The following is a 288,358-nucleotide window of genomic DNA, read 5'->3' on the forward strand; positions in this document are numbered from 1 at the left end:
TCATGTCCCTCTTTGCTACTGCAGTTGAACAGGCCAAATGACATGCTATGACACATGAGGGAATGTGTCAGCCAATAAACAATGGTGACACACTCCTGAATGTGGCACAACATGAAATGTACCCTCATAGTAAATGGTTTATTCCACACACAGGTTGTCATGCACATATATGTGAGGGAATACAGACATCATTCCATCAACACAGGTAGACGATAAATTAAACAGCAGCTTACAAATGTTTTGCTAATGAGATGGGACACATGTTGACATGTAGGCACAAGGAATGTTGGCAACAGTGATGGCACATAAATCATGTCAATGGACATTCCCCAATTACCAAGGAAAAGTATTGATCTATAGCTGCTCCCAAAGTATAATATAGGCTCTGTCACATGTATGGTGTCCCTCTTCACATTACAGACTGCAATGAGGCACCAGTACCCATCATACGCTGAAGCCAACAAGCCTCTCAGTGGCAGATGCCAATATACTCATTTGTCCAGACACATGGCTAGAGACAGTGATATATCACTTACTTACCTTTGGCCTGTGACATTGAAGAGTGTTGTTCTGTTGCACAGAATACACACACATCACAACAAAAAGTACTTGACTGATCACTGTACACAGCGATGTGTAATCCCTGGGGAGCAAGTGGGTTAGTGGAATGTACACAGTTGTGTCATAGGTCTCTGAGGCCAATAGGCAAGGCACATCAGTATACAACACAATATATGTCTACACAAACAATCACTCATCTACTGTGTCACACATGGCTCATCCCTAACTGTCAGGGGGAGCTGTCAGGACCTAATGCATTCACTTGGCAATATGACAGGCAGGAATATGCCCTCTACTCACCCCTTTGTGGCTATTGTGCTGTCCTCAAATGCCCATCAAGCTCTGGGTAGGCCACCAGCAGAATGTGAACCATTAGGGGTGTCATGGTCCGATGGGCACCCAACCCACATTGGCAGGACGTCCACAGCTAGACCTCAGCAATTTTCCTAGCCCAGTGTATCAAATCTTCCCACATTTTTCTTCAGTGGGTGCTCTATTGGCTGTGGACCTAAAGGGTCCGCACCTTTCAGGCGATGACGCTTCAAAGGGCCTTCTTTTGATGGGTGTTGACGAGCATGGATTCAAAAGACAAATCAAGAGATTATAATCACAAAGTTCATCACAAATTGGTGACCACATATATGTCAGCAACATCAAGCTAGGACTTTTCTATTTGTCAATACTCCCCAAGTGTGACACACACAAGCCAATACGTTTGTTGGACATGATTACAGACATATATATTTCAATATGCAGACTAACCCATTATCCTGCTCATGGCCTGCAATGACTAAGCAAGCTTACTGACATCAGGTATCTCATGCTCTAGCAACCTGTACTGTGATGTGAGCCACAATGAAACACTACACACACGTGGCTTCTGAAGGGTAAACTACTTAGGCATGAATGGACCAACACGTTCACATTCTGTGAACATGTGGACTAATTTCAGGGGTTGCTGTTATGCACTATGTTCCTGAACCTCAAAGCACTCCTTTGGACATCCTACAGAGATGGCATCTAGCAGAAAAAAACATGCATTATACAGTTTCTGCTATGTGACCACGCTACTGAGTCACATGTCATGGACTCCCAGTAATCAACACACTGCCTGCACTGTGGGACTGTCAGCCATTCCATAAGCCTGTACTAGCAAATATGACCTGTGGGTGGTAAGGTGACAACAGAGCTGTGTGAGTAATGGACCTGTTTTGAGTGTAAACAAACATTGACAATGATGTAAGTGTGCATATGGACAAGATTAATGATTTACCTCTACACCCATTACTAGTCTAGACAAAGGAATGAGCCATCCAGGGCATGTATTGACACCAGAGTATCATATTGATCACATGTCCGGATCTGCTGATGTACAGGGATTTGGCACAGTGCCACAGTTGCATAGACACAGTGACTCTCCCAAAGCCTAGACTAGGTCCTATACTGGGAGATACATGTGACAGATTCTGGTCTCTGCAGGCTGATCTGACAGAACCTACATACCACCCCATTCCCATTGCTTCCATGTATGATAGTGCATCATGTAGCCAACAGCAATCTGGCATGTGGTGTGTGTGGCATCCTGAAGGGCACAGTGACTCATGATATGCCTCCCCCACAACAGTTTAGCCAGGGTCAGATGTGGCTTGAAAGATCTGTGGCACTATACACATTGCTCACATGACTCTCAACTTACTCATACAACATTCATCCACAGCTCATACTGTCATGCACATACATGTTGTCTGAAATTTACAACAATCTTGATGAAAGAGATGTCAATGGATGGCTGTAATGTCCCCTTGCCTAGTAATGTGCATCCAACACAAGGAGGAGGACTCAGGACCCCAAAAAACCTAACACAACATAATGTGACTGAACTTAACATTTGGCACTGCCCACCAATACCTGCCCATTGTCTGCCCCATTGATGCGACACAGACTGCAGGAACAGGCACATGAGTAGTCAAACTGGCACACACAGGCGCATTCTACCCAATGAGGAGGGAAAGGATGGAGAAGTACAGAGAAAAATGTGCGCTTGAGGAACTGACTTGCTCCTCTGGCGAGCAATAGAACTGATCATAAAGGGGTAGGACCTCAGTAACTAGGCTATCCAGCTCCTCTGGAGGGAAGGCAGGGGTTCTATCACCTGCTGGACGTGGTATGATTGCTCCCAGGGGTGGCACACAGCAGCTCAGGTCATGGAGGGCTTGTTGGCAGCAGTATCAGGAGTCAAGTGAGTTAATCACATCCTCCATATGCACGGTTTTCACTGATGACAGACACAGCCATTGGCCCGTGACTGCCACTGCCAATAATGTTAGCCTAAGGCTGTGTCAGATTCAGTTGCAACTGCCTACCGCCATGATGTCTTCTGCCAGTAGTCGCGGGTGGTTCCTAATGTCCAGTGGAGTAGGTCAAGCAGCCACCATTTAGTGAACTGAGATGCTGTATTGAGCTATATGAATTGCGTCACACCTGTGTAAATGGATTCACAAACATGTTTATCCTGTCTTATCATGTAGGGCCTACTACTCAAACACCATTGTAATATGTTGCAGGGCACATATGGCTATGAACAGTGGGGCACAGTCTACTACTGCGAAGGTCATTTTGGTGGTAGTAGTATCCAGTCACATTTCAAGGGGCAATGGTGTTGCACATCTTTGAGCTTGCCCCTTATAAATATTGTGACCACATATGTAGAAAACCATGATGGCCACATATGACCCTTGTGTTCTTTGCCGCTGTGATGTGTACTGGTTGTCATGCATATCCATTCAGAAATGCCACATTATATCATTGACATGCATCTTGCATGTTGCTGTGGACACAATGACAAATGTTAGAAATCATGTCTTGTCATACATAGGTACGTAGGAAAAGGGAGAATGTGAGAACCTCCTGTCTACAGTTCACTGCCAGACCTTCAGACAATAGAAGAATAGCACATCATCCTACTGTACCATCTAAATAGGCAAATTATAGTGGACTTATCCTGCCTGTTAGAGCCAGATCTGATGCCAGCTATTAGTTATCCAACCAGTATACAACCCATTGTACAAGGCATATCAGTATTGCACTTCCTGGTCACAGGGTCCTCCCAACATGCAGTGGCCCTAGCTGCTGGTTTTCCCAAGATATGTTCACTCTGGTGTTGAAGGATGTCCTCTCAGCAATGTTGAAACACTTGGATAGCTATATCCAGTTTCCCTGACGTGAGGATTTAGCCCATGTGAAGGCTAACGTTTATGGTTTTGCACGTGTCCCTAATGTGGCCGGGCCATTGATGGCACACATGATGGCTTGGTCCCACTGCAGGCCAATGAACAAGTATACAGCAAAAGAAAGGACTTTCATTCCATCAATGAGCAACTCGTCTTTTTGGCAGATCCCTATATTTCACAGGTCTCTGACTGTTATCTGTGTTCAGTCCATGATTCCTTCATAATGTAGAACAGCACCATACCTCAGCTGATGTCACAGCTGTACCCAGAGAGGGCCTGGCTGGTTGGTAAGTAACACCTATCCTGTTTCTGTGTGCAATGTCTGTTTCTACAAACATGTAGTGGGTGACTCATTGTTGCACATATGCCCCATTCCTTAACAGGAGATTCCACCTATCCAAGTCATCCTTGGTTGTTGATGCAAATAAATAATCCAACTACGCCAGGGGAAGTCTGCTTCAATGAGACCCATGGAAGAACAAGGCAGTTAGTGGAGCAAGCTTTAGGTCTCATGAAGGTCAAATTTAGGTGTCTGTACCAGAATAATAGAGCCCTCCTCTACTCACCCAGAAGAATGTGTCATATCAATGTGGCATGCTGCATGTTCCAAAACATTGCCCAACGTAGGAATATCCCATACATTCCAGATGAGGGATAGCCTGCAGTGCCACCGGGTGAGCCACATGCGAAGTGAGGATGATGGTGGTGAAGAGAAAGAAGCAGACAAGCGGGAAGATCTTATCAACAGCTACTTTTCATGAGTGTAAATATGTCATGTGATGTAATGACTGCGAGTGTACAATGAACTGCTGTTTGTGAGAATGCGTCAGTTGAGCATTTTAGCAACAACTAGGGAGCTGACACTTCGCAATATACAAACAAAGGCTTCTTGATGTGTTACCTTTTGACATATCCCATCATAATGATGTTGCTATGTTTGTGTCAGTTTCATTGCAATATGATTACATTTTCGGATGCTTGCTATTTGATTTGTGTAACAGGTATGTTTACAAGCCTATACTCCTTGTTTTGTCTTTGTACAGGTACCATCACCATGAAATCCTCATGTAGACATTTCAGAGTTGTGACAATGGAAGGTATCTGGTGCTGTTCTGACATACAAAGTGGAAATTTAATTGTTCCAGGTAATGTAGGTCACAGTTTTGGGGTGTATGAGACCTGTGCCAAGCCAACTTGCACAGTGTTTGGGCGGAAGGTCTGAAGTGCAGGTTGGACTTGCTTAGTGTGCTGTGTTGGGCCAATTGCATTATGTATGTCATCATGTGGGCTTGAAATATGTTGTTGTTGATTGCTAATAAGTCATTCACCCTTCACATTGACTAAACACTCTTCATGTATAACCAGTATGTAGCTGTTGATGTGTTTCAACATTGTAGGCCACAGTGCCTGTGCCACAATACTGACATGTTTAGGTCATACCATCAGAAGAATGGTCATTAGATTGTGAGTAGCCTGTGATCAGGGGCTGTTGTACTGCCATCTGTCTGTAACTTGGATTATGTGATGTGGGATTACTTTGGTGTGGTATGTGATAAGGCTCAAGCTGGTGACATAAACCACTTTAATGTTTAACAAAGCAATGTCTGACAAATCCCTCCTTTCCGTGGTCTGGGGGGCTGCACTCTAGAATATGTACTTTGGCTCAGTATGAGTCACACAATCTTTGGTCACAAAGGTCCAGACACATAGACAGTCTATGTGCTGTACACTTGAATAAAATAATTGGTGTGATCAGACACTTGAATGCATGTGTTTGTGTGTAATGGTTGTAATCCTGAGCAGTACACTGTGTACCTGTAACATATCCCTCCTTGCACAAGTAAGTTATATCTTCTTCATATGGTTCACATGGTCTTAAATCTCTGCATAGCAAAATGTTGAAATTAAGCAAGCAGGCAATGAGTTTGTGATGGGTGAATTTATTACAGTGCTGATGGAGTAAATACAATTTGACAGAAAAGAAGAAAAATAATGAAGTGAAGATGTCAGTCATGATGAATGAAATCATTGGAGTAGATGCCACACCATTGGGAGTCCGAAGACCAGAGTATTCTTCCCATTGGAACTGGTGGGAAGTTCACGATCAGTCCACAGAGTAAATGTGTGTCACACAAAGGAGTTCCTTTAGGAAGAGGTCACTTGCTGGCAGTGGTGGTTGTCTTGCCCTCCGCACCTCCTGGATTCTTCGCCAGACATCCCTGCTTGCGTGGTGGGGGATCTGCTGCTACAGAGATAGAGGTGTCTGGGGATTGTTCCTCTGGCAGGGTCTCCCTTCCAGTCACTTGTACCAATAAAAAAGGGCCTAGTGTTGATGCGCCAAAGGAACGGGGTAGAGTAGTTTTATAGACCCCAGTTCAGGGTGGTGCTAATGTCACTCATCACCCCTGGTAGGGAGGCCATGTTGATATTGTGAGCCTCCCACTGTTCACAGATATCTCTATGGATGTCCCTCTGCAGCTGCTTGATTTCCCAGAGTTTGGTCAGGACCTGGCCCATCACACCTTGGGACTCCTGATAGACCCCCAGGACATGGCTGATGGTGCCCTGGCCAGGAGCAGCCCCAGTGGCCTCAACCTGTTGGTTCACAGCACTCCTCCCCCACACCATACCCCCAGTCATGTGCCCTTGCTGCAGGGTGCCCCTGTCACTGGTTCCTGGATCATTATTATAGGAAGCGTTGCCCTGCAACTCAGGATCCAGGACTAGAAGTCATGAGATGGTAGACACTGTGCTTGCAACATAGGTTGAGGGGCGAATGGCTGCCTGTGATGTAGAGGCAACTGGACTGGGAGGTATTGATGTGGTCACAGTGAAACCCACTGTTGGTGTCTAACCAGGTTGCCCAGATGGGCCAGAGTGTCTTATTCACTGAGGGGGCAATAGTGTCAGTCTCTTCTGTAGCCTCTGTGTGCCCAGTGACAGCTCAACTTGTTAATGTGAAAGATACAATATTACTGGTTGTATTATGACATCTACCTCCAAAAATGTAATGTAACATAAAGCATAGACCTTATACATAGTTATTTTGCAGTTAATCTTGTTGTGGCAAGTAGCTATGTTGTTGGTTGTATTGACCTGACATTTGTGAAGCATGCCATCTGAGTCAAGCAACTGCTAGGATGTGCAGATCATTAGACCTTGGGGGGATGGGCTAAGAATGCCACCTGGCCACTAGTGCAGGCAAAATAATATCTAGGCAAGATATGAATTTGGACACTTTAAGGTTTAGTTGATTGTAATTTTGTCAGACCCAGGAGTTTGTTGTATATGTGACTGGAGTTATCATGTGATCAAGATGGAGCAAGGTGGCCAACACATTTCTGAGTTGAGCATGATCTGTAGCTTGGTCCCTCCCATGCGCGTAAACTTCAATAGAGAGTCAGCAGGCAAGGGTATTTGGAGCAGTGACCGCTGTTCTGGTGTTTGGAGTTACTGAAGCAGTGACTCCTGGGAGTTGCAGTACTGTCACTCTCAATACTACACACACTTGGCAAATGTTATCCTCCCAGGTGAGTAGACATCAATTGAAAGTTCATAAATAGATGAATTTCAGAAAGTGAACATTGTTTTTGTGGTTTGAGTTAGAGGCACACAGACTATTGGAGGTAGCATTCTGGTCACTCCCTCTGCTTCCTACCACCATACATATATTATCCTATTAGAAGAATGAACTTCATTTGAGAGTTAAGACACAGGGGTTTTTGGGCATGAGAACACTGCACTTGTGTTTGGCGTTAGAGAGAATGAGCCACCTGGCCTTAGCAGTCATGCCACTCCCTCAACTCCATATACTTGATAAATGTCACCCCCACAGGTGAGGACACTTCATTTGTGAGTTTCTAAAGAAGGGTATTTGGAGAACCTAACACTGGACTGCTATTTTGAGTCAGTGAAGCAGAGCTTCCTTGCTTTAGCAGTCATGTCAGTCCCTCTGCTACACACACTATACAAATATCCTCCCAGGTGAGTACACTTCAATAGAGGGCTAAGGCACAGGGGTCTTTGGAGACCAAAACATTGTGCTGGTGTTTGGAGTTACAGAAACATGGCATCCTGGGAGTTGCAGTCAGATCACTCTCACTACTCCCCACTAGTTGACAAATGGTACCCCCCCAGGTGAGTAAAAAATCATTTGGAATTGAGTTGACATACAGGTATCTTTGGGGAAGAGAACACTGTGCTGGTGTTTAGAGGTAGTGAACCAGTGCCTCCTGACCTTAGAAGTCATGTAACTCCCTGTATTACAAACACTATACAAATATGATCTTTCCAGGTGAGTACAATTCAATTGAGAGTAAAGACACAGGGGTGTTTGGAGAAGAGACTACTGTGCTGGTGTTTAGATTTACAGAAACAGGGCTTCCTGGGAGTTGCAAACAGGTCACTCTCACTACTCTCCAATATTTGACACATTATCCCCCAGGTGAATGAAATTCATTTGGGATTGAGTTGCCAAAGAGGGGTCTTTGAAGAAGAGAACACTTTGTTAGTGTTTGGAGTCCCAGAAACACGGCCACCTGGCCTTAGCGGTTGTGTCAGTCCCGGTACTACACACTATATAAATGTTATCCCCCAGGTGAGTACATTTCATGTGCGAGTTACCAAACAGGAGTCATTGGAGAAGAGGACCCTGGGCTGGTGATTGGAGTGACAGTAAGAGAGCCTCCTATACATTGCAATCATGTAACTCCCTGTAACACATGCACTAGATGAATGGTACCCTCCCAGGTGAGTACACTTCAATTGAGAGTTCTGACACAGGGGTCCTTGGACAAGAGTTCACTGGCCTGGTATTTGAGGTTGCTGAAACAGGGCCTACTGGGAGTTGCAATCAGGTCACTCTCTCTGGTACACACACTTGACCGATGCTCTTCCACAGGTGAGTACACTTCAATTGAGAGTTCACTAACAGATGTATTGTGGCATGTGACCATTGTTCTAATGTTTATAGTTACATAACTAATGCCTGCTAGGAGTTGTAGTCATGTCAGTCCCTGTACTACACACACTATACAAATGTCATCTCCCCCACTGAGAACACTTCAAATGTGAGTTGCCAAATAGAGGTGTTTGGACTGGTGAACACTGAGCTGGGGAGTGGAGTGACAGTAAAAGCGGCAAATAGTCAGTTGTGGGCATGCATGACATAACATTTTGGTATCATTTTTAAAGTTGTGACTTACTAGACTCCACCCCCACAGGTATTCCTGTTAAGCTCTCAGGATACAGGATGGCCAAGAACGTCTCCTACCAGGGAAAGAGATATAATGGGGCACTGGGAGGGCCACCACCCGTCTTCTTGGCATGTAGCTGGTGCCTGGAGACCAGGGAACACATCTTGTCCCTGAGGTCATTCCACCTCTTCCTAATGTCTTCCCTTGTGTTCAGGGTGGTGCCTACAGCATTGACTTTGCCAATAATCCTGTTGCACATTTTCATTTTCCAAATGAGAGAAGTATGCTGGACTTGTCCTCCAAACAATTGTGACTCTGCTCTTAAGATTTCATCCGCTATGACTCTTAGCTCATCTTCACAAATAGGGTAATTCTTTAAACGTGCCATGGGGGGGGGATCAGTGACAGTTACTTACTTAACAGGGGAAGTGTAAAAGGGTGTGTTTGGAAAAACAATGTGTGCAGGTCTAGAGCTCGCCCCCCACGTCTGCAGCACCACCCAGCTGTCTAGTGCCCCTGACCCCCGCCCACGCTGCTGCTAGCGTGTTCGAGGCCCTCCTCCACCCGCAGGCATCCTCCTGCGCCTCATCCCTGGTGTCTAGTGGGCTCTGTTTAAGCTTCACTTGACCCGTGTGCTGCTTTTCGCCGTCCTGTAAGTGTTTTTCCTATTTTTCAGCGCCTTGCCTCCTTGCGCTTCTGCCCCCGTTGTGCCCCTTCTGATTACTGTACCCCGATTGTAATTTGTGCCATAATTGTATTTTGTGACTGTTTTTGAACTTTTCCTTACTGTTTGTGCCTTGCTTTTTCCCTGTTTTTTTCGCCCCTTGGGCGCTCCCCCTTGCCGATCTACCCTTGCCGCTGCCTCCCTGAGGCCCCACCCCCCTCGCGCCCCCATTCGCCGATCCCTCCCGCCTCCCAGCTGCACCTCCCTCCCTTCCCCACTCCCCCTCCCCCTCCCTTCTTAATGGCTGGCGCTGCGCGTCCGCGCCGCTGGCGCGCCAGAGGCAAGCCTGTCTGCGCCCATCCGCGCCTGGACCGCGCCCAGCGCCACCCCCCCCTGGTCCTCAGCCCCCGCATCCCCAGCTTTCGCTACTCGGCCAGCGAACTCCTCGCCCTCAACCCTGGCCCCTCCACAGCCTGCTTCCAGGCCACCCCGAAGCACACCAAAGGACCCTTCTCCTGCCGCACCTGCAAGTTCACCTGCAACAGAACAACGAAGCCTACAATAACCAACACCAACCACCTGCACTGCATCCTCCTCAACACACGCTCCGCACAAAAGCACACCATCCAGCTCTGGGACCTGCTCGACACCACCGCCCCAGACGTAGCCTTCCTAACCGAAACCTGATGGAACGACTCCTCGGACCCAGACATCGCCATCGCCATCCCTGACGGTTACAAGATCACCAGAAGAGACCGCACCAACGGAATCGGTGGAGGGATAGCCATCGCCCACAAATCCACCCTCAAGATCCACACCCACATGGACGACACCCTCAAGACAGCCGAACACCTCCACTTCCAGATCCACACAGACCCCAACACTACCCTCAGAGGAACCCTCATATACCGACTTCCAGGACCAAGACCCCCCTTCAGTGACACCATCTCCGACCTCGCAAGCACCCACGCCCTCGCCTCTACGGACTACATCCTCCTGGGAGACCTCAACTTCCACCTGGAGAACAACAACGACGCCAACACCGCATCTCTGACCACCAACCTCTCCAACCTCGGACTCAGACAACTGGTCAACACACCCACCCACATCGCTGGTCACACCCTTGACCCACTCTTCACTGCAAGCAACCACATCTCATTCAGCCACACCTCCGAACTCCACTGGACCGACCACCACTGCGTCCATTTCACTTTCAAGAAAAACACCGAACACCACCGCACCCCACTACCGTCTCACTGCCGCTGGAGAAAAGTCACCGAAGACCAACTAACCAGCACCCTAGCCAAAAACCCACCGTCCGACCCCACCGACCCAGAATCCGCCGCCATCAACCTCCAACAGTGGATCCTCAACTGCGCCAACATCCTAGCACCACTCAAGAGACCCACCGTCAACCAAGAAAAGAAAAAAGCAGCCTGGTTCACAGACGAACTGATCACCTCCAAACGCAACTGCCAGAAACTCAAGAAAAAATGGATCCTCGAGCACACACCCGACCGCCTAGCAACCCACAAGGAAGCCAACCGCAAACACCACCAACTTATCCGACTCGCCAAACGCTCCCACTTCACAGAACGCCTAAACAACAATGCACACGACAGCAAGGAACTCTTCTGCATCATGAAGGAGCTCTCCAACCCCAACGTCAACGACGTCCCACCATCCCAGAAACTATGCGACTCTCTCTCCACCTTTTTCTACCAAAAAATTGCCGCCATCCACGACAGCTTCAACACCACACCTCCGCCAGACCCCACCCCCAACAACCCCTCCCACGCTGACCGCCTCACCACCTGGACCCACATAGACGACGCCGAAACCCTAAAGACCATGAAATCCATCCACTCAGGATCTCCCTCTGACCCCTGCCCACATCACGTCTTCAACAAAGCCAACGCCACCATCGCCCCCCAACTCCGCAAGATCATCAACCTTTCCTTCAACACCGCAACCTTCCCGGACAGCTGGAAGCACGCCGACATCCAACCCCTCCTCAAGAAACCCAAGGCTGACCTTAACGACCTCAAAAACTTCCGACCGATCTCCCTCCTCCCCTTCCCAGCGAAGGTCATCGAGAAGATCGTCAACGCACAGCTCTCCCACTACCTCGAAGACAACTCCATCCTAGACCCCTCCCAATCCGGATTCAGACACAACCACAGCACCGAGACTGCACTCCTCGCTGCCACAGATGACATCAGACAACAAATGGACAACGGCGAAACCTCAGCCCTGATCCTCCTAGACCTATCCGCCGCCTTCAATACGGTCTGCCACCGCACCTTACTAACCCGACTCCACGAAGCCGGAATTCAAGACAATGCCCTCCACTGGATCTCCTCTTTTCTCTCCAGTAGAACCCAGAGAGTCCGACTCTCACCCTTCGGCTCCGAAGCCACCAACCTCATCTGCGGCGTCCCCCAAGGCTCCTCGCTCAGCCCGACGCTGTTCAACGTCTACATGGCACCGCTCACACAACTGGCCCATCAGCACAACCTCAGCATCCTCTCCTACGCCGACGACACCCAGCTCGTCCTCTCCCTCACTAAAGATCCACACACCGCCAAAGCCAACCTACACGAGGGACTGAAATCCATCGCCGAATGGATGAGAAACAGCCGCCTGAAATTAAACTCCGACAAGACAGAAGTCCTCATCCTCGGTCGTTCCCCCTCGGACTGGGACGACTCCTGGTGGCCCACCGCACTGGGCCCCCCACCCACTCCAGCCCACCACGCATGCAACCTCGGCTTCATCCTCGACTCCGCTCTCACCATGTCCAAACAGGTCAATGCAGTCTCCTCCTCCTGTTTCAACACCCTCCGCATGCTCTGCAGAATCTTCAAGTGGATCCCTACGGAAACCAGAAAGACGGTGACCCAAGCCCTCGTCAGTAGCTGACTTGACTACGGCAACGCACTCTACACAGGCATCCCAACAAAAGACATCCAACGCATCCAGAACGCATCTGCCTGCTTGATCCTCGACATACCCCGCCGATGCCACATCTCTCACCACCTGAAGGACCTCCACTGGCTCCCCGTGGACAAGAGGATCACCTTCAAACTTCTCACCCACGCGCACAAAGCACTACACGACGCCGGACCCGCCTACCTGAACATCAGACTCAACTTCTACGTCCCCTCCCGCCAACTCCGCTCTGCCAACCTTTCCCTCGCCATCGTCCCCCGAATCCAGCGCAAGACCTCCGGCGGCAGATCCTTCTCTTACCACGCCGCCAAGACCTGGAACTCACTCCCGACCTCCCTTCGCCAGACCCAGGATCTCCTCACCTTCAGGACACTCCTCAAGACATGGCTCTTCGACCGATAGCAGCTACCCCCCCCCCAGCTCCTTGAAACCCTAACGGGTACATAGCGCGCTTTATAAATTTCTTGATTGATTGATTGATTGCAGGGTGTACAATGGGACGGTGAAGAAAAGGGGTGCTTAATCTGTGTATGCAACAAAATAAGGTGTTGTGGTGTCAGTGTATAGCTTTGTAATTGTGAAGGATTGTCGTCTGTGAAACGGTGTGTTTTATAGTGTCCTTTCCAGGTGTGTTCTGTGTGGCAATGTATGCCAGCTGTGTTGCTTTCAAATTAATTGAATCTGCAGTTGTGTAATACTTTGCTGACTACAGACCACTGTGGTTTGGACCACCATCGGCTGATCGCCGTGGGGGTCCACCATGGCGACTGTGTGTTTTAATACCGTCAGTGGTTGGTCATTGTGGAGTTGGCACTGGGGGTCAGACCGCCTATTTCCAGGCCTCCTTGCTGCTGCCGGTCTACCTTTTTTGGTTGGCAGTTGGTGGTTCTACTTGTACAACTCATAATAAGGCCATCTGAAAGACCACCAGCATGGCGGTCATTTAAGGACTGTCAACATGGGAACTAGTTCTGGCTGATATTTTAATTGCACCAGAGAAATGAGAATTATTTCAGTAATTTTGCTGTAGTCTTGTGATGTGAAATTACCAACAATTATGTGAGTGTGCCTGCTGTTTGTATTCTTGTGCAATTTGCTCTATTTTCATCCAGGTTGCACTTTGAGCTAAGACAAAAGTGCCAACTGCAAGGTTACACTCCTTGGGTAATTCTGTGCAATATCTCATAATTTTGCTGCAATTGTGCATAATTATGTTACAGCAAATTTCACAAGTTATAGCCACAAATAACTGAAATAACACAGATATCACATCCACCATATTATAAATGCTGTATGCTATAATGCACTTACAATACGCCAAACTCTTATTAAGTTCCTTAGTCTGAAGGTAGGAGTCTTGACTGGGGAAAGGTATAAAAAGCATCCAGCTGTCAAGGAGTTCGCCGGGCACCAAACAGGAATTTTCCTGCTCACAGCGTTTCTCTCCAAAACAAAGGCTTCAGCAGGGACTTCAGCCAATGGGTATCCATCTTTGAGTGGACTACAATGAATACAGCATTGCACCATGAAAGGATTTCAAGCTCCAAAAAGAAGACTAAATCCAAAATGCCCCACTGCGTTTAGTCAACCTCCACTCCATAGTGGCCTGCCTGAAATTACGATTAGGTCTCGGTCAGCGTTCATGTTTCCTGGCACTTTTTGTCTTTAACATTGAAAAAGTCATATCTTCTCCTTTTGGATTTTTAGCAATTTAGTTTCATTTTACCTTTTATATTTTCCTGGAGTTTTAAAAATTAGTTGTAGGATTTTTATTGTATTCATTTTGACTTTTTGATTTTTTGATACTGCTAAATACTCAACACATTGTCCTTTAGTTATCCTATCTTTTCTTTTCCATGGCTACCAAGGCTTGAATCCAAATTTATTTTATTGAACCTGTGAGTTGGAACTGTCAAGAGTTTGGAGTTATTACCTGTGAAGGCACACATCCTCCCTAACTAATAACATATTTTCATATAGCCAGGTGTTCAACTGACTTTGACTAAGAGTCAAAGGTTTAATATGTGACTTATGAATCAGTAAACATTTACTGGATTGTGAAGGTTTCAAATGAAATAAGGCTGCAAGGCATATGAAACAAGTAATGTGTGACTGAGACTTAGCAGTGGAAAATTTGATGTGATGCCTCTTCTTCCTCTCTCCAATCTATCACAGTGGAGATGCCTATAGTCAGGTGGAATTCGAATAAGCAGAGGAATGAACATCTTATGTTTAACTGTAAACTGAGGTCTTTATTAAGAGTTAGCCAGATTAGCAGTGAGGATACGGAGGTGATGGGAAAGTTCTGTCCAGAATTGGCCACTATGGGGCATATTTATACTCTGTTTGCGTTGAATTTGTAAAAAAATGTTTACACAAATTCAGTGCAAACTAAACTCCATATTTATATTTTGACACCAGCGTCAAAATACTGGGGTTAACGTCATTGTTTGGATGCGTAAAACTTCCTTGCATCAATAAGATGTAAGGTAGGCGTTTCTGTCCAAAAAAATGACTCAAAGCCCCTTGCACCTTAGTTATCCTCCCCTGTAAAAATGGTACACAGAGGAAGGTGGACATAAATAATAGCACTAGGCCTTGTTAGTGCCATTATTTAACGCCTGGATCAGAGCAGGCGTTAGGGGACCTGTGGACCCATTTCCATGGTCAAACACCATGGAAAGAGCCCACAGTTGCCCACACCAAGCCCCAAGAACACTCCCACCCACACCAGAGATACACCAGAGGATGGAGGGACCCCATCCCAGGTAAGTAGTATAAGTAGAGGTAAGTATTTAAAAAAAAATGTTTTAGTGCCATTAGGGGCCGTGAAATGGGTCCCTCTACATGGCACTGGTTGCAATGGCCATGCCCAGCGGTCCCTTGTCCCCTGTGCTGGCGATTGGGGTGGTGGGCATGACTTCTGTTTTGTTTAGAAGAGGGGAGTCATGTGAAATGGATGGTTTTGCGTTAGGAAATAACGCTAGTCTGGGTAACTGCATTTTTTTGCCTCTAACAAGCCTAGCGTAATTTTTTGAGGCAAAACCCCCTTCCCCCGTACCGCCACCCCCACCTGGCCATGTAATTTTTCCAGATGTTAGCCCACCCCTTGCGGTGGCTTGCAGGATTCCATAAATTTGGTGCCCAGCTGTGCTCAGGAATGACAAAACCCGGCACTATACTTTTTGACGCAAAACTGCGTTTGCACAATTTTGCATCAAAAAGTATAAATATGGGCCTATGTGTTTTAGTTCTGGTAAAAGGAGCTATTCATTTGGATCTGGAACTCTCAGAAAAAAAATCATATGATTTCACAGGTAGTGAGGTCTATGCCACAGATATTTGGCCTGAACAGGTGATATCAGGAATGATTTACATTCAGGGTGTTGGATGACATGTGGGGAAGGGGTCTTGTGTGAGGAAATGCTGTGGTACTGGGGGGGGCAGATAAGGGCAGAGCCACACATGTGCCTGAAGCCCATGCCCTTCATCCCTTCAGGTATTTTCCTCTTTCTATGTGTGCTGCATTCTGCAGCACACATAGAAAGAGGAAAAAACAAGGAGAAATAAATATATTTCTTCTCGTTATGACTCACCTGAGAAGGTGTAGCATTTGGACACATTCCCAGGTCTTCTATTTTTGTAAATCTGGGAATGCATTAATATCCATTGATGCTGCATGGAAACACCCTCTCAGCACCCATGGAATGCGTCCCAGGGGCAGAGAAATGCAACACAGAGAATTGTGCTGTGCTGCTATACTCAAGATTCATGAAACCACTCAGGCCACGCAAGATAGCCTTGTGTGGCTTCATAAATTGCACTTTTGAGACACATTGTGCATGCACCACATTGTGTGGAGCAATAGTGACACAACTGGGCTCATAAATATGGCCATTAGGGTTAAAAAGTACATTGTGCAAAAAGTTAGTAAGTGTAGGTCACCATAATTGATGTAAAGAGTCTTGTCAAAGTCTATTTGTCATAATGTTAAATACCTAGATCAAATTAGTAACTTCAAAATTATCTACTACTTAGAACCCCAAAATTTATAAACCATTTTCTCACAAAAGGACCTCCCTGATATGCCAGGTGCATATGGCAGGATAAGTGTTAGGAGCAAGCATCATCCTGCAGCAATAGGCAGCAAATGTTACTTATCTGTTAGCCATTCCCATTAGCGACATATGCATTGCTAAATGCTCAGTAAAGAGAATAACAATAAGTACTTTTGATACTGGTACTGGTCCCTCGTGAATGTGTCAGATTGTTCCTTATTGAAATGCAAGGAGTTCGGTGGGCCCACCTGCTGAGTTCCATATCTCTGAGAATGAGTGAGGTAGGGCGAATTATGTTATCTGAGCAAAACGTAGTAGTCCTACCATTGGAGGTAGCATAACTATGCATCTTGGCTTGGTATTTAGGTTTGATGTTGATTTCTGAATGGTGTTTGAGTTTGGAGGTCATCTTTTAATAGTGTCAAGTTCTGGTGACCATATCGGAGTATTAAAATAGTGCTTATATCTAATGGTCATCTTGAAATGATATTTCAATAAAGGGGGATTGAAAAACTATGGCCCACATTATGAACACAGCGGTCGAAACCGCTGTGTTCATGCTGGCAGTCAAACTACTGACTGCCAGCTTCCGCGGATCCCAGCCGTATAAAGAACATTCCGGAGGGCCGGAAGACGGAAACATTGTTTCCGCCTGCAGGCCCACAGGAATGGCTGGCCTGTACATTGATGACGGCTCCACATGGAGCTGCCGCCAATGCCTCTGTGCGGCAGGTGCAGCTGCACCCGTCATGCAGTTCCCTGCCTGAAAATCGGGCAGTGACCTGCGCGAAGGGGCACTGCACAGGGTCCCCTGCACTGCCCATGCCAAGTGCATGGGCAGTGCAGAGGCCCCCAGAGGTGTCTCGGTGCACCCCTTCCACCAGCCTTTCCCTGGCGGGGAAACTAGCCAGGGAAAGGCTGGAGGCTTAGGGATCATTATCTGAGGGGCAACACCGCTGCCCTGTCGGATAATGATTCCGATTGCCGCCAGGCTGCCTGACGGAGGCAGCCAGGCGTTGAGTGAGGGCCACCTATGGCGGCCCTCATAGGGTTCATTATGTGCTGGTGTGGCCCATCATGCCGGCTGGCAGGTTTTCCTGCCACCGGTGGCATGGCGGGCCACACCGCCATGATTATAATGACCACCTACATGTTGCTTGCATTGTGCCTACTGTAAACCTGGACCCATACGAGTAACGATGAGCAAATCTGCAATCAATATCCTCTTTCTCCACACCCTTTTGAATTAATTCCCATTAGACACTAAGGGGCTCATTCTGAGTTTGGCTGGCGGCGGTTGCCGCCAGCCAAACGGGAACCGCCACTTGCCCACTCCGCGGTCAAAAGACCGCGGAGGCCATTCTGGCTTTCCTGCTGGGTCGGCGGGCGCCCGCCAAAGGAGCGCCCGCCGGCCCAGCGGCAAAGCCCCTGCAACATTGAAGCCGGCTCCAAATGGAGCCGTCGGTGTTGCAGGGGTGCGACGGGTGCAGTTGCACCCGTCGCGATTTTCACTGTCTGCAATGCAGACAGTGAAAATCTCTCTGGGGCCCTGTTAGGGGGCCCCTGCACTGCCCATGCCAGTGGCATGGGCAGTGCAGGGGCCCCCAGGGGCCCCACGACACCCGTTCCCGCCATCCTGTTCCTGGCGGTAAAAACCGCCAGGAACAGGATGGCGGGAAGGGGTTCGGAATCTCCATGGCGGCGCTGCTTGCAGCGCCGCCATGGAGGTTCTGCCCAAGCAGGGGAAATCCGGCGGGAAACCGCCGGATTCCCTTTTCTGACCGCGGCTTTAACGCCGCGGTCAGAATGGGCAATGAATCCCTGCCAGCCTGTTGGTGGTGCTTCCGTTGCCCCCGGCCCTGGCGGTCTTGTACCGCCAGGGTCGGAATGAGGCCCTAAATATTTCTTGGCAAAGTAAACAGTCTGGAATCATGAATCTTTCTTTACCTATGTCTAAACAATTAGATGGCCTTTTATAATCATTCCCAATAGCTTTCTCTAATAATATAATCAATTGACATTGACAGTGCTCCAAAATCTATTTTCATATATTTGTTTTCATCAATATTTCTGTAGGAAATTGCCACATTTAACAAGATGACCCCAAGATGTTTGCAGTATCTGCTTTGCTGGCTTTAGAACTCTATTCATTGTAACAGTGATAACCAGTAGTAAGTTGTCAATGCTCCTCACTTGAACATGGTTGAATTGGTGTATTCCCTATTGGCACATTCATTAGCTATACGTCCCTATTATAAGGAATAGAAACTGCACAAAGAGCCTGGAGGTTAAAAAATGCCACTTATGGACTACAGCACATTTTGTGCTATCTACTACGTTGGGAGGGTAAACATGACTTCAGACCTACCCTGTGTAATCTGACTCCTGCATTGTGAAAGCCAGCAATACGAGCTGACACAATAGCCTTTTTTGACAAGAGAAAACCTTCCTTTTAAATAATTATAAGTCACCCCATGTAGGTCTTGCAGCCCACATAGGAGGAAGAGGGTGCTTGATGGTATTTAAAATTAGGATATGTAAAAATCTATAAAGTTGCCATACCCTTACAGTGAGTGGCACCCAAAAGATATATTCATGGTAAGAAGTCTCTGGCTGATGCATGGACAATAAAAGGAAGCAGGGTGAAATATTAATTCTGCTATCTCTGGCTCAGGATTGGAAATAGATAGAAATATGATTAAACCTCTTTTTAATATTTTTTAAAAGCCCAACTTAATGGTGACACCATATTTTTCAGAAATATTACAAAAACAGCTTTTAGAAAGTTACTTTTTCTATTGTAGTCTATTCTAGACAGCTCTCCAGAAGTAGCCCAGTGGGTGATTAGCACTAAGGTATGAAAACTGCTCCCACAGCCAAGATAATAACTTGGGTGTGGGGAGGTATTTTCTTCTCCCCAGCAGGAAGACTAGTTGGGTTGGACAAAGGAACTTATGAATTTCAAATGAGCCTTCGTTGTTATAAGCTATTCTTAGTTCATTCCTGGAAAGGACCCAGCTTTTGTCTTACCCAGTCAAGCAGGCATCAAACACAGTGTCAGAACAGCTGATGTGTTTTGAAGTGACTACAGAGGAGGGGACTGCTCATTACCCAGGCCAGACCTCTGGGTTGGCATGTAGGCTCTGCCAAAGAGATCTTCATCTTGGATTTAGAAGTAAGTGGCACTGTGTTTTTTTGCAATAGCTCCAATAAGAACAGCCATAAATGTGGGTGGGGTAACTGCTGGAGTCAACCCCACCCAGATGATAGTGCCAGGCATAAATGTTTTACCCCCTGGCAGCCTCTTCTGAACACTTTCTGGACCAGTGGAGGAATGTAAGAAGACTGGACCTGCTATCTGTGACCTGCTCACTCTTGTGTCTGAGACAAAAAAGTAGGCTTTAAGGGTTAATTGGTGTCCTCCTTTGTGGCTGCAGGGCAACACAAAGCTGCAAGAGGACTTCTCCTGAGGTTACCAGCTGAGTGGTACCAACTGGACATGATTTAGTTCCTGCTGGTGACTTTTGCTGGTCCCCAGCACACAGACATGTAACCATCACAGGTATCACTGTCACCTCACACTTTGAGAAATGTCCATCTTTAATTATCATAGCTCAAGACTGTCAAAACTATCTTGACTACTTATGTCAAAACAATGTCCTCATCACATAATTATATTGTAAATTATTAGGGTTTTAACATGCTCAACCTCCGTCATGTAATTTTCTTCAATGAAGGCCCTGTTTTCCCAGTCCCTCGAAAGCCACCAACTCCATTGGGGATGTACTCACTGTGCAACCATGTGGCCTGGTACAAGAAAATGGGTCATTAGTTTGGTTTGCACAAGTAATGGGTCCACATTTGTCTTCCACTGGGAATCAAACACTCCATTGTAGTGCTTGACTCTCACTGGGTTGTGAAGCAGAGCAGTCCAAGGCATGATCATTTTTTAAATGAAAAAGTACATTTATTACACACACACTGCTCAATACTATGCAGCAATTTACAGATACATATAAGTGGATGGGAATGCCTCCTGGTGATATTGTGTAATCACTCTTGACCCTTCCAAAAGGAAGGTCTAGTTCAACAACCACATGCCAAAACCTTTATTTGTATTGAAAACATCATAATGGAACATCAATTTGAAGTCAACCACTTAACCATGACAATAAATATACCTACTTTGAATCTGAATGATTGTCAGTGCCATTACTTTATTAAAACACTTACAAGAGAAAGGGTCTCAGCGTGTCAGGGTGATTGGTGAACTCAACCTAACTTTTAGTATGAATGACACAATTCAAATATAACCTTTCACTCCTAGAGGGTGCTTACAGCAGACATTGTTAATAACATTCACCATTAAGTACTGCACCTTAAACACGGTCCCTAAACATTCATAATAACAACAACATGCAATTACCAATCAACATCCCTAGAGGGTGTCCGTAGACATAAACCACTGCAGACCACAAAGACTGCATCCCTGAGGGGTTATCTTTTTAGTGTCCCCACAACCTAGTGTGGGGACTCTAGGAATCCTTTTAGGAGGAAAGGCTGCATCCTCCTGATTTTGACGGTGGTGACCATGTCATCCTGGGGACAGCACAAAAGGAGGAATAGGCAAAAATGGGTTGTAAATCCATTTGACCACCAGGGCATTATGGGGTGCTACTCATGCTTGGACTTGCGTATTAGAGAAGCGACTCTCCCACTGCACCGGGGAGAGCCGATACATAGTTTTTCTACATGCCTTCTGGTTTGATCTGCAGCCTTGCCCTGCAGTCTCTGCTTCCTAAGGGTGCCCAGTCCCACCCAGGCACCCTGCATGCATCCTTTGTTGGAGAGCAGCTCGGGGAGCTCACCCCTGGCTGCTGCAGGATCTCTGTTTGGCTAGCACTGTCTTGAGCAGGAGCCAGCAGTGACATTCTGGTCTGCCCGCTCCTGCGGGCAGATGCTTAGATGCTGGCTGGCCTTCCCACTCTTCCCCAAACCTGAGTGTAGGGAGCGGGGAAGTCTGGTTTTTCAGAGGAATGTGGCAGCATTCCACCTCTCAGTGATGGCATCGGGGCGCAGGAATGGGATCCTGAGCCATCTCTCCAGCTTTGCTCCCACAGTAATGGAACTTCTCTGGGCTCAAGGATGGAGTCCGGGGTCTCCTTCATGGTATTGCAAAGGTGCAAAGGCGCTACCTCGCTCACCTCTTCCTCATGTTGCACAGGAATGGGGTCATGGGCCCCTGCCTCATATCACAGGGGTGGGACGCACCCCCCGGATTCTTCCTCCTCACGGGGAAGGCTTGACAATTCTTTCCCACATTTTTCCTTCTCTGGATGCAGCCTCCTGGCCCTAGTCCCCTGCAGGGGTGAGTTGCAAAATGGCGACAGAGCCGCAAGTGCTTCGTCACTGGTGCCGGAAAAGGTCAAGGGATACCATACTTTTAAACAGCCATAACTTGGGCCCCATTGGGCTGATTTATATGATCTTGGACTCAGTTTGCTCCAGGTGGCAAGCCCTATCAAACTGGAGCACTTTTTCCAGGCCTCCTAGCCTCAAAGATGACAAGGCAGAGGGCTGGTTTGACTGGCTCCCTGCTTCAGCCTTTCACTTTCTTATCTCTCTGGGCTTTGCTTCCTTTTTGCACAGAAGCCCGGTCTTCCACCCAACTGGCCCTCAGGAGGTGTAAGGGGACAAGCTTTCCTTGTCCTGAGGAGTGCCCCATCGTTCCTGGGGTCAATCAGAATTAGGGTTGTATGTCAGAACCACGCATTCCATTGCAACTCACGTCATTACGATGAGTGAGTTACAACGAGAAGGCCATTACTACGCATATCCCTCATTACACATGGCTTTACAACAAATTATGTTGAAAAAGCATGTGTTTTAACCCCTTCGCTGCCAGACCTGGCAGGCCTTTTCTGGCTATTTGTGGCAGTTTGCACTTAGGCCCTCATAACTTTTTGTCTTCATAAGCTAACCATGCCAACTCTGCGTCATTTTTTTCCAACATCCTAGGGATTCTAGAGGTCCAGAGTTTGTGGGGTCCCCTGGAGGACAGCAAGAAATTAGCCAAAATCTAGGCAACATTTATATTTTTTAAAACATTGGAAAAAGGGACTGCATAAGAAAGCTTGTGCTTTTTTCCCCTGAAAATGGCATCAATAAAGGGTTTGCAGTGCTAAAATCACCATATTCCCAGGATTCAAGAACAGGCACACTTGAATCAGAAAACCACATTTTTCAACACAATGTTGGCATTTTACTGGAACATACCCCATTTTTACTATTTTTTGTGCTTTTAGCCTACTTCCAGTTAGTGACAGAAATGGGTGTGAAATGGATCACCAACAACTAAACATTTCTGAAAAGTAGACAAAATTATGAATTCAGCAAGGGGTCATTTGTGTAGATCCTACAAGGCTTTCCTATAGAAAATGACAGCTGCAATAAAAAAATATTGAAATTGAGGTGAAATAAACAGCCATTTCTCTCCACGTTTTACTCTGTAACTTTTTCCTGTGATGTCAGATGTTCAAAAGCACTATACTGTTACATCTGCTGGACTCTTCTAGTTGTGGGCATATATAGAGCTTATAGGTTCATCAAGATCATAGGTACCCAGAGCCAATAAAGTAGCTGCACTGTACAATGGATTTTCATTGCATACCAGGTATACAGCAATTCATTTGGTGAAATATAAAGAGTGAAAAATAGGTATCAAGGAAACATTTGTATTTTCAAAATGGGCACAAGATAAGGTGTTGAGAAGCACTAGTTATTTGCACATCTCTGAATTTCGAGGACCCCATACTAGCATATGATTTGCAGGGCATTTCTCAAATAGTGGTCTTTTTTACACACTGTCTTATATTTGGAAGGAAAAAATGTAGAGAAAAACAAAGGGCAATAACACTTGTTCTTTTATTCTGTATTCCCCCAAGTCTCCCGATAAAAATGGTACCTCACTTGCATGGGTAGACCTAATGCCCGTGACAGGAAACACAACATGGACACATCGCATTTTTACATTGAAATCTGATGTGTTTTTTGGAAGGGGCCTCGCTGTGGATTTTGGTCTGTAGCTCAGCTGGCACCTAGGGAAACCCACCAAACCTATACATTTTTGAAGACTACACACCTAGGAGAATTTAGAATGGAGGGACCTGTTACCCAGAAACCTTTGTAAACTTAAAAATTTGGCAAAAAAACTATTATTCCTCACATTTCAGTGACAGAACGTTCTGGAATCTGAGAGGAGCCACACATTTCCTTCCACACAGCATTTCCCCAAGTCTCCCAATACAAATAGTGCCTCACTTGTGTGGGTAGGCCTACTGCCTGCGACAGGAAATGCCCCAAAACACAACATGAACACATCACATTTTCCCAAAGAAAACTGACCTGTTTTTTGCAAAGTGCCTAGCTGTGGATTTTGGCCTCTAGCTCATCCAGCACCTATTAACACCTAGCAAACCTGGACATTTCTGAAAACTAGACACCTAGGGGAACCCAGGATGGGGTGACTTGTGGTGCTCTCCCCAGGTTCTGTTACTCAGAATCCTCAGCAAACCTCATAATCTTGCTAAAAAAAACACTTTTTCCTCACATTTTGGTGCTGCAATCTGAGGAGAGCCTCAAACTTCCATTTACCCAGCGTTCCCCCAGGTCTCTCGATAAAAATGGTACTTCACTTGTGTGGGTAGGCCTAGAGCCTGTGACAGAAAATGCCCCAAAACACTATGTGGACACATCAAAATGATCAAATACAAAACTACCTGTTTTTGCGGTGGCACCTGAATTGTTGGTCCTGGGCTCAGCAGCCATCTAGGGGAAGCCTACCAAACCCAGACATTTCTGAAACCTAGACACCAGAGGGAGTCCAGGGAGGTGTGACTTGGGTATATTTCCCAGTGTTTCCAACCCAGAATCTTCAGCAAACCTCAAATTTAGCTGAAAAAATCACATTTTTCCCACATTTCTGTGTGGGATCAGCGTACCAGCACAAATGTCCTACCATTCAACATTTCCCTCAATCTACCTGTAAAAATAATACCTTACTTGTGTAGGTGGGCCAAGTGCCTGTGTCAGGCAAGAGCCAAAAACATGTTGAAAATGAGGGGGAATCAATGCGGGTCCAAAAAGGCAGTTTGAAAAAAGAACATTTAGGCCCTCATTCCAACCCTGGCGGTCATAGACCGCCAGGGTGGAGGGACACGGAAGCACCGCCAACAGGCTGGCGGTGCTTCCAGGGCCATTCTGACCTCGCCGGTAAAGCCGCGGTCAGAAAAGGGGATCCGGCGGTTTTCCGCCGGATTTCCCCTGGCCCGGAGAATCCTCCATGGCGGCGCTGCTTGCAGCGCCGCCATGGGGATTCCGACCCCCTTCCCGCCAGCCTGTTTCTGGCGGTTTACACCGCCCGAAACAGGATGGCGGGAACGGGTGTCGTGGGGCCCCCTAACAGGGCCCCATAATGATTTTCACTGTTTGCTTTGCAGACAGTGAAAATCGCAACGGGTGCAACTGCACCCGTCGCACCCCTGCAACTCCGCCGGCTCCATTCGGAGCCGGCTTCATTGTTGCAGGGTCTTTCCCGCTGGGCCGGCGGGCGCCCTTTTGGCGGTCGCCCGCCGGCCCAGCGGGAAAGTCGAAATGACCCCGCGGTCTTTTGACCGCGGATCGGTTTTTGGACGGGGTTACTTTGGCGGGCGGCGGATGAATGACCCCCTTAGTCTGACAAGTGGGGTATAATTTTTATCGGTATAGATGCCACAATGCTGGGTGGTAGGACTTTTGTGAATTCCTGCAGATTCCGGAAGGTTCCATTACAAAAATGTTGGAAAAATGTGTGATTTCAAGCAAAGTTGGAGGTTTGCAGGGCATTATGGGTAAGAAAATGGTGCGAGGTGCATGTGAAGCACATTACCCTGGACTCACCCAGATGTTTAGTTTTCAGATGTGTCTAGATCTCATAGATTTTTCTACATGGCAGCGTCCCAAAGTCTAAGAAGTGCAGCCCTCACCATTCCAAGTGGAACGATTTTGAGCGTTAGACGAGTTCTCATGGCCCAAATGCAAAACCAGAACCCAAAATAATCAAATGTCCTCTTGCTTGCTGTCGGATAAGATGTTTTAGTGTTTTTAGTTTTAGTTTTAGTTATCTGAAAGACTGTTATCCTTTTCAGTTGGGTTGGGGGCATAACCATGCCCATACTGGTCGGTAGCCACCACCCCACTATTTTTATTATATTGTTTGGCATCTAGTAGGCTTTCTGCCCTGCTGGGGAGTGGATCGGGGGTAATTGTCCCATCTGCCCACCAGTGGGCAGAACAACTTTGTCCCCATTTATTTGGGGTGGGGGTATGACCATACCCCCACCCTCTATTTTTGAAAAACAAATCTTCCCTGGTCTCTGGTGGGCTTTCTGCCCCCCTTGGGGGCATATGGGCCTTACAAAAATAGCCGATCTGACCCCAAGGTAGGCAGAAATGGCCAACAGTAATGTGCCGCCATGGGGAGCGACCCTTGCCCAAGGGGAGACCCCCAAACAAAACACACACACCCCATTCCGTGGTGCCTAAGAGTTTTTTGCCCCTTTAGGGGGGCAGAAATGGCCTAAAATAAATTTGCCCCCCAGGGGAGCGACCCTTGCCTAAGGGGTCGCTCCCCACCTGTAAAAAATTTAAAACATAAAACTCCCTAGTGTCTAGTGGTTTCTGCCCTTCCTGGGAGCAGACCGGCCTAATAAATGGCCTAAAATAAATGTGCCCCTCAGGGGCGTGTGCCTTGCCTAAGGGGATGCTCCCCTTGCATGAAATAGGCATAAAACAAATCCCAGGTGTCTAGTGGTTTCTGCCCCCGGGGTAGAATGTCCTAAGAAAAATAGGCCGATTTGCCCCTAAGGTGGGTAGAAATGGCCTAAAATAAAATTGTCCCCCAGGGTAGCACCCCTTGCCTAAAGGGTCGGTCCGCATCTGTAAAAAACAAAAAAACAAACAAAAAAAAAAAAGCCCTGGTGCCTAGTGATTTCTGCCTTTCCTTTCCTTTTATGTCTCTGCCCGCCCCTACATCCCAGTCGGAAGAGAAATGCAAAGCATTTCTCTTCCAATCGTGCTGGAAGCTGAGCATCCAGCGCAATGGGCGGTGACGTCTGATGAGGTCAGTGCCCAATTGTGGGCTGATGTCATCAGACCTCACTGGGGCGTGGGGGTGGGGTGCGGGGTTGGAAGGGGAAGCAGTTCCCTTTCCTCCCTTGATGGGGGGTGTGAGCCGGGTGCAGGACGAGCTGGTCTCATCCTCGGCACATGGCAGTCATGGCCGAGGACGAGACCAGCTCACCCCAGGCACCCGAGGTGTTAAAGGCATATGTGTGGTAAAGGTACTAGCGCAACTCCCTCCCCAATCATTCTAAAAAATGCTCCTCCCTCACCCTGAACCCTAAATATGTCCAACTGTATCCCCAGCGCTGAGCCCTAAAATCATTTTCCCATTCTATTCCTGGAAACCAAACCCCCTGCCCTAAAACATAACCCCAACCCAGGCCCCTCCCTAAAACAGTACCTCCCCAACCTCAAGCCCAACCCCCCCACCCTAAGCCCATAAACCGTCTTTCCCACCCTAAATCCTAACCCTCTCCCCCTCCCTAAAACAGTAGGCCCAATACCCCCTCCAAGCTTGAAAACCACCCTGCCCTAAACCCTAACCCCCACCCAGCCCCCTGCCCCTCCCTAAACAGTACCCCCATCCCAAGCCCAATCCCCCTACCCTAAAACCAAAAAACATCTTATCTGTCCTAAATCCTAGCCCCTCAACCCCTCCCTAAAACAGTACCCCTCCAGGTCCAATACCCCCAGCCTGAAAATCACCCCTGCCCTAAAACCTAACAGACCTAATCCCCCGCCCTAATCCAGAAAACCAACACCCCACTCTAAACCTAATCCCCTATCCCCCACTGTGGGAAAACAGGGCTGATTGCAGAGGCCCCCTAACTTTTTGCCCCCATTTTCCACTTTTTGTTGGTGTTTTCCTGACTCTGATGGTGCCCTGGGTACTGCTAACCAGTCCCAGGGCCTGTGCTCTGTGTCAAATGGATATGCAAATTAGGCTAATTATAATTGGCTAAGTTAACCTACCTATAAGTCCCTAGTATATGGTAGGGGATGTAGGTTTAGGGACCACAGCATAGGTGGTGCACCCATAGGTGCACTGCTGAGGTGCCTAGTGTCATTTTAAAGGCAGGCCTGCCTTGCTGGCTGTTTTTAAATTAAAGTTATATGCAAATTCGACTTTGGAATTAAAAGTAGTTCCAAAGTCTTAAACTACCTTATTTTTACATATAAGTCACCCCTAAGGTGTGCCCTATGTGCCCCTGGGGCTGGGTGCCATGTAACTATAAGCAGGGACCTTATAAAAATATTTTTATATACCTGGTGAGGTAAAAACAGCCAAATTTGTTTTTCCCTCATTGTAGTAAATGGCCTTCATAGGCTAAAATGGGGAGACTTTATTTTAATTTTTAAAGTCTCCTTAAATGATGCATACCAAGAGTTTGGTATCAAATTAATTGTTGTATTAAATCCCACAACTTCCAGTTGTGGGATTTAATATAACTTGTTCAGGTAAAGAGTTTTAAACTTTACCTAAAAAGTTGCCAATTTCAGCCCTGCATTGTTTTTGCTGCTGTGCTCTGATTGGCCAGCCTTTAGCAGCTTGGCCAAGCCTCCTTGATGAGATGTGAATTGGCCTGGCTTCACACAAAGGGATGTGCCTGGTCTTCAAAGGCAGAGAAGGACATTTGGAGCAACCAGCAACACCCCCACATCCTGCAACCCCAGACAACTACGTGCCCCCGTGATTAGATTAGGAGTGGGCAGGAGAGGGGTGTGTTTATAATTTTTACCCACACCAGTGAGTGGGCTCAGCCAGATGTAACCTCCAAAAATCAGATTCAGCCATGATGGATTTTTAGAGAATATTGCCTCCTGGGATTGATTTTTGCCACACTTCCCAGGAAGTGGTCATCACAGGGGCAAGGACCCTGCACCTGATTTGAGAACCAGGACCCTCCCTGCTTTTCACTCAGGAGCAAGGGTAAAACTGGCAGACCTGCACCCACACCTCAGTTCCCTACCCCATCCAACAAGGAAGAACAACAGAAGAAGAAGGACTGCCCTGCTGGACCCCTGGCCTGCACCTGGAACCTGCACTCAGAAGGACTGCACCAGCTGCACACTTGGGCTTCACCACAAGAAGGACTTTGCCTGGCTTCAACTGGTTCAAGGAGGGACTCCCTGTTTGCTACAGGTGAAAAATTGCTATCCAGAGTCCCCTGCACCAACTCCTGAAGAAAGCGACCAGCTGACCACTGTCCAGTGGCCAAAAAGGAGTTTGTGCCAGGTGCGTTGTGGGAGTTGTAGTCCCCACCCCCCAAGGACCATCTCAGAACTTCTGGACCCTTAGGGTGAGCTGTGGACCTCAAAAGAACCTTAAAAGGACATCTGGGAGAAGCCCCTGAAGTTTGGAGAAGTTTGGACAACTTTTGAAAAAAAGCTCCATAGAGGGACCGACCCGCCGCGGCATATCTAGCCGGCTTGCCTCAACCGCGACCCGGCCTGATTTGCTGGTTTGTCCCGGTAAAGAAAATCTCAGAAAAAGAGACTAAGGGCCAGATGTAGGAAACTCCCAAATTGCGACTTGCAATTTGCGAGTCCCTGCGACTCGCAAATTGCAAGTCGCAATTTGGGATGCAGAAAGGTGTCTCAGACACCTTCTGCGAGTCGCTATGGGATCGCAAAGACCCACCTCATTAATATTAATGAGGTGGGTCGCAATTTGCGACCCCATAGCGACTCAGGGCACTCACGGGGATGGAGGCCTGCTGGGAACAGCAGACCTCCATGTCCGTGACTGCTTTTAAATAAAGCAGTTTTTTTTTTCAAAGTGCAACCCGTTTTCCTTAAAGGAAAACGAGCTGCACTTTGAAAAATAAACCAAAACCTTTTGTTTCTGTATTTTTCAGGGCAGGTAGTGGTCCATTGAAAAATTATTATTAGGTCCAGTCACAAAGGGGGTGGTAACTGCGAGTCCATTTGCAAATGGAATTGCATACCACTGCAACTCGCAAATAGGAAGGGAACACCCCTTCCTATTTGCGACTCGGAAATGCATTTTGGGAGTTGGTTCCGACTCGCAAAATGCATTTCTACATACCAGATGGGGTTTAGCGACTCGCAAACCGCGTTTTCCGCCGTTTGCGAGTCTCTAAACCTTGCCTACATCTGGCCCTTAGTTCGAAGGTAAAATGTTGACCAGGACCTCCCAGCTAGCGTATCCGAGGAGGGCTCCATGGACGTCGCATCAAGATCCAGGTTTACCCCGTTCGAAGGATTTTCACCTCGAAAAAACGACTATGTCCGAAGGTAAAAATCTCCACCGAGGATTCCAGCATCGCGCATCCAGAGAAGGGCTCCAGGAGGTCGGATTGGACTGGCAGGTTCGTCCCACTGAAGAAAATCTTCTAAAAAAAGACTAAGTGTGAAGGTAAACTTTTAACCAAGGCCTCCCGCGGCCTGTAGCCGAGCAGGGCTCCATCGCGGTCGGCCTTAAACTTTGACTTTGCCCCGGTCGAGGTGCAACCAGATGACCTGATTGGCGCTTTTTGTTTCTAGGTGCTAAAAAAATAATAATTCTTTAAAAATTAATATCTCCGGTTCCCCTTATCTGATTTTATTCGTTTTTGTGTCATTTTAAAGATAAAAATATAGGCGGTCATTCTGACCGCGGCGGGCGGCGGTCGCCGCCCGCCATGCGGTTACCGCCGAATGACCGCCCCGCGATCAAAAGACCGCGGCGGCCATTCAAACTTTCCCGCTGGGCCGGCGGGCGACCGCCAAAAGGCCGCCCGCCAGCCCAGCGGGAAAGCCCCTGCAACGAGGAAGCCAGCTCCGAATGGAGCCGGCGGAGTTGCAGGGGTGCGACGGGTGCAGTGGCACCCGTCGCGATTTTCACTGTCTGCAAAGCAGACAGTGAAAATCTGTATGGGGCCCTGTGAGGGGGCCCCTGCACTGCCCATGCCAGTGGCATGGGCAGTGCAGGGGCCCCCAGAGGCCCCACGACACCCGTTCCCGCCATCCTGGTTCTGGCGGTGAAAACCGCCAGAAACAGGCTGGCGGGAAGGGGGTCGGAATCCCCATGGCGGCGAGGGCCAGCGGAAAACCGGCGGGAAACCGCCAGTTCCCCTTTTCTGACCGCGGCTTTACCGCCGCGGTCAGAATAGCCCAGGAAGCACCGCCAGCCTGTTGGCGATGCTTCCGTGGTCCCCGGACCCCGGCGGTCATGGACTGCCAGGGTCGGAATGACCCCCATAGTCTATTTTTATAAATTGGTTTTGGATTTTTAAACTGTTTCCTGTGTTTTATTTAATTACTGTTTTGTGATATTTGAATGCTTTACACTCTGTCTCCTAAGTTAAGCCTTGACGCTCGTTGCCAAGCTACCAAGGGTTGAGCTGGGTTTAATTTACTGAGACCTAACTGGACCTTAGTGGAGGTTAGTGGCCTATTGCTAAGTGTAGGTACCTACCTGCCCTTACCAATTACCCATTTTCCAACACCCACCCCCTCCCTAAAACAGTCCCCTCACCCCTAAACTCAACACCCCTCTGCACTTAACCTGAAAACCACCGCCACACTAAAAAATAACTCCCCAACTCCACTTCCTCCTTAAAAAAGTACCCCCCAGTCCTCATACCCTTCAAGCCCAAAAACCACCCCACCATAAAACCTAACCCACACCCACCGCCCCTTCCCTAAAACAGTCCCCAAGCCCAATCCCCCTTCTGCACTTACCCTGAAAACGGCCCCACCCTAAATCAGAACCCCCTCCTGAAAACAGTATCCCCACCCCCAGACCCAATACTCCTTACCTTACTCCTAACGCTCGTCGCAGCTCGTTGTGAGGAAATTGAATGATCTTTCTATTTCCTGGAATGACGCCAATAGCCTTCATCATCATTACAACACATAGCTCTTACCATGCATACCATTACAATCATTGTAATGATATACATAGTAAAGGCTAGTCATGGAAACAGCAGCATAGTAATGTCTGTTTCCCAAGAATCAGAGTCCTGGGACAAGAGGGCAATCAGGAGGTTGGCCCTTACAACTGTCCATGGCAGCAGCCTCCAATTCCAATGTTCTGCAGAAAAGCACAACCAAGAGAGACCTCTCTCTACTGTGCAGGACCTTTTAAGTTTGGGCAGGAGTGTCTAGCAGGGCCACGCCTCTGGCCTATCCTGATGTGCCACATTGTCTCCCCCATCCCAACCTCCTTACACAGTCACCGGGCATAGTTAAAAATGGCATTCCCCAGGAGTAATTTGCCACATGTGCTCTGTGGGTCTCAGCTCCACCCCTTGATGAAATCACTGCCAGGGCCTTCTTCAGCAAATCTTCAAAGGAGCCCTCCTCCTGGCTTGGCTCCAGAGGTCTGGATTTCCTCCTTTGTTGAGTGGTCTGGGGCAGGCCCAATTCCTGGCACTAGATAACAGCTGGCTGAATGATGCAGAGCAATTCACCCACTCCCTTTCCCCTTTGGGGCTGCCTTAAGCACTGTTCATTACACCCTTTAATGGGAGAAGCCTTTGTTCTGGCAGCTGGAGAGAAAAGTAATTAACGCAGTCCAACAGGGTCACAAAAGGCCTAAGCTCTGATCCTGAGCTGAGTGAAAGAAATATGACATTCCTAGATGACCCATAAGATGTACAGATATGTTTTTGGACTTTAAAGAATTGTTCTTTTCACAGAGGTTGCAGTGTACATTGGTGCGACTTTAGAGTCCACAGACCAAGGGAAACCGGTGTGGCACCCTAAGGCAATCTTTCCCGTAGGAGTATGATGTAGTGTCACTAGAGTCAAGACAGTAAAGCACACTGAACGTCCCTACATGTGTGCACCTGCATTATAAGACCTATCCCAGGTCACTGCCCAACTCTGCATAATCCCTTCTGCACCAGGCTACCTGTTCACAGTTCCTTGGCTGTGCACAACAGGAGTCTCCAATGTGCAATCCTCACCCATATGCACATGAGTGTGTGCACATGTTAATGTGTAATCAGCCAAGTGCCTCTTACCATTGCTGCAGCGCAGTGGCCTTATCTTTACACTGGCAGAATCACATACAGTCCACTTTACCATGAGTTTACTGTGGGTGCATTACAGGTTATGAGGCTCCCCCATAGTAAAAGGACAAAACACAGGTGATCAAAAAGCAAAAAAACTGGGCAGTAAGATGGTCAGAACCACCTTCTCACATCCGGTCTCAGACTCCGAATATATGAATGAATCTGAAGTCTGCAGCATTGGTACTTACTAATAGTTTACACACTGCCAACTCTGGTGATTTTATACAAAATTAATGTCCCCATTTTCAACAAGTCTCGCCAACATGTGTATCAGGTTATGCTTATACATTTGAAGCCTATGCTTTTAGTGCACTACATACATCTTTACTTTTTGCTACTTGAATGGTAACTATACATACATGTTTCCTGTCACACACTCAATGCAGCCCTGTTGCCTTTGCAGCTACTCATTCGATGATATTTCCTTCGAAGCCTTAAAGTAAATCACACATCTCACACGAGTTGTTACTGGAGCTGTAAGAAAATCACATACAATTGAAGGCAGGCAGGTTTGAGATTTGAGCCTGTTTTGCTTGTAAATACTACTGGAGTACCCGTGTGGTTATATTTACTGAATAACACATTACTTACCCTTTCGAAGCTGCCATTCCACATTGTTACCCTGTTTCTGCCACTCCCTGTTACCACTCTCACATTTGCTCCAGAGATGTAGTTCTTTCAAAGCAGGGTACTTCACATTTGAGGCAGAAAACTCTGCATAAAAGAGGTAGGATAGTGTAGGCAGATATCCCCATTCTCATACCTTAATAACTTCCAGGTGGGAGTATGTGAAGTAGTACTACAGATGCAAAAATGCTGTAGTGAAAAGACCTACATATGTTTCCAATAAAACAAAATATTGTGTTGAAGATGCTTCTTTCAATTAACAGATTATTTTCCTCGCTAATTTAAGTTCTTGACATTTTCTAAATATTTAATGGAATACAATGGACACTTGAGGCCAGTCTGATTTTGATAAGTGCACGCAGTGCCATGCCATGGAACAGGAGATCAATATAATGAGTATGTGAAGTATTTTCAGATTACTATATATTGTAGAAATATAACACTGATGTTCCGTTTCTCAACCCTTGCCCATCACTCATCCAGTACATTCGGCTGATTCTAACTGCTCGCCAGTAATTTCGGGCCCAAAAGATATATGAGCTTGTAAATATTTAAAATCGAATTTAAAACAGCGACAAGGATGAATGTGATGGAAATGTAATACTGCTATGAGCTATATTTTCTACAGAAACCCCCATACCCTTGATACAGTATTGTTTTCTTTGCAGTATTGGAAAGGGAGAGGAGCCAAATATGAAGGTATATAGTATTCAATCAAATACATATATAAGGGCCTATGTGAAAACGTGCAGCTTCAATCATAAATACATCCTAAGTTTTTATACAAGTCACTTACTTGGAATAGACTTTGAAGAGATATCCTATTTTACAAGTTTCCAACATGAACTATAACTTTCACAGTGCAGTCATTTTTATGAACAACTCAATTGGGGGCCATTATTGGAAATCAGGGAGGAATCTATTATTGGCATATAGAAATATAGTGCCAGGCCATAAACATTTTTGACTTGCACTATTACATGTGCTTGGTATTTACGGCAGTGTTTGGTGCAAACACCTATTCATACCACATTATAAAACCTAATTTCTGCAAATAGTAACACGTGTTAAGAATGCTTGTGCATTTTAGTTGTGTTTAATTTTGTTGTCCTGATAATATGATTTTTGCTTATTTATTCTATATTTTTGTGCTACATCGGTACATCGTGATGTTGTGTTTTATTGTGGATGATTTATTATTTTCTGCTTTGGCTGATTCATTATGCTCTTTTATATTACAAGAGTGGTGATGTGTTGTTTCATTGTTATGTTATTGTGTTATATTCTGTTACCTATATTAAAGATGTGAAAAATGCAGATGCATTTCTAGCCCAAAACAGCACATCTCTTTAAAGTTCCAAAGACACACAATCATTTACCATGGTTTAAGCTTTCCTGGTTCCTCGTCTACTAAAGACATCAGTCAGTCCAATACTGTGGATGAGATCCATCTTACATCAACCTCCAGTTCTTTGTTTATGTGGTACAGCACAAAGAAACAGTGGGCCCAATGTACAACCATTTTATTTAGCGAGTCCCTAATTGTGATTTATTGCGAATCGCAATAAGAGACCCGCAAAATGAAATGTACAAAAGTGCCTGAGACACACTTAGCGATTCCCAATGGGGTCGCAAATGACCTACCTCATTAATATTCATAAGGTAGGTTGCAATTGCGACCCCATTGGGAATGGCTACACTCACAGGGATGGTGGCCTGCTGGGGACAGCATACCACCATCTCTGTAACTGCTTTTTAAATAAAGCAGTGTTTTTCTTTAAATGCAGCCCGTTTTCCTTTAAAGGAAAATGGGATGCATTTCAAAAAGAAAAATTAAAAGTTTTATTTTTATTTTTTCAGGGTAGGCAGTGGTCTGTGGGACAACTGGTTGCACTGAAAAAATACTTTAGCTTCCATTCACAAAGGGGAAGGGATGCCATGGGGACCCGTTCCCATTTGCGAATGGTTTAACACCAATTTGTAATTGGTGTTAACTGCGATTGTATGGCAACCGCATTCACTGTCACAAAACAATCATACATAGCATTCAGATTCGGTATTAGGAAGGGACGACCTGAACAAGCCCCTTCCTATTACTAAATTGCAAAACCCAAATTGTGATTTAGTAACAAATGACTGATTTGCAATTTGGGCTTTGTATATCCAAAAAAAGCATTTTTCTAGGTGCAAACGGGCTGATTCTGAAAATCGGCCCGCTTGCGACTAGAAAAATGCTTTGTACATGTGGTCCAGTGTTACAATGTTTGTAACCTGGCCCTCACCACACATTTCCCAGCTCTGTATTTTCATTCACACTACTGCTACCCGTTTATGTTTCAATCTTTGTTTCTGTGACTTTAAATTTCAGTTCTCATTAGTCCATTGATTTGTGGATTTCTGATTGTTGTTGTTAATTTATGTCACAGAAAAGCATCAATTTTCGGTGGGTTATTTCCAGTTGCAGATTTATGCCTGTCAGGACTCTTTTGGTCTGTCATTGTGTATTTGTATATCACTAAGGGCCAGATGTATGACCGTTAAAAGGCCATGTACCATTGCTATTTGTGAGTTGGTGACTTGTTACTGACTTTCAAAATAGGGATTGCGAGCTGCTGTTAGCAAGGGACATGACAAGGGTGTCCCTTCCTAATAGTGAGTCGCAGGCTTATGTAAGAATGTTTTACCACCGGGAATGCGGTTGCAAAATATTTTCAATTACCACCAACTTCAAGCTGGTGGTAACCCATTCGCGAAAGTGATTGGGTCCCCAAGGGACCCCTTCCACTTTGCGAATGGGCGGGCCACTGCCATCAGTTTTCTTGTTGTAATACATTGCATTTTCCTTTAAAGAAAACGGGCTGCAATACAAAAAAGTCTGCTTTATTTGAAAGCAATCACAGACATGGTGGTCTGCTGCCTCCAACAGGCCACTATCCCTGTGATTATGGCCATACCTGTTGTAAAATGGCACTCTCTGAAAGGTCACCCCAAACTTTTTGCCTTCCTCCTTCTCTTTTTCTGATCTCATTTTTGCCGGCTTTAGGACTCTGGAAAATGTACCACTGCTTACGAGTGCAAAAGTGCATGTGTGTGCTCTCTCCTTAAAACATGGTAACATTGGCTCATACCAAATTGAAATATTTAATTTACTTGTAAGTCTCTAGTAAAGTTCACTACATGTGCCCAGGGCCTGTAAATTAAATGCTACTAGTGGGCCTGCACCACTAATTGTGTCACCCACATAGGTAGCCCCTTAACCATGTCTCAGGCTTGCCATTGTAAGACCTGTGTGCACAGTTTCACAGCCACCTCTTGGATTTACAACTTCATGCCAAGCCTTAAACTCTCCTTTTTCTAGATATAAGTAATCACTAAGGTAGGCCCTTGGTAACCCACAGGGTGCTATGTGAGTAAAAGGCAGGAAATGTACTAATGTGTTTTACATGTCCTGGTAGTGAAAAACTCACAAATTATTTTTCCACTACTGTGAGGCCTGCTCCTCTCATAGATTATCATAAGAACTGCCCTCGTATACTTTTAAGTGGTAGATTCTGATCTGGAAGGAGTAGCCATGTCAGGTTTAGTATGCCCAGAATGGTATTAGAAAATCTCACTTACTGGTGAAGTTGGATTTAATCTTACTATTTCAGAACTGCCACTTCTAGAAAGTGGGCATGTCTTTGCATTTACTGTCATCTGTGCCTTATAGCCTTATAGCCTGTCTCCAAACCATGTCTGTTCTGTGCTGAATGACAACTCACCTTGTGCATTCCACCCAGACTGCCATAAACACAGGCCACTCGGTCACATTTGCATTCATCTGCATACTGAATGAGTCTTCCTGGGTAGGAAAGGTGGAAGTGCTCTCTTTTACATTTCAGAGGCCAGTAGCCTGCCCTCACCCAAAGGACTGATAACCCCCCACAGAGATCCTGGCAGACAGGACTCGGCTGAATGGGGAATTTCAAAAACATTCTTTGAAGCTTCCCCTACTTCAAAGGCATTTTAGGTATATAAACGGGATCTCTGACCCCACTAAATCAGACACTTCTGGATCTATACCTGAAGTCTGCCAGAGGAACTGACTGGCTGTCCAAAGGACTCATCTGGACTACTTTGCCGAGAAGGAATTCTGCCCTGCTTGTTGCCCTGCTGCCTGCTGGCCTCTGACTTTGCCTTCCCCAAAAGTGCTCTCCAAGGGCTTGGATTGAGCTTGCCTCCTGGTCTGAAATCTCATAGCCAGCAAAAACGTTTGCTACTAGCTTCTAGCTAGTTCAGCGACTTTAGCAATGCCAGTACTAACTTCAGCGACTCTTGCACCGACGCCGCTGCCCGATGCCTCACCGTTGCCTGCTCTGGCACCGTGGCCCTTTCTGCACGCAACTACCAAACAGACGCCTCACCTCCCCAGACGCCGTAAGGGACTGACACCACACCAGTGACACCTCACCTCCACAACAAATTATTTGTTTCTTCACTTTTAAAGGTACTGTGCCTAGGGGTCCGTGCGAATCTGTGACCGGCACTGGGGCGTCGGACTATTGGTAATGACTCCGTAAATGATGCCGTGGTAGTCCCAGTTGGAGCTATTATGTTTCCAAGTGCTTTAGTAGATTTACGTTCTTCAAATAAATATTATATATTTTCTAATCCTGTGTGCTGTATTGTTATGATGTTTTCACTCTGTTATTGTATGAGTTATTGCACAATTACTTTACATATTGCCTGCTAAGTTAAGCCTGACTGCTCAGTGCCAAGCTCCAGAGGGTGGGCACAGGACAATTTGGATTGTGTTGTGACTTGCCGTGACTAGGATTGTGGTCCCTACTTGGACAAGGGTGTTTACCTCTGCCAATTAGAGACCCAATTTTTAACATTGATGGTCAGTGGTGAGGATAGGACTTGTGTCTGTGCAGTGCCATACAATACCTACCTGTACACTACCCACCCACAGTCAAAGGTTGATTTGATTTGTTTTCTTTTTCTGCTATTTTCCCTGCTTTGCATCTTTTAAATCCTACACATCATATGTCTGGCTGGGTCCACAGGTGGAGCTCGGGAGTTTGGCCTGGATAAACTAGAGGAGTACACAGTTACCCAGCTGAAGGGCTTTTGCAAGGGGAAAGAGGTACCTACCCGTGAGGCCTTCAAGAAGGATGAGTACCAAAAGGCACTGAGGGCCTGGGCAGAATCCCACTCCCAAGAGCATGATGAGTTGCGGGAGCAAGAGAATGACTCTTCCGAGGTGTGGCCAAGCAGTGGGGGAAGACACCCTTCTGGATTTGTCCCCCCTGGGTGACCAGGGAGCAGTTTCTCAAGTCACAGCCTGACCACAGAGAAAAGGAGAGAGGAGAGAGAATTCAGGCTGCAGTTGGCAAAATTAAAAATGGAGGTAGAGGAGGGAAAGGCTGAGAGAGCCCTGGCAGAAAATAAATTACCTCTGGCTCATGAGCTGAGTCAAAAAGAGCTGGACCTCAAAGCTAGCCAGTCTGAATCCAGTAGTATTAGTGGCAGCATACAAGCAGGACCTGCTGGGGACAAGAACATTTTTATACATGTGAGAAAAGGTGTCGTTTTCGACATGGTTAGCCCCCACATTTTTTCTGTTATGTGATGTAGCCCAGAAGATGTTAGTGCTCAGGGCCCCTGCTAACCAGCAGGTTTCCTGGGCCAGATCTCTTTCCATAAACTGTTGTGATGCATTGGGACAACTGGAGACACCTTTAGCTTTCCCCACAAATCCCTAGTAAATGGCACATAGCTACCCAGGAGAGGAGGGGCTAAGGGCATGTACCTGAGGGCAGCAGCACTGATTGTGCCACCCTTTAGGGCCATGCATTCAGATGCACCCATCACTGCCATTATAGGCTGAGTGTCCTGATGCCAACCTAAAATTACAAACTAGACATGGCACACTGCCTATGTGTCCTGTCCACTACCCACTGCATGCATTATAGATAAGTCACCCGTTTGCCAGGACTTCCAGCCCTAAGGGAGGGTGCAGTATACTGTATGAAAGGGCATGAGCAAAATTCCCCCAATGTGTCCTTGCCAAACTTAGGGCATAGTGATTGAACAGAGCAACCATTTTAAATGCATGTGCTGCACACTGGTTTCACAGCTACATAATGGCCACTCTGAACCCTGGGTTGTTTGGTATCAAACAACTCAGAATTATAAATCCAAACTGCTACCAGTATTGGATTTATGACAAAATGTTCCCAGGGGTCACTTTAGAGGTGCTTGCTGCCTTTGAAACCTGATGTCCGGCCCTGCTGATAGCAGCGGATGGCCGCCCCCATTGCAAACCCCCACTTTTGGCTGGAACAACAGTGGGAATTCAAACAAAGAGTAGGAAGAGTGGCCCCATCTGGCATGCACCACCCCTAAGGAGGTGGTAGCGAGGGGGACCTTCCAGTTCATTTTCTTCCATCTTGAATGGAAGGAAAATAGCCAATCAGGTGTAGGGAAGTGACCCCTGCCCACTGGAAGGGGTCACTTAATGAGTGTAGCCAGCCTAAGGTAGGTGATCCATTGTTCACTACTAGGTTCCCCCTAAAATGCCCACTAAATACAATATTTAGTGGGTATCCCCAGACCAGGAAATCAGCACCAAGAAAATCTGAAGCATGAGAACTGTGGATCTGCTGTGCCAAACCCTGTCTGCTGCATCCAGGACCCGACAATCGCTGCTGAGGAGCAGCTGGAAAACTGGACAACTCTACAAAAACCCTAGAGGACCTCCAGGCTTTGCAAATTGCTAGAGAACTTCCTCCAGAGTGGAGGTACTACTCTAAAACGACAAGAAACCAACCAGCCAGTGAGGGTCACTTTACTGACCAGCCACTAACTCTAAAACCAGATGCTACAACTGGACCAAGCTGTACCCCAACAACTGTAAGGACAAACCCGGCCAGTGTGCCAAGTTTGGTGGCACTGCAACCCCTAGCATCCAAACAGTGCCAGAACCCAGGTTATTGGTCAGCCCACAATGATACCAGGAATGACAGCCTGCCTGGGGCTTAAGAAAAGGACCAGGAGGATCCCCAGGATTCACCTTTAAACTTACCTCTGCAGTGATTTTCCAAGTGGTCCCTCTCAGGGGCCCTGCACCAACTATAGAGACTTTCTCCCACTGCTTCTGCTGCTCCTGCCAGCACCAAGAGCCACCTGAACTTCTCCAGCTGGCACAGTGTGCCCGTCGATGACCTCGACCAACCTACAAAAGAGGAAATTGGTAAATCTACAGTGTGATTTTATATATATTTCTAAATGTTATCAATAATTGATTCCTATGCTGCGTAATTATGCACAGAAAGGCTATTTTTACTAACCCCTTGGGCACCAAGGACGTAATGGTTACGTCTGTGGCTGCGGCGTGGAGGCGCCACGGACGTAACCATTACATCCTAGCACTGGCCCTGGGGGAAGCGCTGGAGCTCCTCCCAAGGGCCACGCCCCCACCCCTCCACATGGCAGGGCTGGAAGGGGAATCACTTCCCCTTCCACGCCCGATGCCCCCAGTGACGTCTGATGACATCAGCACGCGATCGTGTGCTGACCTCATCAGAGGTTACCTCCCATCACGCTGGAAGCATGCTTCCACGGCGATGCGGAAGAGAAATGCTCAGCATTTTTCTTATGCTCAGGAGGAGGGGGCAGGTACAGGCATGAAAGGACAGGAAAGGCCTTTCCTTTCCTTTCATGTCTCTGTAAGTATTTCTGCTGCCCGATCGCAATGCAATCGGGCAGCAGAAATGTCCACTAGACACCAGGGAATTATTTTTTTGATACTTACTCATAAGGGGAGCGGCCCCTTGGGCAAGGGCCGCTCCCCAATGGTGCAAAATATTTGTAGGCCTTTTTTGCCCCCTTGGGGACAGATCGGCATAATATAATTAGGCTGATCTCCCCCGGTGGGGCAGGAACCCCTATACACCAGGGATATATATTTTTGTGGTTTACTTTATGTTTTTATGTATGGGGAGCAACCCCTTAGGCAAGGGTCGGGTCCCTGGGGTGGAAATTGTATTTAGGCCATTTCTGATTCCCTTGGGGGCAGATAGGCCAATTTTTAGTAGGCCTATCTGCCCCAAGGGAGGTAGAAACCACTAGGCACCGGAGATTTTTTTTGGCACCAATTTCAACCAAAGGGAGCGACCCCTTAGGCAAAGGTCGCTCCCTTGGGGAATTTATTTTAGGCCATTTCTGCTCCCTGTTGGGGCAGATCAGCCTATTTCTATTAGGCCAATCTGCCCCCGGGGGGCAGAAACCACTTAGGCACCATGGATTGATGTGTGTGTATATGTGTGTTTTGTTTTGGGGGCACCCCCTTGGGCAAGGGTCACTACCCATGTGGGCACATTACTGTTGGGCATATCTGCCCCCCTTGAGAACAAATTGGCCTATTTTTGGAATATGAATTGAAATATAAATGGAAAATTGAATTGAAAATGCACAGGTTTGGTAGTTTTCCCTAGGTACCGGCTGAGCTAAAGGCTAAATTCCACAGCTATGCACTTTGCAAAAAACAGGTCTGTTTTCTTTGGTTAAATGTGATGTGTCCATGTTGTGTTTTGGGGCATTTCCTGTCACGGGCGCTAGGCCTACCCACACAAGTGGGGTACCATTTTTATCGGGAGACTTTGGGGAACGCTGGGTTGGAAGGACATTTGTTGCTCATCTCAGATTCCAGAACTTTCTGTCTCCAAAATGTGAGGAAAAAGATAATTTTTTTTTAGCCCAATTTTGAGGTTTGCAAACAATTATGGGTAACAGAACCTGGTGAGATCCCCACAAGTCACCCCATCTTGGATTCCTCTAGGTGTCTAGTTTAAAAAAATGTACAGGTTCAGTAGGTTTCCCGAGGTGCCGGATGAGCTAGAGGCCAAAATCTACAGCTAGGCACTTTGCAAAAAACACGTCAGATTTCAATGTAAAAATGTGATGTGTCCATGTTGCGTTTCCTATCACGAGCATTAGGCCTACCCACGCAAGTGAGGTATCATTTTTATCCGGACACTTGGAGGAACACAGCATATATAAAAACAAATGGTATTGCCCCTTGTCTTTCTGTACATTTTCTCCTTCCAAATATAGGACAGTGTGTAAAAAAGATGTCTTTTTGAGAAATGCCCTGTAATTCACATGTTAGTATGGGAACCCCGGATTTTAAAGATGTGCAAATAACCACTGCTTCTCAACATCTTTTCTTATGCCCATTTTGGAAATACAAAGGTTTCCTTGATACCTATTTTTCACTCTTTTTATTTCAGCAAATGAATTGCTGTGTACCCGGTATAGAATGAAAACCCATTGCAAGGTGAAGCTCATTTATTGGCTCTAGGTACCTAGGGTTCTTGATGAACCTACAAGCCATGTATATCCCTGCAACCAGAAGAGTCCATCAGAGGTAACGGTATAAAACTTTTAAAAATCTGACATCCCAGGAAATCGTTACAGAGTAAAACGTGAAGGAAAATTGCTGTTTTTTTTACCTCAATTTCAATATTTTTCTATTTCAGCTGTTATTTTCTGTAGGGAACCCTTGTAGGGTGTACACAAATGACCCCTTGGTGAATTCATAAGTTTGTTTACTTTTCATAAATGTTTAGCTTTCTGGGATCCAGCATTGGTTTCACACCCATTTCTGTCACTAAGTGGAAGGAGGCTGAAAGCACAAAAAATTGTAAAAATAGGGTATGTCCCAGTAAAATGCCAAAATTGTGATGAAAAATTGGGTTTTCTGATTCAAGTGTGCCTGAAAGCTGTGAAGATGGTGATTTTAGCACCATAAACCCTTTGCTAATGCCATTTTCAGGGAAAAAAAACACAAGAATTCTTCTGCAGCCCTTTTTCCCCCTTTTTTGAAAAAAACTAAATGTTTGCTGTATTTTGGCTAATTTCTTGGTCTCCTTCAAGGGAAATCCACAAAGTCTGGGTACCTCGAGAATCCCTAGGATGTTGGAATAAAAGGACGCAAATTTGGCGTGGGTAGCTTATGTGGACCAAAAGTAATGAAGGCCTAAGCATGAACTGCACCAAGCAGCCAACAAAAAGGCTTGGCACCTGAGGGGGAAAAGGCCTGGCAGCGAACGGGTTAAAATTCAAAAATTAATATCTCAAAAAGTACTTAACCAATTTTGATTATCTCGGTCTTAAAACTACATACAAATCTGACATATTTTGATAAATTGGTCCTGAGTTATTCCCTTGCGTATCTGAGTTGCAAGATTGATGCCTGGGTACAACAAATGCTTTGCACTTCTCCAAGATTGGCCTAACTGCTCGACCAAGCTACCTTCAAAATTAGAACATGAGGTGATCTATTTTTTCTCCCCGTAAACCAACCTGTGGTGGGAGGTGACAGTGACAAGTAGTTTTCTGCTTATGAAGTTGCACTGAGAGCACATGGGGTTCCTGAAGAGCACTGGGAGTGGGTCTGTGGAAACACATGCCTACTCTTGGGAGGAACACTCTTCTGACATTAGAGGTTGGGGACCAGAACAGGTACACTCCCATGAAAACCATTTTGATTGCCAAATTTTTGGACTGACCCCTGAGAAGTATGACCAAAGATTCGGGGACAGTAACAAGGTCACCAACCAATCCTGGGTAGATTTCATTGATTACTCCAAGGACGCACTGATTAGCTGTGTATACGGCACCAAAGTCTGTGATTATGTAAGGTTGTACAATTTAATCACGAGAGAGCCTCTGCTAGGTATCTGTTTTACAGAGTTGCTCCAGGACCTAGTTGACAGTAAGCTGACTGATCCCAGGAAGCTTGATGAGGAGGCGGACCTCTGGGCTAGCACCAGAGTGTCCAAGAAGGTTCCTGGGAGTGACCACAAGAAGGGTGGTTCAGGTTCCCCCCAGCGGAGTAAGGGGGGGGTTAAAGATGACCTAGACAAGTACCAGTATAAGGAGGAAGAAAAGGGTTCCCATTCCCCATCTGAGAAACAGGGTGGTGGTTCTGGTGGGCGGTGGCCCAGGACAACCCCATTTCTAACCCCAATGCGTTGAGTGCTCCAAGCTAGGACACAAGCAGGGGGACTCTTTCTGTCCATAGATACCACCCACTGGTGGGACATCTACAGGGGTGACGAATGTGGCCTTAGGGGAAAATAGTCCCCAGGGGCAGGTTATAGACCATACCATAGTCTCCCTCAGTTGGGAGATAGACTCAGAGGGTGAGCTGGTGATCTCTGAGGGTGGGAGTCATCACTTCCACCAGGTGGGAGTGAATGCGGTCCAAGTCACTGCTCTGATGGACACTGAGGCTAGTCATACCATAATGGGGGAGAGACTAGTTTCCCAAGAGCAATAAACCGACCAGGTATGTAGGGTGACTCCAGCTCATGGGGAGAATTCTTTTTGTCCTATGGCCCTGGGTCCCTGGAGTGGGGTGGGGAGATGAATCTGATGAGGGTCATAGCTAGTCCTGAGATGCCCATAGATTGCATTCTAGGGAATGAGTTACCCCTGGAGACAGGAGAACTAAGAGGGGTGGCCCCTAAGGGCACCTTGACAGTTCAGTTGTCTGGAAGTACCACTCCCCAGAGGAAGGTAGGGAGGCCAGATGTAGGGGCAAGGTGAGGAATGACTCATCCCTGTCTCCTGTAATGCCTCAGGGTACAGACCCTGGGTTGATTGGCCAGTGTCAGGATACCACCCCTGATCTGGTGAAGGGTAGAGTGGAGAAAGGGTATAAATCACCTGGGGCTACTGCCACGTACTCTGAGACGCCTCAGAGGTCAGAGAAACCTCAAGAGCCCATAGGGAACTCCCTGCCAGCCTCAAGGCGGGAGGATACACTTACCCAGAGGCCCCACTGGGGCCTGGCTCTTGACATTGACAACTGCCTTTGTTGGCTGCTGTCCTTGTGGACAGTGTTTTCCCTGAGTTGGAGGTAGAAGTCAGACCCAATGAGTAGCAGGGCCACTTCACTTTGTTGGCCATGGTGGTACTGTTAGCCTACTGGGATGCATCTGTGAGCAAATTAAGGTTAGATGCTTCACAGATGGGGTCCACAGTTGATGGTCAGTTCAGTGGCCCCAGAGAGTACAGAGAGAGGGACCCAACTGAGTGAAGTAGGATTTAATATTACTATTTTAGAAATGCCACTTTTAGAAAGTGAGCGTTTCTCTCCATTTACTGCTATCTGTGCCTTACAGCCTGTCTCTAATCCACATTTAGTCTATGCTAGTTGACAGCTCCCATGGTGCATTCCATCCAAATAGCCATAAACAATGGACACTCGGTCACATCTGCATTCATCTGAATATTTAATGGGTCTCCCTGGGTAGGAAGGGTGGAGGGGCTCTCTCTTACACTTCAGAGGCCAGTGACATGCCCTCACCTGATAATCCCCCACAGGGATCTTGGCAGACGGGACAGGGCTGAAAGGGGAATTTCAAAACCACTGTTTGAAGCTTCCCCTACTTTAAAGGCCTTTTGGGTACATAAACTGGGTCTCTGACCCCACCAAATCAGACACTTCTAGATCTACACCTGAAGTCTGTCAGAGGAACTACATGGCTAGCCAAAGGACTCATCTGGACTGCTTTGCTGAGAAGGACTGCCACCCTGATTGTTGCCCTGCTGCCTGTTGGCCTCTGACTTTGCTAGAAGGACTCTGCCTTCCCCAGAAGTGCTCTCCAAGGGCTTGGATTGAGTTTGCCTCCTGTTCTGAAGTCTCAGCCCAACAATAAATACTTCACCTACTAGCTTCAAGCTAGTCCACCAACTTTAGCGACACCAGTACAGACTTCAGTGACTCCAGCAACAACGCCTCTGCCTAACGCCACACCGTTACCTGCTCAATGGTCCTCACTGCATGTAATGACCACGGCCTGCAATGCAAGTCTGACGTTGTGATGACACTGCTGACATCCTGCAGTGTGATCACGACACTGTGAAGTTAACACATCACGTCTTTGGCGACTGGATCCTTTGACCCCACTGGGTCACAAGTAACTAACACCTCGCCACCGAGGCCGCAGCAGCTTCCCCTCCAACCGGAAGGGACTGACACCTCTCCTTCCCTGCCTCGCAGTACGGAACTGATGCCTCACCTCCCCGGATACCATAAGGGACTGACGCCCCACTAGCTTCAGTGACACCTCATCTCCACGACTCCATGCAACATCTTTGTTGCTTCATTTTCAAAGGTAGTGTGCATGAGGGGTCCGTGCGACCCCGTGACCAGCGCCTTTGTCGTCGTACTATTGGGAACAACTCCGTCAATGATGGTGCTATAGCAGTAGTGGAGGCTATTGTGTTTCTAAGCACTTTAGTGGTATTTAGGGGCATATTTATACTCTGTTTGCGCCAGATTTGCATCGTTTTTTTTTACGCAAATCCGACGCAAAACTAACTCCATAATTATACTTTGGCGTTAGACCTGTCTAGCGCCAAAGATCTTGGAGTTTGCGTCATTTTTTAGCATGGACACCTTCCTTGCGTTAATGATATGCAAGGTAGGCGTTCCCGTCTAAAAAATGACTCAGAGGCATGTGCGCCGTATTTGCACTCCCGGGCAAAAATTACGCCCGGGAGTGGGCGGGTCAAAAAAAATTATGTCCATCCAGCCGCTTTAGGGTCATTTTTTAATGCCTGGTCAGGGCAGGCGTTAAGGGACCTGTGGGCTCGGAAGGAGCCCAGAGGTGCCCTCCCATGCCCCCAGGGACACCCCCTGTCACCCTTGCCCACCCCAGGAGGACGCTCAAGGATGGAGGGACCCATCCCAGGGAACTTAAGGTAAGTTCAGGTAAGTATTATTTTTTTTTTTTTTGGGTGGCATAGGGGGGCCTGATTTGTGCCCCCCTACATGCCACTATGCCCAATGACCATACCCAGGGGACATAAGTCCCCTGGGCATGGCCATTGGGCAAGGGGGCATGACTCCTGTCTTTGCTAAGACAGGAGTCATTTCAATGGGGGTTGGGAGTAAAATAAAATGGCACTAATCGGGTTGAGGTGAAAATTTTGCCTCAGCCTGACTTGCCCCATTTTTTGGCGCACAAGCTCCATTTTCCCATACACCGGCGCTGCCTGGTGTAAGTCATTTTTTTTTACGCACACCAGGCAGCTCCACCTGCTAACGTCATTCCATAAATAAGGCGCCCGCATGGCGCTTTAGAATGGCGTTAGCCGGCGTTACATTTTTTGACGCACAACTGCGTTGGTGCAGTTGTGCGCCAAAAAGTATAAATACGGCCCTTAATCTTTAAAAATATATAGCTTTGCTTGTGTACATTGGATTTTCATCATTTTGACCTTATTTTATTCAGATAAATATGACCTATTTTTCTAATCCTGTGTGGTGTATGTTTGTGATGTTTTCACTGTGTTTTCCCTGTGTTTCTGTATGAGTTATTGCACAAATACTTTATACATTGCATTTTATGTTAAGCCAGACTGCTCAGTGCCAAACCACCAGAGAGTGAGCACAGACTAATTTGGATTGTGTTGTGACTTGCCCTAACTAGGATTGTGGTCCCTACTTGGACAAGGGTGTTTACCAATTTCTAACAATTCCCAACTGGGTCTCAAATTGCAACTTGCTTCATGAATATTAAAGAGATAGGTCTCTTGCGATCCATTTAGGACTCACAATCAGTGTCAAACACGCTGCACTACATCCCAGTTTGCAATTTCCTAATAGCAAATTGCAAATATTTACTATTAGGGAATCGCAAACCACTTTTTACGTACATCTGTCCCTAAGTGATGTAACCTGCCACCCTACTCCCCTTTAAGTTAAATGCACTTAAGTTCTACACATATACACCATTTTTGCTCACAAAGGTTCACCTTAAATGAAAAAATACATCTGAAATGATTCTCCTGTAGTGGTGTTCAGTTTCTGTCATGGAATTTTCTACACACTGTTGAAAATAATTCTAATTCTTCATACAGTTTTGCCTGTTGAAAACCATGTAATGTAATGTTGAAACTATAAAGACTTGGTTGAAGCAGTTGCATGAAAAAAAGGGTCCTTACTCCAAAGTGCATTTGTAAAGCCAATATTTATTATCATTTGTGACAAAATTAGGGTCTTATTTTGACACTTACATCTGATTTGCGAAATCCAAAAGGGACAGCTCTGCCACCCTGGAGGACCATCCAGCTGTAATCTGCCTTCTTCCACACTAACAATACCATTTTCCTTAATTTCTTTACCAACTGTCTGAAATGATAGGAGCCATTACAGTGAAAATAAAATAAAGGTGGTCCAATATCATGTTATTTAGGTCAACTGTACAAACAAACACACATTCACACATTTATTACTAAAGTGCAATGACCAAATCTGAGTTTATTACCACAGTACTGCAAAACAGACATGAGAAAAACAATTTTTACTTCCTATCAGATTGCGTGTAACAGTTATTTTACACAGAGAAACAATTCTCTTAATGTTCACAGGTGCTTTTCAACGTGATTTTACTATACTGAACAAATGTAACCTCTTTCATCCTTGTTTTTTGGTAAATATATTTTGTTAAAACAAGTAGACATGAAAATTATTGTTGGATAAACCATATATGCAGAGTATAATAGGCTATTTATTTTCAATTTTGAGGAAGGTGAGGGGCATCATGACTCACTCAAAGCCTAACCTCTTTTGAGTTATGGCATCTTCCCAGACTGCAGTTACATGAGGAAACTTGTAGGAGTTATCATAATGTATGAGGAGTACTTGAGTAATTCAAGATGGTGACAGAACCCAGTGCAATAATGCAGCATGGAGCATTATAATTATTTACTGAGGCTTCACATAAAGCTAGGAGTTTAGATCAATACATAATACATTCCAATGTTGTTCTAAATTTAACAATACAATAAGATAAACTGGAAAAGGTCTTGAGGCATAAGCCACAAAAAGGGGAAAAGCTACATTTCTCTAGTGCTGTGTTCATGCAGGGCTGATGCAAGTGCTGGGAAGTTTGATGATTTTCACCATTCCATCTAATGAAAACACTGATGAAGGATGTTAGAGACATGGGATGAAAACTGTGTACCTGTTCAAAAAAGAATGGTCCAATACCTCTAAAATACATACGGATGGAGAAAGAGAATTTTCTGAAAGGGTATTGATGGATTGGTTAATGAATGACACTATTATGAACAACAAGTACTGCTTGAGAATTTTTAAACATCAATAAATAAGACACAGGAGAAACTTGAAGAGGAGATAAATAGTTTACAAAATAAAACAAAGCAAATGTTTGATGGAAACTGAAGTCTATGATTCTGGCAGGATCATAACACGTGTGATGAAATATGATGTTATAAAAAACAGGAAAAACACAGAAGAAAAATCAACTGATGCAAGAACAGATTCTACCAGATGAAGTGTCTGATACTTTTTAAAAAAGTGATGTAGCTGAAGGGAGCAAAACTGACACAACAAAGTGAAACCAGCAAAGTTCCACATATTGAGGCATTGCTGCATGAAACAAAAATCAAGTAGTGGCCTCCAAAACATAATAGAAATATATGTAGCGGAAGCACAGAACATGAGTCTTCAAAAAGAAAGTAAGATCAGGACAAGGACTTAGTTGAAGCGGAGTAAAACCATCAAAAACTCAACCAGAGCTGATTTAGATGACACAAACAGTTGTCTCTGGTAGACAAGTCAATGATTTAGAAGTTGAACTGCTAGGAATAGGATTTTTATTTTGTTCCTCAATGAATTCGGACTATATTCATGCCCACAATAATTGAATAAATCTCTGGCTTAAAGTAATACTGATCAAGCTACATAAATAGATGGGGGAAAAGATTTGAAATGCAGGAGCCAGTTCACACAATCAGATTGTGGAGATACTATACAATCTGATTCCAGGGTTGAATACTGGTGCCTCAATGGATATAGGATTTCCATGCATAAAAGCATTACAAGTGACCCAAGACCAAACTGTACTTACATCGCCATACTCCCATACAATGCAATAGGCACTTTCCAAAATATGGTGGAGGACTGCCAGAAACTGAGATGGGGAATACAATATAGGTGGTAGAGAAAACCTTACCCGGTGTCAATGGAATGCATAAAAATCTTTGAGAGAAGACAATAATTTAGTCATAAAACCCTCAGACTATAGAGGGAATTAATGTAAAGCCTCTCAGGTTGAAAATGGTTTACCATTGCCTTTAGACAGCAGGAGGGCCTGCCAGTGGTAATTGTGGTCCCTTATAGTGGCCATGATTCTGACACTTTAGAGCTCTTAAGCATATAGGTGGTCATGATGACCCCGGCGGTTGGCGTTATTATCGAGGAAAGTACTGCCAACAGGCTGGCGGTACTTTTCTCCATATTATGACATTGACGGTTTGGCTAAATCCAAACCCCCAATGTACCTCACTGACAGCCACGGCAGTAACGACCGCCGGGCTGGAGACTTCACTCTCCAGCCCAGCAGCTGTCACTTGCCATGGTTTTTGTGGCACTTCCCTGTCACTGATAGGGGTCTTTCCCGCTCCTCCCCCTCCCCAGGATTCCCCCGCGCCCCTTCCTCTCCAGACCCCCCTTCGTACATGCCCCTCCCTTCACACACACACACATACACACACCCATTCCAACATTTATCCACGCATACATACATCCATTCACACACATATCCTCACACACATACATACACGCAGACATGCATTCACACAACTCAATATACATGCACTCACACATCCATACATGCACACACACAACATGAAACACACACCCACATACACACATGCACAGACATACACACACACACCCACACACACACACACAACACCCCCTTCCCCTGTCGGAGCACCCAACTTACCTGCAGTCAGGGGGTCCTCCGGCAGGAGACGGTATGGGACGCTGCTGCCAGCAGCAGTGTCCACCAGCAGAACACAGCTAGCTGTATTATTCTCATAATACGGCCGATGACGGTCTACTGGGGTGGTGCTGCTACTGGAAGCAGTGCCACCTTACCACCATCTGCCGACATGGTCACAGCCAGATATCCGCCATCCTTCTGGCAGAAATCTGGCTGTGGTCATAGTCCGGCAGATGGCTGGTAGCAGCGGCAACAGTCTGTGGCGGTAGGTGGTATTTACCGCCAAGATCCTAATGAGGACAGTAGTGCCTCCCAGAAGAAGCACCAAGGGAGAAGGCAGTGAAGAACACAACTAGTACCACTGGACAGAAGAAGACTGGATTTCAGGAGTACGCAGGAGTGAGGAAAAACACCAGAAGGAGAGAAGTAGTATTGTGATGCAATAAGGAAAAGGAATCTCACCTCTTTCATACACTTAAAACAAAGAATTACCTCACCAATTGGTGATGCCATAATAGTTTGTGAAATCCTATAGAAAAACAATAGAGAGGTAGTCGACATGGTCCTGGCTTCTCCAAATCCCAGTAAACCTCCCAAGAGGATTCTAGAAAGTTCAGAGAGAAAGGAGGAGATGCCAATGCTATCCCCAGTCGGGCCCCAAGGAGAAGACCTCAAGCTACTACACCAGTGGGCTGGCCACCTAAAAGTAAGGCCATTGGGATGGCTGGCTGCTGTGCTGCACATCCCACTTCCCCAAGTGAGATGCAGAAGAAGCTGACAGGTGGTGCATGGCCTGCATTGTGGCCCTTGGTTCAAAAATGTATGGCCAGATGTATAATGTCACTCGTAACAAACACTGGCTGTAATTTGTGTCAATACAAAACTGACATATGTACTCATAGATTGGTTCACAATCTTTCCAAATTATATTGAGTTTCAATTCGACCTATGTAATTAATCTTCACTAGGTAGATCTAAATATCAAATTGGCTTCCCTTCACAAATCAATTTTAAGAGTCAGTAAAACATTGTTGATTCCTAATGGGTTTGATTTATGGCAAGAAAAGGTTTATGGTTGCAAGAGTGTTTACAAATGTAAAATAACAATTTGTATACCTGTTCCATCAGCATCATGCTGACATAGCTTTATGAGTAAACAATGAATGGACAGCTAGTAGATGGAAAATGCTCCTAGTAGATTAACAAACAGGAACATTCAAATATTTTTAAACCATACTGGGATCTCTAATTTTTTAAGATAGGAGATTTATTGAAATAGAAGAAAACTTATTTCTAAAAAGTAAACATCCAAACCACTGAGCATTGTATTTGCTACCAAAGATACATAAAAGTATAAAAAACACACACAAGAAGACCAATCGTTTCCCCAAATGATAATCATTCGTAGAACAGATCATGCTATTGTAAATATTTCCTGCGTTTGATTGGGTCAATCATATTGTCTTGCATAACAGGTCGTATTGATTATATTCTTGAAGCTTGAGGATGTTAAGCGAGAAAGACGTTTTCATGCTAATTACTTTGAAAGTCACTGCACTCTGTACCTGCATGAATCCTATAGATGTTATAGTGCCATTAAGGTAATTTGTCTGGCCGTGACCAATATTCTCTTATCTACACACAGAGATGTTAGCCCATTTTATGGAGATCTGTTTTAATAACAATATTTTTAGACATGAAGATTTATGTCAAGCTATCCCAAGGGCAAGGAGGCCTAGTAGCATAACAGTGATGAAAACATGGCACATGTGATTGCCTGGCTGCAATTTAGCAACACATGCTTAATATATGGAATTGACCTAATTCTTTATCTGTTAAATAAGTGGATTGCTTGAACCATAATGATTTCAATATGCATTTTTTAAATACACTGAGTAACACAACGATAGAATATTTAGGCATAAGGATCACTAAGTGAAAGTAAGTTACTCACAACTCAATTGCAAACAAATGGCAGGCAATGGTATACTTCAGGCATCTGGCAGCCTCCCCAACAAGCTCAATTGGAGCATCCCTTGCAAGGAGCTCCTAAGAGCAAAACAAGACTAAAACAGTGAGAAAAGCTGTGAGATGGAGAAGGAGGTAATTGTGTCTAGATTCCGTAAACAAGAGTCCCAAAAATGATTTCTTAAGAAATCTGTAGTTAGAATTAGGCAGCAGTCAAGGCATGATAGTATGGTTATAAAGGGAATAATGATCAACATGAAAACAATAAAAACAGATCTGACCATAGATAGCAAAGACTTGAATGAGATCATGGGTCTGCTTTTATACATCGGGGCACACAAAAGAAAGATAATGCGATTATACGGTTAATGTTTATTAAACAGTGTCTTATGCCTAGAATTACAAAAAAAGAGAAGTTTATTTGAGGATAAAGTGGTTAGAAGCCAATTTCTACGAACTATAAATCGGGATGAACAAACGATTAAGGCCCATATTTATGTAAGCTTAGCGTCACCTTAGCGCCATTTATTGGGGTGCTAAAGCTGCACTAACTTTACTCTCTATTTATAAATTGATGCTAGACTCGTCTAGCGTCAAAATATTGCAGTTAGAGTCATTTTTAGGATGCGCGAACACACCTTGCGTCAATGAGATGCATGATAGGCGTTCCTGCCCTAAAAATAACGCTAGCCCCCCCAGCGCTTTATTTAACTCCCTGCGCAGAAACGACATGCAGGAGGCGTGCCTTAATAATGGCGCTAAGCACCATTATTTAATGCCTGGTCAGACCAGGCATTAAAGTGCAGGTAGGCCCATTTCCATATGGAAACCCCATGGAATGATCACAAAGATGCCCACCTCAAGCTCCAGCAACACTACCACCCACACCACAGAGACACTACAAGAGGAGGGAGCCCATCCCTGGTAGTGTTAGTGTATATGTGTGGTGTGTCATTGGGGGCCCCTTACATGGGGCACTGTGCCTGGCACTGGGTATGTAGGGCTTGCCCATGAGACACTGGTCCCCTGTGGTGGGCATTGGGGTAGTGGTAATGGCTCCTGTCTATACCTAAATAGGAGTCATTTTTTGGCTGCTTGTGCGTCAAAAAATGACGCTAGGCTCATTAGTGCCAGAAATTGTGCAGCTAAACACTCTAACATAATTTCTGATCCACTAGCGCCATTTCCCCTAACCCCTTTCCCCACCGGCTAACGTCTTAATGACACATGGATGACTTTAAGGAATTACATTAGCCAGCATTAAAAAAAAGATGCACAACTGCGTTTGCGCAGTTGTGCGCCATTTTTCTTAAATATGGGCCTAAGAGTTTCAATGAATGCAATATGTGCAAGGCTTGTAATTGTAAATGAAAAAGAAAATAAAGTAGCAATTTTTTTTTATGAAGCTCAATTTATGCTGCGCATGATCTTGTTTGCGTCAAAACAAAAATAGGTGGACCATACCATCCATCCTGTGAAAAAGAAAAGTGTGCACTTGGGCACCCCGAGCAAACAGATGTAATGTAAAGATAAATATTGTATGGTAACAACACATGGTGTGAACACACCATTAAAAAAGTCAGATTCTGGGATATTTTGGCACAGACAGTGTGATGAGAGTTCCACAGGGACCTGAATTACAGGCAGAGCAGAAGTCTCATGATGTTGTTGAATTAAAAAGAATCTTGTGGTGAAAGTCAAGTCTATTTAAGGGTGTTTCTGTAAAGGTTGTAATGGCTGTATGACATTACAACACATGCCTTTACTGCACATGCCTTTTCAACGCAGTCTTTACTGCACATGCCTTTACCACACAGATGCCTTTACCATACATGCTTTTACCACATATGGTAAGTATATTTAAGGTGAGTAAAAACACATATAGATATACAGGTTGAGACTGATTTGCAAGTGGCTGGGTCTAAACGGAGGTAGCATGGTGTGCAAAATAACGATGGATTGGAATGTGGCCTGAGTAATTACAAGTAGGTGAGACTAATTCAAGCATTCAATCCATTACTTTTTCGTATACTTCCATATGTATCATTGACCATGGTATAACTTTTTTACATTCACAGTTGAGTATGTTTTAATATTAATTAGCAATCAATCAATCAATAATAACTTTATTTTGGCTAAGCCATAAAAGTATCCTGTAACACATACCATAATCATACAATAAACAATTGAAGGATAAAACAAGAAGTGCCACATAATACATTAAAAGCCCTACAAATTCCTTCATAATAAGTTATTAAAAACACACAATTATAAAAACGATACAAGACAGACAACACGTTTTAGAACCCTGTAAACCATTGCATCTTGGTTCCACTCAATAGTCTACTTCAGCCAAGAGTAATTTTAATTTAAAATAAATTGTTAAAACACACAGTTATACCAGTTCTCTAGTTCTTATAGCCCAAGCAGTTTGTAAGTACCTTGCTACTGCAAAAACTACCTTGTCACTTGTATCACTTGCCGGAATGCGTAAGGATGTATTTCATTTCCTTATCCCCATTGATCTGCATAAAGGAATAATCCACTTCTTCCTAGATGTCAAATATCTGGGACAAAAGAACATAAAGTGAACAAGTGACTCTGGTTGCTCGTGACAAAAATGGCAAAAACTCAGATTGTGATCCTCCTTGCTCCACCTCACAGTGAATGTCTTGAGTGGTAAAATCCCTAACCTAAATTTGATAAAAAGGGTTTTAGTGTGTGTGTGTGTGTGTGGGGGGGTTATATTATCCATATAGGCCTCAAACCTAGGACTACATTTATGATCTAAAAACTGTAATGTCCTGTTGCCTTGTGTTTTTTTGGACCAAATTTGCACTAAAATAGTCTCCCAGTAGCACTTCCTAAAACATGCTTTTGCTTCCTTGGTCAAAGTACAAGGATCTCTCCATAAAACCTCAATTTTGAGGAATTTACTCATGTCTCTAATATATTTAAACCAAGGAATTTTTAATACATCACCATCCATTAGAAGCTCAGCTGTTGCTGTTTCGTAGGTGGACAGGTGTTCGGAAGTCCAAAGGCGGACCCAGTACATAAGAGGTCTTAGGGCAATTTCATTGTGGATCTCGTTTAAAGCTAAGTCAAATTTAATGGGTATAAGAGGGGTACTCATCGGCAGCCGCAAGAAGTTACGAATAAAGCGGTTTTCTATCATTGTCAGACTTCTGGAATTACAATACCCCCACAGCTCAGCACCATAAGTTGAAGCAGCCACTACTGCTGCTTTATATACTGTAATAGCAGGTGAAATTTCCCCTTCCGAGATGTTGGCAATTTTCCTCCTTATTGCTACTGACCTCTGCCAAAGGACAGACAAACTCTTCCCGATCTGCACCGACCGCTGTTGGTCGTCTGCTAGTCTGATCCCCAGATAGTCAAACTGACTAACTCTCGCTACCAGTTGTCCTGCTGTAGACATTTTCCCCCTAAATGACTTATGCGGATTGCAGGCCATAAACTTTGTCTTTGTTGGATTTATTTCAAGGCCCCTCATGGTACAAAAATTAGAAAAGCATCAATTTCATTTTGTAGTGGTTTATCCCCAGCCTCTACCTGCCTCCTTACTACCTGGAAATATGGTCTTAACCGATTGACCAAGATACTATGCAAATTAATCAGGTCAACAGGTACAGAATCAATGTACTTCAAGGAGAGAAGCGCCAATATAACTGCTTTATAGATTGATATCTGGAAGTTTACATCTTCTTTCACCAATTCCCATCTAACATTTTTATAATAGTTTGTCACGGTTAAGGCATTACCCTTCACCCACTTAGTCAATGTGTTACAATTAAATGTGAAGGTTGAAAAGGATATACAAAGAGCTTGATGGTCACTATCATCTCGTGGAAGAACAACCATGTCAATAAGAGAATTCCAAAGTGTATCGTCTACTAGGACATAGTCTAGGCGTCTAGAATATAGATCTTTTCTGTATGTAGGCATCACCGGGGTATCTGACTTCGTGTTCCAATTTACTATTTGTAGCCCCTTTACTTTTATCAAATCCTCTAATGAATCTAATGCTGTCCCTATTTTCTTTGTTACAACCTGAACTGGCCCTGATCTATCCCATAGATCTACAAACTGTATTCATTTTTGCTGGGAGTCAGCCTTACAGCTCAGTTGCATATTATGGTCTCCTGCAATGATGAAGCCCTGCCCCCCTGGTAATTGGTTCAAAAGATCTGCAAGTAAGTTTAGCAGAGCAATCTGGGTCCTTTGTAGGCCAGGTCTGATGTATATATTTACAATTACTATACGAACAGGCCCTCTTAGGTTGCTAAATTCGACCTCCACAGCTAGTATATCCCTGGTGGGAGTAAACAGCTCCTTTGCCTTTGGAAACAGATCGTGCTTTAGCCAAGTTATCAAACCCCCAGGTGCCCTACCAGATGGCAATGGGAGCGCAACCTTCTGGAAGGTCCAATAACCTGCTCTATAGGTCACAGAAGGGGCCCATGTCTCCTGCAATGAGATATTATGATGTTGATCTATAAAACTGCACCACTCTGGGTTGGTTGTTTTTGGTAACACGCCTGCCACATTCCAAGATAAAAATGTAATTAGTGGATCATTTCCGTCCCCGATATTTTGCAGCCTCTCTTTAATCTTACTTGAAGAGGGTGTAGCTCCACAATCCCTCCCTGCTACTTGAGCATTGCAATATATTCCTGCCTCTACTCCCACGATACCCAATGACAGGTTGCTTAAGGTACAAGGGTCGATAGCCTTTTTACTGAGTATGTCATCTCTCCCTACTTCCACTGCGAGGGCTTTGCGTCAATCAACAATTAAAATTGGGCTGCTCCTACAACCCCCTCTCAGAATATATATACTGGGAAGCATTTGATTGTTAAAGCTCCCTCTAAAAAGCAAATTAGCCGTTGATTGGGGGATCGTTTGGGTAAGAGTCACTTGGGATGAAGTACCAGGTCTCGATCTTTGATCAAGTGCTAGAAGACCCTTTCCTAAGCTCTGGCTGTTCAATTTCAGCCCTATATGGCCTGTTTCTAAGCTATTGCTTGAATATCTCTGGACAGTTACTATATCATCCCTTATGACAGACCTACATTTCTTTACACCCCTTATCCAGTGGATTACTTTGTTTTAAAGTGAATCCCCTTGTTCCTTTCATCCAGGATTTAACTTAGGAATGTTCATCATATATACGTCATATTGGCTATGCTTAGTCTGGCTTGATAAAATACTTTGTGGGGGGTCTTTGTTACTGTTAACTAAAGGCTTACTCCTGCACATCTCGTGGTTTGCCCCTCTTATCAGATTAGTGTCACATTTATTTAAATCAACCACTTCAGGGGATAAACATTCTTCCCTTTGGCAGTCTTGAGTTACCAATCCAGCCATCTTTCCCCTCTGTGTTCCAGCCATAAACATTTCAGTTTGTTGAATTTGCATGGGTAGAGAGTTAAACTCAGGTTTAAAAGAGGATTTCCTTATGTCCCCGAATACGGCAGTTATGCCGTCCAACTTCTCGCATATCATGTGACTAAAGGATGTAAAATACTCTCTTAGGCTAAACATTTCAACTCTTATTTGTACTAACTGTGCCTCAACAGGGAGTTCTCCCTCCATTGTCAAAACGTATTAATGGCTCCTCAACTTTCCTTGATACATTTCTCTCTATACTAGAGGTAGCCAGGGAGACAAGAGGTAAAAGAACGATTAGAACAGTTAATAATGGGAGATACTCAACCCTGCTGGTTTAAGACGCTCAGTTTTGGGCTCTCTATTAAATTGGCCGAGGTTTCTAATATAGTAAGCTCTAAATGAGACCCTCTTGGTAGCACTGGTAACAGCTCGCTGTTTACAGGGGAAAAAAAGGTTTTTATGACTTTAGTTGAGACATTGGTCCCTATATTGGAAGACTCGGAAGGTTTAGTAGCTAACAAGCTCTCTACTTCCTCTATTAGGTCATAGATTTGAGTCAGTGTACAGTTTTCAGCGGCATGTCGAGGTATTTTCTTCGCTCCTCCCCGCCCAATAGAATTACCGCTGGCTTTCCTTTTCCCCATCCTGAACAAGTTAATAAAATTCCTCAAAATTATGGATAGCACGAGGAGAAAGCCAAGGGGGTACGATGACAGGTTTATGACGGCTAGGACCCACCTCCAGCAGCCTCAGACAGGATCCGATGCTTCCTGTGTAGCAGGAGCGCAAAGTCAGATTTATAGGGGCTTAGCCCTCCCAACAACACAGACAAAATCCGTCACTTGTAGCGTGAGCACAATGTCAAGTTTATGGGGGTTTAGTCCCACCCCCACCAACAGCAGACAGAATCCTACTATCCTACTCTTAGTTTGTTTTGCATGCAAACAGCAGTGGGAATAAAAGCATCTTTTCCAAATTACAAAATTAAAGAAAAATACCTCCTGGCAACCACACGCTTATACTTACCAGGATCAAGTGTGTGATGAAGATGTCGGGGGGCCCTGCCCTGCCTCTTCCTGGCGATGAAGGGCGAAGGACGGGCCCGCCCTTGGCCCGGGCTTTGCCCGGGTGCCGCCCACGCGTGTCCCGCGAGAGTTAAAATTTAAAGGGGCCTCCTTGGCCTGCCCCTCCTCCTGCTGGATGCTGCCAAAACGCACTGCCCGCAAAGCGGGAGCCGGAAAGCTCAAATTTAAAGGGGCCTCCTTGACCTGCCCCTCCTCCTGCTGGATGCTGCCAAAATGCGCTACCCGCAAAGCGGGAGTGCAAGAGTTCAAATTTAAAGGGGCCTCCTTGGCCTGCCCCTCCTCCTGCTGGATGCTGCCAGAACGTGCTACCTGCGGGCGGGAGCGTGAGGGTTCAAATTTAAAGGGGCCTCCTTGTCCTGCCCCTCCTCCGGCTGGATGCTGCCAAAATGCACTACCTCATTATCTATGTATAAGTATGTTTCACTTCTATGGCGCAGTAATGGTGATTTGAATGAGGATTTATTTTCTACATTGCTTGGTAATGAGGACATAAGGCAAAAACATGTTGATGAGATAAGCAATTTTTGGAAATAAAATAAGGGCTCCTGCAGGGGATGGTGGCAGGGCCCCACCTTTGTACAAGTGCTGCTGTCAAACACCACATGGAACCAATCAAACTATAAATAGCTGAAGGCTGTTGGCACCCATCTCACTTTGGATTCTCCCTTTCACTTTTTTTTTTTTTTTTTCCAGGTACCACAATACTTTTGATGTACCCAGGTCGCAAGTTTCCACCCATGTTACCTTGGTGCCATGCAAAATCTCCAGTACCTTGGGATGGATGCTTAGGATATAGATATCAAGAGAATACTGAAATACTTCATGGGAGTGCTGTGGTGAGATGCATGGTGAACATCACCCAAAAGTTCAATTATTTTATATACTGGGGTGTCCTACTAGGTTTCATATAAAAGTTTCTTGGGGATCTAGGAGCACCTACCCTGGCTTTTTTGAAAAACATTTTCGGACACAGGGACTCAGTACCCAATTTTTGTAATGGCTGCTGTATCCTTTTCTTGTGCAGTTGTGTCTTGCTAATCAGATTATGAGATGTTACAGTGCTGCCCCAGGTTCTGTGGCACCACGTTGGCTAATGGGACAAAAAGCTCTGTCAGGGAATGGGATTCAAGAGTTTTGGGAATTTGTGGTACAGCAGGAGTCCAGTAGGACCCCTGTGGTAAATAAGGGTCCAGATATTCTTTCCACAAGATTAAGCAGGCCATTCATTAAAGCAAACATTTAATGAATAGTCCTCAAATGAGACAATAAACATTATAATCTCAGACCACTTTAAGAAACAATTAAAATAAACTGTTCTGCATCACACTTCATTTTCCCACTTTGAGCATTGTAAAACCTACTCCAAATCCTTACCAAGGGTATCAAAATCAAAAAGTAAATCCTGTAATATAAAAAATACATTAAGGAACATAACATGTAAGAAATTGGGGTACTAGCTGATAGGGGAAGCACCTACCTCAAGTAATAATCACAATCCTTTTCAGAGTTAACATCAGAAGTCACTATATCAACCTGAGCTCAACCTCCTGCATGGCACAGTGCAGATAGGTTTAACTTAAAATAGTTGAATAAATATATTTTAAAAGAAGCAGAGGTCCTACAAACCACAGCCTTCTCTTAAAAAATAAAAATGAAAACGTTTCATTTGTTACCTTTAAATGCAGTCTTTTTTTCTTCAAGGCAAATGGGCTTCATATAATAAAATAGTGCCTTATTTAAAATCAATCATAGACAAGGTCACCATTCTGTATGTTTTGTACCTTTAGGGTTTTCTTTTGCCCTTCAGGCTCCTTTCTGAAGCAGGGGCGTTGGTGGAGTTGCACACTGCAGATACCATAAATAATTATTCTTTTTATTGTGGTTAACAGGGTACTTATAGGGGTTGGTGTGTTGTCTTTGAGCCTGCTGCATTTTCTCTGTTCATTTCATAGACATGGTCACCATTCTGTGATGGCAGCAAATCTTTGTGGGTCACAGATAGTGACGTAACTCAGTATTCCTGAGGTAGGTATATTTGTGACTCACTGCAAATTATTAATGGGCCACATATCTCTTTTGCACATTGGTAAAAGTGATTAGCAAACAGCAATACACAAAAACTGCTATTTGGTAATCACTATTACCAATCTTTGTAATCTAGCCCAAAATGACAAAAATCCAATAAGGGGAAATGGGGATATGATTTTTTTAAATGGTAAGTAAGAATATTGCATGGAAGCATAAAGGACCAATGATAGTCAATGGTTGCTGTAGACTGGGATCTATGTGCAATATGACGCTGACCTTGATGGAACACAGGTCGGATACACCAATAATGTCCCTGATGAAAGATTTATCTTCTGACTTGAAGCACAATTTATGTATTGGCAAATGGGTCCTCCTCTACCAGGGAGCTACAGTACTTTATTTGGTTGCCCTGGCAGAGGTACTGAGTGTTTATCAATGTCCATTGAGCCAGATGAAATTGAATGCATTGACAGGAACCACTGTCAAGGCGGTTCCTATCAAGGCATTACAACTTTGTCGTACATCACCGTCAAACACTACGGAGCCACATATCAAACTTTTTTTTATTTTCAAAAACAAAATATGAAAACAGGATTTTGTTTCTGAAAATAAAAAAAGAAAGTTTTTTTCTGGCCCTTACCATCATGGTTTTCCTGGAGGTGATGGGCAGAAAAAAACGCCCTATATGTATGCCCATCTAAATTAGGTGGACAGGCATACAGGTCAACCTCTGATGGCCCTTACTCTGTCAGGCCATCAAAGGGATCTAACCACAGGAGAGTTTTTTCTACTGTGGTTATACCAGAGGGCTCCCAGCTTTTAAATCTGCCTTAAAGGTTGCAACAAAGTACTCTCTCCAGTAGCATATAAATCAGAACCTTGTTCCTTTAAGTCCCAATCCACAACAGGAGTACAATTCTAAAGATCTCAAAGGAGGCACTTAGAGACTCACAGGGTGACAGGCAGAGACCAATAGGAGGGTTCAGCCCTGTCTATTTGCCACTTTGTGGCTGGAAGGTTGCAGCAAGAGGCCTCTTGCAGCTTGTGTCCCTATAGCTTTAATAATAGGCCAGACTTATTACCTTTTGATTCCACGTCTTTGTCTCAGGCACACGGAGAAGAAAATGTCCAATTTTCCAGGCTATTCTCAGATCTTGAGCAGGAGGTTCAGTCCTCTTCTGATCCTCCACATGTCCAGGAGGGTTACTCATTTGGTGACTGGAGATGGCACATCTATGCCTGGCACAAGCTAGTGTGAAGATGTCCTAACCAATGGGGTAATGGTTCTTGGTGTTAACTTTACCCATATTGGGCATCTTCAAGATGGTGAAAGTGCTTGACCACAGTGGCCCTAGGCTCTGAGGGCTGGTAATCACAGTATCCTTCCACACCTAACACCAAAATCCAGTTTGTTTAACTCCCTGTATTCCCAAGAAACTCAGAAACAAACATCGGGAACAAAAGAGTTGAATTTACCAGCAGCCAGACAGTAAATACACAATAATTGTTGTTTAACATCCTGTCTTTACCCTTTGAACTGTCTCCCTCTTGTTATTTAAAACCCCAACAGACGTGTCAAGCAGGACTTAACACACCAGCAAGATTTGACACCAAGGTCAAGAAGAGGTCCACTGTGATTGTAGTCTACCTGGTTGGGGGGACTGGCGAATGGCACTGCCCAAGTGACAGCAAATATTTGCCTGTGTCAAGAAGAGGTCTCTTTGTAATGTGCTCCAAGTGTCATCTGAAATACCCCATCAGAACTATTATGAAGGATGTGACATTCAAGCAGGATTTGACACTTTAATGTCGAAAACGATGCTCAGCTCCAACTCTGCCTTTTCTGTCAGGTTAAGAGTGGTAATCTCTGCTCTTTCAGGTCAGCCTAGTATTTGCTACTGGGCATCATTTCACACCGATTGACATATATTCAGATGGTAATTGCAGGCTGCCAGCAATGGGAGAACAAATGCAAATGGGCATCCAGTAGGTTTTAGGCAGTGAAAAGGTAACATTTTAGAAATACCTCTTACAAAATATGTATTAAAAATGCAACTTTAGCACTGAAATGCATTTTAAGAACTATTAAACACAGTTGTTTGAATCCAATTCCTGAAATACAGCATTCGTTTTTTATATTACATCCCAGAGTTTTTCTGTGGATCAGCGAGCCTTGCTACAGAGATAATAGTTTATTTGGTGTTTTCATTGAAATGGCATGTACAACATCAAACTTTTAAATCCCATGGATAATTCATGCATATTTAAAAGGAAAGTTTAGACTTTCCTAAAGGGTTTATTATTACAGGGTGAAATAGCAGTTTATACCTGTACAGTTAGACTACAGAAGGTAAGCATGCAATTGTGTTTCACTGTAGTGGATGGCACAATGGATACTGCAGTCCACTTCTAAAATTGAACTCACAGGCCTGCATACACTTTGTACCACATACTAGAGACTTATACGTAAGCTTTATATGTAATTTAAAATATGACAATTAGGAGTATCCCAAATCTGTGTTGATATGAGAAGCACAAGCACTTTGGCCCTCATTATGAGTTTGGTGGGCAGCAGTGGCCACCCGCCAAACTCATACCGCCACATGACCGCCAGTGCAGCCAGAACACTGCTGGCTCTATTACAAGTTCACCGCAGGGGGCACAAGGAAAGTGGCACTGCACTGGGTGCAATGCTACTTTCCTTAAATCAGGCCATTAGTGTCCTGAAAGCATCTCACATAGACCCAATATGGTTCCTTGTGTAGTCACATTTCCCTGTGGGGTGAGATGTCCAGCCGATTAAGTTAAGTGAGTGGTCTTGGTGTAGGAAAATCAGCGTCAGATCTCTGTGGTGGGGAACAACTGACTAGATATTTTGCCTTAGTTGCTGCTGTTGGTGTCATGTGTTGCAAATAGTTCTTGCACATTTAGTACACACAAATATTTTACTTATGACTACCCCGTTTTTTTACCTTTACTGTGGATGAGTCTCACTCACAGTAATATCATTGTAATTAGACTGAGTGTATTAATCACTAGTGTCCACTTTTTAGGATTAGGCTGCTGCAGTGCAACTAGGTAAGAGGTGTTGGGCAGGGTACATGTGCACAGGTGTGTGTGAATGGCACGTGTGATTCTATTGTTGTATGCATTCTGGTAATTATACACATGTAGCCTGACACAGAAGGGACTCTGCAATGACTAATGCTGACCTGGGATTGGCCTTATAATATTAGTAAGCATTCATAGATAGGTAGGGAGGGTTTACTGGAAAATCTGTAGTGCTTTTAGTGCATGATTCATATATCTTAAATCTACCTTCAAGTGAAGTTCTATGCCACCTAGGCCTACCTAATCCAACAAGGAGTCAAACTGGGTTTGAAACACCAAATAATTTACAATGGCAACTAATGCTCCTAAACCCCACTCTCAATGTCCATACCTAGAGTCCAAATACTGGCACAGACACTAGCATCCGATACTGGTGCAATCATTAGTGCATCATCTGCCAAAGAACCCCACTCTGTCAACAACTGACAGGTATCCAGAATAACTCAACAATAATTTTCATTCAATAAACCAGGTCGTTCAGAAGAAGCCCCAGTATATTATGTGGTTACCTGACTATGGCCCTCATTATGACATTGGCGGTAAATCCAGCTTACTACCATGCTGACGGCTGCCAACAGACTGCTGCGATGGCAGATATCTTTTCACCATATTATGACACACACACACCAATCTGACAGAATACAGCTATATACACAAATCTGCCAGACCAAAGGTCAGTGATAAAGTGGCGGTCCCAAAACCCATACCGTTACACCAACAAAACAACGTCTATAACATTATGACCCACAAATCACCACAGCGGACATTCACTGGTGGTAAACCATTGGTGGTACATACCACTGTGCTCAGAATGGACACCCACATTCAAAAACAACACCACATTGGCCAATACCAAAAACACACCTGACCCATACACCCATCACACCCACACCACTATAAAACACCCACCCACATTACCCACAACCCCTTATGAACACCAATTGCCACAAGGAGATTGAGAAGAAGAGCATAGACACAACTAGACACACACACCACTTACACCCATGTACCCCTCACACACTCCACATCACACACCCCAACACACCTCACCAACACACATCACACAACACCCATGGCACCACAAAGGCACCTCCATTTCACTAAGGAGGAGTTAAGGGTCATGGTGGAGGAAATTGTCATGGTAGAGCCGCAGCCCTTTGGAGCAGAGGTACAGCAAATATCCATAGCAAGGAAGATGGAGCTATGGTGGAGAATCATGGACGGGGTGATGACCGTGGGACAGCACCCAGGAACAAGAGATGAATCAGGAAGAGGTGGAACAACCTATGGGGGAAGGTACGTTCCATAGCAGCAAGGCACCAGCTCGCCATACAGAGAACTGGCGGTGGATCTCCCCCTCGTCTCCCACAGCTCACAGCATGGGAGGAGCAAGTCTTGGCAATGCTGCACCATGGGGGAACCGGACATTGGTAAGCCAACATTTGCTACTCATCACCCCCATACCTGCATGCTGTCTCACACCCACACCCTCACTCCCATCACTCCACTCCAACCCACAAACTGTACCTACACATCTCACTAACCCGAATGCCAAGCCATGCATGCCATACCAATGCATGGACACCCCTCCCAGCCCTGCATGGACACCCATCACTAAAGCATGCACAGCATAGGGAAACTAACATACCCACAATACATCACCATGCACATGCAAAAGCTGGCAGGGCAACACCAACAATAGAGGGGAAGCCAGGGATGTACAATATGTCACACATGAAGCATAATACATCACTTACACCCCCACAGGTACCCCAGCCAATGTCAAAGGAGAGGAGGTGCCACAACTATCCAGTCCCCCAACAGAAGAGGCCCCCGGTGATGACAGTAACTCTGGACTTCAGGATCTGGAAGACCTACCTGGCCCATCGGGGACAACTGGACAGCCGGTCACCAAAGCACAATCAAAGACCACCACAGAGCCTCTCCATCAGTAAACAACACCACAGCACCCACCCAGCGTATCCAAACCTCTATCCCCAGGATACGTCAATCAGCAGTGTTCCCACCTGTATAGGGACCCCAGGCCACACCTCGACCCAAGACAATCAGGGTCCTGGGGTCAATGGCAGTGGGCACAGCATTCAGGGGACAGGGGCACAGGCCAAAAGGGACACTGGGAGGATTGCTGTGTGCCGGGGGAGGAAAGGACCAAGGAACCAACTCTCCAGGAGGCACTCTCCGAGATCCTGGGAGCCTACCAACATTCCCCGGACATGATGGGCCAGATCCTTGGCAACGTGCAGGAGAACAGGCGGCTGCAGGAAGGACAGTATCAGGGGATCAGTGAGGACTTGCAGGCCATTAACAACACCCTGATCTCCATAGTAGGGGTTCTGGTAGACATGGCCAACATCATGAGGGAGGTAGTCTCACACCAGCGGACCCCTGCAAATAGCCAGTCAACTGAACAGCCCTCTACTTCAGCTGACACTAGTGGGCAGGAGGCCCCGCCACATGATCCACAAGCCACCAGCATCCCTTCCCCTGCAGAAGGTGAACCACCCCGCAAACATTCCCTGCGACCCAGACAGAAGTCAGAGACACTTGCCAAAACCACCACCAGGAAATTAGACTCTCCTGATTGTCCCCCTTGTGTCCCATTCAGTCACCTTGTCCACCTTGAACTGCTATTGCTCCCTTTCCTATGTACCCTTGGACACTGAACCCGTGCTACAAACAGACTGGAACAATACCCTGGACTTTCCTCCATCATCACCCCATTCCATTCTCCTCAATTTCTTAGCACTAAAATAAACACCCTTGGCCAAAACTCGACTAGTAGTATTTAATGTATTGTAAATTTGTATTGATGGAAACAGCTACATCCATTGCAAATGAACTGTACATTGTGAGAGCATAGAAATAATAACCTGTAGCTGGCTGTAATGATCCCATCATTGTTGTCATATCTCCAACATCTGTAAAATGGTAATCCATAGGTGACAGTAAGTAGAGGTGAAAAGTGGGTAATGCCATCATGCCACAGCCACACAGAATACAATAGTCATTGAAATGTGAAGTAGCACTGTCTCACCTGTGTGTCATTGGAAGTACTGATGGATAACTGATGTTCTGTGTCCACATCCTCGTCCTCTGCCCCCTCATCCTCACTGACCTCAGAGTCCACTGCTGCCACAAGGGCATCTCCAGTCTCCTCCTCCTGCAGAAAAGTTACATGTCGTCTGAGGGCCAGGTTGTGCAACATGCAACATGCCACTACTATCTGGCAGACCTGCTCTGGTGAGTAGCACAGGGATCCTCCTGTCAGATGAAGGCACCTGAACCTGGCCTTCAGGAGGCCGAAGGTGCTCTCAATGATCTTTCGGGTTCGCTCTTGTCCTGGCATTCTTCACAGGGGTCAGCAGCCACGATAGGTTTGGGTAGCCAGAGTCACCTGCAGGTATTGATGGACAACATTTAGCCACACACTATCCTATGAGGTTAACATCAGAGGCATACACTAGCAAACAAAGGTTGGGGACCAAGGCTCTCATATAATCCACACCCTGTGCTTCTGCAGTTGGCCCATCACATTTGGGATGCTGCTATTCCTCAGGAGAAAGGCATCATGCACTGACCCAGGATATTTAGCATTACCGTGGGAGATGTACTGGTCCGCCAGGCACACCATCTGCACATTAATGGAGTGGAATCTTTTATGATTCATGTACACCAGTTCATTCTGGCGGGGGGGATAAATGCAATATGTGTCCCGTAAATCGCCCCAATAATATTGGGGATGTCTCCCATTGCATAGAATCCGGCCTTCACAGTGGCCAGATCTCCCACCCTGGGGATAGCTATGTAGCTGAACATGTGTTTTATCAAGGCAGACAACACTCTTGCCAGCACGATTAAGAACACTGGCTGTGACATTCCTGCTGCCAAGCTTACTGTCACTTGAAAAGAACCAGTTACCAGGAAATGGAAAACTGATAACACTTGCACCAGTGCAGCGATCCCAGTCGATGACGGATAGATGAGATCAGCTCTGGCTCCAACTGGGCACACAGCTCTATGATTGTGGCCCTGTTCAGGTTAAAGGTGAGTATAATGTGCCTGTCCTCCATTGTAGCTAAGTTCACCAGGGGTCTGTACACGGGGGTATGTCTCCATCTCCTGTTTATCCACAGCGGTAGGTATTTAAGGGACCCAAGAGTGAGTAGGTAGTCACAAGTTGAACAACTAAAGCACAACAGCAGTACATATCATGCAATTATGTATTGGGACAGTGTAAATTTCTAAGTATGTGTCTATTTATCCTGTGACTCAGCAATTATCGATAGGCCTGTTCACCCTCCCTTGAAATGGCGACCGCTTTTCCTGTTTGGAGGGACAGGTTGAAGTGAGGTAATTCCTCCAACATTGGGTGTGGAAGTAGTAGGCGGTCGTGAACCACAGTGCAATTTCTCATTGGATTATATTGGGCACTATGGAGTACAGAGGCCAATGGGGATGCACGTTGACGGTGTATACCGCCATGGACGTGACTGCCATTTTCTGAATCATTCCTCACTTGTTTCCTGACCTTCTCCAGGAGGAGACCTATACTGCATGTGCTGCTGTGACCTGTGTCTGGAACCTACCATGGCCCGTGTGACCAGGGAAAGGGCCCCAGCATTCACTTCGGAGGAGGTCTCGAGACTGGTGGATGGGGTCCTACCTCAGTACAGACTGCTGTATGGGCCTTCAAACCAATAGGTGAGTACACTGTGGGCATGATGCATGTGGCATGGATGCATGCATATGTGTGTGAAGGCATTGTGTAAGGGGGGATTATCTGTGGGTGGTGTACATGTTCTGCTCTGGGCAATGTGTGTCCCAATGGTGATAGAAAAGGGTATGGTTGGCCATGTGTGTGACAGCCTGCACTGTTAGTTTCATGGTGTTCTCCTGTCTTTATTGCCTCTGCAGGTCAGCGCCTATCAAAAGAAGGGAATATGGCGTGCCATCGCCAAGGAGGTGCGGACCCTTGGGGTCTATGGCAGGCGGAGCCCCCACGGTCGGAAACGGTGGGAGGACCTGAGATGCTGGGCAGGGAAGACTGCAGAGGCCCAGCTGGGGATTGCCTCCTAAAGAGGAAGGGGAGTCCATCGGACCCTGATCCTCCTGATGGCCCTCATACTGGCAGTGGCGTTCCCTGAGCTGGATGGGCGCTTGAGGGAATCACAGCAGGCACAAGGGGGTGAGTACAGTGGGTATCATTACATATTTTGGTTGGAAAGGGTGGTACCCGGGTGATGGTTGTGTGTTAATGGGTGCCCCTAAGGCCAAGCCAGACATTGCAGTGTTGTTCCTCCCTTTCAGGCAGGGCATCGTGGGTCCCAGGTGTGCTGCAGTGGGCAGTGTGTGCTCCTCATCATGCCTTGGTGACAAGCCATATCACTGGTAGTGCAATGCATATTGCTTTGGTCTGTTCCCTGTGTGTGAGGGTGCTGTGTATGCCAATGGTGGTGATGGTGCAGCAATTGACCCAGTGTTTCCTTTTTCTCTCTCCGCCCTTTTTTTGTTCTGTCATCCTGTCCATGTCCTGTCCCTGTGTGCATAAGCATCATCTGGCGGAGGCAGAGGAGCACCGGTGATAGAGGGAGCTGCATCCCACATGACCCTGGAGGCAGAATCCACTGACGCCGAGGGAACCAGTGGGACCGAGGGCGAGGCGAGCACCACAGCGGAGACAGGAGGAGATTATACTGACTCAGATACCTCCTCCAATGGGAGCTACCTGGTGGTGGCGGACACCTCTGTGACCACTCCAGCTGCTGGGACAGCCACCACCCCCTTACCAGCATCGCCCTCCGAGTAGCCCCTCACAGAGTTGCCCGCTGACCTAGGAGGGTGGGCATCTATTTCGCACCAGGCAAATCAGGCCCTGCCCCAGTGAACCCTGCTGCCCTGAGTGAGGAGGCTATTGACCTCCTGAGATCCATCTCTGTAGGGCAGTCAACCATTGTGAATGCCATCCAGGGGCTGGCATCCCAGATGCAACAATGCAATGCATTCCTGGAGGGCATTCACAGTAGATTGGTGGCCCAAAAGAGATAGATTCAGGCTCTGGCCTCCTCTATGATGGCAGCCATTGTCCCTGTTTCTACCATCCCCCCTCCAACTACCACTTCCCAGTCCATCCCCTCGACCCCAACCCATCCGAAGCACACATACAGAAGGGCATTCAGACAAGGCAACACACAGGAGTGGCACAGGCAAACACAAGTATCACACTTCATCCCACAGGCACTCACACAAACATAATTTAGTTTCAGACACGACAACACCCACTGCCTCCACTGCCTCCCCCTCCTCTTCCAACTCCCTCACAGTCGCATCCACACTCACACCTGCATGCATTACATCTACATCCACTATCAGCATCACCACACCAAGCAGAACACACACCTTACTAGCAGACACCTCCACAACAACCATGCAGGCGTCCCCTGTGTCCTCTCCCAACGTGTCGCCCCCCCCTCCTAAGGGACATAAAGGCAAGCATTCACAAACACAACAGCTACCCATATCACCAGCAGACATACACCTCCAACAACCACTCCCTCATCCTCCACTCCCATTACTTCTCAAACCTCTTACCGCCCCACCATCCCTAAAAGGATTTTCCTTTCCCAATTTGACCTACAGCTCCACCACGTCCTGCACATATGGGCAGGGTACCAATGACACAGCCTAGCACCTCAGCCAAACAGTCCATGAGTACAGTGGTAGCACCACCTACTCATGGTGGTAAGGATACCAAACCTCCATCACAGAAGGGGAAGGAGCCGGCACCACCAGAGAAGAAGGATTAGGGGCTTACACCACCAGGGAAGAGTGTGAAGTGTCCTGTGCCACCAGGGAAGAGTGTGAAGAGTCTTACACCACCAGGGAAGAGTGTGAAGGGGCCTGCACCACCTGTGAAGAATAGGAAGGGGCCTATATGGACAGGAGGAGACGAGGCACTCTACACCAGTGGAAGCTGTCAGGCTAACACCGCCACCACCACCAGCTGTGGAAGTGTAGCCATCAGTGAGTGCTGGGGATGCACAGGAGGCTCCTCCAACCACCACCGCAGTACAGCCATCGGACAGTGAAGGGGCTGGCCAAGAGACCCTTACAACCACTTTCACAATGCAGCCATCAGACAGTGCAGAGGCTGCCCAGGAGGCTCCTCCAACCACTACCACAGTGCATCCATCGGATAGTGCAGGGGCTGCCCAGGAGGCTGCTCTAACCACCACCACAGTGTAGCCATCATTGCTAGCAGACGCCATGTAGGCCACACTCCAGGGGCTGCTGTGAGGGCTGCCCCCTGCAGAACCATTGGGGGAGTCACCCACTTCAGAGACTGGGGTCTTGCACTCTGCAGGGCAAAGCAATGGGCATGTTGCCCCCTCCAGAACCAGTGGGCAAGTCACCCACTTCAGAGACTGTGGGCCTTGCACTCCCCAGGACAAAGCAATGGGCATGGAGCCCCATCCAGAACCAGTGGGCAAGTCACCCACTTCAGAGACTGTGGCCTTGCACTCCCCAGGGCAAAGCAATGGGCATGTTGCCCCATCCAGAACCAGTGGGCAAGTCACCCACTTCAGAGACTGTGGCCTTGCACTCCCCAGGACAAAGCAATGGGCATGGATCCCCATCCAGAACCAGTGGGGAAGTTTCTGTATTCAGCTGAGGTGCCCCCATCCCCCTGAGGTGCCTTCCCACTTGCAAAATGATGTCCCTGCAGTGTTCTCGCCGGATGTGTCAGGATACAGGTTGGGCCTTGGACTGTGCCCTGTGACCTTCTGTGCCCACATGACCTTGGACTGGGCATTGACCCTTTATGGACATTTGGATATATTTGGTTCATGTGGTGGTTTTGCTATGCTAATACATTGTCGGTACTCCAGCATTGTGGTCTGTGTTTTATTATGCTGTTTGTCGTGTGCCATTGTTTTTTGTGTGCAGCTGGTTGTGTGTATGGTGTGTGTGTCAGGTGTGTGTCCTGAGTGTGTGTGTCACTTTCGTTTTTCTCCAATCCTCCATTGTGTGCTAAGCGGCTGTAATCTCCGTCACCGTTTTTGTTGGCGTTGGTGTTCTAGGTGGAGCATGACGTAGAAGATCATCAGGAAAACATGCAGTTCGGGTTCTGTGGCGGCGTGGTTCTTGCCTTTGTCTCCAATGGTGAGTCCTTTCACTTCTGAGCTCTGTTTCCGTCAGGCTATTGTTGTGGTACCGCCTCAGAAAAGGTGGCGGAATTGTGTGTCTTAAGATGGTGGGTGGTACTTTGTCTCCCGCCTGGCTGTTGCTGGCTGCCCCTGTGGTGAGTGTTGTTTCTGCCGTGGCGGTTGGTGTGGTACTTTGGCTGTCTATGGGAGTTATCACTGCCATTGTCATAATTTGTCTGTACTGACTGTCAGCCTGTTGGTGGTATTACTGCCACTTTACCACTCACCGCCAGGGTCATAATGAGGGCCTACATGTTTTAATTAGGGGCAAAATGCATTGGCTGTTAATGAAACTATTTGTTGGATTGTGATACCTTGGAATTCTAAGAATTTCTGCACAATAAGAAGAATAAAATATTTGTTCAAATTTGAATTATATCTCAACTTGATACTTTGGGGCCAATTATGAAAAAGTTACGCAGTGCAGCTTAGCAATTCACCTTGCTGTGCTACACTGTGTGACTAGGAAATGGCAAGAATGTGCCATATTTAAGGCAATACCGTACATTCCTGCATTTTCTTCTGTGCTGGCCCTCTTTTGGGCACCTAGCACTAAGACAGGTACCCTTGCACCATTGTGCAAGGTTACTGATGTTGCATGTAGGATTTTTTGTGCACAAAAACAATCCTGAGAGACATATTCCTCTATCTATGTGTGATGCAGATTTGTGGTCCATCAAGCGGGGTCTACAAAAAAGAAGGGGTCCCAAAGCACAATTTCTCCATGCAATTGTTGTAAGGAATTTTGGAACTTGCTACAGCTATAATGGCTGAACAGAATACATCAATTTGGCAGGAAGCTAGCTCTTGGTTCTGAAAGCTTGCTTTTTGAGATTTGGTGTACATCTGTTCAGTAGTTTTGGAGGAGTTAAGGTTAAAATATATTTGTATATGTAGACCTAGTCCCTTGTCCTGAAAATGTTTTAAAAAAAGAACATATTGGGTCAGGGTACGAATAACCTGCCTCCTAGGAGTTGTGGTGGGGACGAGAGAGACCCTACTGGGGCCATAAGAAAAAAAAACAATACTGCACTTCTATGGTTCTCCCTATGGATTCTGGTAAAAAAAAAAAGACAAAATGGTGTCCGCTTTAGTTTTTTTCACTTAATGACCTCAGGGTGGAGCAGGTCCTGGGGTGAAACCATATACTTTTTTAAAAAAATAAAGGGGACAGGTCTGCATGACACCCCCAGCCTCTTTAGGCTCTGGGGATCACATACCCCAGGGTCTGATACTTTACAGTGTCCCTGAAAGCCTACCCCCAGGACACTGTGGTTCCTTGCCCAGGAGATTGTGGAGATACTCTTCTTACACTCTCCCAGACAGAGAAGAGAACTTTGCACCCACATGGAGAGAGCTGTAAAAAAATGTTGCTTCTGCCCGGGCAGGAGCAAAGCAAAGGTGCCAGTACCCACCAGCACCCAGTATGGTGCTACCTTGTGGACCTGCAGCGATTGTGTGAGTCTTTGGCCACCCCCATAACCCCAACATTGTCAGCATTATAACCACCCCAGGTAGGTACCGAGGTACCTACCTACATTAAAAATATGCCTGGCTCCTGCCAAGAGCAATAGCAGGGGTCGCAGGTGTCCTGGGGGTCGCCAACAGCCCCCAACCTAAACGAGCTTGTGGGTGCCTCAGGTAGGCACCAGGGCACTCACTAAACATAACTCATTGACCCACTCCCTTGACAATGGTGGCTGGAGCCAGCTGTGGTTGTGAGGCTGTAATATACTTAAAAGAGGTGTTTTAATATAAGGTGAAAAATGACACTAGCCGGGAAGGGGAACAGGTGGATTAGCGTCAAAGGATTACGCTAGTATGGGCAGAGGCATAAACAATGCCTCTAACTAGACTAGCGTCATTTTCTGACGTTATAACCCCATGGACATGACTCCTGTCTTAGTAATATGGGAGTCATGCCCACCACCCCAATGGCCATTGGGCACAGAACCATGTAGGGGTGCCCAAGTTAGGCTCCCTATATTCTCACCTCTTCTTACCTCTACTTACCTGGGATGTGGGCCCCACCACCCTTAGGTGTCTTCCTGGTGTGGGTGGGGGTGTCCTTGGGGCACCAGTGGGCTCTTTCCATGGTCTCTGACTATGGAAATAGGCTCACCTAACGCTTGCCCATACCCAGGCATTAAATAATGGCGCTAACATTATTTAAGGCCTCCATCCACCATGAATGATTTTAGCACGGGGATAAATATGCAGGGCCATACCGTCGGTTTCTGCATGGAATGCCTACCTTGCATCTCATTGACGCGGGGTAGGTTTCCACATCCAGAAAATGACGTTAACTCAATAACTTTGGCGCTAGACGTAGTAGCGTAAAAGAACAAATGACGTTAATTCAGTGCAAACCAAGTATAAATATTCCCCTTTGTATTTGTCCATCTACATAACCTCTGATAAATCAGAAACCCCTTAGGCTACAAGGGAGTATTTATTGATCTTGATCAAAACATATCAATGCCATTCAACCCAAAAACACAAGACTGTGTGGTGCCATAGGTAAGTGCACATTGCCAGCTACATCGGAATTAGATAAAAGGAGGGGTAAATTTATTTTAAACATTGGGGAAATGGTACACCTAAAAAGCGGCAGTTTTTAGAAAGGTTCAAAAGAAAAATAGCCAATTAAAAAGAATGCAATAATCTTTCACTTTAGGTGTTCAACATTTGAACTCTTTGTAGTTGAAGAGATACATTTCTATTGCAGCAACTAACTCAATTATTCTAACTTCAGAGTGAGAATCTAAAACATTCTCCACTGTAAAATATGTGTCTCTTTACTGAGATAGCTCAAAATATGCCTATGGCATTAGATTCTAAAATACTAGTCAGGGTAGTACCATCAGTGAGTGTAAACCTAAAGCTATGTTGTGTACAGAATGGGATGGAAGTTGTTGGGGAGAGAAAGAAAAGTGTTTTAAGCATCAGAGCATAATCTACTCACAAGATTTATTTTTAGACAAATTGAAAATAAATAATATATTGCCAGTTATAAAGAATGAAATCCTCTCTCACTATATATGTTGCACATTTTAATTCTTTTTAATTGATTAGACACATGACCATTGAGGCATCATTCATTTTAAGTGAAATGAAACACATTAGGGGAATTAAAAAGAATACAATCATCTTTCACAATATATGTTTAATATTTGATCTCTTTGTAAGTGACCAGACACATTATAGGCCAAAAGGAACTCTTTATTGTGCTTGAACCAAACATATTTAAACTATTCAACCAAACATTACAACTCCACGAAATGCCATAGATTAGAATACACGAACAGCTGCATCACTAATAAAATTACAGTTTAGGATGGAAGGAGAGCTAGAGGGAAAAAAATTTTTTAAGCCTTGGGGCAAGATATTCCGAAAAGAGGTATTTTTGACAAAGGAAAAGTTTGTCAATTAAAAAGAATGAAATCACCTTTCATGTATAGGTTGCTCATCTGAACAATATGCAATTGACTAATCACACAACCATTGAGAAATGAAAACTCACATCCTTAATCTTTAGAGTGAGAGTGTAAGACATTAACTATTAGATAAAACTTACTATTTACTGTACTGCATCAAAAGATAGTTATGAGATGCAACCTAAACATACTAGTCAATTCTTGCACCATAGGTCAGCATTAATAGAGAGCTCTTGCACTTCTGCCTGAGTCCAGCCCTATGTAAGAACCCAAGGCTATCCCAGGTGGGCAGGATGCAGGTTCCTGTAGAGCTGAAAGGTTTGTGAGAGTGCCCACCGGCCATTGAACTCTCAATCAAAAATTACATTCAGACAACCATCCTGCTGATGTTGTTCCTTATGGTAATTTTCCTCTGTCTGGAGATCTCTCTCAGGAGACACCTTCACCACCTCGAAACTTTCAATCCTTTCTCTCTCCAAGAAAGCCCTGAGAGGCTTTCGAAGGACTAATGCTTTATTCAATTAAAGATGGCCCTCATGGTACTGAAGTCTTCCTCTTTCCCAATCCAGTATGGACGCAGGTATTTCCTGTTCTCTTAGCCTATAAAACACCTGTTGTCTTGTTCTGCAGCATCTGACTGAATTACTTTTTTCTAGCACTCCTTATTAAAAGTTCTTTCCTGGGGTTTTGTCAGTTCTGTTCCTCTATTCCTTCCTTCTGGGTTATCCTGCTTCTCCAGTCCTTTCCCGGTTCCTGCTTTGAATTCTCCTGGAAGGATCTCTTCTCCATTGGTAACTTCTGTATTGATTTCTGGTCAACTTTGGCCAGTTTTCAAGACCTTCCTTCTGGGTCCTTTCTAAGGTTTCTTACCTCCTTTCAGGGTCTTTCCTGGGAGGCACCTTCTAAGAGTTTTGGCAGTCTTTGGCAGACTAAGATTTTGAAACCTGATATACTGGACCAAGCCACAGCCAAAGACTCTGCAACAGGTGTCAGCTTCATGACAAAAGCTACATCATTTATAGAAGGTGTTGGAAGGTGGAGGTGAGTGAAAGATTTTTTGTTTTTTTTACTTTGGGGGCATGATATATTTAAAAGCGATATTTATAGATAAATAGAAACGAAAAACATTTTTCACATTTAAAAAGATTGAAATCATTTACTGTATAAGTTGCTCAAATATTCTGTACTTGACTATATACATGGGAAATCAAACCATTAACCTTCAAAGTGAAAGTCTCACATCTCAGGCATTAGGCCACCAGTGACTCCTTATTCTGCTGGATCAAAACATGGCATATGACTTGAAATACAAAGGAATGTGGTAGCATAGGTGAGGTAGATTGAAAGCTGCATTATTTACAGAATGGGATAGGAAGAGGGGTAGAGAGAAAGAGATAGTTTAAGCTTTAGGGCATGATATACTTTAAAAAAGTATTTTTAGACAAAGTGAAAAGAAAAAGTTTTTGGCCATTAGAAAGAGTAAAACCATCTTTTACTGCATAAGTTGTTCATTTTAATGATTTCTAATTGACCAGTCACAACATAAATGAAAAACAGGGACTTAAATTTTATCATTTTTGAGTGAGGGCCTAAGACATTAACCATTAGTCCACAAGTGAATCTTTACAGAGTTGAATAAATATATAATTGTGATACTCAACACAAAATACAAGTCAATGTGATGCCAAACGTGAGTGCAGATTTACTGCTAGATTATACACACACTAGAATGTAAAGAGGGGAGAGAGAAATACTTTTTTTAAGCTTTGATCGTATAATACATAAAAATAAGTAGTTTTTAAACAAATTGGAAAGCAAAAAATGGCATTTAAGAAAAATAAAAATCATCTTTCATTACATATGTCGAACATCTGAACTCTTTGTAGCTAACTACAGAAATAGGGCCTGATTACAACCTTGGCAGATGGGATACTCAGTCACAAATGTGACGTATATCCCGTCCATGGAATTATAAGTTTTATTCTATACTATGGAATTTGTAACATGGCGGATGGGATATCCGCCTTGTATGTGATGGAAAATCTCATCCACCAAGATCGTAATCAGGCCCATAGTTATTGAAAAACTGGGATACAAACCCTTATTTTCTGGAGGGACAGTCTAAGAATTTGGGCCTTTTTTTAGATCTTGGCGGAGTTAATCCAGCTGTTGCTTTTCTGTCAGATAATCTGTCCCCTGACTAGGCTGTCTGTCCACTTTATTTAGATGCTGGTGGGCCCTTAGATGAAAATCCTTTGGCGACCTGCTGTCACCTCCAGAATTTTAAACCTGTATCGACGGTGCCATAGGCAAAAGCGGCTGTCAGCAGGGCCACAACCAGTTTTTCTGCCAGGCCAATCACGGTGTGCCTTCATGATGACCTAACTGTGGGGTGAGACGTCCACCCCTAAGTTGGTGAATTGGAAGGGATATTAGCTCAACATTTACCTTTTCCTCTTTTCCCACTTCCCTTTCCGACATGAACCTTATTTCTCCAAGTCCTTCCTTTACTGCTGCTATTTGAGCATGACGCAAATCTTCCCCATCGGCACTAGAATTGCAGGTAATTTTTTTTTACCTGTCACCATCTGAATTGTCTGCTTACATTAGCTCTGTGCTTGTACATTTTTAAGTTAAACTTACATGCAATAGTATTACAATGTGTAACGCTTAAGAAATTTTAAGAAACACACCTGCATATTTTAGTTACATTCATAAATTTGGTGCAAGCTGCCTTCATGCTAATGGACACCTACACAAAAAGTCACATTAATCCCAAATGTCAAAATGGGTCCACATGTGTGTGTTTAATCATTTTTCCTATAACATCAAATTAGATACATATGTATTACACCTTTTTAACAACATAGATTTAATAAAATGTAGAAATTGCACTAGACAAGGCAAAATGTTTATTCACAAGATATGTGAAATCAATGTTACTTTTAAAATTAAAACATCTTTTATATGTATTAATGTTACATTTCCACTTGTTTAGTGCATTTTCTATGTATCATTATATTATAATGGACTCCATGTGTGAAGCATATGCGTTCATTTTTATCACTGATAAAAATGATACAACTGCATTAAGATGCAAAAACATTTAAAATGTTCAATTTAGTTGTAAGTCTCCGTTATCATGATGAATGCTTGCACCAACATTACCATGCACATAACAAATGTGTATCACTAATGTATGCATTGTACAAATATATCATTAAAAAATATAATTGTGCTATCATAAATTAAAGTAATTTCATGTATCACACATTTTCATAATTAATATTGTTGATAATTAATGACTTTTAAAGATTAAATAATGTCAGGACATAGTTGATCTAATTACATTTTAATGAACTTCAATGTTTTTCATGTGTAATACATATGTGTTCATTTTTAACACTGATCATTTTACAATAAACACAACTGCATTAACATGTAATAACACTTAAAAATGTTTCATTTTGGTGTAAGTGTCCATTATCATCATGAATGCTTCCACCAAAATTATCATGTACATAACATATGTTTACCACTAATGTGTTAAAAAGATGTGTTTACTGCCATAAATTAATGGAATTTCGTGTATCACACATTTTCAGAATTAACATTGTTAACAATGAATGACCTTTAAAGAAATAGTAATGCAAAGACAAACTTTGTGAAAATAAATAATTTTATTCAGAAATGAGATACGTCTCTCAGATCTTTATTATAAATGAAACAATAATTGAAAACAAACGTGATGCACAGTATCAACTTGTGGGTTTTTGGCCCAGATCCTGCCCCCTAAAAACTCTGTCAAGGGGTAACCTCCTCAGAAAGGGGCACCTAGTAGGCACAGAGCAGGCCCCTCAAGGATCCTTTTAGGGAGAGGTGGTTTTGCGTTTCACAGGGATCAGGGACAGGTAAGATGTCAACCCTGGTGGAGAAGTATGGATAGAAGGGGTGGGAGCCAGCTGGATGGAAGCAAGCTGCCTCAAATTAAACACAGACAAGACAGAGATCCTCATCTTCGGAGCAAAGCCCTCAGCATGGAACGACTCCTGGTGGCCCACGTCCCTAGGATCCGCACCACCTCCCACCACCCACACACGTAACCTGGGATTCATCTTGGATTCCACACTCAGCATGACTCAGCAGGTCAATGCCATCTCCTCTTCTTGCTACAACACCCTCCGCATGCTCCCAAAATCTTCAAGTGGATTCCCGTCGAAACCAGGAAAACTGTCACCCACGCCCTGGTCAGCAGCCGACTGGACTATGGAAACGCCCTATATGCAGGAACAACAACCAAACTCCAAACAAAGCTGTAGAGAATCCAGAACGCATCCGCCCAACTCATTCTGGACGTCCCACGCCGCTACCACATCACCTCCCACCTCAGAGACTTGCACTGGCTACTAATACCAAAGAGGATCACCTTCAAACTCCTCATCCTCGCACACAAGGCCCTCCACAATACAGGCCCAGCCTACCTCAACAAAAGACTCACCTTCCACACCCCCACCCGCAACCTTCGCTCCGACAGCCTCGCCCTCGCCTCCATTCCCGGCATCTACTGAACCACCGCCGGAGGAAGGTCCTTCTCCCATCTGGCCGCCAAGACCTGGAAATCTTATGATTGGGAGAGGCTTGAGTTTTGGAGGTAGAGAGAGCTGGCGTGGGTGATATGTGTGTCTGTCTGTTTTGCAGGGGCATGTGGGTCTAGAGTATGTGGCGTATGTTTGGGTGTATGTTTCTTAGAAGGTGTTTGGTGCTCAGGTGAGTGTGTGCATTTGGGTTTGTTTGCGTTGTGTGTACTTTTGTGTCAGTGTGTTTGTTTGGATGAGTATGCTGTTGATGTGTTTGGTGCGACTGTGGTGGGTGTGTCTGTATGTTTTGAAGCTTCATGAGTTTCTGTTATCTGCTTGGATGTGTGTGGTTAAGCAGGTGTTTAAGTGAGTGGATGTGTTTGGGTTTGATGGGTGTTGTTTTGCATGTAGGTATGCGTTTGTGTGAGTGTGTTTGAATGAGTGTGCTGTTGAAGTGGATGTTGTGGTTTTGGTACTTTTGGGCATGGTGTGGGTTGTGGGTGTGTTGTTCTTTTGTGGTGATTTTGCTTGTGCTGGTGGTTGTGGTGGAAGTGGTGGTGCTTGTGTCTGTAATGGTTGGTGTTGTGGTTCTAGGTATAGTGTTGGTCAGGTGGGTGTGGTGTTGGTTCTGGTGTTTGTGGGTGTGGTTTTGGGTGTGGTAGTTGTGAGAATGGTGTGTAGGTGTGCTGTTGTGTCTGTGGGAGTGGGCACCTGTAAAGATGTGAGTGTGCTTGGGATAGGGGTATAAGTCAGGAATTAGTATGAGGAAGGGACCAGAGTTGGGACATAAGTTGGGCTAGTTGGGGAACTGTGGTCAGGTCAGAGGCTATTTTCACGGGCGATATCAACATCAGCCCTGGATGTAGAAATTTACTCTGCCAGTGGTTGCGGAAAGCGGGCACTCCGTGCTACATGAAGTACAGCGGTTTTCCCAAATTCCACTCTCCTATGCGGAATGGAGTTAGTTCACGCTCGCTAGTTTGGGTTTTGGTGCTCTCTCGCTAGTGCGACTATTCTCCTGGGTGTTTTCTTGGGTTGCTTCTAGCCTTGCCAGCAGCCAAAACAGGATGCTTGTGTAGATTTCTACTCCAGAGCCACTAAATCTAGTCAAAAATAATTTGTTTGACTAGATGTTCTTCTGCAATGGACCCTTCAATTTGTTTTTAAGATTGAGAAGCCTTTTTTCCCCAAACAGGAAGGAAGTGAGTCAGAGACTCCAGCTTCCTGTTCCTGTCCAACAGGCTCCTCCTAGTGTTTTGTCCATCCCCAAGTCACTTTTCACTTGGATTTCGAGGTGGGAGGATCATTCTCTTTGTCTCCTGGATATACTTTTGGATTTAAAGACTTTGGGGGTCATTATGACCCTGGCAGAAGGCGGAGAAGCGGCGGTAAGACCGCCAACAGGCTGGCGGTCTTTTTTTTTGTATTATGACCATGGCGGTTAACGCCATGGTCATCCGCTGGTTCTCCATTCCGCCCGCCAGGGCGGAGGCGACCGCCGGGCTGGAGACCAGGGTCTCCAGCCCGGCGGCTGTCACTATACCGCTGGCGGTATTTTGACCTGGCCTACCGCCGTGGATTTCCTGCAGTTGGAACCCCCATGAAATCCATGGCGGTAAGCTCTATCAGTGCCAGGGGTGTTTATTCAAAAATGTATAGTGGTGGTTGGTGGCCTGGAATTTTAGTACGGGCCTAGTTATTATTTTTTGCATTTTATTGATGTTTCACCTTTTGTGATGGAAAATTGTTGCACAGCTCAGTATCTTTTCTACGTTTCCATTTGCAATATTATTTTAGCGTGTGTCCCAGATTTTCAAAGGGCCATTAAGCTAGTCATCCTTGGCCAGAACTAGTAGTCATCAGTGCATAAAATAAATATTTCAGTGGTATATGTTTTTAAAACTTCATTCAGGGCAAGGATGGCATTGTATTCATTTAAATTTAAAATGTTGGCTATTGTTTGTGTTTCATTTTTTGCAAAACGTTTATATACATTGTGGGGTAATAATATTTGAAGGCACAGGAGGATGTAGTTTGACCATTTTGTCCATACAGCCAGTGTCCTTTGCCATAGGCTTGCATGTGTTCTTTGTTTGCCATTGCTCCTTGACCCTTGGTGTTGTTTGACCATGTGGCTGGCAGCCATTTTGTGCATGCAGCCAGTGTCCCTTTGCCAAAGGCTTGAATGTGTTATTTGTTTGCCATACCTCCTTGCTCCTTGTTTTTGTTTGACCATGTGGCTGGCTGGCAGCCAGTTTGTCCATGCAGCCTGAGTCCCATACCATAACCTTGCATATGTCCTTCGTTCCCCATGCTACCTCCTTGCTCCTTGTTGTTGTTTGACCATGTGGCTGGCTGGCAGCCATTTTGTCCATCCAACCAATGTCCTTTACCAATGCTTGCATGTGTTCTTTGTTTGCCATGACTCCTTGCTGCTTGTTGCTGTTTTACCATGTGACTGGCAGCAGTTTTGTGCATGCAACCAGTGTCACTTTGCATAGGCTTGCATGTGTTCTCTCGTTGCCATGTCTCCTTGCTCCTTGTTGTTTGACCATGTGGCTGGCTGGCAGCCATTTTGTCCATCCAGCCAGTTTCCTTTGCCTAGGCTTTCATCTCTTCTTTCTTTTCCATTCCTCCTTGCTCCTTGTTGTTGTTGTTTAACCATGTGGCTGAGAGCCATTTTGTGTATGCAGCCAGTGTCCCTTTGCCATAGGCTTTCATTTGGTCTTTGTTTGTCATAACTCCTTGCTCCTTGTTGTTGTTGTTTGAACATGTGGCTGTCTGGCAGCCATTTTGCCATGCAGCCTGTGTCCCTTGCCATAGGCTTGCACATGTTCTTTGTTCTCCATGCTTGCTCCTTGTTGTTGTTGTTTGACCATGTGGCTTGCTGACAGCCATTTTGTCCATCCTGCCAGTGTCCTTTGCCATAGGCTTACATGTGTTCTTTGTTTGCCATGCGTCCTTGCTCCTTGTTGTTGTTTGACCATGTGGCTGAAAGTCATTTTGTGCATACAGCCAGTGTCCCTTTGCCATAGGCTTGCATGTGTTCTTTGTTTCTCATGCCTCCTTGTTCCTTGTTGTTTAACCATGTGGCTGGCCAGCTGCTATTTTGTCCATGCAACAAGTGTCCATTGCCATAGGCTTGCAAATTTTCATTTGCTCTCCATGCTTCCTCCTTGCTCCTTGTTGTTGTTGTTTGACTATGTGGCTGGCTGGGAGCCTTTTTGTGCATATACTGTGCAGCCAGAGTGTCTTTGAGTTGACATAGGCTGGCATACAAACATTGTTAGTTGTTGATCATTTGTTTTTGAAGTTTATATTTTTATTTTATTTCTAATTGATTTTTTACATTTTTATTTTCAAATGTTATTTAATTGTTATGCCATTTTTATTTATTTTTTAATTCACTTTTTTATTTAATGTTTATATTTTAATTGTATTTTTACTTTTTTACTTTAAATTTTTAATATCTGTTTTATTTCAATTGTTATATTTAATGTTTTTTTCATCTTACTTTTTTATTTTCATATTTTAACTTTTTATTTTTAATTTTTATTAATATTTAATTCTGCATTTTGTTTTGATCTATTCCCTTCTTACATCCACCCACCTAAGCATATCCCCTGGGCCACCTTGCCACCATAGGTTATTTTATTTAAAAGATTTTTCCATTTACCCATGCACCTCTCTCTGACTATCCCAGGTGTCTCCTAAAACAGGTGTAAATAAAGCAAAGAACTGGATCTGCCTGTTTTACTGTCTGATTTGAAATGCCATTTTTTATGATGTGGTGGTGTGGTTTGCCTTTACAGTACATACAAGGTATATTACATAAGTAATCAACCGCACTAAGATTGCATTTCTCTGTTCTATTTTCAACCTATTGCAACAATGGCATGCAACATTTCATTAACTACATGTTTTCTTGTTTAGTTGTTTTTAGGTTTACAAGAGATGAGATACCACATCACCCACAGTACTGCTAAAGAGAAGGCCCTGCAGTTACTTCAGACCACAGGCACCAAACTCTTTTGCTTGTGCATCTTAGTGCCACTGCCAATTAGAGCAAGTTAATATGGCCCCAAAGAAAGTTGCTCCCAAGAAAGTGGCCAGTGAGAAGAAGCAACGTTCGACCAGTGGCGTGTCAACCGCAACCTTTTTTGTGAGACGTGTGACTGCTTTCACTCCAGCCTCCGGGGAGGAAAGTGGGAGCACTGCTACATCAACAACAGCCCCACCCCAACCCAATCTCAAGATGATGTCTGTTAGTGAGGCAGCTACTGCAAACATTGGTGCCAAGGTCCCTGCAGCATCTGCCAAGATGGGGAAGGGCAAGAAAACCCAAGACAAGGCACTTCAGGCCTTGGAGAATCCAGGTGAGGGACTGGTGCCCACCATCAGTTCTGACAGCCCATCAACCTGTACTGAGGGAAGCACCGCCGCAGACACCGCCACCTGCACCGCCATCTGCCCCGCCACCTGGACTGCCCCACTGCACCGCCACCTGCACCGCCGCTGCCACAACAACTGTCAGCAGCATCATCCCCAGTGGGCAGCCATCTGAGGCTGAAGGAGATGGCCTGGTGTCTCCCTCCACTACTACCACCACCTGTACCACGGCCAGCACTGGCAGCATCTCCTCCGCAGACACCACCGCAAGCACCGCCACCTGCATCGCCATCTGCACCGCCACATGCCCAGCTGGTGCCACTACATCTGTCATCAGCAGCATCCCCAGTGGGCAGCCGTTCGGGAATGCAGGAGGTGGCCTGGACCCTCGACCCACCACTTTAAGCACCAGCACCAGCACTACCAGCAGTTTGCAGCCTAACTCCCCGCAGGATGGAGTGTGGCTGTGCCTCCATAGAGTATCATGCAACCTGTTCCCTGCACATCTCGTGCCTCAGACACCCAGGTGAGGGAATGGGAACTGCCACACACCAGGTGCAGCATCACTGGGCACAAGGCCCCCTCCAGAACCAGTGGAGATATGCATCCACTATCACTTTCCTTGGCAGGATGAAGCAGACTGGGCACAAGGTCCCCTCCAGAATTATGGAACTATGCATCCACTATCACTTTCCTTGGCAGGATGAAGCAGACTGGGCACAAGACCCCCTCCAGAACCAGTAGAGATATGCATCCACTATCACTTTCCTTGGCAGGATGAAGCACACTGGGCACTAAGCCCCCTCCAGAACCAGTGGAACATCTCACCCACTTGAGAGACTATGGCTTTGCATTCCCCAGGACCAAGCAGTGGCCAGAGCATCCACTTGAGAGGCTTGCGAGACTGTGGCTTTGCAAATCCCATGACCAAGCAGTGGGCAGACCACCCACTTGAGAGACTTAAGAGACTGTGGCTTTGCACTCCCCAGGAGCAAGCTGTGGGCATGTTGCCCCCTCCAGGAGCAGTGGCGTAGTACCATCTTTAAGCTGAGGTGCCACCCCTCCCCTTCCCCCTGAGGTGCCTGTGTGTTTTCAACCTGATGCCCCTGCAGTCTTCTCTCCGTTTTGAGGCAGGAGTCAAGTGTTGGCTTCGCCCCTGGTTTTTTTGCCCCCTGGCCCATGGACATTTGCAAAGGACAGTGTACGGCCTTCTGTACATATTGTAAATATTTGTATATACTGTTGTTTACAATCATTAACTTTATCTGCATATTTCTTAATATCACTATTTGCACTCAATTCCTTTTGTCCTTACATTCTTTCAGGGGGTTACGGGTTGTAAATGTAATGTTGATGCATGTTTTTGTGTATGGTATTGTGGGTGAGGGTGGGGGTGGGGGTGTTGCGTGTTGCGTGTATGTGTCACTCTCTTTTTCCTCCCCCCCTCTCCTGTGTGCTAGGTGTAGTACTCACTGTGGTCATCGCCACCACCTTCTTTGATATTCCTGGTGTATTAGCAGATACACCAGCATTGGCAGGACCTGTATTTCGGGCTCAATGGCATCCTAGTTCTTCGTTGAGTGTCAAAAGGTGAGGGGTTTCCCTTCTGCGTACTGTTTCTGCCATGCTTTTGATGGCGTTGGTACCACCCCGGAAAACCTGGCGGATAGGTGGTTTGTGATAGGGTGGGCGGTACATTGTCTTCCGCCTGTCTGTTAGCGGTTACCGCTGCGGTGTTTGTTGCAACTGCCGTGGCGGTCGGAGTGTTAAAGTGGATGTCTGTGCTGGCGGTTTCCGCCGTGGTCGTGATCCCATTTTTTTTTACCACCGGCCTGTTGGCAGTATTACTGCCGCTTTATCACCGACTGCCAGGGTTGTAATGAGGGCCATAATTTGTACAGCTATTAGGCATGCTCTTAATAAAGCTTCCTTTCCCCTTACTTGCCAAAGTTTAGTTCCCATGCACTGTTTAAGTCAATCGACTTAAGCCAATATTCATAGCCTTCTATAGCTAACCAGGAAACAAAGGATTGTAACAGAACGTATATCCATAATTTTCTTTTGATTGATAAACATCTTCACTTTCAAATACATTAAAATACTCTACTTCAGATAACATAGAATCAACTGTTTTTACATCCCAATTATCGGAAAAAACTCCAGGTTTTATCACATAATTCATTGACAGTTTAAATACATATGGAAGTTGAATAACCTCCTTTAGGCCTCATATAACAAAAGATACTTTATTCCAAACAATCCCATCAGGAATTGGTTTATCTGAAATGTTCAGTAGGAACAAATCACAACGGGCCTTATGTGAGGAAAAATGTGGTTTTAGGACCTCATCCACCAGTCAACGTCAGAGCATTCAGAAAGGTGATGACCATTTATTAATAGGAAAAAGACAATGACAAATCCAATCCATAGAAGAAAGGCAAGTACAGTTAATAAGAGCCACAGATAGTTCCATGGATGAATGAAATAGCTACTCTTCTGCCAATTTATCAGCTTACATGCTCTTTACAGTTTTGTTGCATAAGAGGCAGATGAGTCGGCAAAAGAGTCATTGACGTCGGCAAAATATCCAGAAGCAGTTTGTGAAGAAACTGGAGCTGTGTGTGGAAGAGGAGAGCTCCCAGAAGTCTTCCTTGGTGGTTCATAATAAACAATTCCATCCATTTGGGTTGAATTTAAGAACAATTGTTCATTGTTGTGGACGTTTCTTGTTGGAGAAGAAGCTAGTGGTACTGTTGAAATATCATCTTCTACCCTCCTCAAGCTCAGGGAAGTGCCAGCGCTGCTGCTCAAAACTTGTAAAGGAATGTACTGGTCTGTAGTGAGAGGGAGTCAGGGATTACCCAGGAGTCCTCTAGCTCTGCAGTGTAGGATCGGCCATATGGTGTAGCTTGAAATTGTCGATGGAGCCAAAGCGGTTTTCTTTAGATCCAGGCAGCAGTGGTAGAAAACAGTTCTGGTACCCTCTATTCCCTGGACTAGAACCTCTGCACAATAAGGACCAAACTCCTTTTTCACAGCAATCTTTTCACATACTAGATCCTCAACATTTGTAATCCAGCTGGTAGGTGTTATTAGTGCATCCCTTATTCCCCATGAGGCAGCGCTGGCACATGCATTGTCATCACTGAACTGTTGTAAGTCTTGCAAGACAGTGATGTGTTCATTTATGTCAAAAGGTGTATCTGCCACCTCTGTGCCAGAACCATCAAGACCTGGAACATTAATTTGTGTTCTGAACAGGCATTCAATGGGATATTCCCTCCCAGGGATCTTCTGAACAGATTATTAAGTGATCTCTGGACTCCATACAGCTGCAACCTGTGCCTCTCACTGTCAAGGATTGCTTTAAATCTTGGTTTCTTTGCTCCTCACCTCAACACTATTTCTCTTGGCATGATACAGAGACGGTTAGTACAGTTGGACCCCTAACAAAGCCATAGTGTCCCTGAATGCCCTTGAGGCAAAAGCAGGGCCCTGGTCCGAGTGGAAAGCCGTAACTGTATATGTGCCAATGAATACTTGCAAATCTTTAATAACAGTTCAAGAGTCAGCTGAGCGTTGTGGCTATACCCATAGAAATCTAAAGCATGGGCCAACTAAGATGTATTTGTATGCACCATCAGGTGTCAAGAGACCACCATAGTCCAGAAACACACATTGTAGAGGTTTGTTGGAAATTAGGAGGGGTGTCTGAGGTGGGCTTTTGATGGTGGACTTTTCATTTGCTGACAGATATCTCAGCAAATGTCATACTGGTTAGTCTGTTTGTATAGACCTGGCCACCATAACATGCTTGCAATAGTGTAATAGTAGCCTCCACACCAGCATGGGCAGAAGCAACTCCCTCATATGCTGCTTTGATCAACTCAGGTCTTTGGTCTTGGTTGGGATCACCCAATCACCCACCTCTGGTATTGTTACTAGGGTAGTATTTAGGCTATTTTTGCGGTAGGAATATTTAGTAGGATATGCCTTTGGCATAGGCTTGCTTTCAGCCAAAGCTTTCACAGAAGCCAATGTTTCATCATCCAACCTTGTCCGTGAACAAGTTATTGCACCAACAGAAGCCGTAGCTACTGCTGATTTGGCCACTTCATCAGCCAAAGTATTGCCTGTAATGTGCATTCTAACATATTGATGTCCTTGTGTATGAACTACATGGACATTGGGTAGTGTTTCTTTCTCATCCACTACTTTCCTCCACAATATCTTGTGATGAATGTTGTTGCCTTTGGAATCTCTGAACCCGTTCTGTTGCCAGTAATGCAAGTATTCATCAAATGACTTGAAACAGTAGTAGGAAACACAGACAATTAATGTTAATTGTCCTGGATCTGTGTGTTCCAGTGCCATCAACAGAGCTTTGAGCTCTGCTAATTGTGCAGTGCAGTCCACTGAGGTCTACGTGTATGTTGAGGATGGAATTCACCATCTTTCATGTAGCCACTCACAACCACACAGTGGGTGGAGTACTGATGCTTAGTACCTATTGTTGGTTGGGCTGAACCATCAGTGTAAATTATTGTATGATATTGTTCAATAGGCAAGATATTGGCTGGAACTGGGTATTCTAGTTTAAATTGGAGACATTTTTGAGTTTGTAATTTAGGGTCAAAAACATAATCAACATTGTGGCTGTCAGAGATGTAGCCATTGAATTCAATGTAGATGTAGTGCTTTAGCATTATGAACACTAGCTTTTGTGACAGCCTCGAGGACTGGGACCGGAGATACAACAATAATGTGTTTACCCTAGGCCAGAGGTCTCTTTTTTATGATAACCATCTGAACAGCAGTCAGAATTTTTTCTGTGGGAGCAAAGCATTGTTCATCTGTGGTATACAGGTGTGATTTGTATGCTAAAGGGACTGTATCACTCTCATTGAACGTTCCATGGGTGAAACCAATGGCACCAGCGATTATTCTGATGACCAAATGTGTTTTTTGTCCCTTGTGTGTAAGTGTTTTGTTGCAAGCATGTTTTGTTGTAATGCTTCAAGAACTCATATGTGTTCAACTGTCCAATATTTACTTGAAAAGTCTGGAAGTATTAAGTCATACAATGGTTTAATACATTGTGCATAATCTGAAATGTAAGTTCTGCCAAATTTTAAAAAGCCTAACAATGACTGGAGCTTTTTGATTGTGTTTGGTGGTTGCTATTGTGCGCACTTTTCTAGAAAGTGGGGAACTAGGTTCTTGATTTTGTCTGATAATTCACATCCCAAAAATAGGACACTAAGGAAGTCTATTTTTTTTAAATTAAATCTTTAGCCTAATTTGGCACATCCAACAATAATGCAGCTCACACATCTTATATGTTAAACGAGATCATCATCCACAAGATAGATATCATCGAGGTAGGAGAATGCCTCAGGGTCAATGTTGTGTAAAATTGATGTAACCTGAGCTGAAAACAATCCTTGACTGTTTTTATACCACTGCGGCAGTCTGCAAATTTTTTTTGAGAACCTAAAGAGCTAAAACTTCAAATACCTACTTTCAGGTGCTATATTTTGGTGGAAAATATCCAGGGTCGTTTTGTATTTTTTGTGCACTATATTGTTAATAAGTGCTGTACTGTCTGTGCTTTGAATGACAAATGTGAGTGTATGACTATTTAAATGTCTGTAATCTAAGACTATTCTATATGAATAGTTCGCTTTAGCTACAGGGAAGAAAGGTTGTTCATTGGTGAGACACAGGGTTCAGTTATATCCTGGTACTCTAACTGCATGAGGATTTCCCTCATGGGGACTTTAGCTTCATGTTTGATTGGATCTTGGGGTTGTGGTTGGGACCTAATTGGTATTATATGGTAGGGATAATCTTCATCCAAATCTACACAGTTGCAATACAGTGTGGGGGCCTGTGCCAACACCCAATTAAAAGCGTATGCCTCCCCAAGCTTTAATGGAACTAGTGGTGAGTAGGATGGTTCAATTAAGGGAGATTATGGACAAATTCAGGTGGTCAATCTTTTTCAGTCTAGAAAATACCATAAATGGTAGTTACACGAGCCCCAAAGATAGCATCAATTGTGCACTCAATGTAAATAATTATATTTCCGGTTTATAAACCCTGTTGGGTGTGGAGACGCATATGTCTGCAGTCTCAACTTATAAAAAGTTGTTAGTTGGTTTCACCTCCAGATGCTCTTAAAGATTCCGGTGAACTATTGTGTCCTGTGCCATGCTGTCTAGCAGGGCTAGTGCCCACCTCCCATTCTTCATTAAAGCTCCCGTTCTGAGTGACATTTTGCACAGAAATCACTGCCACCTTCTTCTTTTTTAATTGATGTTTTTGTTGGGAAAGTTTCTCTTCTGTCTTAACAGAAACTTCTGATGAGTGTTGTGACTCGTTTCTTGGTTTAACATACTGAGTTTGCTTCTCTGACCGTCCACCTCTCTCACAGCATTTCTCCAGTTAGACCTGAAAGGAGCAAGATTAGTGTGTATTGGTATATTGATATCTATCAGGAGTTTTTATATTATCTCTGTTTCTAAGATTATAGCCGTTTTGAGGGGTCTCCAAACGTGGAGATTCTCCCCTTTCTTTTTTAGGAGTCTGTTTTTGCTTATCCAAGGGTTTTCATGTACCCTCAGGTGCTTGCTTGGTAGAATCCTTATTGGATTTACCCTGTAACTGTGGTTTGCTAGGCCTAGCGACCAGACTATCCCGCCAAATACTAGAGTAGGTCTCGGCGATAATCTTTGGGAGCCCACATTCTTGATCCTGTACAGGAACATCCCAGAGCCACATGCGCACTGCTAGTGCTACTGCTTCCCCTTTAAGATTACTTAAAATGATTGAAGGCACAGTGGCAAAATTGCCCATTAATTGCATCCCAAATCCAGGGCTGGGGCAGCCCTGCATTAATAGTGAATTTGTTTTGACACTTCTGGAAGATTGTCAAGTGTTGGTGTACTATGTGTGGTAGTAAAGAGCTTGGCAAATATCGTTCCCCCTAGTGTTGCAGTAATCTACTGCAGGAACCGTCCCAAATAGCAAACACATAGTGAGAATTCTATGTTTATCTTGAGGTCCCGTATGGGGAAATACTGCCTCCAGTACATTTATTTTTTGATCTAACCAAAATTGAGTTTCTTCCTGTTTAGCGGTACTTTACCCATAATTGAATGTACAGTTGAAGGGTTAATGCCTGATGTGACTACATAGGGTTGCACAGGAGCAGCGTGTACTGGGTTAGTATTTAATGTTTGCATTGCAAACTATACTAAGAGTCTATATATTGCTGTAAGCTTAATGTATAGGCAGCGAACATCAGCTACCGCCAAGATGCCTACATCACGATGTGGTGTGCATGTGCCCAATAAGGCCCAATAGGACCATCATTACTCAGAGGACTTAACCTAATATGAAGTATTGTGTGGAGTAGGGAGTCATCAAGCCAGTTATGGTGGTCTTGAAAGGATAGGGGTATGTCTGAATATGTGTATGCTCTGTATTGTGCAGGTATGTTAGCGGGTGCATAATGATGAAATGTATTAGTGTTTCCATCGACTGCTGGAAAGTTGACCCAACAATAAAAGGTTTTTGTTCTATAGGTTGGATGAGTCTCAACTACAAAGGTAACAGGACCCCGTGGGCTGTAAGGCCATTAGCTAACAAAAGAGCAGTAAGGGGAGGTTGCATGTTTACTGAAATTACCACCCGTTGCATGTTTGCCATGTTAAATGTGCATGTTCAGCGATAAGGACACCATACGGGTATCAATCGTTTTAAGGTTCAAGTTTAAACAACTTACAGCATTGAATAGGTGCTACCTATCTAGCTGAGAAGGACATCCTCAATACCAAGGACATCTCCACATATAGGGGGTCATTCCGACCCTGGCGGTTGACTATCGCCAGGGCCGGGGACCGCGGATGCACCACCAACAGGCCGGCGGTGCATCCATGGGCATTCTGACCGCGGCGGTACAGCCGCGGTCAGAAACGGGAAACCGGCGGTTTCCCGCCGGTTTCCCGCTGCCCTAGGGAATCCTCCATGGCGGCGCTGCAGGCAGCGCCGCCATGGGGATTCCGACCCCCTTATCGCCAGCCTGGTTCTGGTGGTTTTGACCGCCAGAACCTGGCTGGCGGTAACGGGTGTCGTGGGGCCCCACCAAGATTTTCAGTGTCTGCCAAGCAGACACTGAAAATCACGACGGGTGCAACTGCACCCGTCGCACCCCTTCCCCTCCGCCGGCTCCATTCGGTGCCGGCATCCTCATGGAAGGGGGTTTCCCGCTGGGCTGGCGGGCGGCCTTCTGGCGGTCGCCCGCCAGCCCAGCGGGAAACTCAGAATTACCAGGGCGGTCTTTTGACCGCGCAGCGGTATTCTGACGGCGGTACTTCGGCAGGCGGCCTCCGCCGCCCGCCAAAGTCAGAATGACCCCCATAGTATTAAGGTGCCTTTAGAACATAGTGAGACAGAAATACTCAGGAAGATCCAAAAATCAGTGCTTGATCAAACGTTGGTGGGGCCATATCGCGTTGGCCCTCATTGTATCATGGTGTGGGACTTGAGTCGCACCAACAAATCTGGACATACACAAAAAGTTAGCAATGCTGTACCTCTCTGGATGAGGCACAACATCTGGTAGGCGATGACGTGAGTCACACCAGACAATTCCAGACACACACAAAATGGTATTAATGCCATTCCTCCCTGGAATGAGGTACAACATCTGGTGCACAATGGCTTGAGTCACACAAGACAATTCCAGACATGAATAAAAAGTTACCAGAGCCATACCTCCCTGGAATGAGGAACAATGCCTGTTGAGTGATGACTTCAGATGCACCAGACAAATCTGATCACACACAGAAAGTTACTAAATAGGGACTTCCCTGGAATGAGGCACAATGTCTTGTGCACAATGAATTGAGTGGCACCAGACAATTCCAAACATGCACAAAAAGTAACCAGTGCTGTACCTCCCTGGAATGACGTACAACATCTGGTGTGCAATGACTTGAGTGGCCCCAGACAAATCTGGATACGCACAAAAAGTTGTTGACTGCTGCCAACATACCGCGACCACGACGGTATACCGCTACTCATATTATGACACACACATAGCAATCCGTCACTATATAGCCACACACACAAGTCTGCAAACCTAAAGGTCAGTGATAAACTGGCGGTACCAAAACCCACACCGTTAAGCCAACAGAACTACGCCCACAGCACTATGACCCACGAATCACCACGGCGGACATTCAACCGCGGTAAACCATTGGTGGTACATACCGCCACGCTCAAAATACACACACACACATAAAAAAACAACACCACATTGGACAATTCAAACTACACACACCTGACACACATACACACACCACATCCACACACCCACACCAATATAAAACATATACACACACTACCCACAACTCCCTGACAACAGAGAGAGATACACCAAGAGCACCCACAGAACCAGAGCCACAGAACACCATCACCCATACACTATCCACGCACCTCAAAGGACACACCCCAACACATCACCCCACACACCCTCAAACACACCATACACACTACACCCATGGCACCACAAAGACACCCCAGGATCTCAGAGGAGGAGCTAAGAGTCATGGTGGAAGAAATCATCCGGGCAGAGCCACAGCTATTTGGATCACAGGTGCAGCAGACATCCATCGCTAGGAAGAAGGAGCTACGGCAGAGAATCGTGGACAGGGTCAATGCCGTGGGACAGCACCCCAGAACAAGGGATGACATCAGGAAGTGGTGGAACGACCTATGGGGGAAGGTGTGTTCCGTGGTAGCTAGACACCAGATAGCAGTACAGAGGACTGGCAGTAGACACCCACCTCCTCCCCCACAACTAACAACATAGGAGAAAGCAAGTCTTGGCAATACTGCACCCTGAGGGCCTAGCAGAAGCAGCAGGAGGACTGGACTCTGGTAAGTCAAATCTCTATTACTATCACCCCCCCTACCTGCATGCCATCACAAACCCCCACCCGTAACCCTCACCCCTTCACCTCACCACCTCGCATACACCCCACCATCACACCCCACCCCACCCATCCCAACACCAAGCCCTGCATGAACCACCAATGCATGGACATCACTCACGGCCCTGCATGGACACTCATCACTAAAGCATGCACATTAGAGAGAATCACCTATGCCACAAAATAACTATTCACACAAGGCAAAGCTGCCAGGGCAATCACAACCATAAAGGGCAACACACCCATGCACAACATGTCACACGCAGAAACAATAACACTGCATATACATCCCCACAGGTCCCACACCCAACGTCACTGGGAGAGGATGTGCCAGAAACGACCAGTCCCCCCACAGATGAGGCCCACAGCAATGACAGCAGCTCTGCACGCCTGGATCAGGATGACCAACCTGGCCCATCAGGGACCTCCGGACAGTCGGTCAACCAGGCACAGTCCCATACCACCACAGAGCCTCCCCACTCAGGAAACACCACCACAGCACCCACCCAGCGAGCCCATACCTCTGTCCCCAGGACACGTCAATCAGCAGTGTGTCCACCACTACAGGGACCCCAGGACACCCCACAAACACGGGATGATCAGGGACCTGGGGTCAGTGGCGGTGGGCACATGGTTCAGGGGACAGAGGCACAGGATAACAGGGAAGTGGGAGGACTGCTGTGCGATAGGGGGAGGACAGGCCCAGGGAACCAACACTCCACGAGGCACTCACCAACATCCTGGTAGCATACACCCATTTCCCAGGAGACGATGGGCCAGATACTGGAAAAGTTGCAGGAGACCCAGCGGCTGCAGGAGGGACAGTACCTGAGGATCAGGAAGGACCTGAGGGACATCCCCACCACCCTGGTCACCATTGCAGGGGTGCCGGCAGACATGGCCAACACCATGAGGGGGGCAGTGGTACACCAACAGGCCCCTGACACTAGCCACACCAATGAACAGCCCTCCACCTCCACTGATGCTAGTGGACAGGAGGCCCCGCCACAGGAACAACAAGCCACCAGCATCCCACCCCTGCAGAAGGAGAACCTCCACGCAAACGTCCCCGCGATCCAGGCAAAAGCCAGAGACTATTGCCAAGGCCCCCGTCAGGAAATAAGACTCTACTGATTGTCACCCTAGTGTCCCACTCTGTCACCCAGTCCACCTTGAACTGCCATTGCTCCACTTCCTATGCCCCCTTGGACAATGCACCTATGATACAAATAGACTGGAACTCTATCCTGGACTCTCTTCCTCCACCCCCCCAATGTATACCAATACCCCATCCACTTATTAGCACATGAATAAACATCCTCGTAAAAAATACAAGTATTGAGTCTGTCAAGTGATTGAACCATGTATTTGTTTCACAATCTGTAGACATTGCAATTCAACTGTACTGTCATGTATACTTAGGTATGACCTGTAGTTTGCTGCAGTCAATACACCAGGAGCCAGAGTGGGGCACAGATATCTGTGAATAGACATGTCAAAGGGTACAGTAAGTGGCCATAGTAGTGGGAACATCAGCCTGCCAGTGAAAACGTACAACACAAAACTGCAATGGTAGGTGAAGTTACAGTGACTTACCTGTGTGTCACTGGAAGTACTGTTGAATGATTGCTGTTCTGTTGTCATCATCCTCTGCCTCATCTTCGTCACTGTCCAAAGGCTTCACTGCCGCCACACGTCCATCTCCAGCCTCATCCTCCTGCAGAAAAGGCACCTGGCATCCCAAGGTAAGGTTATTCAACATACAGCATGCCACAATGATCTGGCACACCTTCTTCAGTGAGTAGCACAGGGAGCCACCTGTTAGATGGAGGCAACAAAACCTGGCTTCAGGAGGCCAAAGGCTCGCTCTATAATTCTTCTTGTTCGTCCATGTGCCTCATTGTGATGTTCCTCTGCCCTTGTCCTGGCATTCCTCCCTGGGGTCAGTTGCCATGAGAGGTTGGGGATACCAGAGCACCTGCAAACACCAAGGGATACCTGTTAGCCAGACACTAACCCTTAGGGCCAACCCCACACCCATATACCAACATCCACTGGGTGGGGACCATGGGCTCACCTATTAGCCACACCCGGTGTCTCTGGAGTTGAGCCATCACATATGGAATGCTGCTATTCCTCAGGATAAAGGCATCTTGCACAGACCCAGGATACTTTGCATTGAAGTAGGAGATGTACTGGTCCACCAGGCACACTATCTGCACATTCATAGAGTGAAAGCTCTTTCAATTTCTGAAAACGGTTCATTTCTCCTAGGGGGACAAGGGCAATATGTGTACCATCTATTGCCCCAATTATGTTGGGGATATGTCCCATTGCATGAAAATCAGCTTTCACTGTGGTCAAATCCTCCACCTGGGTGAAAATGATGTAGCTGTGCATGTGTTTCATCAGGGCAGACAACACTCTGGTCAGCACGTTTAAGAACATTGGCTGTGACATTCCTGCTGCCAAGCCCACTGTCACTTGGAATGAGCCAGTTGCCAAGAAATGGAGCAAAGATAGGACTTGCACAAGAGGGGGGATCCCAGTGGGTTGACGGATTGCTGAGATTAGCTCTGGCTCCAATTGGGCACACAGCTCTTGGATTGTGGCCCTATCAAGTCTGTAGGTGAGGATAATGTGTCTGTCCTCCATTGTTGCCAAGTCCACCAGGGGCCTGTACATTGGGGAATCCCTCCATTGCCTATTAATCCACAGCGGTTGTAATATAGGGGGCAAAATGATGAGCATCTGGTCAGTTCTTAACATTTCCTCAATGTACAATGAATTGCATGTTGTTACATAAACAGTATGTTGATCTTTAGCCCCAAAATGTGCCTATGTGTGCTGTGACGCAGTTAAGTGCTGTGGCCTACCCCCCCTGAAATGGCGGCCGCCTGTCCTGTGTGGATGGACAGGTGGAAATGAGGTAATGCCGCTGACGTTGTGCGCCGTTGCAGGAGGCGGTCGAGTACCTCTGTGCAACTCCTCATTGGTTGTTATTAGGCCCTGTGGGTTACAGTAGCCAATGGTGATGTACGCAGGCAACGAAGGTACGCACCACTGTGGACGTCACCGCCATTTTCTATCTGTTCACTCACTTGTTACCTGACCTTCGACAGGAGAGGACCTACATTGCAAGTGCTGCTTTCACCTGTGTCTGAAACCGACCACGGCTCATGTCACTGGGGAAAGGGCCCCTGCCTTCACTACTGAGGAGTTGGAGAGACTAGTGGATGGGGTCCTACCCCAGTACCGATTGCTGCATGGGCCTCCAGACCAACAGGTGAGTACACTGTGAGCACGATGCATGGGGCATGAATGCATGGAGTGCTGTATGTGAGGGCCTCGTCTAAGGGGAAGTGGTTGAGGGGTCCTTGGAAGTGTACTGCATGTATGGTGGGCAATGTCTGTGCGTAAGGGGATGGGAAGGCTATGGTGGGCTATGAGTGTAACAGGCCGGACGGGATGACTGATACCTTTTTCTATGTTTATTTCTCTGCAGGTCAATGCCCATCAGAAAAGGGATATATGGGGTGCCATTGTCAAGGACGTGCAGACTCTGGGAGTCTACGGCAGACGGAGCACCCACTGTTGCAAACAGTGGGAGGAACTGAGACGCTGGACAAGGAAGACACCGGAGGCCCACAAAGTCTTGCAATGTTTAACTCAAAAAACCTGATCTTGGTACTTGTGGCCCTTAGTCACACATTTCAGGTGTAATGACAACACCTGTGCCCATGCATTCTGTCAATGATGATCAGGTAAGACACTGTCAGCATACCACATTTCACTGTATCAGGACAGCAAAGTGACCAATCCATATATAGCGCTACATTGTCATCATTACACACACATGATCCCTGCCATTATGTTGGCAGCGGGGCATACATGGCTTAGGGGACACTGATAATGGGGTATTTGTTACCTACATACAAGTGTGCCACATCTGTTATGGATCACTGAATGCATGATAATTGCTGACTGAAAATTGAGCCACTTGTCCATCGTGCAGTAACTCAGTGTCCCTTGATTCACAAGCCACAATACCTGAGTCACTTGTATTGAAGTGCACCAGGGAAGTGCCATTGAAATTGTCACCCAAATACAAATCATAAGATGGAGTACCATCTAAAAAGGATTAGCCACAAATGTCTGTTTTCTGGTTTGGCACCACATGATTGTTAGGCCCAGTGCATGTGTGCAGATGTGTGTCTATCACTCACTGGAGTGTCAGTGTCAATGTGAGTTTGCAGTGGTATGTCTGTTGGAGTGTCTATATGCAAGATCACCAGATCACTCATATAAAATGTTACACACTGTGATATGTTGTCCACACGTTTGTACAGTGATCTGACAGTGAGCATATATTTCCTTTCCATGTCTTACATGTGGACCTGCCCCCTATACCATCGGAGAAGTGGCCCGATTTCAGGACCCAGACGTATCCAGTAAGTGTGATAATGTTTGTCCTGTGTAGTGATTGTAGCTGTTGTGTGAGTGACTCTTGTGTATTGCACTCATTGCAAGATAAGATGAGCTGGCACGTGATCTGATATATTACTTGACTGAATGTTGACGTAGTGTTCCATGCAAGGGTTAGACATTTAGAGGCAGAGAGTCATATCTAGTGAGTCTTGTGCTGCGCAATAGGCAACAGCATGTGAACAAGTTGATTAGTAGCCACATGTAGGGCCACATGTGACTTGTAAGTCCTCCAGTGTCAGAATATTATCACTAAGTCATACCCTAATTCTCACAAGACAGTGATACATCAGTTTTCCGCACAAAATTGCACATCCCTGTATTGCAATGTACATGTAGGACTGTATGGGTAACTGTCTCCCAGCGTCTAGCTCCATAAGTTGTACTCCATTTACATGACACTTTTGTGGTATGTAATAGGTGTGCATGCAGGTCAAGACCAGACGTGTGCTGTCATCAATGTGGGTATTTTGGGAACTTTGTTGGCAGATCAGGTGTTGATGGTTGCCCACAACTGGACACATGAATGTAGATTTGAATGACCAATGGATACCTCATTCTTAAGTGGCAGCTCTCCTCACATGTATTCCACTCACTAAATCCATGTACAAGTGGACATGGCTTTGTGGTTGTCCTCAACAGTTGAAATGATGTATTGCATGCCCATCCCACCTGAGACGCAGGGGTAGGAGAAAATTATATATGTAGGTAGATGTGATGTTGAAAAAGCTTGACACAATACAGAGGGATGTAGACAAAACAACCCGGAGGCTCAAGGCTATAAAAAAAGACACTGAGGAGTGCAAACCTGTAAACTCTTGCCTCACCTTACCCCTAATTCAGTCCCCTCCCTCCTCATTCCTTCATTCTGTTTTGTAGTGGGTTTAGAGGGGTTAGTGATAGTTAGAGAAGGGTAGTAGTTTAGATAGGATAAGTAGGTTGGGTGGTTTCTTATTATTAAATGTTGGTTTGTGGATGGGTGGATGGGTGATGGTTAATGTTGGGGCTTTTGTGTATTTAGGAAAAAAAAATATATATATATATATATTTTTTTTTTTAATGGAAATATATATATATTTGTTTAGTATTAGTTAGAATCTGTTTAGGTTAGTATATGTTGTACTACATGTGTCTGGTCATATAAGAGGGGTGGGGGGCAAATGTTTAGAGTGTGTTGTTAATTGTGGTAAGTAAGCTTAGCATAGGGTAGTTAGGGCCAGTTGTTTGTAATGTATAGTTAGGGTAGATTAGGTTAGTATAGGTGTGTTACATAGTTTTAAATTCTGTTTCGTACATAGTTATTAAAGATTTAGGTACTCCCTTACTGCATGTGTCATATGCTTGGGGCTAAGGATCCTTGCATGAATGTACAGTGCCAATTGTCTGTTGGCCTGTGTATTCCGCACGGCATCCACATCCCTCTCTTGACATGTCAATTCCCAATTCCAACTGAGCTGTCACATTGGCAGCTACAACAAATCTAAATCTCAATGCATCTGTCATCCATTGCACCCACCGCTCAACGTGATTATGGTTTCCATGTATTGGACAGGTAGGTGTGCTTTTTTAAGCTGTAATAGTTTAGATCCTGTGTCGTGATGTTGGGCACTGTGGGACATCTGCCTGCAGCCTGAAGTTCATCTCAACACTGCTAAACTGAGCAGTGCCAATTTCAGATGAGGTCAAGTATACAAGTTTCACGCCAAGGTGTTTTACTTGTACTCCCAGCTGACATTATTGGCCAAACACTCTTATGCAGACATTCCTGCTGTATGTTGTGGGTGAAGCATGTATGTTTTAAAGCAAATGTCACATACACAATGACTTGCTTGTAGGGAATGTGGCCAGCATTGACTTTCATCTTGTAGATACCTTGGCACTGAATTATACTATTTTTGCACTGCATTTGCCTAATTTTTTGACGCAAAAGCAGTGCAAACTTACAAAATACAATTATATTTTGTACGTTTGCGCTGCTTTTGCTTAAAAAATGATGCAAATTCAGAGCAGAAAAAGTATAAATCTGGGCCCTTTTGCGTAGATATCTGCCCACATTATTTCTGCACTCTGGTATTGACACTCTGTGACCATAGACATGTTCCATGCATCACAAATCTCCAACAATGTAGATGTGTCACATTATACAGAGGCAAAGTGGGTGTGTAGGTGCTGTTTATTTTAAAGTGCCGTAGTGCAATATTTACAAAGTCCAGGTCTGTGACCCCACTAGTGTAAAGCATTCTATTGTGACGCAACACAAGTGCAAGGTTGAGGGACATGTCATTTGACATGCTGAGATGTAGTGTAGTTCAGTGCAGAGGAACATGAATTGCCAATTGAGTAGAGAGAGACAATTGCAGTCCATAGTGGAAAGGTTAACAGTGTGTCAGTGAAGAGTGCATGTCACCAACTGTAGCAACGCTGGCATGTTGTTAAGCACAGGACAAAGGGAAATCAGTGCCCATGTGGCATGGGCTGCTGCTAACTACGAACTCCTACGGGTGAAGATGATCTGTTCCACATCGTCATCCTCTGATGTGTGTGTCGTCTCCTCTGCCATTGATGGTGGTGGTGGTGGGTTTGAGGGGGCAACACACACTTCAGTGGTTGGAGAAGTGGACACCAAATTCCAGGCAGCTGCCATCTGTGGAAGTACATATGGCATCACTGCAGCAAGAAGGACCTGCTGATTATTGAGTATGACAGCCATGTCTGCCCTGAGAGAGGCCAGTTCCCAGTGCATGGAGTCCAGCTTGTTGTCATGTATGCAGCTGCAAGATTGTGAGGGCAAGTGTTGTGGCAACTCCCTCACAGCAGTAGGGATTGTGTGCCTTGTATGTCTGTTGTTTGTTCTGTGGACGTCATCATGCACACGTGCATCCCCTCAAGGCTGGCTGCCATAGTTTGCATCCCCACCCGCACCTCCTTGGCCAGCTCCCGCTTTACTTCCACTACTGTCCTCTCAAAGGTGGTCCCTATGTCATTAGAGTCCTTAGCTCTGTTTGAGCTGGCAGGTCGTACTATTAGGGTGGTGGTGGGTCCTCTGGGATGGCTGCTACATGTATGCTCCTCCTTGCGAGTGGGGGTGGTGTCTGGAGGGTTCCCAGGACATCTTGGAGCGTTTTCTGGCTCATGGTTGTCAGCTGCTCATCCAGGTCATCAGGGTAGTCCAGGACAGACAGATCCACAGGAGAGTCATGGTCCCCTGCAATGATATATTGTACAATTAGTGTGTCTGTGTTGTGCCAGTTGTAATGTGACATCACAGGCTTCCTATTGGTGGTACATTGTTATCTTGGTTCCCATGCATTGTTCCTGTCATTAATGTTTGCAGTCTCTCAGCCCTATGCCCCACCTGCATGTCACATGTAGTGTGGGCTGTTTGGGCAATTGGCTCCATCACATCTTCTAGGTGTGGGTTCTGTCCAAATTGTGGCTTGCCACCTTCTTGTCCTCATCAACCCTCCCTCTGCTTCCATTAGCATGGTAAGGCCCTGCAATGATTGTTGGTGTGCTGCTGCCACAGCACCAAACATGAAAATATGGCCCTGTCCCAGTCATTTTCCACATACACCTATGCAGTGCTGAGACCTAGCACCATACCATGGCATTTCCACTAAACAATACAGTTGTTACCATTGGTAGTTTCTCATGTTGATGTTTGCATATCTGTGCTACATTGGATTGCACTGATGGGCCTGGCAGAGTTCCATTTCCTCTTGTGACTGTGCAGGTGTGTTTGCCTTCCTACACACATATGTCATTTCCCTCAATGCAGTTGTCTTAGCAATATGACACATGAGATGTTGCATGGTGGCATTGCAGATATTTGTGACGCAGGCACAGGGGTAAACCCAGGAATGGGCAGCAAGGGTATGAGATCACTGCTGTGTACATCTCTATGTATGTGACAGTGCCTGATGGTTATTGAGTCTATGAACATGAACAGTTGACAGGAGTTGCACTTGGATAGGGATTGATGGGGATTGATCATGTAGTCATACTGAACCCTCATTTTGAGTGTGTTTGTGCCATGGGCACCTAACTGCCATTTCCTAATTGACCAGCACACACAGCACAGGTAGTAGTGGCAACTGTTGTCAATGGTAAATGCCGCTCAACTCAATGGCCTGAGACTGGGCGTGGTTCTCTAGTTTACATTCTAACAATACTAGCGGTCCTGTGACACCAGACCAGTTTTATGTTCTACCCTACCCTCCTGGTCTGCTTCAGCATTTCCTGCAGCCTTGGCATGGCGGTGTACCCCCACGCAACTTACCCTGCATATGTGTTGTTTCCTGGTAGTCTGCTCTGTCCTGTCCTGCAATGCCAGTGGCGATTTCCTCCGGGATGACGGCTGCAACCATCTCCTCCATCTCATCCAATTCCTCTTCCGGTGCTGGACTCCCACCTCCGGTCTGCAGTGCCACCTTCCTGTTCCTTGCCATTTTTTCTTTTGTCCTGCGCTTGCAGTCATGCCAGTGTTTCTTGCACTCAGTGACAGTTCTCCTGACCTCTGCCAAACTGTTAATCTTTTCCACAATCTGTTGCCAAATTGCCTCTCTCCTTCCAATTGGCAATTTAGAGGTGATGAAGAGTTGATGCTGGTGCTCCGTCACCTCTCTCACCAGAATTCCATGCTCCTCTGTGCTGAAGCAACACTTCCTCTTCTTCTTGCCTCTCCCCTGGGTCCTGTCTGTGTCCTCCTGGCTTGTTGCTGGTTGGCTGGGGTCTCCCTGGGCTCTCTCCTGACTTCTGGGACACATTTTGGTGCTCCATAGCACTGTTTGCTCCATTTGTGTTGCTTTTTGAAGCTATTGCGTGAAAAAATGTCACATATCTGTTTTGCAACATTTTTCCATGTCACAAACCGGATTAGACTAATGTTTCCTGTGTTAACGCCATTTTGCCTTATGAGAAGGCACAATGGTTAGCCTCAGGAAAAATGAATCTGACCTATTCGTAGCACCACCCAGCGTCAATGTATAAATTTGACACACGGTTGACGCTAAGAAATGACGCTAGCCAGTGCTAAAAAAAATTATGCAAAACTGCGTTAGCGCAATTTTGCATCAAAAAGTGTAAATCTGGACCTTAGTTCCAATCCCACATCGTTGCTACCAGCTGACATCCAGCACACCCTGTAGGCACTTAAGTGGGCACAACTCTCCATACGATACAGGTAGAAGGTGTAGATTCCTCGTGGGAGGTCTTTGATGTCAATAAGACCTCCACCAAAGAACAAGGGGCAAGCCAACATCCCTAGGAGAGCACACTTCAGAATGCCACACAGTACCAACCGGTATGTCCAGGGCAGCCATGATGCAGAAAGTGAGCAGGGTCCCTTTCTAGGGCAGTATTTACTCCTTGTGCACAACAGATTCTTCTGGCGCTGTGCACCACTGTCCTGCAAGTGTATCTCTACTTTGCTTTAGTGGCGCACCAGTAGTTATACTGCAGTGTGCCTTTGAAGTTGTGGGACGTTAAAAGGGTTTCCCTTCGAACCACAGATGTCTCCCCTCAATTTCAGTCCTGTCTGCCATGGGGCTGTGGAATGCAAATCTTAATCTTTAGTGGGACCATGATCTGGCTCCAAGAGGCCAAATATCAGAACCTCTCACTCCAATCTCACTCTCACTCCAATCTATCCAGCCAGGTCTACAAATGGCAGAGGTCTTTGTTTCAGTTTTATAACTGTTGCTGGGGAATGCACAGATGTGCTCCTCCATTTCCCAGTGTGGACTCGAGTTGAATTAAAAGGCACACAAAGCATTTTAGGGTAGAGACATATCCACTTTCTAGAAGTGGCATTTTTCCATGATTGATGATAAAAATCACATTTACCATATGAAGGGGTTTGTCAGGACAAATCCAATGATAGTAAACAACATGAGGCTGCTTTGCTGCAATCCACTTTTGCAGCTAGGAGTAATTATAACACTTCTGCCATGTTAACCTATGGGCAGAGCAGCTCTCCTATGCAGTGGAAACACCGATTGGTATTCTTCAATCTCTGGGAACATGTGCCCTTGGGCACATACAAGTCTACATTGGCAGCATGGACACATGTTTAAAAGCACTAAAGGTGCAAGTGCACACACAGGCCTGCTAAGGCAGGTGAGTTACATGTTTAAAGCACCATATGTGCTAGTGCACACACCTTAGGCCAGCTATGACAGGCTGGATATAAATTTAAGACTCCCTAAGTGCTAGTGCACACACACAGGTCTGCTGCGACAGGCTGGATACAGATTTAAAGCACCATATGTGCTAGTGCATACACCCAGCTCTTTATGACACGCTGGATTCAAATTCTAACATTTTATAGCATCTTATTGAAAAATATCAAAATATATTGATGATAGTAATGAGAGGGTTTTTGTATCAAATGTGCATGGAAAATATCTAGTGCTACCGTGAAAAGCAGGGCACTGTAGTATGATGGACAAAAGTATTTCATGGAGGGCCATAAGATGGCTACGGGTCTGAGATGTGTTTATTGGTAACTGCTATTAAACAGAGTGTCTCTGGCATGGATAGAACTGTCTAAAAAATGAAAAAGATGTGATTAATGTCTATCAGTTGGTCTCTACCTGCAGCCAATGGATTTCTTCATTTAATCCTTCCAAATGGGTTTTGAGGTGACACACCCATCTCTGCTCTTTAGTAGGCAGTAGGTTTTGGGTTGCCATGTGTTGGGAAGAGTTCTCTATTTGCACTAAGATGAACCATAGCATAACATTTTCACTATTATTACTTTCTAAGTAATATGCTGTAATTCGAGCAGTATTGAAAAGCCACATACTAATGCTGAGATGTTCATAGATCCGGATGCAGATTTTCCTAGATGGTATTTCTATGTTTCAGAGGTCACATGGGCAAATGATCATATATATGACATTCTCGTATTTCAATTAGCATATTTCCTAATCACTCATAGTTTATTTGTGCCCAAATCATTCGTATTCGTACTGAGGTGTAGGGGCAAACACTTTTCCTGCTACAAGGGTAGTTACTTGTTACTGGTGAAAGACCCCAAAGAGTAGAGTTCACAGAAGGTGGGGTTGTTTGGTGTCTAGGGGCTTGCATGCATTATTATGTGCTTTATCAACGTGCCCAAATGACAGCATTGGTTATTCAGCTTTTCCTTGCTTGACCTTTTTGAGTAGTGCAGTCTCTTAGTTTTTGGGTCAGATCTGTGCCTTGTTAATCAAATGTTTGCCTTCTTGAACAATTACACCATATACCCACAAACTGCCTATAAGGCAGGTTTTCATTCAAAGCTTGAGTGTAGTGGCTTATGATGGATCTATGTCACTCGACCGCCATTCATGGTGTAGATATTGAGGTCAAGGAATAACAAATCAGTTTGACTGAAAGTGTGCCTGGATTTAGGGAAATGATCCTTTTCATTGCGCAATTTAGTGAAATCTAAGGCTTGGTGTGTACTGCCTGTCAATATAATGAATACGTCATATATATGGCAATGCCATACTCTCATTCATAACTGCCTTAAAAGGGATGTCTTTGTAAGTAGAATTCTCTCCAGACCAGTATATATATACACAGGCAGCACATGATGTGAAAGTATTCTCAAGTGTGTCATCAAATGACTTTTTTTCAGTCTTAGGCAATCTTGAAAGTACATGCAAACGTGTTAAAAAGCAGAAAATGTCAAAAACACAACAAATTAAAAAAGATACTCATCGCCCAACGGGGGGAAAGTTCACTAGTCATCAGTCAACAATGGTTAGTGTTGTTATATTTAAAAGTAAAAGACAATTCAGACAAAACTGCAAAGTTGTCTATTGACAAATATAGATTTTGAGCAAAAGTTCAAGAGCTACAAAATATTCTAATTACAGCATCAAGTTCATAGCTCAAGATTACAGATTATTTAGACCAATTACATTGATTGCATAGATGTGAACAGATATAAACTGTCAAAAAACTTTTTAAATTGCACACCTGCCTCATGAATAAACCATATGACTCAAGTGACCAGTGCAAAAACACAGAAAGCATAATAATGTAAACATATATCCTAAGGGAGGCTCATTTTCATTTACAAATTTGCCCAGATAATGTGCCTCACAGCTCTAAAGTGGTTAGTGCAATATTGTCAACATACGTACAAAAGGAAATTGATTTTCATTAGCACACGTCCAGTTTGTCACAGAATTATAAAGTGACCAGCATGACAGGGCTGTAAAACTCAATATAATTTAAAATGAGGCTAAAATTCTAATTTAGTCGCCAAACGTTGTGTACAATTAACAAGCCATAGTAAAATAACTTCTGGTGGTCAGCCCCTGCTCAGGCAATACATGGGATGAATACAAAAGGGCCATCTTTTCCTCAGTCATACAATGAGCCAGATATAACAGCCCATGCCCACTTAAGGATAAGTGATAGTGTAAATACAGTTGGTTTGGATATAACTGACTTTAGCAGCATAATACCATTTTATGCTGGCTTACACCGCAGAGTGACAGAGTGGAAGAATCCATCTTGAGCTCAGGATTTTATAGTTATGGGAAAAAGAATAGAAAATGAGCCTCAATTTCCAAGATGTCACAGGAAAGTAGACATTCTCCAAGCATTTTGCGTGTTTTTCCCATCGAGCTGTAAAGGCCCTTGATGGCAGCATTCCTACTCAGATAAACAGATATTTTGACTCTGGAGGGGTAATTCTATCAAGGAAAGATTCAAAGTGGGAGCTACATTTATGACTTAGAAAAGTATCAGTCAAGCTATCAGATTTTGCCTCAAGCTATACCTTCTGGATATCATAGTCCCAATATATTCCCTTAATCCAATTCACTGAATTATTCCCGTTTGAGAGGGTCTTCCCACACTTCCTCTATCTTTAATTGGATATATTCTGCTTCCACGGTGCTTAATCAAAGGGTGATATAGTGTTTATCTAGAATAATTAGCTAATTCACTGCATATTTATATGGGGTCATCTCAGGTGTTATCCACATTCTGACCCAGTAGAGCAAGATTTTAAGGCACGTTATGTGGTCAATCATTTTTAGATTCAGGGCCCACCTAAGATGTATAAGGGGTGTTCTAATTGGAACATTCAGGAGAGACCCTACAAATTTGTTTTCCAAAGTGTTCAATTGTGTAGTGTCCCCGCAACCCTATGTATCTGTCTCATACAATGCTCCCTTAAACGCCACAGCTCTGCATACCTTAACCCCTTCCCCGCCACGGACGTAATGGTTACGTCCATGGCAGCGCCCGTGTGGCGCCATGGACGTAACCATTACGGCCTGAATGCTTCCCTCGGGAGAAGCGCTAGCGCTCCTCCCGAGGGCCGCCCCCCACCCCCCTAGGTCAGGGCTGACCGGGGAATCCCTTCCCCTTCAACCCCCGACCCCCCCCCCCCACCCCCTGTGACGTCAGCGCGCGAGCGCGCGCTAACAATCACACAACCTCCCCCATCGCGCTGGAAGCAGAGCTTCCAGCGCGATCGAAAGAGAAATGCTCAGCATTTCTCTTTCGATCACGTGGGGGAGGCCCGGAGGGGCTTAAAAGGGAAGGAAATGTATTTCCTTCCCTTTGAAGTCTCTCCGAGGGTTTCAAAAGCCGGATTGCTTGCAATCCGGCTTTTGAAACCCCACTAGACACCAGGGATTTTTTTTTTTTTAGATGAAATTGACAGAAGGGAGCGACCCCTTGGGCAAGGGTCGCTCCCAGGGGGTCATTTTTTTTTAAGGCCTTTTCTGCCCCCCCTGGGGGCAGATCGGCCTAATAATAGGCCGATCTGCCCCCAGGGGGGGCAGAAACCTCTAGACACCAGGGATACTTGTTTTTTTTTTTTTTTTTGATTTGTTTTCTTTTGTGTTTTAGGTGTGGGATGCGACCCCTTAGGCAAGGGTCGCTCCCATAGGGGGGAAATTATATTTAGGCCATTTCTGCCCCCTTTGGGGGCAGATTGGCTTATTTTTATGAGGCCAATCTGCCCCCAAGGGGGGCAGAAACCACTAGACACCAGGGAGTTTTTTTTGTTTGTTTGTTTTTCACGTAAGGGGAGCGACCCCTTAGGCAAGGGTCGTTCCCATGGGGGGCAAATTTATTTTAGACCATTTCTGCCCCCCATGGGGGCAGATCAGCCTATTTTTATTAGGCCGATCTGCCCCCACGGGGGGCAGAAACCACTAGGCACCAGGGATTTTTGAGGGGGGCAAATTTATTTTAGGCCATTTCTGCCCCCCCTGGGGGCAGATCGGCCTATTGGTATTAGGCCGATCTGCCCACAGGGGGGGCAGAAACCTCTAGGCGCCTGGGCAAATAGTTTTTTTGTGTTTTTTTTGTTGTTTGTTTGTTTTTTTAGAGATGGGGAGCGACGCATTAGGCAAGGGTCGCTCCCCTGGGGGGCAAATTGTATTTAGACCATTTCTACCCCCTTTGGGGGCAGATTGGCCGATTGTAGGTCAATCTGCCCCCAATGGGGGCAGAAACCACTAGGCACCAGGGATCTTTTTTTTGCGCCGTCACGCAAGGGGAGCGACCTTGCAGGCAAGGGTCGCTCCCCGGGGGGGTGAGGGGGCAAATTTATTTTAGGCCATTTCTGCCCCCCTGGGGGCAGATCGGCCTATTGGTATTAGGCCGATCTGCCCCCGGGGGGGGCAGAAACCTTTAGGCGCCAGGGCAAATTTTTTTTTGTGTGGGTTTTGTTTTTGTTTGTTTGTTTTTTTAGAGATGGGGAGCGACGCATTAGGCAAGGGTCGCTCCCCTGGGGGGCAAATTGTATTTAGACCATTTCTGCCCCCCTTGGAGGCAGATTGGCCGATTGTAGGTCAATCTGCCCCCAAGGGGGGCAGAAACCACTAGGCACCAGGGATCTTTTTTTTGCGCCGTCACGCAAGGGGAGCGACCTTGCAGGCAAGGGTCGCTCCCCGGGGGGGTTGGGGGGGCAAATTTATTTTAGGCCATTTCTGCCCCCCCTGGGGGCAGATCGGCCTATTGGTATTAGGCCGATTTGCCCCCGGGGGGGGCAGAAACCTCTAGGCGCCAGGGCAAATTGTTTTTTTTGTGGTTTTTGTTTGTTTGTTTGTTTGTTTTTGTAGAGATTGGGAGCGACCCATTAGGCAAGGGTCGCTCCCCTGGGGGGCAAATTGTATTTAGACCATTTCTGCCCCCCTTGGGGGCAGATTGGCCGATTGTAGGTCAATCTGCCCCCAAGGGGGGCAGAAACCACTAGGCACCGGGGATTTTTTTTTTGGCACCAATGTCACGCAAGGGGGGGCGACCCCATAGGCAAGGGTCGCTCCCGGGGGGGCAGGGGGGTTGGGGGGTGGGGGACAAATTTATTTTAGGCCATTTCTGCCCCCCCTGGGCCCGGCTGAGCTAGAGGCCAAAATCCACAGGTAGGCCCTGTTTTCTATGAAAAAATGTGATGTGTCCACGTTGTGTTTTGGGCCATTTCCTGTCGCGGGCGCTAGGCCTACCCACACAAGTGAGGTATCATTTTTATCGGGAGACTTGGGGGAACGCTGGGTGGAAGGAAATTTGTGGCTCCTCTTAGATTCCAGAACTTTCTGTCACCGAAATGTGAGGAACATGTGTTTTATTAGCCAAATTTTGAGGTTTGCAAATCATTCTGGGTAACAGAACCTGGTCCGAGCCCCGCAAGTCACCCCTCCTTGGATTCCCCTAGGTCTCTAGTTTTCAGAAATGCACAGGTTTGGTAGGTTTCCCTAGGTGCCGGCTGAGCTAGAGGCCAAAATCTACAGGTAGGCACTTCGCAAAAAACACCTCTGTTTTTTTCCAAAATTTAGGATGTGTCCACGTTGCGCTTTGGGGTGTTTCCTGTAGCCGGCGCTAGGCCTACCCACGCAAGTGAGGTATCATTTTATCGGGAGACTTGGGGGAACGCTGGGTGGAAGGAAATTTGTAGCTCCTCTCAGATTCCAGAACTTTCTGCCACAGAAATGTGAGGAACATGTGTTTTTTTAGCCAAATTTTGAGGTTTGCAAAGGATTCTGGGTAACAGAACCTGGTCCGAGCCCCGCAAGTCACCCCTCCTTGGATTCCCCTAGGTCTCTAGTTTTCAGAAATGCACAGGTTTGGTAGGTTTCCCTAGGTGCCGGCTGAGCTAGAGGCCAAAATCTACAGGTAGGCACTTCGCAAAAAACACCTCTGTTTTTTTCCAAAATTTAGGATGTGTCCACGTTGCGCTTTGGGGTGTTTCCTGTCGCCGGCGCTAGGCCTACCCACGCAAGTGAGGTATCATTTTTATCTGGAGACTTGGGGGAACGCTGGGTGGAAGGAAATTTGTAGCTCCTCTCAGATTCCAGAACTTTCTGCCACAGAAATGTGAGGAACATGTGTTTTTTTAGCCAAATTTTGAGGTTTGCAAAGGATTCTGGGTAACAGAACCTGGTCCGAGCACCGCAAGTCACCCCTCCTTGGATTCCCCTAGGTCTCTAGTTTTCAGAAATGCACAGGTTTGGTAGGTTTCCCTAGGTGCCGGCTGAGCTAGAGGCCAAAATCTACAGGTAGGCACTTCGCAAAAAACACCTCTGTTTTTTTCCAAAATTTAGGATGTGTCCACGTTGCGCTTTGGGGTGTTTCCTGTCGCCGGCGCTAGGCCTACCCACGCAAGTGAGGTATCATTTTTATCGGGAGACTTGGGGGAACGCTGGGTGGAAGGAAATTTGTAGCTCCTCTCAGATTCCAGAACTTTCTGCCACAGAAATGTGAGGAACATGTGTTTTTTTTAGCCAAATTTTGAGGTTTGCAAAGGATTCTGGGTAACAGAACCTGGTCCGAGCCCCGCAAGTCACCCCTCCTTGGATTCCCCTAGGTCTCTAGTTTTCAGAAATGCACAGGTTTGGTAGGTTTCCCTAGGTGCCGGCTGAGCTAGAGGCCAAAATCTACAGGTAGGCACTTCGCAAAAAACACCTCTGTTGTCTTCCAAAAATTTGGATGTGTCCACGTTGCGCTTTGGGGCGTTTCCTGTCGCGGGCGCTAGGCCTACCCACACAAGTGAGGTATCATTTTTATCGGGAGACTTGGGGGAACATAGATTAGCAAAACAAGTGTTATTGCCCATTGTCTTTCTCTACATTTTTTCCTTCCAAATATAGGAGAGTGTGTAAAAAAGACATCTATTTGAGAAAAGCCCTGTAGTTCACATGCTAGTATGGTCACCCCGGAATTCAGAGATGTGCAAATAACCACTGCTCCTCAACACCTTATCTTGTGCCCTTTTTGGAAATACAAAGGTTTTCTTGATAGCAATTTTTAACTCTTTATATTTCAGCAAATGAATGCCTGTATACCCGTTATAGAATGAAAACGCACGTCAGGGTGCAGCTCATTTATTGGCTCTGGGTTCCTCGGGTTCTTGATGAACCTACAAGCCCTATATATCCCCGCAACCAGAGGAGTCCAGCAGACGTAACGGTATATTGCTTTCGATAATCTGACATTGCAGGGAAAAGTTACAGAGTAAAACGTAGAGAAACATTTATGTTTTTTTCACCTAAATTTCAATATTTTTCTTTTTCAGTTGTTATTTTCTGTAGGAAACCCTTGTAGGATCTACACAAATGACCCCTTGCTTAATTCAGAATTTTGTCTAGGTTTCAGAAATGTTTAGGTTTCTGGGATCCAGCATTGGTTTCATGCCCATTTCTGTCACTGACTGGAAGGAGGCTGAAAGCACAAAAAATTGCAAAAATGGGGTATGTCCCAGAAAAATGCCAAAATTGTGTTGAAAAATTGGGTTTTCTGATTCAAGTCTGCCTGTTCCTGAAAGCTGGGAAGCTGCTGAGTTTAGCACCGCAAACCCTTTGTTGATGCCATTTTCAGGGGAAAAACCACAAGCCTTCTTCTGCAGCCACTTTTTCCAATTTTTTTGAAAAAAACAAAATTTTCCCTCTATTTTGGCCAATTTCTTGGCCTCTTTCAGGGGAACCCACAAAGTCTGGGTACCTCCAGAATCCCTAGGATGTTGGAAAAAAAGGACGCAAATTTGGCTTGGTTAGCTTATGTGGACAAAAAGTTATGCGGGCCTAAGCGCGAACTGCCCCAAATAGGCAAAAAAAGGCCTGGCACAGGAGGGGGAAAAGGCCTGGCAGCGAAGTGGTTAATAGCTGGTGAGACAGCTTTAGTAGTTTTTACCTCTAATTTTCTAACAGTGGCTGTCGAACTATATAGAAAAGATTTACTTTTGGACAATTGGAGGTCCCAGTAAAGCGTGTTAATAAATAAATTGAAGACAGTATTGAAACAAGAGACCGGGCTATCCGACTTAAACTGAAGTGGACTGTTTTCTAAATGGATGTACAATGTGCAAGAGCAAATTTGCGACACTCACAGTGAAAAAACAATGGCTGATGTGGGCTGAGCCGTTGTCCCATACTGTAGGCTGCAGCCAGCAGAAACAAAATCTGAACACTTGATCAGATCATTGTTTGAAGAGCGCTGATTGAAAGCTCTTCTGTGTATATATAATACATACATGTTTTATTTTATATTTTAATTAATTGAAAAACACGAGGCTGGCGACAAATCTGTCTCTAGGACAGACCTAAAAATGAAGGCAGATGACATATTGCTTAATTATGTGGGAAATGTGTGTACTGTGCAGGCGCCATTATTTTGTTGTGTTCCACAAAAATGAATGCAAATAAATAAGCAACGTCAATGATGGAAACACTTAGCTTTTGTAATTTAGCTGACAGGTTTTGAGAATTACATTTTGAGTCAACTACTGATAGGTTTGATATCTTCCTTGCAGCTTTGTAGGTGATGTATTGCTGCTCTAATGGAAGAGCATTTATCATTAGACAATAACAAATGTAGGATTCCGAGCTTGTCATCTATTCTGTGATGACAAATAGTCTAAAGTGTAGCATGGGTAATGGCATTTTATAACGATCTGTCTGCAACCGACTTTACTGTAGTGGGGGCTATTTTTCTTCAAATCTCACAATACCCATTAAATATAGATTACAAAAATCTTTAACGTGTTCTAGCGTCCCTGTAAGAGTTTCACAATATCTGTTGGCAACAAACCTGCAGTCCCTTCCAAATCGGACGCCGTTAGTCTTGTCAAAATTGAATTTTTTCATTCGGCAGAAGATTGCTGTTCACAAGTGTATAACAAAATCATACGACAATACATTTCTGGATAAAAAAAGTAGTAATAACCTTATTATTTCAAAAAGTCTCCCGAAACAATTTGTCTTGAGAAGATTTTCTTGTCAAATAAATCATCGCTCTTATTGTAATGCAGTATACTTTTTATGAGGGAACCAGTGCTTAGATTTTGAAAATGTCTCCTCAACTAAACCTTCGGATAGCTCTTTCACCTAAACACATTTCCTTTCTCAATAACTACACATCGCTGCATGAATTGTATTCCCTTAAGAAGATATATCTCTGCATGTATTCTCCTCTTACGTCTATAGTGTACCGACTAGACCGGCTTATAAACTGGTCAGGCCTGGGGTGTATGTGCAAAAATGGAGAATGTCATATTACTTGCTAATATATCACATAGTTTTACTTAAAGGGGCCATCTAGTGTACAGGAAAAAACAGTTCTCTTTATCCACACCTGCACTGCTAGTAATCAACAATGGAGTGTCAAGAATGTTGCTTTGTTGTGAGTTTGTGACCTGGGATTTTGCGATCTATTGTGACCCCATACTCCGGATGGCCCATTTAATAAAGTTAACGTATTCAATGGATTTATGGACCTGGGATACATCATCAGTTGGAAGACTGACCTACATATCACCTAAAAAGTTTTTATTTAACTAGTATTGCATGAAAAAAATATTGTGGTGACGATTATGTTAGAGGTGCCTACTACACTGCAGGAGATCGATCTCTTTGCCCCCTTACCCAGGTTTTGCTCATGTCATCTGCTATTTTGCTTCACCTCTACGTGCACGAGACACGATGAAAATGTCTTCAGTTATCCGTGATCAGTTTAAAATAATCAAAAACTATTTTGAGTTCAAAGTTAGCAGGTCTGTCATCTTGGTAAATAGAATTGCAAGTGGGCTTAAGTGAGGTAGAAGCTTTCCCCCAGCACCTACATTTAAACCAGGTACATTACTTGATATTATGTAATTCCATCACATTGCATAAACAAGTTTTTACAAGAACATTTAGAAGGTTGTACAGAACATGAGTGGCTGCTCTTTTTAATAAAAGGAGCTGATAGTCAACTCAAAAAGAATTTATAGTAGAATTTTTACCAGAGAAAATAGAGTGGGTATTTGTTTTTAGCATTTGTCTTTACTGTTCTATTGAGAGTGAGGCTGTTGTACATAAGTGTAATTTTCCTTATTCTGTCGTTCCTGTACCCGTGTGCTTGTCAACTATTTTGTGAAACTAGTGTATGCCTTATAGGCAGCAATGTTCTCTTTAATCTTCATGCCTTCTGCCTTGCCAAGCCATATGGTCACCCACCATTTCTTTTTTTTACATTTTTGGCTTCCATTTTGCAAACCAAAACAGCAACAGTTTCACCATTGTATGGGTCATACCTGCATTATTTAATAGCGATGCATCATTACTTCCCCCTTGAAAAACTCAAGCTAGCTGAACCCATGTATTTTCTTCACATTCTGTGATAAAAAGACTAGATGCCGGCTGGGATGCACAAAACTCAAAACACCCAGCATTCCCACACTACTCCTGATAAAAATATTACTCCGAGGGAAAAGAGTGGCTGCTGGGACCAATATGGGAGGAGGGCCTGGCCTGAAGCCTAGGTGGGCCACATCAATTCTTCTTTCTTTGACCTTGTGTCCACTTTTATGGCTGAACACTGTCTTCAACATGGGTAAAAGTGCATCAGAGGGTTAGGCGCACGGCCTGATCATAGTCAAGGCCTTTGAACCCTCCCATAGTGTGTACAACATTGAGACAATTGGTTTCATTCTCCCTGCAGACAGTCAAAGGCCGTCCACGGGGATGTTAGAGGCCCATAAAAAATAGATTGAGGGACTGGCCAGAGGTCACATTCTTCATCCCACTCTCTGATGGGCACAGCCAATGGTCTGTGAGACTCTGCAATCTAACCATCCAATGTGCATTCAAAAGATTTACATAGTGCAGATTAGCTGTTGGCGAAGGTCTGAGAACAGCTTCTGCATACCCCATCCTTTATATGGTTAGGATGCAGGGGCATACCATAAACACATGATATGCTGAGAACACCTGCTTCATATGTCTACAAGCCATGTCCATTAATGGTTTAGATGTTTGCAAAGGTTTTCTATGGAGCCTGCAGTCACTCACTTGTCACAGCCAAAATATGTGCACAGTAAGGACTGGAGTTTAACTTAGGTTGTGGTGCAAAAACACTTCCACGATGGACATGATTAAAAAAACACCGAAATTCATAAAGAAAAATAAAGGTTAATGTGAGGTTATAGTTAGGTTTTTTCATAACACCATATTGTTTGGTTAAAAAGCCTCTGAGAGTCACAGGAAACCACAGGTAAAGTGCAGTTACTGTTACAAAACAAAACATAAAACAATGAAATTCACTAACCATAACTTGCACCCATGTCATGCACTACTTATCACCGCACATATTACATCACTTATGACATGCTGAATGACATCCACCAGTGATGGCAGTATAGTGACTTAGAGTCCCATAGGAAGGCTAATTGTGTTGTAGAGTGGAGTGGTGTAGAATGGTGCAGAGTGGTGTAGGGTAATGTGGCATACAGCAGGGTGGAATGGAGTAGGGTGGTGTGGAATAGAGTGGTGTGAGCTAGAGTGCAGTGGCATACAGTAGAGTGGCAAAGAGTGGTGTGGAGTGGCATACATTGGAGTGGCATAGAATATGGTAAAGTGCAGTTGTGTGAAGTGAGTTAGAATGGAGTGGAGTGGAGAGGCGTGGAGCAAAGTTGTGTTGTGTGCTTTAGAGTAGAGTGGCATAGAGTGGGGTGGTATAGAGTACTGTAGAGTGGCATTATGTGGAGTGGAATGAAGCAGTGTAGAGTGACAGAGTAGAGTGATGTTGAGTAGTGTAGCATAGAGTGGATTAGAGTGACATAGGGTGGAGTGGCTTAGAGTGGGATACATTGGCGTAGAGTAGAGTAGAATGAAGTATATTTGCTTAGAGTGTAATGGAGTGACGTAGAATGGAGTGGTGTAAAGTGCATAGGAGTAGAGTAGCATAAAGTGGGGTGGGGCTGTGGTGGAGTAGAGTGGCGTGGAATAGTGTGGCATGAAATAGAGTGAAATGGCATTGACCTGCTTAGAGTAGATTGCAGTAGAATGGCTTGGAGTGGCCTGGAGTGGAGTGTCATAGAGAGACATGGAGTGGCATAGAGTGCAGTTTCATAGAGTAGCACGATGTAGAGTACAGTGACTTAGAGTAGTGTGGCATAGAGTATCATTGTGTGGAGTGGAGTTGTCAAATTTGAGGGGCGTAGAGTAGAGTGACATTGAGTGGCATGGAGTGGAGTGGAGTGGTGTGGAGTAAAGAGGCATAGAGTGGAGTGATGTAGAGTGATGTGGAGTTTAGTGGAGTGCTGTACAGTGGAATAGCATAGAGTGGAGCTAAGCAATTGAAACCCTTCCCTTTTTATCAAAGTAATTGAAAGTTTTGCGGATTCACAGCATAAACAATTGATCTCTGAAAATGTACTTTTTGATGACCTGCTATATGATTTTAAATCTGCTTGTGTCACTAGCTTAGTTAACATCGTACAGTCTGGACAATGATAACTCATATTTTCTCATTCATTTGGATTTATCATGGACAATCTAATCTGTTTTAATGAAACAATGACAAAACAAAAAAGACAAAATATGATGGTTCTAAACTGGTTTGGCTACAATTTGAAGTACTGCTCAAAACTGATAGAAATAGAAAACACTGTGTCCAAGTCTTCTGCTCTCTAACAATGGATTTATCATGTTTCAACTCTTGGTTCCACTTATTTCAATCATTATATTGAACATTTAGGCTTTCAATTCAGTGAATCAATATTTCTTCTCATATGTGTGCTGATGACATTTAGCTCTGCATCATAACATTTTTGGACAGTATGTCTCATTCTCCTTAGAGTCTTGTCAGAAATTAATAAAGTCTCACCATTATCTCACACTAAAGCAATTTAGAAAATGTTTTGCAGTTAATTTTCTCACTGCGGAGCTCCAAATTAGGGCGTTTCTGGCTTAACTTGCTGACCATTCTTCAGTGCAAGCCACCCATTACTGAGTCTATTATTATTAAGTTCATTCGGTCTAGAAATCTAATCCATTTAAGATAGTAATAACAATCATACTTGAAAAAAGAATGTGATAAAAACATAGTAACAATATAAAACCAATAGACGTCAAAACATTGTAACAATAAGAACAACAGGACAAAGCATTTCATCATATATATAAATACAATAAAATAAAACATAAATAGATATAATAAAAAAAGGGGACAGAGCTAAAAACTAAAATGTAGAACCTTTTGTCTGGAGGACCAGTGTGCACAACCAGAAGACAAAAAAGACAGAAAATAGTCTAATTGGACTAAAAGGAAACATTATCAGAGTGCCAATCAAAAAAAACAACAGAAAAACTATATGGGAAGGCTATATAAGCTTGTGCAGTCTTGGTAGTCATAAAAAAAGCAACAAATTCGTAATGGAAATTTCCTACTAAAAGCAATACAAAAAGGGTAAAAAGAGAAGATTAAAATCCTTCTAAAGACTAGTATAGAAATGACTCAGGAGCCTTTGGGTGCAATGAACTTGCGACGGATGTACCAGGCCTCCGATAAGTATTTGGTAACTGGAATGGCAACCCTGGGAGAAAAATCATGTGTACAGATTCTAATGGCAGTTACTCTATCCTGAAATGACATGTTTTTACAGAGGGGGATAATCCACCTCTTTCTTGGTGTCTTATACAAAGGGCAGAAGAATAATACATGCTCTGATGTTTCTTTACAATGTTGACAGAAAATACACCTATCATTTGTAGCGATGTTAGAAGGCCAATGGGCCGTGAAACCATTGGTAGGCAATGTACCATATCTTAACTGCAGGTATAGAGTGCGTGCATACGGAGGGATAGGGAGGTTCAGGAAATTCTCAGCCCAGGGTTCATGCTTAATTTGAAGAAAATCCATTGTTAACCTACCCGCCCTCTTTTGGTGCAGGGAATCTTCGTTAACTTTCTCCCAATATCTGCTCGTAACAAATCTCCTAGCCTTATCAGGGATTTGATCCGGGTGGTTCCAATAATGGGAAAGACCCATTTTGTCCCAGGCAATTTTCATCTCTTTCAGCCAAGGGATTCTCTCCAATGCCTTGGGAGCGGCTATCAACTCTCTTATAGCCAGCCTATATGGTTCTAGTTCAGCAGATTTTCATAGACGAATCCAGTAGGTAAGGGGTCTTAAGGCCGCTATGGTTTTAATGCCATTTAAGCCAAGGTCAAGCCTTAAAGGGGTCATTGGAGTGCCCGTACCTAGCCTTGACACCTGCCTGAGGAAAATATTTTCCTTAGTTTGCAGAATGTCCAGGTTTTTATGGGACCCCCAAAGTTCCGCTCCATATAGGGCTGCTGCTCTGATTTGAACATTATAAATCTCCGCAAGAATGTTCAGAGGGGGGCTCGGAGCCTTTCTAGATCTGCGGGCTAAGGCCCCACCTCTTTGGCTTATGATCAGAGCCCCTTTGTCAATTGCTGCCTTCCATTTGCCTGATGTAGATAATCTGAAACCCAAATAATCAAACTCTTCAACTTTCTCCAATGGGGTCGAATTCATCTTAATATTGGTACGTAATCGTTTTTTGGAGGTAGTGAATATCATAAATGTAGTTTTCTTAATGTTTACATCTAAACCATAATCACTACAATAAGCACAGAACTGGTTAATCAGGTGTTGAATTCCCATTGGCGATTTGGATAGTAGGATCGTATCATCTGCATATAGCAGGCAGGGGATTTTTTTCCCACCTAGTTTCGGAGAATCATTTATGCAGTTCTCTAGGTAGTGGATGCAATTATTAATGTAGAGCAGAAAAAGAGTAGGTGCCAAAACACAACCTTGTCTAACTCCTTTTTTGATAGCTATAGGGTCAGTCAGCTCGCCCCCCTGTCCACACCTGATTTGGGCAAAGGTATTTTGGTGCAACTGAGCTATGAGTTTCAGGAGGCCAAATGGCACTCCCATGTTTAATAATGTTGACCACAGCAGATTCCTGGGGATCAGGTCAAATGCGGCTCTTAGGTCTATAAAGACCACGTAAAGGTTACCCCCCCCCAGGTCAACATTCTTCCATTTTATTGACATAAATCTTAGAGCTTGGTCAACTGTGCTCACTGCGGGTCTGAAACCCGCTTGTAAATCAGAAAGGGCTTCAGACTCTATAATCCATTCCTCAAGGTGGGACAGAAGATGTTTCGCATACATTTTTTGGAAGTTATCGATGAGTCAAAGTCTGTAGGTTTATTCTAGACAAAGATTTGAATCTTCATGCACACATCAGCATTTTAGATTAATGTCAAATTACAGCTAAAACTACTTTGAAAAAAGTAACATGATATCTATTAAACTGAAGTTTTCTTTAAAGGCTTAATATGTAGGAATCCTCACTCATTTGCAAACATTTTTTCATTATCGGATGGTAGATACAAAACCATGTCTACATTGTATAAATAGGTTATATAAGGAATAATGTATCTTCATTTGAAAGAGAAAAGCATGTTAGCAATCAAGAAGAAGAAAAATAGAACCTCTAATGAAAATTAAATAGAAAGTTAAAGTAATGTTATAGTTAGGCGACAAGCACAGAAATTCACCTGTTAAGGATAATAGAGCTAAGTATAACTTGTGACCTCCCATGCGCTGCTTATGGCCTCACATATTACATCACTCAAGACATGTTCTATGACATCATTGATGGCATCATTGATGGCATCATCCAATGAGTGTGCTAGTTTGTTTTATAGGACATAATTACCATAGTACTTCTTTATCAATTTTTGTTCAGCTTGCTCAGTTCCATATAAATAACTTCCTGAACTGGAGCGCTTAATTTCCATATACGGTTATTGAAGTCACATGACTGTGTATTTAAAAAGCACTGGCTCACTCACACCTGCTCTTACTTACCTGTGAACAAGGCATGCTGTTGCCGAAACGCGTCAGGATTTTTTGTCTTGCTGCTCAGAAATGCTATTAAATGCTTGGATTTTAACATGGACTGGTGCCTGGGCTTTTCGTTTTTTGGATATATATATATATATATATATATATACATATATATATATATATATATATATATATACATATATATATATATATATATATATATATACATTTTGAATGGACTGGAGTGTATTGAAAGCCTGCTTTAGTTTTGCGTATTCACAACATCACATGATTCTGTTGCAAATTTTTGAAAAAATTGAAAACAAATTGAAATGAAGACAATTAACAAAAATTTGGGGCAATATGGTGGCCCTGAGAAGATCCCTTGTGTTAATTGTGAGTAAGTGATAGCTACATGTAGGCCCGGATGCATAGTTTCATTGTTGGTAAAAAACATCCTGTTGCCTTTGTCTGTGAAATGCACACCATCCTTTCTATAGATGCCATCCATGTGAAAGCACAGGTTGTCGTGGCTGATAAAGCCCATGTTATGGTCTTTGAGGAATGCTTCTTGGCTTTGTCAATCTGCAGACAGAATAGATTTGACTACTTCAATTTCTGTCTTTAGCACATGTTGGAATGCACTAGGACAGTGTGAAGGAAACGTGTCATCAATTGTGCAAAGGTATCCTTCATTATTATTTCCAGTCCTATCCCAGTCAGTGTGCCCAGGTCATTACCACAACAATGCACAATCATGAGGTCAGGGGGTTGGTAATCTCAAATGCTATTACGCAAAGGGAGAAACTTTAACCCTCTCTGGCCAAACCAATTAATGTTCACATTAGCCAAACCCAAGTCACTGTTAATACAACTCTTTCATTCAGCCTCCCAAGCCCAAAACATAGCTGTTTTCCAACAATCAACACTCTAACCATTTTGAAGTGAAGGGGCAGGCACAGAGAATATAAGGCTGGGGTGAATAAGGTACTAGTTAAAATGGAAGGCCGTTAAAATGGAGGTCTGCTCCAAGTTTAAAAACAAAATTGATTGGTTGCTGTGAACCTGCTAGTGAATAAAATTAGGCTGTGACTTGAAAGGATTATTAAGTTGGTCTATGATTGGGTCTGGTAATAATAAAAATAAAAATACTGTCTTGGATATGCTCTCCAATCTGTACAGCAAACCAGACCTGCTGCAACTCATTTTGTAACTAGTATGTGCCTTCTAGAATGTTCTGAGAACTTATGTGCTACTCATTTTGGTGGGTTTCTATGGAGACTGTGCTAAGAGTGAATTGGGGAAGGGTGTAAAAAATAAAGGTGTTTGTACTTATTATTGCTTAGTAAGTGCTTACTTTCCTAGTGAGGGATTGCTAATAAAGTGTACTCTACTCCTACAGTTTAAAAATATCAAGCAACATATGTTTTTGGACACCCATTTTTTCGTGAATTTGCAACGATCATCGCAATTAAGATGCAAATATGGACAAAAAGTCCACTATATTTGGCTCCTTTAAAAAAGTGCATGAAAGGGTTAATACATACTAACCATCCAGAACTGGACATACAAAATGAAAATATGAAAGGTATGTTTTTATTTGCTGACTTCCACTGTATCAGACAGTGCACAGTGGAAAACGTTGCATTCATGGTTCCTTTGCTTGAGAGTGGTGTGCCATTCTTATGCTTAGTTTTTACAATTCCTGAGATGTACTGGGTGGTTTTTAGCTGTGAAAGCGATGTTTTAGTAGCCATTACCATTTCCAAAGTATGCTGGTGCTATCTCATAATCTATAGTGCTTTGTGTTTAAAACAAGAGAGATTTATTTTAGAGATGAATGTTACTAACGCACTTGCAGGCTCATATGCCAAGTAGAACATTCATATTCAGTACTATCAAAGGGAACTGCAGATACACTCATATACCCCTGTATTCCCTAACACAGGCACTAAGATTTTTGTTCAGCCACTTATGTACACATTTACAGAGCCATACATGTACTAAAACTGGTACTTACATACAGGCAGATGTACTGAAATGGCTCTGGGTACTACTAAAGGTGGACACCTACATTCACTGAGATAAATAGGCAAGTGATGACACAATCCTGTCATTTATTTAGATAAATACTGCTTTAATCATGGGTGAGACCTAGTAGTGCAGAGCCTGTGTGTGCTCTCTCACTGCCTAACTAAAGTTGGCCTGTAAAAACCCCTTTCTCAAGTCTCAAACTCACGTTTTTGTACAAATAACTCACCTTTGTAATGTACTGTAGCGATGCCATCAACCATAGGTCATTGTGGTTAAGTGATTTAGAAATATACTTTTCAGTTTTAGAAGCGTACTCATGCACTTGAAGACCCCTAAGCCAAGCACTACAAAGAGCATACCACTCACCAAGGAACTGACATTCATGTTTCCAAAGCATGGATCCTGTGTCTCAACCAGTGACAGAGAGACTTCTACGTTTACTCACATACTCAGAAAGTGCTTATATATGCTGCACTATCAAAGGCAATTGCAGACATACTCACATCTCCAGTATTCCCTAGCACAGGCCCTAAGGTATTTATTCAGCCACTTTTTTTTACAGATTCATAGAATCATAGAGGTACTAAAACTAGCGCTCACATAGTGGCAGATGCACTGAAACATGTTATGGCACTACTATGGGTAGACAACTATATTCACTGTTATAAATTGGCCAATACTGTCACAATCCGGTCATGTATTCAGATGACTACAACTTTAGTCATGGGTGAGACATAGTAGTACAGAGCCTGTGTGTGCTCAGTCACTGCCCAACTAAAGTTAGCCTTAATACCTGTTTGTCAAGCCTCAAACTCATATTTTGTTACAAATAACTCACTTCTGTGATATGCTGTAGGTATGTTATCAAGTATGGTGCATTGTTGTTGAGTGATTAAGAAATGTTCTTTCCAGTTTTAGAAACCAGTTCATACAGTTACATACCCCCAAAGCCAAGCACTACATAGAGTATACCACTCGTCAAAGAACTGACATTCATGTTTCCAAAGTGTGATCCTGTATCTTCGCTAGTAACAGAGTGACACAGAGACTTTTACATTCACTGATATACTCACAAAATACTTATATATGCAGCAATAATAAAGGCATTTCAAGATACCCTCACATATCCCTGTATTACCTATCACAGGCACTACGTTATTTATTCAGCCACTTATGTATACATTTTGAGAGTCATAGAGGTACTAAAACAGGAATTCACATACCAGCAGATGAACTGAAACATATTATGGCACTACTTCAGGTGGACACCTACATTCACAGAGATATATTGGCAAGTACTGACACAATCTTGACATGTATTCAGAGAAATACTGCTTTAGTTATGAGCGAGGCCTAGTAGTGCAGTGCTTGTGAATATTTTGTCCATGCCTAACTAAACTTAGCCTGTAAAACTCTTTAGTCAAGTCTCAAATTCACATTTTAGTACAAATAACTCCCCTCTGTGATATGTTGTAGGAATGCCATGAAGCACGTTGCATTGTGCTTAAGAAACTTTTTTTCAGTTTTAGAAACGTAGCCATGTATTTGCACACCCTTAAGGCAAGTACTACATAGAGTATACTACTCACCAAGGAGCTGACATTCATGTTTCCAGAGCATGGATCCTACATTTCTGCTAGTGACAGAGCAACAGAAAGACTTGTACGTTCACTCACATACTCAAAAAGTACTTACATACACAGCTCTATCAAAAGAAATGGCAGACACACTGACATATCCCTGCATATCCGTAACACAGGCCTTAAGGTGTTTGTTTAGCCACTTGCAGGCACATTTACAGAGACATAGAGGTAATAAAATAGACACTCACATATCAGCAGATGTACTGAAACATGCTACAGATGGACACCTACATTCACTATGATACATAGGCAAGTACTGACAGAACCTGATCATTTATACACACAAATACTGCTTTAACCATGTGTGAGGCAAACTACTGGAGAGCCTGTGTGTGCTCTGTCACTGCCTATCTCAAGTTGGCCTCTGAAACTACGGTGTCAAGATAAAAATACATTAATATAAACTTCATAATTAATAGAACAATTGTATCAATATTATATTAACACAACTGTTTACATTGGCACTTATGTGATTAAAATGTTCAATATGAAAGTATAAAATGTAAACAAAAATGGACTGTTTTTGTTTGCTTTCAGATATTAATTTATTTGTAACTTTGCAAACTTACAATGCTTTTAAAAAGTCAGAGAAGAAAGAGACAGAGACAGCAATACTATTTTCTCACAACTGAGAAACAAAAGTGGTCAAATGGAGAAACAACAGGCAAGGAGGAAAGAACTGCTGGTAAAAGAACTAAGTCATTTCTTAAAATAGTGTGTGGTCAACTTGAAAGATGGAAAATTAAGTACATGAGAAGCAAAGTTTGTTATCAACTAAGAAAGGAGTAAAATTACATGATAAGAAAAGTAAAAAATCCTACAAAGAAGCACAGGCTTTAACTAGAAGGCAGCACCATTTCAAAGAAATTAGAGTTAGAATGTTTCGTAGCAGAGTAATTCAGAATCTAATCAGACATATCAATGTAGGAGGCTGGTTCTCTATATAGCATTCGAAACAGACATGCACTGTGCAGAGAGTCTAAGCAACCACTCATTGGTACCCAGAGGTAAAGATCAGACTACCTAATGCTGTTTTCGTGGTAGTGTGGGTGAGCAGTTAGGCTTATCTTCGAGATGTGCGTGGCATTTGTTGTACTCACAGTAACAATAAATGTGGACACACTCAACAGAATAACTCAAGACCAATTTACAAAAATACTTCAGATTTTTACAAATGTTTTAAGACCAAGACCATCAAGATTGGGTAAGTACTTTTTAAATTATGATTTTTTTAAATTTAGCAAAAATATACTTTTTGGGCGTAATTACGCCCCATAGGAATCAAAGGGAGAACATTTAAAAATGCACATAAAATCATGTAAGGCTCTCACAAGTCTCACCTTCTATATTTTTTTAGGTTGATGTTATTAAAATGTTCTGTGGGCCAGCTGGAGAAGTTCAGGCGGTTCCCGGTTGAAGCGGGAGCAGCGGCTGACAGTCATGGAACTGATGCAGAACTGAGAAGAGGACCACTTGGAAACATAATGCACAGGTGGACTTAAAGGTAAGTCTGGTTGGTGCCCTTGGAGTACAGAGGTTGCAAGGGTTAGAGGCACCTAGAGCACAGCTGGTTTTCCAATGCAGTGTCCAGGGAGGCCAGGTGCAATATAGTCAAGTCGGCCAAGGGTCGTGCGTCAAGGAGTCCTTGGAGCCAGGTGCAGGTCACTTTGAGAGTGGATTGCAGGTAAGCAGGGCCACTTTGGGGGTTGGATCTTGGGTGTCCTGAAGTCTCTCAACTGGTGTTTTCTTCTGGTCCTCAAAGAGTCTGGAATGGACTTTTGTACTGGGTGTCCAAGGTTGGGTGTCCAGTACCTTGCGCTATAACATGTCTCAGCCACAGGAGTTTACAGGGCCCCCAAAATGGTTTGTCCTCAAGGTCCATCGTATGGAATTTGGTCAGGCTGCTTTGTCCAGGTCATTGGTCCGCTGCCAGTCAGTGAATAAGGCTTCACAGTTTTTATTGCCTGCAGGGCTGCAGGGTGAAGGGAGTGATGCCTTCACTCAGAAGGAGGTTCTTGGTGATTTTCAGAAGTCTGGAGATTCTCTGGGGTTTCTTAGAGTCTGTCCATTGCCCAGTCGACCCCTCAGCAGTGTTTGTCAATTCCTAGGTGCAGCAGGCAGGGTTTGGCACCTTTCTCTTCTTGCAGCTGGACTTCTGTTCTCAAGTCTTGGGTCTTCGTTAGTCGCTGGTCTTCTTGTGTCCATTAAATCTGATTTGTAGGTCTAGGGATGTCCACTAAATACTGCACTTAGTGGGCGTTCAGGGGAGTACCTGGTAGAGGCCAAAGGGCCACTTACCTTAAGGTGGTTACACCAACTATGTGACCACTTCCTGTGGGAAAGGGGTCACATCCCTAACCCTGACTTGCTGTTTCCTGCCATCCAAGATGTAGGAAAATGACATGGAGTGGTCACCTCGCCTGCCTCAACTGCTGGGGTTGGTGCAGGCTAAGTGGGGGCCACTCCTCCTGCCAGTTTTCCCAATCAAAGTGGGGCAAAAACCATTAGGCAGCCACCTGCTTCTTGCAGCAGAGTCAGAGGTCAGATTTCAAAGGCGATAAAGCCTTTGAATCTGACTGCTAAGTCAAGGTACCTGTCGGGGGGAGGAGCTTGAACACCTCCATTCAGGAAAGGCTGATCTGCCTCCTGAGAGCAGGTGCCCTCAACCTCAGGAGTCCAGGCTGGAAAAAAACAGTCAGCAGCCATGCCAGGGTTGATAGGTTTTGTAGGGGCACCTCTAGGATGCCCTCTGAGTACATGGTATATTAAATCCTACACTGGCATCGGTATGGGCTTATTATTACGAGTTGTTTGATACCAAACAACCCAGTATGCAGAAAGACCATCATGTAGCTGGAGGACTCATAATGACAAGAGTCCAGCCCTTGCATTTGCTATCGCTTCCCTGTATACTTACTATGTTGTAAGGTTTTAACACAGTAGGGGCATATTTCCTCATGCAAACATATACCCTCATCATGCATAATAGTATATCCTACCTTAGGGCTGTAAGTCCTATCAGAACGGTAACTTACCTATAGTGCATGCAGTGTTAGTGGACAGGGTACTCTTGGTGAGTGCCATGTTGAGTTTGCAACTTTTAAACACACCTTGGAATGTGCTTGCAATGGTGTGGGGTTTCTCAGGGTAGCACAATTTGTGTTGCAGCTCTGGGGGGATCTTAGGGACTTACAAGGGTGGCTGAAGTGCCAATACATAGTATTTTGGGGAAAGAAATCTGGCCCTGGCAATCTGTATAGCAGGGGCCCAGGGCAGTTTGAAACCACATAATTGTCCAGGCAAAATTGGGGTCTAACATGTCAAAAAGGCCCTTTTTACACTAAAGAAGTATAAAAGAAGGAGGGAAACTGTTGCACAAAAGCAACATGTTCAGGATGTGGTTAATAAGACCTTTAGTCTGAAAAGGAAGCTGTTTATCCCAATTCTAAACAGAATAAAAACACTAAATAAAAAAGTTGAGTATGAGAAGAAAAAGTCAAAAGAAAAGATTGGTCAATAGAACTAACTTCTTCAAAGTTTGAAGTGGTAAATGGAGACATACTTCTAGTTTTGAACCTTTCTATAATGAAGAGAGCTACTTACACAAGAACACATTGGTACATGCGGTTCATGATTCTGGATGATGTTATGAGGTAAAAGATGGTTCTCCTGTTGAAAAAGAGGTAGTGGTACCTAGAAATGAAGAGGACACCGTAGCTGAATAGACAGGCCCCTGTATATAAGTGGAGCTGTGCCAGTATTTTTAGTGTTCAACAGCATTCAACTGACATTCTGACAAATTACCTATGTACCATTCCAGGCAAAAGTCTTAAACAGAAATGTTTTATTTTGTTAGGATTAGATCCATACAAAGTAAGGAAATATACAAACCTACAGTGACACTCACCAGCATGTTGAAAAAAGAAAGTGTACCAAAGCACCATTCATCATTTTAGAACTATAGCAGTACACCACTGTCAATTATGAACTGTAGTTAGGAGGCTTTACCATGTGAAGACTCCTGCACTATGTTTAGTACAAATGAATACAGTTCTTTTGCATGGTACAGTGGGAGAGGTAAAAAAGGTTTGTGATGATGGACAGTTTTATTTTTTGCTCCTGAAGAGGAGTGCAGGGAAAGGGAAGACTTGATACCTGCAGGTATAGCTTAACAAGAAACAGGTATTACTGTTGATTAGTTTCATAAAGCTATTGGAAAGTTTAAAACAGTCTGTTCATAGAAACTGGACTGTGCTTCTATATGTTGTCAACACACTCACTACAAAAGTCAAACTTGTTTTGCTATTATGTCTTCAAAAACTGAAAAAGAGAATTGAGATAACTGGCAATAATTTGAAGCTTCTTTGTTTATAGAAGAACGCTTTGATTGTTTCACACGTCAACCTATATGTAACTATTGTTATAATAAATTAGACAAGAATAAAATGCCAGCTAGAGCAGTGTATAACAAGTTAGAACTGGTTTCAATTCCACAGGAGCTTCAGGATTTGAATGTCTATGAGTCTATACTTAAACAATGTGTGCATCCAGTACAAGCTATAGTCCATATGTAGCCAAAGATAGGAAATGTACCTCCAACTGAGATCCAGAAAGATCTTAAAGGTAGAGTTGTGTAATTGCCATTAGATTACAAGCAGAATATTGAAACTGTAGGGGTGCAGAATGATTTGGAAGAAGGACTTGTAATTCTAGGTAATGGTCTACCAATAAAGAGTAAAAAGATATGGTGAAAGTTAGTAGATGTTAGTAAAGTAAAGAAGGCAACATTACATCTTGCACAAAATCATATTTACTATAAAAATGTAGATGATCCTCAAGATATTACACATATAGAGGATGCCACAGTTTCATCAAGAGGTCAAATTGAACATATAGATCGAACCAGATTAGAAGAAATTTAGGAGCACCACAGTATTCATCCTCTACATTGCAAAGAGAGTAATGAAGATGCAAATGATCTTTTTTAGATGAAAAAAACAAAAGGTGTTCCCTTAAGTGTGTGGGAGAAAACCTTTGGAGCTCGCTGTTTTTCACAACTGTTTCCTACTGGAGCAGGTGGTAGATATGAGGAAAGGCCAATACAAATACCAGCAGCAGACTACAGATGAAACAGACTTTACTCAGGGGACCTGGGATTTTATAAAAGTATTCCCTACGTATTTCTTCTGCTATTTGTAAGTGACTTGTCTGGCTTATTTTATGCAGTTAATCACAATCTGAAAACATGGGTGAATATGCAGAATCTGTCAGTGAGGGAGTTGGTAGAAAAAGTTCATGAAAAAGGTTAAAATCTGGGATGCAATGTAATTAATGTGATGGCATGTCAATGTGATACCATTAATTATTAGTATAATTGTCATGGTGAGATGAAATGCATGTTGAGAAACCTAGGAACACCTACCTGGTTTCTGACACTCAGTTGTTAGTAATATACATGGGACCACCTCCTTGATTTCTTATGAGAAGCAAATTGTAATTTCTAATATAAAAGACATCAATCTAAAGACACTTGGAGAACTCTGCTCGTTGGACCCAGCAAATATTTGCAGATATTTTAACTATAGGTTTTAATCTATGATGGCTTTCATTTTTGACAAAACTAATCCTCCTCTTGGTGAAGTGACAGATTTCTTTTGGCGCAAAGAGTACCAAGCTAGAGGCGCTATACATATTCACATGCTGTTTTGGGTAAATGGTACCCCTAAGTTTAGAGCAGGCACTGATGAGTCTGTTTTGTCTTTCATAAAACAGTATGTAACATGTCATCCCCCAAAAAAACTACAGATAAAGGGTTGAGTTCTATGATTTAAAAATCACAGGTGTGGAAAATACTGTCATTGAAAATATAGATCAAAAGGAAAATTTTGCACAAGCTGTTGTTTTGGATTCCCACGACCTGTCATCTCAGAGAGAAGAATGAACTGCTTTTGTTAGCGGTGACAGACACCCTAACACAGAAATCACCAAAAAATACTTACAATCTAAAAAGAACAGAAGCTTTGAAATATATAAATGACCACAATCCTGTTATTCTGAAGATGTGGAATGCAGATATGGATGTACAATTTGTAGCAGATGATGTTGCTCAGTACCAGGCAATAGCTATAAATGAGAGGAGTTTGCAATGCAACAGCCAAGAGAGAAAACTGTGGATTTCTACAAGTTAGTGGAACAGCTGAACAATGAACAAACACAAATTTATAATGAAGTTGAAGGTAAAATGGAGCATGGATTTCTCAACCAGAAGAAACTATGTGAATGTACTCCTTATAAACTAATATTATTACAGATAAGTGAACAAGCTGGCACTGGGAAAAGCTTCCTTTTTCAAGGTCTCACCCGTTATCTATAGAAGACTACAGATTTGAACTTGTCGTGTAATCACAGCATCAATGGGATTTGTTGTACATAATATTAAAGGAATTACTGTTCACCAGCTACCAATGCTACCTGTTGATCATGACAATTAACTAGAATATCACAATTTATCTGTTGACACTTGCCATGAAGTGTCAAGAGTATTGGAAACAATGAAGCTACTGATCATTGATGAAGTGAGCATGGTTTCAAACATAATGATTGCCTTCATATCCCTAAGGATTCAGCAGATTTTAAGAACTACCTGTGATGTACACTTTGGAGGAAAGGATTTAATTTTCTTTGGTGACCTACTCCAACTTACTCCTGTAAAAGGACAACCTGTTTTCAAAACACTTTTGCATGAATAAACAAAAGATTCCCTGGGAAGGATTGGCAAAGTAAACATTTGGTTAAACTTTGAATATAAGGAATCAGTGAAGAACATGTGCCAAGTATTTGATGTGGAATGCAGAGATATACTAAAAGACATTAGAGTGGGAGTCCTGACGAAACAGGGGTAACGCAATTTGGAAACCTGCCTTATCAAGAGTCTACTCCCATCTAAAATTACAGCACCAGAAGTAATGTTCATTTTTAATAAAGAAGAGAGATCCATAGTTTGTTTTATGCCAGCACTTCAAGAGTGCTACAACTTTAATAAAATATTATGACAATTGGAGAAAGAAGATATTTTGATAAGCTGAAGTGTGAGCAAAATTGGATTCTTTGGAGAAATCAGTATCCAAGACAGCAGGATTAGAAAAGCATTTAGGTATCTGCAAAAATTGTCAAGTTGTTTTGCAACATAAGTTAAATGTTGAAGAAGGTTCAGTAAATGGTGCTATGCATAAAGTTATTAATTTAATTCATCTTCCAAATAGAGATGAAGTAGAAAATGTGGCAGTACAAGTTGATCAGATAGATGATGTAAGGAAGCATGGGCGATGTATTGCACAGTTTTTGCTTGTGAAAGACATATATCCAAAGACAACATTTTTCTCTCACTTTAGCATATGCTGTAACCATCCATAAGTCAGAAGGTTTAAGTGTAGATGCAGCTTTGATTAATATTGGAAGGTCTGTAGTCAAAGAAGGAATGTCATAAATAGCATTTTCATGACTTAGAACATTATCAGGTTTACATTTGATTGACTTTGATGAGAACAAAGTTAGTGCTGATGTAAGCTGCATAAGAGAGTAGTCGGCTAAGAAGTCTATACACTCCTCATTAAGGCCAGTACCCTGTTTATGAGAAACAAATACTCTAAGCAAAGCAGAAGATTACAAAACAGTCTACAGACCCTCAAGAAAAAAAGGAGAAAAGGGCGACACAGACAGTGCTAAGAAGAAACAACTAGAAAAAGAAGGTGAAATTGTGTGTTACCAGTTGGAAAACAGTTTAGGAATCAACTACTTTGCAAACTGTCGCATTTACCACATGCGGTAAACCAAATTGAACAAAGATCAAATAGGAGGATGTCTTCTGCACAATGTTTAATAAGTGACAGAACTGTAATTGATTCTGCTTCAGGCATCTAACACCTTTTAAATACATGTACAGGATCAATGACGTTTTCTCTCAACACTCAGCAAGACACACAAGAATTTATTATATCATCCTTGGAGTCTTACAAGAAGAAGTTAATATTGATGATCTATTTGGACTCGTTTACAAATGGAACCATGACTGTGGAGACCTTTGTTTCACATTTAGCACTTAAAATCAATTCTGAACAATTTCTGTACTTAACATTGCCAGATTGTAAAACTGTGGCTTTTGACAAATTGTACAGAAATGGTAACATAATATGACCTGCCCAAACTGCAGATCTGAACTTATCTCTACTTTATTTCTGCAAAGAACAGGAAAATACCTTACAGTAATGCTATAAAGATGTAGACCAAATGGTTCTAATATGGAAAGTCAAATTACAGACTTCAAAGCTGGGCAAATTCATTTTAAAGAAGAACGTTTACTACTTTGGCTGTCATCTTTCATGAAGGAGTTAATACAACCTCTGGACACTATACTGTATATTTAAAAGGTGAACCTGGATAGACAGAATGCAATAACAGCAACCTGAAATACATACCTTAACCTTCCCTTCAAACCACCAAACTTCTAAGGAAAAGGTATGATTAAATAAGTGACGTACAGTGTTTCTTCTACATGGTTTATGTGTTTTTCGACAATATTCTGCCTATTAAGGGTAACATCTTTAAAAAAGATGCTCAAATGTCAAGAGTCCTTGTAATGTTCCATGAAGGAGTTAATATATCAAATGCATACAACACTCTCTAGTTAAAGTCTGAAACTGAAGAACATACTCCAATGTCGGCCCAAAGTTGAAAGAATAAAATTCCTTCAAAACGAAAAAAGGCCCCATTTGTTTCTCCAACCAAACTTTTATATCCACATAGAGGAAACACATTTCTGTGTGGAATTTTGTATAAATAGATTATCAGCACACTTTAGACATCATTTGACCTACCACGGATAATGTTTTTCAGAATGATCTTTATTTCTGATATTGTACCAGATACAATTAGTCAAGAAAAATGTTATAATATGCGTGTTTACATTGCTATAGTGACTATGGAGAAAGACACTGATTAATTGTAGTTAGTGCAACGCATAGTATAGTTAATTTGTAGTGATCTACTGTGCAGCTTTGTTTTTTTGTGTGTTTTTACAATCCAATAATTGTTTTCCCCACTGTTTGAAGATGGTGCTTTCTACAGACCATTATTTATGGATGAAGATGTCTAAAAGGTGAGAACAGTAAACAGAAAGGCAAAATGATATTTTTACTACTTTATAATACAGTCTTACAATATACGCAATGACTACTGCTATATTTGTGTTACTATGAAGATTAAATACTACCATATATTTATCTTTTTTTCCAATAGCAGCTGCAGTTGAACAATGTTAGGTATCTCAAAAGAGTTTTTGAAGCACAGACCTATTTCTCAGAGATACAATGAAGACTGTTTTTAAACATAAACATTCTCTTGCCATATCTTTTAACTAGATTCTTTAATTACTTATTTCCTACTCAATTTAAAACAGCCAATTTTCGGTAGTCACACTTCACCTTATCAATCATTCAAATACAAGCTCTCACACAACCATTAATTCACCTAGACAACCACTCACACAACCGTTCACTCTCCGATACAGCCACTCACTCAACCCAATATCCACTCAGTCAGACACTACCTCAGAGATTGAGCCACTCATGCACCCTCTCACATACTCATACAAGCACTAACACTGTCACTCACTCACTCACACAGGCATTTACAAACCCACTCGCTCAGTAAACCAATTAATCACAATACCACTAACTCACCTATTAAGCTACTCACACTAGCGAGCACCCACTCATAGAGACAGAAAGATACACACTCACTCTCTTATAGAATCACTCACATAACTATTTCTTCACCAATACAGATACTTACAGATCCATTCAATCATCTACATGCAGTCATGCACTCAGTTACTCACTTATACATGCACTCATGTACTCACTCCTTATCCAAAGAACCACTCATGCACTCACTCACTTGTCCATACATGCACTCATATACTCAATCAATCACCCATACCCCACTCTTGCACTCACTCACTCAGCCATACAAATACTAATGTGCTCAGTCAATCACCCATATACCACTCATACACTCACTCACTCCCCCATAAATGCATTTATGCACTCACTCAATTACCCATATATTAATTCATCCACTCAATCAACCATATACCACACATACACTCACTCAATCACCCATATGTGCACTCATACACTCAATAGTTGATATACTACTCATGCACTCACTCATTCATTCACACATGCACTCATGCACTCACACACTTATATATGCACTCATGCCGTCACACTATTACCCATACACCACTCATGCACTCACTCACTTACCCATACAGGCACTTATACACTCAGTCAATCACCTATACACCACACATGCCCTCAGTCATTCACCAATACATGCACTCATGCACTCACTCACTTACTCATATATACACTCATGCACTCAGTCAATCACCTACACAGCACTCTTGCACTCACTCACCCATACATGCACTCATCACTCAATCACCCATACACAACTCATGCAATCAATCACCCATTCACCACTGATGCCCTAACTCACTCACCCATTCACTACTCATGCACTCAATCACCCATGCAGCACTCACACAATCAGTCACTCACTGTACTGTTTATGCACTCACTCACTCATACACCACTCATACATTCATTCACTAATTTCTAGAACACTCATACATACATTTACTCACCCATACTTCTCTCACATACTCACTCTCTTAAACATGCACACACTCATGCGCTCAATCACCCATACAAAACTCATGTACTCATTCAGTCACTCATACACCATTCACACACTCACTTACTCACCTGTACACTACTCATGCACTCAATCATCCATATACCACTCACACACTGACTCACCCATAGACGAGTCACCCACTCAAACACCTAAACACCACTCCTACACTCACTCATACACCCATACATGCACTGATGTACTCACTCAATCACCCATACACCACTCATAAACACATACAAACATGTATGTAGTCACTCAAACTGTAAGTGCTCTAGGCTCCTGCTAAACAGTTTCCCTCGGGCATATCTCTTTCCCCAAAATTGTACAGTTATTGACACTTCAGCCACCCTTTTAGACCCCTAGTAAATGGTACCCCTAGTACCTAGGGTATGGGTCTGGAAAGGCCGCTCCAATGCAGCAGCACCAACTGTTCCAATCTAAGCGGCCCCACACCAGTCTCAAGCAAACTGCCATTGCAAGTTGCATGACAAGGTGTCTACTAAATTACAAACACAACATGCCACTCACCCTGGGTGCCATGTCCACTAGCACTGCATGCAATATAGATAAGTCACCCCTCTAACAAGCCTTACAGACCTAAGGCAGGGTGAATTATAATGCATGTGAGGGCACATGTGCATGAGCAAATATGCCCCTACTGTGTCTTTGCTAATTCTTAGACATGGTAAGCGTACAAGGAAGCCATAGTAAATGCATGTGCTGAACACTCGTCACTGCAAGTTCCCCAGTTACTTGATGGCCTCTCTGACCCCTGGGTTGTTTGGTATCAAACAACTCAGAATAATACATTCACACTGATGCCAGTGTGGGATTTATTGTAAAATATACCCAGAGGGCACTTCAGAGTACAGTTTTGGGGAAAGAGGTCTGGCCCTGAGAACCTGTTTAGCAGGGGCCCAGGACACTTACAGTTTGAAAACACATCATTTTCCAGGCAAAGAGTAGGGGGCTACCATGTCAAAAGAGGCCCTTCTCACAATGACACAAGAAGACCAGGACAAAGAAGACCCAAGGCACAAGAACTGAAACCCTGCTGCACAAGAAACAGGCATCAAACCCTGCCTGCTGCTCCAAGGGTTCGACAATCATTGCTGTGGTGTTGCCTGGAAACCTGAAGGACTCTACAAAACCCAAGAGCACCCCCAACCTTCTAAAAATTGCTAAGAAACTCCCTCAGAGTGAAGGTATCACTCTCCTGCATCCTGCAGGCAACAAACCTGTGAAGTCTGGTTTACCTACCTGCTATTGACAACAACTCCAGAACAGTAGCCCAGCCCAAAACAACGCACAACAACTCCAGAGGACACCACCTGCCTGCATCCCAAGTTTTATGGTACTAAGACCTTCCAGACTGTGGCTTACCAGTATCTGGGGTACTTAACCCGCAACAGTGGACACCCAGAAGCAGAGTCAATTACAGACTCCTGCAACCCATCCTGAACCTAAAACCTTCCCCTACCCCTGCCCCTAAAATATAAATTCAGCTGAATCTCCCACCCATCCTAAGCCTTAAATCTACCCCAACCCCTAAAAGCTACTCCCAAACCCTGCCGTAGCCCCACTTACCTCGCCACTTTCTCTCCTGATCCTTCTTCTTCTCTCTGCCCTTTCACACCACTAGAACGCTCTCTGCCTTAACAACAGATATGCGTGTTTTAGGCACATGCGTGGTTAAGGCAGAGAACAAGGCAGTCATGGTTAAGGCGAGTGCTGTTCCGCTTGCGTTGTAAACATCTGTATGGCTTAATCTGCATTCTTAACGATGTTTCTCACCACTCATACATTCACTCACCTGTGCACCACTAATGCCCTCAATCATCCATACACCACACATGGAACCAATCACTCACCAATAGATGCACTCATGCACTCAGTGAATCACCCATACAGCAGTCATGCACTCACTCACCTATATATATGCACTTAATCAATCACCCATAAAGCATTCATGCACTCACCCATACATGGACTCATTCACTCAATCACCCACTCATGCATTCATCAATGCACTCATTCAATCACCCATACAGCACTCATTCACTTACTCACCTGCCCATACATGCACTCATGTACTCACTCATTCACCCAAATATATACACCAACCACTCTTTTTATCTTTTTTTCAGCTGAAAAGAACCATTTTTTTCTAAAACTATTTTTTTTTTTACATTTTCAAAAATGTTATTTTTTTTTTGTATTTATAATAAAAATGGCAACAAGGAGAAAAAAAACTGCAGCCGGATACGTAAAAGGAGGTGAGACAATTTGGATAAATGAAAATAAATTAACATTTGTGTTGGCTTGCAGCGTCAATAATGGCTTCAAACAATTGTTAGCCTGCTGTAAGGGAGGTATTGCAGTCCAGGCAGTTTGTGCCAACACACCTCAACTGAGGGGCTAATTGGAGACAACACTTCTGTACTTCACTTGGGAATTTCTCTCCTGGGGCAGATGCTCTAGCTGAAGAAGTTGAGGGTCCGTCTCTACCCCCCTTGTCCTCCTCAAGCTGTTTCTATGGTACGTTTTCAAATGGTTCAAAATTGAAGAGGTACCACAAGAGTATTTTTTTTTTTGCCACCATTTGAAAGGGTCTGCTGGCATAAGCTGCATTTAACCAGTCTTGCAACTGTTTTTGATTCACCGGGGTGAATAGAGAAGATTTTTTTGTGCAGGCTCAGCATCAGCTCCCTTTGCTTCACCCACCTCATGCTCCTGGTGGTCAGAGTGAGCTTCAGTCTCCTCCTGTATATATATATATTTTTTTTTTGTCCAGTAGAAGGCGTCTGCCGAAATGCGTAGACATTCTTTGCAGGAGATTATGTTTCAACTAATACAATAAAGCGCATGATATTTACTCTCGAACATTGATTCTTTTTTGTCCTCACGAGTCGGTGAAGGAATTGGTGCACCCGTTTGGTGGGTATCGTCCTACCAGTTGTGGATTATATATATATATATATATATATATATATATATATATATATATATATATCTTCATGCCAACTTGACACTTCTGTCAACGACGCAGCACTCACAGGATTTTGCAATTCTTCATTTAATGAATAATGTGATACCAAACAAACAAACACCAACGCGTTTTGACCTTCACGGTCTTGATCATGGTAATTACTCCATTAAGTGCCCTATTTATACTATTCATCTCACCATGCCTCTATGTGGCATTCTGGGATATGTAGTTTACACAGTAAATATATATTATTTAACCCAAAAAAAACAAATTCAATCATATTCAATCATATGTGAATATCTAAACAATACAACTAAATACACCCCAAACAATTGCCATACTAAAAGAAAATCTAAAAATCAAATGCTAAAATCACGAGAACTCTACTCATTATGCACTATTAATCACAATTTACAATGTCATCTCTCTCTGAATCCAATACTCACAAATATATATACAGTTATATTTTAACATCAATCTCTGGTTCTACATATATGCTTCAGGATTAATTTATATACTTAATTACGGGTTTAGTGCCCCAATTTTTTAACTTGTCATTATCCAATTTTCTACATATAATATTGCTATTTCCTTTTTTACCACATGGTTGATATAACTCAATTTATATTATTCATTCATAATTACAGATGACAGTATAACTCCTCGTCACACTTTATCCCAAACGGAATCTAGTTTTTAATCTGATGATATATCTGGATTCCAAGCTTCTCAGTTTTTGAACTCTATCACCTTCCTGTTTCTTTACTGTGGCAATGCCATAATATTTCATATATAACCAATCTGATTCCATATGGATTTTCAGATGTTTAGTCATAGCATAGGTATTATCATCATTCTGCACCGCTCTGGTGTGTTCCAAAATATGCTTTTTAAGGGGCATATAGGTGGTCATTACAACCCTGGCGGTCGGTGTTAAAGCAGCGGTAAAACCGGCAACAGGCCGGCGGTAAAACAAAATGGAATTACGACCGTGGCGGAAACCGCCAACATAGACAGCCACTTTAACACTGCGACCGCCAAGGCGGTACAAACAAACACCGCATCGGTAACTGCCAACAGACAGGCGGAGGACAATTTACCACCCACAGAATTACAACAGGCCAATCTGCCACCTTTTCCGGGGCGGATTCACCACAAACAAAAACACGGCGGAAACAGGACTTGGAAGGGAAAACGTTCACCTCTACACACCCCACGAGGAACCAGGACGCCATGGATCCGGAACTTCAGATACTCCCAGCCTTTATCTTCCTGCTCCTCTACCAGGAGCACGAATGCCAGCGTCGAAGATCACGGTGAGTACTGCACCTACGACACAGGGGAGGGGGGAGGGAAAAAACAGTGACACACACACACGCAATACGCAACACCCACACCAGCACCCTCACCCACTACAACACACACACAAATACAGCATGATACATTACAGTTACACCCTCCAACCCCACCTGGAAGAATGCAAGGACAAAAGGAAATGAGTTGAATAATTGTAATATATTCAATTACATAAATCAAAAATATTTATATATATATACATTTACACTATAAACAATTATATACACCAAGAACACAAGTCCAAGGGATTCCACCATCATAGTCCGTGGACCACTGGGCCCAAAAGGCATGGGCGAGGCCCACACTCAATACCCGAACAAGACGGAGAGAACACTGCTGGGGCATTAGATAGAAATAAAACAGGCACCTCAGGAGGAAGGGAAGGGGTGGGCACCTCAGCCAGATGAGTGCACAATGCCAGATCCACAAGGGGGCTCCATGCCCACTGTTAAATCCTGAGGAGTGCAAAGCCACAGTCTCTCAAGTCTCTACAGTGGGTGGGTTGCCCACTGTTCAATCCTGGGGAGTGCAAAGCCACACTCTCTCAAGTCTCTACAGTGGGTGGGTTGCCCACTGTTCAATCCTGGGGAGTGCAAAGCCACAGTCTCTCAAGTGGATAACAGTCTCCACTGGTTCTGGAGGGGGCTTGGTGCCCAGAGTGCTTCATCCTGCCAAGGACAGAGGTAGTGGATGTAACTCTCCAATGGTTCTGGAGGGGGCATGGTGCCCAGAGTGCTTCATCCTGCCAGGGACAGAGGTAGTGGATGCCTTTCTCCACTGGTTCTGGAGAGGGCTTGGTGCCCAGAGTGCTTCATCCTGCCAAGGACAGAGGTAGTGGATGCCTTTCTCCACTGGTTCTGAAGGGGGCTTGGTGCCCAGAGTGCTTCATCCTGCCAAGGACAGAGGTAGTGGATGTAACTCTCCACTGGTTCTGGAGGGGGCTTGGTGCCCAGAGTGCTTCATCCTGCCAAGGACAGAGGTTGTGGATGCCTTTCTCCACTGGTTCTGGAGGGGGCTTGGTGCCCAGAGTGCTTCATCCTGCCAAGGACAGAGGTAGTGGATGCCTTTCTCCAATGGTTCTGGAGGGGGCTTGGTGCCCAGAGTGCTTCATTCTGCCAAGGACAGAGGTAGGGGATGTTACTCTCCATTGGTTCTGGAGGGGGCTTGGTGCCCAGAGTGTTTCATCCTACGCATGGCGGCCTCAGTAGCCTTGTAATCATTGGTGCTCACTATCCTGCGGTGGTGCTGGCGGTCTTATCCTGGGCAGCGGTGCTGCTGGTGGCGGTCTTGTCCTGGGCAGCGGGGCTGGTGGAGGTCTTGTCCTGGGCAGCGGGGCTGGTGGCGGTCTTGTCCTGGGCAGCGGTGCTGCTGGTGGCGGTCTTGTCCTTGGCAGTGGTGCTGCTGGCGGCGGGTCCTGGGCAGCGGGGCTGGTGGCGGTCTTGCCCTGGGCAGCGGTGCTGCTGGTGGCGGTCTTGTCCTGGCAGCAGAGCTGCTGGCGGCGGTCTTGGCCTGGGCAGCGGTGGTGCTGGCGGTGGAGTCTTGGGCAGCGCTGGCTGGTGGCGGTCTTGACCACCGTGCTGATCTTTCCAGACTTGCTGGTTTTACTGTGCCCCTTCCCCACCTTGGATGGTGTCGCAGCTGTCTCCACACTCCCAACTGTACCCTTGGGAGCGGCTTTGGTGGCTGATTTCTTTGCCCTCTTCCACCGGGCACTGGCCAACTTTTTATACTTGACAGGTGGTGGACTGTCCGTGCTCTGGCTCCTTGACACTCCAGAATCCGGTAACTACTGGCACCACTGGTCCCGCCGATGTTGTGGCTGAGGTGTTAGGTTGGGACCTGGAGAGTCGGGCCCCAGGAGACTGAAGGGGTGGGAGAGGTGAGAAAAAGAAGTCAAGGTTGTCCAGGAAAAGTTTCTTAGGAACACTGGGACGGGTAGCTGGAAGGGGTTTGGGAGCGGAGGAAGAGGTAGTGGTTGTAGGAGGTGTACGTTTGGTGACTGGGTGAAGGTGTATGGGCTGGAGGATGTTGTGAGGTGGATGGCTGTTGGGTGGGTGTGTGGCTGCGTTTGTGTACCTTGGGAGGTGGCCTCACAGACACACTGGGAGAGGACACAGGGGACGTGTGAATGGTAGTGGGGGTGGTGACTGCATGTGAGCGGGATGTGGTGGTGGGTGTGCTGGTGATGGATGTAGTGGCTGAGGATGTAGTGCATGCAGGTGTGAGTGGAGACGAGACAGAGAGGGAGGAGGGAGACGAGAAGGAGGGGACACAGTGGAGGCAGTAGATGTTGGTGTGTCTGCATGTGTCTGTTGCTTGCGTGTGTGCCTGTAGGATGTGTGGTGCTTATGTTTGCCAGAGCTTCCCTTGTGTGCTGAGGTGTGTGCATGCTGCTCTGATGGTGTGCTTGGGATAGGCTGAGGTACAGTAGTGTGGGTCTGGGTGGAGGAAGTTGGAGGGGGAGGCTAGAGACAGGGATAATGGCTACCATTACTGCTGCTCGAAAAGCCCGGTTTTTAGGAGTCTCTGGAATGCGGAGTAGTCCTGGGTGGTCCTGAGGCTGGTGGGGAGGGAGTTCCAGGTCTTGGCTGCCAGGAAGGAGAAAGACCTCCCACCCGCCGTGGAGCGGCGGATGCGAGGGACGGCAGCGAGTGCGAGGCCAGAGGAACGGAGGAGGCGGGTGGGGACGTAGAAGCTGAGGCGTCGGTTGAGGTATTCCGGTCCCTTGTTTTGGAGGGCTTTGTGTGCGTGGGTGAGAAGTCGAAAGGTGATCCTTTTGCTGACTGGGAGCCAATGCAGGTGTCTCAGGTGTGCGGAGATGTGGCTGTTGCGGGGTACGTCGAGGATGAGGCGGGCCGAGGCGTTTTGAATGCGTTGCAGGCGATTTTGGAGTTTGGCGGTGGTCCCTGCGTAGAGGGTGTTGCCGTAGTCCAGGCGGCTCGTGACGCGGGCGTGGGTCACGGTTTTTCTAGTGTCGGCGGGGATCCAGCGGAAGATCTTGCGGAGCATGCAGAGGGTGAGGAAGCAGGCGGAGGACACGGCGTTGACTTGCTTGGTCATGGTGAGAAGGGGGTCCAAGATGAAGCTGAGGTTGCGGGCGTGGTCTGTGGGGGTCGGTGCGGTGCCGAGGGCCGTGGGCCACCAGGAGTCGTCCCAGGCGGACAGGGTGTTGCCGAGGATGAGGACTTCCGTTTTGTCAGAGTTCAGCTTTAGGCGGCTGAGCCTCATCCAATCTGCGACGTCCTTTATCCCCTCTTGTAGGTTGCTCTTGGCGCTGGCGGGGTCCTTGGTAAGGGAGAGTATAAGTTGGCTGTCGTCGGCGTAGGAGGTGATGATGATGTTGTGCTTGCGTACGATGTTGGCGAGGGGGCTCATGTAGACAAGGAGGAGCCTGACTAGGTGTAGTTGGCACTGTAAACAGGTAGGGTGGGGTGCCACAGGGCCTGCCTCAAGAAGGGTCCTTGCCTACTAAACTCGCCCTGGCCTAGGGGAACCCACAGCCCACCTCCCCCACCCAGACTACTACAATGCGTGCTGAATCAGAAGAATAAGAGGGTACTCACCCCCTAGTGTCTGCTGTGATGCCCTCGAGTGCCCATCCAACTCTGGGTACGACACCGCCAGGATCCTGAACATCAAATGGGGTCATGGTGAGACGGGCACCCCTCCTACGTTCTGAGGCCATCCCCAGCTGGGCCTCCGCTGTCTTCTTGCTCCAGCGGCGAATGTCCTCCCATCTTTTCCGGCAGTGGTTGCTCCGTCTGTGGTAGACCCCCAGAGTCCGGACTTCCTTGGCAGTGGCACGCCAAGGGGCATATTTATACTCCATTTGCGCTGGAATTGCGTCGTTTTTCTTTACGCAATTTCGATGCAAAACTAACTCCATATTTATACTTTGGCGTTAGACGCGTCTAGCGCCAAAGTCCATGGAGTTAGCGTCATTTTTTAGCGTGGACACCTACTTTGCGTTAATTATATGCAAGGTAGGCGTTCCCGTCGAAAAAATCGACTCCGAGGCATGTGCGTCGGATTTATACTCCCGGGCAAGATTCACGCCCGGGAGTGGGCGGGTCCAAAAAAATGACGTAAAGCCGCTTTTGCGCTGTTTTTTAGCGCCTGCAAAAGGCAGGCGTTAAGGGACCTATGGGCTCTGAAGGAGCCCAGAGGTGCCCTCCCATGCCCCCAGGGACACCCCCTGTCACCCTTGCCCACCCCAGGAGGACACCCAAGGCTGGAGGGACCCATCCCAGGGACATTAAGGTAAGTTCAGGTAGGAATATATATATTTTTTTTTTGGTGGCATAGGGGTGCCTGATTTGTGCCCCCCTACATGCCACTATGCCCAATGACCATGCCCAGGGGACAGAAGTCCCCTGGGCATGGCCATTGGGCAAGGGGGCATGACTCTTGTCTTTGCTAAGACAGGAGTCATTTCTATGGGGGTTGGGAGTGAAAAAAAAAATGCGCAAATCGGGTTGAGGCGAAAAAATTGCCTCAACCTGACTTGCCCCATTTCTTGACGCCCAAGCCCCATATCCCCCTACGCCGGCGCTGCCTGGTGTACGTCGTTTTTTTTAACGCACACCAGACGGCGCCGGCGGCTAACGCCGGCTAACGTCATTCAATAAATACGGCGCCCGCATGGTGCTTCAGAATGGCGTTAGCCGGCGCTCATTTTTTTGACGCAAAACTGCGTTAGCGCAGTTTTGCGTCAAAAAGTATAAATATGGGCCCAAATGTTCTTCTTCTGGTGGGCGCTGATCTACAGGAATTGTACAGGGGAAAAAGAGAAGTAATTACCATCTGCACAGTCACAGTCATTGGCCCTCATCCCTACCCTTGCCATGACGCACATGCACTCACCGTCGTTTCATGCACGCCTCATTCTCACCCCCCCTATCTTTCATCCACCCCACTCCACACAGGCACTGCCCATACAGCATGCTCACAGTGTACTTACCTTTTTGTCTGGAGGACCGCAGAGTAGCGTGTACTGGGGGAGGACCCCATCCACGAGTTTCTCCAACTCCTCCGTGGTGAAGGCAGGGGCCCTTTCCCCAGACACACGAGCCATTGTCTCTTCCAGACTGAGGTCACAGCAGCACTTGCAGTGTAGGTCCTTTCCTGACGAAGATCAGGTATCAAGTGATTGAACAGACAGAAAATGGCAGTCACGTCCGCGGCGGTGCGTACCGTCACCACCGGCGTACATCGTCATTGACTCCTGGGACCCATAGGGTCCAATGTTAACCAATGCAGGATTGCGCTGTGGTCTTCGACCTCCTACCGCAACGGTGTACAACGTCAGAGCAGTTACCTCATATCCCCCGTCCCACTTTACAGGTCAGGCAGCCGCCATTTCATGGGCCCACATGGCATTATTTTGGACTGCGTCATACATATCTAGGCCTTGCCTAAACACTCATACAGACAAATTTTGATTTGCTAATATTTTCAATGTAAGCTGTGTTTACATACCTCAGAGTTGGTTCACTCTCTGCTCGCTGTTTTCCTCCATAGGCACCGTCCGCTGGGGCATGTGAGGAGATGGCAGCATCCTCCGGTGTACAGACCACTGGTGGACCTGTCAACAATGGAGGAGTGACATGTGATCATCACCTACAGGCTTGATCATGCCACAATCCAGGAACTGTGTGCCCAGTTGGAGCCAGACCTGATGTCAGCTATCTGCCATCCCACAGGAATCCCCCCTCAAGCGCAGGTGCTGTCAGTACTCCATTTCCTAGCAAGTGGGTCTTTTCAAACAACAGTGGCCATAGCATCAGGGATGTCCCAGCCTATGTTTTCCAACGTGTTGTCCAGAGTGTTGTCTGCCCTGCTGAAACACATGCAGAGCTACATCGTTCTCCCTCAGGTGGAGGATTTGCCTATAGCGAAAGGTGATTTCTATGCCCTGGGACATATCCCCAACATAATAGGTGCCATTGATGGGACACATGTGGCCTTGGTACCCCCACGCAGGAGTGAACAGGTGTACAGAAACCGGAAGAGTTACCATTCAATGAATGTGCAGATGGTGTGTTTGGCAGACCAGTACGTCTCCCATGTTAATGCAAAATTCCTTGACATCCTGCGGAGTAGCAGCATCGCTTATGTGATGGGTCAACTCCAGAGGCACCGGGTGTGGCTATTAGGTGAGGACATGGACCCAATCCAGTGGGAATAGTTGTCTGGGTCTGTGGATGTCCCTATGAGTTAGTGTGTGTCTAACAGTTGTCCCTCGCCATTTACAGGTGACTCTGGTTACCCCAACCTGTCATGGCTACTGACCCCAGTGAGGAATCCCAGGACAAGGGCAGAGGAATGCTACAATGAGGCACACTGGCGAACTACGGCGATTATAGAGCGGACCTTCGGCCTCCTGAAGGCCAGGTTCTGGTGCCTCCATATGACAGGTGGTTCCCTATTCTACTCACCAAAGAAGGTATGCCAGATCATCGTGGCCTGCTGTATGCTTCACAACTTGGCTTTGTGATGACAGGTGCCTTTTCTGCAGGAGGATGGTACAGATGGAGGTCTTCTGGCAGCTGTGGACCCTGTGGACAGGAGAAGAAGAGGACATCGACAACAGGAACACAGTGATCCTGCAATACTTCCAGTGAGACACAGGTAAGAAGACAACACTGCCTGCTACATCTGATTTTAATCTGCTACCTCTGTACTGTCTGTCATTTTCACCCAGTGTGTGGTCACTGAGTTGTCACTTTCCCTTACGATTTCACAGATGTGGGTCCCACCATGTGACATCTGCTTTGTTTCCTCCTGGACTAGAGCTGGGTGACATAGGTATGTTGACATTACATTTGAAAGAGCATTTTGCCACTGTAATTGCTAACACACTATTTCAAAGTCACAGACAGACTCCTGCTTGTTTTGTGCTTTAAGGGTGTTTATTTAGGTGCTTAATATTGGAGGGGGTTGTAAAATGGTGAGGGGTGATGGTGGAGGAATGTCCATGGCAGAGACCAGTCTATTAGTCTCTCAGGTGCATTGTCCAAAGGGGCATAGGAAGTGCAGCTAGGGCAGTTTAAGGATGGACAAGGTGACAAGGTAGGAAAAAAGGATGACAATCAGGGTGGTCTCATTTCTTGGAGGGGGTTTTGGCATTGTCTCTGTCTTTATCCTGGATCTCAGGGACCGTTTGCGGGGTGGTTCTCCTTCTGCAGGGGGTTGGGTGCTGGTGTGGTGGTCCTGTGGCAGTGCCTCCTGTCCACTAGCGCCAGGGGAGGTGGAGGGCAGTACATCGTTCAGGCTAGTGTCAGGGGCCCCTTGTTGTGCCACAGTGTCCCTCCTGGTGTTCACGAGTTCCTTCAGCACCCCTACAATGGTGCCCAGGGTGGAATTGATGGATTTGAGTTCCTCCCTGAACCCCAAATACTGTTCCTCCTGCAGCCGCTGGGTCTCCTGAAACTTGGCCAGTACCGTTGCCATCGTCTCCTGGGAATGGTGGTAGGCTCCCATAATATTGGAGAGGGCCTCGTGGATAGTGGATTCCCTGAGCCTGTCCTCCCCTGTCGCACAGCAGCCCTCCTAGTTCCCCTGTGTTCCTGGGCCTCTGTCCCCTGAACCGTGTGCCCACTGCCCCCAGGTCCCTGTTGTTGTTGGGGTGGTGGGTTAGCCTGGGTTCCCTGTAGTGGTGGACACACTGCTGCTTGATGTGTCCTGGGGACAGCGGTATGGGCCCGCTGAGTGGGTGCTGTGCTGGTGTTTCCAGGGGGGGAGGCTCTGTAGTGGCTTGTGCCACTGTGAGGGGAACCGATTGTCCCAAGGTCCCAGATGGGCCGGGCTGGTCATCTAGATCTAGTTGGACAGAGCTGCTGTCATCACTGTGGGCCTATTCTGTGGGTGGAGTGGATATATCTGGACCCTCCTGTCCGGTGACGTTGGGTAGGGGTCCTGTAGGGGTGTAAAAGCATGATTATTGCATCTGTGTGTTCCATGGTGTGCAATGGGTGGGTGACCGTGTACCCCAGTGCTTGCATTCCTGTGTAGGATCTTGTGTGATGATGGGTTAGGGGGGTGTATGGGTATGTATAGTGGCCATGCTTTGGTGATGGGTGTCCATGCTTTGGTGTTGCATGCAGGGCTTGGGTTTGGGATGTGTGGTTTGTGATATTGGGACATGTGTGAGAAGTTGGAGTGATGGGGGTGAGGGCGAGTGTGGGGGTATGTGATGGCATGCAGGTTGGGTGGGGGATGAAGTAGTGAAGATTTGGCTTACCAGAGTCCATTCCTCCAGCTACTCCTGCGAGGCCCTCAGGATGCAGTATAGCCAAGACTTGTTGTTAGTTGTGGCGGAGGAGGTGGGGGTCCGCCGCCAGTCCTCTGAACCGCGATGTGGTGTCTTGAGACCACGGAACGCACCTTCCCCATAGGTCATTCCACCTCTTCCTGATGTCATCCCTAGTTCTTGGGTGCTGTCCCACTGCGTTGACCCTGTCCACGATTCTTCGCCATAGCTCCATCTTCCTAGGTATGGCAGTGTGCTGCACCTGTGATCCGAATAGCTGTGCCTCTACCTGGATGATTTCCTCCACCATGACCCTGAGCTCCTCCTCAGAGAACCTGGGGTGTCTTTGCGGTGCCATGGGGTGGTGTGGGTGATGTGTGGGGTGGTGTGTGTTGTTATGTGTGGGGTGATATTTAGAGGTGTGTTGTGTGAGGTGCATGGATGTTATGTGATTGATGGTGTTGAGTGCCTGTGGATGATAGTTTGTAGATGGTAGTGTCTCTCTCTGGCCTTCAGTCACAATTGTGGTCGAAGGGGTTTGTGGGTGATGTGGGTGTGTGTTTTATATTGTATTGTGTGTGGTAGTGGTGTGTGTATGTGTATCAGGTGTGTGTATTTCCATTTGTCCAATGTGGTAGTGTTTTGTAAATGTGTGTGTATTTTGAGTGCGGCGGTGTGTACCGCCAATGGAATACCGCGGTTGAAAGACCGCCGCGTGGATTCGTGGGTCGTGATAGCGTGGGCATATTCCTGTTGGCGTGACGGTGGAGGTTTTGTTCTCGCCAGTTTATCACTGACCTTTGGTGTGGCGGACTTGTGTGGGTGTCTAGATTTTGGCGTATTCCGGGCTTTGGGTCATAATGACCGTGGCGGAATTCTGGCGGTGTTGGCATTCTTCTGCACGGCGGTAAGCAGCTTTTACCGCCAATGTTGTAATGACCCCCATAGTACTGCCAACACATCTCAGACCACACCGGCACTCTATGACATACACCACAAAAGTTGTTTCACATGTAATTCTGTCTCTGATCAAAATCTCCTTCCCCTGAAAATCCATTATTACCCTTTTTGTTGCAACCAGTTCTACATGCTTTACACTTATTGCAACAAAAAAAGCCCTTATTTCCATCTGATAGCCAGTTGGGGATCTTCAAAGTCTCAAAGTGACTTTTCACTAACGTGTCTTTCAGTGATGGTGCTTTTCTATATGTAACAGAAGGGCGAGTGCCCACTCTCAATCCAATATCACTGTCTTTTTGAATCAGATGCCAATATCTATTTAATATATTTAATATCTGCTGGTTCTCCTTACTGTAATCCAAGATAAATCTTATCTCATCATTTTCCATCATCACCCGCCCTGACACTTTTTTGTTCTTAGCCAATACCTGTGCTTGTGTTTTGCCCTTGCTTTTGTCTCACCTTGTTTTATTACCTGCAGTTTATAGCCTCTATTTAAAAATCTCTGTTTGGTTTCCCCAAATTTTTCATTCATGTCTTGTTCATTTGAACAGTTTCTTTTGATAGTGATAAACTCGCCATGTGGAATGCTATTGATTATATATACATTAAACCTAGTGGCAGACGCACCCGGTAGTTATAGTTAGGGCCGTGTTTCCATAGAAAAAGCATTTATTGACTTGCCTATTTCTTTGTAACCATTATATGAATCTTCATGACATTTTCCAAAAAAAGGTGTGAGGTGATTCTTGTTGCATATAGGAATTTTGGGGGCGATCTGTCAAGCGGGGGCCGAGAAAAAGGGGGGGGGTAAAATATGTTGTGTTTCCTATGTGTATTCACATAGGATCTTTAGACATGTCTACAGCTTCAACCACTGGCTGGAATGACACCAAATTTGACAAAAAGTTAGCTGTTGATATGCAGATTGTGATGTTGCTTATTCGGTGCAAATAAGTTCAGTATTTTTTAAGACATATAGGTAAATCCAAATTTGTATGTCTCTGGCCAAGGCAAATTTTTGCGAATGCATGTGCAAAAAGAAGCGCTGTGACTGACTGACTGCAACCTAACTAGAAAGTTGCAGCTGTCATTTTATTTCACAGGACATGTTCCCCAGGAGTGAAAATCCTAATTGGAAGTGGCATAAGGGGTCATGGTGAAGGTATCCTGACCCCAGGGGTGTGATATAGGTGTTTTAGGAGCAAATTATGGGTTTAAAACAATTTTGTATCACCATGCATGATATTCATGAAGATTCACAAATTATTCATAAAATATTTGTGAATATGAAAAAATTTGAACAAGAAACCACAGACTCATTCATACCCTAATTCATTCACTCATACATGCACTTAGAGACATATACACCCACTCATACACCTACTCAGACATGCATGCATCCACTGATAGACTCATACACCTTCCTTCAAACACTCGCAGATCCAATGAGAGAGACATGCCCTGTGGCCAATCTGCATTGCGCCTGGCCAAAGGCACTGGGTTGGGTGGTTTTAAGGTCTTGGCTGCAAAGCCTGGCTGTTGCAATGTGTGGTGGGGGTTGCACAGTAATTCAAATTACTTTAAATTAAACAGCACTAGAAATTCACTGAACAAAACAAAGGTTAAAAGGATGTTATGTGAATCTACTTGTACAACACCCTAGAGATTCAGCAGTTATAGTTTGAGTTATTTCAAGTAACTATAACATGCGCCCTAAAGTAACTATCGCTCATGCCTTCGCCATGCACATTTTTCTTATCAATAATTTTAGTGCAAATGTTGCAGTGATAACATCAAAGATGCCATCTCTCATCAATAATATAATAAGTAGAGTAATTAGCTGTGCATGGCAAAGACATAGAAAATATTGCAATTCACCAGCTGTAGGTTACTAATTCTAACTTGCAAACCTGACAAGCAGTTCTTATGACCTCACATTTTGAATCTACATTGACATGTTAAATAACATCATTGATTATATAATCAATGACATCTCAAGTTGCTTAATTTATGACATCACATATGACATAATCCAATGAATATGAAAGTTCTATATACCTTATACACTTTTCATAATGGACATATTCAGCAGGATGCACTTAGACCCAATTTTGAAGTGCTAATAGGCCTAATCATTTGTATCATGCAGGACACAAAGCATAACTGTGAAATCACTAGACGTGGGTGAAATTAAATTACATCGGTATAGTTTGCAGAAGTTATGGAATTGTAAGCTATTCCTATGTCAGAAATGACACCATTGTGTCACTTCACATATTTAGGCACCTTTCTCAATAAAAATGTACCAAAAATTGAGCACTTCACTATTAATATTTACAACAGATGGCGACATTCGCTATGAAAATTTACCAAAAACACATGGTAAAAAACAGAGCATGAGCATCAGTTGTTTATGGTGCTGTTTAAAGTCATCCACATACCAAAGATTGACATGTGAATGCATTTTGTGCTAAATTATAGAGCTAAAATAGTGGATTCACATTTTGTTCAATTGAGCATAATTGTACACACCACTAGAAATTAACCATATTGTGATACGTTTTAGTAATCTTCAGGTGCTTAAGAAGCATAATGACATTAAAATGATCAGCAACTTATCGAACCTTGAATACCTTTCAAAAAGTGTTGGTCTTTTGGCAACTTTCACCACAATGTATCAGAATTGTTTCTAGCACTACACTATATATGTATATTTATATTTATGTATGAACATATATAAAAATATTCATACTGCTCCGTCCGCTGTATGGTGCAGTGCTCCTGATCGCAGTGGAATGTCAGCAATAATGTAGATGGTTTCTCCATGCTACATGCAACAAACTGTTACAAAATAGGTGCTGACATTCCAAGCCTGTCACTTTCTCAAGTTTATTGAGGACTTGCCGCTTAACTCATTTGGTCCCGATACACCGGCCTTGATCACAATGAAGAAACACCAGTTTTTAAGCTTATATATATACCCTTGTGACTTTTAAACAATAATAGACATAGAAGATAAAACTTGGGCTTTTTCATCTCCTTTAGGCTATATACTTACAGCAGGAAAAACACAATTATGGAAAAGAGAAACAATGTTATCTCCGCTTGCAAATTTTGCTGTGATATAATGTGTTAAATCTTACTCATTGTAAATAATCCATCCATCCTGGTCCAATGAATACAGTGTTGTAGAGCCATTTTAGATATGTCTCTGGGCACATTATTGTAGCAACCATGCCTGCTGCTTGGGCTCTTTAGCCGATAAGCATTTAATTCTGCTTCATTTATTATTTTAGAATCAGCAACATTCCTAGTGGTGTTTTATTTTCTTTATCTAGTTGTCCTCTCGGCTAGGACAGCATTACATTTCTTGGCACAACATTCTTTCAAACTGTGCTTTCCTCAAGGCTGCAGCAAGATAGGATTATCGACACAAGGGATACAATGTATCTCTAACATTCACAGAAACACACATATTTGTATGTGGGGACATTTTCTCAGAACACAAGATGTTGTATTAGCCAAATGATCACAACTGCATGCTGTCTGATTTCGTTACAGCTGCTTGCTGAGACTACCGGTTCCCTAGAAGGCCTGGGGAAGGTGTCTCTATAGATACAAAGCATCTTCACCACTGTCATATTCAGGAATGGGGGATGATGTCTTCCCAGGGGGAGTCCTGAAGGGTGGATTAGGGCTTATCCTGCTCTGCTCTAACATAGTTTAAAAAGGAATTGCATATATTTTGCATAGTGATAGTATGGTGGGACTTATCCTGTGTTTCACTTTCCGTGTCACGATTTTGCTTCTAGTATGTTTCATTATTCTAATTATTGCATTTCATACCATTTTATCTAAGACGCGGCTGATTCAATAAATCTTATTGAACCATTTCTGCCTCTGTTTGTATTTGTATTTGAATGTATAAGACTAATATAACTGAGAGAAAAGGATGAGATCTCATCCACCACGATTTCCAGTGAGAAGTAATAATGTCATGCGCCTGGTTGCCACAAATCATCCATTTTCATTTGTAGTTGAGGCTCATCCTGGCTATAGAAAAGAAACATTTTATTCTTGGGTCAACTTTCCAGCAGTCAATGAGAACACTAATACATTTCATCATTACACACCTGCTTATATACTTGCACAACACAGAGCTTATGCATATTTAGAGATACCACTATCTTATCAGGACCATAACTACTGGATTGATGGCGCCCTACCCCACACAATACCAAACATTAGGTTAGGTCCTCTGAGCAATGATGGTCCTACCTGGCTTTTATTGGCAACATATACACCACATCCTGAAACAGCCACCTTGGCAGTAGCTCAGGTTTGCCGCTTGTACGTTTAACTTACAGTGATATATAGGTTGTTAGTACAGTTTGTAATGCAAACATTAAATACTAACCCAGTACAAGCTACCCCAGTGCAACCAGATTCAGTCATACCAGGCATTAATCCTGCGACTGTACATTCAATTATGTGTAAGGTACCCGCCATACGGAAAGACATTCCGTTTCGGTTAGCTCAAAAATAAATGTGCTGAAAGCTATTTTTCCCCATAAGGGACCACAAGATAAACATAGAATTCTCACTATGTGTTTGCCGTTTGGTATGGTTCACACAGTAGATAACTGCAATACTTGGCACATGGTATTTGCCACTCTCTATAGTACCTCACATGGGACACCAACACTGCCAATCTTCCAGAAGTGTTAAAACAAATTCAAGATGAGTACGGGGCTGTCCTGGCCCTGGATTTGGGGATGCAGTTAATGGGCAAGTTGCCACTGTATCTTCAATAATATTAATAAATCTTAAAGGGGAAGCAGTTGCACTAGAAGTGTGCATGCGGCTGTGGGATGTTCCTGTACAGGATCAAGAATGCAAGCTACCAAAGATTATCGCCAAGACCTACTCTAGTATTGGCCGAGACAGTCTGGGAGCCAGACCTATTATACTACAATTACAGGGTAAATCCAATAAGGATTCTACCAAACAAGCACCCAGTGGTTCTAAAAAATGCTGGGATAAAACCAAACACCTTTAGAGGAAAGGGAGAATCTCCACATTCAGAGTCCCATCCAAACCACTATAATCTTAGAAATAAAGATAATATAAAAACCCTGATAGACATCAATATATTGATACACGCCAATCTCTTTCCTTTCAGGACTCACTGGATAAATGCAATGAGAGTGATGGGTGGTCAGAACAGCAAACTGAGTATGTGAATATGAGAAAGAAGTTAAAACGCTTGTCAGAAATTTCTGTTAAGAATGAAGAGAAAAGTCCCCAACAAAAATCTCAACTCAAAAAGAAAACAGTGACAACAATTTCTATATGAAATGGCACTCAGGATGAGAGCTTTACTGAAGAACAGGAAGTGGGCACTGGCCCTGCTAGACAGAGCGGCAGAGGTCACAATAGTTTATTGGAATCTTCAAGAGCATCTGGAGGTGAAAGCAGCTAATGACTTTGTATAAGTCAAGACTGCGGATATGCGCGTCTCAACACCCGACAGGATGTAGATACTAAAAATACAATTAGAAGGAGACATTGAGCACACAATAGATGCTATCTTTTGGGATCACATAATTACCATTTATGATATTTGATTGGCCGAAAACAAATTGGCCCCAGAATTTGCCTGTGATCTCTCCTATGGGAAAAAGGTAGTTGAAACCTCTTTTTCACCCTTTGTTCCAAGAGAGCTCAGGGAGGCTTGCACAATTGATTGGGCATTGGCACAGGCACCTGCATTATATTGCAATCATGTAGGATGAAATAAAGATTCTCCATAACATATAATATCAATTGGATCCCAACCACAACCTCAACCACAATATCCAATAAAGCATGAAGCTAGAGCACCTGTGAGGGAAATCGTCACACAGCTAGAGTACCAGGGTATAATTGAACCCCGTGTCTCACCAATGAACAACCTGTTGTTTCCCATAGCTAAACCTGACTATTCATATACAATAGTCTTAGACTACAGGCATTTAAATAGTCACATATGCACATTTGCCATTCAAGATGCAGACAGCACTAAACTTATTATCAATATAGTTCACAAAACATTTCCAGCATATTGTTTGAAAGTAGGGCTTTAACAAGGTTTAGTGTCTTAGACTCACAGAAAAATTCTTGCTCACTCCCTCAAGGTTATATAAACAGTCTGGGATTATATTCAGCTCGTGTCACTTCAATTTTACATGACATCAACTCTTAGGCATTGTCCTATGTAGAGGACATCTACCTTACAGAAGATGATCTTGTTCAACATGTAAGACAGGTGAATCGCATTGTTGTGGGATTTGCTGAATTAGGCTACAAATTTAATTTCAAGAAAACAGAAATAGCCTTCCTGAGTGTCCTATTTTTGGGATACAAACTATCAGTGCCTTGAGTCCCTATGGGTGAGTAGTTACGCTCTATAAATCCCGATTTGATTTGATTAGATGAAGGCAAGAGCCTTGCATCACATTTATTTGAAAAATGCACACAATTGCAACCACCAAACATCATCAAAAAGCTCCAGTCATTGGTGGGCTTTTTAAACTTTGGCAGAACTTACATTCAGGTTATGCACAACATATTTAACCATTATATGACTTAATACACCCTGGCTTTTCAAGTAAATGTTGGACAGTCAAAAACACAAGCATTCTCAGAGCATTGCAACGAGACATGCTTCCAGCTAAACACTTACACACAAGAGACAACAAAACACATTTAGTCATCAGAGTAATTGCTGGTGCCATTGGTTTCACTTTTGTAATGTTCAACGAGGGTGATACCGTCCTTATTGCATACAAATCACATTGAATTCCACAGCTGTACAACGCTTTGCTTCCACAGTACTCAGATGGCTGTCAATAAAGAAAGCCCTCTGGTCCAGGGGAAACAGACCATTGTCATATCTCCAATCCCAGCCCTCAAAGCTGTCACTAAAACCAGTATTCCCAATGCTAGGGCACTACATCCATATTGGATTCAATTGGCAATGTCTCTAACAGCCACTGATGTTGACTATGGGGATCATTCCAACCCTGGCGGTCAGTGTTAAAGCTGCGGCCAAACCGCAAACAGGCTGGCGGGACAAAAAATGGAATTCCGACCCTGGCGGAAACCGCCAACAGCGACCGCCACAACAACACACCGCCCGCCACGGCGGCACAATCAAACAGCGCGGCGGTCACCGCCAACAGACAGGCGGGAGACAATGTACCGCCCACTCTATCACAACCTACCAATCCGCCACCTTTTCCGGGGCGGTAGCCCCGCCGATAAAAACACGGCGGAAACAGCCATTTCGAAGGGAAAGCGCTCACCTACATACAGCCCACGAGGAATCAGGACAGCATGGAACCCGAACTCCACATACTCCCAGCGATAGTGTTCCTACTCCTCTACCAGGAGCACGAACACCGGCGCAGAAGACAACGGTGAGTACTGCACCTACGACACAGGGGAGGGGAAATTATTACGGGTACACACATACGCGACACACCCACCCTCACCCTCACCCACTACAACACACACATCAATGCATACCAACACATCAGAGTGACACCCCCCAAACCCCCCGGAAGAATGCAAATACAAAAGGAAATGATTCTAAACATTGGAATATATTGTAATACTGCCAAAAAAAAGATATATACACATCAAAAACTCTTATATACATAAATGTACAAGTCTGAGCATAGTAGCAGGCATTGTTCGTGGACCACTGGGCCCAAATCACATGGGCAAAGCCCACACAGGATACCTGACTCCAACGGAGAGAACACTGCAGGGGCATCAGATAGCAAAACTACAGGCACCTCAGGGGGAATGGAAGGGGGGGCACCTCAGCCAGATGAGTGCACGACGCCAGATCCACGAGGGGCCTCCATGCCCACTGTTCAATCCTGGGGAGTGCAAAGCCACAGTCTCACAAGTCCAGACAGTGGGTGGGCTTCCCACTGTTACATCCTGGGGAGTGCAAAGCCACAGTCTCACAAGTCCAGACAGTGGGTGGGCTTCCCACTGTTACATCCTGGGGAGTGCAAAGCCACAGTCTCACAAGTGTATAACAGTCTCCACTGGTTCTGGAGGGGGCCTGGTGCCCAGAGTGCTTCGTGCAGCCCTGTCCGACACAGATGCGGGCCAGCCCCTGGCGCTCATGGGCCAGCAGTACTTGAGATGAAGGGCCCAGTTCAGCGGTTCCTGAGATGAAGGGCCCAGCGCAGCGGTGCTTGAGATGAAGGGCCCAGTTCAGCGGTGCTTGAGATGGCGGTGGCCAGCACAGCATTGCTTGAGATGAAGGGCCCAGTTCAGCGGTGCTTGAGACGAAGGGCCCAGTTCAGCGGTGCTTGAGACGGCGGTGCCCAGCGCAGCGGTGCTTGAGATGAAGGGCCCAGTTCAGCGGTGCTTGAGACGGCGGTGCCCAGCGCAGCGGTGCTTGAGATGAAGGGCCCAGTTCAGCGGTGCTTGAGATGAAGGGCCCAGTTCAGCGGTGCTTGAGACGGCGGTGCCCAGCGCAGCGGTTCTTGAGATGAAGAGCCCAGTTCAGCGGTGCTTGAGACGGCGGTGCCCAGCGCAGCGGTACTTGAGATGAAGGGCCCATTTCAGCAGATCCGGCCATGGCGGGGAGGTCATTTGCCACCTGTCCTGTGGCTGGCGGGGCCCTCCTGGGCTGCAGTGCCGGGCCTGTTGGTTGCATTCTGCCCACCTGGGATGGGGCTGGCGGGGCCCTCCTGGCCAGCTGGGCTGATGACGGTGTTGTCGGGCGTGCTGCCCTTCCCAGCCTTCCCTGATCGCCTGTGGCCCTTCCCCACCTTGGGCGGTGTGCCAGCTGTCTCCACACTTCCTGCCACAGCCATGCTAGGGGTTTTAGTCCCTGGTGTTTTCATCCTCTCGCGCCGGCCACTGCCTATCTTGGGATGTTTCTCCGGGGGTGGGCTGCCCGTGCCTTGGCTTCGTACCGAACTGGATGCCCTGGAGGGTTGGGCACTCCACAGTCCATGGCAGACTGTGATGACAGGGGCCGGTTTTGTTGTGGCTGAGGTGCTGACTGTATTCCTATGACATGGACGGGGTGGGGGACTTGGAGGAAAGAGGTTGAGTTTGGACAGGAAAAGCTTTTTAGGAGCAGTGAAACGGGTAGGTGTAGTGGGTATGGGAGTGGAGGAAGAGGTTGTGGTTGTAGGAGTTTTAAGTCTGGTGTCTTTGGGTGCAGGTGCTTGGGCTGGAGGCTGTCGTGAGGTGGATGGCTGTTGGGTGGGTGGCTGCCTGCGTTTGTGTATCTTGGAAGAGGGGGTCACAGACACACTGGGAGAGGACACAGGGGATGTGTAAATGGTAGTGGGGGTGGTGAGTGCACGTGTGCGGGTGGTGCTGGTGTGTGTGCTGGTGATGAACATAGTGGCTGAAGATGTTGTGCATGCAGGTGTGAGTGGAGACATGACAGGGAGGGAGGAGGGAGACGAGGAGGAGGGGGACACAGTGGAGGCAATGGGTGTTGGTATGTCTGTATGTGGATGTTGCTTGTGTGAATGCCTTTGTGATGTGTGGTGCTTATGTCTGGCTGAGCTTCCCTTGGGTGTTGAGGTGTGAGCAGGCTGGTCTGATGGTGTGCCTGGGATAGGCAGAGGTACAGGTGATAGGGTATGGGTGGAGGAAGTTGGAGGGGGAGGCTAGAGATAGGGACAATGGCTGCCATCAGTGCTGAGGCCAGAGTCTGGAACGATCGCTGAAGGGCAGCCTGACCAGAATGAATGCCCTCCAGGTATGCATTACTCTGGTGCACCTCTCTTTCGACACCCTGGATGGCATTCAAAATGGTAGACTGCCCAACAGTGAGCATCCTCGGGAGGTCAATGATCTCCTCACTGAGGGCAGCAGGGGTGACTGGGACAGGGCCTGAGGTGCCTGGGGCGAAGGAGATGCCCACCTTCCTGGGTGAGTAGGCACGGGGCAAACGCTGAGGGGCTGCTGGGAGGGCGGTGCTGGTGCGGTGGGTGGCAGCTGTACCTGTTGTTGCGGGGGGCAGACATGTTGCCGCCACCACAAGGGAGCTCCCTTCAGAGGACGAGTCGGTGTCACTGATGTCTGCCCGAGTCCCCGCTGTGGAGCTCCCCTCGCCCTCTGTCCCACTGGTGAATTCATAGTCCGTTGCATGGCCCTCCAAGGCCATGTGGGATGCAGCTCCCTCGTGCTCCGATGCCACTGCTCCTCCGCCTGATGATGCTAATGCACACATGAACAAGAAGACAACAAAAAAGGGGGGGGGAGAAAATAAAGACATGTTGAGTGCATGCATTGGCGACACCGTTGGCGGACAGGACAGACACAGAAGCCCCCTGCACTACGCCGCGCACTTTGGGTCGACTACTCAATCCGTGGGACATGGCCTACAAGCCTATGGACGACATCTGCACACATAGATGACACAGGGCCATGAATAGCTGTACTTGGCACCCTACAGAGGTGGGGGGCGGGGCACAGGGCCATGCCTTACGGAGGGGCCTAGCCTACAGAAATCGCCCTGGCCTAGGGATACCCACAGCCCTCCTCCCCCACCCAGACACCTCCACTGCGTGCAAAGTCACCACGATGAGAGTGTACTCACCCCCTTGTGTCTGCTGTGATGTCCCCATGTGCCCATCCAAATTGGGGTAGGCCACCGCCAGGATCTGTGACATCAGGGGGGTCAAAGTCCGACTGGCACCCCTCCCACGTTGGGAGGCCATCCCCAGCTGAGCCTCCGCCGTCTTCCTGCTCCAGCGGCGGATGTCCTCCCATCTCTTCCGGCAGTGGGTGCCCCGTCTGTGGTGGACCCCCAGGGTCCGGACGTCCTTGGCGATGGCACGCCAAATATCGATCTTCTGGAGGGCGCTGACCTATGTGAAATGTACAGGGGGAGAAAAATAGTAATCACCTTCTGCACGCTCAATGTGAGTGGCCCCCCATCCCTACCCTTGCCATGTGGCACATGCTCTCACCGTCGTTTGATGCATGCCTCAATCGCTCCCCTCCCCACCATCTTTCATCCACTCCACTCAACACAGGCATTGCCCACAAAGCATGGTCCCAGTCTACTTACCTGTTGGTCTGGAGGACCGTAGAGTAGCGCATACTGGGGGAGGACCCCATCCACAAGTTTCTCCAATTCCTGAGCAGTGAAGGCAGGGGCCCTTTCCCCAGTCGCATGAGCCATTGTCTCTTCCAGACCGAGGTCACAGCAGCACTTGCAGTGTAGGTCCTCTCCTGTCGAAGATCAGGTATCGAGTGATTAAGCAGATATAAAATGGCGGCCACGCCCGCGGCGGTGCGTACCGCGACCGCCGGCGCACATCGTCATTGGCTCCTGAGTCCCACAGGGTCCAATGTTAACCAATGCTGCTTAGCGCCGTGGTCTTCGACCGCCTACTGCCATGGTATGCCACGCCACCGCAGTTACCTCACATCCCATTGTCGCACTTCACAGGTCAGGCAGCCGCCATTTCAGGGGCCCACATGGCTTACTTTCAACTGCGTCACACATACCTAGGCCTTGCATCAACACTCATACAAACCATTCAATGGATTGAGAATCGTGTTATGTGCAAGCTGTGGTTACGTACCTGTGGGTTGATTGACTCTGTGCTCGCTGTTGTCCTTCATAGGCACCGTCCGCTGGGACATGCAAGGAGATGGCGGAATCTTCCTGTGTACAGACCGCTGGTGGACCTGTCGACAATGGAGGAAAGACATGTCATGCTGACATACAGGCTTGACCGAGCCACTATTCATGAACTGTGTGCCCAGCTGGAGCCAGACCTGATGTCACCAATCCGCCAACCCACAGGGATCCCCCCTCAAGTGCAGGTGCTGTCAGTGCTCCATTTCTTTGCAAGTGGGTCATTTTAAACAACAGTGGCCATATCATCAGGGATGTCCCAGCCTATGTTTTCCAAGGTGTTGTCCAGAGTGTTGTCTGCCCTGCTGAAACACATGCGCAGCTACATCATTTTCCCTGAGGTGGGGGATTTGCCTACAGTGAAGGGTAATTTCTATGCCCTTGGACAGATCCCCAACATCATAGGTGCCATTGATGGGACCCATGTGGCTTTGGTTCCCCCACAGAGGAGTGAACAGGTGTACAGAAACAGGAAGAGTTATCATTCGATGAATGTACAGATCGTGTGTTTGGCAGACCAGTACATCTCCCATGTTAATGCCAAGTTCCCTGGCTCAGTGCATGACGCGTACATCATGCGGAATAGCAGCATCCCTTACGTGATGGGTCAACTCCAGAGGCACCGTGTGTGGCTAATTGGTGAATCTGGTTACCCCAACCTGTCATGGCTACTGACCCCAGTGAGGAATCCCAGGACAAGGGCAGAGGAATGGTACAATGAGGCCCATGGGCGAACTAGGAGGGTGATCGAGCGGACAATCGGCCACCTGAAGGCCAGGTTCTGCTGCCTCCATATGACAGGTGGATCCCTATTCTACTCACCAAAGAAGGTGTGCCAGATCATCGTGGCCTGCAGAATGCTTTACAACCTGGCTTTGCGACGACAGGTGCCTTTTCTGCAGGAGGATGGTCCAGATGGTGGTGTTGTAGCAGCTGTGGAGCCTGTGGAGAGTGAAGACGAGGAAGCCGAAGAAGACGACATAGAAAACAGGAACACAGTAATACAGCAGTATTTTCAATGACACACAGGTAAGAATACACACCGGCATTTTACATATACTTAAACACTACTACCTCTATTGTCTGTCCTTTTCCCCCAGTGTATGGTAACTGAGTTGTGACTTTCCCTTCCGATTTCAGAGATGTGGGCCCCACTGTGTGACATCTGCTTTGTTTCCCCATGGACTACAGCTGTGTGACAGTGGTATGTTGGCATCACAATGTAAATAAGCATTTGGGCACGGTAATGTCTAATACATTTGTACAAAATCACAGCCAGACTCCTGATTGTTTTGTGCAATAACTGTGTTTATTACAGTGCTCTATATTGGTGGGTGGTTGCAAATCGGTGAGGGGTGATGGTGGAGGATTGTCCATGGCAGAGTCCAGAATATTTGTATCACAGTTGCATTTTCCAAATGGACGTGGGAAGTGGTGCAGGGGCAGTTTAAGGATGGACAGGGCGACACTGTGGGACAGTGGGATGACAATCAGGGAGGTATCCTTTCCTGGCGGGGTTCTTGGCATCTTACTCTGTATTCTTTCTGGATCTCAGGGCCCGCTTGCGGGGTGATTCTCCTTCTGCAGGGGGTGGGGTGCTGGTGGCCTGTTGGTCCTGTGGCGGGGCCTCCTGTCCACTAGCACCGGCAGAGGTGGTAGGCAGTTCTTGGTCCATGCTAGTGTCAGGGGCCCTTTGTGGTGCCACAGTGTCCCGCAATGTGGTGACTACCTGATTCAGAGCCCCTACAATGGTGCCCAGGGCGGAACTGATGGTTCGTAGTTCCTCCCTGAACCCCAAATACTGTTCCTCCTGCAGGAGCTGGATCTCCTGAAACCTGGCCAGGACCGTCGCCATCGTCTCCAGGGAATGATGGTAGGCTCCCATGATGGAGGAGAGGGCCTCGTGGAGAGTGGGTTCCCTGGGCCTGTATCCCCCCTGTCGCACAGCAGCCCTCCCAGTTCCCCTGTTTCCCTGGGCCTCTGTCCCCTGGACCGTGTGCCCACTACCACTGCCCCCAGGTCCCTGTTGTTGTTGGGGTGGTGGGTTACCCTGGGTGCCCTGTAGTGGTGGACACACCGCTGATTGACGTGTCCTGGGGACAGAGGGATGGGCCCGCTGGGTGGGTGCTGTGCTGGTGTTCCCAGAGGGGGGAAGGTCTGCTGTGGCCCGAGGCTGTCTGAGGGGAACCGACTGTCCCGAGGTCTCCAATGGGCCGGGCTGGTGATCTAGATCCAGGTCGACAGAGGTGCTGTCATCACTGTGGGCCTCTTCTGGGGGTGGAGAGGACATTTGTGGACCCTCCTGCGCGGTGACGTGGCGTTCGGGTCCTGCAGGGGTATAAATGGATGGTTATTGAATCTGTGTGTGCCATAGCGTGCAATGGGTGGGTGCCCGTGTACCCCGGTGCTGGCATTCCTGTGTGGGGGCTTTTGTGACGGTGGTTTGGGGGGGGATGGGGATGTGCAGTGGGCATGCTTTGGTGATGGGTGTCCATGCTTTGTGGTCGCATGCAGGTCTTGGGGTTGGGATGGGTGGGTTGTGATGGTGAGACATTTACAAGGAGTAAGTGTGATGGGGGTGAGGGTGAGGGTGGGGGTATGAGTTGGCATGCTGGTGGGGTGGGGGGATGAAGTAGTGAAGTTGAGACTTACGAGAGTCCATTACTCCAGATACTCCTGCGAGGCCCTCAGGATGCAGGATCACCAAGACCTGCTCCTCCCATGTTGTAAATTCTGGGGGAGGAGGTGGGGGTCCGCCGCCAGTCTGCTGCACCGCGATTTTGTGCCTGGATACCATTGAACGCACCTTCCCCCGTAGGTCGTTCCACCGCTTCCTGATGTCGTTCCTATTTCTTGGGTGCTGTCCCACAGCGTTGACCCTGTCGACTATTCTGCTCTATAGCTCCATCTTCCTGGCAATGGTGGTGTGCTGCACCTGTGTCCCGAAGAGCTGTGGCTCTACCCATACAATTTCCTCCACCATGACCCTGAGTTCATCCTCAGAAAACCTGGGGTGTCTTTGCGGTGCCATGGGGTGGTGTGGGTGATGTGTGGGGTGGATTGTGTGGTGCTAAGTGTGGTGATGTGTATTGGTGTATTGTGTGAAGTGCGTGGTAATATTGCTGGGTGTATGTAATATGCGCGTCTGGGTGCTCGGTTCTCTATTTCTCTGTGAGTGGTCCCGATTCTCTAGGAGTGGAGGTTTGTGGGTGATGTGGGTGTGTGTTTTATATTTAATTGGGTGTGTGGGAGTGGTGTGTGTATGTGTATCAGGTGTGTGTGTTTCGAATTGTCCAATGTGGCTGTGTTTTGTAAGTGTGCGTGTATTTTGAGCGCGGCGGTGTGTACCGCCAATAGAATACCGCGGTTGAAAGACCGCCGCGTGGATTCGTGTGTCGTGATAGTGTGGGCGTATTTCTGTTGCCGTGACGGTGGAGGTTTGGTCATCGCCAGTTTCTCGCTGGCCTTTGGTGTGGCTGACTTTTGTGGATGTCTGTATTTTGGCGGATTGCCTGTTGTGGGTCAGAATGACCGTGGCGGTTTACCGCGGCCGCGTCGGTATGTTGGCGGTCTTCTGACAGCGGTAAGCGACTTTTACCGCCAGGGTTGGAATGACCCCCTATGTCTTTGAACCAAAATTACAAACTCAAGAATTTCTACAATATGTACTTGAATACCCAGTTCCAGCAAACATATTGGCTATTGAACAATATCAATTATGTACACTGATGACTTAGCCCAACCTGCAGTAGGCACTAAACATCAATATTCCATTGCCTGTGCGGTTGTGAGCAGCTACATGAAGGATAGTGAATTTCATCCATAACACATCCGTAAGACACCTACACGCAGACCTTTGGGGACTGTACTGCACAACTAGCAGAGCTCAAGGCTCTGTTGATGGCACTGGAATACACGGACAGTTAACATTAATTGTCTGTGATACGTATTACTGTGTCCAGTCCTTCAATCAATCAATCAATCTTGAGCTTATAAAGCGCACTACTCAACTATAGGGTCTCAAGGTGCGGAGGGTTTACCTCAAGAATCAGTTGAAGAGTCAAGTCTTGAGGTCCTTCCTGAACTGAGGCAGCAATGGTGACTGTCTGAGGTGCTGTGGCAAGGAGTTTTATCCCTTTTGTTGTCAGGTATGAAAATAATTTCCCACCCGTTGAGGACTTCTTTATGTGGGGTACATTGGCGAGTTACTGTTGGGGCGAACGGAGCAGTCTGGAAGGGGCGTTCCAGTTTCTGCAATTGTTGAGGTAGTTAGGTCTATTTTCCTGGAGGGCTCTGTAGGCATGTATGAGGAGCTTGAAGTTTATCCTGTTCTTGATGATGAGCCAGTGGAGGTTTCTCAGGTGTTCTGTGATGTATTCTTGGTGGGAGATGTGCAGGATGAGTCTTGTGGCAGCGTTCTGGATCTGTTGCAGTTTGTTCAGGTTCTTTTTGGAGGTTCTAGCATAGAGGGCGTTAGTATAGTCGAGTCTGCTTGTGAGAAGGGCGTGTGGCATGGTTTCCTTCATCCAAGTGGCCACAGCTTCCATCCCGCCTCTGAAATTTTTCCTGCTTGTTGATGGATTCTCAATCAGGGAGATGATCAGCTGGGTGTCATCAGAGTAGGAGACAATATTCATCCTGTGGTTCCTGACGATAGTGGTGAGTGGGATTATGTATATGAAGAACAGCATGGAGCTCAACGATGATCCCTGGGGTACCCAACAGCTGATGTTGGTGGGCTCTGTTCAGTGAGCTGGGATAGCGACTTTCTGTGTTCTGTCAGACAGGAAGGAGTGGATCCAGTGAAGTACTTTTCTTCATATACCTGCTGCGTGTAGTCTGGAGCATAATGTACGGTGAGATACTGTATCGAAGCCGGCTGAGAGATCGAGGAGGATGAGGGCTGCTGTCTACCCTTGGTCAAGGAGGGAGCATAAATCATCTGTGGCTGTGAGTAGAGCAGTTTCAGTTCTGTGGTTGGTTCTGAATCCTGATTGGAAGACGTCCAGGATGTTGTTATTCTCTATATGCTAGCGTAGCTGAGAGTTGATTGCTTTCTCAGCAACTTTAGCTAGAAAAGGTAGCACTGAGATGGAGTTTAGTTCGTGAGGTCAGTTGGGTTGGCTGTGGGTTTCTTTAAAAGTGAGCTAATCTCCGTGTGCTTCCAGTCTTCGGGATAGGTTGCTGTTTCAAGGGAGCAGTTGATGGTCTTGCAGAGTACTGGTGTGATCGCAATGCTGGCCTTTTTGAAGACGTAGTGTGGACAGGGGTTGGTCAGGGCTCCTGAGTAGATGCTTCTCATGACCGAGAGGGTGTCATCCATTGTGATGAGGGTCCAGGTGTGCAGGAGTCGAGTGGGTTCAGCTGGTCCTGCCGAGGGTGTATTAGGTTGGTCCAGGACATATTGGGGTCCGAAGTTGTTGTAAATATCCTTGATCTTCCTGTGGAAGAAAGTGGCCAGTCTCTCACAGAGTTCCTGAAATGGAGGGATGCTGGTGGTTTTGTCCTGTGGTTTGGGAAATGTTTTGATGTCTTTCAATGAACACCTGCATTACTGGCACAAGAATTGGTTCAAAGATTCAAAAGGCAATACCATCAAACACAAAATACTGTGGGAGAAAGTAGGGGATCTGACAGAAACGCTACCCAATGACCATGTAGTTCATACATTGGGACATGAACGTGTTGGAATACACATTACTGGCAATACATTGGCAGATGAAGAGGCCAAGTCAGTAGTAGTCATGGCTTCTTTTGCTGCAATAACTTTTTCACAGATGAGATAGTATGATGAAACACTGGCTGCTGTGAAAGCTTCAGCAGAAGGCAAGCCCATGCCAAAGGCATACTCTGCCTAATATTCCTACTGCATATATAGCCTCAATACTGCCCTTGTACCAGGAGTGGGTGAGCCTGTGATCCCCAACAAAGATCAAAGACCTGAGCTGATTAAAGCAGTGCATGAGTGACATGCTGGTGTGGCGGATGTTATGTAACTACTATAAGCACGTTATTCATGATCAGGTATATACAATCCTGACCAAGCAATATGTCCTCTGCTATGACATCTGTCAGCACATAAAAAGGTCCACAGTCAAACGCCCACCTCAGACACTCTTCTCAATTTCCAACAAACCGCTACAATGTGTGTACCTGGACCGTTGTGGTCCCTTGATACCTGATGGTGCATACAAATACATCCTAGTTGTATTTGACTCATGCTCCTGATTTCTATGGGTATGGCCATAACGCTTGGCTGATGCTCCAACTGTTATTAAAGATTTAAAAGTCTTTATCTGTACATATGCAGTTGCAGCTTCCCACTCAGAACAGGGCCCTCCTTTTGTCTCAAGGGCATTCAGGGACACCCTGGCTTTGTTAGAGGTCCAACTGTATTATTCATCGCTGTATCATCCCAAGGGAAACAGTGTTGTGGAGCAAAGAAACCAGGACTGGAAGCAATCCTTAACAGCTAGAGTATTGGGCACGGGTTGTAGTTGGCTTAGTCACCTGTATGGAGTTCAGAGAGCACTTAAATATCTGTCCAGAGGGTCTCTGGAAGGGGGTCCCCCATATGAATGCCTGTTCGGAACACATATGTATCTTTCAGATCTTGTTGGTCCTGGCGTGCAGGCAGCAGATACACTTTTTGACATAAATGAATGTGTCAGGGTCTTGCAGGACTTACAACAGTTCAGAGACAACATCGCATCAGACAGTGCTACCTCCTTGGGAATAAGGGATGCACCAATGACACGTGCCAGCTGGATTCCAAAAGTTGGGGATCTAGTGTGTGAAAAGATTACTGTGACAAACAAGTTTGGTCCCTCTTATCGTGCACCAGTTCCAGTCTTGGGAATTCACGGTACCAGAACTGTAATTCTATCACCGCAGCCTTGTTCTAAAGAAAATCGTTTTGTCTCCATCTACAATGTGAAGCTACAAAATATGGATGATCCTGCACAGGAGATCTAGAGGACTCCTGGGTAGTCCCTGACTCCCTCTCACTACAGACAAGGATGTTCCTCTATAGGTTTTGAGCAGCAACGCTAACTCCTCCCTGAGCTGGAGGAAAGCGGGAAATAATCTTTCATTAGTCTCATTAACAACTTTCGCGAGAAGCAATGTCAACAATACTAAGAGATTTTACTCAAATTCAACTCAAACAGATAGAATAGTCTACTATGAACCACCAAGTGTGACTTCTGTCAGCTCTCCTCTTCCAAACACGGCTCCAGTTTTTGCACAAAATGCTTTTGGATATTTTGCTAACGTCAATGACAACTTTTCTGACTCATCTACCTCTTCTGCAACAAGACTGCCAGGAGCACGTAAGCTGATAAATTGGCTCAAAATTAACTAATTCATTCCTTCATGGCTCCATGGAACTGTCTTTGGCTCTTAATAACTGTACTTGCCTTCCTTGTTTGGATTGGGCTTGTTATTGTCTTTTTTCTATTCATACATGGTCATTGTGTTCCTGAACGCTCTACAGTTGAACTGCTGGATGAGGTCCTAAAACCACATTTTTCCACCCATAAGGTCTGAGAGACTTGTCCCCAGTGAACATTTCAGCTATACCAATTCCTGATGAGATTGTATGGGATAAAGTATCTTTTGATATATATGGTCTGACGGGAGGTTATTCAAATTCCATATGTATTTAAAGTTTCAATAAATTATGTAATAACACCTGGAGTTGTTGCTGATGATTAAGATGTAAAAAGAGTTGGTTCTATGCTATCTGAGTTAGGCTATTTTACTGTGTTTGAAAGTGAAGATGTTTATCAATCGAAAGAAAATTATGGAGATATGTTCTGTTATAAATATTATGGATATCATTACATTAACAGAGCAAGTACCCCAAAGACTGTTTTTAATTACACACAATGGGAACATTGTCCAACTCTGCCAATGGGGAGTTCGCAAGCATACTCTGAAAAGTTTGCATATTTTTCTTGGCACAAAGTTAAAAATGTTGAGTTGTATTATTTTAAATTGCCATTAATAGATATGCAACATATCTTATTAACCTATACAAAATTGATTTATTCTAATTTCTTTATTTCCCTGTTGGGTATAGAAGGCTGTGAATATTGGATGAAGTCGATTGATTTGAAAAATTAATGGGGAACCAAAAATTGGAAAATAAGGGAAAAGGAAGCTTTATTTGGAGCGTGCCTGATACCTGTTCAAATGATACTTTTAAATGAACTGTACAACACACTATTTGTTTAGGCTTGGCAAGAATTAAAGATTTGAACACACCCAGTACACCTGCCCCTGCTAAATTTGAGAAATGGCAAAAATACATTCATGCAACTGAAGATCACCTCGATGGGTGAGTCCAAAATGAAATATTTACTACATCACTTTCAAGTCCTAGTGGGTGGTTATTGTGACAAGTGGACACAAATGGTTGTCATGCGCGTTTTGTAAAATCCACAGGGATTTTTAGAATTAATAGACCAGACCCTCGATACGTTTCATCCGAACATTTGGGTATGGTAACAACATTCAATGTAGGGAAATTATGTCAGCAATGAAACAGTTCCTCACTAGATGCTTTTAAAGAACACCTCAGTCTCCTGTCTAATAACAGAGACTTGCAGGATTTCCTGTTAGGCCCCAGACGACAACGTAAACAATTCTTCTTATATGCAGTTTATAATGAAATGTGGAAACTGTCCAAACAAGAAGCTGTTGCCTGGTTAGGCAAATACATCATGAACATTTACAGAAAGCTTTGTCTTCTCAAACCACATATACACTTTAAACAACATTGTGTCATCTGCATCAGACATTGTACAAAGTGACAAGTCATTTGTACAACATGGACAGAGCCATCTAAGGTCCATTTTGCAGCTGGATTGGACACTACAGACACTGAAATCCGGTTGCATTCCCTAAAAAACATGTCAGTGTGACTGATATATTTTCTACATTGACTTTGATGCAACAGCAACAAATAATGGCTAAGAAGGAAGAGAATGGTGTAATATTACACATTTAATAATTAGAAAAGAGGCCTTTTACTGTGGCTAAAATCCCATCTGCTGCATTGTTAATACACAGTGTTATTAATCATCCTATTTCAACACTGCAATTCACATCCTGTTTGAAACACATTCAGGAAGGCAGATGTGAAAGGCTACGAGATAGTTGCATTCATGAGATTTGGGAGCTTCCCTTCTCACACAAATGTCTCAATGGCATCAAAGAGGTCTTTCTTAGTGGCAGTAAATGTGAGACTTCTGTGAGCCATTCAATGGTTTCTAGGCAGCTGTCCTTGCACGGGATGTGTAATGCTTCGGCAGTGAATTTAGCTTGCTGTTTGAAGGGAGTTCCAGTCCCCTTGATTAGACCTGCATTCCAGGTGCTCTCTAATGGAAGCTATGTGCTTCTCAACAGTGAGAGCTGTTGTGGAATGGTAGCCAGAAATCGATTACATCGTTCCGGTCTCCCAAATAGTCACCTGATGAGGAAATGTTCTATTTCCCCAACACAACAGATGAAAATACCAGATATTTGGCCTCACATTGCTACATCAAATGCGAATTTGGACAAGTTGAGCAGACTAAAGGCTTTATTATTTCAAAAACATGCGGCACTGACATCTGTACGGGAGACCTATGCGTTCCAAATGGCACAGTCATTTGCACAAATACAGTCCTGTTTAAAGACAACCTTTTCGAGACACTTTCGTGAGTTAGTGGGATGAATTTTTAATGTGTCTAGTAGTACTGGGATAGTACATTTCTTTAAGGCTGTTGGTTCTAGCTTCATTAACTCCTTATGCTCTAAATTTAGCTTAACACATTGAGCCATACAACCATTATTTTTGAGTATTTTCAGGGGATTTCCGATTACTTTGCCTGTAGTAGGTGACATCTTCTTTTTGCTGTTTTTTATTCGTAATGGCTGTCCCATCGCAACAAGGAGGAATGAAAGCGCTTCCACAGGTGCAACTGTGTTGTGAACGCATGATGCCGTATTTCAGAGCACCACTCCAGGAAGAATTGGAGTGCAAATGCTCTCTGTCATTCAGAACAGTTTTGGATTGTGTGCAGCTCTTGTTTCGATGCCTCTGGTGCCTTTTTGAATGTGCACTGAAAGTTTGGCTTTCTGCGCGGGGCTGATGCTGATCTGTTGATGTTCCTACTGAGGGCTTATTGCCGGACATGAGCATTGAGGGTGCGTTTGCTATGGAAAGCCGTCTATGAGGTGTCCTTCATGAATCATGCAGCTCCTGACTTCGGGCACAACACGGTATGCTACGACCTCAGCAGGACCTCAGGCTTTGGAACATGAGTGCTCTTTGGTTTTCCTTGAAACAGATTTGGTCAGATTACCACCTGCAGAAGTAGAACATTTCCTTTGCTTCAATTGTCCCAGCCGTAATTGGAGATTTTAAAAATGACATTTACTTTAAAATTTGGTTTCATTGGCGCCACTGCAAAACTTTTGAAGTGATCTTTTCTAACATTTCACATGCTCAAGTGTGTTTTAACTTGTCAGAATTGACGTGTATGTATATATGTTTTAAAGCTTTTCATTTTTAATTTAGGAACTAGACTTCTATACCACTTCTGAACCCACATGGGGAGGGTGTTGTGGAGCCATTTTAGTGATGTCTCTAGGCACGTTATTTTAGCAATGAGGCCTGCTGCTTGTGCCCTTTAGCCTAGTAACATTTTATTCTGCTTCATTTTATTATTTTAGAATCAACCACATTTGATGTGGTGTTTTTTATTTTCTCTATCATTTCTTAGCACAACATTCTGTATTTTCCTCAAGGCTGCAGTGAGATAGTTCACTGCGTCTCTAGCATTCACAGAAACACACATATTTTTATGTGGGGACATTTTAGCAGAAGATCAGTTGTCTTATTATGAAAACACTTCCCTGTCTCATATACATTAGAGGGAAGTTCCAGCCAAATGACCACAAATGCATGCTGTCTGACTTTGTTACAGCTGTTTGCAGAGCCCACTGGTTCCCTGGCCTACATGGGGATGGTGTCTCTATAGATAACAGGTATCTTCACTACTGTCATATTCAGGTGTGGGAGATTATGTCTTCCCCTGGGGCATCCTGAAGTGCGGATTAGGGCTCATAATGCTGTGCTATAACATAGTTTAGGTAAGAATTGCATATATTGTGCATAGTGACATTATGGTGGGACTTTTCCTGTGTTTCACTTTCCTTTTCACCATTTTGCTTCTTGTATGTTTTATCATTCTAATTATTACATTTTTTGCCATTTTGTCTAATACACAGATTTTCAAGTCTTATTGAACCACTTCCTGTCTCTGTCTGCCTTTGCATGTGTGAGACCAATGTAACTAAGTGAAAAGGATGGGATCTCATCCCCCCCAATTTCCCTTAGAAGTGATCATGTCATGCGCCAAGTTGCCACAAATCATCCCTGCTCTTGGGTGGAGATGAGGCGCTGCTAGCTGGCTGGAAAAGGATTAGGCGGACAATTATCACATGGTGTGGGATTAGACTCATTGCCTCACAATGCAGGTAATGATACCACCCAAATCCAGCAGTCTCATTAGCATAATGAGAGCAAACGTGACAAGAGATTGCATTCAACATTTAGCACACTGCCAAAGTAAGGAAAGCATTTAAATGAAAGCAAATCATAAATTTAATTAGCCAATCATGCAATATTACTTTGATAATCACATGCCATGTATCCACAGTACAACATTTATGATGTACATGTTTGTGGGCCTCTTTTAACTCCTTTGTTTTTTTAATTGATCAGGCAGTTTAGCTCTTTATAGGGCAATTTGAGGAGCTTTCAGTTGTATGATGTCATCACTGATGTCATCAGTGATATCATCTGAGATGTCATTTAAAACATCATGAGTGATTTCTCATGTGAGGTCATAATCAGTACACGGAAGTGGTGCACATTATAGTCAACACAGTAAATTTTTTTTTTTTTTTGATTGTTAAACATTCATTTTTGAGTGTTTATCCCTGCTTTTCATCAGTGAACTTCTGGTTTTTTTAAAAGCATATTCAGCTGACTTCCCCTTTGTTCATAGCTATCAGCTGTGTGCAGCAGACAATTGGACATAGTGCTTGGTCTTCGATAATGCCCTGTGCCCAAACCGGTCACCAGTGAATAGCCCCCTGTGTGCAGTAGGAGCTAATCCACAAGACCTATGGCCATGTGAAGTGGGGCAGTTGATGATAGCGTTAAAAAAAATATATATATATTTGTTCCATGGAAGTCACATAGGAGTCCTGCAATATTGAAAATTAAAACTTCTGCTAGGCTTCAGAAGCTTTTTCTCCCTTGGTCATTTTAATATTGTGGGACCAGTACTAGTCTTGTGGTACTGAGAAATCTGATAGGTTGGTCACAGTTCAGAGAATATTGTTGTAGTGGCCATTAAAGATCTAAGAAAATTAGGGGCCTAGCTATACTTTTTTGTGCAAAACGGCACTAATGCAGTTTTGCACTAAAATGTTTATCACCGGCTTGCACCATTCCTGAGCACCAGCCGGGCGCCATATTTATGGAATGGTGCAAGCCGGTACAAAGGGTGGGCTACCATAAAAAAAAATGACATTAGCCGGGTGGGGCTGGTGGTATGGGAGAAGGGGGTTTTGCACCAAAAGATTAAGTTAGGCTGGTTAGAGTAAAAAAAGATGTCTCTAACCAGCCTAGCGTTATTTTTTTGGTGCAAAACCATCCAAACCACTCCATGTCCTTCCTCTACTCCTGTGTTAGAAAACCAGTGTCCCCTGGGCATTGCCATCACACCCTGTGCCATGCAGGGGGCCCCAAGTTGGGCCCCCGATGGCACTTTAATATAAAAAAAAATCATTTCCTATGCTTACCCTACTTATCTGGAATGGGGTCCCCCTTCCTATGGTGTCCCTCTGGTGTGGGTGGGGGTGTTGCTGGGGCTTGAGGAGGGCACCTATGGACCCATTCCATGGTGTTTAACCATGGAAATGGGTCCACAGGTCTCTTAATGACTGGTCTGACCCAGGCATTAAATAATGGTGCAAAGCAAGCTTTGCACCATTATTTAGCCCCTCCTCCCACCCATGTGTCATTTTAGCACGGGGGATAAATATGGGGCTATGGGGTTAGCACCATTTTTTAGATGGGAACGCCTACTTTGCATCTTATTGACACAAGGTAGGTTCATGCATCTGAAGAATGGTGCAAACTCCAATATTTTGCTGTTAGACTGGTCTAACGTCAAAATATAAATATGGAGTTAGTTTTGCGCTGAATTTGCGTGCAAAAAAATGACGCAAATTGGGCACAAATGCTGTATAAATATGCCCCTCAATCTTCATTGGCTGAATTTTTTTTGAAAGAGTAGTATAAGGGGGAAAGGGAGGGAAACTGGTAGGTGGGGGATCATAGAGGCCTCACCAGGGGTCAAAACCTGAAAACAATCTATTCATGCTGAAGATACTGCTGTACTTCGATGATCCAGTTTGGCCCTCATATGAGGTACTGAGGGACTCCAGCGGGTGAGTTGTTGCTCAAGCTTTGCCCTCATATTACTACGGTATCATGCAAGCTTTTCTGGGGGAAGGGTACCATGGGGGTGAAGTTTGAACACTGCTAATGCAAGCATACTGCAATACCCAGAAAAAACAATTAAAAAACAAAAATACATCATGAAATGTGGAGAGGGAGTCCACACCGAATTGAATGTCGAGGCCCTTCAGATAACCCCCTGTTGGGCACAGTCAAAGGCCCCTCCGGGGATGGATTCAGGGCTTAGTCAGAGGCCAGGCCCTGCTTCCAATTCCAATCACCGGCTGTATAATGATAAAATCCATTCTCAGCAGAGGAAGTTGCTAAACATGATAAAAAACAAACATAGGGCCTCATTCTCACCCTGCCGGTAATTACCGCCAGGGCGGAGGTCGGCGGTAGCACCGCCAACAGGCTGGCGGTGCTCCGCCGGGCATTCTGACCGCGGCGGTACAGCCGCAGCCAGAAGCGGAAAGCCGGTGGGCTACCGCCGACTTTCCGCTGCCCGTCTGAATCCTCCATGACGGCGGAGCGCGCTCCGCCGCCATGGGGATTCAGACACCCCCTACCGCCATCCTGTTCATGGCGGCTCTCCCGCCATGAACAGGATGGCGGTAGGGGGTGCTGCGGGGCCCCTGGGGGCCCCTGCCGTGCCCATGCCAATGGCATGGGCACGGCAGGGGCCCCCGTAAGAGGGCCCCAAAAAGTATTTCAGTGTCTGCCCAGCAGACACTGAAATACGCGACGGGTGCAACTGCACCCGTCGCACCTTCCCACTCCGCCGGCTCAATTCTGAGCCGGCATCCTAGTGGGAAGGTTGATTTGCCCTGGGCTGGCGGGCGGCCTTTTGGCGGCCGCCCGCCAGCCCAGGGCAAATGTCAGAATCACCGCCGCGGTCTTTCGACCGCGGTGCGGTGTTCTGACGGCGGTACCTTGGTGGACGCCCTCCGCCGTCCGCCAAGGTCAGAATGACCGCCATAATCTGAAAAAAGAAAGCATAAAGACACTGAAAAAAACAAATGGTTAAACATCATAGTTAGGTGTTGAAATAACACAAAACAAATATTCAAAATCCAGAAAAATCCTCATATCCTCCAATTGCCACACACTTTTTTACTCACCTTACACATGACATCACACTTGACATTTTAAATAACATCATTGATGACATCACTGATAACACCTTAAGTTACATAAATAATGACATCACTGATGATGCCTTCAAGTTATTGTGAAAGCATCTTAAATGATTTGTAAAATTGAAGTAATTCAACACAACTGTGGAAATTTCCTATTTACCTCATTGGGATAAGCCTTTTAATTACTTCACATGAACTGCAATTTTAGGTCAAGAAGATGACAGGAAGGCATTTAACATTGAAAAGACATTGTCTGCCAGCCCCTACACACAACACTACGTAGTTTGTTAAAATACGATAAACACATTCCTAAGATGGGAAAAATGGCATACATTATAGCCATACTTACAATGCTTGTCATAGTTAAAAACCTATGAGATACTGCTACATTCTATCATATTTTCAACAATCTGTAATGCAAAAAAGTTTGTCAGTGATTCTGGGCATTTGTAGAGTGTATGGCTACCCATAAAGCCTTGCAGCCTTTCTACACTTTTGCTCTATACAAAATTTGTTTATAGCACTGTATTGCAACTATTTAAAATGAGTTCTTTCTCATATATTCAATGGTGCATAATCTATTGTCAACAGAGGCTTTGACCTTTCCTACACCTTGTTTGGGACAGGCTTTGGCTTTCAGCCACAACCTACCTTGAAACATACCTCTGCAAGCCACTTCCTGTGCACTCATGGCGTAATACTAGCATTCCAAATTCTAATTTGTTGTATACAGTGTACCATATAGTATTCAACATACATAACACACATGCTTCTAGTACATATGCTATTTCCATACTAGGTACCCACACTTATTCATACAGTAACTCCAAGATGTATGTGACCATGGAGATCTCAAGGATGTCATCAGTGATGCCATCAATGATGTTATTCAAAAAGCCATCAATGATGTTATCAATTATGTCTTTGAATATGTCATGAGTGATTTAATGTGTGAGTAGATAATAAGGGCATACCATGGGTTACATAATATATTTCCCAATACAGTTACATTGATCAATTTTGGCTTCAGTGGGAGTAAACCTGACCTGCCTTCAAGTATTTGTTTGTCATAATGATGTTTCCCATGAAAATTATCAGATGAACCATTGTTTTAATTTACAAGTAATTTTATCAATGCTGACTTATGACAAAGCGGATAGACATTTTGATCAACACTAAATAGAAGGAGAAGTACTGCTACAGTATCCTACCTAGAAGCTTTGGATGTGGGATTGGATTTGCTATAATTAACATTGCTGGGTGCACTAAATACACAATTACAAATTGATTTACCAATTGTCTATTTCTCCTGTTGCCACTTAATCTTTGTCTGGACCCTCAATATGGATCTTCATCTGAGTGTGTCTGTAACAAATTTAGTAAGCTGCAAACAATAATAAATAAAAAAAATTAACTGGCTTAGCGTTTACTTGTACTGGTTCAATCCAATGTCTGTTCCAATAATGTCCCACACATCTGCCTTCACTTTTTCAATCAGTTCTTTGGGTAAATGATTTAATATTAACATTGGGGAAAAATCTACAGTTTCTCTCAAGCCTGGTATGATTCCTACATCTTCCACGTCATTTATTTAAAAAATAACTTTGTCCTGAGTGTAACTGGTGGTGCAATTTAACTTTCATAGTAAATCCCTCCCCAACATGGTAACAAGACTAGAATCACAAACAATAAACTGATGCTTGACTCTGAAAGGTCCTATCCTTACTGGAACCTCTTCTGAAATTGGATTAGTAACCAGCTTATTTGCAACACCTTATACTTGTATTATTTTTGCTGAGAGAGGTATGTCTGCTACCTTCGCTGTTCTTACAGTGGAGAGAGTAGCCCCAGTGTCTACTAAAAACACTATAGAATGGCCATTTACAATTCCATCTAAATATGGTCCACTGTGCCAAAATTCAATGCTTTACTTTTATCAAACATCGGGAATTGTGATATTGATTCAGAACTCTGAATCACATTTTGGCTCATCCTGGGAACTTAGGCTTGATTAAATCAAGCTCCAGTTATAACAGGCTGAATTCCAAGGAGTTGTGGCATGGGTATGATTTGAATATGATTCTGTATAGGAGTTTGCATCTGTCCCAGGAGAACCCTTGGTAATTGAGCCTGATTCATCTCTTGCATTTGATTACCTTGACTCTTATCAGGATTAAATCTGCATTCCCGTTTCCAACCCCCACCTTAGTGCACATGTGACAAGAAGTTATTTTCTTTAATGCTGCGATATCAACATCTGTACTTGAACCAGTGGGAACCCCTCTTCCTCTTCCTGGTAAAGTCAGAATTCCTGTCTGCATCACTCCTCCAATCCACTGAATAATACTGGTGTGTGCATGTTTTCGTACGATTTGCCATCTAACTGCACCCTAAAGCTCCTCTGTAGAGGTACACTCTTTGAAATGCCTGTATCATATTTATTTGCTAATTCACTTAACTGCTAATGTACCATTGCTGCTCACCTGTTAATTTCTTTAAATAAATAGACCAATTATTTTTCTTGATATTGTTCAATGTGTTCAAGATTTAACCACCCTCTTAAGATTTCTTCCAATACTGTTTTCGATTGTGAGACATTGATTAGCCTTTCATTTTTCTGAACCAGTCTCAGCATTAACTACAATAGTGCTAATCCTTGTGTTCCCTACTTCTTCTGTCTTCCCATACTTTTTAAAGACTTCTTGTATCCATTCTGGGACCCATCCTTCCCTCGCCGATTCTTCTGCCTGTATAGATTATGTTGTAAAAACACACCAAGTTCCTCTACCAAAGTTGTAATATTTTGTAGTGGTGTAAATTGTGAATTCTGTGAAGTTGGTACAAACTTGTTCACCGGAGTGTCCCTTGGAGCTTGCTGTGTCTCTACAGCAGGTATAACCTGTGTAGATCCTGTCTGCTGTGTAACTAGTCCTGTAGTCTAAGTAACTGTTATCTGACCACCTGGTACCTCAGCTGGAGGTATTAATTGAGAGGTTCTAATTTGAGCACGAGTAGTAACAAATGCTTGATGTGTCAATAGTTGTGTAACAACAGATAGTGAAGTAACAATTGGACTGTTATCACTTGGGCTGCATTGATTGTCTCATTACAGATGGTATATTTATGGGCATCAGTGTTTGCATCTGACTAGTAAACCTTGAGACTACAGGATCTATGGGTACAGTGGTATTTCTCAAATTTCTTCCAGCATTCTCCACTGAGGATTCAACATAAGGTGGAGGACACATCGATAACATTTCCACCAATATGTCATCCCCTGAATCAGTATCAGTATCTGTCTTTTGTTTTTTCTGTACCTTGGTTTTTCCCTTAAACCTTTTTCTAGGTGGTGTTTCATGATATTTGGTCTTTTCTATTCTTCCTTTATGCATATAGGATATAGGGCCTCATTACAACCGCCGCCCGCCAAAGTTTAACCGCCATACGGCCGCCAATGCGGCCGCAGTCCCGCCTTGCCCATTTTGACATCCCTGCTGGTCTGGCGGGCGAAAACAGAGTTTCTGCCCGCCGGCCTAGCGGGGATGTCGGCCACAACATGGGAGCCGGCTTCTAATGGAGCCGATGGCGTTGCGGCCGTGCGACGGGTGCAGCTGCACCCGTCACGCTTTTTACTGTCTGCTGTGCAGACAGTGAAAAGCAGTGTGGGGCTGTGCCTGGGGGCCCCTGCACTGCCCATGCCAAGTGCCTGTGCATTGCAGGGTCCACCAGTGGTCCCGTGACTCCCCTTCCCGCCAGCCCGGGAAGGGGACTCATAATCCCCTGGGCAGCGCTGCCCTGGTGGATTAAAACCACCAGGATTACCATGGAGGGAAACCGCCGGGATGACCATGGCGGGAAACCGCCGGGATGACCATGGCGGGAAACTGCCAGTCCCAGGAGTGCGACTGCAGCACTTCCGCAGCGTTCGTAATTGGCAAAAGTGTACCGCCAGCCTGTTGTAATGAGGCCCATAGTCTCGTCCCTTCAGCTATGTCCTTCCTCTACACTTGTGCCTTTTGAGCCCAAATCGCATCTGCATAATTCCTTACTGCTCTTTTAGTTCTTCTAATGTAGCTCTAACTTTCATGCTTTAAAGCCATCATCCCCAATTCACATAATGCTTCAAACTGGGTGGGTCTAGCAGGTGGCTTCAAATCACACAGCATGTCCCTCAATTGTCTGCTTATTGCAAAATTATATGTTCCATATCTGTGAAAACTCAAAACACCCTACTTTTCTGTAATTCTATTCCATTTGCAAAGTGATAGACATGTGTGCAATCCTCGCTCCACCATCATATGGTAAGCTGGTGTTCCTTCTGGAGGAGTCTCCTTTCCCTTTCTAACTAGAATCACCATGTCTCTGCTTATCAAACTTCTTATTGCTTTTAAAATCTTTATTATTGTCAAAATTTCCTATAGAGTGATTTACACCACACGTATGATTCATTGTCTCTCTGCAATGTGGGTGTTTGAGTGCTCTTACACCCTATACTGGTATGAGTAATGCTATAAAACAAATGAAATGTATGCAAGAGAGGTGCTATGGAGAGATGAGGTGCACTGTTGAATGGTAGTAGTGATTGAATCAGTGGAGGTCGAGGTCATGCGGGGCAGCAAAAAAGATTGTTGCACTGCCACCATCATCTAAAAAGCCAACCCTGTTCTCTTTACAAATTATGGCCCGGATCTAAGATGGCCTAGTACCTCCATGCACCAGAAAGGTGTAATTTCTTTGATCCTAATGTGGCCCAACGAGGCCAAAGCTGCCACTCTAGATTTACAATGTGGTGCAATGCATGCACTGTGCCACCTTGTAACCCTTTGCTCCACATTATGCCTGTGCCAGGCATAATGTATGCAAGGGGGCATTTCCCCACTAAGGGAGGTGGAAAGAATGGTGCAAAGAAATCTAAAATATATCTTTATGCCAGTTTTTTCCGCATTTTTAGCACCTGCTCAGAGCAGGCATTAAAAGGGGGCACCTTTAATTATATTGGGCCCCTGTGTACTGTTTAGGATTTTGGCGCTAACCCTGAACAGTACATTAAGAGTGCTACACCGCATTTTAAATATGGCACACACATGGTGGCAGTATGGGGGCACTAAAGGGCGCAAGGAAAGTGTTGATGCACTGGGTGCAGTGCCACTTTTCTTAAATCTTCCCCTATGTTTTTAAATACCATTGCTTAAGTATTGCTTCATGAACGCTGAGCATGGATTAAACTCTTTAGCATATTGACACTCTCACTGATACTAGCAGCAACTGCTGATGAAATAAAAATTGATCTGTAAAGCCGTTTATTTTATGGAAGCGGTTTGTCCAACCTAGGTCTTTTTGGCTATGCTATCAATAAAGTATATATGTGCATACTGTTTTAGTGAGTCACTGACAAAACAATATGTGTGAAAAACAATGAATGTCAAGTTAAATTGAAATCCATTTTTACGACCTATAATATATTCAGAAACATCAGAAGCTTCACTATCTATGCCTAGCATATTTGAAAGCCGTTTTAATAACTCAATACTATGCTGTCATAAATTCCTCTGTAAGAATATTAAAGACGATCAGTTGTAGCTTACATTACAGTTCCTGCATTGCTTAGATTGTTCTGTTTTTTTACAAACTAAAAAAAGTACAAATACACATATTTCTTTAAGTTACCAATACTCAAATTTTCATAGCGAAAATATGAGTATATAAAATTCACAATGTTCAAATGCTAAAACTAATTTTAAAAACTTTGCTATGGTTCTATGCCAAAGTATAATTTTATGGTAATACTCCTTAAAATGTATTTTTGTTTAATATTTCTTTTTTAAACTTTTTAATCATATACCTTACCCCAAGAGTCCGCAGAGACATACAATTCGAAAAGAAAAAAAATAGGGTTTTGAAACAACTATGGGGGTCATTTTGACCTCGGCTGTCTTTTTCCAAGACCGCCGAGGGACCGCCGTGCGGAAGACCGCCAGTGGTGGCGGTTTGCCGCTCGGCCTATTATGAACGTTGGCAGCTCTCTGTCCTTTTACGGACGGAGAGCCGCAAACAGCCATACTGGCGGGCGGCGGGGAAGTGGAGGTTGCTCCACTGTCACGCCAACAGAACTCCGCCCCTGCGAATCACGTCCTGTGATTCGGCGTGGCGGTGTTCTGTTGGCGGTGTGGTGTCGGTGGAGCAGCCCCCATGGCTCCCGTCCCCTACCGGAGGATCATCGGACCAGGTAAGTCGATCGTCCGTGAGGGGAGGGGGGGCGGGGTGTTGTGTGCATGCATGGGGGTGTGCGTGTGTGTATGTAGAGGGTGTGTGTGAGTGCGTGTATGCTTGCGGGGTGTTGTGCGTTTGGGAATGAGTGCATGTATGTCTGTAGGTATGTCTGTATGGATGTGTGCGGGTATGTTTGAATGTGGATGTGCGTATCTGACTGTGTGTGTGGATGTTTGCATGTATGTTGGTGTGTTGGCGTGTATGTGTGTTGGTGGTGCCTGCGTGCGTGTCGTGTGTGTATAAGTGATGTTATGTTGGGGGTCGGGGTAGGGAGGGGGGTCCTGCCACCTTTGGGGGGTGGCAGGGGTGGTGGGGAGGGAATGGAAGGGAGTCGGGTGGGGATGGGGGGTGGGGGAGACCCCTATCAGTGCCAGGGAAGGAATTCCCTGGCACTGATAGTGCTTACCGCCATGGATTTCATGGTGGTTTCAAACCGCATGAAATCCATGGCGGTAAGCCGGGTCAAAATACCGCCAGCGGTATAGTGACGGCCGCCGGGCTGGAGACCCTGGTCTCCAGCCCAGCGGTCGTCTCCGCCCTGGCGGGCGGAACGGAGAACTGGCAGATGACCTGTTACCGCCATGGTCATAATACAAAAAAAAAGACCGCCAGCCTGTTGGTGGTCTTACCGCCACTTCTCCGCCTTCCGCCAGGGTCATAATGACCCCATATGTCATTATATCTTTTGAAATAAATCAGCAAGTATCACGTGACCAGAGAAGTGATCACAGAAGGACACTTAGAAGGTGTGGGTCATTTATATGAGATGCTTGCACCACCAGGGCATCACTCTTTTTGACACTCCAGCAGCGCAAGGCTCTCAACATATCTATGAGGACACACAAAGCCATTTTGGACGGCTTTGCATGGCCTATGATATGGAGTAAGACAAAGCAGCACAAGTCTCTGCGCTGCCTTTTCTGCACCAGGGAGACATTCCATGGTCATTGCAGTGGATTTCCGCATGCAACACCAATGGATTTTGATGCTACCCTAAATTTACAAAATCACATAAAGCTGGGGCAGCCTTCCAGAACAGGCGTAATGAGAAGAAATATTTTAACTTCTCGTTTTTTTGTCTTTCTATGTGTGTTGCATTCTGCAGTACACATAGAAAGAGGAAAACACCTTTCTGGATTGTTTTCGCACAGGTAGGTGTCAATTCCTGCACAAAACCAATCCTACATGCAATGTAGGCACCCTTGCACATGGTGCAAGGGTGACTGCATTGGCACTAGGCAGCCAACTTTGCGCCAGTGCAAGAGGAAAGAATGGGAATGCACCATATTACATAAATACAGTGTATTTCTGCCCTTTCACATTCGCGTAGGGCAGTGCAGCAAGAAGACTTGCAGTGTTGCTATATGCCAGCTCACCATAAGCTACAAGTGTGATGGATATCCTGTCTGCCATACTACAAATGTATTATATCCTATGCTACTTGTAATGTGGTGACCAGGATATCCGTCACTGTTGTGACGGAGTATCCCATCTGCCACACCCTAGATCAGGACCTTCCTGTGAGTTGTCTAATGTTAGTCAATGGTGCTCAATGAATATCTTGCGATACGTTTATATAATATGAATTTAAATCAATTTCAGAGGATGGTTTAAAAATCTAGCATGGCTCTGGCCTTTGTGACCAACATCAAACATCTTGCAATCAAAGTATCATAGATTTTGATGGTAAGATAAAGGACATGTGTCCTTGGCGGTAACACAAGGGAGCTTAACTAGCATTCTATAGTGCAGATGGATGCAGTGCAATAGAAAAGTTAGGAGTCTCATGATCAATAGTACAAGCTTTTATAATTTATCACTAGATAGAAAAGGATGGAAGGCAAGTACGAGCTACATTTCTACCATCTCACCTTGAGTTCAAACAAGGTTTGGACATTGGATCTGAAATTTGACAGACACTAAAATGTTAGATTTCTTTCAGGTGGTACCAATAATAAGTACAATAGTTAACCAAGTTTGTGGCAAAACACCAAAACTGATTGCAGAATCAATAGTAAATGGTATAATGTACATCAAAGGTGTGGGATGTATTATTAAAGTTGAGACAGAGGAATATCAGTGCTGCACTCAGATAGGAGTCCTCAGACCCATTGTCATTGCCTCCAAGGAAACAGCTCAGAGGGCTCCAAAACATTGATGGCATGGGGAAGCATCCCATGCAGTGAACATTAGCCACAAACAGCATGACATAAAAAACTAGTATATGTTATTTTGAGTGTGAGGTCACTTTTCTTACTACAAAGAGTGTCATGTGAGTAAATCTAGGGACACAGGTGGGGTTGGGCTAGGGGTGGACTTTAAAACAATAGAAATACAGAGCATGAATGCCACCCCCTTCAGTTTGTAAAATTCCAATTTGATGAAATCCACCAACTTGTCTTTGATCCCTTCGTACCCTGTTAAAGATTTATTAGTGCTAGGGAAACGAGTAAGTTATTTTCAATGGTGGGAAGGAGAGGTGGACACATCCAAGACTGGTGGAAGCGCAAGGAAATGTGTTTGTTCGTGGAAAATATGCATTTGCTCCACAGATTCTCTAATGTGAATATTTACATGCAGGTATTTTTGCATAAGAAAATAGAATTCATAGCATTTTCCCTGCGCATAACTGGAACATGTGGAAGTCACTGTTTTTTTAGATGCAACATGCAAAATTTGTTGAAATTCCAAAAAGTAGGAACTTTTGCTCTAAATCAGTTTATTAAGATATTTCTTTTAAAGTGTACATCTGTCAGAACATTGAAGATGTACATATCTTAAGTTTGTGTGTGAGAGATTTGAGCAGATAGTGCATACCAGGACATACATCAATAAATCAATTTACCCAAAGCAATATTGAAACAATCTTTCAGGGCACTTTCATATGACAAACCTCTGCCTCTTATCAGCCTCAAAGACTGATCATGAGCATATGGCCAAAAATACAACTAAGAAAGATGCACGTTGTTCGCCACATTTGAAGCCTGCTGTAATTCTGAAGGTGCCAACGCTATAAATAATGCACAAGGCACACATTCCTGCGTTCAGTAAAGAGGTGGAATTCATATACAAGATAGGACGCATCTACCACGAGGTCAGGGTATCGTGGCACAAAATCAAGTGAAACATCAGACACTAACTTGGCCAGAAAATAGGTGCTTAAATATAATTTAAAAAAAATATAAGGCCTCATTTACGAGGCCCCAGCGGCACACTTGCCACCAGAGTGTCATCTCTTTTAATGCCCCTGGCGCAGTGTGCCAGCCCAGATTTACAAGACCACACAAAGTCACCTTGCGTGGCTTTTCATGGCCTTGAAATATGGACCCCTTTCACGCAAAACACTGCCTGAAAGGCAGTGGCATACTGAAACTTGAGAGGGGGCCCTGCAAAGTACAGGCAGGGGCTCCTCCCCTACCCACTCAGGAGCTTTCAGGTCAGATGCTGAAGGGGCATCCTGGAACTCAGGGCCCCACCACACTGCATGGGCTACAGGGGCCTTTGTTACGTCAATAGTGAAAGGGGCTTTCCAGTGGTGTTGCTTGGGTTGTTGCAACGCAACACCCATGGAACCCTAACAAATCTGATGCATTTCCAGATTTACAAGTCTGGAAATGCATCAGGTTCCTATGCCACCTCAGGGTTGGCGTAAGAATGACACAAAAGGGAGAATTATTTTTATTTCTCCATTTTTTTCCTCATCATTCTCACAATGTAGGCACCCTTGCACCAAGGTGCAAGGGTGCTTACGCTGGCGCTACGTAGCAATTTGTTCACCAGGGCAGGGGAGAGGACAAAAATGTACCACTTGTTGTAGAGATACAAGACCCAGAGTTTCCTGAATTTTGTTTAGAAAAATGATCACGTCTTTCAATTACCAACAGAAAATCTATACTCAATAGAGCGATATTTAAAAAAAATTATATTTAGACCATAATATTAATGTGAGATCATAGCATTCTCCCAAAATATGGCTAACCACGTAGGGCCAGATTTTAGGAAAGTGGTGCTACAATACATGTAGTGCCACTTTTCTTGTGGCCCATTGCACCCCCCTACCACCACTATGTGTGCGCCATATTTAAAATACTGTGCAGCATGGCACAGGGTGAGGGACAAAAGCGTCAGAATTGATGTACTGTTCAGGATGAGCGCCAACATTTTGGCGCTAACCATGAACACTATATAGGGGGCCATTAAAAACAATGGCATGCCCCTTTTAATGCCTGCTACGAGCATGCATAAAAAGTGCCAACAAAATGACTCTAAAAAATCTCTTAGACTTCATTGTGTCATTGTTTTGGCCCCCCTAATTGGGGAGATGCCCCTTTGCCTACATTATGCATGGCACATGCATAATGTAGTACAAAGGGTTAGAAAGTGCTGCAATGCATGCATTGCACCAATTTATAAATTGGGCGTGGGAAAAGGTCACCTTAGCACCATTTAACATAAAAAAAATGACCGTTAGGCAGCACTAAAGTGGCGCTAGGCCCTCTTAAATCTGGGCGTACTTTTATCATCACATCCCCTAGTTTGTGTCCTAAAATGTACAAATATTTAATGTTGTTTCTGGAGTGCAAACCTAGCACTGCAGAGCTATACATTACACCAAGGTCAGGATTTGGGAGACAGTCTTCGAGGTTGTGTCCATCAAGTGGGGATTGCACAAGGACATTTTACTCTCATTACATTCCACATTGGCATGGTGAGATTAAGGGCCTGAATTAAAGTTCGTCAGAAAGGGTACTCCATCACTACAACAAGGGAGTACCCTCTCTGCCAAACTAAATGTCCGTTCACCCAGTTTACTAATGGGTTGACCTTAAGTATGGCAGAACTATTCCATCTCTGTCACTGACATAATCCTCTGACGGACCTCACTTCATCGAGTCTGGCCATTCGAATGCCTGCCAGATTTAGAGTCACAGTTGAATAGGTAGTTTTCATTCTGTCAAAACTAGGTAATATCTGATCGTAAGGGGCAGTGAAAACTGCAAGATGACCCCAACATTATAGAAGACAACTCCTGTGGTGCAGGGGTCATTATTTTTAGTTTTTTCAAAAACTGAACCAGGCTTTGGGATTTTGGTGATGAAAATGCAAAAACATGTTAAAAGTTTGATAGACATGGCAATTATCCTTCAAACTTTTAATATACTATACTGTGACTGTGGTTCCTGCCAATTTTAAGAGATGTCAGCTGGTCAAGTAAACACCTTTAACATTTGTCAGTGGGTCTAAAGATTTACCTATTGTAACACAACCGGAGAGTTAAGGGAGATAAGAAACATGTATTTGCTGGGAATCAGCCCGTACTGGCTCCCTATTTCTAAAACTAGTCAACACAGAACAGTATGGGGTTTACCAATGATATGGAGCTACAATAATGAGAGATTATCCGTGGGCTCCTGGACCTTGCTGGGTGTAGAAAACAGGCGGTGTGGGTGCTGTGTAGGGTGAGTGAAGGAAGAGGGTATTTCCTTTACGGACTAGGTGGTCTTACACAATATATAGTGTCATGCTTCATCATTTGATCACCTAGCCCCACCCAGGTAGGACAGTGCCACCTGGGCGGACTCAACCTTACCATTAAAAGAACGGGAGGGAGTGCGTAAATATATTTTTATCTGGAGATAATGGGATCCAGCTAAGCTAAGGGAATATAAAAACACCTAGGCAGTTACCCGTGTGTGATCTACACTTTTAATAGTGGTGTCTGCTGGTGTATTTAAAAACAAGGACGGGACACCTCGGTGAGAATGAGGACTTACTTGGTCGCCTATCTAAAAAACGTCCGACATGTCTCTGCCCTCTACTATGAGCCATGGAAGGTCTGGGGCATTCTTCAGGGCCTGGGATCCCTAAACATCATGCAGAGTGCAGATAGATAAATCTCCCCTAATACAGGGGGGGAAGAAGAAGAAATTAGAACAATTGAGAGGGCTATCTGTAGCAAGGAACTACCTCGCGGAGGCCTCAAGGAGTAAAAAACGTAAGTGACGTTAACTCAACAGCACAACACAGCAAAACACACAATAATAAGGGGTGCCACTGCAAGCCAAAGTCATGCAGTACAATCAGTGAAAACAGACACCTACCGATGAACAGATACCTTACCCTTATCTGTAAGGCTACTGGCCTCAGATTCCAGGAGGGGGAGTGTCCTCTTATAGTCACACTCTGGGGAGGCAGGGAAATAGAGACATAGACAGCATGGGGGGTTATTTATCAGAAAATTAAATAAAATCTAATTCTCAGTCCGACAGGGGAACCCCTTAGGCAGAGATTAATGCAGTTCAGAATGCCTGGGGGAAACAAATAGTGCCCTCCTAGCTCAAAGAGTACAGTAGGTGGCGCAATACTGACCCTGTGGGAAGCTAGGGTCTGAGGTTAGTATCTACAGTCAAATACATGAAAGAAATGAACTGCAGGGAGGAGAAATAAACACATCCTAGTTGCAGGAGTGAAGAACAATTGCCAGAAAATGCAAATAAGCAAATAAGCACAACTGCATATATTACTGTTAGCAACACACACACTCTCCCAGTTCCAGTCAACCAAACAGTCTTATCTGTAGCATGGCTGGAGGTCAAATGGAAGTCCACCAGAAAGAATGGCCACAGAGTAAGTGCTCCTGCACTTACTACGTCAAAGCAGGCACTCGCTGTGAGCCTAGACCGACCCCTCGGTGGACCGCTTGAGGTATGTGGTCCAGCACGGGGGTGGCATAAGTAGTGTAGCTGTAATTGAACGCGCCTGTGTGTCCTTTGCCGAACCGGCTGCAGCTGGAATCGGTACACAGGGCGCTGCTGAAGTGACGCGGCTGAGTGTCTCGGACACTGGGAAACTGTGTTCCCAGTGTCCCTGTGGCTGCCGTGAATCATGCGGCGGTGAGCCAGCGCTAGGGAGTCTGGGGAATGTAGTCCCCAGTCTCCGTGAGGCTTGCAGACGCATCGCGTGACGCGGTGCCAAGCCAGCACTGGGGAGGCTGGGGAACGAAATCCTCAGTCTCCAGTGGGCTTACAGACGCAAAAAGCGTTTGAGCCCATAACACTCTCTGGCCCCGATGGAGGGGTGGGGAAGGGGCATGGTGGGGAGTTTAAGGGGGCGGGGGTGGGATGGGGTAAAAGGGCAACCTCTGTTGGTGAGTTACCCAGAGTCACATAGGGCCTGATTACAACTTTGGAGCAGGGTGTTAATCCGTCCCAAATGTGACGGATATCCTGCCCACCATATTACGAGTTCCATAGGATATAATGGACTCGTAATATGGCGGGTAGTATATCCGTCACATTTGGGACGGATTAACACCCTCCTCCAAAGTTGTAATCAGGCCCATAATGTTTTGTCAAGTGCTGAGGCTTGAATTGTAGCCGGGATCCCCTCGTCACAAGCTTGGCACCTGTAGCTTCTAGGCCACATCCCCAGCTTAAGAAAGCATACCTAACTTAAAAGGAGATTCCCTTGCTTCCACCATGAAGCCTCCCCTGACTCACAGCATGGTAAACTGAGAAAGAGAGAAAGCACCACTCAAATAGAGACTCAAAGAGATCAATATTATGTCATCCATAGAGACACAATCTCATTTCGAATACAAGAGCTGAACTCCCCAGTGAAAGCCGCTACTGAATCTATTTGTTAGTGGCCTGTTAGTGGTAGTTATAATATGGTATGTGAACAGACGTCACACTTACATACAAGGTTTGAAATGATTCTGAAATATATAAATGTAGATGGAAAAATATATTTTTAACACCAGCTAAGCCTTGATTACCATTAACCCTGTAGATCATGATGGGGCCAATAGCAGTAGTTACAAGCCTATTGGAATTATCATTTGATTTTTTCACAAGGAGAATTTGACTATGTAAAGGAAAAAAACAAAAGACTCTTGGCCAAATTACGAGTTTGTAGGTCCGAGGAATTCCAAACCTGCAGTGGCGGTCGGACCTCTGCACTGCTGGTGATCTGACTGCCAGATTACAACCCTGGTGGTTGGACCACCAGGGGACTGCCGACCATGGTGGTGCTGAGTTCAAAGCCACCATGCTGATCATGGGTACTGTTTCTATGCCTATGGCATGGGCAGTTCAGGGGCCTCCTGCCAGCACCCTCAGAATGTGCACTGTCTGCAAAGCAGACAGTGTGCATCCCAAGGGTGCTGTTGTGCCATGGCATTGGCCTCCTGAGGCCAATGCGTGTCACTGTTTCCGCTCATCTAACTGGTGGAAACGTGATGATACAATGTTTCGACCGGTCAGCACAGTGGACATTTTTTAATATGACTGGTGGGGAGGAAGCCGGTAGGATGGCAGCCTCCTCCTGATGGCTTTGGCGGTCAGATCATTCCAACCGCCAAAGTCCTAAAGAGGCCCTCTGTATTTCATTGAGGCTTACTCTTCAGCACAGGCATAGAGAAACCAGCCATGGCACATTTCTTTCTGTATTGGGTGTAATGTCCTAGCCTTTGCTGGGCCTCACCATTAGGGATGCACCACATCATGTACCAGCACAGTGTGCCCGAAATGTAATTCAGCACAAGATGAGAAGCGCATATAAGGCAATAATACACCTGCTGAGACACTGCCTGCTGATATCAGCTCCTACACCAAAAACACACCATTTTCATTTCAATTTCACAGCAATCTACCTGGAAGAGGAGAAGTTGCACACGTGTTGATATCAGTTAGCATCACTTATCATGACATTTTGCATTTCATGGGCATTAAGAGCATGCTATTAAGTCATGATTAAAGTGTTCCACATCAGTTTCTTGTATGGTCATTCCAATTTAGATATTTGAGAAAAGCGGCACAATGACACCCGCCTAACTGTCCCAGTTATACACCTTTTCAAAGGACCTCATGCAGTTCTACCTTGAATGTTTATTACTCCCCTTGGGCCTTTGGTACCGATTGGGCACTAGTGGATGCAGGTAGTTGGGCATTGCTTCTGTAATAAGATTCAAGCTGGCTAAGAAGTGTACTATGTGATCACCAGGTGGCATTCCCTCATTTCGTCAAAGAGTTCTCCAACCCCAGCGCCAGCGCCAACGCCGTCACGCCCTCACAGGATTTGTGCGAATCCCTCACCACTTTCTTCCATCGCAAGATCAGCGACCTCCACGACAGCTTCGGACACCAGACCCAACCATACACCACTGAACCCGCTTCCCCGGACATCACCCTCAACAACTGGACCCACATCAACACGGAAGAAACCAAATCCATCATGAACTCTATCCACTCCGGCGCCCCTTCGGACCCCTGCCCGCACTTCATCTTTAACAAAGCCGACGACATCATCGCCCCGCACCTCCAGACCGTCATCAACTCTTCTTTTTCTTCTGCTACCTTCCCCAAGTCAACGCCCTACTAAAGAAACCTACGGCTGACCCAAGCGACCTGAAAAACTTCCGCCCCATCTCTCTTCTACCTTTCCCAGCCAAGGTAATAGAAAAGACCGTCAACAAACAGCTGACCACCTTCCTGGAAGACAACAACCTGCTCGACCCTTCACAAACCGGATTCCGAACCAACCACAGCACGGAAACCGCCCTCATCTCAGTCACAGACGACATCAGAACCCTGATGGACAACGGTGAAACAGTCGCCCTCATTCTCCTCGACCTCTCGGCTGCCTTTGACACCGTCTGTCACCGCACCCTAATCACCCGCCTACGCTCCACCGGGATCCAAGGCCAGGCCCTGGACTGGATCGCCTCCTTCCTCGCTAACCGCTCCCAAAGAGTTTACCTCCCTCCGTTTCGCTCAGAACCCACCAAGATCATCTGCGGCGTACCTCAAGGCTCATCGCTCAGCCCGACACTCTTCAATGTCTACATGAGCCCCCTCGCCGACATCGTACGCAAGCACGACATCATCATCACCTCCTACGCCGACGACACCCAACTTGTACTCTCCCTCACCAAGGACCCCGCCAGCGCCAAGACCAACCTACAAGAGGGTATGAAGGACGTCGCAGATTGGATGAGGCTCAGCCGCCTAAAGCTGAACTCTGAAAAAACGGAAGTCCTCATCCTCGGCAACACCCCGTCCGCCTGGGACGACTCCTGGTGGCCCACGGCCCTCGGCACCGCACCGACCCCCGCAGACCACGCCCGCAACCTTGGCTTCATCTTGGACCCTCTTCTCACCATGACCAAGCAAGTCAACGCCGTGTCCTCCGCCTGCTTCCTCACTCTCCGCATGCTCCGCAAGATCTTCCGCTGGATCCCCGCCGACACCAGAAAAACCGTGACCCACGCCCTTGTCACGAGTCGCCTGGACTACGGCAACACCCTCTACGCCGGGACCACCGCCAAACTCCAAAACCGCCTGCAACGCATCCAAAACGCCTCGGCCCGCCTCATCCTCGACGTACCCCGCAACAGCCACATCTCCGCACACCTGAGACACCTGCATTGGCTCCCAGTCAGCAAAAGGATCACCTTCCGTCTTCTCACCCACGCACACAAAGCCCTCCACAACAAGGGACCGGAATACCTCAACAGACGCCTCAGCTTCTACGTCCCCACCCGCCCCCTCCGCTCCGCTGGCCTCGCACTTGCTGCCGTCCCTCGCACCCGCCGCTCCACGGCGGGTGGGAGTTCTTTCTCCTTCCTGGCGGCCAAGACCTGGAACTCCCTCCCCACCAGCCTCAGGACCACCCAGGACCACTCCGCTTTCCGGAGACTCCTAAAGACTTGGCTGTTCGAGCAGCGATAACCCCCCCTTTCCCCCCTAGCGCCTTGAGACCCGCACGGGTGAGTAGCGCGCTTTATAAATGTTAATGATTTGATTTGATTTGATTTATTTGCATTGGGTTGGAGCAGCAGTCAAATGAGGGAATGCCTTTGCACCTATGCTCTATTACAAACATGAGTGCAATGACAAACAAGCAATTAGAAGGTGTGCTGATTGTGCACCAGGTAGTAGATTGTGCAATTTCAGTGTGCCCCCTAAGAGGGCTCCTTCAGAGGGCAGTTTGGAGTCAAAATGCCCCTCTCAGATATCCCCCACTGAGGAATGCAGATATGGTGATTCTACCGTTAGGGGATCCATGCCACCCCTTCACAATGAGAGTGGGTCAGATTCTAACCAAAGAAAGAGCTGTGGTTTAAAACTATGACACCATTTTTTAATGGTGTGCTGTTTAAGACTTCACCATTGGCCTCGACACAGTGCATTTCTTTCTGTAATCTGACATGCTGTCCTGCTGTATGCTGGGCCATTCACTTAAGAGTGCACTGCAGCAGAAACCAGGAGAGTGGGCTCAATATATTTGAGAAGCACAAACAGAGCGATAGGATTCCTACTTCAGAGACAATGGAAAATGTGCTAACATGTTAAACGTATGTATGTGATCAAACCTGAAACTGAGACACAGAGAGTTCAATATTGGAAAATTCCCCAGTTTCAGGAAAACTGTAGACCTTGACAATTCCTTAACTCATACAGACTTACACCGTGAAACGTTTGGATTAATTTGCCTATGGAGCCAGGAATTGTGGAGAAGGGGAGCAGTTTAAGGTCAGTCAGGCCTAACCATTTCTTTTCTTTCTGAGGTGGAGATTAGCTGAATTTAAAAACAAGATTATTATTCGAGAATGGTTAGATTTTGTAAACAAATTGTTTTGCAGAAAACCTTGGCTTTTATCCCAATTTCATTTAAAGCGTTTTACTGTTACTTCAGCCCTGCTTTACCATCTTCTCATGTAGAGCAAAGGGTGGTATTTCGATGAATCTTAAGGTGGAGTTATTGACTATTGATTCAGGTATTCCTGCTTATCAGGATTTGCTTGTTAATTACAAATTGAGTTATTTTTATTTTTATTTGGTTAACTTTTATAATAATGATTTTTACAAACGTTTTTTCTTCTTTTTTAGGAGTTGTTTTGTTTTACCTTGAGGTTGAAGCCAATTAGGTCAGGCACCACACACCAACCAAAATATTTCTTCTGTGTGATTACAAGGCCAAATTTGGGGACACGCATGAGGAGTTGGGCTTGAGGAGCACTGATAATCAAGACAGCCTCCTTTACAATAGAAGGAGAGTTGTGAGGTATTTTTTAGCTTCAAACGATCTTGTGGATAAGATCATTTTTTTTGGAGCGAAGGACTTACTTTACCAACTTTCGGGGGCTGGGGTGGAAATCCAATATTGATTATATATTTTCCACAAGGAACCTTCTTCAGTGGTTCTCTCAAGGATCTATTATAGAGACTTGATGGGGAGACCACAATGTACTGTCTATACAAGGGCAGTTCCCTGTGTGCAAGGGCAAACCCCCCGCAGTATGCACTGAAATTACCCAACACTTGAGAGATGATCTTATACTGGCTTGGTGTTTGAAGGACCACAAGGTTACGCTTAGTCTCCTTCTTAAAAATAATTTGCCAGCATTAATGGGTTGTCTGGTAGAGGACAGTGGGTATGTTTTATCAGCCTGTTACCAGCATTTAAGTTTATGTGTTAAGAATCATTTGCTGAAACCCATTCAGGCAGCCCATGATTGCCCACATTGGTTTGATGAGCATTGCTCTGCTGCCAATCACTGCCTAAGGAAGGCACTGTCTGTGTAACCTAGAGATATCAGTGAGGCACGGGAAGCTAGGAAGCTCTGTAAATTGAACCTCAAGTGTAGTAAGAACTTTCTGCATAAAAGGGACTGAGACCAGTTAGAATAATAGCAAAGTGTTTTGGGACACTGTCAATAAACTCCATCAGAATGATGCTCAGGCAAATCCACCTTTAGTTTGTAATATCTCAGGCTCAGATTGGGTTAGCCACTTTGCAAATATTCACCATGTAGTGGAGAATAAGACATGCAATTACCTACCCCAGGCCTATATGGAAAACTCTCCCACCTTCAGACTTCCTTATCAGTAGTGGAGCAAGCTATCAGACAGATCTCGGATGTTAAAGCTCCCGGGCTGGATAAGATGCATATGGAACTTTTTAGGTGCATCATCGAACTCTGGGGTCCACTGCTTATAAACTTGATTAATAACTCCTTGTATAGCAGGATTCCAGGTTCTTGGGCACTTTCAATAAGTGTCCCAATTTAAAAATAAAGGAGACCGTGGATCAATCAAATGTTACCAGCCGACCTCTCTTATTGCACCGTAAAGATTATGGGTAGGGTAATCTTTAATCATTTAAGATCAAAGGCTAGCCTCAAGAAAAATGTGTCCCTGTGTTAGTATGATATTTGTCCAGGGCTAGGGACTGTGGAACAGTACCTGAACCTACATTTGATTGTGAACAAGTATCCCATTGCCAGGCACTGCCCTCGTGAATAGGCCTTTAGGGATAGATCAGCTGCTATGGCTGATTTTGTTCGATCTGGGAGTTGACGTTGCCTAGTGAATTTTCTTCATATTTTGCATGAGAATGTAGGGGCTAGGCATGGTATGGCTGAGCGGTGAAACTTCTGATATCTTTTCTTTAGCTAGTGGAGTGCACAGGGGTGTGTTTTGGCACTCTTGATATTCATTATCTATATTAATGAAGTGAGTTCCCATTTGTCTGTAGCTACAAGTGTTGTACCAAAAATTGCAAACTCACTCGTCCTGGCATTACTATATCCTGACAATGCGGTTTTAATGGCAAGGAATCTAAGAGCTTTACACAATTTGGTAGAGTCCTTTGTTACCTTTATTTGTAGTTCAGATTTGTCAACAAATGTTGGGAAATCTCATACAATAGCGTGTGGCCCAGGGAGGAGGGAGATGATATGCATGCTGATCAGTAATCATTCTTTGAGTTGTGTGCAGGACTTTAGCTATCTTGTTTTGATACATTTGATCCAGCAGGGTATTGACAAACCCAGGTAAACTACTCTTGAATAAAACAAGTAAGGTGGTGGGAGCTCTATTCATTCTTTCTTGGAAAGCTGGTAGGGCCTTAATTCCTCCTTTATTAAGATTTATAACCTGCAGTGTGTTCAAACAGCTATGTATGGAGCAGATGTCGGGGGTAACTTAATGCTTCCCTATACAGATCAAAGAAAACTGCATTTGCAGGTGTCTCCTAAACCTCCTGCCTACTAGTTTCCATTTTATATTGCATTCAGATCTAAATTTCTCCTATGTTTTTGACATAATTAAATTGGCTCCGCTCTTGACTTTGGTTTGTATGTGGTCAAATGTTGAGGCAAGTTTTAATTGGAAGGTTATTTTAGACTGTCTAGCTCAGATAGGGGTCTGTCTATCCCCTGACTCAAATACCTTTATAAGCCTTTTATGTATATTGACCTCCCAGAAATGTTCCCTACACTTTTTGCGTTAAGAAAATCTGAAAAAAGGCCGACAGAGTTCCATCTTGAAGACTTCTGTCTCACTCAAAGATTGGAGGGTGTTTTAAGTAAGTGCTCAATTAGGCATTATTTTATGTTTGTAGCTTCGGGGGACATGGCATTTTATTTATCTTTATTTTTGGGGTTCTTACTGTGCGAGAGATTACTTCTTTTTCACTTTAGGGCAGGTACAGTATGGTGACGTCTCTGTTTTTCAGATGGGAAAAGCCATTGAGGGGTCAGTTTAGCTGCCTGTCCATATGGCAGATCATCAGAACAATCTTTGTTGCATTTTATGTTCTTTTGTACATTTCCTAGAACCTTGTTTTTATGTTTTCTTCAAAATATATTTTAAAACCTTTTCAGAAGTGCAAAGATGCCTTAATGTATTTACAGCTATTAGGCAGCCCTGGCATCTGTTATAGTGTTTGCTGCTTTCTTAAAATGCCTGTGAGAAGTAGGAAGTCTATGAATGATTGTCTGGAGGCTATCATGTTATCTCCAGGATTTTCTTATCATTTTGTGGAGGTGTCTTTCCCTTTTGTAAATGCACTTTATTATCAAGGTTTTTACTACAGGGTAATGGGATTTGTCTTACTTAGATGGAATCTAGTATGTTCAAACTATTAGTTTTGAATGTATTCTATTTTTATGTGATGAATCGTATTGTGTTTTTTAAATATTTTTTCTGCAAAATTCCTTTATGTAGTCAACGCAGGACCCTAATATTAACACTTGGGAGTTCAGTCAAAAAATGTGAAGGTATGATCTCACACACCCCCTGTGGGTTTCATGCTTCACCATCTTCCTTACCCGTCACAGCTTTCTGTAGTGGTGAGTCTGGTCACCAATGAGATAGGAAGGAGCCTGTATGTTTGAAGAGTGTAGTGGGATCCACAGATATGCAGAGATTGAAAATCTTAGGAACCTTCACTCAGGTATTATCTTTTGCTTAGTTGTGCAGATAAACAAGATGATTAACAACTCATGCAATGCATAGGAGTCATCGTAACTCCTGCATCCATCTTCTGTCCTGCTAAGTAGGGCAAGGCTTCATCAGCATATATTTTAGAGGATCTCTATACTAAACTAGGGAGAACCTCATGGAGGAGGCATATAAACTGGCAATGTACCCAAACATTCATCAAAGGTTATACCTTAAGGTTCACATATTTTGGTGTTCTATCTCCTCCAAGCAGCAAAATATAACCAGATGAAGTGTTGGCCTACTTAGCAGGAGAAAAGATATTTACCAGTGGGTACATGTCTGCTATATGTGTAAGATGTGTGCTTTATTAATCTAGGGAAAAGAGATCCATGAAGGAAGCAGCAGACCTTGCATGGGGCCACTGGCTGAAACAAGTCAACTGCTGTGCTCAGGAAAAACTAATCTAAAGCTCTTTGCTAGCAAGGTCCTTGTTGAATTTCCAAAGGTAGAAATAAGGGGGATCAGGTGAGACTGTACTATAGCCTATGTTATTCAAGGTAAGTAAAACATTTCTCTGAAAGCATGTCCCTTTTGTCTGTCCCTGATTAGTGCTTGAGGAAGGTTGATGACAGGTAGGTCTAGTGATCCCACCCTTCATTTGTACATGTGTTTTCAATATTCCTGTTTGGAGCCTCTTTACAACCTGCTGTGAGGACTGTGTTTTGCACAAATTCTGTGTACGATGGGCAGCCTGAAAAGGACATTTGATGGTGAACCAAGTAAACAGATTCTGGAGACTTAGACAGAAGATCTACATTCACCGTCTGGAAAATGTGTATAAATGTGGAAACTAAAACACTCCACATTGTTCCAGTCACAAATTCTTCTTGACCAAGGAAGAAAGTGCTACAGAGAGTACCCAGAAAGCTGCTGTGCAACTATGACTGGTTTTTACCTGACAGCCAGTCTCCCAGAGGTGAGGGGACCTCTCCTGAAGTCTGCCCTTGCTGCTGTCAAATCTGAGAGTATGCCTGGAGTGCTTGGAATCCTGGAAAGGGAAGGAATGTGCCTGGCACTGCAGAAGGAGAGACTTTCCAAGAGGAGAATACTAGCATGTTCCTGGCATGCAGAGAAGCTAGAGAAAGATGAATGTTCCAGAGAGTGAAGCCAATTGTGACCATGCCATCAAAGTGTACCCCTGAGTTCTTGGCAATATTCCCGTATGAGCTGGAGTAGGAGACACTCATCAGTTAACTGAGAGCTCTAAAGATTGGTTCTGCCAATGCTGACATTAGAGAGAGTGAGGCCTCCCAAAACGGATGCATTGATCATCTCAGGGGTGGTGTTGTGATTCAACATTAAATGTAACTTAGATTAGGTATTTTTTGCATTCTTATTTAATTGTGCAATATTTATACTTCTGTGTGATTAAAACACTTTCTCAACACAATACATGAGCTTTAGACTGAACATATGTTATTGTACTTGTTGGTTGACCATTGAGTTCTGAACTTTTGTCACTCACACTACTGCCCTCAGAAGCCGTTATCTGTGCTCCCTCACTAATGTGACAGTAAAGTGTGGAAAAGAGTATACTTAACCTAGGTTACAGAGCCATAGCCCGAGAGACCCCAGAATACCAGTAGCAAACAACTGCAAACAGCAAGCTTGGACCTAGTAGTAGCCTGTCTGCTCTGTGGTCTTCAAATGGGGTTTGCCAAAGCTGTTTAAATCTGCTCACAATATGTGATTTTTACTCACTCCGTTTCCTGCAGTCATCTTTCCCCTATAGAGAGCAGGCATTATATTATTTCACACAAAGTGTCATGTCACAAGTGGGTCCTTCCTTTCCTATCGGAAAACCTGCATCATCATTTTCCTGTTGTAGCAGTCAATGCACCTCTGTGATAATGTTATTAAAGCCACTAAGTACTCAAACCAGCCTGTTCCATGCTATCCATGCTCTCCCACTTCAGTACTTCAGTCACACTTCTTGCTAAAGTGGTTGCCTACATCTGGAAAAGGTTCTCTTAAAGTTGCTGTTGTAAGTGTACACTACTGAACCATAAATCCTAAAGGAGAATGGTAGACAGCAAGCTGCACACATGCAACAAGTGGAGAAGGAGTTGCCAGAGCCCCAAAGATGTTGCCACACAGTGCCCAAGGGGTTAGTGTGGTCACAAGGTGCAGCTGATGCAGTTCAATTCACTGTGAGGTCCTGTTATCAGGGTCCTGGAGCCTATTAGTGGATCATAGGACAGCATGTCTTGGTTTCTTTAGAAATGGTACACTCTCCCAGTCATCACTGGATGCCATTCTCACTACTTAGAACCTGCTCTGACCTGGCCCATATGGTGTTATTTTTCAGATAAGGTGACTGTTGATAAGAGTGCTTCTCCAATCTGTTGCAGTTCATCCTTCTTATTGGATCGAGTTTGGGATTTTGCCTTGTTCCTGTAGGTGCATTGGCATAGGTGTCTGGAGCCATTTGTCATGTGTCTCTGAGCGTTTTTATCATTCTGTTCTCCTCTGGGTTCACTGTATGGTGCTTTTAGATGGCTGACCTATCTGGACCTTGTCATCTGGCCTCACTGGTGATCAGTTTCTCAAATGATGGGCGTTGGATGCTGCAGGAATGCTATGTCTTCCCCTCTGTGAGAACAGGGGGAAATTCAAAACGTTGGATTCTTGTTATTTTAAGATATTCATGTTGCAACTTCTGCATGTTTTTTTTTTCAGGGTGATTCTGTTTCTTTTTTAGGTCAAGCATTCGAGACCTCTTGTATATACTCTAGTATATACTGCTATACTTCTTTGTGGGTTATCTGTTTTTTCACTGGTTTGTTTCAGTGTCCTTAAAAAATCCTTGCTTGCTAGTGGTCAATCCTTGCTCTTCGTCCCACCTTTTCCACAGTTGTACACTTCCCTGGAGCATGGCCCTAGTACTTGTACCCTTCCACTTGTGCCTATGTAGCATGTGCTTAGGGATTACTTTTTTCAAAGGCTAAAAGCATTTGACCAGAGTGTTGGATGTTTCAGTGGCTCCAGTCTGTTTCTGCTCTAGTCTATTGCTTATTTTCATCTGCAGTCATGTATGACTTTGTTTATTTCATTCCTTACTCTCCCTCGCGCATTTTCTGTTCTTGCATTACAAATACTTGTTCCTTTTGTCTGTCTCCGTGAGCTCACAGCGGCGATTTGAGCCAGCCGCCTATGTCAACTGTTTTACTTTTTATTCTCAGTTTGTGTGGCAAGAAAACGCTAATAGCTCAAACTCGAGCGAACACGAGACCTAATGCAGTTCAAATGCTTGTTTAACTTTGTGTTTGGGCAGACGGGTTACTCCATCACAAATGTGACTGATATCCCATCCACTGTATTATAATTTCCATAGGATATAATTGAATTGTAATACATCAGATGGGATATCCTTCATGTTTGTGACTGAGTAATCCCATCCGTCAAACTATAAATCAGGCACTAAGTTTCTTTACAGGGACAAAATACTTGAAATTTGTATATTCACCAAGATAGAACTTCATGAAAATTCTTGAAATTTTGCAGGCATGAAACTTTGTTGTTCCATCAATACATTTTATTTCAAACCAGTGTCCCATGGCCAAAGGGTATGTAAAATGTCATGCCTGAACAAGTTCAATAACTTTCATTAAGTTCTAATTAGATAAATATGTGGATTTCTGCATTTTCTCCTCTGATGAGTTTCCCGCCATTATCTTACAAGAGCATTTTGAAATCATAAAAATGTATGCAATTAACATATAGAAATAATGTATAGACCTCAGACAGAAAGACATATTTTAAAAGCAAGTGAGAGCACTAGGCTTTCACAGTTACAGGTATTTAGTTAGAATAGCGGTAGAATCCATTTTATCTTTTGTTTTTAGGCTGACCTACGTCAAGAATGTGAGATGTTAATCTTTCAAGGACACAAATGTATTGGGAAATGTATGACTTAATAGACATCATTAGATTTCGACCTTCCCATAGGCATAGTTTTCACAAAATACAATAATGTACTAACATGTTTAGTTTAGTTTCTGTAGAATGTTTCATGTGAACAATGGTCCATTTAATTTTTAAAATGGTTGGGAACCATATTAGATCATAGTGTAATGCAGAGGCCAAACCATGAACTGTGGGTTGTCTTATAGTAAGTGAATGGTGAGAACACAACTGTGACTAACCAAATGTTGTATATAATGTTTCATTCTAAAGTTAATATGTTCGAGCTCTGTTCTATTGACTACTTAGACAATAGAAGCTTTCCTGTTCCCATGATTACACTGTGTGCTGATGGGATGAGCAGACCGAAGACTAAAACATCCTATTTCAACCGTTGATATGAAAATACTATTTCAACCGTTGATATGAAAATACTATAAGAATGTGTATTCCCAGAGTAGGCACATCTATTCTTAACCAGACTCTTTGCTGTTTCCACAGACTTCTCTTCAGATCCCTTTGAAGACGCCTTTCAGATTCATTCCCAGAGACCCTTTTATTTCCCCTATCTGAATAAAGATTTAAAACTTTTGAGACTTTAATAAAGATTTGATAATCATGCCAAATTTCATTATTGACTCCCAAACACTTGATATTGAAACTGTGTTGAATAAAATGATTTTAATTTGTAGCTCCTGATTAATTCTTACTTACGGCAAAGGTCTGTCAACCTAGGCCCAGTAACAGTGGGCCGTCCCAGGCCAGCCAAACACACAGGCGCACTGAGGTTTCTCCAACCTGGCTGTGTTACACAGCTGGGCTGGAGAAACTGCACAGACCTCAGAGCACTGTCTGAGCGCAGAACAAGCTGCTCAGACCAATCCTGGCACTGCTCTCATGCTGGGTTTTGCATGAGAGCAGCACCAGGATTGCTGAAGAGCCTGTGGGGGTGGCTCAGTGAATACTGGAACACCAGAAGAAGAGCAGAGGAGCTAGACAGCAGGCGGCATTGACGGGAACAGGTACGTTTATTTTTTATTTTTCTTATTACCCCCATTCCTGTCCCTCCTCCGCCCTCCACTCCCCTTGAGATTTGTGGCAGCCACCACTGCATAATAGTAGGTGTTTATCACATGTGGTGAATAATTCACTGCGGGCAATGGTATTTACCATGTGTGGTAAATACCACATCTATTACATAGACAGTACCCCAAAAATGTGCAGAACTTTCTCGGAGCGAATATTATCATTTAAGGCATTGCTAAAAGCTAATGATTATAATTTGTAATGCTATGTCTTTCTCTAATGTAACCTATTATTAATTATACATTCGAATGTTATATTATACAGCTATATACCAAACTAAAAATGATCACCAGCCGGGCACTTATATGTACGTCTGCATTGCTTTAAAAGGACAAAACATTTGCAGTGATATTCTGTTTGCAATTGACAGCATATTAAAATAAGATAAATGAATAAGACATGCGGGCCCAAGTTTACAAATGTTTTGCCCCATGTTTGTGTTACTTATAGTGCAAACCCAGCGCAAAGTGTTATGTTGAGATTTACTGTGCAAATCAGGTGTTGCGTTGGATAGTTTTTAATGTAAAGCAAAGTTAAGCTATGAGCTGCTTTGCGATACTTTTCTTTAAGGGGCGTTCTTGGGTGACTCCTGAGCATTTCCATGCACCCACAAATGTGTTTTGACACAAATTCCTATCTTTAAACATTTGCACACAAGGATTTGCACCAGAATCTCATGCCTTCTCAATGCAAGTGTTTAAAGAAAGTTCTCCTCCTATTTCCTAATTTGTACGCGTGCTGCATTGTACAGTACACATGGTAGAAAGCAGGAAAAGTGTTGTAAGATAGTTTTTGTACTGGAAAGGTATCCTAGCACTCCAAAACTATACCTTGCAGAACGCGCACACCCTTGCACTATGACTCAAGGGTGTGTACATAAGCGCATGGCTGCATAAAGTGCCCCGGCGCCGGGACATAAAAAACAAATGGCGCTAATCTGCTTTCTCCCTTTTACATATCGCAGCAATGCGTTTTGTGAAGTTTTCACACAGTATCCAAAAATTAAGCGTTGAGTATTTATAAACAAGTCGTCTTATTCCTTCATAATATTGTTAAACACACTGCACATCAGTTGCATAATATATTTTTCTCGCTTGTGTGCCTGGGTGAGAAAACTACCTACAGTTTCTGTTCATCATTCCTATATCCTTAATAAATAATGAGGGTGCCGTGGGCTGACAATGACATATTTTGAAAATAGATGTAATGCATTGCCAACAGGAGACCTGTTGGGCATTGATAAATTGCACACTCTAAAAGGGTGGGAATCATGTAAAATATTAACAGTTCAGACAAATGCTTTTAAGACAATGTGTAATTTTGTTCACTGGATCAGTTGGTATCCATCTAAAGATAGTATTTCCTGTTTGAATGTACATGACTAGTTTGCTTAAAAAAAATAAGATTTTGTACTTGAAAAACAGAAATGACATGTTAATTTCATCCTTCCTTGAATAAAGCCTTTTGCAAACCATAATGACGCTGTACCGTCATTTTTCAATGTGACCTATGATCAACTCTCTCTGATGCACGTCGTCTCTGAAAAAAGCTCTGTGGCAGGGATATAAGGGATAAAAGTGAAAGAGAGGTTGCCTTCATCTGACACCTACTGTGGCAAGTAGCTAAACCTGACCCAATAACTATCAAAGTTATAATTGGAGGTGGAGGACATACTTGGATGGCAGGCTACGGAGATGGATCAGGTAATAAAGAAGCCAAAAATTCTGAAGCTTTTGCATTAGCCACATGAAACGAAACCAAATGGAAAGCTTCCAGTCTGGAACACTGGCAATCACAATTGCCTTCTCTCATGATCCCATTATGAACCTTCAGGTCAGAGAGAATGATTGGGTAAACTGATGTAGAAACGAGGGAGAAGAGACCATCCTCATTTTCAGCTAGCTCTAGAATGTCCGCCTCTTCTCTCACGTCCGACAGCCTCAGCTGCACAGTAGTTCTGGGAATATAGGCATACTCTATTGAGTGAGTCCCCCTGCCATTATCCACTCCTCTATGTGGCCAACATTCAGAGTTACAAAACGCTTTTAGGTCTTCAATAGGTGAGAAATTACCAGGAGACACAGTATAAATGAATGCCTACTCTCCCCTTATTGTACGGTAGGGCATCACTGTTATGTTACAGGTAGTACCGATACAACCAGAACTGAGTTTTTCAAAAACCAACATTACAAATCTGATAGTTGGCACTTCTGTAAGACTGGAGAATGGCAGAAATCTTATAATGAACAAGGCCCCATGCAGCAACTGACGTCCCAGAGATGTGACCCTGCAGGGACCACTGGTATCTGTTTTCAGACAAAATGAAGCAAGAGGGCATAACTACTCACAAGATGCTGTTATTCAAAGCCCTACTGAAGCTCATATTAGAATTTAGGTTTTGGGATGATCTGCTCCCATAATCTTTAGAGGGTTGTGTTAAATAGCTAAAAAAACAGTACGCTATTAATCCTGGTTAGGATGCTTGCTCCTCACGCATGGTGCATTCTGAATGTTTTCCTTGTGGTGCGGCTTGCGGAGCACTAGATCTGCGGCAGAGTTCATCTTTCTCCTGATGGCAGTCTCCCTTGTGGGTAGAGCAGTTCACCAAGCCCAGGCTTTGGGATGTCTGAAGAGTGCAGTTTGCAGCATGGTCCTACTATGGTTCCTTCTCTGTGTCTTGGGGCGGAGGTGGTAATCTTGGCACAAGGTATATCTACTAAATCAAGATGGCACCCCAAACATAGTATTTACTACAACTTACCTTATCTCACGGGATAGTTTACTTCCTGTTCCACACATTTTCTTCAGTATTTAATACAGCCTTGGTCGGTGCTGGTTCAGTCACAAACAGTTCTGCTCTGTGTGTACACTCCCAGTTAACTTAATACCCTGTCATTAACTATTGTTTCCCTTGTTCCCTCACTTAGGTATGGACCTGCTTTTCCTCATCCAGAAGAGGTTCCTTTTCCAGGGCAGTTACTGAAATGGGATTAATCTGTGTTGGCAGGGTGGTTTCAGGAATGTATCGTCCTTTCTTCAAGGTCAAGGTCACCTGGATCCAGGCATGACCATTGTGGCCAGCAATTAGTAATCCCAGGTGGAAGCTGAAACGGAGCATCGACTGGCAGGGCAGATGCCTTTTCCATATGGAACTGCAATCATAGCCTTGAAGCATGGTCCTCTGATGAAGAAATGTGTAGCCAAGGCCAGACTAGCTGTACCGGGTATGGGGCACTTCTCCGGGAGGCTGGAAGGGTAGGGGGCCACTTTTGTTACTGAAGGGGTGATTTTGTAGCAGCGCACCAGTTTTCAAAGCACTGTAGAGGTCTTTCTACATCCAACAGTTTTCAGGGAACAATAAAAGTGCCAAGGTTACTCTGGTGATTATTGTGGCTGCTGGAAAGAGATTGGAGTTTTGTCTAGTGGCAGTTTTGACTCATCTAAGGTAGCCCAGAGGGTTCATATGCCTGTTACCAAGAACGAGTACTATGCAGATCACAGAACAGTATTCTATGTGCACTGCTCAGTGGGATACTACTTTTGTCACAGAGATCCTTTTGTTACTGTGCAATTCATAAGTTACCATCATAATGTAGCTAACAGTAAGCTATGAATTGCCATCAACTCGTGCCTCCACCATGCACAGTTTTCTCCTCAATAATTTTACCACAAGCATACATTGATATTATCAATGATGTTATCAAACATGTCATGAGTGTTGTAATGTGTAGAGTATTTAGCAGTGCATGGTGAGGGTGTGATTTACAGTTACCTTAGGACATGAGTTGTAGTTACTTCAGCTAACCATAACTATAACTGCCATATTTCTATAGCTTTGTGCGAGGAAATTCAGAACGTAACTATGACGTCCCTGTAACCTTTGACTTTTTAAGTGAATCTCTATGTTCTTTTTTATTTCTTTTTCCTAAGTATAACGTTCCTGTAACCTTTGGTATTTTTCTGAGAATGTCCACATTTTTTTAAACTTTAAGTACATTTAAATACTTTACATTAATCCAAACATGTCACACATGCAGTGCTGAGGTTGGTCACAGGGCCATGCATAGCCTTGGCCAAACACAGAAAAAAAGGGAGGGAGGGAGTGTATAAATCCCCTAACACCCTTGGCTTGATCCTGGGGTCCTTGTGGGCCCCCACCAGGGCCAAAAAGTATTTTTTTCAAACAACATTTTTGGCAAAATCTGCTGGTTGGTGGATCCATTGATTTTTACCTAAAATGTTAATTAAAAAGTGAAGTCTCCCTCACTTCTCATTAATTTTGTCCCCAGGACCTCACCTGGTCCCAGGGATCACCACCTCCCTGTATCTACATTTAATACATATACAGGGGGGCTGCATGAGCCCCCCAGGTCTTGGTGACCACAACATCCTTGGGGCACCTTACTAATTGTGGGTGGGGGGCCTCATGAACCCCCCCTGGCCCTGGGGCCACCACCTGCGCAAAGCTGCATTTAATATATATATGGGGGGCTGCGCAGACCTCATTTTTTAGGCTTAAAATGAGAGGGGGTGCCAAGTGGTCCCCCCTAAGCTGATATCAGCCCCAGGGAACAGATCCTCTGGTGCCCGGCCATGTCCTCCTGGGCACCTTGGTCCCAACCAGGGTACCAAGTATTCATAGATGGGGACCGTGGGGGAAAGTTTCAAGGTCCCTATGGCCCCAACTAGCTCTCCACCTCCTGCAGGAGCCGTAAATGCTCCTTCACATAGGAAGCTGCTGAAAATGCAGCTTCCTGCATGCAGGAGCAATCTTGTCATCTCTTTCCCTAGGAAAACTCAGCTTCCAGCAAGTGGGAGTAGTTTTGACTCTGCCACTTGCTAGGAGCAGAGTTATGTGTGCTTTTGCTTGTCAGGAGCTGTCATAGCTACTGCCAATCAAAATCAAACAGCTACCTTCGAGGGGTAGGCACCTCGGGATGTAGCAGGAGCCAGCCCAGGTGTGTTGTAAGGGCCATACATGGCTCCAGGATTGGGTCATGTTGCCCACCTTCTTTTTTCTGCATGGGTGAGCCCTGGAGAGGTGGTGGTCCATGTGGACCCTCTCTTTAAATTTGTTGTAGTCCTATGGAGGTGACGGTTTCTGGTGGCCCAGGGGGACAGTGCAGCTCCCCAACAATATATATTATGTAGACCCAGGGAGATGATGGTCCCCGGGGTCCAGTGGTTCCATGCGACCTCTGGGATATTTAAAAATGTAGCCCACGGGAGGAGTTGGCCCCCCTACCAATTATAATTTGTTGCCCCAGTAGGTGGTGATTACCCAGGTTCCTAAAAGTCGTAGGAGGGGTACTTCCATGAGCTTAGAAGGCCCCACTTTTTTTTTACATTCTCAGAAAAATCCATGGGGAGATCTGTTGTTTTTGCAAGAATTAAGACAACTACCTTTTAACCCCAGCAAGGTCATATGGTGACCCAAGGACTAAGGGAAGGACGTTAGGGCACACCTAATATGCCCCCTTTTCCTTTGTTTCTGTCTTTTTTGGGACCCAGTTGAAACCGAGTCCCAAAATGGCTGCCAATACTTCCTTGTTGAAGTGTTGGCAGCTAATCAAGTCTCAGCAGGTAATCTCCAGGTTCTGTGGCTCTAGATATCTATATTTCTTTTCCCTTTAATATCTCTTTAATAACGGATTCACAACAAATACGTAAAAGTGTGATCTGCGGACCAAAAACTGCCTTTCTGCCCAATTTGGTATAATTCCGTCCAGCAGTTCGGTTTGCAGGCATCTAAAGAATCTGTAAGAATTAGCATGGCAAACACACTTTTTTGATCCCCCTCCTTTTTCTCAGCCCCGCTTGATGGATCATCCCAAAACTTCCTTAGCATTACAATTCCCAAATTTACAATTTGTACTGAAAATTTCGTGAAGATCTGTCAAACGGAGCCAAAGATATAGCCAAGTCAAAAAATGCTTTTTGCATGGGTACTAGGTCCTAACTATAACTACCTACTGGAAATATATACGACCTACTGGCGGTTGACAGTACATAGTCATAGTTATGACTGTGTTTCCACAGAAAAAGTGTTTTTAACCTCCCTATATCTTTGCCACCATTTGACGAATATTCACAAACATTTCTAAAAAAAGTGCTCCGGTGATTCTTGTTGCGCACAGAAAGTTTAAGGGTGATCTGTCTAGCAGGGGCAGAGAAAAGGGGGGGAAAAAAACATGTTTTTCCCAAATTAATTCCAATAGAAGCTTTGAGCATGACTACAGCCGGAACCACTAGATCGAATGACACCAAATTTGGCAGAAAGCTAGCTGTCGGTACACAGATTGTGCTTTTGGTTATGTAAATCTTTATGGTAGTTTTTGAGATTTTAAAGGAAATCCAAATTTGTACATCTCTGTCTACAATAAATTTGCAAATAATGACGAGCTCGTGTATGGAAATGTAAAGTTCTGATTGGCTGTCAACACTTCAACCAGGAAGTGCCGGCAGCCATCTTGGGACTTGGCTTCAGCTGAGTCCCAACAAAAAATAGAAAAAATAAGGAAAAGAGACCAAGATACGTACACCCCCACCCCTTAGCTCTGGTGTTGGGGTCCCAAAGGGACCCCGCCAGAGCAAATAGGCACATTTTTTGAAGCATTTTCCCAGTGAAATTATGGTTAATTCATGGGAAAAAATGTAACAAAAACAAACGTGGGCTCCTTTGTGTGTTTTTTTTTAAAGCCCCTGCGTGGACCAGGTCCTAACGGGCATGTAAAAAACATAAGGGGGGAGTGCATGGGGCCCCCTCCTTGGCTTATAGTTGAGACAGTCATTCTTCCTGGGGCTTTAATGAAAAGCCCCGGGGACCACCACCTCCCCAGGCCTCAAATATAATGTATTGCGAGCTCCGTGTGGTCCCGTGCAGCTATGGGGACTGCCACCTTCCCAAGGCTCAAATTTAATGTAATGCAGAGGTGGCATGTGGTCCCCCCCAGTCCTGGCAACCTCCACCTCTCTGAGGCCCTGGCATCCTGCAGGTACAAGGATTGCTGTCACAGAAAGGGAGCTGCTAAATATGTAGCTCCCTCTCTGTAAGCTAAATTGGTTTCTTTGTTTACCTGTCTGCATGTCTACAGGCAGGGAAACAGAGGAAACATCCACACCCAGCAAGTCAGAGCTGTTTGACTACTTGCTGGAAGTAGAGTGTTTGCTCTGACTTGGTGGGAGCTGTCAAAGCTCCTGTCAAGTGAAAGCAAACAGCTATATCATGAGGGTTGGAACCCCAGGACTGGCGGTGCCAGTCGGCTCCCCGCCTCCTGCGGGAGCCAGCATAGCTCCCGCATGCAGGAAGCTGCTGTAAATGCAGCTCCCTGCATCGAAGCAATAGTTTCATCTCTTTCTCTGCCCGCATTTCTACGGGCGGTGAAAGAAATGAAAACTCTGCTTCCAGCCAAATGGAGCATTTTGACAGCTCCTGTTTGCTGGACAAAGAGTGTTTGCTTTTGCTTGGCAGGAGCTGTCGCAAAAGCAAACAACTATCTCCGGTGGGTGGGCACCTCCGAAGATAGCAGGAGCCAGCCCTGGGGCTTATCAGACCCCAGCCCATATATGGCTCCAGGGGGTGGCCATTAAGCTTCCCACATTTATTCTTCACAGGTCAGCCCCTGGGAGGTGGCAGTCACTGGAAGCTCTGCATTGCCCCCTGCATAATTATTTAGTTATAGTCCTGGGCAGGTGGTGGTCCCCCGGGCCTTGGGGTCTGTGCACCCCCAGATAATGTTTAATTTATAGCCCCAGGGAGGTTGTGGTCCCCAGCGCTTAGGGGGCCCAGTCAGCCCCCCTTCATTTAAGCATTAGCACCAGGGAGGTAGTGGTCCCTAGGCTATTATTAAGCCCTTGGATGGGGGTACCAGGCACCCCCATCCTTTTTCCTAAACACACCTGCATGCCTCCGGAACCTGGCACACTCAGGGGCTATAATTATAACAAGCACAGGAGACCACATTTGCTTGTTTGCCCTACCATACTACCTGGGTGTCCCCAGAAATAATGCTAGGCTGTTAGGGTATTCGTACCCTGCCCCATTAATATTTTTATGCTTTTTTTTTTAAACCCGGCTAAAGCCAACTCCCAAAATGGCTACCAATACTTCCTGGTTGAATTGTTGGCAGCCAATCAGATCTCTGCACGAAATCAGGACTATTCATGAATAGATAGATATACAAATTTGAAATTCCTTTAATATCTCAAAAATTACTGAATAGATTTACAGCAAACATCAAATTGCATGATTTCTGGACCAAAAGCTACCTTTCTGCCCAATTTGGTTTAATTCCGTCCAGTGATTCGGGCTGTAGTAGTGTTCGAATTTCCTATCAGAATGAACATGGACACACACTCATTTTGACCCCAGGTTGTCTCAGCCCCTGCTCGACGGATCACCCCAAACCATTCCATGCACAACAAGACCCTACCTAAGGGCACTTTGGCCAATATTTATACTTTTTGACGCACAACTGCGCCAACGCAGTTGTGCGTCAAAAATTTTAACGCCGGCTAACGCCATTCCAAAGCGCCATGCGGGCGGCTTATTAATGGAATGACGTTAGCCGGCGCTGCGGACTGGTGTGCGTTAAAAAAAATGACTCACACCAGGCAGCGCCGGCGTATGGGAAAATGGGGGTTGTGCGTAAAAAAATGGTGCAAGTCAGGTCTGAGGCAAAATTCAGGCCTCAAACCGGATTTGCGCCATTTTTTTTGACGCCCAACCTCCATTGACATGACTCCTGTCTTAGCAAAGACAGGTTTCATGCCCCCTTGCCCAATGGCCATGCCCAGGGGACTTATGTCCCCTGGGCATGGTCATTGGGCATAGTGGCATGTAGGGGGGCCCAAATCAGGCCCCCCTATGCCACAAAAAAAATCGGAAAAAAATACTTACCCGAACTTACCTTTACTTCCCTGGGATGGGTCCCTCCATCCTTGGGTGTCCTCCTGGGGTGGGCAAGGGTGGCAGGGGGTGTCCCTGGGGGCAGGGGAGGGCACCTCTGGGCTCCTTCCGAGCCCACAGGTCTCTTAACACCTGCCCTGACCCAGGCGTTAAAAAATGGCGCACATCAGGCTGTGCGCTGTTTTTTAAGGCCCACCCCTCCTGTGCTTCAAAATGACGCCAGAGTATAAATAAGGGACACAGGCTTTAAAGTTATTTTTTGGAAGGGAACGCCTACCTTGCATATAATTAACGCAAGGCTGGTTCCCCCTTCCAAAAAATGACGCACATGGTGGAATTTTGACACCCGCGAGGTCGGGCGTCAAAGTATAAATATGGGGCAGGGTTTGCGCCGATTGTGCGTCAAACTTTTTGACGCACATTCGGCGCAAACAGAGTATAAATATGCCCCTTTGTTTGGAAAATTTCATGAAGATTCGACAAATGGTGGCAAAAATATAGCCAAGTCAAAAAACTATTTATCGATGGAAAGAATAGTTAGGACCATTTGTTCCATTAATGGAGCGTTTTTTTGTTTTTCCCAAAACGTTGTCACCGCTTGACGAATCTTTACAAAACTTACAGAACTTATACCTTGATTGGTTCAGCTGCTGTGTTGAAGGAATCAGTGTGATACATCAAGCGGGGGCTGAGCAAAAGTGGCGGTCCCAACACATTTTTTCTCAATTTTACCTCAATGGAATTTTTCACAAAACAATGAGCATGGAGTAGGCGGTCCCAAATAATGGCGCTAAGCTTGCTTAGAACCATGATTTAATGCCTGGGTCTGACCAGGCATTAGAGTACCTGTGGACCTATTTCCTTGGCTAAACACCATAGAATGGGCCCTCAGATGCTAACCCCAAGCCCCAGGAACACCCCCACCCACACCAGAGCGACGCCATAGAATGTGGGACCCCACCCTGGGTAAGTATAGGTAAGTATAATTTTTTTCCTGTGCCATTGGGGGCCCCTTACATGTGTTCTCCTACCTGGCACTGGGTATTATGGCTTTACCCAGGAAACACTGGTCCCCTGGGCTGTCCATTGGCGTGTTGGGCATGACTCCTTTACTAGGACAAGAGAGTAGTCATTACTAAGGCCGGAGTCAATTTTGGGTGGTAGTGCTTCAGAAAATGATGCTAGGCTGGTTAGTGGCATATTTATTGCTGCTAACCAGCCTAGCATAATTTCTGACCCACTAATACATTTTCCCCTTTCCCTATTCCCACGGATAGTGTCTTTTCTTTAGACGCTAGCCAGTCCTTTGTGCCACTGTGCGCCATTCCATAAATATGGCACCTCGCTGGCACTATGGAATGGCACAAGGAGGTGCTATGGATTTTGATGCAAAAGTGTGTTAGCACAGTTTTGTGGCAAAATCCATAAATATGGATGTTAGAGTTTATAAACATAGATATCTGGGGAAGCGGATCCTCCATGGATCCAACTGTTCCAGTGCTGATTGGCTACCAATACTTCAACAAAGAAGTGTTGGCAGCCATCTTTGGACTCAGCTTCAACTGAGTCCCACAAAAAAGAAAAAACTAAGAAAAAGGGGCCAGGGCAAAGTCACTCTGACCCCTTAGCTCTGGTGATGGGGTCCCTGAGGGAGCCCCCTACGCTTAAAAAGCATTTTGTTTTTTAATTTTCAGTGGGGATCCATATTTGCACCCAACAAATGGGGCTACTGCGCATGTTTTAGTGAAAACCCGGTGGGCCAGGTAGCAGGTCAGTTTAAATTTTAAATGGGGGGGGCCCTCACAGCCGTGGGGACCATCAAATTGCTTGCTGTTCTTGGTTGACCATGTAGTCGGCAGCCATTTTGTGCAGCTACACTTTTGTTCTGTTTTCAAAGCCATTTTCCAGGGAGATTTATAGGAGGAAGCTATGCCTTTTTGTTTATTTTAAATTTTCCCTTCAGTTTAATAGTATCATGTTTGAGGATAATTCTTACCTATGTATATTATTATTTTGAGCAGTATTTTATGTTATATGCATTTTTTGCATTTTTCACCTGTACCTCCTTGCCTCCCATTGGGTTTCTCATAGTCCCCTAGTACACCAGCAATTCATTTGTGTTTATTTATTATTTTGTTATTTCATATTTTAATTTCTAATTTTTACTTTTTTTCTACATTTTCTTAATGGTTTGATTAGTTTTTAGGTGCACAGCCACACAACAACATTTATTTTTCAAGTATTATTTAATTTTCCCTTGGACCCCCTGTCTACCATAGTAGGAGCACAAGCCAGCATCATTTGTTTTTTTTTAATTTCACCTACGACCCCTTGCCTACCATAGACAAACACCATCCTCCATATTTAAAGGATTATTCAATTTTCACATGCACCTCTCTGAGCACCACCGGTCTCCCTTAGATGCACATAAAGCCAACAGTTACGTTTGTATGTTGCTATCCTGATTGCAAATGACATTTTATGTTATGGTGGTGTGGTTTGACTTTAGGATGGATATACTATTGTTGCTAATTATTTAGGATAATGAGAACTTAAGTAACCAACCACACTAAATTATATTGTCTTTGTCTGTACTAATTCAATCTGCAACAAAAAGCCACATTTCACTAAATGTTTTTCTTATCTGTTTGCTTTTAAGTGCAGAAGAGAAACCACCCACAGTACTGCCAGACATAGGGGGTCATTCTGACCTTGGCGGTCCATGACCGCCATGGCGGAGTGCGGCGGAAGCACCGCCAATAGGCTGGCGGTGCTTCCTGGGCGATTCTGACCACGGCGGTAAAGCCGCGGTTGGAAAAGGGGAGCCAGCGGTTTCCCGCCCGTTTCCCGCTGGACCAGGGAACCCGCCATGGCGGCGCTGCTTGCAGCATCGCCATGGGGATTCCGACCCCCTTCCCGCCAGCCTGTGGATGGTGGGAACGGGTGCCGTGGGGCCCCTGGGGGCCCCTGCACTGCCCATGCCACTGGCATGGGCAGTGCAGGGGCCCCCTAACAGGGCCCCACAGAGATTTTCACTGTCTGCTGTGCAGACAGTGAAAATCGCGACGGGTGCCACTGCACCCGTCGCACCCCTTCAACTCCGCCGGCTCCATTCCGAGCCGGCTTCATTTTATGAAGGGGCTGTCCCGCTGGGCCGGCCAGCGGTCTTCTGGCGGTCGCCCGCCGGCCCAGCGGGAAAGCCGGAATGGCGGCCGCGGTCTTTTGACCGTGGAGCGGTCTTTCGGCGGGAACCGCTTGGCGGGCGGCGACCGCCGCGGTCAGAATGACCGCCATAATGCCTGTACAAAGCGATGTTATGCCTCTAATCTTTTCCACTAGTTCAGCTCAGTGTCACTGCCAAATGATAGCTTCAGGATGGCCCAAAAGAAAGGTGTTCCCCAGAAAATGGTTCAGTGATAAGAAGCAGCTTTCCACTACTCGCCTGCTGACCACAACCTTTTTCGGGAAAGTTGTTTCTGCTACACCAGCCTCCCACATCAACAGCACTTTGCCAACCTAAGCCTAAGACCATGTCTGTCAGTGCAGCAGCCACTGCAATTATGGTGCTGACAAGCAGTGACGTTGAATTGGATTTGTCTCTTTTTCAAAGTAGTACCTGATCATTGCAGGAAGCTGAGCAAAGTGGGAAACAGCTGTAGCCAACAATAGTAGATCTTGCTGAAGTAGGAGCAGAAGAGGAGGTTGAGCTTCTTGATGAGCAATAATCCCCTTTTTTAGAACAATTGGCTTCCAGATATCCAGCAAGGAAAAGGAAGGGTACTCGATCATCTTCTCCAAGCCCCTCTTCTGATTATTTGGACACCATTGGACTCCAGCAGAGTCAGGACATGCCAGGAGAGGCAAGGGGAAAGGAAAGTTCCTGTAAGCCTTAGAATTATTGAATTATTGAAGAGTATGAGAAGGGTGTCAAGCCAGTCATTTTCATGGAAACTGGCCCAGAGGAGACTGACATTACCCCTCCTATTCTACCTGCACTTGTACCACCACTACCACCGCCAGTGCCAGCTCCCATATTTGTAAGGCCCCCACTGAGACCAGCATAAACCCTACCTTAGTAGAAGTACACACTGCAAAGAGGCAATCGGCCAAAAGACCCATCAGCTTCAGTTTGTCTTCAGACATTGGCACTGGCACAATAAAAAAGTTCTTCTCCCCAGTTTGGGACTTTTGTAAGATTAGCAAGCAGGAGGCTAACATTGCAATATGTTCAATTATCCACATAAGTGTTCATTGCTTGGTTCAAACTATGGTGTGAGGTGAAGGTGATAAGGAGGAAGATGGTATAAGAGTCAGATGGTGACACCATAGCTTATAGTGACTGCCCCAAGATGTACATTGAGTCTACTATCTCCTACTTCTCATAAGTCACCTGCGTTAGTAGCACAAGAAAAGAAGAAAATCGAGGCTACTATTATGGGCATGTTTAGGCAGGAGGGGCCCTTTGAAAGCAATCACCCAACAGCATGTTTGTACAATGGGAAGCTGGCTAAAATGTAAGTACAGGACCTTCTCCCTTTTTCTTTTGTAGAAGGAGTAGTATTTTTAGAATTTGTGGTGCCCATCTGCCCAAAATAGAAGGTTCCTAGTCGGACCTATTTTTTCAGAGTTGCTCTTCAAGCACTCCATCATGATGTCCTCAATTGGCTGGACAAGCTTTGCAGCAAAGTGTTGTTCATACTATCCACCTGACAGACATGTGGACCAGTTGTTAAGCAATTCATTACATGTGTATCACTATCGCTGGATCTTTTTTGTGGGAATTAGTTAACAATTATTCACACGTCTCAGTGCAAAAGAAACTTTAAGGGCATTCAGCGGCATGCAAAAGAAGCCACATTCACCATGGAGAAATCCCATACAGCTGCAAACATCTTGGAAGATTTTAGCAGCAAGGTGTTTGAATGGCTGCAATCCAGAAGTCTCAGAATTGGATTTGCTGCCATGAACAAACGAAGTAATATAGTTAACGCCATGGCAGATGATGGTTATTTCAGGATCCTGTGTTTGCGCATTGTACCATCCTGGTAGTGCAGGACTTTCTAAAAAAAAGAAGACATACTCAGCAACATACTGACCATGTACACAATACTCTGCACTCATTTCAGGCATTCTTTTAAAGCCCAGAAGCAGTTGAGGATCATTCAGCATGCTAATAGAGTACTAGTTACACTCCTCAAACAGGAGGTGCTAGCACTTTGGAACTCAACCTCTTACATGATACAACATCTGTTTGAGTAGTACAGATCAAACAATGACTATGTCATTCAATGTGGAGGGGATGCAATTGGGAAAAGCATGACCATGGATGTGGACAAATGGGGCCTAGTCAAATATGCCTGACACAGAAGCTACTTCCGTTTGAGGTTTTCACCCGGTAAATCAGGAAGGTGGACAGTAAAATGGGCTAAGCTACACTGTTTTTGCATCTGCTATAAGACCAATTAAAAAGGTCTTGCAACGTTTTGCAGGTGTGAATGAAAATGCATAAGTGCATGCCCTGGTTGACAGCTTAATTCTTCACTTTTGCTCTTAATACAAGGCTACAAAGAGACATCAAGATGTCCAGAGTGTACATCTACGCCACACTACTTGATACACGGTACAAAAAATACTAGCCGCTTTCATTCCTTTTTCAGAAGTGGATGTTTCACAATACAAGACATGGATTGTTGAGCAAGCCAGAGACCTGAAAGAAGAACAGCTGGAAATTAGAGTCCTACTCCCGGACAGATGTTCTAGAATGCAACCTTCAACTTCCATAGAGGGCACTGCTGTTGTCTCACAGCAGCCAACAAGAATACCAGCAACAACCACAACAACAGGAACAGAAGAATCTCCAACCTCTGCATTGGATTGGATTAGATTAAAGTAGCAGGTCTTAAGTCCAGTGCAGAGGCGAAGGCAAAAGAGTTTGAGAAAGTGGTAGCACCAATGACCATTCCAAGGATTTTCTGTGACTATGTGGATGACCCAAAAGAGGTCAATGTGGATCACAACCCATTGTTGTATTGGTGTGGGAAGATTTGCCAATGGCCAGAGTTCAGTAGGCTGGCAATACAGTATCTGGTTTGTCTGGTAGCCAGTGTTTCCAGTGCAGCTTGTGCAGTTATCACAGTGAAAATGACTAGTCTCTCACCTTAAAACATGGAGAAATTGACCATAATCAAAATTAACCAACACGCCATACCACACAATTATATTATTCATGAAATAGGAGAAGGAGGAGGATGAGGGTGATTGGTCAGACTTAAGTATGTTAGCTGACCAACCTCTGGATGAAACATCTGAGTTTGAGGACAAATTCTACTTCACTGACTGAGTAGGCCATCATAGAACTTTTTTATTATTTACAGTGAAACAGCTTTGCCAAATAAAATAGGACATAGCTAGTGGAGCAATATGTTTGTGTCTGACTTATGCAGCCCACCATTTTTAGGCACATGTATGGCCAGATTAGAGTTAGACCAGTGTGCAGTGACAAAGCCTCCTAATTCACTTCAAGGACATTGAATGCCTGCCTCCCTCCCATGCCTATCCTTCTTTTTTCATTTCTTCATCCCATAGTAGTGCTAACCCAGTAAAGATCATTTGATTTATAAGACTGCCAAATTCCAATGTGTTATTTTCATCAAAGAGGAGATACAATTGTTGCACCAATGAGTGATATATTATTGAGAGATTGTGAGTCGTGATTGATGATTCATGTGGTGGCAGACAGTGAGAGATGGAATTCAACTAATTTATAAACTTGACTTTTGATGATTTGCAATCTTTGGGGCCTGATAGTTTTTCCTGAAGTTGATTGGCCCTTTCACACCTAGAGCGATTTACTGTTAAACCAGCGGCCAAACCGCAAGCAGACTGGCGGATAAAAAAATTGAATTCCGACCCTGGCGGAAACCGCCAACAGAGACCGCCACATTACCACACCGCCCGCCACGGCGGCGCAAACAAACAGCGTGGCGGTCACCGCCAACAGACAGGCGGGAAACAATGTACCGCCCACCCTATCACAACCTACCAATCCGCCACCTTTTCCGGGGCGGTAGCCCCGCCGATAAAAACACGTCGGAAACAGACATTTCGAAGGGAAAACGCTCACCTCCATACAGCCCACGAGGAATAAGGACAGCATGGAACCCGAACTCCACATACTCCCAGCGATTGTGTTCCTACTCCTCTACCAGGAGCACGAACGCCGGCGCAGAAGACAACGGTGAATACTGCACCTACGACACAGGGGAGGGGGGTGGAGAAAATATTACGGGTACACACATACGCGACACACCCACCCTCACCCTCACCAACTACAACACACACATCAATGCGTATCAACACATCAGAGTGACACCCCCCAAGCCCCCAGGAAGAATGCAAACACAAAATGAAATGATTCTAAACATAGGAATATATTGTATTACTAGCTTAAAAATATAATTCTACATCAAAAACTGTTATATACATAAATGTACAAGTCCGAGCATTGTAGCATGTATTGTCTGTGGACCACTGGGCCCAAATCACATGGGCAAAGCCCACACAAGATATCTGACTCCAATGGAGAGAACACTGCAGGGGCATCAGATAGTAAAACTACAGGCACATCAGGGGGAAGGGAAGGGGGGGCACCTCAGCCAGATGAGTCCACGACGCCAGATCCACGAGGGGCCTCCATGGCCACTGTTCAATCCTGGGGAGTGCAAAGCCACAGTCTCTCAAGTCCGGACAGTGGTTGGGTTGCCCACTGTTCAATCCTGGGGAGTGCAAAGCCACAGTCTCTCAAGTCTCTACAGTGGGTGGGTTGCCCACTATTACATCCTGGGGAGTGCAAAGCCACAGTCTCTTAAGTCTCACAAGTGGGTGGGTTTCCCACTGTTACATCCTGGCGAGTGCAAACCCACAGTCTCTCAAGTCTCTACAGTGGGTGGGTTGCCCACTGTTCCATCCTGGGGAGTACAAAGCCACAGTCTCTCAAGTTTCACAAGTGGGTGGGTTGCGCACTGTTCAATCCTGGCGAGTGCAAAGCCACAGTCTCACAAGTGGATAACAGTCTCCACTGGTTCTGGGTGGGGCCTGGTGCCCAGACTGCTTCGTGCAGCCCTGCCCGACTAAGATGCGGGCCAGCCCCTGGCGCTCATGGTTCAGCGGTGCTTGAGATGAAGTGCCCAGTTCAGCGGTGCTTGAGATGAAGTGCCCAGTTCAGCGGTGCTTGAGACGGCAGTGCCCAGTTCAGCGGTGCTTGAGCTTGAGATGAAGGGCCCAGTTCAGCGGTGCTTGAGATGAAGGGCCCAGTTCAGCGGTGCTTGACATGAAGGGCCCAGTTCAGCGGTGCTTGAGATGAAGGGCCCAGTTCAGCAGTGCTTGAGACGGCAGTGCCCAGTTCAGCGGTGCTTGAGACGGCGGTGCCCAGTTCAGCGGTGCTTGAGATGAAGGGCCCAGTTCAGCAGTGCTTGAGACGGCGGTGCCCAGTTCAGCGGTGCTTGAGACGGCGGTGCCCAGTTCAGCGGTGCTTGAGATGAAGGGCCCAGTTCAGCGGTGCTTGAGATGAAGGGCCCAGTTCAGCGGTGCTTGACATGAAGGGCCCAGTTCAGCGGTGCTTGAGACGGCGGTGCCTAGTTCAGCGGTGCTTGAGAAGAAGTGCCCAGTTCAGCGGTGCTTGAGATGAAGGGCCCAATTCAGCGGTGCTTGACATGAAGGGCCCAGTTCAGCGGTGCTTGAGACGGCGGTGCCCAGTTCAGCGGTGCTTGAGAAGAAGTGCCCAGTTCAGCGGTGCTTGAGATGAAGGGCCCAGTTCAGCGGTGCTTGAGATGAAGGGCCCAGTTCAGCGGTGCTTGACATGAAGGGCCCAGTTCAGCGGTGCTTGAGACGGCGGTGCCCAGTTCAGCGGTGCTTGAGACGGCGGTGCCCAGTTCAGCGGTGCTTGAGAAGAAGTGCCCAGTTCAGCGGTGCTTGAGATGAAGGGCCCAGTTCAGCGGTGCTTGAGATGAAGGGCCCAGTTCAGCGGTGCTTGAGACAGCGGTGCCCAGTTCAGTGGTGCTTGAGAAGAAGTGCCCAGTTCAGCGGTGCTTGAGATGAAGAGCCCAGTTCAGCGGTGCTTGACATGAAGGGCCCAGTTCAGCGGTGCTTGAGATGAAGGGCCCAGTTCAGCGGTGCTTGAGACGGCGGTGCCCAGTTCAGGGGTGCTTGAGACGGCGGTGCCCAGTTCAGCGGTGCTTGAGAAGAAGTGCCCAGTTCAGCGGTGCTTGAGATGAAGGGCCCAGTTCAGTGGTGCTTGACATGAAGGGCCCAGTTCAGCGGATCTGGCCATGGCGTTGAGCTCATTTGCCACCTGTCCTGTGGCTGGCGGTGCCTTCCTGCCCATCTGTCCTGTGGCTGGCGGGGCCCGCCTGGGCTGCAGTGCTGGGCATGTTGGTGGCCTCCTGCCCACCTGGGATGGGGCTGGCGGGGCCCTCCTGGCCAGCTGGGCTGATGGCGGTCTTGTCGGATGTGCTGCCCTTCCCAGCCTTCCCTGATCGCATGTGGCCCTTCCCCACCTTGGGCAGCGTGACTGCTGTCTCCACACCTCCTGCCGGAGCCATGGTAGGGGTTTTTGTGCCTGGTGTCTTGACCCTCTCGCGCCGGCCACTGCCTATCTTTGATTGATTCTCCAGGGGTGGGCTGCCCGTGCCTTGGCTCCGTACTGAAATGGCTGCCCTGGAGGGTGGGGGACTCCATAGTCCATGGCAGACTGTCATGACAGGGCCCGGTTTTGTGGTGGCTGAGGTGCTTACTGGAGTCCTATGACATGGACGGGGTGGGAGAGTTGGTGGAAAGAGGTTAAGTTTGGACAGGAAAAGCATTTTAGGAGCAATGGGAGGGGTAGGTGTAGTGGGTATGGGAGTGGAGGAAGAGGATGTGGTTGTAGGAGTTTGAAGTCTGGTGTCTTTGGGTGCAGGTGCTTGGGCTGGAGGCTGTCGTGAGGTGGATGGCTGTTGGGTGGGTGGCTGCCTGCGTTTGTGTATCTTGGAAGAGGGGGTCACAGACACACTGGGAGAGGACACAGGGGACGTGTAAATGGCAGTGGGGGTGGTGACTGCACGTGTGAGGGGGGTGCTGGTGTGTGTGCTGGTGATAGACGTAGTGGCTGAAGATGTAGTGCATGCAGGTGTGAGTGGAGACGTGACAGGGAGGGAGGAGGGAGACGAGGAGGAGGGGGACACAGTGGAGGCAGTGGGTGTTGGTATGTCTGTATGTGGATGTTGCTTGTGTGAATGCCTGTGTGATGTGTGGTGCTTATGTCTGCCTGAGCTTCCCTTTGGTGTTGAGGTGTGTGCAGGCTGGTCTGATGGTGTGTCTGGGATAGGCAGAGGTACAGGTGATAGGGTTTGGGTGGAGGAAGTTGGAGGGGGGAGGCTAGAGACAGGGACAATGGCTGCCATCAGTGCTGAGGCCAGAGCGTTGAACGATCGCTGAAGGGCAGCCTGACCAGAATGAATGCCCTCCAGGTATGCATTACTCTGGTGCACCTCTCTTTCGACACCCTGGATGGCATTCAATATGGTAGACTGCCCAACAGTGAGCGTCCTCAGGAGGTCAATGATCTCCTCACTGAGGGCAGCAGGGGTGACTGGGGCAGGGCTTGAGGTGTCTGGGGCGAAGGAGATGCCCACCTTCCTGGGTGAGCGGGCACGGGGCAAACGCTGAGGGGCTGCTGGGAGGGCGGTGCTGGTGCGCTGGGTGGCGGCTGTACCTGTTGTTGCGGGGGGCACAGATGTTGCCGCCACCACAAGGGAGCTCCCTTCAGAGGACGAGTCCGTGTCACTTATGTCTGCCCGAGTCCCCGCTGTGGAGCTCCCCTCGCCCTCCGTCCCACTGGTGAAATCGGAATCCGTTGCATGGCCCTCCATGGCCATGTGGGATGCAGCTCCCTCGTGCTCCGATGCCACTTCTCCTCCGCCTGATGATGCTAATGCACACATGAACAGAAAAAACACAAAAAAGGGGAGGGGGAGAAAATGAAGACATGTTGAGTGCATGCATTGGCGACACCGTTGGCGGACAGGACAGACACAGAAGCCCCCTGCACTACGCCGCGCACTTGGGGTCCACTACTCAATCCGTGGGACATGGCCTACAAGCCTATGGACGACATCTGCACACATAGATGACACAGGGCCATGAATAGCTGTACTTGGCACCCTACAGAGGTGGGGGGCGGGGGCACAAGGCCATGCCTTACGGAGGGGCCTAGCCTACAGAACTCGTCCTGGCCTAGGGATACACACAGCCCTCCTCCCCCACCCAGACACCTCCACTGCGCGCAAAGTCACCAGAATAAGAGTGTACTCACCCCCTTGTGTCTGCTGTGATGTCCTCACGCGCCCATCCAAATCGGGGTAGGCCACTGCCAGGATCTGGAACATCAGGGGGATCAAAGTCCGACTGGCACCCCTCCCACGTTGAGAGACCATCCCCAGCTGAGCCTCCGCCGTCTTCCTGCTCCAGCGTCGGATGTCCTCCCATCTCTTCCGGCAGTGGGTGCCCGGTCTCTGGTGGACCCCCAGGGTCCGGACGTCCTTGGCGATGGCACGCCAAATATCAATCTTCTGGTGGGCGCTGACCTATGTGAAATGTACAGGGGGAGAAAAAGAGTCATCACATTCTGCACTCTCAATGTGAGTGGCCCCCCATCCCTACCCTTGCCATGTGGCACATGCTCTCATCCGTCGTTTGATGCATGCCTCAATCGCTCCCCTCCCCACCATCTTTCATCCACCCCACTCAACACAGGCATTGGCCACTAAGCATGGCCTCAGTGTACTTACCTGTTGGTCTGGAGGACCGTAGAGTAGCGTATACTGGGGAGGACCCCATCCACGAGTTTCTCCAACTCCTGAGCTGTGAAGGCAGGGGCCCTTTACCCAGTCGCATGAGCCATTGTCTCTTCCAGACCGAGGTCACAGCAGCACTTGCAGTGTAGGTCCTCTCCTGTCGAAGATCAGGTATCGAGTGATTAAGCTGATAGAAAATGACGGTCACGCCGCGGCAGTGCGTACCGCGGTGGTGCGTACCGCGACCGCCGGCGCACATCATCATTGGCTCCTGAGACCCATAGGGTTCAATGTTAACCAATGCTGCTTTGCCCCGCGGTCTTTGACCGCCACGGTGTGCCACGCCAACGCATTTACCTCACATCCCATTGTCTCACTTCACAGGTCAGGCAGCCGCCATTTCAAGGGCCCACATGGCTTACTTTTTACTGCGTCACACATACCTAGGCCTTGCATCGACACTCATACAAGCCATTCAATGCATTGGGAATCATGTTTAGTGCAAGCTGTGGTTACGTACCTGTGGGTTGATTGACTCTGTGCTCGCTGTTGTCCTTCATAGGGACCGTCCGCTGGGACATGCGAGGAGATGGAGGAATCTTCCCGTGTACAGACTGCTGGTAGACCTGTCGACAATGGAGGAAAGACATGTCATACTGACATACAGGCTTGACCGAGCCACTATTCATGAACTGTGTGCCCAGCTGGAGCCAGACCTGATGTCACCAATCCGCCAACCCACAGGGATCCCCCCTCTAGTGCAAGTGCTGTCAGTGCTCAATTTCTTTGCAAGTGGGCCATTTCAAATAACAGTGGCCATATCATCAGGGATGTCCCAGCCTATGTTTTCCAAGGTGTTGTCCAGAGTGTTGTCTGCCCTGCTGAAACAAATGCGGAGCTACATCGTTTTCCCTGAGGTGGGGGATTTGCCTACAGTGAAGGGTGATTTCTATGCCCTTGGACATATCCCCAACATCATAGGTGCCATTGATGGGACCCATGTGGCTTTAGTACCCCGCAGCAGGAGTGAACAAGTGTACAGAAACAGGAAGAGTTATCATTCTATGAATGTACAGATGGTGTGTTTGGCAGACCAGTACATCTCCCATGTTAATGCTAAGTTCCCTGGCTCAGTGCATGACGCGTACATCATGCGGAATAGCAGCATCTCTTACGTGATGGGTCAACTCCAGAGGCAACGTGTGTGGCTAATTGGTGACTCTGGTTACCCCAACCTGTCATGGCTACTGACCCCAGTGAGGAATCCCAGGACAAGGGCAGAGGAACGGTACAATGAGGCCCATGGGTGAACTAGGAGGGTGATCGAGCGGACCTTCGGCCTCCTGAAGGCCAGGTTCAGGTGCCTCCATATGACAGGTGGATCCCTATTCTACTTACCAAAGAAGGTGTGCCAGATCATCGTGGCCTGCTGTATGCTTCACAACCTGGCTTTGCAATGCCAGGTGCCTTTTCTGCAGGAGGATGGTCCAGATGGTCATGTTGTAGCAGCTGTGGAGCCTGTGGAGAGTGAAGACGAGGAAGCCGAAGAGGACGACATAGACAACAGGAACGCAGTAATACAGCAGTATTTTCAATGACACACAGGTAAGATTCCTACCCGGCATATTACATATACTTAACCCCTACTACCTCTCTCCTGTCTGACCTTTTCCACCAGTGTATGGTAACTGAGTTGTGACTTTCCCTTCCAATTTCAGAGATGTGGGCCCCACTGCGTGATATCTGCTTTGTTTCCCCATGGACTACAGCTGTGTGACAATGGTATGTTGGCATCACAATGTAAATATGCATTTTTGGCACAGTAATGTCTAATACATTTGTACAAACTCACAGCCAGACTCCTGATTGTTTTGTGCAATAACTGTGTTTATTTTAGTGCTCTATATTGGTGGGTGATTGCAAATCGGTGAGGGGTGATGGTGGAGGATTGTCCATGGCAGAGTCCAGACTATTAGTATCACAGGTGCATTGTCCAAATGCCTGTGGAAAGTGGAGCATGGGCAGTATAAGGATGGACAGGATGTCAATGTGGGACAGTGGGATGACAATCAGGGAGGTATCCTTTCCTGGCGGGGGTCTTGGCATCTTACCCAGTCTTCTTCCTGGATCTCAGGGCCCGCTTGCGGGGTGGTTCTCCTTCTGCAGGGGGTGGGGTGCTGGTGGCCTGTTGGTCCTGTGGCGGGGCCTCCTGTCCACTAGCGCCGGCAGAGGTGGTAGGCAGTTCTTGGTCCATGCTAGTGTCAGGGGCCCTTTGTGGTGCCACAGTGTTCCGCAATGTGGTGACTACCTGATTCAGAGCCCCTACAATGATGCCCAGTGCGGAACTGATGTTTTGTAGTTCCTCCCTGAAGCCCAAATACTGTTCCTCCTGCAGAAGCTGGATCTCCTGAAACCTGGCCAGGACCGTCGCCATCGTCTCCTGGGAGTGGTGGTAGGCTCCCATGATGGAGGAGAGGGCCTCGTGGAGAGTGGGTTCCCTGGGTCTGTCCCCCCCCTGTCGCACAGCAGCCCTCCCAGTTCCCCTGTTTCCCTGGGCCTCTGTCCCCTGGACCGTGTGCCCACTACCACTGCCCCCAGGTCCCTGTTGTTGTTGGGGTGGTGGGTTAACCTGGGTGCCCTGTAGTGGTGGACACACCGCTGCTTGACGTGTCCTGGGGACAGAGGGATGGGCCCGCTGGGTGGTGCTGTGCTGGTGTTCCCAGAGGGGGGAAGGTCTGCTATGGGCTGTGATTATATGACGGAACACTGAATTAAAAACAACTACTAACCTTAACAACGATGTCGGAACACCGACCTCGTCCTTACTACTAATGATTTTACCACGAATGCCTTAACAACGATATTTAGTTGTAAAGGCATTCCTGGTAAAATCATTAGCAATAGGCACCATACTCCCTACATCCCTCACCCCACCCCCCCAACCCCACCCCAAAACCTAAAACTCGCTGACCCCCCACCCACTCCCCAAAACCAAAAACGCCCCACCCCCAAACCCACCTTAAAACCTAAAACCCCCTGACCACCCTCCCACTCCCCAAAACCAAAAACGCCCCACCCCCCCAACCCCACCCTAAAACCTAAAACCCCCTGACCCCCCACCCACTCCTCAAAACCAAAAACGCCCCGCCCCCCCAACCCCACCCCAAAATCTAAAACCCCCTGACCCCCCACCCACTCCCCAAAACCAAAAACGCACCACCCCCCCAACCCCACCCTAAAACCTAAAACCCCCTGACCCCCCACCCAAAACCAAAAACGCCCCGCCCCCCCAACCCCACCCCAAAACCTAAAACCCCCTGACCCCCCACCCACTCCCCAAAACCAAAAACGCCCCACCCCCCAACCCCACCCCAAAACCTAAAACCCCCTAACCCCCCAATCCCTCCCCAAAACCAAAAATGCCCCACCCCCCCAACCCCACCCCAAAACCTAAAACCCCCTAACCTCCCACCCCCTCCCCAAAACCAAAAACTCCCCACCTCCCCAACCCCACCCCAAAACCTAAAACCCCCTAACCCCCCACCCCTCCCCAAAACCAAAAACGCCCCACCCCCCCAACCCCACCCCAAAACCTAAACCCACCACTTACCTTCGCCAACTCCCTTCTTTGTACCTTAACCACGCATGTTCGTTGTTCAGAACATACATAGTTAAGGCTCAAAAATACGAAGTCGTGGTTAAAAAAAGCGTTGTACGCTTTCGTTATCCACGACTTTCGTAATAAAAAAGTCATAAAAAAGGATGTTTCCCATGGGCTGTGACTGTGTCAGGGGAACCGACTGTCCAGAGGTCCCCGATGGGCCGGGCTGGTCATCTAGATCCAGGTCGACAGAGGTGCTGTCCTCATTGTGGGCCTCTTCTGGGGGTGGAGTGGACATTTGTGGACCCTCCTGCGCGGTGACGTGGCGTTCGGGTCCTGCAGGGGTATAAAAGTATGGTTATTGCATTTGTGTGTGCCATAGCGTGTAATGGGTGGGTGCCTGTGTACCCCAGTGCTGGCATTCCCGTGTGGGGGCTTTTGTGACGGTGGTTTGGGGGGGATGGGTATGTGCAGTGGGCATGCTTTGTTGATGGGTGTCCATGCTTTGTGGTCGCATGCAGGGCTTGGGGTTGGGATGGGTGGGCTGTGATGGGGAGACATTTGCAAGGAGCAGGATGTGATGGGGGTGAGGGTGAGGGTGGGGGTATGAGTTGGCATGCTGGTGGGGTGGGGGGGATGAAGTAGTGAAGATGAGACTTACCAGAGTCCATTCCTCCAGATACTCCTGCGAGGCCCTCAGGATGCAGGATTGCCAAGACCTGCTCCTCCCATGTTGTGAATTCTGGGGGAGGAGGTGGGGGTCCGCCGCCAGTCCGCTGCACCGCGATGTTGTGCCTGGATACCATTGAACGCACCTTCCCCCGTAGGTCGTTCCACCGCTTCCTGATGTCGTCCCTATTTCTTGGGTGCTGTCCCACAGCGTTGACCCTATCGACTATTCTGCTCCATAGCTCCATCTTCCTGGCAATGGTGGTGTGCTGCACCTGTGTCCTGAAGAGCTGTGGCTCTACCCGTACAATTTCCTCCACCATGACCCTGAGTTCATCCTCCGAGAACCTGGGGTGTCTTTGTGGTGCCATGGGGTGGTGTGGGTGATGTGTGGGGTGGATTGTGTGGTGATGTGTATTGGTGTGTTGTGTGAAGTGCGTGGAAATATTGCTGGGTAAAAGTAAAATGCGTGTCTGGGTGCTCAGTTCTCTTTTTCTCAGTGCGTGGTCCCGATTCTGTAGCAGTGGGGGTTTGTGGGTGATGTGGGTGTGTGTTTTATATTGTAATGGGTGTGTGGGAGTGGTGTGTGTATTTGTAATTGTCCAATGTGGCTGTGTTTTGTAAGTGTGTGTGTATTATGAGCGCGCCGGTGTGTACCGCCAATGGTATACCGCGGTTGAAAGACCGCCGCGTAGATTCGTGTGTCGTGATAGTGTGGGCATATTTCTGTTGGCGTGACGGTGTAGGTTTGGTCATCGCCAGTTTCTCGCTGCCCTTTGGTGTTGCGGACTTTTGTGGATGTCTGTATTTTGGCAGTTTGCCTGTTGTGGGTCAGAATGACCGTGGCGGTTTACCGCGGCCGCGGCAGTATGTTGGCGGTCTTCTGACAGCGGTAAGCGTCTTTTACCGCCAAGGTTGGAATGACCACCTTAGTTAACAAACACAAATTTTACATATAATACTCAAACTCTGGTTCTCTACTTGTTCTTCAATAGCAGTGCACTACACATCTATCTCATTCAAGTCGGGATGGAGTTGGACTGATTGTTATTCAAAGTCAGGAGGAGGATGGAAGGGCTCAGGGTGTGACTACCTTAACAGCCAGAAGAAGGAAGGTGCTGAGTCTATCAACTTCAAAAGGAAACCAACATGATGATGTCTCTTGGGCCTACTCAGCTCAGTTGGCTGGGGAGAGGTGCACCGATTTAGGAAATGTTTCTGAGTGTGTGTGCTAGCTCAATTGTAAAACTCTTCTTATGTGGTTGTGGTCAGGTGGGTCTGTTGCTTGTGAGATAGATTTGTGATGCCATATTATCATCATTACATGGTGCACGTACTCGGCTATTTGTTATGATGTCAGTTGTGAGATTGATCAGCCCGGTACATGCAGCTACTTATCTTTGATTGGTTGTAAATTGCTCTCACTTCTCAGTCAATCTATCTGTCATGAGTAATCAAATGAGAGCTTGCAGAAGCCTATGCTCTTGCTCTGCCTCTCAGTCTTGGTAGTTGGTACATGCATCATTAAGCTTACCTTTTGTCCTTCTCCTTGACTGTACAAGAAGGCCTCCATAACACACTCCTGCTTACCGTACTGGACCGGTCGAGCCAACCACACCAGCAGGATATTTCAAGAAGAATGCAGATGTGCCACTGAATTTGTCAATACAGTATCATTTTTCTTTTAAACAATCGTAATTTCACTAATTACAGAGGGAGCCAGCCTGCACAAAATTTGGTCAAGGTTGTATAGCAAACCTTAGCATGGACTTTGACCCCCTCACTGTGCGAGGCGGATCCATTCCCCACACCTTTGTGCATCCGACACCTTATTTGACCTCTCAGTACGCCCATCTCACTGCCACTTAAATGTTCCCTCCTGGTACACCAAATTTGGTAGTGTACTGAACCGCTCTCAAGCCTTTGAGTGACCTCAAACAAATGCCCTTCCTTTGCATTCTCTCATTAACCCTGGTGCTTCTGCCACTGTTCGGTCTCAAGTGGCCAATTTGATGCACATTTTTCAGGTATCCATTAAGGCACCTACCACTCCATACTGTCACTCTCAGCACACCCAGACTGCACTTCTTTTCACTCCTCCATAATGTGCATTTTTCAAACCTAGAGTGAGCTCGAAAACTTATTTATACTGTAGTGGCATAGTACAGTAGCAGAATTTTGCTGTTCCCATAGTACTAGTCAGTCACACACAACCTGGCTCAGGCTAAACGTCTCCCACTCATTCATCACGTCATAGCTAGGTAATCAATCATATAACTGACTGCAAGGAGTAATATTGAGCCAGAGCTACCGCCATGAAACCACTGGTGGAGAGGAGAGTCGTAATCCCAAGGGCAGTGCTGGTTGCAGCGCGCCAGTACCGACAGTCCATCCTGTGGCAGAAAAGTGGCAGTGCTGGCGGACTAACCGCTACACTACTGCCGCAGTTGTAATGTGGCTGTTGGACTGCCACATTAGAAGTGGTCTGACTGCCACAGTGACCGCGGCGGTCTTAAGACTGCCAGGGTCATAATAAGAGCCAAAGTGTGTTAAGAAATTTGAATTACCTAATCAGCCATTAACGAGCAAGGCATATAAGTATATGTATTCTGCACAATTAATACTTGACTATGCAAAATAACAGAGCTATGCTGGTGGATCTTGTTACTCTCCACTCCAACATGTTTTTGGGATAACCCAGCTGTAACATATCATGTGAACTTAATAATTCCAATGGCCCTGCTCTTCTCAAATGTCCTCCGCCATTCTACTACCCTAGGTCCAAACCTGAGTTTTCGGCTTAGGCTGATAGTCTTGCAGATCGGACACGATTGGCGGATAGTGGATATCCCATCTGCTGTATTATAGTAGACAGTGCATAGAAGAATATGATGAACTATAGTTCAGCGATCGGGAGGTTTATTTGCCACAGAGTACTGTATCGAATTCACCAAAATCTAAATCAGGCCCATTGTCCCAATTTATACACCAAGGTCTCCAAAATAGATTGCTCTCAACAAATATCTTCACTTGGCTGTGGGAGAAATTAGTCCACAGGGAGGTAAGTTATAGGGATTGAGCTAGGTAGAGGTTTTGCTATGGAATGTTTTGTTGGGTGTCAATTAATGATCATCATGTACTACGGATTGACAGTTCAAACATGTTTCCTCCCATCTATCAAAGAACCTTAAAGTCACATTGATTGATGGAAGGACAATATTGGAAGATAACCTAACTTGAGCAGAGAAATGTGGCACAGACATCATATGCCAGCTGAGTGGGCACTGGGAAACACAACTTGTCTTCAGTTAGTGGTTTGTGCATAGTACACTTAGGGGGTGATTCTAACCCTGGCGGTCGGTGTTAAAGCGGCGGCCAACCCGCCAACAGGCTGGCGGTCCAAAAAATGGAATTCTGACCCTGGCGGGAACCGCCAACACAGCCCGCCAACTTAACACTCCGACCGCCGCGGCGGTACAGACAAACAGCGCAGCGGTCACCGCCAACAGGCAGGCGGCAGACAATGTACCGCCCACACTATCATAACTCACCAATCCGCCACCTTTTCCGGGGCGGGAGCACCGCCGATAAAAACACGGCGGAAACAGACTACGAACGGGAAAACGCTCACCAAAACACACTCCACGAGTACGGAGGACAGCATGGAACCCGAATTAAACATCCTACCTGCTCTCGTCTACCTTCTCATCTACCACGAGTACGAAGTCCGGCGCAGACGACAACGGTGAGTACTGCACCTACGACACACGGGAGGGGGAGGACAAAAGGTTACGGGCACACACATATGCGACCCCCCCCCCCCAATCATGTACTCACCAATGCAGAGCACCAAGTCACAGTGACACCACCCAAACACCCCTGAAAAATGCTAGGACATAATCATATTTGGAATAAATATTTATGTACCAAAAAGCTCCAGAAAATTAGCGTACAACCATGAAAGATATCCACAACAAAACAAATGACATACACATCAGTGTATAACTGAAGTACCAAGTCCTGCACATCCTACGAATTCAGCATGTCCGTGGGCCAAAGTCTTGAGAAACAAGGGCAAAGCCCACACAGGAGACCTGAGTCCTTTGGAGAGAACACTGCAGGGGCATCAGATGTAAAAACTACAGGCACCTCAGGGGGAAGGGAAGGGGGGGGCACCACAGCCACATGAGTCCACGACGCCAGATCCACGAGGAGCCACCATGCCCACGGGACCATCCTGGGGAGTGCAAAGCCACAGTCTCTCAATGTCTCTACAGTGGGTGGGCTGCCCACTGGACCATCCTGGGGAGTGCAAAGCCACAGTCTCTCAATGTCTCTACAGTGGGTGGGCTGCCCACTGGACCATCCTGGGGAGTGCAAAGCCACAGTCTCTCAATGTCTCTACTGTGGGTGGGCTGCCCACTGGACCATCCTGGGGAGTGCAAAGCCACAGTCTCTCAATGTCTCTACAGTGGGTGGGCTGCCCACTGGGCCATCCTGGGGAGTGCAAAGCCACAGTCTCTCAAGTCTCTGCAGTGGGTGGATTGCCCACTGGACCATCCTGGGGAGTGCAAAGCCACAGTCTCTCAATGTCTCTACAGTGGGTGGGCTGCCCACTGGACCATCCTGGGGAGTGCAAAGCCACAGTCTCTCAATGTCTCTACAGTGGGTGGGCTGCCCACTGGGCCATCCTGGGGAGTGCAAAGCCACAGTCTCTCAAGTCTCTGCAGTGGGTGGATTGCCCACTGGACCATCCTGGGGAGTGCAAAGCCACAGTCTCTCAATGTCTCTACAGTGGGTGGGCTGCCCACTGGACCATCCTGGGGAGTGCAAAGCCACAGTCCATCAGGTGGATGACAGTCTCCACTGGTCAAGGAGGAGGCATGGTGGGCACAGTGAACCATCAACGGTGCTTGAGACGGCGGTGCCCTGTTCAGCGGTGCTTGAGACGGCGGGGCCCAGCGGAGCGGTGCTTGAGACGGCGGGGCCCAGCGGAGCGGTGCTTGAGAGGAAGGGCCCAGCGGAGCGGTGCTTGAAATGAAGGGCCCAGCGGAGCGGTGCGTGAGAGGAAGGGCCCAGCGGAGCGGTGCTTGAAATGAAGGGCCCAGCGGAGCGGTGCTTGAGACGGCGGGGCCCTGTTCAGCGGTGCCTATCTCCACGGCGGGGCCCTGTTCAGCGGTGCTCTTCTGCACCGCGGGCCCTGTTCAGCGGTGCCTATCTCCACGGCGGGGCCCTGTTCAGCGGTGCTCTTCTGCACCGCGGGCCCTGTTCAGCGGTGCCTATCTCCACGGCGGGGCCCTGTTCAGCGGTACTCTTCTGCACCGCGGGCCCTGTTCAGCGGTGCCTATCTCCACGGCGGGGCCCTGTTCAGCGGTACTCTTCTGCACCGCGGGCCCTGTTCAGCGGTGCCTATCTCCACGGCGGGGCCCTGTTCAGCGGTACTCTTCTGCACCGCGGGCCCTGTTCAGCGGTGCCTATCTCCACGGCGGGGCCCTGTTCAGCGGTACTCTTCTGCACCGCGGGCCCTGTTCAGCAGTGCCTATCTCAAAGCGGGGCCCTGTTCAGCGGTACTCTTCTGCACCGCGGGCCCTGTTCAGCGGTGCCTATCTCCACGGCAGGGCCCTGTTCAGCGGTACTCTTCTGCACCGCGGGCCCTGTTCAGCGGTGCTCATCCAGCAGGTCAAGGGAGCTAGACCTGGCCTGGACTCCCTGTTCAGTCGCCCTTGGACCGTGACGTTTCGGGACCCTTCGGGGACGGACTCCTGGCCTCCTTAGTGTCCTCCTTCCCAGCTGGGATGTGGCATGTGGGGTCCACCTTCTCCGCGCTCCTGCTGCCCTTCCGCTCCTTTGATGGGGCTCTCGGGCCCTTGCCTCCCCCAGATGGTGTGGGTGGTGAAGTGGCCGCACATTGCTCCTTGGGGGCAGCCCTGTCGGTCCTCGCACGGCGGTCCTTGGTTTTGCTGGTCCTCTTGCCGGGGGGGGGGCTGGACGTGTCCTTGCTGCTGATCGATGTGTCACTGCTGGCAAAGGGTGGGCTCCAGAACCCAGGCACAACAGTGACACCCGAAGCTGGGCTGGTGGTGGCTGCGGTGCTCTTGGGACTCTTTGAAGATGGATGGGGGAGGTCATCGGGGGGAAAGAGGTTAAGGTTAGCCAGGAAAAGTTTTTTAGGGCCAAGGTAAAGGGTAGGAGAAGTGGAGATGGAAGTGGAGGTAGAGGAGGTGGTTGTAGGAGAGTCAGGTGTGCTGTCATTGGGTGAAGGTGCTGGTGCTGTAGGCTGTCGTGAGGTGGATGGCTGTTGGGTGGGTGGCTGCCTGCGTTTGTGTGTCTTGGAAGAGGGGGTGACAGACACAGTGGGAGAGGACACAGGGGACGTGTACATGGCAGTGGGGGTGGTGACTGCACGAGTGTGGACTGTACTGGAGGGTGAGGTGGTGATGGAAGCACTGGCTGATGTTGGGGTGCATGCAGGTGTGAGTGTAGACGTCACAGGGAGGGAGGAGGGAGACGAGGAGGAGGGGGACACAGGGGTGGCAGTGGCTGTTGGCATGTCTGCATCTGGGTGTTGCTCGGGTGAGTGTTTGCGGGATCTGTGGTGCTTGTGTTTGGATGAGCTGCTCTTGGGTGTTGAGGTGTGTGCAGGCTGGTCTGATGGTGTGGATGGGATAGGCTGAGGAACAGGAGACAGAGACAGGCTGGAGGCAGTCAGAAGAGGGAGGCTGGAAACAGGGACAATGGCTGCCGTCAGTGCTGAGGCCAGAGCAGTGAACGCTCGTTGATGGGCAGCCTGACCCGAATGAATGCCCTCCAGGTACGCATTGCTCTGTTGCACCTCCCTTTGCACACCCTGGATGGCATTCAAAAGGGTCGTCTGCCCAACAATGAGCGTCCTTACCAGGTCAATGAGCTCCGCACTGAGGGCAGCAGGGGCAACAGGGGCAACAGGGGCAGGGGCTGAGGTGCCTGGGGCGAAGGAGACGCGCGCCTTCCTGGGCGAACCGGCATGGAGCGAAGACTGAGGGGCTGCTGGGAGGGCGGGGCTGGTGCGCTGGGTGGCGGCTGTACCTGTAGAGGCGGGGGGCACGGATGTTGCCGCCACCCCTAGGGAGCTCCCATCCGAGGACGTGTCGCTTTCGCTGCTCTCACCAGCGGTCCCCGTCGTGGTGCTCCCCTCGCCCTCCGGATCACTGGTGCCCTCGGTGTCTGTTCCTGGGCCCACCGGGGCCTTGTGTCCTGCAGCTCCCTCGTGCTCCGATGCCATATATCCTCCGCCTGATGATGCTAATGCACACATGCACAAGAAGATGAAGAGAAAGGGTGGGGGGAGAAAAAAGAAGACCAGGTTGAGTGCATGCAATGTCAACACCGTTGGCGGAGAGGACAGACACAGGTGCCTAATGCACTAAGCCGCGCATTCGGGGTACACTACTCAGTACTACTGACTAAGACAACAGGCCAAGAGACGTCAAACGCGCACATGGGAGATGCTGGACCTTCAATGGCTGTACTTGTCACCCTACAGAGGTGGGGGCCGGGGGCACAGGGCCATGCCTAAGGGAGAGGACTACACTACAGAAAGCGCCCTGGCCTAATGTCACTCACAGCCCTCCTCCCCCACCCAGACGCCTCCACTGCGCAGAAAGATAGGAGAATGTGCTGATACTCACCCCCTTGTGTCTGCTGTGATGTCTTAAAGCGCCCATCCAATTCAGGGTAGGCCACCGCCAGGATCTGGGACATCAGGGGGGTCATGGTGCGACTGGCACCCCTCCTAGGTTGGGAGGCCATCCCCAGCAGTGTTTCTGCGGTCTTCCTTGTTCCGCGGCGGATGTCCTCCCACCTCTTGCGGCAGTGGGTGCCCCGTCTGTTGTGGACCCCCAAGGTCCGGACTTCCTTGGCGATGGCACGCCAAATCTCGATCTTCTGATGGGCGCTGACCTATTAGACATGTACAGGGTGGAAAGGAGGAAATCATCAATGGCCTGCATGTTAGATGTAATTGGCCCCCCCCACCCACTTTGCCATATGGCACATGCTCTCATCTGTCGGGCATTGCACTCCTCATTCGCCCCCCACCCCACCAACTTACATCCACCCCAATCCACACAGGCATAGCCCATTCCATTAGCACACGGGGTACTCACTTGTTGGTCTGGAGGACCGTAGAGTAGCGCATACTGGGGGAGGACCCCATCCACGAGCTTGTCCAATTCTTCAGACGTGAAGGCAGGGGCCCTTTCCCCAGTCGCAGCAGCCATTGTATCTTCCAGACCGAGGTCACAGCAGCACTTGCAGTATAGGTCCTCTCCTGTGGATGATCAGGTCTCGAGTGATTAAGCAGATAGAAAATGGCGGTCACGTCCGCGGCGGTGCGTACCGCGGCGGTGCATACCGCGACCGCCGGCGCACTGCGTTATTGGCTCCTGAAACCCATAGGCTTCAATATTAACCAATGCGGCTTTGCGCCGCGGTCTTCGACCGCCTACCGCCACGGTGTGCCCCGCCAGCGCAGTGACCTCACATCCCATTGTCCCACTTCACCGGTCAGGCAGCCGCCATTTCAAGGGCCCACATGGCTTAATTTTGACTGCGACACACAGGCCTAGGCCTTGCATTGCCACACATACACGCCTTTCAACCCATTGCCATTCTTTAACTGTGCAAGCTGTCTGTACGTACCTGTGGTTTGGCTGACTCTGTGCTCCATGTTGTCCTTCCTAGGCACCGTCCGCTGGGACTTGGGATGAGAAGGAGGAATCCTCGCGTGTACCGACCGCTGGTGGACCTGTCGACAATGGAAGAACACCATATAATCCTTCGATACCGACTTGACCGTGCCACTATCCATGAACTATGTGCAAAGCTGGAGCCAGCCCTGATGTCCCCCATTCGCCAACCCACAGGGATTCCCCCTCTGGTGCAGGTTTTGTCAGTCCTCCATTTTTTGGCCAGTGGGTCATTCCAGACCACAGTGGCCATGTCATCTGGAATGTCTCAGCCTATGTTTTCTAAGATTTTGAGCAGAGTGTTGTCTGCCCTGATGAAACTCATGCGGAGCTACATCATTTTCCCCGAGGAGGGTGACTTGCCCACAGTGAAGGGTGATTTCTATGCCCTTGGACATATCCCCAACATCAGTGGTGCCATTGATGGGACCCATGTGGCTTTGGTACCCCCAAAAGACGATGAGCAGGTGTACCGAAACAGAAAGAATTATCATTCGATGAATGTCCAGGTGGTCTGTTTGGCTGACCAGTACATCTCCCATGTAAATGCCAAGTTCCCAGGGTCAGTGCATGACGCGTATGTGATGCGAAATAGCAGCATCCCCTATGTGATGGAGCAGCTACAGAGACAACGTGTGTGGCTAATAGGTGACTCTGGTTACCCCAACCTGCCGTGGCTACTGACCCCAGTAAGGAATCCCCGGACTAGGGCAGAGGAACGCTACAATGAGGCCCATGGGCGTACAAGGAGGGTGATTGAGCGAACCTTTGGCCTCCTGAAGGCCAGGTTTAGGTGCCTGCATATGACTGGTGGATCCCTAATGTACTCACCAAAGAAGGTGTGCCATATCATCGTGGCGTGCTGTATGCTTCACAACCTGGCTTTGCGACGCCAGGTGCCTTTCCTGCAGGAGGATGGTCCAGATGGTGGTGTTGTAGAAGCCGTGGAGCCTGTGGAGAGTGAAGAGGAGGAAGACTCTGAGGACGACACAGACAATAGGGACAGAGTGATACAACAGTATTTCCAGTAACACCCAGGTAAGAATCACCCACGCCATTTCACAATTGCTTCTAGCCTCCTGCATCTATACTTTCTGTAGTTCCCCACAGATGTTTTTTATTAATTTATGCCTTTCCCTTCCCTTCTCAGTGCTGTCTGACTCAGTACCTGACTTCTGCTTGGTTCGCCCATGATTTACAGCGTATTGACATTGGTATGTTGTCATGACTAATTGACAGAACAGAAATTGAACAGTAATATGTTATCCATTTGTTAATAATACAGCATGACTCAAAACAGGTTTGTGTGCAAAATGTGATTTATTTACAGTGCTAGATACCGGTACATGTGATTCTAAGGGTGATGGGTGGGGGTGGAGGAATATCCATGGCAGAGTCCAGTTCTCAGTCTCACAGGTGCATTGTTCTTTTGCCTGTGGAAGGATGGAGCATAGGCAGTTCATGGTTGGACAGGGTGGCAATGTGGGACAGTGGGAAGGCTTGAGGGGGTATGTCCTGCTGGCGGGGGTCTTGACATCCTACTCTGTCTTTTTCTTTGGTCTCAGGCTCATCTTACGGGGTGGTTGTTCTTCAGCAGGAGGTGGGGTTCTGGGGGGCTGTCGAGGTGTTGGGACCTCCTGTCCACTAGCGCCGGCGGAGGTGGTAGGATGTTCCTGGTCCGGCCTAGTGACAGGGGCCCTGTGTGGTGCACCATGGTCCCGCAACGCGTCCTCTATCCTGTGGAGGGCCAGGACGATGGTCCCCATTGCGGTCCCGATGATTCTCAGCTCCTCCCTGAACCCCATGTAGCGTTCTTCCTGCTGTGCCTGGATCTCAGTGAACCTGGCCAGTACCGTTGCCATCGTTTCTTGGGAGTGGTGGTATGCCCCCATGATGGTGGTGAGGGCCTCTTGGAGAGTGGGTTCCCTGGCCCTCTCCTCCCCCCCCTGTCGCACAGCAGCCCTCCGAGCTGCCCGGTTTCCCCCGGCCTCTGTCCCCTGGCCGGTGTGCCCGCTCCCACTGCCCCCAGGTCCCTGTTGTTGTTGGGGTGTCGGGTTAGCCTGGGTGCCCTGTAGTGGCAGACACACCGCTGATTGAGCTGTCCTACAGACAGAGGCATGGGCCCGCTGGGTGGGAGCTGTGCTGGTGTCGGCAGAGGGGGTCGGGTCTGGTGTGGCCTGTGTCTGGGTGAGGGGAACCGACTGCCCAGAGGTCCCCGATGGTCCGGGCTGGTCATCAGGTTCACTGTCGACAGAGCTGCTATCCTCAGTGTGGGCCTGTTCCGGTGGTGGGATGGACACTTCTGGACCCTCCTGGCTGGTGTGTTGTCGTTCGGGTCCTGCATGGGGTAAGAGAGTTTGGTTATTGTTTCTGTGTGTGCAATAGCATGTGTGTTGTGGGTGCCCTTGTCCCCCAGTGCAGGCATTCCCTGGAGGGAGGTGTTGTGAGGGTATTTAGTGGGGGGGAGGGGTTAGTGCAGTGGTCATGCTTAGGTGATGGGTGCCCATGGTTTGTGTTGGCATGCAGGAGTTGGTGTTGGGATGGGTGGGTTGTGCTGGTGAGACATTGTCAGGAAGGATGTGTGCTGGGGGGTTGGGGGTGAGGGTGGGGGTGTGGGTTGGCATGCTGGTGGGGTGTGGGGGATATAGTAGTTGAGATGGGACTTACCAGAGTCCATTCCTCCGGCTACTCCTGCGAGGCCCTGAGGATGCAGGATGGTCAAGACCTCTTGCTCCCACGATGTAAATTCGGGAGGGGTGGGTGGGGGTCCGCCGCCAGTCTTCTGGACCGCGATGTTGTGCCTGGAGACCATCGATCGGACCTTCCCCCGTAGGTCGTTCCATCTTTTGCGGATGTCCTCCCTATTCCTGGGATGCTGTCCCACCGCGTTGACCCTGTCCACGATCCGCTGCCATAGCTCCGCCTTCCTGGCTATACTGGTGTGCTGCACCTGCGAGCCGAAGAGCTGGGGTTCCACTCTTAGGATTTCCTCCACCATGACCCGGAGTTCTTGGTCCGAAAATCGTGGATGCCTTTGGTGTGCCATGGGGTGGTGTGGGTGAGGTGTGGGGTGGTGTATGTGATGAGGAGTGTGTTGGTGAGTGGTGCTTTGTGCTTCTATGTGTTGTGTGTGATGGTGTAGTGTGCCTCAGTGTGTCTTGCTTTGGATTGTCTGCTGTGTCTCTCTCTCCTTCTCTCAGTAATTGGGGTCGCAGGGGTTTGTGGGTGAGGTGGGTGGGTGTTTTATAGTTGGTTGATTGTGTGGGAGTGGTGTGTGTATGTGTATCAGGTGTGTGTTTTTCAAATTGTCCAATGTGGCTGTGTTTTGGTGATGTGTGTGTATTCTGACCGCGGCGGTGTGTAGCGCCAATGGAATACCGCGTTTGAATGACCGCCGTGTGGATTCGTGGGTCGTAATGGCATGGGCGTATTTCTGTTGGCGTGACGGTGGAGGTTTGGTCATCTCCAGTTTATCGCTGCCCGCCGATGTGGCGGGCTGCAGTGGAGGACGGATTTTTGGAGGTTTGGCCGTTGTGGGTCAGAATGACCGTGGCGGTTGACAGCGGCCGCGGCGGTGTTATGGCGGTCTTCTGACCGGCGGTAAGGGCATTTTACCGCCGAGGTCAGAATCACCCCCTTAGTTCTGTTATGCTACTGTGCTGCTGTGCCACAGCAGACACACATGAATTCAATCACTGCCTGCACTCACTGCAGCAGCAGCAGAGATAACATTGAACTGCAGTTTTAAGTGGTGAGAAAGCAAGAGCAGGGACTGAACCTGGAGGTGATGAAAAGGATAAGGATACTATCTGCCTAACTAACCAGTATAGTGCACTGTCAGAAAGAAGGCAAGGTGACTTACTACTTGTTCCAGCCACCACTGGGACATCTTCCTTTCCTTCGGCCATGAACTTCCCCGATGTCTTGGCATGGTTGGCACTGCTGATGGTCTCTGCACCTGGAGAAAAATATAATGCACCCATTTTTCTAACCCAGATAGCATTGGCCAACTAAGTATTTATTTTGCACAACATACAACAGCAATACTCCACCTCAGTTAGGTTAGCTTTGTACCACTATCTTCTTTGTCTATTTGAAAGTAATCAGTTGGGAGGTTTGTCTTAGTTATTGCTTGAAAACATTTTAAAAACCAGGTCGCCATTGTGCCAACCAGATATAAACATTTCTCCTAAAGGGAGGGGTAGGCTTTAGTTGAAGGATTAAGGAGTAAGGGAAAGGCATAAGGTAAGGCTAGGCCATGATTCTACAAATAGATAAGGGGTCTAAGAGAATACAAAACAGATTGTGAACGTGGTATCTCATGCTGCACTGTTATGGAAACTGCTAATATAAGAACCCTCAATGGGGGTCAATGACCATGATGACCATGATTGCCACTCTATCTCTGCCCGTGTACTTTTCAACTGTTTGTTTGATGATGATCAAGAAAACAGCCAACATGTTTGGTGACTAGAGTGCTACTTGGGCGGGCTTTGCAATCCTCTTCACAATACCAAAATCTTTTCCCCTCTGTATACTAATATACAACAACAAAAAGACCTGTAATTGTATAAGTCAGGGGGGCAAGAAGAAGCTTAAGAAAAAAAAGAGCAGAAGAAAGGTACAGACAGCAGAAAGTCAACTGTAGAAACAGGAAATATATATAGAACAGCACAGGGGATTGCAGGGATAACAAACATCCAACATAGGAAAAAATAGTAAGTATACAGAACGCCATAAATTTAGTAGAGGGGACAAAATAACTTTCAATGGGCAGCAGAAGAATCATACATGGCACTTACAGTACTGATGGTATTGGTACCCGCTACAGTGGATGCCCTCTTGCCCTTGGGTGTTTAAGAAAGAAGATTAACAAAGTATTGGTGGTACTCTGTACAACCACACATTTTTTTATACACACAGCATTGTACTTTTTCAATCAGGTAGCCTATCCCTTGTTTCGTAATCTAAACCTCAAACCATACCATTTCAAACTATTCATGCTTTCCAAACAATGCTCTTTGCTTCTCCATCCCTTCTGATGAGTCAAATCAGTCACCCTTTGCATACTGCACATGTAGGAGATTGGGATTATGAGCCACATGAAGAGATGAAGCCACAGAGAAGAACACATGGTATTTACACAAAAGCTCTGATATTCTTTACTAACATTGGAAGAGTGAGTAACATGATGATGACTGTGAGTTGATAATCATGCCTTAAATCAGCCCAAATGAGCAACTGCCTAGCTCACCCTCTAGAACACAATCCTAGCAGTATCATCCACTTGACTTCCACTATCCTCCTACCTTCCAAGCTTCCTACATCCTTCCTGTCAGGCTGCCTGTCACCATGCACCACTATTGTACTCTATTAAGGCTTTTTTTTGCCCCTGCATTTAAGGATTGTTTTGTGCAAGGAGGTGGGGGATGGACACATTGCTGTCGCAAGCAGGGAGCTGCTATTTAAAGCAGTTCCCTGCTTGCAAGCTCAATGCTGGCACCCACAGCATGCTGGGCACCGACTAGGGCTGCAGGTGCCTTCAGGCTCCCCCTGCAATCCTTCTTTGGCCTCAAGCATCTTGCTTATTTGTCATTTTGAACTTATTGCATGGAGAGAGTATTACAATACCAATAGCTGCTACATAGAATGCATTCAAAACGGTATACAGGCAAGATTCTTGCTTGCAAATGTTATAGTTATGTTTTGTGGTTTGTAAGAAGAGGGTTTCTTCTAGTCTATTGGTAAGGCTCTTCAACTGTTAATCAGTAGGTTGAAGTTGTAAGTCCTGACATGTCATGCAGTGACTCTGTTTATTTACTAGTGTTTGAATGTTAAACATTCTTAGTGATGAAATATTTAAGTATTGTTCATCAACAAAATCTTTGGCTTGAATGTTAAAGTTATGGCTGGATTTTATACACTAAGGAGTCATCTATGGAGTAGTGGTTAAGGTTTCTGACCCTCACACTGAAGGTTGAGGATTGCAGTCTTAGTGTGTCTCTGGTTATATACCTACTTTAATTTCTTTTCAACTTCAAACGTTTAAGGTATATACTGAAAGGTAATCTCACTCTTTTTACTTGACAATTAAATTTTTCTTTTCAATTTGTCTTAAAATATCTAATTCTAACTATATCATTTATATTAAAGATTAGAAAGACTTTCTGGGTGGTTACAGGGAGTTGGCCTCAAGGCCTGGCTACAGGCCAGGATTTGCAACCAACCCCTGCTGCGCACGGCCAAAGGTCGTGAGCAACATGGGGTTGGGTGATCAGGCTCTGGTGCCAACTCCTAGTGTGAATCACCAAAGGCCACATGCTCTGCAGGGTTGGGTGGTTATAGAGGTTGGCCACGTGGCCTGGCTCCAGGCCAGGCCCTGTGTCCAACTCCTGCCACACACAGATGAAGGCAGTGCACAGTTATAGTTAGAGTCTTTTCGAATATATATATATATAACTTGTGCCCTTGCCATGCACTGCTAATTACCCCACAAATTATAGCACCCATGACATCTTTGATAACATCATTCATAATGTCACTGTAACATCGGCAGTACAATTATTAATCAGATAACTGTGCATGGTGGGATTGTGAGTTATAGGTACCTTACGGCGTGAGTTATATTTACTTGAAATAACTAACTATAATTGCTGAATTTCTCAGGTTTTGTGTGAATAAATTCAGAACCTAACTGTAACGTTCCCGTGACCTGTTTTTTAAAAGTATATATACATATATATATACACACATATGTTTAACCAAAAAAAACAGAGGTTTCAGGGACCTTATAGTTAGGTTGACATTTTACCCCCCCAAAAAACAGAGAGATTCAGCAGTTATAGTTAAACTTCTGTATACACATATATATATATATATATATATATATATATATATATATATATATATATACACACACATATGTTTATCCAAAAAAAAACAAAGGTTACAGGGACCTTATAGTTAGGTTGACATTTTACCCAAAAAAAAACATAGAGATTCAGCAGTTATAGTTAAACTTCTGTATATATATATATACATATATATGTCTCAATATTAAAACCATTACTTATACTTGACTTATCTTACCTGTGATGCTTTTACTTAAAAAATCATATTAATAATTAAGTACTCACCAAGCCTCCACAACTGCAACACAAAGCAGGTCGAGCAGGTCTTGCTCCTAGTCAAAGACATCTGCCCAGTGGTGGGTCAGCTGCTACTGGGTGTGAGTGATTCCAGAGCTGCATTGCACGAACCACCACGCTTGCCCCATAGTAACTGATGCTCCGGCAAGGCATAGCCTTGATTGGGCCTGCTGCTAGCATGCATGTGAGGTGGCATTGCACCCAAAGTGTGGCCACTTCCACCTCACAAAGGATGGAGTGTGGCTGCACCCCTGGCCATCTGTGTTGCTTGTGTTGCTTGCATGTGGTGCAGGAAGCTTTGTGTTGCCTGCTTCGGCCATCGGGATCGGAGATGGACGGAGTGGAACTGAGATGAAAGGGAAAGTTGAGAAACAGGAGGAGGATCAACAGAGGATAGGCCAGGAAAGAAAAATAAGGATTAAACAAAAACAAAGTACAAACAAGTAACCATAACATAAAATAAAAACAAAAATAAACACTGGGAAAAATAACAGTAACAAAATAAATGTAAACGTGTGAGGATTAAGGCTAGGAAAGTGCAGATGGGGTTGGATGGATATGGGTTCATGAAGTAAGCAAAGGTGAAGGGAAACTGACAAAAACAAAATGGCCTTGCCCCTGGGACCATGTGGTGCTGTTTTCACTGATTTTCCAGGGCAAAGCACATTACTGGCTACAAAAAGCAGCAAAATTACCTCAAATTTAAAACAAAACTAGATAATGGTGCGCAGATTGTGCTTTTTGTGATCTTATGTAAATCCATTCCGTTGTTTTTTTTAGAAATTAGGGGTAAAAAATAATTGCATATTTGGATGGTTGGGCTCGCAAGAGTCCTGCGAGCCTACCCTGATAGCTAGAATTTAAAAATGGAGTCCAGTGATTGGTTGAGAAGCCTTTTTTTCCTGTGAGCCTTCACATTCTTGCTGGACTGAGAGGCTCCTGCAAGTCTTCGAGGCACTCTTATTGTTTGGCTGTTAGAATGTTAGAAATGAAATGCTGGCCCTTAACCCCTTCGCTGCCAGGCCTTTTCCCCCTCCTGTGCCGAGCCTTTTTTTGGCTATTTGGAGCAGTTCGTGCTTAGGCCCTCATAACTTTTTGTTCACGTAAGCTACCCACGCCAAATTTGCGTCCTTTTTTTCCAACATCCTAGGGATTCTAGAGGTACCCAGACTTTGTGGGTTCCCCAGAAGGAGGCCAAGAAATTAGCCAAAAAAAGTGAAAATTTCGTTTTTTTAAAAAAAATTGGAAAAATGGGCTGCAGAAGAAGGCTTGTGGTTTTTTCCCTGAAAAGGGCATCAACAAAGGGTTTGCGGTGATAAAATCACCAGCTTCCCAGCTTTCAGGAACAGGCAGACTTGAATCAGAAAACCCAATTTTTCAACACAATTTTGGCATTTTACTGGGACATACCCCATTTTTATGATTTTTTGTGCTTTCAGCCTCCTTCCAGTCAGTGACAGAAATGGGCATGAAACCAATGCTGGATCCCAGAAACCGCAACATTTCTGAAAAGTAGACAAAATTCTGAATTCAGCAAGGGGTAATTTGTGTAGATCCTACAAGGGTTTCCTACAGAAAATAACAACTGAAAAAGAAAAATATTGAAATTGAGGTGAAAAAAACATCCATTTTTCTCTAAGTTTTACTCTGTAATTTTTTCCTGCAATGTCAGATTTTCAAAAGCAATATACCGTTACGTCTGCTGGACTCTTCTGATTGTGGGGATATATAGGGCTTGTAGGTTCATCAAGAACTCTAGGTACCCAGAGCCAATAAATGACCTGCACCCTGCAGTGGGTTTTCATTCTATGCCGGGTATACAGCAATTCATTTGCTGAAATATAAAGAGTAAAAAATAGCTATCAAGAAAACCTTTGTATTTCCAAAATGGGCACAAGATAAGGTGTTGAGAAGCAGTGGTTATTTGCACATCTCTGAATTCCAGGGTGCCCATGCTAGCATGTGAATAACACGGCATTTCTCAAATAGATGTCTTTTTTACACACTGTCTTACATTTGGAAGGGAAAAATGTAGAGAAAGACAAGGGGCAATAACACTTGTTTTGCTATTCTATGTTCCCCCAAGTCTCCCGATAAAAATGATACCTCACTTGTGTGGGTAGGCCTAGCGCCCGCGACAGGATACGCCCCAAAACACAACGTGGACACATCACAGAAAACAGACCTGTTTTTAGCAAAGTGCCTACCTGTAGATTTTGGCCTGTAGCTCAGCTGCCACCTAGGGAAACCTACCAAACCTGTGCATTTCTGAAAACTAGAGACCTAGGGGAATCCAAGATGGGGTGACTTGTGTGGCTGGGACCAGGTTCTGTTACCCAGAATCCTTTGCAAACCTCAAAATTTGGCTAAAAAAACACATGTTCCTCACATTTCTGTAGCAGAAAGTTCTGGAATCTGAGGGGAGCCACACATTTCCTTCCACCCAGCGTTCCCCCACGTCTCCCGATAAAAATGATACCTCACTTGTGTGGGTAGGCCTAGCGCCCGCGACAGGAAATGCCCCAAAGCGCAACGTGGACACATCACAGAAAACAGACCTGTTTTTAGCAAAGTGCCTACCTGTAGATTTTGGCCTGTAGCTCAGCCGCCACCTAGGGAAACCTACCAAACCTGTGAATTTCTGAAAACTAGAGACCTAGGGGAATCCAAGATGGGGTGACTTGTGTGGCTGGGACCAGGTTCTGTTACCCAGAATCCTTTGCAAACCTCAAAATGTGGTTAAAAAAACACATGTTCCTCACATTTCTGTGGCAGAAAGTTCTGGAATCTGAGAGGAGCCACAAATTTCCTTCCACCCAGCGTTCCCCCACGTCTCCTGATAAAAATTATACCTCACTTGTGTGGGTAGGCCTAGCGCCCGCGACAGGAAACGCCCCAAAGCGCAACGTGGACACAGCCAAATTTTTGAAGGAAAACAGAGGTGGTTTTTGCAAAGTGCCTACCTGTAGATATTGGCCTGTAGCTCAGCCGCCACCTAGGGAAACCTACCAAACCTGTGCATTTCTGAAAACTAGAGACATAGGGGAATCCAGGATGGGGTGACTTGTGTGGCTGGGACCAGGTTCTGTTACCCAGAATCCTTTGCAAACCTCAAAATGTGGGTAAAAAAAACCACATGTTCCTCACATTTCTGTGGCAGAAAGTTCTGGAATCTGAGAGGAGCCACAAATTTCCTTCCACCCAGCATTCCCCCACGTCTCCCGATAAAAATGATACCTCACTTGTGTGGGTAGGCCTAGCGCCCGCGACAGGAAACGCCCCAAAGCGCAACGTGGACACATCACAGAAAACAGACCTGTTTTTAGCAAAGTGCCTACCTGTGGATTTTGGCCTGTAGCTCAGCCGCCACCTAGGGAAACCTACCAAACCTGTGTATATCTGAAAACTAGAGACCTAGGGGAATCCAAGATGGGGTGACTTGTGTGGCTGGGACCAGGTTCTGTTACCCAGAATCCTTTGCAAACCTCAAAATTTGGCTAAAAAAACACATGTTCCTCACATTTCTGTGGCAGAAAGTTCTGGAATCTGAGAGGAGCCACAAATTTCCTTCCACCCAGCGTTCCCCCACGTCTCCCGATAAAAATGATACCTCACTTGTGTGGGTAGGCCTAGCGCCCACGACAGGAAACGCCCCAAAGCGCAAGTTGGACACAACCAAATTTTTGATGGAAAACAGAGGTGTTTTTTGCAAAGTGCCTACCTGTAGATTTTGGCCTGTAGCTCAGCCGCCACCTAGGGAAACCTACCAAACCTGTGCATTTCTGAAAACTAGAGACCTAGGGGAATCCAGGATGGGGTGACTTGTGTGGCTGGGACCAGGTTCTGTTACCCAGAATCCTTTGCAAACCTCAAAATGTGGCTAAAAAAACACATGTTCCTCACATTTCTGTGGCAGAAAGTTCTGGAATCTGAGAGGAGCCACAAATTTCCTTCCACCCAGCATTCCCCCACATCTCCCGATACAAATGATACCTCACTTGTGTGGGTAGGCCTAGCGCCCACGACAGGAAACGCCCCAAAGCGCAACGTGGACACAACCAAATTTTTGAAGGAAAACAGAGGTGTTTTTTGCAAAGTGCCTACCTGTAGATTTTGGCCTGTAGCTCAGCCGCCACCTAGGGAAACCTACCAAACCTGTGCATTTCTGATAACTAGAGACCTAGGGGAATCCAGGATGGGGTGACTTGTGTGGCTGGGACCAGGTTCTGTTACCCAGAATCCTTTGCAAACCTCAAAACGTGGCTAAAAAAACACATGTTCCTCACATTTCTGTGGCAGAAAGTTCTGGAATCTGAGAGGAGCCACAAATTTCCTTCCACCCAGCATTCCCCCACGTCTCCCGATACAAATGATACCTCACTTGTGTGGGTAGGCCTAGCGCCCGCGACAGGAAACGCCCCAAAGCGCAACGTGGACACATCACAGAAAACAGACTGTTTTTAGCAAAGTGCCTACCTGTGGATTTTGGCCTGTAGCTCAGCCGCCACCTAGGGAAACCTACCAAACCTGTGCATTTCTGAAAACTAGAGACCTAGGGGAATCCAAGATGGGGTGACTTGTGTGGCTGGGACCAGGTTCTGTTACCCAGAATCCTTTGCAAACCTCAAAATTTGGCTAAAAAAACACATGCTCCTCACATTTCTGTGGCAGAAAGTTCTGGAATCTGAGAGGAGCCACAAATTTCCTTCCACCCAGCGTTCCCCCACGTCTCCCGATAAAAATGATACCTCACTTGTGTGGGTAGGCCTAGCGCCCACGACAGAAAACGCCCCAAAGTGCAAGGTGGACACAACCAAATTTTTGAAGGAAAACAGAGGTGGTTTTTGCAAAGTGCCTACCTGTAGATTTTGGCCTGTAGCTCAGCCGCCACCTAGGGAACCCTACCAAACCTGTGCATTTCTGAAAACTAGAGACCTAGGGGAATCCAAGATGGGGTGACTTGTGTGGCTCGGACCAGGTTCTGTTACCCAGAATCCTTTGCAAACCTCAAAATTTGGCTAAAAAAAACACATGTTCCTCACATTTCTGTGGCAGAAAGTTCTACAATCTGAGAGGAGCCACAAATTTCCTTCCACCCAGCGTTCCCCCATGTCTCCCGATAAAAATGATACCTCACTTGTGTGGGTAGGCCTAGCGCCCGCGACAGGAAACGCCCCAAAGCGCAACGTGGACACATCACAGAAAATAGACCTGTTTTTAGCAAAGTGCCTACCTGTAGATTTTGGCCTCTAGCTCAGCCGCCACCTAGGGAAACCTACCAAACCTGTGCATTTCTGAAAACTAGAGACCTAGGGGAATCCAAGATGGGGTGATTTGTGTGGCTCGGACCAGGTTCTGTTACCCAGAATCCTTTGCAAACCTCAAAATTTGGCTAAAAAAACACATGTTCCTCACATTTCTGTGGCAGAAAGTTCTGAAATCTGAGAGGAGCCACAAATTTCCTTCCACCCAGCGTTCCCCCATGTCTCCCGATAAAAATGATACCTCACTTGTGTGGGTAGGCCTAGCGCCCGCGACAGGAAACGCCCCAAAGCGCAACGTGGACACATCACAGAAAACAGACCTGTTTTTAGCAAAGTGCCTACCTGTGGATTTTGGCCTGTAGCTCAGCCGCCACCTAGGGAAACCTACCAAACCTGTGCATTTCTGAAAACTAGAGACCTAGGGGAATCCAAGATGGGGTGACTTGTGTGGCTGGGACCAGGTTCTGTTACCCAGAATCCTTTGCAAACCTCAAAATTTGGCTAAAAAAACACATGTTCCTCACATTTCTGTGGCAGTAAGTTCTGGAATCTGAGAGGAGCCACAAATTTCCTTCCACCCAGCGTTCCCCCACGTCTCCCGATAAAAATTATACCTCACTTGTGTGGGTAGGCCTAGCGCCCACGACAGGAAACGCCCCAAAGCGCAACGTGGACACAACCAAATTTTTGAAGGAAAACAGAGGTGTTTTTTGCAAAGTGCCTACCTGTAGATTTTGGCCTGTAGCTCAGCCGCCACCTAGGGAAACCTACCAAACCTGTGCATTTCTGAAAACTAGAGACCTAGGGGAATCCAGGATGGGGTGACTTGTGTGGCTGGGACCAGGTTCTGTTACCCAGAATCCTTTGCAAACCTCAAAATGTGGCTAAAAAAACACATGTTCCTCACATTTCTGTGGCAGAAAGTTCTGGAATCTGAGAGGAGCCACAAATTTCCTTCCACCCAGCATTCCCCCACGTCTCCCGATACAAATGATACCTCACTTGTGTGGGTAGGCCTAGCGCCCACGACAGGAAACGCCCCAAAGCGCAACGTGGACACAACCAAATTTTTGAAGGAAAACAGAGGTGTTTTTTGCAAAGTGCCTACCTGTAGATTTTGGCCTGTAGCTCAGCCGCCACCTAGGGAAACCTACCAAACCTGTGCATTTCTGATAACTAGAGACCTAGGGGAATCCAGGATGGGGTGACTTGTGTGGCTGGGACCAGGTTCTGTTACCCAGAATCCTTTGCAAACCTCAAAATGTGGCTAAAAAAACACATGTTCCTCACATTTCTGTGGCAGAAAGTTCTGGAATCTGAGAGGAGCCACAAATTTCCTTCCACCCAGCATTCCCCCACGTCTCCCGATACAAATGATACCTCACTTGTGTGGGTAGGCCTAGCGCCCGTGACAGGAAACGCCCCAAAGCGCAACGTGGACACATCACAGAAAACAGACCTGTTTTTAGCAAAGTGCCTACCTGTGGATTTTGGCCTGTAGCTCAGCCGCCACCTAGGGAAACCTACCAAACCTGTGCATTTCTGAAAACTAGAGACCTAGGGGAATCCAAGATGGGGTGACTTGTGTGGCTGGGACCAGGTTCTGTTACCCAGAATCCTTTGCAAACCTCAAAATTTGGCTAAAAAAACACATGCTCCTCACATTTCTGTGGCAGAAAGTTCTGGAATCTGAGAGGAGCCACAAATTTCCTTCCACCCAGCGTTCCCCCACGTCTCCCGATAAAAATGATACCTCACTTGTGTGGGTAGGCCTAGCGCCCACGACAGAAAACGCCCCAAAGCGCAAGGTGGACACAACCAAATTTTTGAAGGAAAACAGAGGTGGTTTTTGCAAAGTGCCTACCTGTAGATTTTGGCCTGTAGCTCAGCCGCCACCTAGGGAACCCTACCAAACCTGTGCATTTCTGAAAACTAGAGACCTAGGGGAATCCAAGATGGGGTGACTTGTGTGGCTCGGACCAGGTTCTGTTACCCAGAATCCTTTGCAAACCTCAAAATTTTGCTAAAAAAAACACATGTTCCTCACATTTCTGTGGCAGAAAGTTCTACAATCTGAGAGGAGCCACAAATTTCCTTCCACCCAGCGTTCCCCCATGTCTCCCTATAAAAATGATACCTCACTTGTGTGGGTAGGCCTAGCGCCCGCGACAGGAAACGCCCCAAAGCGCAACGTGGACACATCACAGAAAATGGACCTGTTTTTAGCAAAGTGCCTACCTGTAGATTTTGGCCTCTAGCTCAGCTGCCACCTAGGGAAACCTACCAAACCTGTGCATTTCTGAAAACTAGAGACCTAGGGGAATTCAAGATGGGGTGATTTGTGTGGCTCGGACCAGGTTCTGTTACCCAGAATCCTTTGCAAACCTCAAAATTTGGCTAAAAAAACACATGTTCCTCACATTTCTGTGGCAGAAAGTTCTGGAATCTGAGAGGAGCCACAAATTTCCTTCCACCCAGCGTTCCCCCGTGTCTCCCGATAAAAATGATACCTCACTTGTGTGGGTAGGCCTAGCGCCCGCGACAGGAAACGCCCCAAAGCGCAACGTGGACACATCACAGAAAACAGACCTGATTTTAGCAAAGTGCCTACCTGTGGATTTTGGCCTGTAGCTCAGCCGCCACCTAGGGAACCCTACCAAACCTGTGCATTTCTGAAAACTAGAGACCTAGGGGAATCGAAGATGGGGTGACTTGTGTGGCTGGGACCAGGTTCTGTTACCCAGAATCCTTTGCAAACCTCAAAATTTGGCTAAAAAAACACATGTTCCTCACATTTCTGTGGCAGAAAGTTCTGGAATCTGAGAGGAGCCACAAATTTCCTTCCACCCAGCGTTCCCCCACGTCTCCCGATAAAAATGATACCTCACTTGTGTGGGTAGGCCTAGCGCCCACCACAGGAAACGCCCCAAAGCGCAACGTGGACGCAACCAAATTTTTGAAGGAAAACAGAGGTGTTTTTTGCAAAGTGCCTACCTGTAGATTTTGGCCTGTAGCTCAGCCGCTACCTAGGGAAACCTACCAAACCTGTGCATTTCTGAAAACTAGAGACCTAGGGGAATCCAGGATGGGGTGACTTGTGTGGCTGGGACCAGGTTCTGTTACCCAGAATCCTTTGCAAACCTCAAAATGTGGCTAAAAAAACACATGTTCCTCACATTTCTGTGGCAGAAAGTTCTGGAATCTGAGAGGAGCCACAAATTTCCTTCCACCCAGCATTCCCCCACGTCTCCCGATACAAATGATACCTCACTTGTGTGGGTAGGCCTAGCGCCCACGACAGGAAACGCCCCAAAGCGCAACGTGGACACAACCAAATTTTTGAAGGAAAACAGAGGTGTTTTTTGCAAAGTGCCTACCTGTAGATTTTGGCCTGTAGCTCAGCCGCCACCTAGGGAAACCTACCAAACCTGTGCATTTCTGATAACTAGAGACCTAGGGGAATCCAGGATGGGGTGACTTGTGTGGCTGGGACCAGGTTCTGTTACCCAGAATCCTTTGCAAACCTCAAAATGTGGCTAAAAAAACACATGTTCCTCACATTTCTGTGGCAGAAAGTTCTGGAATCTGAGAGGAGCCACAAATTTCCTTCCACCCAGCATTCCCCCACGTCTCCCGATACAAATGATACCTCACTTGTGTGGGTAGGCCTAGCGCCCGTGACAGGAAACGCCCCAAAGCGCAACGTGGACACATCACAGAAAACAGACCTGTTTTTAGCAAAGTGCCTACCTGTGGATTTTGGCCTGTAGCTCAGCCGCCACCTAGGGAAACCTACCAAACCTGTGCATTTCTGAAAACTAGAGACCTAGGGGAATCCAAGATGGGGTGACTTGTGTGGCTGGGACCAGGTTCTGTTACCCAGAATCCTTTGCAAACCTCAAAATTTGGCTAAAAAAACACATGCTCCTCACATTTCTGTGGCAGAAAGTTCTGGAATCTGAGAGGAGCCACAAATTTCCTTCCACCCAGCGTTCCCCCACGTCTCCCGATAAAAATGATACCTCACTTGTGTGGGTAGGCCTAGCGCCCACGACAGAAAACGCCCCAAAGCGCAAGGTGGACACAACCAAATTTTTGAAGGAAAACAGAGGTGGTTTTTGCAAAGTGCCTACCTGTAGATTTTGGCCTGTAGCTCAGCCGCCACCTAGGGAACCCTACCAAACCTGTGCATTTCTGAAAACTAGAGACCTAGGGGAATCCAAGATGGGGTGACTTGTGTGGCTCGGACCAGGTTCTGTTACCCAGAATCCTTTGCAAACCTCAAAATTTGGCTAAAAAAAACACATGTTCCTCACATTTCTGTGGCAGAAAGTTCTACAATCTGAGAGGAGCCACAAATTTCCTTCCACCCAGCGTTCCCCCATATCTCCCGATAAAAATGATACCTCACTTGTGTGGGTAGGCCTAGCGCCCGCGACAGGAAACGCCCCAAAGCGCAACGTGGACACATCACAGAAAATAGACCTGTTTTTAGCAAAGTGCCTATCTGTAGATTTTGGCCTCTAGCTCAGCTGCCACCTAGGGAAACCTACCAAACCTGTGCATTTCTGAAAACTAGAGACCTAGGGGAATTCAAGATGGGGTGATTTGTGTGGCTCGGACCAGGTTCTGTTACCCAGAATCCTTTGCAAACCTCAAAATTTGGCTAAAAAAACACATGTTCCTCACATTTCTGTGGCAGAAAGTTCTGGAATCTGAGAGGAGCCACAAATTTCCTTCCACCCAGCGTTCCCCCGTGTCTCCCGATAAAAATGATACCTCACTTGTGTGGGTAGGCCTAGCGCCCGCGACAGGAAACGCCCCAAAGCGCAACGTGGACACATCACAGAAAACAGACCTGATTTTAGCAAAGTGCCTACCTGTGGATTTTGGCCTGTAGCTCAGCCGCCACCTAGGGAACCCTACCAAACCTGTGCATTTCTGAAAACTAGAGACCTAGGGGAATCGAAGATGGGGTGACTTGTGTGGCTGGGACCAGGTTCTGTTACCCAGAATCCTTTGCAAACCTCAAAATTTGGCTAAAAAAACACATGTTCCTCACATTTCTGTGGCAGAAAGTTCTGGAATCTGAGAGGAGCCACAAATTTCCTTCCACCCAGCGTTCCCCCACGTCTCCCGATAAAAATGATACCTCACTTGTGTGGGTAGGCCTAGCGCCCACGACAGGAAACGCCCCAAAGCGCAACGTGGACACAACCAAATTTTTGAAGGAAAACAGAGGTGTTTTTTGCAAAGTGCCTACCTGTAGATTTTGGCCTGTAGCTCAGCCGCCACCTAGGGAAACCTACCAAACCTGTGCATTTCTGAAAACTAGAGACATAGGGGAATCCAGGATGGGGTGACTTGTGTGGCTGGGACCAGGTTCTGTTACCCAGAATCCTTTGCAAACCTCAAAATGTGGCTAAAAAAACACATGTTCCTCACATTTCTGTGGCAGAAAGTTCTGGAATCTGAGAGGAGACACAAATTTCCTTCCACCCAGCATTCCCCCACGTCTCCCGATACAAATGATACCTCACTTGTGTGGGTAGGCCTAGCGCCCGCGACAGGAAACGCCCCAAAGCGCAACGTGGACACATCACAGAAAACAGACCTGTTTTTAGCAAAGTGCCTACCTGTGGATTTTGGCCTGTAGCTCAGCCGCCACCTAGGGAAACCTACCAAACCTGTGCATTTCTGAAAACTAGAGACCTAGGGGAATCCAAGATGGGGTGACTTGTGTGGCTGGGACCAGGTTCTGTTACCCAGAATCCTTTGCAAACCTCAAAAGTTGGCTAAAAAAACACATGCTCCTCACATTTCTGTGGCAGAAAGTTCTGGAATCTGAGAGGAGCCACAAATTTCCTTCCACCCAGCGTTCCCCCACGTCTCCCGATAAAAATGATACCTCATTGTGTGGGTAGGCCTAGCGCCCACGACAGAAAACGCCCCAAAGCGCAAGGTGGACACAACCAAATTTTTGAAGGAAAACAGAGGTGGTTTTTGCAAAGTGCCTACCTGTAGATTTTGGCCTGTAGCTCAGCCGCCACCTAGGGAACCCTACCAAACCTGTGCATTTCTGAAAACTAGAGACCTAGGGGAATCCAAGATGGGGTGACTTGTGTGGCTGGGACCAGGTTCTGTTACCCAGAATCCTTTGCAAACCTCAAAATTTGGCTAAAAAAACACATGCTCCTCACATTTCTGTGGCAGAAAGTTCTACAATCTGAGAGGAGCCACAAATTTCCTTCCACCCAGCGTTCCCCCATGTCTCCCGATAAAAATGATACCTCACTTGTGTGGGTAGGCCTAGCGCCCGCGACAGGACCCGCCCCAAAGCGCAACGTGGACACATCACAGAAAATAGACCTGTTTTTAGCAAAGTGCCTACCTGTAGATTTTGGCCTCTAGCTCAGCCGCCACCTAGGGAAACCTACCAAACGTGTGCATTTCTGAAAACTAGAGACCTAGGGGAATCCAAGATGGGGTGATTTGTGTGGCTCGGACCAGGTTCTGTTACCCAGAATCCTTTGCAAACCTCAAAATTTGGCGAAAAAATACCCGTTTCTCACATTTCTGTGGCAGAAAGTTCTGGAATCTGAGAGGAGCCACAAATTTCCTTCCACCCAGCGTTCCCCCACGTCTCCCGATAAAAATGATACCTCACTTGTGTGGGTAGGCCTAGCGCCCGCGACAGGAAACGCCCCAAAGCGCAACGTGGACACATCACAGAAAACAGACCTGTTTTTAGCAAAGTGCCTACCTGTGGATGTTGGCCTGTAGCTCAGCCGCCATCCAAGGGAAACCTACCAAACCTGTGCATTTCTGAAAAGTAGAGACCTAGGGGAATCCAAGATGGGGTGACTTGTGTGGCTGGGACCAGGTTCTGTTACCCAGAATCCTTTGCAAACCTCAAAATTTGGCTAAAAAAACACATGTTCCTCACATTTCTGTGGCAGAAAGTTCTGGAATCTGAGAGGAGCCACAAATTTCCTTCCACCCAGCGTTCCCCCACGTCTCCTGATAAAAATGATACCTCACTTGTGTGGGTAGGCCTAGCGCCCGCGACAGGAAACGCCCGAAAGCGCAACGTGGACACAGCCAAATTTTTGAAGGAAAACAGAGGTGGTTTTTGCAAAGTGCCTACCTGTAGATATTGGCCTGTAGCTCAGCCGCCACCTAGGGAAACCTACCAAACCTGTGCATTTCTGAAAACTAGAGACCTAGGGGAATCCAAGATGGGCTGACTTGTGTGGCTGGGACCAGGTTCTGTTACCCAGAATCCTTTGCAAACCTCAAAATGTGGCTAAAAAAACACATGGTACTCAAATTTCTGTGGCAGAAAGTTCTGGAATCTGAGAGGAGCCACAAATGTCCTTCCACCCAGCGTTCCCCCATGTCTCCCGATAAAAATGATACCTCACTTGTGTGGGTAGGCCTAGCACCCGCGACAGGAAACGCCCCAAAGCGCAACGTGGACACATCACAGAAAACAGACCTGTTTTTAGCAAAGTGCCTACCTGTGGATTTTGGCCTGTAGCTCAGCCGCCACCTAGGGAAACCTACCAAACCTGTGCATTTCTGTAAACTAGAGACCTAGGGGAATCCAAGATGGGGTGACTTGTGTGGCTGGGACCAGGTTCTGTTACCCAGAATCCTTTGCAAACCTCAAAATTTGGCTAAAAAAACACATGTTCCTCACATTTCTGTGGCAGAAAGTTCTGGAATTTGAGAGGAGCCACAAATTTCCTTTCACCCAGCGTTCCCCCATGTCTCCCGATAAAAATGATACCTCACTTGTGTGGGTAGGCCTAGCACCCGCGACAGGAAACGCCCCAAAGCGCAACGTGGACACAGCCAAATTTTTGAAGGAAAACAGAGGTGGTTTTTGCAAAGTGCCTACCTGTAGATATTGGCCTGTAGCTCAGCCGCCACCTAGGGAAACCTACCAAACCTGTGCATTTCTGAAAACTAGAGACCTAGGGGAATCCAAGATGGGCTGACTTGTGTGGCTGGGACCAGGTTCTGTTACCCAGAATCCTTTGCAAACCTCAAAATGTGGCTAAAAAAACACATGGTACTCAAATTTCTGTGGCAGAAAGTTCTGGAATCTGAGAGGAGCCACAAATGTCCTTCCACCCAGCGTTCCCCCATGTCTCCCGATAAAAATGATACCTCACTTGTGTGGGTAGGCCTAGCACCCGCGACAGGAAACGCCCCAAAGCGCAACGTGGACACATCACAGAAAACAGACCTGTTTTTAGCAAAGTGCCTACCTGTGGATTTTGGCCTGTAGCTCAGCCGCCACCTAGGGAAACCTACCAAACCTGTGCATTTCTGTAAACTAGAGACCTAGGGGAATCCAAGATGGGGTGACTTGTGTGGCTGGGACCAGGTTCTGTTACCCAGAATCCTTTGCAAACCTCAAAATTTGGCTAAAAAAACACATGTTCCTCACATTTCTGTGGCAGAAAGTTCTGGAATTTGAGAGGAGCCACAAATTTCCTTCCACCCAGCGTTCCCCCATGTCTCCCGATAAAAATGATACCTCACTTGTGTTGTTAGGCCTAGCGCCCGCGACAGAAAACGCCCCAAAGCGCAACGTGGACACATCACAGAAAATAGACCTGTTTTTAGCAAAGTGCCTACCTGTAGATTTTGGCCTCTAGCTCAGCTGCCACCTAGGGAAACCTACCAAACCTGTACATTTCTGAAAACTAGAGACCTAGGGGAATTCAAGATGGGGTGATTTGTGTGGCTCGGACCAGGTTCTGTTACCCAGAATCCTTTGCAAACCTCAAAATTTGGCTAAAAAAACACATGTTCCTCACATTTCTGTGGCAGAAAGTTCTGGAATCTGAGAGGAGCCACAAATTTCCTTCCACCCAGCGTTCCCCCGTGTCTCCCGATAAAAATGATACCTCACTTGTGTGGGTAGGCCTAGCGCCCGCGACAGGAAACGCCCCAAAGCGCAACGTGGACACATCACAGAAAACAGACCTGTTTTTAGCAAAGTGCCTACCTGTGGATTTTGGCCTGTAGCTCAGCCGCCACCTAGGGAACCCAACCAAACCTGTGCATTTATGAAAACTAGAGACCTAGGGGAATCGAAGATGGGGTGACTTGTGTGGCTGGGACCAGGTTCTGTTACCCAGAATCCTTTGCAAACCTCAAAATTTGGCTAAAAAAACACATGTTCCTCACATTTCTGTGGCAGAAAGTTCTGGAATCTGAGAGGAGCCACAAATTTCCTTCCACCCAGCGTTCCCCCACGTCTCCCGATAAAAATGATACCTCACTTGTGTGGGTAGGCCTAGCGCCCACGACAGGAAACGCCCCAAAGCGCAACGTGGACACAACCAAATTTTTGAAGGAAAACAGAGGTGTTTTTTGCAAAGTGCCTACCTGTAGATTTTGGCCTGTAGCTCAGCCGCCACCTAGGGAAACCTACCAAACCTGTGCATTTCTGAAAACTAGAGACATAGGGGAATCCAGGATGGGGTGACTTGTGTGGCTGGGACCAGGTTCTGTTACCCAGAATCCTTTGCAAACCTCAAAATGTGGCTAAAAAAACACATGTTCCTCACATTTCTGTGGCAGAAAGTTCTGGAATCTGAGAGGAGACACAAATTTCCTTCCACCCAGCATTCCCCCACGTCTCCCGATACAAATGATACCTCACTTGTGTGGGTAGGCCTAGCGCCCGCGACAGGAAACGCCCCAAAGCGCAACGTGGACACATCACAGAAAACAGACCTGTTTTTAGCAAAGTGCCTACCTGTGGATTTTGGCCTGTAGCTCAGCCGCCACCTAGGGAAACTTACCAAACCTGTGCATTTCTGAAAACTAGAGACCTAGGGGAATCCAAGATGGGGTGACTTGTGTGGCTGGGACCAGGTTCTGTTACCCAGAATCCTTTGCAAACCTCAAAAGTTGGCTAAAAAAACACATGCTCCTCACATTTCTGTGGCAGAAAGTTCTGGAATCTGAGAGGAGCCACAAATTTCCTTCCACCCAGCGTTCCCCCACGTCTCCCGATAAAAATGATACCTCACTTGTGTGGGTAGGCCTAGCGCCCACGACATAAAACGCCCCAAAGCGCAAGGTGGACACAACCAAATTTTTGAAGGAAAACAGAGGTGGTTTTTGCAAAGTGCCTACCTGTAGATTTTGGCCTGTAGCTCAGCCGCCACCTAGGGAACCCTACCAAACCTGTGCATTTCTGATAACTAGAGACCTAGGGGAATCCAGGATGGGGTGACTTGTGTGGCTGGGACCAGGTTCTGTTACCCAGAATCCTTTGCAAACCTCAAAATGTGGCTAAAAAAACACATGTTCCTCACATTTCTGTGGCAGAAAGTTCTGGAATCTGAGAGGAGCCACAAATTTCCTTCCACCCAGCATTCCCCCACGTCTCCCGATACAAATGATACCTCACTTGTGTGGGTAGGCCTAGCGCCCACGACAGGAAACGCCCCAAAGCGCAACGTGGACACAACCAAATTTTTGAAGGAAAACAGAGGTGTTTTTTGCAAAGTGCCTACCTGTAGATTTTGGCCTGTAGCTCAGCCGCCACCTAGGGAAACCTACCAAACCTGTGCATTTCTGATAACTAGAGACCTAGGGGAATCCAGGATGGGGTGACTTGTGTGGCTGGGACCAGGTTCTGTTACCCAGAATCCTTTGCAAACCTCAAAATTTGGCTAAAAAAACACATGTTCCTCACATTTCTGTGGCAGAAAGTTCTGGAATCTGAGAGGAGCCACAAATTTCCTTCCACCCAGCGTTCCCCCACGTCTCCCGATAAAAATGATACCTCAGTTGTGTGGGTAGGCCTAGCGCCCGCGACAGGACACGCCCCAAAGCGCAACGTGGACACATCACAGAAAATAGACCTGTTTTTAGCAAAGTGCCTACCTGTAGATTTTGGCCTCTAGCTCAGCCGCCACCTAGGGAAACCTACCAAACCTGTGCATTTCTGAAAACTAGAGACCTAGGGGAATCCAAGATGGGGTGATTTGTGTGGCTCGGACCAGGTTCTGTTACCCAGAATCCTTTGCAAACCTCAAAATTTGGCTAAAAAAACACATGTTCCTCACATTTCTGTGGCAGAAAGTTCTGGAATCTGAGAGGAGCCACAAATTTCCTTCCACCCAGCGTTCCCCCACGTCTCCCGATAAAAATGATACCTCACTTGTGTGGGTAGGCCTAGCGCCCGCGACAGGAAACGCCCCAAAGCGCAACGTGGACACATCACAGAAAACAGACCTGTTTTTAGCAAAGTGCCTACCTGTGGATGTTGGCCTGTAGCTCAGCCGCCATCCAAGGGAAACCTACCAAACCTGTGCATTTCTGAAAAGTAGAGACCTAGGGGAATCCAAGATGGGGTGACTTGTGTGGCTGGGACCAGGTTCTGTTACCCAGAATCCTTTGCAAACCTCAAAATTTGGCTAAAAAAACACATGTTCCTCACATTTCTGTGGCAGAAAGTTCTGGAATCTGAGAGGAGCCACAAATTTCCTTCCACCCAGCGTTCCCCCACGTCTCCTGATAAAAATGATACCTCACTTGTGTGGGTAGGCCTAGCGCCCGCGACAGGAAACGCCCGAAAGCGCAACGTGGACACAGCCAAATTTTTGAAGGAAAACAGAGGTGGTTTTTGCAAAGTGCCTACCTGTAGATATTGGCCTGTAGCTCAGCCGCCACCTAGGGAAACCTACCAAACCTGTGCATTTCTGAAAACTAGAGACCTAGGGGAATCCAAGATGGGCTGACTTGTGTGGCTGGGACCAGGTTCTGTTACCCAGAATCCTTTGCAAACCTCAAAATGTGGCTAAAAAAACACATGTTCCTCACATTTCTGTGGCAGAAAGTTCTGGAATCTGAGAGGAGCCACAAATGTCCTTCCGCCCAGCGTTCCCCCATGTCTCCCGATAAAAATTATACCTCACTTGTGTGGGTAGGCCTAGCACCCGCGACAGGAAACGCCCCAAAGCGCAACGTGGACACATCACAGAAAACAGACCTGTTTTTAGCAAAGTGCCTACCTGTGGATTTTGGCCTGTAGCTCAGCCGCCACCTAGGGAAACCTACCAAACCTGTGCATTTCTGTAAACTAGAGACCTAGGGGAATCCAAGATGGGGTGACTTGTGTGGCTGGGACCAGGTTCTGTTACCCAGAATCCTTTGCAAACCTCAAAATTTGGCTAAAAAAACACATGTTCCTCACATTTCTGTGGCAGAAAGTTCTGGAATCTGAGAGGAGCCACAAATTTCCTTCCACCCAGCGTTCCCCCACGTCTCCCGATAAAAATGATACCTCACTTGTGTGGGTAGGCCTAGCGCCCACGACAGGAAACGCCCCAAAGCGCAAGGTGGACACAACCAAATTTTTGAAGGAAAACAGAGGTGTTTTTTGCAAAGTGCCTACCTGTAGATTTTGGCCTGTAGCTCAGCCGCCACCTAGGGAAACCTACCAAACCTGTGCATTTCTGAAAACTAGAGACCTGGGGGAATCCAAGATGGGGTGACTTGTGTGTCTGGGACCAGGTTCTGTTACCCAGAATCCTTTGCAAACCTCAAAATGTGGCTAAAAAAACACATGTTCCTCACATTTCTGTGGCAGAAAGTTCTGGAATCTGAGAGGAGCCACAAATTTCCTTCTACCCAGCGTTCCCCGACGTCTCCCGATAAAAATGATACCTCACTTGTGTGGGTAGGCCTAGCGCCCGCGACAGGAAACGCCGCAAAGCGCAACGTGGACACATCACAGAAAATAGACCTGTTTTTAGCAAAGTGCCTACCTGTGGATTTTGGCCTGTAGCTCAGCCGCCACCTAGGGAAACCTACCAAACCTGTGCATTTCTGAAAACTACAGACCTAGGGGAATCCAAGATGGGGTGACTTGTGTGGCTGGGACCAGGTTCTGTTACCCAGAATCCTTTGCAAACCTCAAAATTTGGCTAAAAAAACACATGTTCCTCACATTTCTGTGGCAGACAGTTCTGGAATCTGAGAGGAGCCACAAATGTCCTTCCACTCAGCGTCCCCCCACGTCTCCCGATAAAAATGATACCTCACTTGTGTGGGTAGGCCTAGCGCCCACGACAGGAAACGCCCCAAAGCGCAACGTGGACACAACCAAATTTTTGAAGGAAAACAAAGGTGTTTTTTGCAAAGTGCCTACCTGTAGATTTTGGCCTGTAGCTCAGCCGCCACCTAGGGAAACCTACCAAACCTGTGTATTTCTGAAAACTAGAGACCTAGGGGAATCCAAGATGGGGTGACTTGTGTGGCTGGGACCAGGTTCTGTTACCCAGAATCCTTTGCAAACCTCAAAATGTGGCTAAAAAAACACATGTTCCTCACATTTCTGTGGCAGAAAGTTCTGGAATCTGAGAGGAGCCACAAATTTCCTTCCACCCAGCGTTCCCCCACGTCTCCCGATAAAAATGATACCTCACTTGTGTGGGTAGGCCTAGCGCCCGCGACAGGAAACGCCCCAAAGCGCAACGTGGACACATCACAGAAAACAGACCTGTTTTTAGCAAAGTGCCTACCTGTAGATTTTGGCCTCTAGCTCAGCCGCCACCTAGGGAAACCTACCAAACCTGTGCATTTCTGAAAACTAGAGACCTAGGGGAATCCAAGATGGGGTGATTTGTGTGGCTCGGACCAGGTTCTGTTACCCAGAATCCTTTGCAAACCTCAAAATTTGGCTAAAAAAACACATGTTCCTCACATTTCTGTGGCAGAAAGTTCTGGAATCTGAGAGGAGCCACAAATTTCCTTCCACCCAGCGTTCCCCCACGTCTCCCGATAAAAATGATACCTCACTTGTGTGGGTAGGCCTAGCGCCCGCGACAGGAAACGCCCCAAAGCGCAACGTGGACACATCACAGAAAACAGACCTGTTTTTAGCAAAGTGCCTACCCGTGGATGTTGGCCTGTAGCTCAGCCGCCATCCAAGGGAAACCTACCAAACCTGTGCATTTCTGAAAAGTAGAGACCTAGGGGAATCCAAGATGGGGTGACTTGTGTGGCTGGGACCAGGTTCTGTTACCCAGAATCCTTTGCAAACCTCAAAATTTGGCTAAAAAAACACATGTTCCTCACATTTCTGTGGCAGAAAGTTCTGGAATCTGAGAGGAGCCACAAATTTCCTTCCACCCAGCGTTCCCCCACGTCTCCTGATAAAAATGATACCTCACTTGTGTGGGTAGGCCTAGCGCCCGCGACAGGAAACGCCCGAAAGCGCAACGTGGACACAGCCAAATTTTGGAAGGAAAACAGAGGTGGTTTTTGCAAAGTGCCTACCTGTAGATATTGGCCTGTAGCTCAGCCGCCACCTAGGGAAACCTACCAAACCTGTGCATTTCTGAAAACTAGAGACCTAGGGGAATCCAAGATGGGCTGACTTGTGTGGCTGGGACCAGGTTCTGTTACCCAGAATCCTTTGCAAACCTCAAAATGTGGCTAAAAAAACACATGTTCCTCACATTTCTGTGGCAGAAAGTTCTGGAATCTGAGAGGAGCCACAAATGTCCTTCCGCCCAGCGTTCCCCCATGTCTCCCGATAAAAATGATACCTCACTTGTGTGGGTAGGCCTAGCACCCGCGACAGGAAACGCCCCAAAGCGCAACGTGGACACATCACAGAAAACAGACCTGTTTTTAGCAAAGTGCCTACCTGTGGATTTTGGCCTGTAGCTCAGCCGCCACCTAGGGAAACCTACCAAACCTGTGCATTTCTGTAAACTAGAGACCTAGGGGAATCCAAGATGGGGTGACTTGTGTGGCTGGGACCAGGTTCTGTTACCCAGAATCCTTTGCAAACCTCAAAATTTGGCTAAAAAAACACATGTTCCTCACATTTCTGTGGCAGAAAGTTCTGGAATCTGAGAGGAGCCACAAATTTCCTTCCACCCAGCGTTCCCCCACGTCTCCCGATAAAAATGATACCTCACTTGTGTGGGTAGGCCTAGCGCCCACGACAGGAAACGCCCCAAAGCGCAAGGTGGACACAACCAAATTTTTGAAGGAAAACAGAGGTGTTTTTTGCAAAGTGCCTACCTGTAGATTTTGGCCTGTAGCTCAGCCGCCACCTAGGGAAACCTACCAAACCTGTGCATTTCTGAAAACTAGAGACCTGGGGGAATCCAAGATGGGGTGACTTGTGTGTCTGGGACCAGGTTCTGTTACCCAGAATCCTTTGCAAACCTCAAAATGTGGCTAAAAAAACACATGTTCCTCACATTTCTGTGGCAGAAAGTTCTGGAATCTGAGAGGAGCCACAAATTTCCTTCTACCCAGCGTTCCCCGACGTCTCCCGATAAAAATGATACCTCACTTGTGTGGGTAGGCCTAGCGCCCGCGACAGGAAACGCCGCAAAGCGCAACGTGGACACATCACAGAAAATAGACCTGTTTTTAGCAAAGTGCCTACCTGTGGATTTTGGCCTGTAGCTCAGCCGCCACCTAGGGAAACCTACCAAACCTGTGCATTTCTGAAAACTACAGACCTAGGGGAATCCAAGATGGGGTGACTTGTGTGGCTGGGACCAGGTTCTGTTACCCAGAATCTTTTGCAAACCTCAAAATTTGGCTAAAAAAACACATGTTCCTCACATTTCTGTGGCAGACAGTTCTGGAATCTGAGAGGAGCCACAAATGTCCTTCCACTCAGCGTTCCCCCACGTCTCCCGATAAAAATGATACCTCACTTGTGTGGGTAGGCCTAGCGCCCACGACAGGAAACGCCCCAAAGCGCAACGTGGACACAACCAAATTTTTGAAGGAAAACAAAGGTGTTTTTTGCAAAGTGCCTACCTGTAGATTTTGGCCTGTAGCTCAGCCGCCACCTAGGGAAACCTACCAAACCTGTGCATTTCTGAAAACTAGAGACCTAGGGGAATCCAAGATGGGGTGACTTGTGTGGCTGGGACCAGGTTCTGTTACCCAGAATCCTTTGCAAACCTCAAAATGTGGCTAAAAAAACACATGTTCCTCACATTTCTGTGGCAGAAAGTTCTGGAATCTGAGAGGAGCCACAAATTTCCTTCCACCCAGCGTTCCCCCACGTCTCCCGATAAAAATGATACCTCACTTGTGTGGGTAGGCCTAGCGCCCGCGACAGGAAACGCCCCAAAGCGCAACGTGGACACATCACAGAAAACAGACCTGTTTTTAGCAAAGTGCCTACCTGTGGATTTTGGCCTGTAGCTCAGCCGCCACCTAGGGAAACCTACCAAACCTGTGCATTTCTGAAAACTACAGACCTAGGGGAATCCAAGATGGGGTGACTTGTGTGGCTGGGACCAGGTTCTGTTACCCAGAATCCTTTGCAAACCTCAAAATTTGGCTAAAAAAACACATGTTCCTCACATTTCTGTGGCAGAAAGTTCTGGAATCTGGGAGGAGCCACAAATTTCCTTCCACCCAGCGTTCCCCCACGTCTCCCGATAAAAATGATACCTCACTTGTGTGGGTAGGCCTAGCGCCCACGACAGGAAACGCCCCAAAGCGCAAGGTGGACACAACCAAATTTTTGAAGGAAAACAGAGGTGTTTTTTGCAAAGTGCCTACCTGTAGATTTTGGCCTGTAGCTCAGCCGCCACCTAGGGAAACCTACCAAACCTGTGCATTTCTGAAAACTAGAGACCTAGGGGAATCCAGGATTGGGTGACTTGTGTGGCTGGGGCCAGGTTCTGTTACCCAGAATCCTTTGCAAACCTCAAAATGTGGCTAAAAAAACACATGTTCCTCACATTTCTGTGGCAGAAAGTTCTGGAATCTGAGAGGAGCCACAAATTTCCTTCCACCCAGCATTCCCCCACGTCTCCCGATAAAAATGATACCTCACTTGTGTGGGTAGGCCTAGCGCCCGCGACAGGAAACGCCCCAAAGCGCAACGTGGACACATCACAGAAAACAGACCTGTTTTTAGCAAAGTGCCTACCTGTGGATTTTGGCCTGTAGCTCAGCCGCCACCTAGGGAAACCTACCAAACCTGTGCATTTCTGAAAACTAGAGACCTAGGGGAATCCAAGATGGGGTGACTTGTGTGGCTGGGACCAGGTTCTGTTACCCAGAATCCTTTGCAAACCTCAAAATTTGGCTAAAAAAACACATGTTCCTCACATTTCTGTGGCAGAAAGTTCTGGAATCTGAGAGGAGCCACAAATTTCCTTCCACCCAGCGTTCCCCCACATCTCCCGATAAAAATGATACCTCACTTGTGTGGGTAGGCCTAGCGCCCACGACAGGAAACGCCCCAAAGCGCAAGGTGGACACAACCAAATTTTTGAAGGAAAACAGAGGTGTTTTTTGCAAAGTGCCTACCTGTAGATTTTGGCCTGTAGCTCAGCCGCCACCTAGGGAAACCTACCAAACCTGTGCATTTCTGAAAACTAGAGACCTAGGGGAATCCAGGATGGGGTGACTTGTGTGGCTGGGACCAGGTTCTGTTACCCAGAATCCTTTGCAAACCTCAAAATGTGGCAAAAAAAACACATGTTCCTCACATTTCTGTGGCAGAAAGTTCTGGAATCTGAGAGGAGCCACAAATTTCCTTCCACCCAGCATTCCCCCACGTCTCCCGATACAAATGATACCTCACTTGTGTGGGTAGGCCTAGCGCCCGCGACAGGAAACGCCCCAAAGCGCAACGTGGACACATCACAGAAAACAGACCTGTTTTTAGCAAAGTGCCTACCTGTGGATTTTGGCCTGTAGCTCAGCCGCCACCTAGGGAAACCTACCAAACCTGTGCATTTCTGAAAACTAGAGACCTAGGGGAATCCAAGATGGGGTGACTTGTGTGGCTGGGACCAGGTTCTGTTACCCAGAATCCTTTGCAAACCTCAAAATTTGGCTAAAAAAACACATGCTCCTCACATTTCTGTGGCAGAAAGTTCTGGAATCTGAGAGGAGCCACTAATTTCCTTCCACCCAGCGTTCCCCCACGTCTCCCGATAAAAATGATACCTCACTTGTGTGGGTAGGCCTAGCGCCCACGACAGGAAACGCCCCAAAGCGCAAGGTGGACACAACCAAATTTTTGAAGGAAAACAGAGGTGGTTTTTGCAAAGTCCGTACCTGTAGATTTTGGCCTGTAGCTCAGCCGCCACCTAGGGAAACCTACCAAACCTGTGCATTTCTGAAAACTAGAGACCTAGGGGAATCCAAGATGGGGTGACTTGTGTGGCTCGGACCAGGTTCTGTTACCCAGAATCCTTTGCAAACCTTAAAATTTGGCTAAAAAAAACACATGTTCCTCACATTTCTGTGGCAGAAAGTTCTACAATCTGAGTGGAGCCGCAAATTTCCTTCCACCCAGCGTTCCCCCATGTCTCCCGATCAAAATGATACCTCACTTGTGTGGGTAGGCCTAGCGCCCGCGACAGGAAACGCCCCAAAGCGCAACATGGACACATCACAGAAAATAGACCTGTTTTTAGCAAAGTGCCTACCTGTAGATTTTGGCCTCTAGCTCAGCCGCCACCTAGGGAAACGTACCAAACCTGTGCATTTCTGAAAACTAGAGACCTAGGGGAATCCAAGATGGGGTGATTTGTGTGGGTCGGACCAGGTTCTGTTACCCAGAATCCTTTGCAAACCTCAAAATTTGGCTAAAAAAACACATGTTCCTCATATTTCTGTGGCAGAAAGTTCTGGAATCTGAGAGGAGCCACAAATTTCCTTCCACCCAGCGTTCCCCCATGTCTCCCGATAAAAATGATACCTCACTTGTGTGGGTAGGCCTAGCGCCCGCGACAGGAAACGCCCCAAAGCGCAACGTGGACACATCACAGAAAACAGACCTGTTTTTAGCAAAGTGCCTACCTGTGGATTTTGGCCTGTAGCTCAGCCGCCACCTAGGGAAACCTACCAAACCTGTGCATTTCTGTAAACTAGAGACCTAGGGGAATCCAAGATGGGGTGACTTGTGTGGCTGGGACCAGGTTCTGTTACCCAGAATCCTTTGCAAACCTCAAAATTTGGCTAAAAACAGACATGTTCCTCACATTTCTGTGGCAGAAAGTTCTGGAATCTGAGAGGAGCCACAAATTTCCTTCCACCCAGCATTCCCCCACGTCTCCCGATACAAATGATACCTCACTTGTGTGGGTAGGCCTAGCGCCCGCGACAGGAAACGCCCCAAAGCGCAACGTGGACACATCACAGAAAACAGACCTGTTTTTAGCAAAGTGCCTACCTGTGGATTTTGGCCTGTAGCTCAGCCGCCACCTAGGGAAACCTACCAAACCTGTGCATTTCTGAAAACTAGAGACCTAGGGGAATCCAAGATGGGGTGACTTGTGTGGCTGGGACCAGGTTCTGTTACCCAGAATCCTTTGCAAACCTCAAAATTTGGCTAAAAAAACACATGTTCCTCACATTTCTGTGGCAGAAAGTTCTGGAATCTGAGAGGAGCCACAAATTTCCTTCCACCCAGCGTTCCCCCACGTCTCCCGATAAAAATGATACCTCACTTGTGTGAGTAGGCCTAGCGCCCACGACAGGAAACGCCCCAAAGCGCAAGGTGGACACAACCAAATTTTTGAAGGAAAACAGAGGTGGTTTTTGCAAAGTGCCTACCTGTAGATTTTGGCCTGTAGCTCAGCCGCCACCTAGGGAAACCTACCAAACCTGTGCATTTCTGAAAACTAGAGACCTAGGGGAATCCAAGATGGGGTGACTTGTGTGGCCGGACCAGGTTCTGTTACCCAGAATCCTTTGCAAACCTCAAAATTTGGCTAAAAAAAACACATGTTCCTCACATTTCTGTGGCAGAAAGTTCTATAATCTGAGAGGAGCCACAAATTTCCTTCCACCCAGCGTTCCCCCATGTCTCCCGATACAAATGATACCTCACTTGTGTGGGTAGGCCTAGGGCCCGCGACAGGAAACGCCCCAAAGCACAACGTGGACAAATCACAGAAAATAGACCTGTTTTTAGCAAAGTGCCTACCAGTAGATTTTGGCCTCTAGCTCAGCCGCCACCTAGGGAAACCTACCAAACCTGTGCATTTCTGAAAACTAGAGACCTAGGGGAATCCAAGATGGGGTGATTTGTGTGGGTCGGACCAGGTTCTGTTACCCAGAATCCTTTGCAAACCTCAAAATTTGCCTACAAAAACACATGTTCCTCACATTTCTGTGGCAGAAAGTTCTGGAATCTGAGAGGAGCCACAAATTTCCTTCCACCCAGCGTTCCCCCACGTCTCCCGATAAAAATGATACCTCACTTGTGTGGGTAGGCCTAGCGCCCGCGTCAGGAATCGCCCCAAAGCGCAACGTGGACACATCACAGAAAACAGACCTGTTTTTAGCAAAGTGCCTACCTGTGGATTTTGGCCTGTAGCTCAGCCGCCACCTAGGGAAACCTACCAAACCTGTGCATTTCTGAAAACTAGAGACCTAGGGGAATCCAAGATGGGGTGACTTGTGTGGCTGGGACCAGGTTCTGTTACCCAGAATCCTTTGCAAACCTCAAAATGTGGCTAAAAAAACACATGTTCCTCACATTTCTGTGGCAGAAAGTTCTGGAATCTGAGAGGAGCCACAAATTTCCTTCCACCCAGCGTTCCCCCACGTCTCCTGATAAAAATGATACCTCACTTGTGTGGGTAGGCCTAGCGCCCGCGACAGGAAACGCCCCAAAGCGCAACGTGGACACAGCCAAATTTTTGAAGGAAAACAGAGGTGGTTTTTGCAAAGTGCCTACCTGTAGATATTGGCCTGTAGCTCAGCCGCCACCTAGGGAAACCTACCAAACCTGTGCATTTCTGAAAACTAGAGACCTAGGGGAATCCAAGATGGGGTGACTTGTGTGGCTGGGACCAGGTTCTGTTACACAGAATCCTTTGCAAACCTCAAAATGTGGCTAAAACAACACATGTTCCTCACATTTCTGTGGCAGAAAGTTCTGGAATCTGAGAGAAGCCACAAATGTCCTTCCACCCAGCGTTCCCCCACGTCTCCCGATAAAAATGATACCTCACTTGTGTGGGTAGGCCTAGCACCCGCGACAGGAAACGCCCCAAAGCGCAACGTGGACACATCACAGAAAACAGACCTGTTTTTAGCAAAGTGCCTACCTGTGGATTTTGGCCTGTAGCTCAGCCGCCACCTAGGGAAACCTACCAAACCTGTGCATTTCTGAAAACTAGAGACTAGGGGAATCCAAGATGGGGTGACTTGTGTGGCTGGGACCAGGTTCTGTTACCCAGAATCCTTTGCAAACCTCAAAATTTGGCTAAAAAAACACATGTTCCTCACATTTCTGTGGCAGAAAGTTCTGGAATCTGAGAGGAGCCACAAATTTCCTTCCACCCAGCGTTCCCCCACGTCTCCCGATAAAAATGATACCTCACTTGTGTGGGTAGGCCTAGCGCCCACGACAGGAAACGCCCCAAAGCGCAAGGTGGACACAACCAAATTTTTGAAGGAAAACAGAGGTGTTTTTTGCAAAGTGCCTACCTGTAGATTTTGGCCTGTAGCTCAGCCGCCACCTAGGGAAACCTACCAAACCTGTGCATTTCTGAAAACTAGAGACCTGGGGGAATCCAAGATGGGGTGACTTGTGTGTCTGGGACCAGGTTCTGTTACCCAGAATCCTTTGCAAACCTCAAAATGTGGCTAAAAAAACACATGTTCCTCACATTTCTGTGGCAGAGAGTTCTGGAATCTGAGAGGAGCCACAAATTTCCTTCCACCCAGCGTTTCCCGACATCTCCCGATAAAAATGATACCTCACTTGTGTGGGTAGGCCTAGCGCCCGCGACAGGAAACGCCGCAAAGCGCAACGTGGACACATCACAGAAAATAGACCTGTTTTTAGCAAAGTGCCTACCTGTGGATTTTGGCCTGTAGCTCAGCCGCCACCTAGGGAAACCTACCAAACCTGTGCATTTCTGAAAACTAGAGACCTAGGGGAATCCAAGATGGGGTGACTTGTGTGGCTGGGACCAGGTTCTGTTACCCAGAATCCTTTGCAAACCTCAAAATTTGGCTAAAAAAACACATGTTCCTCACATTTCTGTGGCAGAAAGTTCTGGAATCTGAGAGGAGCCACAAATTTCCTTCTACCCAGCGTTCCCCCACGTCTCCCGATAAAAATGATACCTCACTTGTGTGGGTAGGCCTAGCGCCCACGACAGGAAACGCCCCAAAGCGCAGCGTGGACACAACCAAATTTTTGAAGGAAAACAAAGGTGTTTTTTGCAAAGTGCCTACCTGTAGATTTTGGCCTGTAGCTCAGCCGCCACCTAGGGAAACCTACCAAACCTGTGCATTTCTGAAAACTAGAGACCTAGGGGAATCCAAGATGGGGTGACTTGTGTGGCTGGGACCAGGTTCTGTTACCCAGAATCCTTTGCAAACCTCAAAATGTGGCTAAAAAAACACATGTTCCTCACATTTCTGTGGCAGAAAGTTCTGGAATCTGAGAGGAGCCACAAATTTCCTTCCACCCAGCGTTCCCCCACGTCTCCCGATAAAAATGATACCTCACTTGTGTGGGTAGGCCTAGCGCCCGCGACAGGAAACGCCCCAAAGCGCAACGTGGACACATCACAGAAAACAGACCTGTTTTTAGCAAAGTGCCTACCTGTGGATTTTGGCCTGTAGCTCAGCCGCCACCTAGGGAAACCTACCAAACCTGTGCATTTCTGAAAACTAGAGACTTAGGGGAATCCAAGATGGGGTGACTTGTGTGGCTGGGACCAGGTTCTGTTACCCAGAATCCTTTGCAAACCTCAAAATGTGGCTAAAAAAATACATGTTCTTCACATTTCTGTGGCAGAAAGTTCTGGAATCTGAGAGGAGCCACAAATTTCCTTCCACCCTGCGTTCCCCCACGTCTCCCGATAAAAATGATACCTCACTTGTGTGGGTAGGCCTAGCGCCCACGACAGGAAATGCCCCAAAGCGCAACGTGGACACAACCAAATTTTTGAAGGAAAACAGAGGTGTTTTTTGCAAAGTGCCTACCTGTAGATTTTGGCCTGTAGCTCAGCCGCCACCTAGGGAAACCTACCAAACCTGTGCATTTCTGAAAACTAGAGACCTGGGGGAATCCAAGATGGGGTGACTTGTGTGTCTGGGACCAGGTTCTGTTACCCAGAATCCTTTGCAAACCTCAAAATTTGGCTACAAAAACACATGTTCCTCACATTTCTGTGGCAGAAAGTTCTGGAATCTGAGAGGAGCCACAAATTTCCTTCCACCCAGCGTTTCCCGACATCTCCCGATAAAAATGATACCTCACTTGTGTGGGTAGGCCTAGCGCCCGCGACAGGAAACGCCGCAAAGCGCAACGTGGACACATCACAGAAAACAGACCTGTTTTTAGCAAAGTGCCTACCTGTGGATTTTGGCCTGTAGCTCAGCCGCCACCTAGGGAAACCTACCAAACCTGTGCATTTCTGAAAACTAGAGACCTAGGGGAATCCAAGATGGGGTGACTTGTGTGGCTGGGACCAGGTTCTGTTACCCAGAATCCTTTGCAAACCTCAAAATGTGGCTAAAAAAACACATGTTCCTCACATTTCTGTGGCAGAAAGTTCTGGAATCTGAGAGGAGCCACAAATTTCCTTCCACCCAGCGTTCCCCCACGTCTCCCGATAAAAATGATACCTCACTTGTGTGGGTAGGCCTAGCGCCCACGACAGGAAACGCCCCAAAGCGCAGCGTGGACACAACCAAATTTTTGAAGGAAAACAGAGGTGGTTTTTGCAAAGTGCCTACCTGTAGATATTGGCCTGTAGCTCAGCCGCCACCTAGGGAAACCTACCAAACCTGTGCATTTCTGAAAACTAGAGACCTAGGGGAATCCAAGATGGGGTGACTTGTGTGGCTGGGACCAGGTTCTGTTACCCAGAATCCTTTGCAAACCTCAAAATGTGGCTAAAACAACACATGTTCCTCACATTTCTGTGGCAGAAAGTTCTGGAATCTGAGAGAAGCCACAAATGTCCTTCCACCCAGCGTTCCCCCACGTCTCCCGATAAAAATGATACCTCACTTGTGTGGGTAGGCCTAGCACCCGCGACAGGAAACGCCCCAAAGCGCAACGTGGACACATCACAGAAAACAGACCTGTTTTTAGCAAAGTGCGTACCTGTGGATTTTGGCCTGTAGCTCAGCCGCCACCTAGGGAAACCTACCAAACCTGTGCATTTCTGAAAACTAGAGACCTAGGGGAATCCAAGATGGGGTGACTTGTGTGGCTGGGACCAGGTTCTGTTACCCAGAATCCTTTGCAAACCTCAAAATTTGGCTAAAAAAACACATGTTCCTCACATTTCTGTGGCAGAAAGTTCTGGAATCTGAGAGGAGCCACAAATTTCCTTCCACCCAGCGTTCCCCCACGTCTCCCGATAAAAATGATACCTCACTTGTGTGGGTAGGCCTAGCGCCCACGACAGGAAACGCCCCAAAGCGCAAGGTGGACACAACCAAATTTTTGAAGGAAAACAGAGGTGTTTTTTGCAAAGTGCCTACCTGTAGATTTTGGCCTGTAGCTCAGCCGCCACCTAGGGAAACCTACCAAACCTGTGCATTTCTGAAAACTAGAGACCTGGGGGAATCCAAGATGGGGTGACTTGTGTGTCTGGGACCAGGTTCTGTTACCCAGAATCCTTTGCAAACCTCAAAATGTGGCTTAAAAAACACATGTTCCTCACATTTCTGTGGCAGAAAGTTCTGGAATCTGAGAGGAGCCACAAATTTCCTTCCACCCAGCGTTTCCCGACATCTCCCGATAAAAATGATACCTCACTTGTGTGGGTAGGCCTAGCGCCCGCGACAGGAAACGCCGCAAAGCGCAACGTGGACACATCACAGAAAATAGACCTGTTTTTAGCAAAGTGCCTACCTGTGGATTTTGGCCTGTAGCTCAGCCGCCACCTAGGGAAACCTACCAAACCTGTGCATTTCTGAAAACTAGAGACCTAGGGGAATCCAAGATGGGGTGACTTGTGTGGCTGGGACCAGGTTCTGTTACCCAGAATCCTTTGCAAACCTCAAAATTTGGCTAAAAAAACACATGTTCCTCACATTTCTGTGGCAGAAAGTTCTGGAATCTGAGAGGAGCCACAAATTTCCTTCCACCCAGCGTTCCCCCACGTCTCCCGATAAAAATGATACCTCACTTGTGTGGGTAGGCCTAGCGCCCACGACAGGAAACGCCCCAAAGCGCAGCGTGGACACAACCAAATTTTTGAAGGAAAACAAAGGTGTTTTTTGCAAAGTGCCTACCTGTAGATTTTGGCCTGTAGCTCAGCCGCCACCTAGGGAAACCTACCAAACCTGTGCATTTCTGAAAACTACAGACCTAGGGGAATCCAAGATGGGGTGACTTGTGTGGCTGGGACCAGGTTCTGTTACCCAGAATCCTTTGCAAACCTCAAAATGTGGCTAAAAAAACACATGTTCCTCACATTTCTGTGGCAGAAAGTTCTGGAATCTGAGAGGAGCCACAAATTTCCTTCCACCCAGCGTTCCCCCACGTCTCCCGATAAAAATGATACCTCACTTGTGTGGGTAGGCCTAGCGCCCGCGACAGGAAACGCCCCAAAGCGCAACGTGGACACATCACAGAAAACAGACCTGTTTTTAGCAAAGTGCCTACCTGTGGATTTTGGCCTGTAGCTCAGCCGCCACCTAGGGAAACCTACCAAACCTGTGCATTTCTGAAAACTAGAGACTTAGGGGAATCCAAGATGGGGTGACTTGTGTGGCTGGGACCAGGTTCTGTTACCCAGAATCCTTTGCAAACCTCAAAATGTGGCTAAAAAAATACATGTTCTTCACATTTCTGTGGCAGAAAGTTCTGGAATCTGAGAGGAGCCACAAATTTCCTTCCACCCTGCGTTCCCCCACGTCTCCCGATAAAAATGATACCTCACTTGTGTGGGTAGGCCTAGCGCCCACGACAGGAAATGCCCCAAAGCGCAACGTGGACACAACCAAATTTTTGAAGGAAAACAGAGGTGTTTTTTGCAAAGTGCCTACCTGTAGATTTTGGCCTGTAGCTCAGCCGCCACCTAGGGAAACCTACCAAACCTGTGCATTTCTGAAAACTAGAGACCTGGGGGAATCCAAGATGGGGTGACTTGTGTGTCTGGGACCAGGTTCTGTTACCCAGAATCCTTTGCAAACCTCAAAATTTGGCTACAAAAACACATGTTCCTCACATTTCTGTGGCAGAAAGTTCTGGAATCTGAGAGGAGCCACAAATTTCCTTCCACCCAGCGTTTCCCGACATCTCCCGATAAAAATGATACCTCACTTGTGTGGGTAGGCCTAGCGCCCGCGACAGGAAACGCCGCAAAGCGCAACGTGGACACATCACAGAAAACAGACCTGTTTTTAGCAAAGTGCCTACCTGTGGATTTTGGCCTGTAGCTCAGCCGCCACCTAGGGAAACCTACCAAACCTGTGCATTTCTGAAAACTAGAGACCTAGGGGAATCCAAGATGGGGTGACTTGTGTGGCTGGGACCAGGTTCTGTTACCCAGAATCCTTTGCAAACCTCAAAATGTGGCTAAAAAAACACATGTTCCTCACATTTCTGTGGCAGAAAGTTCTGGAATCTGAGAGGAGCCACAAATTTCCTTCCACCCAGCGTTCCCCCACGTCTCCCGATAAAAATGATACCTCACTTGTGTGGGTAGGCCTAGCGCCCACGACAGGAAACGCCCCAAAGCACAGCGTGGACACAACCAAATTTTTGAAGGAAAACAGAGGTGGTTTTTGCAAAGTGCCTACCTGTAGATATTGGCCTGTAGCTCAGCCGCCACCTAGGGAAACCTACCAAACCTGTGCATTTCTGAAAACTAGAGACCTAGGGGAATCCAAGATGGGGTGACTTGTGTGGCTGGGACCAGGTTCTGTTACCCAGAATCCTTTGCAAACCTCAAAATGTGGCTAAAACAACACATGTTCCTCACATTTCTGTGGCAGAAAGTTCTGGAATCTGAGAGAAGCCACAAATGTCCTTCCACCCAGCGTTCCCCCACGTCTCCCGATAAAAATGATACCTCACTTGTGTGGGTAGGCCTAGCACCCGCGACAGGAAACGCCCCAAAGCGCAACGTGGACACATCACAGAAAACAGACCTGTTTTTAGCAAAGTGCGTACCTGTGGATTTTGGCCTGTAGCTCAGCCGCCACCTAGGGAAACCTACCAAACCTGTGCATTTCTGAAAACTAGAGACCTAGGGGAATCCAAGATGGGGTGACTTGTGTGGCTGGGACCAGGTTCTGTTACCCAGAATCCTTTGCAAACCTCAAAATTTGGCTAAAAAAACACATGTTCCTCACATTTCTGTGGCAGAAAGTTCTGGAATCTGAGAGGAGCCACAAATTTCCTTCCACCCAGCGTTCCCCCACGTCTCCCGATAAAAATGATACCTCACTTGTGTGGGTAGGCCTAGCGCCCACGACAGGAAACGCCCCAAAGCGCAAGGTGGACACAACCAAATTTTTGAAGGAAAACAGAGGTGTTTTTTGCAAAGTGCCTACCTGTAGATTTTGGCCTGTAGCTCAGCCGCCACCTAGGGAAACCTACCAAACCTGTGCATTTCTGAAAACTAGAGACCTGGGGGAATCCAAGATGGGGTGACTTGTGTGTCTGGGACCAGGTTCTGTTACCCAGAATCCTTTGCAAACCTCAAAATGTGGCTTAAAAAACACATGTTCCTCACATTTCTGTGGCAGAAAGTTCTGGAATCTGAGAGGAGCCACAAATTTCCTTCCACCCAGCGTTTCCCGACATCTCCCGATAAAAATGATACCTCACTTGTGTGGGTAGGCCTAGCGCCCGCGACAGGAAACGCCGCAAAGCGCAACGTGGACACATCACAGAAAATAGACCTGTTTTTAGCAAAGTGCCTACCTGTGGATTTTGGCCTGTAGCTCAGCCGCCACCTAGGGAAACCTACCAAACCTGTGCATTTCTGAAAACTAGAGACCTAGGGGAATCCAAGATGGGGTGACTTGTGTGGCTGGGACCAGGTTCTGTTACCCAGAATCCTTTGCAAACCTCAAAATTTGGCTAAAAAAACACATGTTCCTCACATTTCTGTGGCAGAAAGTTCTGGAATCTGAGAGGAGCCACAAATTTCCTTCCACCCAGCGTTCCCCCACGTCTCCCGATAAAAATGATACCTCACTTGTGTGGGTAGGCCTAGCGCCCACGACAGGAAACGCCCCAAAGCGCAGCGTGGACACAACCAAATTTTTGAAGGAAAACAAAGGTGTTTTTTGCAAAGTGCCTACCTGTAGATTTTGGCCTGTAGCTCAGCCGCCACCTAGGGAAACCTACCAAACCTGTGCATTTCTGAAAACTACAGACCTAGGGGAATCCAAGATGGGGTGACTTGTGTGGCTGGGACCAGGTTCTGTTACCCAGAATCCTTTGCAAACCTCAAAATGTGGCTAAAAAAACACATGTTCCTCACATTTCTGTGGCAGAAAGTTCTGGAATCTGAGAGGAGCCACAAATTTCCTTCCACCCAGCGTTCCCCCACGTCTCCCGATAAAAATGATACCTCACTTGTGTGGGTAGGCCTAGCGCCCGCGACAGGAAACGCCCCAAAGCGCAACGTGGACACATCACAGAAAACAGACCTGTTTTTAGCAAAGTGCCTACCTGTGGATTTTGGCCTGTAGCTCAGCCGCCACCTAGGGAAACCTACCAAACCTGTGCATTTCTGAAAACTAGAGACTTAGGGGAATCCAAGATGGGGTGACTTGTGTGGCTGGGACCAGGTTCTGTTACCCAGAATCCTTTGCAAACCTCAAAATGTGGCTAAAAAAACACATGTTCCTCACATTTGTGTGGCAGAAAGTTCTGGAATCTGAGAGGAGCCACAAATTTCCTTCCACCCAGCGTTCCCCCACGTCTCCCGATAAAAATGATACCTCACTTGTGTGGGTAGGCCTAGCGCCCGCGACAGGAAACGCCCCAAAGCGCAACGTGGACACATCACAGAAAACAGACCTGTTTTTAGCAAAGTGCCTACCTGTGGATTTTGGCCTGTAGCTCAGCCGCCACCTAGGGAAACCTACCAAACCTGTGCATTTCTGAAAACTACAGACCTAGGGGAATCCAAGATGGGGTGACTTGTGTGGCTGGGACCAGGTTCTGTTACCCAGAATCCTTTGCAAACCTCAAAATTTGGCTAAAAAAACACATGTTCCTCACATTTCTGTGGCAGAAAGTTCTGGAATCTGGGAGGAGCCACAAATTTCCTTCCACCCAGCGTTCCCCCACGTCTCCCGATAAAAATGATACCTCACTTGTGTGGGTAGGCCTAGCGCCCACGACAGGAAACGCCCCAAAGCGCAAGGTGGACACAACCAAATTTTTGAAGGAAAACAGAGGTGTTTTTTGCAAAGTGCCTACCTGTAGATTTTGGCCTGTAGCTCAGCCGCCACCTAAGGAAACCTACCAAACCTGTGCATTTCTGAAAACTAGAGACCTAGGGGAATCCAGGATGGGGTGACTTGTGTGGCTGGGACCAGGTTCTGTTACCCAGAATCCTTTGCAAACCTCAAAATGTGGCTAAAAAAACACATGTTCCTCACATTTCTGTGGCAGAAAGTTCTGGAATCTGAGAGGAGCCACAAATTTCCTTCCACCCAGCATTCCCCCACGACTCCCGATAAAAATGATACCTCACTTGTGTGGGTAGGCCTAGCACCCACGACAGGAAACGCCCCAAAGCGCAACGTGGACACATCACAGAAAACAGACCTGTTTTTAGCAAAGTGCCTACCTGTGCATTTTGGCCTGTAGCTCAGCCGCCACCTAGGGAAACCTACCAAACCTGTGCATTTCTGAAAACTAGAGACCTAGGGGAATCCAAGATGGGGTGACTTGTGTGGCTGGGACCAGGTTCTGTTACCCAGAATCCTTTGCAAACCTCAAAATTTGGCTAAAAAAACACATGTTCCTCACATTTCTGTGGCAGAAGGTTCTGGAATCTGAGAGGAGCCACAAATTTCCTTCCACCCAGCGTTCCCCCACGTCTCCCGGTAAAAATGATACCTCACTTGTGTGGGTAGGCCTAGCGCCCACGACAGGAAACGCCCCAAAGCGCAAGGTGGACACAACCAAATTTTTGAAGGAAAACAGAGGTGTTTTTTGCAAAGTGCCTACCTGTAGATTTTGGCCTGTAGCTCAGCCGCCACCTAGGGAAACCTACCAAACCTGTGCATTTCTGAAAACTAGAGACCTAGGGGAATCCAGGATGGGGTGACTTGTGTGGCTGGGAACAGGTTCTGTTACCCAGAATCCTTTGCAAACCTCAAAATGTGGCTAAAAAAACACATGTTCCTCACATTTCTGTGGCAGAAAGTTCTGGAATCTGAGAGGAGCCACAAATTTCCTTCCACCCAGCATTCCCCCACGTCTCCCGATAAAAATGATACCTCACTTGTGTGGGTAGGCCTAGCGCCCGCGACAGGAAACGCCCCAAAGCGCAACGTGGACACATCACAGAAAACAGACCTGTTTTTAGCAAAGTGCCTACCTGTGGATTTAGGCCTGTAGCTCAGTCGCCACCTAGGGAAACCTACCAAACCTGTGCATTTCTGAAAACTAGAGACCTAGGGGAATCCAAGATGGGGTGACTTGTGTGGCTGGGACCAGGTTCTGTTACCCAGAATCCTTTGCAAACCTCAAAATTTGGCTAATAAAACACATGTTCCTCACTTTTCTGTGGCAGAAAGTTCTGGAATCTGAGAGGAGCCACAAATTTCCTTCCACCCAGCGTTCCTCCACGTCTCCCGATAAAAATGATACCTCACTTGTGTGGGTAGGCCTAGCGCTCGCGACAGGAAATGGCCCAAAACACAACGTGGACACATCACATTTTTTCATAGAAAACAGTGCCTACGTGTGGATTTTGGCCTCTAGCTCAGCTGCCACCTAGGGAAACCTACCAAACCTGTGCATTTCTGAAAACTAGAGACCTAGGGGAATTCAAGATGGGGTGATTTGTGTGGCTCGGACCAGGTTCTGTTACCCAGAATCCTTTGCAAACATCAAAATATGGCCCAAAAACACTTTTTCCTCTCATTTCGGTGACAGAAAGTTCTGGAATCTGAGAGGAGCCACAAATTTCCTTCCACCCAGCGTTCCTCTAAGTCTCTCCATAAAAATGGTACCTCACTTGTGTGGGTAGGCCTAGCGCCCACGAAAGGAAATGGCCCAAAACACAACGTGGACACAACATATTTTTTCACAGAAAACAGAGGTGTTTTTTCCAAAGTGCCTACATGTGGATTTTGGCCTCTAGCTCAGCCGGCCCCAGGGGGGGGGAAATGCCCTAAAATAAATTTGGCCCCCCACCCCCCCAAACCCCCCTGCCCAGGTGCGACCCTTGCCCACGGGGTCGCTACCCCTGCGTGACATTGGCGCCAAAAAACAAATTCCCTGTGCCTAGTGGTTTCTGCCCCCTTGGGGGCAGATTGACCTAAAATCGACCAATCTGCCCCCAAAGGGGGCAGAAATGCTCTAAATACAGTTTGCCCCCCAGGGAAGCGACCCTTGTCTGATGGGTCGCTCCCCATCTCTAAAAAAACAAACAAACAAAAAACAAAAAAACAAAAAAAAACATTTGCCCTGGCGCCTAGAGGTTTCTGGCCCCGGGGGTGCAGAAATGGCCTCAAATAAATTTGCCCCCCAAACCCCCCCCACCCCCCCACCTCGGAGCGACCCTTGCCTACTGGGTCGCTCCCCCTGCGTGACATTGGCGCCAAAGGGGGGCAGAAATGGTCTAAACACAGTTTGCCCCCCAGGGGAGCGACCCTTGTCTGATGGGTCGCTCCCCATCTCTAAAAAACCAAACAAACTAAAAAAAAAACACAAAAAATGTTTGCCCTGGCAACAAGAGGTTTCTGCCCCCCCTGGGGGCAGATCGGCCCAATAATAGGCCGATCTGCCCCCAGGGGGGGCAGATTTGGGCTAAAATAAATTTGCCCCCCAAACACCCCCCCCGTTCCCCCCCCCCCCGGAGCGACCCTTGCCTACGGGGTCGCTCCCCCTGCGTGACATTGGCGCCAAAAAACAAATCCCCGGTGCCCAGTGGTTTCTGCCCCCTTGGGGCAGATTGACCTAAAATCGACCAATCTGCCCCCAATGGGGGCAGAAATGGTCTAAACACAGTTTGCCCCCCAGGGGAGCGACCCTTGTCTGATGGGTCGCTCCCCATCTCTAAAAAAACAAACAAACTAAAAAAAAAACACTAAAAAAAAATTTGCCCTGGCAACAAGAGGTTTCTGCCCCCCCTGGGGACAGATCGGCCTAATAATAGGCTGATCTGCACCCAGGGGGGGCATAAATGGCCTAAAACAAATTTGCCCCCCGAACCCCCCCCACCCCCCCACCTCGGAGCGACCCTTGCCTACTGGGTCGCTCCCCCTGCGTGACATTGGCGCCAAAAAACGAATCCCCGGTGCCTAGTGGTTGCAGATTGACCTAAAATCGACCAATCTGCCCCCAAGGGGGGCAGAAATGGTCTAAACACAATTTGCCCCCCAGGGGAGCGACCCTTGCCTGATGGGTCGCTCCCCATCTCTAAAAAAAACCAAACAAAAAAAAAAAAAAAAAAAAAAAAAATTTTGCCCTGGCAACAATAGGTTTCTGCCCCCCCTGGGGGCAGATCGGCCTAATAATAGGCCGATCTGCCCCCAGGGGGGGCAGAAATGGGCTAAAATAAATTTGCCCCCTGAACCCCCCCCCCCGGAGCGACCATTGCCTACGGGGTTGCTCCCCCTGCGTGACATTGGCGCCAAAAAACAAATCCCCGGTGCCTAGTGGTTTCTGCCCCCTTGGGGCAGATTGACCTAAAATCGACCAATCTGCCCCCAAGGGGGGCAGAAATGGTCTAAACACAGTTTGCCCCCCAGGGGAGCGACCCTTGTCTGATGGGTCGCTCCCCATCTCTAAAAAAACAAACAAACTAAAAAAAAAACACTAAAAAAAAATTTGCCCTGGCAACAAGAGGTTTCTGCCCCCCCTGGGGGCAGATCGGCCTAATAATAGGCTGATCTGCCCCCAGGGGGGGCAGAAATGGCCTAAAATAAATTTGCCCCCCGAACACCCCCCTTCCCCCCCCCCCCCCGGAGCGACCCTTGCATATGGGGTCGCTCCCCCTGCGTGACATTGGCGCCAAAAAACAAATCCCCGGTGCCTAGTGGTTTCTGCCCCCTTGGGGCAGATTGACCTAAAATCGACCAATCTGCCCCCAAGGGGGGCAGAAATGGTCTAAACACAATTTGCCCCCCAGGGGAGCGACCCTTGCCTGATGGGTCGCTCCCCATCTCTAAAAAAAACCAAACAAACAAAAAAAAAACACAAAAAAAAATTGCCCTGGCAACAATAGGTTTCTGCCCCCCCTGGGGGCAGATCGGCCTAATAATAGGCCGATCTGCCCCCAGGGGGGGCAGAAATGGCCTAAAATAAATTCGCCCCCTGAACCCCCCCCCCGGAGCGACCATTGCCTACGGGGTCGCTCCCCCTGCGTGACATTGGCGCCAAAAAACAAATCCCCGGTGCCTAGTGGTTTCTGCCCCCTTGGGGCAGATTGACCTAAAATCGACCAATCTGCCCCCAAGGGGGGCAGAAATGGTCTAAACACAGTTTGCCCCCCAGGGGAGCGATCCTTGTCTGATGGGTCGCTCCCCATCTCTAAAAAAACAAACAAACTAAAAAAAAACACAAAAAAACTTTGCCCTGGCAACAAGAGGTTTCTGCCCCCCCTGGGGGCAGATCGGCCCAATAATAGGCCGATCTGCCCCCAGGGGGGGCAGAAATGGCCTAAAATAAATTTGCCCCCGAACACCCCCCCTTTCCCCCCCCCCCCGGAGCGACCCTTGCCTACGGGGTCGCTCCCCCTGTGTGACATTGGCGCCAAAAAACAAATCCCCGGTGCCTAGTGGTTTCTGCCCCCTTGGGGCAGATTGACCTAAAATCGACCAATCTGCCCCCAAGGGGGGCAGAAATGGTCTAAACACAGTTTGCCCCCCAGGGGAGCGACCCTTGTCTGATGGGTCGCTCCCCATCTCTAAAAAAACAAACAAACTAAAAAAAAAACACAAAAAATGTTTGCCCTGGCAACAAGAGGTTTCTGCCCCCCCTGGGGGCAGATCGGCCCAATAATAGGCCGATCTGCCCCCAGGGGGGGCAGATTTGGGCTAAAATAAATTTGCCCCCCAAACACCCCCCCCGTTCCCCCCCCCCCCGGAGCGACCCTTGCCTACGGGGTCGCTCCCCCTGCGTGACATTGGCGCCAAAAAACAAATCCCCGGTGCCCAGTGGTTTCTGCCCCCTTGGGGCAGATTGACCTAAAATCGACCAATCTGCCCCCAATGGGGGCAGAAATGGTCTAAACACAATTTGCCCCCCAGGGGAGCGACCCTTGCCTGATGGGTCGCTCCCCATCTCTAAAAAAAAAAAAAAAAAAAAAAAACACCAAAAAAAAATTTGCTCTGGCAACAAGAGGTTTCTGCCACCCCTGGGTGGCAGATCGGCCAAATAATAGGCCGATCTGCCCCCAGATGGGTCGCTCCCCATCTCTACAAAAACAAACAGACTAAAAAAAAAACACTGAAAAAAATTTGCCCTGGCAACAAGAGGTTTCTGCCCTCCCTGGGGGCAGATCGGCCTAATAATAGGCCGATCTGCCCCCAGGGGGGGGCAGAAATGGCCTAAAATAAATTTGCCCCCCGAACACCCCCCCCCGGAGCGACCCTTGCCTACGGGGTCGCTCCCCCTGCGTGACATTGGCGCCAAAAAACAAATCCCGGTGCCTAGTGGTTTCTGCCCCCTTGGGGCACATTGACCTAAAATCGACCAATCTGCCCCCAAGGGGGGCAGAAATGGTCTAAACACAGTTTGCCCCCCAGGGGAGCGACCCTTGTCTGATGGGTCGCTCCCCATCTCTAAAAAAAAAAAAAAAAAAAAAAAAAATTGCCCTGGCGCCTACAGGTTTCTGCCCCCCCCGGGGGCAGATCGGCCTAATAATAGGCCGATCTGCCCCCAGGTGGGGCAGAAATGGCCTAAAATAAATTTGCCCCCGAACACCCACCGTCCCCACCCCCCGGAGCGACCCTTGCCTACGGGGTCGCTCCCCTTGCTTGACATTGGCGCCAAAAAACAAATCCCCGGTGCCTAATGGTTTCGACCTAAAATCGACCAATCTGCCCCCAAGGGGGGCAGAAATGGTCTAAATACAATTTGCCCCCCAGGGGAGCGACCCTTGCCTGATGGGTCGCTGCCCATCTCTAAAAAAAAAACCAAACCAAAAAAAAAACACAAAAAAAAATTTTGCCCTGGCGCCTAGAGGTTTCTGCCCCCCCTGGGGGTAGATCGGCCTAATACCAATAGGGCGATCTGCCCCCAGGGGGGGCAGAGATGGCCTAAAATAATTTGGCCCCCCCCACCCCCCCGGGGAGCGACCCTTGACTACAAGGTCACTCCCCTTGTGTGACGGCGCAAAAAAAAGATTCCTGGTGCCTAGTGGTTTCTGCCCCCCTTGGGGGCAGATTGACCTAAAATCGGCCGATCTGCCCCCAAAGCGGGCAGAAATGGCCTAAATACATTTTGCCCCTCCAGGGGAGCGACCCTTGTCCAAGGGGGTCGCTCCCCATCTGTAAAACAGAAAAACAAAAAAATCCCTGGTGCCTAGTGGTTTCTGCCCCCCTTGGGGGCAGATCAGCCGAATCAAAATAGGCTGATCTACCCCCCCCAGGGGGGCAAAAATGGGCTAAAATAATCCCCCACCCCCAGGGAGCGACCCTTGCCTAAGGGGTCGCTCCCCTTGCGTGAAATTCACGCAAAAAAAAAACTCCCTGGTGTCTAATGGTTTCTGCCCCCCTTGGGGGCAGATTGGCCTCATCAAAATAGGCCAATCTGCCCCTAAGGGAGGCAGAAATGGCCTAAATATAATTTGCCCCCTAGGGGAGCGACCCTTGCCTAAGGGGTCGCTCCCCACCTAAAAAAAAAAGAAAACATAACAAAAAGAAAAAAAAAAAAAAGATCCCTTGTGCCTAGAGGTTTCTGCCCCCCCTGGGGGCAGATCGGCCTAATAATAGGCCGATCTGTCCCCAGGGGGGGGCAGAAAAGGCCTTCCCAAAAAAATGCCCCCCCTGGGAGCGACCCTTGCCGAAGGGGTCGCTCCCGTTGCGTGAAATTCGCGCGCAAAAACAAACTCCCTGGTGTCTAATGGTTTCTGCCCCCCTTGGGGGCAGATTGGCCTCATCAAAATAGGCCAATCTGCCCCCAAGGGGGGCAGAAATGGCCTAAATATATATTGCCCCATAGGGGAGCGACCCTTGCCTAAGGGATCGCTCCCCACCTAAAAAAAAAAGAAATCATCACAAAAAAAAAGGGGGGGGCAGAAAAGGCCTTCCTAAAAAAATGCCCCCCCGGGAGCGACCCTTGCCCAAGGGGTCGCTCCCTTTTGCCAATTTCACTGAAAAAAAAAAAATCCCTGGTGTCTAGTGGGGTTTCAAAAGCCGGATTGCAAGCAATCCGGCTTTTGAAACCTGTGAGAGACTTCAAAGGGAAGGAAATACATTTCCTTCCCTTTGAAGCCTCTCGGGGCCTCCCCCATGGGATTGAAAAAGAAATGCAAAAGCATTTATTTTTCAATCGCGCTGGAAGCTCTGCTTCCAGCGCGATGGGGGAGACCCTGTGACTAATCAGCGCGCGCTCGCGCGCTGACGTCACAGGGGGGGTTGGGGGGGTCGGGGGTGGGAGGGGAAGGGCTTCCCCTTCCATCCCTGACTTGGGGGGGGTGGGGGGGAACCCCACAGAGGGAGCGAGAGCACTCCCTCTGGGCTCTGTGCACAGGACGTAATGGTTACGTCCTGGGCACAGCAGCACTGTGCCTCAGGACGTAACCATTACATCCTGGGCACAGAAGGGGTTAATGTTTATTGTGAAAAATTAAAGGTATTGTGGAAATGAAATAAAAAAGCTATATAAAAGGGCAGAAGAAAGACATGCTGTCCACTTAGATTTACCCTGGAGATGTCTAAGGGATAATTACTGTTAAAATAACAAATGTACCTTGGTTTTAACAAATGTTTATGGTTTCTCTGGACTGTTGTGTGATCGCGACTCTTAAAAATGAGTAAATGATTTCACACTACATTTCAATAATGGGAATGCATATTGTGGTGCTTGTTTTTGAGAGAAAATGTGTAAGAGATTAGTATTGTGATGAGTAGGTAGTTAAATGTTATTTTTTTTAAAATGTTAAAATCTTGCGAGCATCTTTTGAAACCCAAATGGAAAATTGCTAGGCCTGGCCCAAGGTGTCTACGATCTCACAAGAGTCTCACAAGTTTGTATGGGAGAAAGTAAAAAAGAAAGGGGGCAAGGTTTAACCAATATTTGCCATTCTTATTACATGGTCGAAGAAATGCTGTAATGTGATTGGTTCCAGAACCAGATATAGCTAATTTTGTCTTAGGTGCTTGGAGGAGAAGGAAGTCTGTTTGAGTTGTGCTCAGCAGAAGTGAATTTACGTGGTGCTGAAAGAAATGGTGTCTTCATCTGTGTTCAAGAAAGAACTTCAAGTTCAGATATTTGAAAACATAGTTTATAAACTTTGTTGTGAAGCGTCAGTAAGTGTACTAAGGGGCAGCTTTATGAAAAATGGTGCTGCACCTAGTGCAGCACCACTTTTCTAGCGCCCCTTAGTGCTCCCCTAACGCCACCGTAGTAGTGCTGTATTTAAAATACGGCACACCATGGTGAAGTTAGGGTGACTAGCGTCATAATTTTTTATGCTGGTCCAGCGCTTTGCAGGATTAGCATAAAAAATTATTACTCTAATCATACAAAGCACCCAGAGGCTAATTGTAATCGATGGGAGCCTCTTTTTAACACCTGCACTTAGCAGGCATGAAAAAATGCAGATTAAAATGGTGCAAAGGAATCTCATAGATTCCATTGTACCACTTTTACAGCCCTTCTAACACCGGAATTCCCCACATGCATACATTATGCCTGATGCAGTCATAATGTGGCGCAAGGGGTTACAAAGTGACCCAGCGTTTTTCCCCTTGCAACGCCACATTAGTTTCTAAAAAATGACGCTAATGTGGTGTTGGAACGGCCCTAAGCCAGCATAAATATCACCCAAAAGTTGGTAGTCTTATTTTACACCATGTTTACAGAATGAAAACCTGTTTTGGGAGAGGTACATGTATTAATAAAGCTTTTGAGAGGTACTCTTTACTGTATACAGGTATGTGCACATGGTTTCCAGATTGTGTTAAAAAACATTTTTTTTTAACTGTATATACATGTAAGTAAATGAAGTACTGTTTCTTAAATTATATAACAGCTTTAGTCTTCGTTGCAGATATATTATAGCCATAGAAGATGTCTGAGTGGTGATATTGCTATTTCTAGATTGAAACAATGTGGTGAGTGTTAGCAAAAAGTGTGTCAAAATAACCGTTTTACTTAAGAAGCTGGTATGAAAGCAGAGTTCATGACACATTATAATTTCAATTGTGGAAATATGAAAATATCCTGGTTAGGAGTGTGGAATTTTTAGGAGAGAGGAATAAGTTAGTGATGCACTATATATAAATATGTGATTGTGAGTGAAAAGGGCAGTAAAACATAGACAATATAGTGATGTATCAGTGTTATCAATTATTGATCAGTTCGTAATTTCTACTTTTTATGTTATTTTGTCATTTTTTAGGAGAAAATGGAAACTTATCTATGAGCAAATAACTATCTTCTTATATAAGCAGCAAAAAAGAGCCTTGTTAAGACAAACAGGTTTATTGTCTTGATCAGCAGTGAATACCTGAGCAGGCACAGTAAAACCAGGTTGAAATGATATGGAAGCATATGAAGAGCTCTGCAATTGAGCAGCACAAGCCAACTTTGCTCTAGCTAGCCTTGTCAACTCTTTCTAAAAAGCTGAACTCATGATAAACTTTGATGAAACTTTTTTGCTAGCTGGCCTAATGCCATACCAAAGACTGTTTTCCAGGCTGAGATGGCTGAGGTAGTGCAACCTCACCAGACTGCTCATTATAATGTAGTAAAGACATAATAAAGTATTAAAGTTGGTTGTTTTGTTTGTTTTACGGTTGTTGATACAATTTGTTAATGTAGATGCTGTTGCAGTTTTGTAATGTTATTAAATCATTTTGTTCACCAT

This window comes from Pleurodeles waltl, chromosome 12, assembly GCF_031143425.1.
Source record: "Pleurodeles waltl isolate 20211129_DDA chromosome 12, aPleWal1.hap1.20221129, whole genome shotgun sequence".
Classification (NCBI taxonomy): domain Eukaryota; kingdom Metazoa; phylum Chordata; class Amphibia; order Caudata; family Salamandridae; genus Pleurodeles; species Pleurodeles waltl.